The 202277-nt window shown below is 35.4% G+C and overlaps 2 protein-coding genes and 1 long non-coding RNA gene across 11 annotated transcripts; all 3 read right to left on the minus strand.

Moving 5' to 3' along the window:
• Nucleotides 1–15119: 15119 nt before the first annotated feature.
• On the minus strand, nt 15120–18485 carry LOC143256496 (uncharacterized). The gene is made up of 2 exons (XM_076513796.1): nt 17264–18485; nt 15120–16591 (listed from the first exon to the last, which is right to left on the minus strand). The coding sequence occupies exon 2, from the start codon at nt 16131–16133 to the stop codon at nt 15405–15407; it is 729 nt and encodes a 242-aa protein (XP_076369911.1). The 5' UTR covers nt 16134–16591; nt 17264–18485; the 3' UTR covers nt 15120–15404.
• A 3701-nt stretch (nt 18486–22186) lies between these two features.
• On the minus strand, nt 22187–190361 carry LOC143256494 (ETS homologous factor-like). Of its 8 annotated transcripts, none has more exons than XR_013031387.1 (10): nt 51793–52062; nt 40717–40792; nt 39681–39849; nt 34577–34843; nt 31727–31867; nt 30883–30993; nt 30084–30164; nt 29249–29444; nt 25712–25916; nt 22187–22596 (listed from the first exon to the last, which is right to left on the minus strand). XR_013031387.1 is itself a non-coding variant. In XM_076513788.1 (9 exons), exons 1-9 carry the CDS (start codon nt 190320–190322, stop codon nt 25796–25798), a joined length of 1320 nt encoding a protein of 439 aa, XP_076369903.1. In that variant the 5' UTR covers nt 190323–190361; the 3' UTR covers nt 22187–25795. The 8 variants fall into 8 exon arrangements, 6 of the variants coding, with proteins under 6 accessions (XP_076369903.1, XP_076369905.1, XP_076369906.1 ...); XR_013031386.1 differs by having other exon boundaries at nt 23529–25916; nt 51793–52061; XM_076513788.1 differs by lacking the exon at nt 51793–52062 and adding an exon at nt 190165–190361 and having other exon boundaries at nt 22187–25916.
• On the minus strand, nt 87833–93912 carry LOC143256499 (uncharacterized). Of its 2 annotated transcripts, none has more exons than XR_013031392.1 (2): nt 92778–93912; nt 87833–89698 (listed from the first exon to the last, which is right to left on the minus strand). It is a non-coding gene; the product is annotated as an uncharacterized LOC143256499 (long non-coding RNA). The 2 variants fall into 2 exon arrangements; XR_013031391.1 differs by having other exon boundaries at nt 92752–93912.
• Nucleotides 190362–202277: the final 11916 nt, after the last annotated feature.

A 202277-nucleotide genomic window follows, 5' to 3' on the forward strand; every position in this document is an offset into this window, starting at 1 on the left:
CAGTGGTGGAAAAAAGACAACAGTGTGTTGTGTATTAACAGTGGTGGAAAGACAACAGTGTGTTGTGTAATGCTGGTGGAACAACAGTGGTGGAAAGACAACAGTGTGTTGTGTCCATTAACAGTGGTGGAAAGACAACAGTGTGTTGTGTATTAACAGTGGTGGAAAGAAGACAACAGTGTGTTGTGTATTAACAGTGGTTGAAAAGACAACAGTGTGTTGTTGTGTATTATTAACAGTGGGTGGAAAGACAACAGTGTGTTGTGTATTAACAGTGGTGGAAAGAAACGGTGGTGGAAACAGTGTGTTGTGTATTAACAGTAACAGTGGTGGAAAGACAACAGTGTGTTGTGTACTAACAGTGGTGGAAACAACAGACAACAGTGTGTTGTGTATTAACAGTGGTGGAAAGAAGACAACAGTGTGTTGTGTATTAACAGTGGTGGAAAGAACAACAGTGGAAAGGTTGAGGACAACAGTGTTTGTGTGTATTAACAGTGGTGGAAAACAACAGTGTGTTGTTGTACAACAGTGTGTTGTGTATTAACAGTGGTGGAAAGACAACAGTGTCAAACAATGGTGGAAAGACAACAGTGTGTTGTGTATTAACAGTTGGTGGAAAGAAGACAAAAAGTGTTTTGTGTATATTCTTAACAGTGCTGGGAAAGACAACAGTGTTGTTGTGTATTTGGACAGTGGTGGAAAAGACAACAGTGTGTTGTGTATTAACAGTGATGGAGGAAAGACAACAGTGTTTTGTGTATTAACAGTGGTGGAAAGACAACAGTGTGTTGTGTGCCATTATTAGTGGTGGAAAGACAACAGTGTGTTGTGTACTAACAGTGGTGGAAAGAAAAACAGTGTGTTGTGTACTAACAGTGGTGGAAAGACAACAGTGTGTTTGTGTATTAACAGTGGTGGAAAGACAACAGTGTGTTGTGTATTAACAGTGGTGGAAAGACAACAGTGTGTTGTGTACTAACAGTGGTGGAAAGACAACAGTGTGTTGTGTATTAACAGTGGTGGAAAGACAACAGTGTGTTGTGTATTAACAGTGGTGGAAAGACAACAGTGTGTTGTGTGATGGAAGACAACAGTGTTTTGTGTATTAACAGTGGTGGGAAAGACAACAGTGTGTTGTGTACTGCTTTCAAAAGTGGTGGAAAGACAACAGTGTGTTGTGTATTAACAGTGGTGGAAGAAGACAACAGTGTGTTGTGTATTAACAGTGGTGGAAAGACAACAGTGTGTTGTGTATTAACAGTGGTGGAAAGACAACAGTGTGTTGTGTACTAACAGTGGTGGAAAGACAACAGTGTGTTGTGTACTAACAGTGGTGGAAAGAAAAACAGTGTGTTGTGTACTAACAGTGGTGGAAAGACAACAGTGTGTTGTGTATTAACAGTGGTGGAAAGACAACAGTGTGTTGTGTATTAACAGTGGTGGAAAGACAACAGTGTGTTGTGTGTGGTGGATTAACAGTGGTGGAAAAACAACAGTGTGTTGTGTACTAACAGTGGTGGAAAGACAACAGTGTGTTGTGTATTAACAGTGGTGGAAAAGACAACAAAGTAGTGTGTTGTGTACTAACAGTGGTGGAAAGACAAAGACAAAAGTGTGTTGTGTACTAACAATTAACAGTGGTGGAAAGACAACAGTGTGTTTGTGTATTAACAGTGGTGGAAAGACAACAGTGTGTTGTGTGAACTAACAACAGTGTGTTGTGTATTAACAGTAACAGTGTCTTGTTAATACTAACAGGTGGTGGAAGGAAGAACAAGTGTGTATTAACAGTGGTGGAAAGTGTGTGTTGTGTAAAACAGTGGTGGAAAGAAGACAACAGTGTGTTGTGTATTAACAGTGGTGGAAAGACAACAGTGTGTTGTGTATTAGCACAGTGGTGGAAAGACAACAGTGTGTTGTGTACTAACAGTGGTGGAAAGACAACAGTGTGTTGTGTATTAACAGTGGTGGAAAGACAACAGTTTTGTGTAATAACAGTGTGTTGTATTAACAGTGGTGGAAGAACAACAGTGTGTTGTGTAAAAGACAAAAGTGTGTTGTGTATTATGGGTGCTGGAAACTCAACAGTGTGAAGAAAGACAACAGTGTGTTGTGTATTAACAGTGGTGGAAAGACAACAGTGTGTTGTGTATTAACATTGATGCAAAGACAACAGTGTCTTGTGTATTAAAAGTGGTGGAAAGAAAGACAACAGTGTGTTGTGTACTATTAGTGGTGGAAAGACAACAGTGTGTTGTGTATTAACAGTGCTGGAAACTCAACAGTGTGTTGTGTATTATAGGTGGTGGAAAGACAACAGGGTGTTGTGTACTAACAGTGGTGGAAAGAAAAACAGTGTGTTGTGTACTAACAGTGGTGGAAAGACAACAGTATGTTGTGTATTAACAGTGCTGGAAACTCAAAATTGTCTTGTATATTAACAGTTGAGGAAAGACACCAGTGTGTTGTGTATTAACGGTGTTGGAAAGACAACAGTGTGTTGTGTTCTAGCAGTGGTGGAAAGAAAAACAGTGTGTTGTGTACTAACAGTGGTGGAAAGACAACAGTGTGTTGTGTACTAACAGTGGTGGAAAGACAACAGTGTCTTGTGTATTAACAGTGGTGGAAAGACAACAGTGTGTTGTGTATTAACAGTGGTGGAAAGACAACAGTGTGTTGTGTATTAACATTGATGGAAAGACAACAGTGTTTTGTGTATTAACAGTGGTGGAAAGACAACAGTGTGTTGTGTATTAACAGTGGTGGAAAGACAACAGTGTTTTGTGTATTAACAGTGGTGGAAAGACAACAGTGTGTTGTGTACATTACACAGGTGGTTGGAAAGACAACAGTGTGTTGTGTATTAACAGTGGTGGAAAGACAACAGTGTGTTGTATATTAACATTGATGGAAAGACAACAGTGTTTTGTGTATTAACAGTGGTGGAAAGACAACAGTGTGTTGTGTACTAACAGTGGTGGAAAGAAAAAAAGTGTGTGTTGTGTACTAACAGTGGTGGAAAGAAAACAGTGTGTTGTGTATCTAACAGTGGTGGAAAGACAACAGTGTGTTGTGTATTAACAGTGGTGGAAAGACAACAGTGTGTTGTGTATTAACAGTTGAGGAAAGACAACAGTGTTTTGTGTGTGTATTAACGGTGGTGGAAAGACAAGAGTGTGTTGTGAACTAACAGTGGTAGAAAGAAAAACAGTGTGTTGTGTAATAACAGTGGTGAAAAGACAACAGTGTCTTGTGTACTAACAATGGTGGAAAGACAACAGTGTCTTGTGTATTAACAGTGGTGGAAAGACAACAGTGTTTTGTGTATTAACAGCGGTGGAAAGACAACAGTGTGTTGTGTATTAACAGTGCTGAAAACTCAACAGTGTCTTGTGTATTAACAGTTGTGGAAAACAACAGTGTGTTGTGTATTAACGGTGGTGGAAAGACAAGAGTGTGTTGTCTATTAACAGTGGTGGAAGGACAACAGTGTGTTGTGTACTAACAGTGGTGAAAAGATAAAAATGTCTTGTGTACTAACAATGGTGGAAAGACAACAGTGTTCTGTGTATTAACAGTGGTGGAAAGACAACAGTGTGTTGTGTATTAACAGTGGTGGAAAGACAACAGTGTGTTGTGTATTAACAGTGCTGGAAACTCAACAGTGTGTTGTGTATTATTGGTGGTGGAAAGACAACAGGGTGTTGTGTATTAACAGTGATGGAAAGACAACAGTGTGTTGTGTATTAACATTGATGCAAAGACAACAGTGTCTTGTGTATTAAAAGTGGTCGAAAGACAACAGTGTGTTGTGTACTATTAGTGGTGGAAAGACAACAGTGTGTTGTGTATTAACAGTGCTGGAAACTCAACAGTGTGTTGTGTATTATCGGTGGTGGAAAGACAACAGGGTGTTGTGTACTAACAGTAATGGAAAGAAAAACAGTGTGTTGTGTACTAACAGTGGTGGAAAGACAACAGTATGTTGTGTATTAACAGTGCTGGAAATTCAAAATTGTCTTGTATTTTAACAGTTGAGAAAAGACACCAGTGTGTTGTGTATTAACGGTGTTGGAAAGACAACAGTGTGCTGTGTTCTGGTGGAAAGAAAAACAGTGGTGGTAAACAGTGGTGGAAAGAAAAACAGTGTGTTTTGTACTAACAGTGGTGGAAAGACAACAGTGTGTTGTGTATTAACAGTGGTGGAAAGACAACAGTGTGTTGTGTATTAACAGTGGTGGAAAGACAACAGTGTGTTGTGTATTAACAGTGGTGGAAAGCCAACAGTGGTGGAAAGACAACAGTGTGTTGTGTATTAACAGTGGTGGAAAGACAACAGTGTGTTGTGTATCAACAGTGGTGGAAAGACAACAGTGTGTTGTGTATTAACAGTGGTGGAAAGACAACAGTGTGTTGTGTATTAACAGTTGAGGAAAGACAACAGTGTGTTGTGTATTATTAACGGTGGTGGAAAGACAACAGTGTGTTGTGTAACTAACAGTGGTGGAAAGAAAAACAGTGTGTTGTGTAATAACAGTGGTGGAAAGACAACAGTGTGTTGTGTACTAACAGTGGTGGAAAGACAACAGTGTCTTGTGTATTAACAGTGGTGGAAAGACAACAGTGTGTTGTGTATTAACAGTGGTGGAAAGACAACAGTGTTTTGTGTATTAACAGTGGTGGAAAGACAACAGTGTTTGTGTATTTAACAGTGGTGGAAAGACAACAGTGTGTTGTGTATTAACATTGATGGAAAGACAACAGTGTCTTGTGTATTAACAGTGGTGGAAAGACAACAGTGTGTTGTGTACTAACAGTGGTGGAAAGACAACAGTGTGTTGTGTATTAACAGTGCTGGAAACTCAACAGTGTGTTGTGTATTATAGGTGGTGGAAAGACAACAGGGTGTTGTGTATTAACAGTGATGGAAAGACAACAGTGTGTTGTGTATTAACAGTGGTGGACAACAGTGTAACAGTGGTGGAAAGAAACAGGGTGTCGTGTACAACAGTGTGTTGTGTGTACTAACAGTGGTGGAAGAAGACAACAGTGTGTTGTGTATTAACAGTGCTGGAAACTCAAAAGTTGTCTTGTGTATTAACAGTTGAGGAAAAGACAACAGTGTGTTGTGTATTAACGGTGGTGGAAAGACAACAGTGTGTTGTGTTCTAACAGTGGTGGAAAGAAAAACAGTGTGTTGTGTACTAACAGTGGTGGAAAGACAACAGTGTGTTGTGTACTAACAGTGGTGGAAAGACAACAGTGTGTTGTGTATTAACAGTGGTGGAAAGACAACAGTGTTTTGTGGAATGTAACAGCACAACAGTGTGTTATCAGTGGTGAAAACTCAACAGTGTCTTGTGTATTAACAGTGGTGGAAAGACAACAGTGTGTTGTGTATTAACATTGGTGGAAAGACAACAGTGTCTTGTGTATTAACAGTGGTGGAAAGACAACAGTGTGTTGTGTATTAACAGTGGTGGAAAGACAACAGTGTGTCTTGTGTACTAACAATGGTGGAAAGACAACAGTGTTTTGTGTATTAACAGTGGTGGAAAGACAACAGTGTGTTGTGTATTAACAGTGGTGGAAAGACAACAGTGTGTTGTGTATTAACAGTGCTGGAAACTCAACAGTGTGTTGTGTAATTACGGTGGTTGAAAGACAACAGTGTGTTGTGTATTAACAGTGATGGAAAGACAACAGTGTGTTGTGTATTAACAGTGGTGGAAAGACAACAGTGTCTTGTGTATTAAAAGTGGTGGAAAGACAACAGTGTGTTGTGTACTAACAGTGGTGGAAAAACAACAGTGTGTTGTGTATTAACAGTGGTGGAAAGACAACAGTGTGTTGTGTATTAACAGTGGTGGAAAGACAACAGTGTGTTGTGTACTAACAGTAGTGGAAAGACAACAGTGTGTTGTCTATTAACAGTTGTGGAGGAAACAGATTAACAGTGGTGGAAATTTTTTTTGTCTTGTGTATTAACGGTGGTGGAAAAGACAACAGTGTGTTGTGTATTAACAGTGGTGGAAAGAAAAACAGTGTGTTGTGTAATAACAGTGGTGAAAAGAAAAACAGTGTGTTTTGTACTAACAGTGGTGGAAAGACAACAGTGTGTTGTGTACTAACAGTGGTGGAAAGACAACAGTGTGTTGTGTACTAACAGTGGTGGAAAGACAACAGTGTGTTGTGTATTAACAGTGGTGGAAAGACAACAGTGTGTTGTGTATTAACAGTGCTGGAAACACAACAGTGTGTTGTGTATTAACAGTGGTGGAAAGACAACAGTGTGTTGTGTACTAACAGTGGTGGAAAGAAAAACAGTGTGTTGTGTACTAACAGTGGTGGAAACACAACAGTGTGTTGTGTACTAACAATGGTGGAAAGACAACAGTGTGTTGTGTATCAACAGTGGTGGAAAGACAACAGTGTCTTGTGTATTAACAGTTGAGGAAAGACAACAGTGTGTTGTGTGTGTATTAACGGTGGTGGAAAGACAAGAGTGTGTTGTGAACTAATAGTGGTAGAAAGAAAAACAGTGTGTTGTGTAATAACAGTGGTGGAAAGACAACAGTGTGTTGTGTATTAACAGTGGTGCAAAGACAACAGTGTGTTGTGTATTAACAGTGGAAGAAAGGCAACAGTGTGTTGTGTACTAACAGTGGTGGAAAGACAACAGTGTGTTGTGTATCAACAGTGGTGGAAAGACAACAGTGTGTTGTGCACTAACAGTTGTGAAAACACAACAGAGTGTTGTGTTCTAACAGTGGTGGAAAGAAAAACAGTGTGTTGTGTACTAACAGTGGTGGAAAGACAACAGTGTGTTGTGTATTAACAGTGGTGGAAAGACAACAGTGTGTTGTGTACTAACAGTGGTGGAAACACAACAGTGTGTTGTGTACTAACAGGGGTGGAAAGACAACAGTGTGTTGTGTATCAACAGTGGTGGAAAGACAACAGTGTGTTGTGTACCAACAGTGGTGGAAAGACAACAGTGTGTTGTCTATTAATAGTGGTGGAAAGACAACAGTGTGTTGTGTATCAGCATTGCTGGAAACTCAACAGTGTTTTGTGTACTAACAATGGTGGAAAGACAACAGTGTCCTGTGTATTAACAGTGGTGGAAAGACAACAGTGTGTTGTGTACTAACGTTGGTGGAAAGACAACAATGTGTTGTGTATTAACAGTGGTTGAAAGACAACAGTGTGTTGTGTACTAACAGTGGTGGAAAGACAACAGTGTGTTGTGTATTAACAGTGCTGGAAACTCAAAAGTGTGTTGTGTATTAACGGTGGTGGAAAGACAACAGTGTGTTGTGTATTAACAGTGGTGGAAAGACAACAGTGTCTTGTGTATTAACAGTGGTGGAAAGAAAAACAGTGTGTTGTGTTTTAACAGTGGTGAAAGAGAACAGTGTGTTGTGTAATAACAGTGGTGGAAAGACAACAGTGTGTTGTGTATTAACAGAGGTGGAAAGACAACAGTGTGTTGTGTATTAACAGTGGTGGAAAGCCAACAGTGTGTTGTGTACTAACGTTGGTGGAAATAGAACAATGTGTTGTGTACTAACAGTGGTGGAAAGACAACAGTGTGTTGTCTACTAACAGTGGTGGAAAGACAACAGTGTGTTGTGTATTAACAGTGGTGGAAAGACAACAGTTTGTTGTGTATTAACAGTGGTGGAAAGACAACAGTGTGTTGTGTATTAACAGTGGTGGAAAGACAACAGTGTGTTGTGTACTAACAGTGGTGGAAAGACAACAGTGTGTTGTGTATTAACAGTGGTGGAAAGACAACAGTGTGTTGTGTACCAACAGTGGTGGATAGACCACAGTGTGTTGTGTATTAACAGTGGTGGAAAGACAACAGTGTGTTGTGTACCAACAGTGATGGAAAGACAACAGTGTGTGGTGTACTAACAGTGGTGGAAAGACAACAGTGTCTTGTGTATTAACATTGATGCAAAGACAACAGTGTGTTGTGTACTAACAGTGGTGGAAAGACAACAGTGTGTTGTGTATTAACAGTGCTGGAAACTCAACAGTGTGTTGTGTATTAACGGTGGTGAAAAGACAACAGTGTGTTGTGTACTAACTGCGGTTGAAAGGCAACAGTGTGTTGTGTATTAACAGTGCTGGAAACTCAACAGTGTCTTGTGTATTAACAGTTGAGGAAAGACAACAGTGTGTTGTGTATTAACGGTGGTGGAAAGACAACAGTGTGTTGTGTATTAATAGTGGTGGAAAGACAACAGTGTCTTGTGTATTAACAGTGGTGGAAAGACAACAGTGTGTTGTGTACTAACAGAGGTGGAAAGAGAACAGTTTCTTGTGTACTAACAATGGTGGAAAGACAACAGTGTGTTGTGTATTAACAGTGGTGGAAAGCCAACAGTGTGTTGTGTACTAACGTTGGTGGAAAGACAACAATGTGTTGTGTACTAACAGTGGTTGAAAGACAACAGTGTGTTGTGTACTAACAGTGGTGGAAAGACAACAGTGTGTTGTCTACTAACAGTGGTGGAAAGACAACAGTGTGTTGTGTATTAACAGTGGTTGAAAGACAACAGTGTGTTGTGTACCAACAGTGGTGGAAAGACCACAGTGTGTTGTGTATTAACAGTGGTGGAAAGACAACAGTGTGTTGTGTACCAACAGTGATGGAAAGACAACAGTGTGTGGTGTACTAACAGTGGTGGAAAGACAACAGTGTGTGGTGTGCTAACGGTGGTGGAAAGACAACAGTGTGTTGTGTATTAACGGTGGTGGAAAGACAACAGTGAGTTGTGTACTAACAGTAGTGGAAAGAAAAACAGTGTGTTGTGTATTAACAGTGGTGAAAGACAACAGTGTGTTGTGTAATAACAGTGGTGGAAAGACAACAGTGTTTTGTGTATTAACAGTGGTGGAAAGACAACAGTGTGTTGTGTACTAACAGAGGTTGAAAGAGAACAGTTTCTTGTGTACTAACAATGGTGGAAAGACAACAGTGTGTTGTGTATTAACAGTGATGGAAAGCCAACAGTGTGTTGTGTTCTAACGTTGGTGGAAAGACAACAATGTGTTGTCTACTAACAGTGGTGGAAAGACAACAGTGTCTTGTGTATTAACAATGGTGGAAAGACAACAGTGTGTGGTGTACTAACAGTGGTGGTGAAAGACAACAGTGTGTGGTGTATTAACAGTGGTGGAAAGACAACAGTGTGTTGTGTATTAACAGTGGTGGAAAGACAACAGTGTGTTGTGTACTAACAGTGGTGGAGAGACAAAAGTGTGTTGTGTATTAACAGTGGTGGAAAGACAACAGTGGTAAAAAGACAACAGTGTGTTGTCTACTAACAGTGGTGGAAAGGCAACAGTGTGTTGTTTATTGACATTGGTGGAAAGACAACAGTGTGTTGTGTACTAACAGTGGTGGAAAGAGAACAGTTTCTTGTGTACTAACAATGGTGGAAAGACAACAGTGTGTTGTGTATTAACAGTGGTGGAAAGCCAACAGTGTGTTGTGTACTAACGTTGGTGGAAAGACAACAATGTGTTGTGTACTAACAGTGGTAAAAGGACAACAGTGTGTTGTCTACTAACAGTGGTGGAAAGGCAACAGTGTGTTGTTTATTGACATTGGTGGAAAGACAACAGTGTGTTGTGTACTAACAGTGGTGGAAAGACAACAGTGTCTTGTGTACTAACAATGGTGGAAAGACAACAGTGTGTTTTGTACTAACAGTGGTGGAAAGACAACAGTGTGTTGTCTACTAACAGTACTGAACATTTAAATGAGTCTAGTGTTAACATTACTGAAAATCCCACCGTGTGTTTTGTACTAACAGTACTGAACATTTGAGTGAGTCTTGTGTTAACTTTACTGAAAATCCCACAGTGTGTTGTGTAGTAACAGTACTGAACATTTAAGTGAGTCTTGTGTTAACATTACTGAAAATCCAACAGTGTGTTGTGTATTAACAGTACTGATGTAGTAAGTCATCGTTATATCTAAGTATTAAGGCTGTTTAAAAACACACTAAGTTTATTTTTTCTACAGTGTGAGATAGGAATCAAGCTAACAAGGTTCATGTACTCGTTGTATGTGATTAGAAATTTGACCTCTAGTGCATGTACAGCCTGAATATTAGTAGTATTATTGACCTCTTGTAATGTACTCCCTGAATATTAGTGGGATTGTTGACCTTTTGTACTTGTACAGCCTGAATATTAGTAGGATTATTGAACTCTAGTGCATGTACAGCCTGAATATTAATAGGATTATTGACCTCTAGTGCATGTACAGCCTGAATATTAGTAGGATTATTGACCTCTAGTGCATGTACAGCCTGAATATTAGTAGGATTATTGACCTCTTGTAATGTACTCCCTGAATATTACCAGGATTGTTGACCTCTTGTACCTACACTACCTGAATATTACCAGGATTGTTGACCTCTTGTAATGCACTCCCTGAATATTAGTAGGATTGTTGACCTCTTGTACCTACACTGCCTGAATATTACCAGGATTGTTGACCTCTTGTACCTACACTGCCTGTATATTACTAGGATTATTGACGTCTAGTGCATGTGCAGCCTGAATATTACCAGGGTTGTTGACCTCTTGTAATGTACTCCCTGAATATTATTAGGATTATTGACCTCTTGTAATGTACTCCCTGAATATTAACAGGATTGTTGACCTCTTGTACCTACACTGCCTGAATATTACCGTACTTTGACCAATCACTACTGCCTGTTGGGTGCTCGAGTAGATGTTATAAAAATAAGTGTTCGATTCAGTTCTATCACAAAACAAACAACTTGTTTCAGTTGAACCAACTTTCCTTGACGACATATCTTGATTTTCAAAATGATTCGAGCCCTAAGTTATACATGGTTCACAGTAAATGGTTTCAGCCCGAGACTCAGCGTTATATAGATATTTTGTCTTGCATATACGTTTCTTATCTGTCACGTATTTTACAGAACTATTCATCTTTCTGTAGTAAGAACTTAGTGATTTGCTCTATATTTTGCGTAGGGTGTATATGTAACATTATCATACAACAACCAAAGAGTTCCTTATTTCGGAAGTATTTAGGTATCAATCATGCATATAAAACAATTATTTACTCTAATATATACATATATTTATTTACATATTAGTTAACTCGGCACAGACTTTTCTCCGTAACATCAAACTTTCAACAGGGAAACTAAATATAACACTGAATATTTTAAGAGTTAGATTTCTTTATACATTTGCTATGCTGTAACATAGTTTTATTTCAACAGAAGCCATTAGCACTAAAAACAAACTTTCCACTTACACGTTTAGTTTGTAAACTTCTTTTATATCTATATATGCGTGTAACCTTTACGTGTGTGTAGGGATTCTCAACAATATTGAACAAATATTTTATCTGTCAGGACTAACCCTGCTTGTCCTGATAAACCGAATAAAATAATATTAACTATTGCACTACGTCGATATAAAAGTATGACAACCACTGTCTTAGTTAGAGCGATAAATACTTTGAACTTAAGGATGTCCGTCACCTTTATACAGTTATATAAAGAATGTTCCATGTGTGTTTTTCGAGTTGATAAATAAAATATGCTGAAAATAATAACTTCTTGAAAAGTCAAGACATTAAAGATTTAATTACAGCTCAGAAGTAGGCTTCATATTCAAGTTTTTATTAAATGAAATTTAGCTACTGCATAAAACCTATGTGGTTAAAGTGTCCAATTTGTTTGTTCATAGTTACTGACCATCATGTATGAGAAGCTGACTTTCCTCGATTTTGGTTTCACAATTTATTATTTTTTACGTTTTTTTTTTTATTTAAGCATGGAACTGTATGATAATTTTACGATATCACAAAATAAAACCAACCGTAAGTAAACTCATACCTATAAGATTAACCTGTTCAGTGCCGTGGACGAAAGAACTCGTTCAAGCCGATCGGTAACACAGTGCCACAGACGAGTTAACTCTTTCTCAATAATACCTAACTTCAACGCTAGACGTCAGCACCATACATGCATTTGACCTACTTACAAATTGTTTCACTTTCGATCCAAAATGGCGTCACGAAAAAAGTTACAAAATGAAGAAGCATTAGAGTTGTATTTTGAACTTGGTTCAGAGTTGCCGTAGCAGCTGTGACAGTCAACAGGTTAATTATGCCATTAGAAAACACATTAAAGCTTATTTTTTTAGATATTGTAAAATACAGTGATTATAAAAAAATAAGGGTCAGAGTTTACCAACCGTAGTGATGGCTCCAGTAATGCCCAAGTTTTTTATAGGTAAATGATGAAACAAAATGAGACAAAATTTTGCAAGGCAGAAATTAGTGTAATACTTAATTGACGTATTTATAAAGAGTCATTTTATAGGTTGTGTTGCGTTGCAAGTTTGTTCGATTCATTAACTCATTAATTCGATTGTAAACTGCAACGCGAAACAGTAAATGGTCTTGTTGACATAGGTTTGTGGTTTTTGTTGTTTCGTATTAAGCACACAAAGCTGCACCATGTGCCCTACCCACCACGGGTATCGAAACGCAGTTTTTAGTGTTGTACGTCGGCAGACAAACAAATTATTAACTGTTTGCTGAACTCAAGCACGTCTTCAGAGTTTCTGTTGTACTAAATATTGTTAATAATTTTTTTATTTTCACCTTTCAATGTTCTTTGAAAGTAGCCACTGGGGAGCGTTGTCATAAGTAACAAAATTATGAAAAGTTTAGGGAAAATTAAATTAATACTTTTCAGTAATTATTCGATTTCAGCTTTATGGTTTTTAGACAACATTCTAAAATGGTTTTACGTGTGGGGGTAAAAGCGCTTGAGTTTATCTCAGGTAAAGTTTAAGTTTTTAAGTGTATGTGTGTGTTTTCTTATAGCACATCAGGCTATCTGCTGAGTCCATCAACTTCATGTTAGTTCTTTATATTCGTTCGTAAATAGTGATGTTAAGTTTAGTGTTGATAAACCTTAATACAAAAACTACACATTTTCAGGTCAGGATGTTGCACTGGCCTACCTCGAGGCAGCTTTCGATGTTTATCTTTGTTCTACTTTCAACACCTACATAGTTGGTACAGGTGGTTTGAATTTATAAAGTGTAACAATATTAATAAACTAAAAAGACGTAAAGGGGTACAAGGACATCTTATTTTATAATAAGCGAGTGGTGTTCTCAAATACATCAATTTACCTTTGGTGTAGCAACAACCTAAAAGAACAACTACGAAACGTGTCATGAAATTATAGTTTGTTTGTTTGTTTCTGAATTTCGCACAAAGCTACTCGAGGGCTATCTGCACTAGCCGTCCCTAATTTAGCAGTGTAAGACTAGAGGGAAGGCAGCTAGTCATCACTACCTAGCACCAAGAATAGGGCTACTATTTTACCAACGAATAATGGGATTGACCATCACATTATAACGCCTTCACAGTTGAAAGGTCGAGCATGTTCGATGAGACGGGAATTCGAACACGCGACCCTCAGATTACGAGTCGTACGCCTCAGCCCACCTACCCATGCCGTATATAAAAATGAAAAAGATACAATCTCAAGATACCAACGACCCTTCAATTGGGAAAAAATGGAACCATTTTTCCCTTAGATAGTATGTTCTACTTTATAACAAATATCTTGCGAAAAAGGCGAACGCCATAGGAGAATGGCCTGGAAAAATAGGTAGCTGGAGCAAAATGAATTTAGCCACATTCCTTGACCAACAGTTTATTAACAAAATTACACAATTATGCACATGTGTAAAAGTTTTGAAAATTATTGATGAAAATAAAGCTTTACATTGTTAACTAAATGATACAGATTATACTAAATACGAAACTAGTACTTTTAAAAATGTAACGTCGACTATACTTGACCGAATTTGGAGTTAAAAAAAACAGAGTTCGATACCAGTAAAGGTAACAAACTTTGGTTTTAGTTCAAATACTGTGTTTGTATAAAATTCGGTTATTATATTATTATTATCGTATGTCTTGTTACCTGTAAAAACACGCCCTGTTAACATTTTGAAACATTTACTGTACAATGAATATCATTTAGTAAAATAAATGGAAAAGATATTCAAAGCAACTGAAAGTGTAGGAATGGCTGCATCAAAAAGTAAGGAAACAAGGTAGGAATGGGCGTGTGTAATAAAGTTTCCTTTATTACAAGATGGTGCAGTTTGTATTGTAATTTGTCTTATATCTTTTTGTTTGATACTAAGCACGAAACTGCACAATGGACTATGTGTAAGGTTCCCATCGCAGGAATCGAAACCCAATTTTTAAGCACTACATGTCCTCAGACATGCCGCATTACATAGCAAATAAAATAATTATTATTACAAATCATTACTAACGTTGGTAGCTCGTTTTTTAGTTAGATGTTTTTTTTTTCATCTCGTATTAAATATACTTATACACGTGAATCAACAATAAATCACACAAAAACAACTGAATACTAATGAATATTAAACGATCTTTGCCAGCAAGTTCTTATTGTGTCCTTATCAATACTACATTTATAAAACTTTTGTGATGTAATAATATCTTTAAGTAACAGTAAGTGTGTTCCGGGGAAGACCGACCCTAATGGTTCACGATTCGTTACCGCAAAACTCGCTACAGGGTTTGGGTTATAGATACAAGAGCAGTTCAAGCGATGGACATGGGTGCTATTGTTAACACTATGTAACAAAATGAAATGTTTACTTTTCCTGTCCCTGGACAGAAAGTGTTATTTCCCAATTCCTGATGCCTAAAGTAAATGGAAAAAGACCTATTTTTCTCTTCAAACTTTGCTTTTGTGACCTGGGAGCGAACAACGAAAACATGATGAAAGACTATATTTGGGGGCTGATACGTGAAAGTGATTTACATTACAGTTGAAAAACTACTCACTTCTAAACATTTTTGTATAACTTTAGTAAAAATACATTTAAATCTTGATTCATATGTTGTTTTATTCAGACCTTATGTAAACGAAAATGTGCAAATTTGCCCGTTTTAACACAGAAAATAGGTTAATTTCTAAATTTCATTATCCAGGTCACAAAAGCAAAGTTTGAAGGGAATAATGACCATTTTCTCTACTTTTACAACATAAGTAATTAAGAAACAACACATACTATCCAGGAACAATCTTTGTGTTACATAGTGTTGTGTGAATTTCCTCTAGTCTATCACTTCAAAATGGAAACGGCTCTGGGATACTGAGACAAATAAACTCTGTTTTTATCTTCATTACAGACAGAAGGTGGAACAAGACCAAATATTTCTTGATGACGAGAAACCGACTGGAAATAAAAAATGTATCTCAGAACGGCAGATATGGGTATTAACACTTTTATTGATAACCAGAGAAGAACGTTTTGACCTTCTAAGTCACCTTCAGGTTCACAAACGTTGTTTTCTGCTCATTAACAACAGTTAGAATATTGTTGGGACTCGTATGTATCTTAGAACGGCTGGTATGGATATTCATTACTAACAGAAGGTGGAAAGAGCCCCAACAATATTCTGAAATGTTCATTAGTGACAGAAGATGGAAAGAGCCCCAACAATATTCTGAAGTGTTCATTAGTGACAGAAGATGGAAAGAGCCCCAACAATATTCTGAAGTTTTCATTATTAACAGAAGACGGAAAGAGCCCCAACAATATTCTGAAGTGTTCATTAGTGACAGAAGATGGAAAGAGCCCCAACAATATTCTGAAGTGTTCATTATTAACAGAAGACGGAAAGAGCCCCAACAATATTTTGAAGTGTTCATTAGTGACAGAAGATGGAAAGAGCCCCAACAATATTCTGCAGTGTTCATTAGTGACAGAAGATGGAAAGAGCCCCAACAATATTCTGCAGTGTTCATTAGTGACAGAAAATGGAAAGAGCCCCAACAATATTCTGAAGTGTCCATTATTAACAGAAGACGGAAAGAGCCCCAACAATATTCTGAAGTGTTCATTAGTGACAGAAGACGGAAAGAGCCCCAACAATATTCTGAAGTGTTCATTAGTGACAGAAGACGGAAAGAGCCCCAACAATATTCTGAAGTGTTCATTATTAACAGAAGACGGAAAGAGCCCCAACAATATTCTAAAGTGTTCATTATTAACAGAAGATGGAAAGTTTTGTTTCTTTGTTTGTTTTGGAATTTCGCACAAAGTTACTCGAGGGCTATCTGTGCTAGCCGTCCCTAATTTAGCAGTGTAAGACTAGAGGGAAGGCAGCTAGTCATCACCACCCACCGCCAACTCTTGGGCTACTCTTTTACCAACGAATAGTGGGATTGACCGTAACATTATACACCCCCACGGCTGGGAGGGCAAGCATGTTTAGCGCGAAGCGGGCGCAAACCCGCGACCCTCGGATTACGAGTCGCACGCCTTACGCGCTTGGCCATGCCGGGCCCAAGATGGAAAGAGCCCCAACAATATTCTGAAGTGTTCATTATTGACAGAAGATGGAAAAAGTCCGAACAATATTCTGAAGTATTCATTACTGAGAGAAGGTGGGAAAAGTGTCAATATTCTAGTATTCGTTACCGATAGTAGATGGAAGCAGTACCTATAATGTTCTGAAGTGTTCGTTACCGATGGTAGATAGAAGCAGTACCTGTAATGTTCTGAAGTATTCGTTACCGATGGTAGATGGAAGCAGTACCTATAATGTTCTGAAGTGTTCGTTAACGATAGTAGATGGAAGCAGTACCTATAATGTTCTGAAGTGTTCCTTACCGATGGTAGATAGAAGCAGTACCTGTAATGTTCTGAAGTATTCGTTACCGATGGTAGATGGAAGCAGTACTTATAATGTTCTGAAGTGTTCGTTACCGATGGTAGATGGAAGCAGTACCTATAATGTTCTGAAGTGTTCGTTACCGATGGTAGACAGAAGCAGTACCTATAATGTTCTGAAGTGTTCGTTAACGATAGTAGATAGAAGCAGTACCTATAATGTTCTGAAGTGTTCGTTACCGATGGTAGATAGAAGCAGTACCTATAATGTTCTGAAGTGTTCGTTACCGATGGTAGATAGAAGCAGTACCTATAATGTTCTGAAGTGTTCGTTACCGATAGTAGATGGAAGCAGTACCTATAATGTTCTGAAGTGTTCGTTACCGATAGTAGATGGAAGCAGTACCTATAATGTTCTGAAGTGTTCGTTACCGATAGTAGATAGAAACAGTACCTATAATGTTCTGAAGTGTTCGTTACCGATGGTAGATAGAAGCAGTACCTATAATGTTCTGAAGTGTTCGATAATAGAAAACTCGTCTGTATCCTGTGATATTCTAGTGTAAACTTTGTGTAGGGAAATCTACGTATAATGTTTAATTGGAGCCATTTCCCGAAAATGGGCCGAAGGTCACCTGACGGGATCACGTACAACTATTCTCACCATTATGCTAAAATGACATCACTGATGGGACGCTAAACGTTGTAATTTGTACTGTCGTGACGTCAATAAAACGTGCACATGCGATAAATCACGAGAATGATTATGTACTGTCTATTGTACAATGTTGCACCATGACGTATGAATGTCGAAAGCAGGAACTAAAAATATATTTTTTTTTAAGTTTTGGATTTATTCACCCTTTAATCAGTGCACTTTCAGGTGACCTTGCAGAAGTATATCTAATCTGTATGTATACTTTAACTTCCTATGTTACGTATACCATTTATACGTACAGTGTAGTTTATATATTATTTATATTTTTTTTAATTTTCCTAATGGTCATTGTTTGTTTGGCTACTTTGATACAAGACATGTACAAAATAAACACGACATTCAGTCGATAAAAGCAACATTAAAATATAATAATAATATTAATTATTCTGTCTGCGAAGTTTGTTTTTTTCCTTCAGTTGTTTTTCATAATGCTACAGAAATGGTTATCAAAGCATAGCCGTACCTAATTTTAAACTATTCTTTGACTATCTTTGATCTGACAGAACAGTCAAATCTCATCTCACTTTTGTAGCACATCCACGACATTAACGTGTTGCACCCTTTTGTTTTTTAAATGGACAAAGGGTCGCGAACCATGAACCTTCAGATTCACACTCTCGGATTGGCGTTTTAGCCCTACTATTCAAAACGCGTAATCCAACTTCAGGAGGTTTAATAATTAGAGAGTTTCCAGAGTTTTGTTTTTTTAACCAGCACCCCACTGACTCATCTATCCTCGTACATTCAATTAAACCTGTATATTTCTCGTTTGAAGTTAAAAGCAAAGTAACATGATGAGCTATCTGTGCTTTGCGCACAACCGGTATCGCATGCAGACCGCTGTGCCACTTATCTTCTTAACAGCAACTCATCGTAACATAGTTGTTAAATATTAATTACAACTGATAAACTTACATTACGCGCAAAAGTATATTTCGGTGTTATTAACGGCGAATAGCCTTTTATGAGTTTGTTCACACACAATATACTCCCTTATTATACACAAATAAAAAATATTTATTTCCAATTTACATTCAGCTCAAATACATCCTGAGCAAAATATCAGTATGTAGAAATATACGTAAAATACTCTTGGAAGATTACTTTGTGTTAGAAAATGGCGCTATTTTACATATATATTTGTACGTAGTAGTTTCTAATTAAACCCAACATTCATTTAATGTTTGCAAGACTACGTTTTCAAACGACACCAAAACAAAAATGTTATGTTTCAAATACATCGTATTTTACTCAGTGAAGACAAACAGTTACTTACGCTTACGTAAATATTACACCATATAAAAATGCTTGACAATGGAGGTTAAAAAAACCAAAAAACAATGAAAGTTATGGACAACCTAACTTTCGTAAGTAGCTCTTACGAAGAAAAATGCCACTGAAACTAACCTTATAAAAATAATTATTTAGGGTTTTTAAAAATTTAAAATCAAACACGGTATTTCAGATGTTACAGTTAAAATTAATTAAAAACAGCAAAACAGATTAAAATGATTTCCATGTACGAGACACAAATTGAAAGAGTAATAGCACGTTTTTTAATTGTTAATTAACTAAATATGTATTGGTTAAATACGAAATGAGAGAACCTAGTATTTAATACTAAGAAGCTGAAGTGTTTCGGTAACTTTACAATACTGGTAATAATTAACCAGTTTAGGATAAATTCTACGGATCCAAAATGATGTTTCATGATCACAGACTCGTTTTAAACCAAACTTTTCATGTAGCATTCCTGGTCATAAATACAGAACTTTGAAAAATAAAATATACAATGGAGTTTCGTTGCAAAAATTTCGCGATATTTTGACAAAGTACAAAATGCATACTTTGGGAAAAAATTATAAGAACTGATTGTCGTAATCATATGAAGTCGACTACCAAAGTTTCTGTAATTTTTATAAATATTCAAGAAGTTTTTTTGACACCATGTTTCAACAGCTCTAAGTCTTTCTTCAGGTGAATTCAATCTTTGTAATTTATGTTTCGTGTCGAAAAAAATTTTCTTCTTATGTCTTTATTTTCCAATCATCGTTTTGAAAATGTTTAATTTTTTTTTTGTATTCGACTGAAGAATATGTTGGACAATTATTTTATTGAAATAGAACCAATTATTTTTTAATAAGACGCCAATTTTCATGCAGCAAAGTGCCGAATTTTTTGCAACAATGCGTTGTTTGTCATCTTGAAAAATACAAGCTGTAATGACCAAGTTGCAAAGCCAATTAGCCAACGATCTTTCAAGATGTCTTCACAAAAAAAACCGAAAAGATGAACTATACAAACAATATTTGGACGAGACATTGTCCATACACCCAATTCCACATTTTGTTCAACTGTTCTGTTTCTATTTTTACAAGAGCTTCTAAACAAAATCGATTGAATGTTTGTTAAAACTGGTCGATGTTAAAAGTGTATAACCACATTACAGGATTGTTTTATATAAAATATTGTTTGAAACGACTGCAATCACTGTTAATTTATCGATTTTAATACAAAAATTACAATTCACTATTGTTACTGTACCTTAAGTGATCTATACCTCTCTCGTTCGAGAGTACTACTAAGGTGAATTATAAACTACACTCAATTAACACTAATACAATTTCGTAATAATAAAATACACAAAAATTTTCGGTAATTTTTAGGCACTTTCTCTGATATGGCTACTTCAATTACTGGTATGTTAATCAATTTATTTGAATAATTAATTATAACAGCTGTATTTTTATTTTATATAAAGGTTTAGTAATCGTACTGTAACATTATTTAATTAACAATCAAGGACATTTTAAAAATACAGTCTTAAGTTCACAATATCTCAATTATATTTCAAAATAGCAAAAATTAATAACTACTTACGTAAAACCGAACTTTTATCCTTTCGTTTTCCTCAAATCACAACATTAAAATATATCTTATAAAAATACTGCAACCATAAACGCATTTTTCTTCAGAATTATCCTTAACTTTCAGATGGCGCTAAAACAAACTGTAAACCAAAACAGCTGAACGTTCGATAAGTACAACACTGTTATTTAAGAAACTTCTCTTATTTTGAGTTTTATACAAACCCTAAACAATATTCATTCAAAGTTACGATTCTATAGCGTTTGTTGACAATCAAAGAGTGATATGCAGCTTATAGTTGAAGCTCGGATGAGATTGGCCCCTTGATTCTACACGTACTCCAACTGTTAAATTCAAACCCTTCGAACTGGTATCACAGTGTTGTTGTTTGTTTTAAAAAGCCTCAACAGAAATGTTTGACATTATCTGTATTTTTAGAAACATTATTAATACTTTATTTATAAACTGGATTTCAAAGGAAAGTTACGTTGTTGTTGTTGTTGTTTGTGCCAGATGTGGTATAAGAGTGAAATTAGTATTAGTTCATATAACCTCGTAAATATACTATTAATATTTATGTTAAGCTGGCTTCAATACAAACTACAAAACTACTGCTTTTATTTGTTGGTTTATATGTTCTAGAAAAACAAACGTGCAAAAATGCGCTAATTTACATTCACTTTATATTCAGAAGTTAAATGTATACAGTTACATTATTATTATCTTTATTTTATAAGCAACATTCTCTTAATAATACCCTTAGTAACTTTTTTTTTTTTAATTTCGCGCAGAGGGCCATCTGCACAAGTCATCCTAATTTAACAGTGTATGACTAGAGGGAAAGCAGCTAGTCATCACCATCCACGCCCGACTCTTGGGCTACTGTTTTAACACCGAATACTGGGGATTGACATTACAACTCCCCCACGGCTGACAGAGCAAGCATGTTTGGTGCGACGGGATTCGAACCCGCGACCCTCAGACTGCAACTCGAGCGCCCGAACCACTTGGCCATGCTGGACTCCCTTAATAATAGTACCACCACACTAGCGAAATGATTATTTCGTAAACCTATGAAAGACAGTTAAAGACGAGCGCTGAGTTGATAAGATAAATTAATAGCTAATATTACAGCATGCAAGTTACGTATCACCGAAAACGACGAAGTGGCACGTGAAAAGCTGGAGGAAAACGAATTATGTTGATAAGGGATGTAACTAGGGAAAGTCAATAGCTATCGTCAGGGTGTCATATGAACCGAGTTTGGGTAAACACAAGTTTATCACCAGCAGGTGATGTAGAAGTACCAGTACACTTAAAGCACAGATGAAAATAATTATACCGTGTTCACTCCCTAAAACTAATATACAAAACCATAATTAAGCATTTAGAAAATTAAGTATTGTAAAACTTACTCTATACATACACCAGAAGGCTCTGTAACTCACGTTTTTGTTTTAAAAACAGCAACAATAAAAAATGAACTCGCTGGGGACCGCTTCTTTATTTTATTAGTCAATTTAATTTCTAGGTCAAGTTTCTGCATTCATTTTTGTCCAAACGTTTGATGGTATAGGTGTTTGATCTGTTTGTTTTGTACACTTTGAAACGCGAACATTTTGATGAATATTTTAGGCTTACCTTCTTATAACATGAGATAAAGATATCACTGTACATTAACAATTTGTCCAACAATATACCAATCTCTGGTGAAAGGGGGTTCGAATACAAGGGTATAAAGCTAAAATAATGACAAATATATTTTATCACGACAAACGTATGATCATTGTGACATTTTATACGATCTCTACCTTAACAAGCACTGTACAATACATGTGGTAATTTTCTCCAAGTATTTATTAATCAATTAAATCAACTCTATACAAGGAACACACTCTGAAATATTCCACTTCTTCGTACACGCTTCAGTCGTGGTTCATAAGAAACACTTCTTCACTGCAGTTTCACTGAATAAACATTTCAATAAAATATCCGACTGAATTCATCAAATCTTCGCCGTTTCTTTTGGTACCAGTTAGATACTTCATTCGATTATCTGAAGTGTCAAGTCGTTTACGAAACAGGTTTTACAGAACTTCAACCACCGTAAACAATAGTACTACCTTTTAATTTGCAAACCACCTACAGTTTACTGGTACTGGGGTCTCCAGCCAGTGGCATTAGGTCCAAACTTGTACACCAGACGGCGCCCAAACACTGGTAGCAGGACCTGGCTCTTGTAATAATATCTGTTACGTAAATAATTTTACACGACATTGTTGTTAATCGCAAATACAATATTTTGTTATTTAACAACTGTGGTAATTATGTAAACAACCTACATTTTCAAATAAATACCAGAAATATATTTTCTTTAAAAATGTATTAACAAATCATGTGGTCTGCATACTAAAAGTCTGGAATGTAAGACTTACCCTGTACAAATTAAATTTCAACATACACTCACGTTATAGTTTTTAAAAGGTTAAAATCCACCTTATTATTATTGTTATTATATGAATTATTATATATATATCCTGGTTACACTATTACATATTTAAATAACAGTAATAATTATTATTATAAAAATACAAGCTGTAATATATATATTTCCCATAACCAACAATAAAAGTTGAAATAAACAACTTACATAACAAAACAAATAGTAATACCGATACAAGCATGATGAAAAAGTAACGCATAGTATTAAAAATAATTATGTAATCACTCGATTATTCTTGAAAATATTTACAAGAACATTACAGAGCATTGACTAGTTTACGAACTGGATAATTAACGGCGAGATCAAGATGTAACAGGCTTGTTATGGTTTGTGTGTTAATACGTAATATTTAGACTAGGTATTTACTTGTTTTAAGCTGTGTTTTTTTTTTCTCAGTCGTGGCCTGACGGCTCATAGAAGGTCGAGTATTTTTTTTGTTATTGTTCTCTGTCCCTTCCCCAGAACAAATGGTTGTAATTAATGTAAAGAGATCAAGCTATGAACTAAACGTAAATTTCTCGTCGTATAAAAATCAATTATATGTTAAGCCTTTTTCAATTAGGTTACAAAAGTAATATATTAAGTATGACTTGATTACTTTTGTAATATACATACAAATACACGATTCTTTAACATCATTGGCGAAATACCTACAAAAATATTAATACTTCTGCTAGCCTGTTTTTGGTGTTTCGATTACAATACAGAATCAACCCAAAAGGCATGCAAGTATCACACTCAGTTATACGATACAATAGTGTACATTTAAACTTAGGTTCTTGTTGATATCTGTATCCTAATAAACCTTCAACTGCTCAATACTCGCACATGAACGACCACGAGTTGACAAACCACGTTTTGGTGAAACTGAAAACAAAACTGAGCATACACGATATAACTAACCTTGGATTATGTGTCGCGCCTTGCAACAGATGGGGTATTGGTTACAATAATAATTATCCAAGGAAGCAAAGCATTCTGCCACCAGATGGCTTTCAGTATAATTCACGAAAAGCAAGAGTTTGAAAATATATTCCTTTAATATTCACAGGCTCGTTTTCTCTTAAATGTTTTCGATACTCAGGATGGAATATAGATACTCATCCACACAGATAACGCAAAAACAACGTATACAACTTATTCTACAGATTAAGAATACCAGAATAGAATGGTGTAGACACATACGTTTTTAGACAGCATTATGTAAGATTTTTAACTTATCCGTGCCATGTATACCCATAATTCATAACTAACGTCTACTTTCTAGTGTTTTTAACGTTGACATTTTAGAGGGAAATTACCTGTTCGTAACCTGAAATTATTATTAATAACTTTAGTATCTTCCAATAATAATTTATTGGAATTAGTTTCAACAAATATTAGAAGGTAAAAACAGACCTCCCAAGATTTGGAGAGAATAACAGATTAGCATGTCCCTTCACATCCGAAAAGGGACTCAATGCCCACCGATCAAGGAATTTTTTTTTTTATTAGTAAGGCTGTAACCACCAAGCAACGTGTCCCTTTATTAGTAACACTGCGACCATAAGACAACGTGTCCCTCAATTAGTAAAGCATCCCTTTCTTTAGCAAGGCTGTGACCATAAGACAACGTGTCCCTCAATTAGTAAAGCATCCCTTCATTGGCAAAAAATGTAACCTCTGAATAGCACGGCCCTTCACTAAAATCTGTAACCATGTTCCGCCATTTACCGAGTAAAATCAATTTGTTCTACAAAATTATTCCAAACATAATCAGACTTCTCTAAATAGTAGTTCCAAACTATATTTATATGCGTTTACTACAACTTTATATGAAAAACACTTACACCAATAAATTATAATATAGTGACCTACAATCATTACCTAGCTCCTCCTGTGTGTACTTTCCTACATAGTAACTGGTTTGGTTTAGGTATTCTACCGATTACAGGTATCAAACTAAAGACCTGAATATGGCACATTCATAGTTTTAGTTGACAGACTTAACTTTCCATTTAAAAACACAAACTGCATCAGCTAATCACGTCTCTTATTTCATACGACAACACGAGGTGCGTAACTGATGACCAAGGAGGTCACTGGGATTCAATTAGAAACAGAACCAGGATCGTTATTTAACACTATTACTTATATAAAACTTTTACTCTCTTAACGGACACCTCAGACTGTGCGAGTTCTGGAATGTGCCCCAAGGAAAACTCAACTGACATTATAGTTAAAATTTAGTTCTGCGTTCTTCACAGTTTTGTTTTTAACGCACGTATCTCTACTTTGTTGTATAAACAGTGGACTCTACGTTTTATTTCTTTGATTGTTCCGAAGACATGGAAACAAGTATACACAATTAATGTTACCAAGAAGGATTTGCATATAAAAATCTGAATAACAAACACCAGAAAGTATCATAACGCTTCGTAATCATTGTTCAATCACAGCAACATTATTTTATATTACACTAGTCACTGATTGAGCTTTAGGTAAAGACGTATAACGTGTGTAGTAGGCATTCAGTACTGGTATATTCTGTTGGAAAAAAAACAAACTTAGTGCTACATATCAGATGGCAACATTAACCATACGAAGTTGAATGTTAAGCCTTACGCAAACTTGTTTGTAAACTTTGGCAATGTTGAAACTTCCAGAAATCGTCACGTGAAAACCAGGAAACTTGTACACTTACAAAATGAATGTCAGAAGCTCGCGTGAGTAGGCGGGAATTGCGAGTTTTAGTTACTTTTGCTCACTCTCAGCACTGATCACCAATTCATGTTAACAACGTAAGAGAAATGTTATTTTCAGAAAAAAATGCAGAAAATATATATAAATATACATGCACCTAGTAAATAATACTGTTTTACATTTTTAGGTTTCTGTTAGTATAACAGTGTGTTATTAAAGGAAGGTTCCCAAAGATGAGTACCACCACCACCACAAAAGTGACTTCAGACCATGCAGTTAGGTTGTCGCCACCCTGAAGCTCGAGGACCAAACTTGTAAACAAGTTTCTTAGGAAGGCCTTCATTCTTAGGAACTGGTGATAAAATGCCGACATTGTAGTAGGTCCTAAGAACAGTACAGAGAAAGCACATGTTACTGGGACTAACTTCACACACTATACTCACCCTGTTTATTGAAGAAACAATAAGAATAATATTAGGGTTAATAATCAACAAAAGTTAATAACGCTTAGCCAGATTTTTGTTTTCTCAAGATTTAACGTTCAATCAAAGATTCACAGTTTTATGGTGGAAAAAAAAATATTTACTATTCAAACGAATAACCCATTAATAAAAGATTGAAACCTCATGTATTAGGTTGAGGAATAATTCGTGAGCGTTTTTAAATAATTTCATTCAAGCATTACATGCAAGACTATACAATACTTCAATGCATGAACACATTACACCCAAAACATTTATTATGATACTTTATTTCATGTAATACCTAGGTATATAGTATGCATTGTTGTAAACGAAATTGCAAGAAATTAAATGCGAAAAGCAGATGGTGTCGAAAATGCTCGATTTTGTCCACTTGACATTCCATTTAATGAGCTGAAAATGAAAGCAAAAATTAAAGAATATGAAAATCAAACACACCATCTATTAGAGCAAAAAATTATCTACCAAATGACATGCAATATTTTGCGAGAGCGTTTCATTTATGAATATATTTTGTTAACTTGAAAAAACGCTCACGAATTATTCCTCAACCCAATAGTTCAAATGATGTAGCAAGTTCTCGTAATTGAAGCTATATTTATATGTCATCCTTCATACTGTGTTTTGTTTGTTCCTTTTAGAACAAACTCACTCTGGGCTTTCTTCCGTGTCCGTCCATCGCAGTGAATCTAACCCTGGATTTTCGCGTCGCAAGTCCGTAGACTTACCATGTCCCATCGAGTGCCATTTAGTTTAGAACAGAATTAAAACACTTGTTTTAATTATCCGATCTTGAAAATAACAACAGATATCAACTACCTTATTAAAACCTATTAATAACAACTTGCAACTGATGCTGGTTAGTTTAGTAAACCAATAAAACCCAGTTTATTACAATGCAGTTAAACATATTAAAAACAGAACTCTTATCTTATTATCCAGCTTCAAAACATATAGCCAACAATAATTATTTAGCTTTTAAGGAACATGTTCTTCGTTAGATAGAAAATATATTTTGTTTTTCTTATACATACAGCTGGTATGCAGGCTCTCAGATAAATTGTTTTGCTAACAACATTACAAACATATTTACAAGTTTGTATTTTTAACTTTAACTCTCTTAATGATACTAATACATTTTGCTGTAGATATTTGCAATGCAAACTTAACACATTGGTTTTAATGAACACTGAATCATGACAAGCTGTAATACAGTTACGTCAGAAAGTGTTCGTACGCCTGCGTCGTGAATATGTTTTTCCTCATAACTTGAAAAGTATTATCACGATTAGGATAATGAAAGTATAGTATATTATAAATATTATAATAACACACATCTACATAAATTTTTTTATGTAAATTGAACGACAAACAAAGTGTTTATAAACAAATAACCAAACACAGGAGGGACAGAAAGTGTTCGTGCGTCTACTTTAATGGTCAGTTTGTAGCCTTTCAGGTGAATTACTTGGCGAAATCTCTTCTCATAGCCCTCCATGATCGTTTGACAGTACTTGACTGGTATTTTCTTCCATTCTTCTTTACAGAAGGCCTCCAACTCTTGCAAGTTTTTCGGATGACGCTGATGAACCCTGGTCTTCAACTCATGCCAAACGTTTTCAATTGGGTTCAGATCGGGTGACTGCGATGGTCACTCCAGAACGCTTATATGGTTCCTCTGCAACCAGGATTGCACATATTTCGATGTGTGCTTAGGGTCATTGTCGTGCTGGAAGATCCAACGACGCCCAAGCCGCAAGTTCCAAGCATCATTCTTGATATAAGTGCCTAATATATCAACGTACTCTTCTTTTTTCATGATTCCGTTGACGTGGTGAAGGCTGCCTACACCAGAAGAGCTGAAGGAACCTCATAGCATGATCGAGCCACCTCCGTGTTTAACTGTAGGGACGGTGTTCTTTGGAAGATTTCGTTTCCCCTTTCTTATGGAAAATATTGCGAACATCATTGTGGCTGAAAAGCTCGATTTTAATCTCGTCTGACCAAAGAATACTCTTCTAATAGGTAAAAGGGTTTATCTACATGCTTTCTTGCATACCTCAATCGTGCTTCTAAATGAACAGGCTTTAAATATGGAGTTCTAAGAGGACGGCATGCTTTGAACCCAGAAGAAGGTAACATGTTCGTAAGTGTAGAGGTGCTTACTTCAACCCCAGTTACCCTTACCAGTTTCTGTATGTCATTACGTATTAAACGAGGGTTCCTACTAACTTCTCTGAGAACCTTCCTCTTGGTTCTCTCTGGAAGTTGGGCGTCCGGAACGAGGGAGGTTAGCAGTTGATCCTTTAAGCTTAAACTTGGCAATTATGCTTTGAACAGTAGATTTCGGCACATTAAGTTGTGTAGTAATACCGGAAAGAGACACACGAGCCTTGTATTTTACAATAATTCAATTTTTTTAAATCACTGGACAGTTGTTTCCTGTTCGCCATGATGACCAAGCATATAATGACGGAGACGGCGCTAAATTGCCGGAAGTACATTTTTTGCTGGTTAAATTCCAATAATTATGAACCCCGTGTCTAGTTCTGAAATGGTATAATGTAGTTTATTCGCCAAACTAAACAAAATTTTACCGGGAATATCAGTTTTTTTTCACACGTTCTGAACTGTACGAACACTTTCTGCTCCTCCTATTTTTGGTTATTTGTTTATAAACAGTTTATTTGTCATTTAATTTACATAAAAATTTATGTAGATGTGTGTTAGTATAATATTTATAATATACTGCACGTCTATTACCCTAATCGTGATACTTTTTAAGTTAAGAGCAAAAAACTAATCGGGATGCAGGTGTACGAACACTTTCTGTCGTAACTGCGTGTAACATTGTAGTCGTTAAACAGACAAGGAATTCGTTAAAAGATAAATATATAATTTGATAACAGAGAAATATATTTTTAATTAATTACTAACATATAAGTAAACTACAATTGTTACCGAACTGATAGTTTTAAAAATGTAGTTTTGTTTGTTTGTCGTTTTACGCAAAGCCACTCTTTCAAATACGTTAGTCACGTGAGTTCTAACCACCCGAAGAATCGGGCGAGTATGTTAGTATTGTAAAGTCTGTAACCATACCGGAGGACTTATTATTTAATTCGTGTACCTTTTATGTTACTATAGTATAAAAACACATTTTACTGCCACATTTGAAGCTCTAACAACATTTTAATACCAGGTTCGTAGCCCACTTCACGTAACAAAACGTACCTCATTGCTCTACTAAGCTTCTCATACGTCATACTGGTATTTTGCTTCCGTTCTCCCCATAATTTGGCAACTTTATCCGATTGTACAAACTTGAATATTCCTTCTTCACGTCTCTCCCATCGAATGTATGTTGGGTTGTACAAGGGATTCAGCAACAAGTCCCGGATGAACTCCCAAAGTTTCCCGTGACCTTTCGCTGTGATGAAAATTATTGTTAAACGCATTTAAGTCTCTAAGTGACTCAAAACATTAATATTTCATTTATTTCAAAGAAGAGGGAATGAATTCCACAGAATATAGTAAATTAATATCAGTGAACTAATTTAAAACATTAATATTTTTAAACAGATTTTTTTCATATTTGCGCCAATTTTATTCTAAGTAACATTTTTGTTTTCTGGAAGCGTAATTATACGTGAACATGAAGAAAACTACAGATGTTCTCCAAACATAAAAGGTAAAACACCAATGTGTATTTTAAGATAATACAAGTGTCAAGATATTAAATGTATTAATACTGATAATGCTGTAAAAACTTATTTTATATATTTTTTTTTAAATCACAATACATAAGACGTAACAGCGACAGCGCCCCTTACAGGAAGACATGCCGGGGCACCTGAAATCTCAACTCTTTCACCTGAATTTGTCGGTTGTGTCCACACGAGTTGAGTTGAGTTTCGTAGACAGACGTAATAAAGACAGAGTCCCCCTGAGGGAAAACACTCCAGGACCACGAGTCTTTTATCTGCTAGTTACATTTATACTGGTTCTGTAAACAGTCCGTTTCGGTTCTCCACACCTGAACCACAAAAGAAACAGCAACATTTCTTACCTTGTCTGTTCCTTGATTTGGAATCCTTCTTGGGTGGCCTTCCTCTCCTTCCAGTTCCATTCTTCTTCGTCACCATGGGAACTAAACGAGAATCATCTCTGTTATGCACTATCCGCGTAATTTGAGGCTGTATTAAAGCTGGCATTCTACTCACTAATTCTGAAATAAAGCTTACGTGAACAGAATCTCGTAATTTTGAAAACACAGAAAAATGTGTAGCACTTTCAACACCGAAGTTTAATAATCTATATTAACTAAAAATTACACATGTTATTCTCTTCCAGACTGTCACAAGTTGGATGTTTCACTTCAGTTTCCTCAAGTTATTTTGTTAGTTTCTACCAGTGAAATTACTTCTGTTCCCATGAATATTTATGGACAAAAATAAGTCCATTTGGAGGGGGTGGACTGATCCATAACCCCAGAAAATAACCCATCCTTTGCGAGTCATTTTAGCCCAATAATTCTAAGAATACAAGCAAACATAAGAAGTATTAGTTATTTTACAAATATCTGTTGTACCTATACAACAACACAAACTGTTGGTCTTCTGAAGCAGTCAATTCTGGTCTGTAACTACACATATTTTAAACCTAACAAAACTACGTGATATAACACTACAAGATAGAACATAAACCGGAACATATAAAGCTAATAGAATAATAATAAATCTCAAACTGAGTTATGCTCACTTTCCAAGATTTTCAGTGTTGTTTCCGATCTGTTTGTTTGTTTGCTTGTTTGTTGTTGTTTTTCCTGCATATTTCACCTTGCTTTAATGTGGTTCATAAACACTTACCCTGTTTCTGGACGGATGTAATGGAAGGTAGAAAATGAACCGAGTTTGCTTGTCTTTCATTCACCGTGCTGAAACAACTGATGGCGCTACTGGTGCTCTCACGATCGGAATCTGAGGCAATAGAAATACAAGTTCAACTGATGCAATGCATAAAAACGTCCACAAACTGAGCCGATTCTCGTACTCACTTTATTAGAATACAAACACAGCAATAGTGCCGGTATTATTATAGAAAACATATAATTACACTGTTTAACAAATTCAATTTTATATACTGTTCTTTCCACCACACACGTCACTTCTCTGCTAACACAAATCTTGTAACTTCCAGCAGTTCTTTATTAACGAGATATTTGTTAATGATGAAGTTATAGATTAAGTTTCGTTATTTTGATTCAAAGATTGTATCCGTTTCGTCTGTATGGAGCGCTAACACGTTCACACGTGTGTATATTACGTCATTGTATAATACTACGTAAAAGAGCTTCACTGCGATACATACCACACAGAAATGCTTGTTTAAAAAAAAAATGTTTATAAATATTTTAGTTTATTTTGAACTGAAGAAAAAAATGTGACGGACTTGGTTTAGAGTGAAACGATTTATGTGAAAAGGTCAAATATTGTGCTTATTTCCAAAGGTTTTTTTGGTTGGTTGTTTTTTTTTGCGAAAGGTCCCTTACAACGAAAGAACACGTACATCACACAAACGAACAGACACACGAATGTGTGTTAACCTGCTGAATTTACTATTTCTAAACAGAACGATTGCATTATGAACTACGCTGAATTAAGTGTGTGGTGCCTAAATTACTGATAACCCTTTATAAGACCAATGTCTAACCTGTGCATGAATACGAACTCGGACCAGGAATATCGTGACCCCTAACGTGTTGCCAAGAATCTGACCCTTGATCTGGCCAAGGAGCATGCTGATGTTGACCTTGGTGAAATGGTGCTAGTGACGTCAGATTTTCTTGTCGGTCTTGTATAAAAGAAAAAATACAGAAATTACCGCTTGAAAAATAAGTGATCTTTTTCCCAAAACGAAAATATTTTACAACAGACAGGTGTAATATCAGTACATATTCACGTCGCCACAATAACAATACATTTGATTCAAAATTTGGTTTGCTTTGAATTTCGCACAAAGCTAAACGAGGGCTATCAGCGCCAGCCGTCCCTAATTTAGAAGTGTAAGACTAAAGAGAAGTGGAAATGACTGTCACATTATAACGCCCCCACTGCTGAAAGGGCAAACATGTTTAGTGTGACGGGGATTCGAACCCGCGACTCTCGGATTACAAGTCGAGTGCCTTAACCACATGGTCATGCCGAGCCCGTTTGATTCAACGACTTCGTTCAGTATAATATACGTTCGATAACAATACCAACACATCAGTACACGTGTTGGACAAACCAGCAACAACAAACTGTTGATTTTATTTACTTAGGCCCTCACCGTTTCGCTTTACAACGTCTTCAGGAGCGTTCCACTAAAACAAACCATAATTGGCAGTACAAGGTTTCAAATGGTTTAAATAATGAACACTATTTTACTACTTGTTCTTATATAAAACATTTGGAGCTTTGTACTACCAGTTTCGGTTTGTGTTTTAGCGGAACGCTATTGGGAAAAAAACATGTTGGTGTTTGTTTCTACAGCGTGTTTGGAAAGTCACTGTGCAGTTTGAAAGCAGCGATAACAACATTCATTCAGTCTATTTCAAGCTAGCAACTGATAGCGGTGTTTAGAAACAAAATAAGAAGGATCCAGACCTGTATTGGTCACTTTCAACATTGTTTATAATTGTCATTCTTATTTACCTCCTGTATTCTATATTGAAACTTGTCTGTCGATAAATATACTCTTCAAAACAAGAAACGCAAAAGGGATATTTTTGTTATTTTAAAGAGAAATATATGTAATAACGTTAAAAGCTCAGAGTATGTGATGTTACACGTGTTAAGGCACTGATTGTCAGACCAAAATGACAATAAAAGTTGTGCACTTTGAAAACGGAGGAAAACATCGGATTTTTCGGCAAAATGCATTCGTGTCCAATAAATTTGTTTGAGAGATCTGCATGTTCTGCAAGTGCAACATGTGCAAAATCCCTATAAAAGTGACGGGTTCTCGGTTTCCATAGCTCAGTGTTAAGCCACCGACACGCAATACAGTTACGCCAAGACTGACTGAAGCACAACGCAACAACGCCATTGGTCGATTGGAAGCAGGCAAATCTCAATCAGATGTTGCCAGAGCTGTGAATGTCCACCCAAGCACCATCACAAGGCTATGGAATCGTCATCAACAACATGGATCAACTCGTGACCGTCCACGATCTGGCAGACCTCGTGTGACCACGCCCGCACAAGATCGCAACATCCGGTTACGTCACCTTCGGGATAGGACCACCACTGCGACGTCTACTGCCTCAACCATACCAGGGCTGCGTAGAATTTCCGATCAGACCGTACGCAACCATCTACGAGATGTAGGAATCCGACCTCGACGTCCAGTCAGAGGCGTCATCCTCACCCAACAACATCGTCAAGCACGGCTGCAGTGGACTCGGGCACATCGGGTATAGCCTCATCGACGATGGAGGCATGTTTCGTTCAGCGATGAATCACGTTTTATGCTTCGTAGGCAGGATGGAAAAACCCGTGTTTACCGTCGCCGAGGTGAACGTTTTGCAGCAAACTGTGTGCAGGATGTTGACAGATATGGTGGTGGCAGCGTTATGATGTGGACTGCCATCGCCTACAATGCCAGAACAGACCTTTTGCACATTCGAGGGAATCTTACGGCTCAACGATACGTCAACGAGATTCTTAAGCCCCATGTGCAACCCATCATGGTGAACGTCAACGACGTTTTTCAACATGACAACGCCCGTCCTCACACAGCCCGACTCACCACTGTCTTCTTGAGACACCACAACATCAACGTTCTTCCCTGGCCCTCCAGATCACCAGATTTAAACCCCATCGAACATCTTTGAGACGAGTTGGACCGACGTCTGCGACGGCGACAACCTCAACCGCAGGCTCTACCTCAGCTTGCAGCAGCTTTGCAGGCTGAGTGGACAGCCATTCCACAGGATGTGATTCGTCATCTCATCGCTTCCATGGGCATGAGATGCCAAGCAGTTATTGATGTTCACGGGGGGCATACTCGTTATTGACGTTGAGTGACGTTAAACTTCACCTAGTGAGCGTGGGCTTCGCCTTTGCAGACTTTGGATGTTCAGCAGTAAATGTGCAAAGTTTCACACATGCCATACAGAACTACCCGGAATAAACTTGTTAACAATTTGTCTCATATTTTGCTTTTTGAGTTTGTTTGTTTTTTTGAAGAGTATATATAAGTGCACAGTGACTTTCCGAACACCCTGCAGTATTAATGTATTTTGTGCACCAATATGTTAATTGCACATCATGCTTATTTAACTGATCATACACCGTCTTTAAATTGAAAGCCAAAAATCTACAAAAATTTGAAACCTGCCCTACTTCACGTATTTTGTTTTAACTCGAGTAGAAATCCTAAAACAACATACAATTTACACACCAAAAATTAAGGTAACTGAGAACACTCAAGTTATAAATGCTAACATAAAAACACACATAACGAATCATCTTTTAAAGCAAGATGATGATTGCAAAGCCTTTCTTGGTTTACACTTACCATTATGAAGACAGAAGATAAAATACTGCAATGCCTCGTATATCCTTTGGCCATATTGGGGATCCAACCGTATAAAATCATAATTGTCCATTTTCTCCAGGTCTCTCCCACAAAGATTGGTAAAAGCAGGCACGTTTACGTCTATAGTTTCCACTTTGTTTTCCGAGATCCACCAATAAAGCCAATTGACAACGTCCGACGGATTCCAGTCGAACACATTTTTATGCTTGAAAGACATGTCTGATATAATGTCCCGCAGGTCTAAATCTAGTATGAAAGTAAAATTACTCTTTGGTAAGTACTCGTGTCTTAGAGAACTATAAAAACATATTAAACAAAGTTGGAAGACGGCTCTAATGGGTAATAAGGAAAACCTTACTAGAAGCTCAACACAGCGACAGAGGTACATCGTTTGGACAACGTTATCCAATGATGATTAAACCCCATATAAAAGTCGTCTTCAAATGTCATTATCTCGAAGTACAGCCCTCTTCTTCAAATTCAACAAAATTATTCATCGATAGATTTCAATTGATAAACTATTCGTGTTCGAACTTCTAAACAGATTCCTTTAAACGCATAAGAATGTACAAGATACAAGCTTGTAAGGTTTGTTTGATTTGGAGAGAAGTCACTGGAGTTATCTGTTGTGTCAACCACGGAGAATTGAACCCCAAATGTGAGCGTTGTAGCTCCGTAAACTTACCGTTGTCCCATCAAAAGACATAAGTTGACAGTAAGTGAAGCCTACTTTCAGCGATGTTGAGAAAACCCACTTGTCAACCTGACGATGACCGAAGAAGGTCGAAACGTTGTTCGCTCCTCATCGTAAAATATTTTCTCAACCCAAACGAGCCGTTTTTACACATATATATGAAGCCTACTTTGTCATTAATATTACACTTGTCAGACGTATTATAACTTTTAAACGTTGCATTCACCACAGAGTTGTCTCCCAATGGTACAGCGAAATTTTGCGGAATTACAACGCTAAAACCGGGTTTCGATAACAGTGTTGGACAGAGCACATAAAACTCTGTGTAGCTTTGTGCTTGAATTCAAATAATACCACCATAGTATGGTTCTAAAATTATAAACTCTTCTAAATCTTAAAAACCCTTTGCTACGAGATACGTTGTATGACATAATATAGTATCAGTTTAAAATATCTTGTTCGTCCATATCAGTTTTAAAAAGTGCGAACATAACTGATACGTTAAATGTTTTTTTTTGCGAAAGTTGAATTTAAAACGAGCTCAGAGAAGCAAAGAGTATACACATAGTTTCGTTGTTTCTACTACAAAATTAACAGGTTTCGTTAAACTTGTAGTGAATGTCATGGCTGTTATTTTATTCTGTTTTTGAATTTCGCGCAAAGTTACACGAGGTCTATCTACGTTAGTAATCCCTAACTTAGCAGTGTAAGACTAGAGGTAAGGCAACTAATCATCACCACCAACCGCCAACTCTTGGACTACTCTTTTACCAAAGAATAGTGGGATTGACTGTCATATTATAACGCCCCCACGGCTGAAAGGGCGAGAATGTTTGGCGCGATAGGGATTCGAACCCGCGATCCTAAGATTACGAGTCAAACGCCTTAACCCAACTGGTTATGCTATTATTTCAGAGACATTGTTCTCTTATTTCGTGAAATTATAAATACTGCATGTAAAGAAACCGACGTAATCAACTGTTGGTGTCTACAGCTGACTGGTACAGGAAAAGCTTATACCTACTTCCTGGTAGATGTTTACAGTTTTATTTTATATCCACCACGTTCTCTTCTATATATTCGCGATGTTAGTTACTCTAGGCTATTCTTTTTCCATTCATTTGTATCCTTCTTTAATTCTAATAATTGGTCTGGCGTGCGACTCGTAATCTGAGGGTCGCGGGTTCGCATCCCGGTCGCGCCAAACATGCTCGCCCTTTCAGCCGTGGGGGCGTTATAATGTGACGGTCAATCCCACTATTCGTTGGTAAAAGAGTAGCCCACGAGTTGGCGGTGGGTGGTGATGACTAGCTGCCTTCCCTCTAGTCTTACACTGCTAAATTAGGGACGGCTAGCACAGCTAGCCCTCGAGTAGCTTTGTGCGAAATTCCAAATCAAACAAACAAACAAACAAACAAATCTAATAATTGGAGACGTATTACTGAAACTTCGTAAAGGCTCCACATTTACGCTTCGCTATCTTATTCGACGAGTTTTAATCCGCAAGCTCGAGTGAGGCAGATTTATTTTTATTTTCAATTCTAGGCAGACAAAAGAGACAGTCGATCAAACGAGACATTCCCCAAGTTAAGAGTTGAATGGAATCTAACATCAATCTTTAATGACATCACGTAACTTCCCGTTATTTATTTTCTCGCAAGCCGCACATGCGTGGAATGTATCTTAGAACTATCATCAAAAACTCGTGTTAAAAATATGACAACTTATGGGAATGTACATTAAAAAATATCATATTAAAAACACTATCCAGCACGCACGCTTTGAGGAACTTCACAATCTAAGAATGTAAAACTAATGATTTAGTTTTATGATTTAAAGAAATTCATATATTAAATTGGACTCGATCCTTACATTAAGATCAAATAATCCACGACTACTTAGAACTTTTATTTTAACTAAGCCACGAGTTCCCAAAGTTATTGTAACTCGGGTCAGATCGTAAATATTTTTTGGTAGTTGTGCGTATGGTATCGGAATCAACTTGACCTTTAAATTCGAACAGTAGGTATTAACACATGACCTTTAAACTTGGGGTGCCCAACATTAGTTTAACAGTGGAGAAACTCTTAGTAACGTAAGTACACCCTGTTGTCCTCGTGCACAAAATTATGACAATTGGATGTGGTCCAGTAATTTCTCACACCATTTTAAACCTCACGTCTACTGGTCAATTTATAATAACAGTACTAATACCTCAGTGTAGCTTAATATGTAAAAGTATTTTTGTCGCATTGTCCACCAACCTACCAACAGTAAGCCTGGGAGTATATAACGATAAAATTCAGGATTGGATCCCTGCATTGGGCGCAGTAACAATGGCTCCTTGAGCAGCTGTCCTTTTAAGGAAAACGAACAAAAAAGTTTATTGTAGGCATATTCACATGGACTTGTCTCTCTCTTTGTAAGAGGCAACGAATGTAAAACCAAGAGAACAAGAAAACAGCGCCGTGAATAATTAGCACGTGCCTATGTTCCGAGCTTTTCGATTAATTTTAACCAGTTAAGTTTTGAATGCCCAAGGTTCATTATTTCTGTGATAATCCTGTAGAAGTGTTACAGTTTATTCACAAAATGTGGATGGGGCGGTAAAAATAACTTATGATTTGTTTTAGTATAATATTCCCGCCCCCCATGTGTTAATCGGCTGTTCTACTACAATATTCCCGACCCCATGTGTTAATCGGCTGTTCTACTACAATATTCCCGCCCCCATGTGTTAATCAGTTGTACTACTACAATATGCCCGCCCCCATGTGTTAATCAATTGTACTACTACAATATTCCCGCCCCCATGTGTTAATCAGTTGTACTACTACAATATTCCCGCCCCATGCGTTAATCAGTTGTACTACTACAATATTCCCGCCCCCATGCGTTAATCAGTTGTACTACTACAATATTCCCGCCCCCATGCGTTAATCAGTTGTACTACTACAATATTCCCGCCCCCATGCGTTAATCAGTTGTACTACTACAATATTCCAGCCCCCATGTGTTAATCAGTTGTACTACTTTAACCACCGTTTTTCTTTTATCACTGGCGCCGTTTGTGTTTTTTTCCTAGATAACTTCAACCTATACAACTGTTCTATTGATACGACTTTTGCCCGGAACTGAAGATCTCCAAGGCTTTTATCAGTTGTACGTAGAAACACAAACACTGATAAACAACCTATTATCAGTTGTACGTACACACACTGATAAACAACCTTTTCTTCTAAAGTGTATTTTACAGGTGCCTTTCTCGAAACGATTCTGTTCTTTAAAGGTAAGTAGCTAAAAACGGACTTGAATGGAACTTGGCTTTAACTGAAAAATAGAGCATACACACCACCATTATACCTCTGACTGGATAACGAATGGATATTCGCTGTAAAACGTTTATTAAATGTAACAACCGCAGCTACCATATGGACCACCAATTCAATGCTACAATCGTAGCTACAGTCAGTTTCCGTTCCATACCTCTAAGGCTGGCACAGTCGTTTTCTCACATCTACGATTGTATGTTTGTAATTAAAACACAAAACTACACAATGGGTTATCTATGCTCTGCCCACCATGGGTATCGAAACCCGGTTTCTAGCGGCTCGAGTCCGCAGACATCACGTTGCGTTTTGGGAGAAGGGGGCTTTTCACCCCTAATTAGACGTTTTTTGTTGTTTTTTTACAAATATACTAAAAATGTATTTTTCAGAGCAACCTACAGAATAGGAAATACGGCTTGTGCTGGTTTCTGGAATAAATAAAATACAAACCAAGCGCACAAATGATTAAAAGTCCTTACGTAATGCAATTTTCTGAAGCCAGCGAAAATACAATATTGTATTACAAACAAAGTTGAACGATACTTGGTTTTAATTGAAAAATAATATATGTAACACATGCTAGCAAATAGTGATAGTGAAGGCTTACATTTATTTTATTATTGCTGTGACTAAAGTAAGTCTCCACGTTAAAATGTAACACCAATATAATACTGTAAATTGTAATGTTTTGTTTTACGTTTCCTAATATATGACACTTAATTTTACCTGGCAAATCTTTTGAAATGTGATGAAAAATGGACTTTCTTAAATTTCTCTGCAGTATTAACTTTACTATTTTACGAATAGTTACAAAATATGGAAAGAGGGCCACAGAAACTTTAAATACATAAACACCTATTTTTATAATCTTAACTTCAGAAGTTTTAGAAATACATTAAAATATACATAGTTTTTGTGGATGGGGGGTGGCAAAATCTCCACACACACATTAAGGTCTGGAAACATGCGAATTTTAACACTTCAGGAAGCGATCATTCCAAAGAGGTTATAAAAACTGAAAAAGTGACGTCAGCAGATGATGGGATTGAGCATCACTTACCATCTAATGGTGTCAACTGACTGTCCGCTAATGGAGTGTTTAAAGTGTGGTTGAAACTTGGTTCTAAGGCTTCACTCAGACCAGGACTAGATTGAAACATATCGTGGACTGGATATATCCTCTCTGTTATTGTCTCATCGAGTTCAAAACTTTGGTCGCTCATAAAGTACTGCAAATACACAAAAAGTTTAGCACTTAAATGGTGTATCTTGTCGTTTATATGCAGTATTACATATTATAACAAAACACCTTCCGGAGAAAGCCCTGTTAAGAAACGCGTTATAAATCTGTTGTGTTTCACTCCCCACCGCCAACATCTCGATTTTCTTGGTTCAGAAATTTATGTAATTGTAAATTTGTAAAGTGTCTCCCCCTAAGTAAATTTTATGACGACTTAAATCACAATAAATTACATTTTATGAGCACTTATTTTAAAAATAGTTGTATCAAATCTAGGTCGTGAATTTTAACTATATCGCAGCTTGTAAAACAACCACGTCATCTAAGTCACACTCCTTATACGATCTGTTCTCCGAGCAATGTTTTACCATGATTCCTTCTTACGTATTTTGATAATTTTCATTTTAATATCTTTACCAGTGGGTTTGGTGCAGATAGCCTACTTGCTTTGTGCCAATTAATAAACACCAACAAATCTAACAATGCAAATAATAATTACAGTAACCATATGTAGCACATACATGACACAAGTTATTTATAAATCACATGTTTCGGTAAAAAAAAAAAAATTCTAGTAAAAACAAAATGTGAAAAAATTCACACACTAATTTTCCTTACAAATATAATTTTTTTTTGTCTATTAAATAATACAAATGAACAGCTAAACTTAGAAAGCTATATTACAATAACCTCGTATGTCTATTGTATATACGAAAGGTAACACTTTTATATTACTATTTTGTACTGCTTAAATATTCAAACACGTTTTAGTCTTAATTTAAGATGTTTTGTTAAACACTTAAGGAAAAACATAAAACACGACTATTTTATATAAGAGTTGGAGCCCAAAACCCACCTGTGGTGAATACATCAAGTTTTCTATGTCTTGCTGGTTGATCATTTTAGATGGAAAATTCTGAAGTCTTTCGTCACTGTAAATATTAAATATATGAGAAATAAATACAAAATAAGGTGGATGCAGGTATACATGAAAAAGGTGATTATAAGTGTGAATATATACGAAAAATCATGTTCCAAACAACTTGATAATTGTTAAACACACGTAGATAAAAACATTTTGTAGCAAGTAAAATAAACACAACAACACTCTGAGCGTTGAAACAACGAGGTCTCGATTTAGGTCGACCGATAATAAAAATATTCAAAGATAAAGTTAAATAAGCAGTGTCCGACCACCTTTGGAAAATTAGGGTGTTCCAGAACGCACCTTCATGTTGCTATTATCTTACACCTGTTTAAGGTAAACCCTTAACAAACATTATTGTAGGTGAACAAGCTAAGTAGTGAAAAGAAAAACTAAGAGGAAAGGACTTAAATCCGGACCTTTGGCTAAAGTAGCCAATATTTCACCCCAAAATACATGCAAACTAACCCTCTTTCCGGTGCTTCGTAAAGTTTTTGTCTTAAGTAAGAAAGTTTGTTACTTTACGTTGTTGTAGATTGATTTACTCATTTAGACTATCTCTCTCTCTCTCTCTCTCTCTCTCATACACTTCTTTTTTTAATTTCGCGCAAAGCGATACGAGGTCTATCTGCACCAGCTGTCCCTAATTTAGCAGTGAAAGACTGGAAGAAAGGAAGATGGTTATCATCATCCAGCGCCAATTCTTTTACCAACGAATAGTGAGATGGACAGTAACTTTATAACGCTCCCATAGCTGAAAGGGTGAGCATGTTTGGTGTGACGGGGATTCGAACCTGCAACCCACAGATTGCGAGTAGAACACCCTAACCATTTGACTATGCCGGGTGTTTTTTGTTGTTGATTTGCATTATTATTTCATATTATGAAATAACGAAAGGAAACTTTCTAAGAAACATATCGGATTTCTCACTTACAATAAGCTTTATTAGAAGTTTCGTTTCATTAAGTCATGATATGTATAAAATTCGAGTTATTTACATTTAACAGTTTTCGAAAATATTAAAGACAGTTTAACTTGTGAACAACTACATTATTATTGTAGTTAGTTTTTGTTATTATTATTTGTAAAATGAAGTTAATTCTGCTTAGACTAAGTTTCGTTCTTCTGTGAAATACATATTACGTAACGTCTTTTCAATAACAAAAACTATTTATTATCAGTTTGATCTTAAACGTTCAATTCTACACACGTACCTATGAGTTGTGAAAGTACCATTACCAATTTAGGAACATGTACATTTATGTTTACAGTCTTAGAGTCGAATGGTGAAAAAAACAAACAAACTCGTAACATTAAGATATGTTTGATGTGAGTAATCAATAACATTGCCGTACAACCAGCAATGTTTCGAATCAAACAACGTGCATTCTGAAGTGTACTACATGAGACGACACCACAAACAGATTATGTAACTGTCGGTGCTCATTACTGCTCTATTAAGCTGAATGTACCTTTTCAGTCTTAAAAAGCTATTTCTTTAATGTTATGGTAACATACTGCGACCCCACGTTTAAAGACAGAAACACTGGTATAAATGTTATCTTCTTCCATTATTTCATTACGTAACTCTAGCCCTTATTAGTGTTAATTTAACGTAAGTAACTCAAATGAGGAATCGTTTTAACATTGTTAGAAGTGTGTAAAATTTAAAAAAGTCTTAAAATAATTTATCTTGACACAAACCAACATGTTGTCATGACTGGTAGAATTAGTAAGCCGGTACAAAACAACTGTAATCACAACCCAAAGGACAGCTTGGTATTAATGCTCTTACAGGAGAAAATAGAATTCCCAGGATATTACGAAAACCAAACACTGGCATAATGCCAAAAAATGAAAAATTAATACAAGGTTTAACGAGAAACTCCTTCCGGTTTATGACGAAGTCACATTTAATATACAAGTCACAAGTTCGAAACTCAATCTTTTCTTTTTGAAGGCTAAACCATTATTTAGGCACACTTTATCCATAACATTATCATAAACCACAAGTCGCGTCGTTACAGAGGTACTTTAGGCTTAGTAGATATGACGAGGTTTAGGTTCTGGGCTGTCAATAAAAGGTTTCAGGTTACACACTCCAGAAACCGGTATGAAACCACTGAGACCAAAACCATCATCCACAATTCATGTTCCTTTAAAATCAACCTCCGTAAAAAGAAAAAAAAAAACTACGGGTGGGAAGAAGAGGTATAAATGTTTAGCAATAAATCAAGTTTGTCTTTTTAGCTAAACCGCAAACAACATGATTATAGTCCAAGCGCAAGAATCTAAAAGACATGCATGATTGTAACTACTAAATAATTAATTTACAGGTTCTATTAAAGGCAAAACGTACAAAAGTATTTATATTTGCCATAAGACATTATGTCAGGCCTATTAGCGTTAAAAATATAATAGCCTTAATGTAACGTCTTGTGACAAACAGAATTATATGTCTCGCTTCTGAAAACTCGTTTATACCATGATAGTTGTTGTCGTAACAAATGGCCTACATAGAGAGTGTTCCAACCACTACAGCGTCAGTTGTATTGAACGAAAAGTGTTGTCGACTGTATATGATTTATACAGTGTCCGAAACCCTGGGCATCCGCAGAACAAGGGGGGAAGTTCCCCTGGATATTAAAAGTTTTGCATTTCCTTAATTATAGCTTTCGTATTTTGTTATTGTATCCCCTCTACCTTCTCTGTAATATATCCTGTGGACACCCAGGGGTGAATTATTATTATTACAAAACTTCTTTAAAATCTTTAAAGGGTTAGATTAAAAAGATGATACAAAAAATAAAATAGGCCTAAGATAATGTCTTATGAGAAACAATTATATCATGTTTCACCAACTTGTGAAAGGCATTCACATTATGACAGTTGTTAATGTAGAAAATTATGACATACTGTGGTATCACTTACTCACAACATCAGAGACCAAGGGAATCTTACATCACATTCGTATGTCACAGACAACGGTCAGTTGGTCGGTTTGGTGCTTTATGGCGCCAAGCAACTAGGCTATCTGCGCCCCCAGACAACAGAATAAAATAGCACTATTTCAAACGTTCAAGACGTAGAGAAAATCCTTACAAATAATAAACCTTACTCACGGTCTGTTGTTATTACTAAACTGTTTTGATATAAAATTTCTCAAATATAGGCTGACGAATTAGGCTTAAATTTTCTTTAGTAGTTATAATCTTACAGGATATTAAAATCACTACTTATTGTTTGTTTGTTTTGAATTTCGCGCAAAACTACTCGAGGGCTATCTGCACTACTACTCGTTGTATCCTTGCAATTCACGGAGAGAGGTTTACGAAAGTTTTTTTGTTGTTTATTTTTCGAAATCTGCCATTTAAAAAAAAAGCAATAGGTAATATGCGATTTAAAAACATTTCACTCAATATTAATGTGTATCTTGAAAGTATGTATAAATAATGTATGAAGGGAAATTCATCAAATGACTGGCGGGATTTTAAAACGAAATGCAAATGTGGGATTAATGTTTTACCAGTTACGAATATACACTATCTTAAACATGCCAGTAATGCCTAAAAGTACATAGACTGTATGTATACACTTGGAATGAAAGAAGAAACTGGCCCGGTGGTTAAGGCACTCGAATCGTAATCTAAGGGTCGCGGGTTCGAGTCCCAGTCACGCCAAACATACTCGCCCTTTCAGCCGTTATAATGTTACGGTCAATCCCACTATTCGTTAGTAAAAGAGTAGCCCAAATGGTGGGTGGTGATGACTACCGTCTTCTCTCTAGTCTTACACTGTGAAATTAGGGACGGCTAGCACAGATATCCCTCGAGCAGCTTTGCGCGAAATTCGAAACAAACCAAACCCTAATGGCTATCTCCACTGACTGATCTTTATTTAGCCAGCAGCAATAAATTCTTGAAACATCAGGAATGTCTCTTAGTAGATTAAACCTTATCTGACAGGTTCAAATGGGATAGCCAAGACGGAGTTAGAAAACATACGAAATTACCCAACAGTTATAATAGGATGATTCGATGTAGAGTTTTCCATGGGTTCAAGAGCACAATACCGAAAGTATGCAACGCTTGTATATATCGCTAAAATATAGAAACACAGTTTAACATTAACCCGTTCTCTTTTCATCAACCAAAATATCTTTGTTTGGTTTCTAAGACTGGAGGGAAGGTAGCTAGTCATCACCACCCATCACCAACTCTTGGGCTACTCTTTTACCAACGAATAGTGGGAATAACAGTCACATTATTACGTTAACCACCTGACCATGCCGAGCCATAAATATTTTTGTGAAATCAGACTAATATTTTCGCAGTATCACCACACTTATCATGAGGTTTTCAGTGAAACTTAAGTGTTTCCTTCACATGTTCAGAATTTCTCCAAAATAACACACGGAATATTAGTTTGAATAATAGAAATGCAACACTGGATTGTCCTAGGAGTTTATTTTAAACACTTTTCCCTCGTGAAGCTGATAAGTGGTCATTACAAAAATAGTGAAAGAAAGAACTTTTTTTTCACGATCAAGATAAATTCAGAAAAATAAATCACTCGAGAGTAAAGAGTTTATTTATCTAGTTGGGCTGCTTCATTACTTTGTAGTAGGTGGAGTCGGAAGAAACAAATATATTCGTCCAAATTTATAAATCACCAACATACGACATAATGATGTTTTGATTATGATGAAAAGAACAACAGACAGAAGTTATCTTATTGTTTGTTTGTATTAAAACATAACTATGATATACTCATTCCAGATATGAAACCCTGTTTCTGGTGTTCCAAGTCTTCTGTTATGACACTGACTAGTAGCAGTCATTCCCAGAATCACCAAAGTTCGTGACATTTAAAAAGCATGTAGTACCATCTGAAAAAGGAAACTTTAAGTACATCAGGCATGGTTTCTGATTTTTACAACACTTAGAAACTAAAATATAGCTGTGAAAGTAACTCATCGAACGGAGAAAAACAAAGTAAAATATCTGCCACTACAGTTATATCATCTGACTACATTAATGCAGTGTGTGTGTGTGTGTGTGTGTGTGTGTTTATAATTAAGCGCAAAGCTACACAAAGTGCTTTCTGTGCTATGCCCACCACGGGTATTGAAACCCGGTTTCCCGCGGTTTTAGTCCGCAGACATATCGCTGTGTGTAAGAGACACAGTGTTAAAACCATTATTTCGCTATTACAGTTTTGGCGGTGGTGGTTTGAGTTGTTGTTGTTGCTGAGGCACATTTTATAGAAAAAACAGATTTTAAAATGAGCAACAAATAATTTATTCAGAATGAATATTTACAAAAAAAAATATAAGCGTAACAATTATAGACTCTTTAACACCTGAGATACGACACCAATTTTTTTAGTTACCACCAATCGTTGTGTCCAGTAGATGTATTTGTGGTTTGATAATCCAAGTAAACAGATTTACGCTTTCAATTACTCATGATATAGTGATGGGGAGAAAGGTTCATGAAAAGATTATTTCGGTGACATTGTAGACCTTTTTACGACAGACTCCTTAGCTCTTTCAAACAGTCACCTAGTGAGTCAGCAGTACGTTTACAGGTTTACCATGGTAGAATACGAGGTTCAATACCCAATTCGTTGTGTATGTATGTACTTAAAACAACTTACTATTCAAACATGCTCATCGGCGGCTTTATGACAAGTTCAATGCCTATATTTCGCGGTTTGATCCCTGCAGCGAACATTGTACAAATAAGATAGTAGGAATTAGCATTTAATATAAAAAAACACCCCTCGTAAGGAGCCACCCGCCACAACAAAAATATATTAACATTAGTCATAATGACGTAAGGTTAGTTTACGTCCTGTGTAGGAAAAACAAAAACATGACAAACTGGTAAAATTTATAAAATGAAATACCTAGACAGTAAAGTTGGAGTTCCGTATGAAAAGGATAACTCGATAAACCAAAAGACAAATCTATTGTAACTCTGGAAGGGCGGGGGTACGTGTCTTGATCTATTGTAGCTCTGGAGGAAGGGGTACGTGTCTTGATCTATTGTTGCTCTGGAGGAAGAGGGTACGTGTCTTGATCTATTATAGCTCTGGAGGAGGGGAGTACGTGTCTTGATCTATTGTAGCTCTGGAGGAGGGGAGTACGTGTCTTGATCTATTGTAGCTCTGGAGGAGGGGAGTACGTGTCTTGATCTATTGTAGCTCTGGAGGAGGGGAGTGCGTGTCTTGATCTATTGTAGCTCTGGAGGAGAGGGTACGTGTCTTGATCTATTGTAGCTCTGGAGGAGGGGGTACGTGTCTTGATCTATTGTAGCTCTGGAGGAAGGGGGTACGTGTCTTGATCTATTGTAGCTCTGGAGGAAGGGGGTACGTGTCTTGATCTATTGTAGCTCTGGAGGAAGGGGTACGTGTCTTGATCTATTGTTGCTCTGGAGGAAGAGGGTACGTGTCTTGATCTATTATAGCTCTGGAGGAGGGAGTACGTGTCTTGATCTATTGTAGCTCTGGAGGAGGGGAGTACGTGTCTTGATCTATTGTAGCTCTGGAGGAGGGGAGTGCGTGTCTTGATCTATTGTAGCTCTGGAGGAGGGGTACGTGCCTTGATCTATTCTAGTCCTGGAGGATACATGTCTTGATCTATTCCAGTTCTGGAGGATACATGTCTTGATCTATTCCAGTTCTGGAGGATACATGTCTTGATCTATTCCAGTTCTGGAGGATACATGTCTTGATCTATTCCACATCTGGAGGATACATGTCTTGATCTATTCCAGTTCTGGAGGATACATGTCTTGATCTATTCCAGTTCTGGAGGATACATGTCTTGATCTATTCCAGTTCTGGAGGATACATGTCTTGATCTATTCCAGTTCTGGAGGATACATGTCTTGATCTATTCCAGTTCTGGAGGATACATGTCTTGATCTATTCCACATCTGGAGGATACATGTCTTGATCTATTCCACATCTGGAGGATACATGTCTTGATCTCTTGTAGCTCTGGAGGAGGGGGTTAATGTCTGTTTGTATGGCAAGAAAGAAATATTAAGCAAATTGTTGGAGTCGTTCCTGTTGCAACCAAAGACCTTGACAAAAGCATTTAGTCACAGCACAAACCTTTACCACCATTCCAGAATATCTACACAATTTACACCAGCCATGTTGCCGTCACATTAAATACAAACCTGAAAACAAACTCGAAACTAAAAAGATAACACCTGTTTGTTTATTCAGCATGAAGTTACACCACGGCTATCTTGTCTGTGTCCCACCACAGATATCAAAACCTAAGTTTTAACATCACAAGTTTTCAGATTTATTGCTGAGCGACTAAAGGAAAATTATTCATGTACACTAGCCATTTAGATCCATACACAAAAGTGAAAATACACGCTTTAAAATTTCATAAATTATAGCGCTAAACACAAACCTAATAGCAAAATAATACTTTACTTATTAATACAGCAGCTAGGTGTACAGAAAGACGGACGGGAAAAATTTTATTCGAAAAATTATTTTAGTTTACGAGTGCAATAGCATAAAGGTGAAATTGTATATAATAAATATTGAGCTTTCATATTATATCCTCTTTGAAACTGTACAACGAGAAAAACGATTTCATGAAAGATTTTTGTAAACACTACGGTAAGGTTGCAATGATTAGTAACCCATACGATTTATGAATTGTGGTTATCAATAAACATCGTAGTTAATTCGTGATGACGAGGGTTAGTTTGGTTCGGTTTGTTTTGAATTTGGCGCAAAGCTGCACGAGAGCTATCTCCAACAGCCGTCCATAATTTAGCAGTGTAAGACTAAAGGGAAGGCGGCTAGTCATCATCGTCCACCGCCAACTCACGGACTACTCTTTTACCAACGAATAGTGGGATTGATCGTCACATTATTATGCCCCCACGGCTAAAAGGGGCGAGCATGTTTGATGTAACGGGGACTCGGGCCCACGACCCTCTTATTACGAGTCGAGTGCCTTAACCACCTGCCCATGCCAAGCCAATTACGAGGAACCTACTTGAAGTAAAAATGTATTTAGGACGGCTGTTATGGGTATTAACACTTACTAATAAAGCAGAGAACGTTTCGACCTTCTTTGTAAGTGTTAACACTCACACCAGCCGCCCTGAAATACAATGGAATCAATTATTTTTTGTGTTAGTTCTTTTTAACTACTTCATAAACTGGTTAGTTTGTTTTTTTTCCCGTAAAATCTGGAGTGGTTCGGAATTTATCAATTTTTAAGTATATCTATACATTATTCTTTCCTTTTAGACATTTTATTTAAATTAAAAATTAATATAAATGATCAAAATATACGACCTCCATAAGCAGATGGCGCTTTAAAATCTCCAATATTTAAAAAAAAAAACTATTGCAATAAACTGGGTGAATATTTTAGAATGGTAAAAAACAGAATGTTAGCCCTAAATCTAATAGTGTTAGGGGCGAATTTGGGCTCAAAATAATATCCTTGATTTTAAGGATAAGCTTAGAATGTAGAAGCCATTTTAAAATTGATTGCTTTCTAATAACTTACATATACGGAAAACAATCTAAATAAAGTAGGCTTAAAACAAGTGGTTTTACAAAGGTCACACGCCCTATAAGTGTTTACATATCGTCTGTAATATTGCGAAATCGGGAATCTCAAAGATGTTTTGTTTGTCGTTAAGAGCGAAGTTACACAATGGGCAATCTGGGCTGCGTTCGTCACGGGCATTGAAACCCAGCTTTAAGCGGTGTAAGCCACAAAACTTACCCTTGAACCACTGGAGTATCATCGGACGAGTATTACGTCGTATAAATAGAGGACTTACGCCCACATTTTTTCACTAAGTTTGACAATTACAGCAGAACGTACGTCACACGTAGTGATCCAATAATGTAAAATAACTCTTCGAATATAGTTTAAAGTATAAAAACGTTAATTTAGAAACTAACACTAGCGAAACCAGTTTCACGTACAAAATATGAACAAAAACGTATCAATGTGCAAACACGAAAAACTTAAGCCCCTCACTATTAAGACCACCCCTGCTTATAATTACACAGAGTATTAACATAATCCTATTAAATATATGTACTTATATAATTTTAAATACACGTCGATGTATTTTCAGAGCATAATATACATGATGCTGGAGGGTAAAATACATTACTCCTCCCCTTCGGCAAATCTGATCAAGAAACAACAGTATTTACTTCCTTGGCCGTATGACAAACATAAGCGGATGTATATTGTTGACTGGCGACACATGCGTACAAATACATACACACGTAATGGCTGACGCAGCAAACTCCGTATGTTTGCACCCACGCTACATTTAACGTACTTACCATATCGATTTAACGCAGGCGTTATTTCAGGTTTAATTGCTTTGTGTGTGTGTGTGTGTGTGTGTGTGTGTGTGTGTATTTTGTCTATACTTTTATATGTTCGGCCGCTGCTTAAACATATCAGGTTCAAATGAAGGGCCCAGGCAGAGGTTTTAGCTAACGTGAAACAAGAGAGGGTGAGGGAACAGCGGTTAGTGTTAGATAATAGCTTCCAGGTTACACAAGTGTTACCTGTGTTATAATAGCCGGCTTTAATTTTAGATTGGTGTATTAGGCGGAAAGTAACTTATCAACAGCATCCGCTGCCAACTCTTGCGCTACTGCCACTCTTATAACTCACAAAAAAGGGCAAAGCACAATTCTTCACCAACGGGACGCGAGCAACGGACCATAGGATTCACAGACCAGTATGTTAACCATTAGGCCACAACTACACAAATATGGAAGTGTTAAGTAGATAACAGAATAGTTACGATCAAGGTTAGGCGGCCTTGTTTCCCGGTAACGAGTAGGTATAAACCTTACTCTGGGATCTCGTACAAAATATCGTGGTTTATCGTGAATCAAAATTTGCAATGAATTGGTAAAATGAAACATAACTAATCTATGTTTAAGGTTTGGTTTGTTTCGAATTTTGCATAAATCTACACGAGGGCTATTTGCGCTGGTCGTAAATACTTTACAGTGACAAACTAGAGGGAAGGCAGCTAGTCATCACTACCCATCGCCAACTCTTGGGCTACTCTTTTACCAACGAACAGTGGGATTGACTACACATTATAAAGTCTCCACGGCCAAAAGGGTAAGCATGTTTAGAGGGACGTAGATTCGAACTCGCGACCCACAGATTACGAAGCCAAGTGTATGTGGAAGGCAGACGCAAATAAAATGGTCAAAGGTACACTGAGGAGTGCTTGAGTACCAGAGGTCATTAGGAGATCAGATAGACTTTCCAAAGACATCTGTATAAACAAACTGTTTCTAGGTCTGTGGAATTTTTGTTGTTTTTTTTAATAGGTTTCTAACAATACCCCAATCACATACGAAAAGCGAAATCTATCGTCAAAGTCCTCAATTAATTCCACTAACTACATATGGGATTACCCATATATCTTAACATTGAAAAATTGTTTTTACCCTTTTATTTGTTGTTTACTTACATAGCATAATACACTTACGAACGGCATATACAATAAATCAAACAAAAACTTAAAACACACTTAACATTTTATAAAATATTATTAAAAGACAAAACTAATCAGGCAATAAGTGGCTGACTTGGTATTGTTAACTTAGTTTTATTGTAGTTCATAACTTTTCCACTAGGTGTCTTTGTTATTTGTTTGCATTTTCCCATAATATTCGTATCGTTACAAGTTTTGCTTTAATAATAAACGGATCAAACTTACATCTACAAATAGTGTGTTGTTAATAACGTAGTTTATAATTTCTGTGAATAACAATGGTTATATATATATATATATATATATATATATATAGGTATTGGGTTATATTTAACCGTAACAAACGAAAACAATGCAAGCTATTCTACTAATTAAACCTTTATCGACATAAAAACATTGTTTGTACTTCCACTCTTCGTTGTATATCTAAAAACTTAAACTAAATGTGCGAAAAGAAAAACAAACCTCTTGTACAGTTTGAGGATCATATGTAGGAACGGGAGATGATGCATGAAGGGGTGTCCACACGCGCACGACACGCGGTGTATGTCTCGTGCATTAAGAATTTGCTGAATCGCTATTACAATGTCGTCTTCTATTAGTTTTGTCTTATTATTCAACGACTGACGAGATCCCACTGACAGTACAGATTTATATGCCATGTTGGATTAACACTTATCTTTAACAGTTTGATTCGCGTGACTTGTCGCGTACCACTTCGGGAAAATTCCTTATCCAAGTCAATGTCAGTAACTTTAATATTCCCTGTGGCGACACCATTCGAGAAAGCGGATTTCTCGATTTTTTGTTAATCGTTTTTTTGTTTTGTTTTGTTTTTCACTGCAAACAAGGTTTAAAATAACTGAGTCCTCGTGGTCGTATCTTCGTTTATTTATTTAAAATTTTTAGGTGCGTGGTATTGGGAGAACAGGGGGCGCTGAAAGCGAAAGTGCGTTCACTTTTTTGTTTTTCGGTGAGCGTAAAACTTGGCACAGAAAAATTATTACACAAGTTTTGAAATAAGTAAATTTTAGTCACAGACTTACGTAAGTACACTGCAACGTAAATATATCTTTTAAATAACTTGTGTCAGTAGAAATAAAAAATGTACTACGGTGAATGTTTACCTGAAAAATAAATGTAAAAATTAAATTGTATTTTATATATAAATATGGTCCCTCTTTGTTTCTTCATTTTGCTTACCGTTTACATAATAAATACATGTACACTAATTTTAACATAAGTTTGAAAACTAATATTCATTCACTATATATTTCATTCCTACGCTTCAGGTTGTTTCTTTTCTTATTTTACTTTTAAATGGCAAATATGTGTTGTTTTTCCAAAGGATGTTTCGTTATTAGAGTTCCAGGTTGTCAACCATGAAGTAAGATATTAAATTATTCCTCCTTACTTTCCCTCTCTTTTTAATAAAGACGCGCCTGTCTCGTTAGAGGGCAGCACATACCAATCGATATATTTGAAAACCATTAAGTGTTTCTTATAATTAACACAATAAATACACTTGGATTAAACGGGGGAAAAAAATTAAATCATATTCATAACTTTGAAGACTAGAAACTTTAAAAACAGCACAATTTCCAACCTATTTTAGCTTAACAAATATAAATAAATAACTAAAAATGTGAAATAAATGTATACTTTGCAGGCAGTGACATAATAATAGATGGTTTAGAAATGCTATTTATAGTTCTGAAGCGAAAAGCAACACAGTGGGCTATCCGTCTTCTGCCCACCACGAGTACTGGAACCCATTATTAGCATCGCAAGCCAGTAGACTTTCAGTTGACCCACTGGAGATTGGGGAGTGCAAATGTTAAATACGTGAATATTAGAATATTTTCAAAAATATACAGAGCTATCCATAATTAAGTATACAGTTTCATAAGTTGAATCTATTGAATTGTTCTTAGGTGATAAGAACTGACTAATGACTGAAGGAAGAGGGTGCCGAAATTACCAGAAATAAGCAAAACGCTGGCACTGCCAGGATGGAGTGGACTGAAACGTTCTGGACTTCACCTCCTAACAATCTGTCAATTTATCGCATCTACGATAAATCCAATGCCACTGGCTCATTTGTGAATATTCATAAATCTGATCGACCCACAACTGTGTACACAAAGGAAGAGTAGTAGTTACTAAGTAGAAACATTCGTTCAAAGTTCTAATTGGCTTAAAAAGAGGACCTTGAAAAAACGACATGCAACGACGGATGGTATCTGTGGGTTTGAAAACCCATCGCCTTACGGTGATACATGGTATCTGTGGGTTTGAAAACCCATAGCCTTACGGTGAAACATGGTATTTGTGGGTTTGAAAACCCATCGCTTTACGGTGATCCATGGTATCTGTGGGTTTGAAAACCCATCGCTTTACGGTGATCCATGGTATCTGTGGGTTTGAAAACCCATCGCTTTACGGTGATACATGGTATCTGTGGGTTTGAAAACCCATCGCCTTACGGTGATACATGGTATCTGTGGTTTGAAAACCTATCGCATTACGGTGATCCGTAGTATCTGTGGGTTTGAAAACCTATCGCTTTACGGTGATCCATGGTATCTGTGGGTTTGAAAACCTATCGCATTACGGTGATCCGTGGTATCTGTGGGTTTGAAAACCCATCGCCTTACGGTGATACATGGTATCTGTGGGTTTGAAAACCCATAGCCTTACGGTGAAACATGGTATTTGTGGGTTTGAAAACCCATCGCTTTACGGTGATCCATGGTATCTGTGGGTTTGAAAACCCATCGCTTTACGGTGATCCATGGTATCTGTGGGTTTGAAAACCCATCGCTTTACGGTGATACATGGTATCTGTGGGTTTGAAAACCCATCGCCTTACGGTGATACATGGTATCTGTGGTTTGAAAACCTATCGCATTACGGTGATCCGTAGTATCTGTGGGTTTGAAAACCTATCGCTTTACGGTGATCCATGGTATCTGTGGGTTTGAAAACCTATCGCATTACGGTGATCCGTGGTATCTGTGGGTTTGAAAACCTATCGCTTTACGGTGATCCATGGTATCTGTGGGTTTGAAAACCCATCGCCTTACGGTGATACATGGTATCTGTGGGTTTGAAAACCCATCGCCTTACGGTGATACATGGTATTTGTGGGTTTGAAAATCCATCGCCTTACGGTGATACATGGTATCTGTGGGTTTGAAAAGTAAGTTTGGTTTGGTTTGAATTTCGAGCAAAGCTACACGAGGGCTATCTGCGCTAGCCGAGGGCTATCTGCGCCTGCCGTCCTAATTTTACTGTATAAGACAAATAGAAAGGCAGCTAGTCATCACCACCCTCTTCCAACTCTTGGGCTACTATTTTACCAACGAATAGCGAGATTTACTGTAACATTATAACGCCCTCACGGCTGAAAGGGCGAGCATGTTTGGTGTGACGGGGATACAAACCCCTCGACCCTCAGATTACGCGTCAAGTGCCTTAACCATCTGGTCATGCCGGACAGTTTGTAAATCTATCGCTCCAGGGAGATCTACGTTTATTGGGTTTGAAAACCTATCGCCCTAGGGAAATTCATGGTTTATTGAGTTTGAAAACTTATCGACCTAGATTGATCCATGGTTTAATGAAGAATGAACCAGAGAGGCAAGATCATTTTAAATTAGACTTCGGTGAACTCTGTGATCGTAGATCAAACTGTGGCTACCTTTAAATTGGCGGGACATGTAAACAGGCATAACTGACATACGTGATACTTGACCAGCAAATCAAATCAGCCGGGTGTCATCGTTTGGGATACCACTGTAAGCTTTGGTGACCTCGGTCCAACTTTCTTTGACGGAGCTATCACAAGTGATGCCTGCGAATCCTTATAGACATCTCTCCAGAGTTACAGCTGTGGCCGGATTTCCCTCAACTCCACTCCCAACAAAACGAAGCACCGCTCCGTTTCACTCCTGTGGTCCGCAACTATCTTGATGTAAATTTCTCTCAAAGATGGATGGGCCGCAGAAGCGCAATCGAGATGCTACCATATATTCCTTACATAAACAGAAAAGTAACCAACATTTGGCAAAAACTAGTAACAAAATATGACATTCCAGTTAATACGAAATTTATTCAAAAACCAGGCACAAAACTGAGGTTTATACTATGTAAAAACTACACTGACAAACACCACACCAACATTATTTATAAAATACAACGTGATAACTGCCACGACTTCTATATTGGAGAAACAAGTAGAAAAATTGAAACCAGATTCAAAAAACACGAAAAGTCACCTTTACACGTTTTCGAACACTGCAAGACAAATAAACACAACATAACCATAGAAAACACTCAAATACTAAATAAAGAAACAAACATAAACAAATGCAAAATTGAAGAAGCCTTACTTATACAACAACTCAAGCCTTAAATAAACCAATACAAAGAAACACCTTTATACCGATATTAATAAATATAATCCAACAACTAAGCGCGCCCTCTACATTTCTACACTCAGTTACACAACCCCCTTCAAACATGTGGTCAGCTATCGGTCAGTTACCTCCTTTCTTTGTGAACCTGACGATGACCGAAGAAGGTCGAAACGTTGTTCGCTCCTCTACATAGAGTTTTCTCTATCCATACCAGCCGTTTTTACGTGTACTGTATCAAAGAATGTTCAATTATTTAAAAAGGGCGTTTATAAACTTAAACCTCGTTTGGTAGACGTGTGTTAAGTCTAAAGGAGTTTAACGTGATTAAATAAATTAAACAACAATAATATGTATATGTTTCACCTTAAACATCTAATATTTCATATACAACCTGATGCCATGTCACATTCTAAGCAGAACCATGTGAACTACACACTACAATACAGATAAATTCATGTGAACCACACATTACTACGATATAGATAAAACCATGTGAACCATACACTACGATATAGGTAAAACCACGTGAACCACACATTACGATATAGGTAAAACCACGTGAACCATACACTACGATATAGGTAAAACCACGTGAACCATACACTACGATATAGGTAAAACCACGTGAACCATACACTACGATATAGGTAAAACCACGTGAACTATAAACTACGATATAGGTAAAACCACGTGAACCATACACTACGATATAGGTAAAAACACGTGAACCATACACTACGATATAGGTAAAACCACGTGAACTATAAACTACGATATAGGTAAAACCACGTGAACCATACACTACGATATAGGTAAAACCACGTGAACCATACACTACGATATAGGTAAAACCACGTGAACTATAAACTACGATATAGGTAAAACCACGTGAACCATACACTACGATATAGGTAAAACCACGTGAACTATAAACTACGATATAGGTAAAACCACGTGAACCATACACTACGATATAGGTAAAACCACGTGAACCATAAACTACGATATAGGTAAAACCACGTGAACCATACACTACGATATAGGTAAAACCACGTGAACCATACACTACGATATAGGTAAAACCACGTGAACTATAAACTACGATATAGGTAAAACCACGTGAACCATACACTACGATATAGGTAAAACCACGTGAACTATAAACTACGATATAGGTAAAACCACGTGAACCATACACTACGATATAGGTAAAACCACGTGAACCATAAACTACGATATAGGTAAAACCACGTGAACCATACACTACGATATAGGTAAAACCACGTGAACCATACACTACGATATAGGTAAAACCACGTGAACTATAAACTACGATATAGGTAAAACCACGTGACCATACACTACGATATAGGTAAAACCACGTGAACTATAAACTACGATATAGGTAAAACCACGTGAACCATACACTACGATATAGGTAAAACCACGTGAACCATACACTACGATATAGGTAAAACCACGTGAACTATAAACTACGATATAGGTAAAACCACGTGAACCATACACTACGATATAGGTAAAACCACGTGAACCATAAACTACGATATAGGTAAAACCACGTGAACCATACACTACGATATAGGTAAAACCACGTGAACTATAAACTACGATATAGGTAAAACCACGTGAACCATACACTACGATATAGGTAAAACCACGTGAACCATACACTACGATATAGGTAAAACCACGTGAACCATACACTACGATATAGGTAAAACCACGTGAACCATACACTACGATATAGGTAAAACCACGTGAACTATAAACTACGATATAGGTAAAACCACGTGAACTATAAACTACGATATAGGTAAAACCACGTGAACCATACACTACGATATAGGTAAAACCACGTGAACCATACACTACGATATAGGTAAAACCACGTGAACCATACACTACGATATAGGTAAAACCACGTGAACCATACACTACGATATAGGTAAATACATAAATTGTTTTGGAATCCCGCTGAAAACTGGCGTGATAATGATTAGTAAATGTTTACCTACGTCACATATTTTTTCTTTCCACACAACGCTGGGCAGATTAAACAGTAGTTTTTTTATTCACACAAGTTCTTTTATTGGTTATACATAGAAAAACTTTAATTCGCAACGTTACACTAGGTTTACATAGCATCCTTCTAGTAAAACGTTGTATTTAAGTTTTACTGTGTAAAACCGATATGAAATTGTTAATTTAATCAAAGAAAAAATATTTCTCTTATTCAATATTTGTTGTGTTTTTATTGGTCCATATGTTTCTTTATTACATAAACTTGTCTCTCACCGAATATGTTTAAACGTTTCTCTGCTCTGAGTTTTAATGGTTGAAGTAAACTCTAGCAACATGTTAGTTTATTGTCTTCAAGTAAAAACAAATAGAACCAAAGTCTATGAATTATTTTTCACACTAAAGTAATAAATGTTCTCCAAGCTCTGCTTGTAATACCTCTAGGTTCAGAGTCACCGATTTAATATAAAGAACATTGGGTAAGGATCACGACAGTCAAAATGTAAAAGATAGTAAACAAATAAACGAGAAATTAACGACCTAAAACCAGTGATTTGTTTTTGTTACGATTTATATGAACCACACCGGTGTTTTCATGACATAACCTTAATCAAAATAGTGATTTGTATGAACTACACTGGTGTTTTCATGACATAACCTTAATCAAAATAGTGATTTATATGAACTACACTGGTGTTTTCATTACATGGCCTTAATCAAAATAGTGATTTATATGAACTACACTGGTGTTTTCATTACATGACCTTAATCAAAATAGTGATTTATATGAACTACACCGGTGTTTCCATTACATAACCTTAATCAAAATAGTGATTTGTATAAACTACACCGGTGTTTCCATTACATAACCTTAATCAAAATAGTGATTTGTATGAACTACACTGGTGTTTTCATGACATAACCTTAATCAAAATAGTGATTTGTATGAACTACACTGGTGTTTTCATTACATAACCTTAATCAAAATAGTGATTTGTATGAACTACACTGGTGTTTTCATTACATAACCTTAATCAAAATAGTGATTTGTATAAACTACACCGGTGTTTCCATTACATAACCTTAATCAAAATAGTGATTTGTATGAACTACACTGGTGTTTTCATGACATAACCTTAATCAAAATAGTGATTTGTATAAACTACACCGGTGTTTCCATTACATAACCTTAATCAAAATAGTGATTTGTATGAACTACACTGGTGTTTTCATGACATAACCTTAATCAAAATAGTGATTTGTATGAACTACACTGGTGTTTTCATTACATAACCTTAATCAAAATAGTGATTTGTATGAACTACACTGGTGTTTTCATTACATAACCTTAATCAAAATAGTGATTTGTATAAACTACACCGGTGTTTCCATTACATAATTTTAATCAAAATAGTGATTTATATGAACTACACTGGTGTTTTCATTACATGACCTTAATCAAAATAGTGATTTATATGAACTACACCGGTGTTTCCATTACATAACCTTAATCAAAATAGTGATTTGTATGAACTACACTGGTGTTTTCATTACATAACCTTAATCAAAATAGTGATTTGTATAAACTACACTGGTGTTTTCATTACATAATCTTAATCAAAATAGTGTGGCTAATACCAATATTTTGTAATTAATAGTGTGGCTAATACAAATCAATATTTTGTTATTAAATACTTTTTTAGGTATGATTACGACAAATCGTAAATAATATCAAATATCTCATCTATGAAATGTTCACTGTACAAAATAAAATATGTACACATTTTAAAAAAGAATTAATAGTAATTTTTTCTTCTAAATCTTAATGAAAGCCACAAAAGAGTGAATGCTCTGGGATGGCACCCTGAAAAACATTGAAAATATGTTCACATATCACTGTGATGAAACATTTGTTTTAACCATATTGTTCTGGGCGGGTGGGGAAGCTTTCTGGCATGTGGTTTGGTTTGGGTTTCTTTTGAATTTCGCGCAAAGCTACACGAGGGATATCTGCGCTAGCCATCCCTAATTTAGCAAAGACTAGAAGGAAAGTAGCTAGTCATCACCACCCACCGACAACTCATGAGCTACTCTTTTACCAATGAATAGTGGGATTAATTCTCACATTATAACGCCCCAACGGCTGAAAGGGTGAACATGTTCGATGTGACGGGGATTCGAACCCGCGACCCTCAGATTACGAGTCGAGTGCCTTCATCACCTGGCCATGCCGGGCCGGTTATTTTGTTAAAACTTTAGTTTTTCTACCCAGCTTTAATTACCAGGAAACAAAGTTCATGAAACTTATAAAAATAATATCAGGTACAGTATTTTTAGGACAAATGAAACACAAGTGGTTAAATGAAATGTGTAAGAATAAGATGAACCAATCATCATCAAAAACCAGGAAACGTCATCACAAATTTAAAAATGGTGTCTATATTAGTGGCGTAGGGAGGAATTGCTTCGAGTGGGTGCTTGGCTAAACATGCGAACTTTACAATGACAGATTGAAAATACAAGGAATTGCTAAAGGCAACTCACTTTAAGAAGGTCTTGTTTCATGCCACTCCCACCTACCCACCCACAAAGAAAATTAATATGATAATAATATAAATTGCAGTTGCTATGTAAGTTAGTATGTAAAAATGAGAGCGCTATTGTACCACCATTTCAGACGCTTCTGAAAACTTTTTGTTTGTTTGTTCTTGTAAACTGATTTCTCGCAAAACTGTTCGTAGGCCACCAACTTTGTTGGTTTCAGAGGCTCTAAGTATCAGAGTCCGAGCCGCGATTACGTCAGAAAGTAAATAAATATATGACCAATATTCCAATTAAACTCGGCAAAACCAGATGGTTTCATGTGGTAAATGAGAGATTCCATCTAACATTTTAGTTTCTTTTTACGCTGAGTGTTGAAAGAGTATATAAAAATAACGTTGATTAATATGATTCACCATGTTAACTACAGCGGTAGTGATTGGTGGAAAAACAACTTCAAATTTGAAGCTTAAGTCAGCGTAAATTCTACGATTCCAGACAAGCTAGAAGTTTAGAATTTCTCCCATACGTAACTCTCAAAATTATTTTTTAAACCATGTTCAATAATGTTTCATTTGAAACATCTAGAAACCAGTAACATGTTATTGTTAACAGTTTCAAAGCTGTAATATGTAACATTCCTGAGTTTACCTTACAATCACTGTTCAGCAGACTCTGACCACGTATTTATTAAAAGAATTGGGTACGTTACATTAATCTGTTTTTGAACATGCAAATCAATAAATTGAGTAAACTACAATAACTATAAAGTCGAGTTTGAACAGAGAGTATTGGAAATACATTGTTTGACCTTTCGTAGTTAGTGTGAAAAAAAGGTCACTTCAGGGAATAGTATGTTATAGCACTTTCAAAAACTAAAATATCCATACAGTCAGGTCATAAAGATGTGTTCACATCGAGGATTTGGAATATCCAGAATGTGATATTCATTGTACTTAACAGGAAGGAATACGGGTCAAATTGATGACCTAGGATCACCGAGAATGAGGTCTGGAACAATTCCTAACTGTATTAACAAAATGTACGGCGTTTTTGAACAGTTGTAAAACCATGGACACAAGAAGTGAGTAGCGACGACCATTCACGTGGCCCAGAAAACAGTTCGAAACACAATCAAGAAGGATCTCCGTGTGTAAAAAGTGACACATGTCAAATGTACGCAAGTGCTTTCTACGACATGTTTAATTGTCAACACCTGTAGAATAAATCAGATATTCATGTTATTCCCGTACGATTACTATGAATTCAGATTTTTGAAACTGGCGATAGAAACCGTCGTTCTCATAAACTAGACGGTTTGTAGAAAGCAGCAAGGTAGTGGAATGTGCTTTGGACATGACAACTTTACAGTGGAGCCTCTTGCAATAAAGATTACGCTGCATTACTATTATCAAGATACACGGCCGTCTTACTATAAATTTATCAACCTGTGTAAACAATTGACAAAGGTTATGAAGAGGCTTATAATTAAAAGAGAACAGAGGCGTTCTGTTCAAAAAGTTAAATTTTTAAGATTTAAGCAACAATTTTAAGTGTTTTACAAACATCAATATCCACACTGCTGGTCAAAATCTTAAGGCCAATGAACATAAAGAATAAATATACATTTTGCGTTGTTAGATTCAATCACTTAATTGAGTATAACTTCAAAAGATGAAAATAAGAAAAGGGAAAATAAAATTAAAAACTTTTTTTTTGCATTTCATAGGGATAATGTGAACACTATGAAATTAGCCTAAATACTAGCTGGTCAAAAGTTTAAGATCATACTAAAACAAAGTCCTAAACAGGGTAGGAAATGCCCAACAAGAGGTCCCAGTAGTGAGTTGCACGGCCGTCATTGCGAATAACTTCAAACATTCTTTTTGACATGGTCGATATAAGCGTTTGCAGAAGGCTGGCTGGAATGTTATTCCAAGTGGTGAAGATGGCTTCACAAAGATCATGCACTGTTTGGAATTGACGTCCATTTCTATAGAATTCCCTTGCCATCCACCCCCAGATATTTTCAATTGGATTCAGTTCGGGCGAACACGCTGGATGGTCCAAAAGAATCACGTTATTCGCCATAAAAAAGTGCTTTGTTCTTCGGGCATTGTGGATTGCAGCGTTGTCCTGCTGAAAGATCCAATCATTTCCACACAAGCGAGGGCCTTCAGTCAATAAGGATGCTCTCTCCAACATGCCAATGTAGCCAGCTGCTGTTTGACGCCCCTGTATAACCTGAAGCTCCATTGTTCCATGGAAGGAGAAAGCACCCCAGATCATGATGGAACCTTCTCCACTGTGTCGTGTAGAAAATGTCTCCGGTGGGACATCCTTATCGTGCTAGTAACGTTGGAAGCCATCTGGACAATCCAGGTTAATTTCTTTTCTCATCAGAGAACAAAACCTTCGTTCACTTTTCTACGTTCCATGTTTGGTGCTTCTCAGCAAAGTTTAACCGAGCTGTTTCGTGGTGTAGCCTTTAAAGACGTTTACGGTTTTTAAAGCCTTTCTCTCGTAGATGCCGTCTTATTGTTCTGAGATGCATTCTGCGTCCGTAAGGGCCTTAATCTGGTTCGACGATCGGCTGGTGTCTTACCGGACAACCCGTCGAATCCTCCTGTTCAACGCCGACGAAATGGTCTTGGGCCTACCACTTGAAATTCTCGTTCCGTATCACTCAGGGTCTTTTAAGAAATTTACAACTGCACTTTCACTACGTCCAATCTCTCCAGCGATAGCACCTCTAGAGAGACTTTGCTTTTGCAGCTCGACAATTCTGCCACGTTCAAACTCTGTCAATTTTTTAGCCTTTGCCATGTTTTTACCCAATGTAACACAGGAGATGTCAGTAGGAGATGTTGAAAACGCTAATACTTCAACATAAATGACTAAACTTCGTTACGTGTTTACCGATTAACGCTTCGTTTCAGTATGGCCTTAAACTTTTGACCAGCTAGCATTTAGGCTAACTTCATAATGTTCACATTTTCTCTACGAAATGCTTTTTTTTTTTTTTTTCCTTTTCTTATTTTCATCTGTTGAAGCTCTACCCAAATAAGTGGTTGAGTCTAACAACGCAAAATGCATATTTTTTCTTCATGATCATTGCCCTTAAGATTTTGGCCAGAAGTACATAAATGATCCCGACTGCTCAACGTTAAGTAAGTGCTCTTTATAATGTTAAAATCTGGGTTTCCATACCCGTGGTGGGCAAATCACGCACAACCTGTTGTGTGGAAATGCACTTAACAACAAGCAATCAAATCATTAGTATAACAACTTGTTCAGAACAAAGATTCCAAATTTCTTATGAGATGGAATCAGAATAGAAAGTAAACTACATTCGGGTCCACTTCATAATTTATGGAGAATATTACGATAAAGTAAAGTAGCAGCGATAGGCGATCATTGATTTATGCTTGTCACAGACATAGCATGCGTGGCTTTTATTTCAAACATAACCATCAAACAGTAATTAGGCCCGGCATGGCCAGGTGGGTTAAGGCGTTCGACTCGTAATCTGAGGTTCGCGGGTTCGAATCCCCGTCGCACCAAACATGCTCGCCTTTTCAGCCGTGGGAATGTTATAATGTGGCGGTCAATCCCACTATTCGTTGGTAACAGAGTAGCCTAAGCGTTGGCTGTGGGTGGTGATGACTGGTTGTCTTCCCTCTAGTTTTACACTGCAAAATTAGGGACGGCTAGTGCAGATAACCCTCGTGTAGCTTTGCGCGAAATTCAAAACAAACAAACAAACAGTAATTACTGTAATTCATATGTCGGCTACTTTGTAATTTCCTAAAGATATTCTACACAGGCTATGGTAATTATTGACTGACCCACTTGACCAAAAGTGGATATTGTGTTGGGCTATGTTGGTGCAAAGTTCGGGTTGCTGTGAGCCCTGTATATTAGAATAATGGTCAAACATGTCATTCACTTGAAAGTCGGGCAAGTGCTCTTGTGGCGGAGGATGCTCAAGACTAATTTCCCTGTGGTTATTATAATCAAAACTGGGATAGCTAACGCAAACCCAAGGTGCCTCTGTCGAATGCGAGTTAGGTCTAGCTCAAGTCGAAAACATCAAATATAACAATCCACTACTTCTACATGTTGACTTATGCACCACAATAAAAATTTGGTAAGTAAATAGAAAAACAAGAATATGTATGTCCAAAAATGGCGCAACGATAATGACCTATGAATAAGATAAACACAACGTAACACGTTATTAGTGTTACTCCTTTTTAAACAAACTAGGAGAAACACCTGGCGCCCTCTAGTGATGTATAACTGATAATTTCTGCGGAAGACTATCGACCCTGAGACCATTTCTGGAGTTGTCTGAAAATTCTATAACAATGTACTCGTGTCTGAAAATTCTGTAACAATGTACTCGTGCCTGACAATTCTATAACAATGTACTCGTGTCTGAAAATTCTATAACAATGTACTCGTGTCTGAAAATTCTATAACAATGTACTCGTGTCTGACAATTCTATAACAATGTACTCATATCTGACAATTCTATAACAATGTATTCGTGTCTGACAATTCTATAACAATGTACTCATGTCTGACAATTCTATAGCAATGTACTCATGTTTGACATGTCTGACAATTCTATAACAATGTACTCATGTTTGACATGTCTGACAATTCTATAACAATGTGCTCATGTTTGACATGTCTGACAATTCTATAACAATGTACTCATGTTTGACATGTCTGACAATTCTATAACAATGTACTCATGTTTGACATTCATGAGAAAATGGATTTTATTAAAATTTTACTTTAAAAATGAGCTACCATCACATCATTACATCACAGAGTACCATCACATCTTTACATCACAGAGTACCATCACATCATTACATCACAGAGTACCATCACATCTTTACATCACAGAGTACCATCACATCTTTACATCACAGAGTACCATCACATCTTTACATCACAGAGTACCATCACATCATTACATCACAGAGTACCATCACATCATTACATCACAGAGTACCATCACATCATTACATCACAGAGTACCATCACATCTTTACATCACAGAGTACCATCACATCTTTACATCACAGAGTACCATCACATCTTTACATCACAGAGTAAATTTTACTGAAGTGTTTCTTTGCAGACGCTGTTATTAATGAAAGTGACTCCCTTCTCTGTTACAACACTCATTAGATTTTCACTAAAGAAAATAATAATTTTAAGGTTGTTTTTATTTTGCTTTATATTTGAAATATTCCTTTTCTGTAATTTTTTTATTGGCTAAATCTGAAACTTACCACACTTTCTGTAATTTTTTATTGGCTAAATCTGAAACATACTTTTGTGGAGATCTCAATTATTTTGTGTACTGCTCAGCTATAGAGATACTGCCTAGTTATAAAAATATTACCACTTATGATTAGTGATGATAAGCGTGGTCGTTTCCCAGATCTGAGTTTTGGGCGCATATATCACAAGCTCCATTATAATAAGACGTGCCCGAAAGTGATTGTTAACACTTACTCAGATCAGCAAACATTTAGATGTGCAAGATGCTAATATTGTATGTTTCTACTCTCACATTAATATAAAACTAGCAACGACAATGTTATATAGAATATCTTCGTGGGCGATATATGGCTTATATATATAAAGAAACGTCACAAACACAACAGCCCATTTAGAATGGTGAAATAACACATAATTACGTGTTTTCAAAGCGAATCGTGTTGTTGCTAAATTCACTTTTTTTTTAGGAAAGTGTGTACAATAGAACACTTGTGTTGTGGCTACAGTAAGAATCGTACTCTGAATTTAAGCGTTATAAGCCTTCACGAATACAGCTGAGCCTACGAGGATGTGTCAACTGAAATTGAAAAGCTGTAGCGATATAAACCGCTACTCTCATCAGTTTATAAAAGGTATAACATGGCCCGATGGACAGTATACTCCAGTCGTAGAATCTGAGTGTTGGGTTCGAATTCCGTCATCAAACATGCTCACCCTTCCAGCCGCGGGAACGTTATAATGTTGCAGTGAATTCCTTGAAAGAATATTCTAGAATTTGCAGCCAATCCCACTAGTCCTTGGTAAAATAATTCAAGACTTGCTGGTAGGTGGTTTTCACCTAACTGTCCTTCAAACATAGAGACAGCTAGCGAAGTTAGTCCTCGAGTAGCCTTGCGCAAAATTCAACAAATAGTTTATAACTTTGTTCAGTGCTGAACACTTTGACAGCTTATCAACATGCAGAAAAACCTAGAAAACACTGGCAAATTATGTATTGCTTATTTATCAGCGTGCCAGTGATGTTAGAAGGATTGTATCGACCTTCAAAATATTCCTAACTTGCAAATTAATTTATATAACGCCCTGATTCGTCGTCTGGTATGTAAAGTATACGTTAAGTGTAAAAAAATACACAATTTGTTATAAACAAAAAGAAGCCTAAAAATTAAAAAACGCTGCACTGATCAAAAATATTTTCTCAAAGGTACAGGTTATAATATGGGACATAAAATGTTCCCTAGGGAATATTATAACCTGTACCCTGGGGATCTTTCGATTAGTATAGCCTTGTTTAATTTTTTGTAGGCTTGCCTTTGTTTATATTAAATTATCATTAGTCAGATAATTGGGCTTGCTGTTTTTAACACAGTCCTTCCTTTTGGTTTTGTTTCGCCCCGGCATGGCCAGGTGGTTAAGGTTCGACTCGTAATCTAAGGGTCGCGGGTTCGAATCCAGGTCGCACCAAACATGCTCGCCCTTTCAGCCGCAGGGGCGATATAATGTCGGTCAATTCCACTATTTGTTGGTAAAAGATTAGCCTAAAAGTTGGCGGGGGTAGTGATGACTCGCTGCCTTCCCTCTAGTCTTACACTGCTAAATTAGGGACGGCTAGCACAGATAGCCCTCGAGTAGCTTTACGCGAAATTTAAAAACAAACATCTATTTTGTTTTACTTTACTGTTTAGTATATAATATAATATAGTATATAATATAATTAACATTTTCAAAATGCAAAAGAAGACAACGATAATTTGCAGATGTTAGAATGGAGCATTCAACCAATAAAATCAATAAAAACGACATTTGTTAATTCGTAAATTTAAGACATGAAGAAAAAAATCACATTTACTTCCAAATATCCTATACGGACTTTTATCACGTTTTAAAACACATTTTTCTAACTGCTCTTGTACCAAATTATGCGCATGTTCCAGACCTTTTTAAGAGTTGAAAATACACGATCAAAAAGGTGTCTTTGATATTGCAACCATATACATGCTTATGATACGATCCTAAGTAGTTTACACATAAAACTATTTTGGTCAGTTCATTTTTATGAGTGTCACAACAAAGAAAACCAGTTAGTCGCGATACGATGTTGTATCTGAGCTCCACCAGTAGTTTGGTTTGGTTTGAATTTCGCGCAAAGCTACTCGGATTACGAGTCGAGTGCCTCAACCACCTGGCCATGCCGACCCCCACCAGTAATAATTTGATTCGTTTGTAGATAGGCACAAAGCTGCATAACGAAATATCCGTGTTCTGTCCACCACGGGTATTTTTAGTGTCGTAACCCTGCAGGCTTACCGCAGAACCACTGGGAGCCCATAAGTAGTGAAATATACAAAATATTTCAAATACGCAATTTTAAAATATAAAACTTATCTCTTTTTTTCTACTTAGTTTTTATTCTCTGTCAAGTGGACGTATTTTAAGTATCTGACGCCACCTGCCTGTTTCCATCGCTCCAAGTAATTGAATTTTCTTTTAAATCCGACTTCACTGCACGTCGAAGCCTCATAACCTATTTAATATATTAGAAATCTTTGTTCGCAGCCTGAAACTTCTAGGGGCGCTGAGAGGGAAATTTAGTTGGATTTACTTATTTCGCGTTGCTGAACGGCCCGTCACCGCTTTACTTGCATTAGATGACCTAATTGTGTATTTATTTCACACCTGTAATTTCTCGTTGTAAACGAGAAGACATTAATTACGCTCTTGGCAAACACAGAAGAAGGTAACCTTAATAGTTAAGAATGCTGACGTTCTCGGCAGAGGTTCGATTTTTTGTATCTTTTTTTTTTTTTGGGGGGGGTGTTTTGATATGTTCACAACAGAGTTACTTTGATTTAGAACATTGCTCCCCAGTAGCACAGCAATGTGTCTACGGACTCACACTGGTAGAAACCGTGTTTCAATACCCGTGGTGGGCAGAGCACAGACAGCCCATTGTGTAGCTTTGTTCTAAACAAAACATATTAGAACATTTGTTATATTTCTTCAACAAGAATACACAAAAATTATTCCCTATAATGAAGGCTATCAATGAGCCGTAAAAATAAATAATTAAACAGTTTTTATCATCTGAGTATCAGTTTAAGAAATTAAAACAGCATGTCTATCCCCAGAACGCTAGCACAGAAATAGCTTTGTAACTATGACGGTATTATCTATATAAAAATAACAGTACTGCCTGTTGCCTGTCCACGTAACTACTTCTCAATGTCTCAATGAACGTGGACCAAAATACGTATAAAGCAGTGATTCTCAACCTGTGTGCCGCGAGAGATTGGCAGGTGTGCCGCGGTGTTTTTGAAACACATTCAACTTTCTTGGGATTTTACAAGCAAGTCGAACACGTCAGTTAATAAAAGCTACTATAAAGACACTCTGAAACCTTCCAAAACATTCGATTATTTTCATTCTCGACTGCAACGGTTCGACTGTTAGTTTAATTGTGGTGCAACAAGCGCTACGTACGTCATAAATGATGCATCAAACAATCAAACTGCTTTCTGGAACACGTTCTTATTCTGCGGTAAGCTACAGCTACTACGTTGTAGGAAGGAATTTTATATCAACTGTAGAACTTCGTGCTTACCGTGTATGAATTAGCTTTATCATTTATCCATGGAAAAATACTTAAGTAAGTCTCGTGCTGCAAAGGAGAATGTGTTGAATCAAAAGCAAGGAATCAAACGAAAGTACAAAAACAAATACATTGAATACAGTTTTATCACTTTGTAATCGGAACATTCTCAATTACCATTCTGCCTACTCTGTAATGCAACTTTATCGAACGAGGCGCTTGTTTCTAGCAAACTGAAGAGACACTTGGAAACAAAACACTCAGCTGTGAAGGATAAACCAAAAGAATACTTCGAGAATCTCGTGGCTCAACAACATGAACAATCAGGGAAGCTTGTGAACTACATGAAGCTGCCCGAAAAAGGATCGATTGCAAGTTATAAGGTTGCTCAATTGTTGGCAAAACGCAAGAAAGCGCATACGGAGGCCAAATCAGTCATTGCGCCAACGTTAGCAATGACACAATTTCGCGCAGAATTGTAGACTTGTAGAATTTGAAGGATGAAGTTTGCGAACACTTCGAAGCTCCTGAAGATGAATTGTCTCTGCTATGGTCTCTTCAAGTTGATGAATCTACTGACGTTAGTGGAAAAGCTCAAGTTCTGGCTTTTGTTCGATTCATAAAAGATGGGAAAATCGTAAACGAGTACTTATTTTGCAAAGATTTAAAAAGTACAGCGAAAGGCCAAGACATTTTCGAGTTGGTGAATGAAAACATTTTGCTCTTCAAATTACATTAGAATGGCTGTGTCAGCGTTTGTACCGATGGCTGTCCTTCAATGCAAAGAAAAAGGAAGAAATTCGTCACTCTGGTGCGCCAACAAAATCCAAACATTAGGATTGTTCACTGCATGATTCACAGAGAGGTGCTCACCTCCAAATCTTTGCCGAAAGATTTGCAGTCTGTTATGAATCAAGTTATTCAAGTGGTGAATTTCATCAAGTCTCGGCCACTTCAATCTCGACTTTTCTCTCTTCTCTGTGAGGCGATGCATTCATACTACAAAAAGCTACTGTATCACACTGAAGTTCAATGGCTTTCGAAAGGAAAGGTGTTAAAGCGTCTTGTCCAACTAAAAACTGAAGTAAATTCTTTCTTGGAGGTTGAAGAAGCAGGTTTTGAATTTTCTTTTCATGATGAGATCTGGTGGCTGAAGGTTCAATTTCTCTCCGACTTGTTTCACAAATTAAATTCTCTGAACTTAAGTCTCCAAGGACCATCTGAAAACATTATTACTGCAACGTCCAAACTGAAGGCCTTCGATGAAAAGGTGATGCTCTAGAAGAATAAGATCTCGAAAGGAGTCCTTGATTGTTTACCTTCTGTTAACGAATGTCCGTCAAAGAAGAAAATTGTCCCTTAAATTCTGAACACATTGAGCGACCTACAGTCTGCACTAAAACATTACTTCCCGTCACTTGCTGTCGACGAATATATCTGGGTGACCTATCCATTCGGAATCAACAAGACAACAAATCTTACGACTGAGGAGGAACAGCAGCTCATTGATTTACGAAACGACAAATTTTATCAGTCATTGTTTCCCGAAAAGAGCTTGGATGAGTTTTGGATCTCCATTAAAAATTCATATCCTGCAATCAGTTCAAAAGCAGTTGAAGTTCTGCTTTCATTTGCATCTTCGTGGTTTTGCGAAATTGGATTTTCAGGATTGACTGAAATTAAAGCGAGAAAGAGAGAGAGAGGCTTCTTACAGTCGATGATGAAATACGAGCTTGTTTGTCTACGTTAGAGCCTCGCTTCAATTTGATTTGTTCACGGAAACAGGCACAAGCGTCACATTGAAAACATATGTAAAAATAAAAAGTTGATTTTTCTGCTATACCACAAAATCTTTAGAACGACACTCACGGCCCAAGCAAGCGATAGTATTGTCAATGTGCAGATGACATTATTATCGCTTGCTTTGGCCGTGATTTTCGTTCTAAGGCTTTTTAAGTTAACTCTTCTGTGTTACGTGTATCTAAACGTGATGCACAATGACATTATTATCGCTTGCTCTGGCCGTGAATTTCGTTCTAAGGCTTTTTAAGTTGACTCTTCTGTGTTACGTGTATCTACACGTGATGCACAATAACATTATTATCGCTTGCTCTGGCCGTGAATTTCGTTCTAAGGCTTTTTAAGTTGACTCTTCTGTGTTACGTGTATCTACACGTGATGCACAATAACATTATTATTGCTTGCTCTGGCCGTGATTTTCGTTCTAAAGCTTTTTAAGTTAACTCTTCTGTGTTACGTGTATCTACACATGATGCACAATAACATTAATATCGCTTGCTCTGGCCGTGAATTTCGTTCTAAGGCTTTTTAAGTTAACTCTTCTGTGTTACGTGTATCTACACGTGATGCACAATAACATTATTATCGCTTGCTCTGGCCGTGAGTTTCGTTCTAAGGCTTTTTAAGTTAACTCTTCTGTGTTACGTGTATCTAAACGTGATGCACAATAACATTATTATCGCTTGCTCTGGCCGTGAATTTCGTTCTAAGGTTTTTTAAGTTGACTCTTCTGTGTTACGTGTATCTACACGTGATGCACAATAACATTATTATCGCTTGCTCTGGCCGTGAATTTCGTTCTAAGGCTTTTTTAAGTTAACTCTTCTGTGTTACGTGTATCTAAACGTGATGCACAATGACATTATTATCGCTTGCTCTGGCCGTGAATTTCGTTCTAAGGCTTTTTTAAGTTGACTCTTCTGTGTTACGTGTATCTACACGTGATGCACAATAACATTATTATCGCTTGCTCTGGCCGTGAATTTCGTTCTAAGGCTTTTAAGTTGACTCTTCTGTGTTACGTGTATCTACACGTGATGCACAATAACATTATTATCGCTTGCTCTGGCCGTGAATTTCGTTCTAAGACTTTTTAAGTTGACTCTTCTGTGTTACGTGTATCTACACGTGATGCACAATGACATTATTATCGCTTGCTCTGGCCGTGAATTTCGTTCTAAGGCTTTTAAGTTGACTCTTCTGTGTTACGTGTATCTACACGTGATGCACAATAACATTATTATTGCTTGCTCTGGCCGTGATTTTCGTTCTAAAGCTTTTTAAGTTAACTCTTCTGTGTTACGTGTATCTACACATGATGCACAATAACATTAATATCGCTTGCTCTGGCCGTTAATTTCGTTCTAAGGCTTTTTAAGTTAACTCTTCTGTGTTACGTGTATCTACACGTGATGCACAATAACATTATTATCGCTTGCTCTGGCCGTGAGTTTCGTTCTAAGGCTTTTTAAGTTAACTCTTCTGTGTTACGTGTATCTAAACGTGATGCACAATAACATTATTATCGCTTGCTCTGGCCGTGAATTTCGTTCTAAGGTTTTTTAAGTTGACTCTTCTGTGTTACGTGTATCTACACGTGATGCACAATAACATTATTATCGCTTGCTCTGGCCGTGAATTTCGTTCTAAGGCTTTTTAAGTTAACTCTTCTGTGTTACGTGTATCTAAACGTGATGCACAATGACATTATTATCGCTTGCTCTGGCCGTGAATTTCGTTCTAAGGCTTTTAAGTTGACTCTTCTGTGTTACGTGTATCTACACGTGATGCACAATAACATTATTATCGCTTGCTCTGGCCGTGAATTTCGTTCTAAGGCTTTTTAAGTTAACTCTTCTGTGTTACGTGTATCTAAACGTGATGCACAATGACATTATTATCGCTTGCTCTGGCCGTGAATTTCGTTCTAAGGCTTTTTAAGTTGACTCTTCTGTGTTACGTGTATCTACACGTGATGCACAATAACATTATTATCGCTTGCTCTGGCCGTGAATTTCGTTCTAAGGCTTTTTAAGTTAACTCTTCTGTGTTACGTGTATCTACACGTGATGCACAATAACATTATTATCGCTTGCTCTGGCCGTGAATTTCGTTTTAAGGTTTTTTAAGTTGACTCTTCTGTGTTACGTGTATCTACACGTGATGCACAATAACCTTATTATCGCTTGCTCTGGCCGTGAATTTCGTTCTAAGGCTTTTTAAGTTAGCTCTTCTGTGTTACGTGTATCTAAACGTGATGCACAATGACATTATTATCGCTTGCTCTGGCCGTGAATTTCGTTCTAAGGCTTTTAAGTTGACTCTTCTGTGTTACGTGTATCTACACGTGATGCACAATAACATTATTATCGCTTGCTCTGGCCGTGAATTTCGTTCTAAGGCTTTTTTAAGTTAACTCTTCTGTGTTACGTGTATCTACACGTGATGCACAATAACATTAATATCGCTTGCTCTGGCCGTGAATTTCGTTCTAAGGTTTTTTAAGTTGACTCTTCTGTGTTACGTGTATCTACACGTGATGCACAATAACATTATTATCGCTTGCTCTGGCCGTGAATTTCGTTCTAAGGCTTTTTAAGTTGACTCTTTTGTGTTACGTGTATCTACACGTGATGCACAATAACATTATTATCGCTTGCTCTGGCCGTGAATTTCGTTCTAAGGCTTTTTAAGTTAACTCTTCTGTGTTACGTGTATCTAAACGTGATGCACAATAACATTAATATCGCTTGCTCTGGCCGTGATTTTCGTTTTAAGGCTTTTAACGCTTGCCGTATAACGTGTACCTAAAAAAATCGTTAACGTTAAGGCTTTCCAGGTGTGCCGCGAAAATTTCCAGATTTTCGTAGTGTGTCGCACGTCAAGGTTGAGAACCACTGGTATAGAACCACTGGTTTGATCAGGCTCATGGAAAGACAGAAATTTCCAACTTCGCGTTTTTGTCTTTTAAAACTTTTTATGAGCATTTTGTTTTTACAATTACATACAAGAGAAGCAACTTTCCATGTTCTAAGAAAACTTTTCACTAATAATGAATTTATTTAGCTTTCATCCAGCATTACACTGAACGAAAATTATATAATTCTTAATGATGAGAAACCCACTTGAAATAAAAATGTATCTCAGAACAGCTGGTATGGGTATTAACACTTTTATTGATAAGGAGAGAACTACGTTTCGACCTTTCTAGGTCATCTTCAGCCGTTGTGAGATAAAGAAAATTATGTAAATTCATTCCAGTTTTTGTAAATTAAGTTTGTTGTTTTTTTTATAACCAAATTTTTATATACAGATTCAACATATCATGTGATCGCGGTATAGTATAAAGGAGTTAAAAGGTAGATTTTTTCCTACACTTGCACATCAATAATTAACATATTTCACGAGTGCTAGCTAAACAGCTTTAGTGAATTTCTGTACGTAACAAACCTGAACACACAATGTTCCTGAACACCTGTGGATAAGAAGTCTAAATGTACAACGTTCCCAAGCATTTGTACCTAAGAAGCCTAATTACACAACGTTTTTAAACATCTGTGGATAAGAAGGGTAAATACACAAAATTTTTGAACTTCTGTACCTAAATATGCTAATTACACAACGTTCCTGAACGCTTGTGTCTAAATAGTCTAATTACACGACGTTCCTGGACTTCTGTACCTAAATATGCTAATTACACAACGTTCCTGAACGCTTGTGTCTAAATAGGCTAATTACACGACGTTCCTGATCTTCTGTACCTAAATAGGCTAATAACACAACGTTCCTGAACGCTTGTGTCTAAATAGGCTAATTACACGACGTTCCTGGACTTCTGTACCTAAATAGGCTAATTACACAACGTTCCTGAACGCTTGTGTATAAAAATGGTAAATACAGAACCTCATTGATCTTTTACAACTAAAGAAACCATATCTACAAAAAAATAAACTGTGAGATTTCTGGTTCTACCATTTACGAAGCTGTTAAATGTTAAACGAAAAATTCCTAATTTTGAACCCACGATATAATAAAACGAGAACGTGGAAGTGGAGAAATTCACACCTAGTACAGCACAACGAGAGTTAAGCCTAAATATTGCGTAAAAGAAATTCACACCTAGTATAGCACAACGAGAAGTTAAGCCTAAATATTGCGTTATAGAAATTCACACCTAGTACAGCACAACGAGAAGTTAAGCCTAAATATTGCGTTATAGAAATTCACACCTAGTACAGCACAACGAGAAGTTAAGCCTAAATATTGCGTTATAGAAATTCACACCTAGTACAGCACAACGAGAAGTTAAGCCTAAATATTGCGTTATAGAAATTCAAACCTAGTACAGCACAACGAGAAGTTAAGCCTAAATATTGCGTTACTGAATCCTTCGTTGAATGTTCCCTCTCTATGATAGATCAGCAGTAACTCTGAAGGCTTATAACGCTAATAACCGGATTACGATACCTGGGATGAGCACAACACAGACAGTTCATTGTCAAACCTTGTGCTCAACACATAACACACACACACCTGCAGTAAAATATGCTTGACAAAAAGTACAAATAAATAATTATTTTTAAAGTTTATTATATTCTAAAGTTCAAGCAACTATTATTCTACTAAGTTGGAGAATTTTTTACATTTCTTGTTTTGAAGCAGCAACAGCACTAAAGTAAATAATACATTTTGCATTACAATTATTTTTCTTACGATTTTAATTTCTAAATGCAACACTTGTCCAAAAATTAGAGTAGGAAGTTGTGTTAATGAAAAAAATGACGTATAATATCTGTGCTGTAAAAAGTCAAGACCACAACAGCACCACAAGTAAACGAATCTTCCCCGAGGTGAAGCTTTTAGCAGTTTCTTGGTGATGAGAAACTCACTTGAAGTAAAAATGTATCTCAAAATGGCTGGTATGGGCGTTAATACTTTTACTAATAAAGCAGAAAACAACGTTTCGAACTTCCTAGATCACCTTCGCGCAAAGCTACACGAGGATTATCTTCGCTAGCCGTCCCTAATTGAGCAGTATAAGACTAGATGGTAGGCAACTATTCATCATCACCAACCGCCAACTCTTAGGCTACTCATTTAATAACGAATAGTGGGATTGACTATAACATTATAACGCTCCTAAGATTGAAAGGCGAAGCAAGTTTGGTGTTAGGGGATAAAAAACATTTATCACTGAAGATCTAAACATAAAGGCATGTTCTCTCGTTACACCTTAAAGTGTATAGTGTGTTCAGAACACCCCACAACAACAATCAAGTGAAACTCCCCTAAGGCGAAGCGTTTAATATTGGAGATGTAAGAAACGTAGGGATGAATACACAAAACTATAGAAATCACTAAATAAGTAACCAGTACGTACCGAGTCAATCTTACACGTTTATGGTTATTACCCACTATAAGACTGTGTAGCAATATTCGGTTTAAATGATTGTATTTAAGCCTGAATTCGTGCAGCTAACAGATGTAATGGATTACTTATTATGTGTTTATTCTATTACTTATGTTTGTTTCAGTTTAACACATATTTAAGAATGCATATATGTATTGCGAAAGTCCTGTCTGTTTTCTAAATTTTTAGAAGATTCTCGAGCGTAAGAATCAACAATGTATTAAGTATTTATGTAATACTAATGACCGACAGTATTGTTGCCAAGTGAACTTTCGAGAACATCGCCTTAAAGTTCATAAATCAACACGTGGAGGGACAGTTTATATCGTTGGTCTACTACAATTAGTATATTATAAACCCCGGAAGCTACAGCTGTGATAAACGTTTATTAATCGGGAAGCTACAGATATTTTGACCAGGAACTTCTATAGATTTCGAACATTACAAGCAGTTTAACTTCAGAAAATTAACTTTTGAACGTTATTGTTTCTACGAAGACATCACATAACTTCGTCAGAAAAACTTGCGTGTGAACAGCGAGAGAGAGCTTAGATGTAAAGTGAACTGTACCGACATCAACATAGAATTATTTGTTCGTCGTAAACCGTCGATTAAATATTAAATTTCAAACCAGAAAGAAGTCTCAGTATTGTGTGTAAGTTTGTGAAATCATTTTACATAAACCACTACTTGCAATAACCGTTATTATAAATTGTATTGTTGCTTGTATGTTAAAATATATTTGTGTTAAGAAGGACAATTGTGTGTATCAGTCCTGTTGGCAAATGTCATAAACTTAACACATATCAAAGTTTTAATTAACTTCTAAATTAAAATTAAAATTTCCGGTTATTTCACATAATAATACGTAAAATAATAAACTGGAGGCTCAGCCAGGATGAGTCATAATGCATGACACAAGAATTCAGCAATTAGCTGTAGATAAAGTTATTATTGGATAGATTTGGTTACTGATGTACTGACTTTTCTATGGCTTTATATATTCATCCCTGCTCTGTTTTTGTACTTGTTTTTTGGCATTTAGAAATATGCTGTTATAAGATACCGAAACAGGTGTAGGGCCTTTTTTAGAGCAAGCTCCTATTCTGAATTGTTTGTTTGTTTTTTTGAATTTCGCGCAAAGCTAAACGAGGGCTGTCTGCGCTAGCCGTCCCTAATTTAGCAGTGTAATACTACAGGAAACACAACTAGCCATCATCACCAACCGCCAATTCGTGGGCTGATCTTTCACTAACAAAAAGTGGGATTGACCGTAACATTATAACGCCCCACAGCTGAAAGGGCGAGCATGTTTGGAGCGACGAGTATTCGAACCCGCAGCCCTCAGATTACGAGCCTTAACCATCTGGTCACGCCGGGCCCCTATTCTGAATAACCATTTAATGTGTAATGATTTTATGATTTTTAACGTTGTTTTCCTTTTAATTGTAAATACATGTTTCACACAAGTGTCCTTTTAAAATTATTTAAGACCCTATTTATTAATTTCATCCCAATGTTCAGCTCTGTACCTTTTCAGGGAATTATCTGTACATGTTTCTGATAACAACACAGTGAAAATAATAAGCCTTTCGAGACTACAACAAAAAATTGAGGTGTAAAAATTACTGTCACTGAACTTATAACATGTTAATAAGCACTGCAGGTCAGCATCTTTGATGAGCTACAGAGAAACCGCGTTTCTCGTCTTGACGTTTAATAAGAACCCTCATTTGGTGCATCAGGAGGCTTATTCGAACAGATATATTTAGATCCGGAAGAATACCCACGCAACTGAGATCAGTGACTTTTAAAAACACGTTTGAGCCAACCAGTGGTTCCAGTACCTCAGCATGTTATTAAAATAAGTACTCTTGTAAGTTCCCAGTTGTTGTTTGTTTCATTTTATTAGACGTTGTTCAACCTGTAAAAGCTATAATTTTAGACACAACTCCTTCACTCGAATTTGATAAGGTAATCATCGGAACTGAGTTGTCTGAATTATTTCGTAATGATATATTTAAATATAAAAATCAATAAGAAATTATATAGATATATCCACAGAGAGAAATACCTCATGTACTACAATGTCAACTTCATTATAAAACACCTGGGTGTACGTCCATGTGCTTCGAAGCGACCACGCAACAAGTTCATTTTAAGCAACATAAATTTGATACAATAATTTATGTAATAAGAAAAATCCTGTATGCAACATCGTAAGCTGATTAACAGTAAGATTTATGAGCTCTCTCAATATGTACAAATATACCACACGTTTAGTTTAAAATTTATTTCATTGGCGTGTTTGGGAAAAGCGATTATTTGTGTACGAAACGTTTATACGGTTAAGACAAAAAAACCTGATGGATTCGCAAAAGTTAAACGTCTTAACTTAAAATAACCTTCTCAAAGTTCGTGTTTTCCTTTATTAGAGTCCCCGCTGTATGAAGGCACGATGGGGGTTAATTCCACAGGTTACAGCGCTAAAATTAGGGTTTCGATACTCACGGTCTGCAGAGAATAGATAGCGCACTGGGCATGTAATAACGAACCAATAACCTCGTTTATTGGACAGAGAATTTATGAAACGCTGTCCGTGTTAACGAAAGTCGTAACTGAGCGGCTAAACCATAATGTTGATACAGTTACAAATAAATAAATAAGCTAGGAACCCTTGAAAACATTTGTGTAACGTACAAATAAAGAGTGATAAGATAAAACAATATCCTTTATAACTTATTCTTAATTGTGTAATAAAGACATATGCAAATAGGTACTACAGGGTGTTCGGAAAGTCACTATGCACTTATATATTTATTAACAGACAAAACTGTACAGTGACTTTCCGAACACCCTGTAGAGTTTAATAATCAATGATGTCAAGAAAACCCACTTGTAGAGAAATATATATGTAAAAACGACTCGTTTGGGTTGAGAAAATTTTTTTATGTAGAGGAGCGAACAACGTTTCGACCTTCTTCGGTCACCGTCAGCAGAAAAATAACCAACATTTGGCAAAAACTAAAAACAAAATATGACATTCCAGTTAATACCAAATTTATTCAAAAACCAGGCACAAAACTGAGGTTTATACTAAGTAAAAACTACACTGACAAACACCACACCAACATTATTTATAAAATACAATGTGATAACTGCCACGACTTCTATATTGGAGAAACAAGTAGAAAAATGGAAACCAGATTCAAAAAACACGAAAAGTCACTTTCACACGTTTTCGAACACTGCAAATCAAATACATAACATAACCATAGAAAACACTCAAATACTAAATAGAGAAACAAACATAAACAAACGCAAAATTAAAGAAGCCTTACTTATACAACAACTTAAGCCCAAAATACACCAATACAAAGGAATACCTTTATATCTATATTAAAAATAATATAATAAATAATAATAATAAAATAAATAATATAAAATTACATATTCAAACATATAATCCCGCCCTCTACATTCCGACACAACTCCTTTCAAACATGTGGTCAGCTTCCGGTCTGTTACCTCTCTCTTTCTTTGTGAACCTGACGATGACCGAAGAAGGTCGAAACGTTGTTCACTCCTCTACGTAAAATATTTTCTCAACCTAAACGAGCCGTTTTTACATATATATTTCTCTAGAAATTTACTTTTACAAAAACCATGTCGTCCCCCGCTAGTACAGCGGTAAGTCTACGGATTTACAACGCTAAAATCAGATATTCGATTCCCCTCGGTGGACTCAACAGATAGCCCGATGTGGCTTTGCTATATAAAAACACACACACAAAACCATGTCCTCCTAATTTCTAATGCATATATGAAGGCATGATGGGGGACACGCCCCCAAGTATGGCTTCACCACTTATTTTATATTCCAACAGAGCCCCTGTAAATGGTTACTATTTCCAAATGCATGGGAACTTTCTCGAATATTTGTAGTTTAATGAACAGAGGCTAACGCACAGAAATAGCCGTAGGTCCACATGAGTTTCCAACTATTTTTATCAACCCACTGCTTAGACGAGAGACTCAAGGTTCGATAGTTGTAAGGAATTTTCCACACACTCTTGTTTCGGTGTTTGCCTTTTTTTTTCACTCTTTTGTTTTGAATTACAGTTGCTTCACAGCCCAAAGAACTAAACAACAGCTGTGGAAGAGATAAGTTATTATTCTAGTTTCCGGCTGTTCGAATAGCGTTGTATCTCGGTTCTTCCGAGGCGGCAGCTAGATATGGAAACAGGCACGCAAGGCACAGATGTACACACCTGACGTTCCACAACGCCGTAACCCGTCACGCGCAACGAACGTTATCACAGAAGTGGAGAAGCAGCAAAATCACGTGCAATTGTTACAGTATCTCCCAAAGAGAACGTTTTTGAATACAAATGTAATATCTGAAATCATTAAAACCGTTTTGTAACGAAGTAAACCGCACAATAATAAAATAAAAAATATGATAAAACAGTTATGCGTTTAAATAAGCTCACGCCCCCTCACACTTGATGTTGCTTATAACATGCTGCAAATAATGTAAAGTACTTCTGAAGTAGGAATTTTTCTTTAATAATTATTGTTATTTCTACAAGACAATAACGTTGATTGTAGCGACATCTGGTGATTGTGAAACTGATAGTGGTGATGTACAATATTTGCCTAACAAATAATGTAACGCTGGTAATAACAGATTCGTAGAAGTGGCATTTATCGATGTTTGTGTCTTTTTAACTTCATGATACAGTTATTTAAGTGAATTTAAGTGTCTCAGTAATGTTATGATATTGTGCATCATTTATACAATGATAGTAGTGGCGTGTTTGAGCCACCTGACAACCAATACAAGACCAATCGTATGAGGCACATATGGCAGTCTCGTCACGTTACGATGCTTTCTGATTGTGTTGTCTCCCCAACAATAACGGTGCACATCTTTGTTTCGTAACACTGAGATTTATCATAATAATATATATTATTTCCCTGGCCGATAATCACGTGGTGGGTTGTTAGTAGCCGAAACTAATACTTCTAGCCAACGCATTTTTTAAAATTTAATTTTTAAATATATGTGATTGTATACTGGTCAAAAAATAAAATTAACAGGCACATAGTTCAGTATATTTTTGTTATAACTAAATTTATGTATGAAAAACAAACATCCATGTTCGTCTACAAGTGTGTTTTTAAGCTTGCGAATGAAGTTTGAAACAACTCGAACGAAACTCACCTCACTCAAGGAGAATACAACTCAAGGTATCCTATATAAGGCTGTTACGTGAAACTGTGCATTCATCATTAATTCTCGAAAGAAACACTAACATGCGGCTCGTTTTGTCAGTGTGTACCTTCCTCTTGTGTACCTAAGCAGACGGCCGCCATCTGACAGAGAACGAGGTGACCAGGGTGGTCCAGATGCTGGAGGATGACCAGACCCAAAGGAGGGCGGTACAGCGCGTCGGTGTGTCACCAAGCGTCATCAATCGACTTTGGCGACGCTACCAGGAGACAAACTCTTATGGCAGGAGACCAGGTCAAGGCCGTCATTGCTGCAAAACAGCCCGAGAAGACCGCTACATCGTGACTACCGCTATGCGGGACAGGTTAGCTACGGTTCGGTCACTGCGCAATGACCTTCAGCATTCCACTAGAACCCGTGTATCAACCCAAACAATACGCAATCGTCTGCACGAAGAACGCCTTAGGGCCAGACGGCCTGCAAGAGGCTTAATTCTGACAGCGCGACACCGTGCAGCAAGGGTTGGACTTTGCTCGTCAGCACCTGAACTAGGGAATTCGTCAATGGGTCACCATGCTGTGGACAGACGAGAGCAGGTTCACTGTGCCTTGTGATGATGAGTGTGTGAGAGTGTGGAGAGCGATTTTCCGCCTGTAACATCGTGCAAGTGGACGCTTATAGAGGAAGTTATGTAATGGTCTGGGCAGGCATATGCTTGGGTGGCCACGCGGACTTACTCATACTAGACAGGGGTGCTCTGAACGCACGACGATATAGAGACGAAATTCTGGAACTCATTGTGAGGCCTTTTGCTGGTGATGTCGGCGATGGGTTCATTCTCATGCAGGTTAACGAGCGAGCCCACGTCGCCAGACTGTGTATGGACTTCCTTGACGAGGAAGGAATAGAGACTTTTGAGTGGCTCGCCAGATCTCCAGACTTAAATCCGATTGTACATTGTTGGGATATGTTGTCGAGGCATGTTAGTGAACGCCAGCACGCTCCTTAGAATGTACAGAAACTCCGACAAGCCCTGGTAGACGAGTGGGCTGCCATACCCCAAGATAACATCGATAGACCAATTCGAAGTGTGCCAAATCGGTGTCAGGAGTGTCTCACAGCTCTTGGAGGTCACACTATATATTGAATGTTTCGAACATTTCTTGAATAAACGCATGTAAACTGTTTAAAAGTATTGTTTCACATGGGATATCAATTTTGGTGATATAGGTGATTTTCAAGAAAATTATTTATCCATGTTTTACCGTTCATCACACATTAAAGAATGGATACAGATGGAACTGAAATGAGGCAAATTACCTTAAAAAAATAAAAATGTGATCACGTTTGGAACACTGAGATAAATTATATAATAAAACGTAATTGTTCCTTTAATTCGTTTCAGCAGTACAGTTGACACACGATGGTGCAAAAGAGAAATCATAATAATTTGGATTTTGGACTTTTATAGATCTCAAGATTATCACATTAAATGTGATAAAAAAAAAAGATTACGTTATTGTAGGACCAATATGGAAATAATAAATTACAAAAATTTGAAAAGTACGTTAAAGGAGAGGCACAATATTAAAGAGAAGGAATAGGCTTAACATCCAATATTTACTGTATACAAGTCGACCTCCGTTATTACATGACGTAATAATACAAACACTGGTATGAATGGCAGTTGTTGGGGCGATATAATGTGACAATCAATTACACTATTTGTTGAAAACAGGCTATTTTCAAAGTTGGTGGTTGGTGGTGATGACCAGTTGCCTTCCCTGTAGTCTTTCGCTTTTAAACCTGAGGCAGCTGGAGCAAATAGGCTTAATGTAGCTTTGCACGAAATACGAAATAAACCAAACTATTAATACTGCCAGCTACCAGGAATCCCAGTCGTTTACCGACCATAAATAAGCATTGAGTCTCTGAAATAGATTTCTGTTGTTTTTTTTTATATTTAAGTAAAAGAATGTGAACAGCTTGGAATTAGTAACAAACTTAGATTTCGGATTAACTGAAATTACACATCAACTCGTTCCAAGTTTGAAATGAATGTCATAATAAAAATATTCCTCATATCTTATCTTAGATGAAGAATATAGAGTGTGTTGCCTGAGTAGGTGTTTATTGTAACTTGTGATGCACACGTGGCTAAACTAAAGTGCTGTTTTTAAGTTACTGTAATCAGAGTTCCTAGAGTAGGCGTTGGTTGAAACGTGTCATGATACATTATGCAATATTAAACGATTGTTAAAATAACCCTATTATTATAACGTAGTAATCACTCGTATCATTAAATAATCCTGTTATAATAATGTAGTGATAATACCGTTAAAAACAACCCAAATAAGTACACACATCTTACGGAACTGTTCTCTCTCTCTTACGTGAATACAGCCTTAACACGTGCTCAACCTTTAACCTGCTTGTTAAAGTATACTTTACTGTGCTCTATCTCCTCTAATATTATATCATTAATTCATTTCTGTTGAGTTCACTGATCTACAAGTTGTATTCACATAAAGAGATTGTGGTTTAACAGTTACTACAAGTTCATGTGCTGGTTCAGTGACTGTTAAACAATAACACGATCAGTTTACATATACAAGTTATTCGCAGTGATAATAATGTAATTAATAAATATACTTGAAAAATTATATACCCGATTAAGCCTAAGATGTTAAGGGGAAAAATGATATTCCGTATAATCCATCCAAGATATTACAGGGGAAAAACGATATATCATATAACCCCTATGATGTTGCAGGGGAAAAACAATATATCATATAACCCATAGGATGTTTCAGGGGGAAAAAGATACATCATATAACCCCTAGGATGTTTCAGGGGGAAAAAGATACATCATATAACCCCTAGGATGTTTCAGGGGGAAAAAGATACATCATATAACCCCTAGGATGTTGCAGGGGAAAAACGATATGTCATATAACCCATAGGATGCTGCAGGGGAAAATGATATAACGTATAATCCCTAGGTTGTTGCAGGGAAGAATGATATACCGTATAACCTCTAAGATGTTACGAGGGAAAATATGTTATATAACCCCTAGGACGTTGCAGGGGAAAAAAACGATATACCATATAACCCCTAGGATGTTGCAGGGGAAAAACGATATATCATATAACTCCTAGGATGTTGAAGGGGAAAAAACGATATATCATATAACCCCTAGGGGTGGAATATAGAAGTTTGAAACATTTATTCAAAGTGTGATTAACGAGTGTGGAACCTGAATATGTAATAAAACAGTTTGTTTTTCTCACAATCACTGAGCTGAAAATATGAAGTCTTATAACGGTACCTTCGGGTTTAGATACATTATATAATTTTGAGCCTAACAACAACAAACAAGTATGTTCACAGTTGGCCTGTGTATTTTAAAATATCAGACTGAAGCCTAGTTTCATCATATTAATTAATAGCTCTGTTATCGAGATTCATGCACAAACAACTTAATGTTTCATGGATTATTACTGATGCTGCTGTTAAGCGCAACGCTACACAAACAGCCATATGTGCTGTAACCCACCACGGGTATCGAACTCCGGTTTTAGTACAAATGAAAAGCAGTGAGTCCCAAATATAAAATAATAAAAAGGGCACATTGAAAAATATTTGTTTTTTTTTGGTGAAAATCTAATGAGTGTTATAACAGAAAAGTACAGTGTGTGTGTGTTTCTTATAGCAAAGCCATATCGGGCTATCTGCTGAGCCCACCGAGGGGAACTGATCCCCTCATTTTAGCGTTGTAATTCCATAGACATACCGCTGTACTAGCGGGGGGCCATTCATAATCGTGTCTGTAAAGAAACTTCAATGAAATCTACTCTGTGATTATAGCTCACTTTTAAACTAAAATTCCAATAATATCCTTATCATTTACGTTGAACATTATTGAGTGTCAAATACATTCTTGTAGAATTGTGTCAGACAATTCTAGAAAGGTCGCAGGCCCAATGGTATTCCGCGGGACTAACAGTTATACCTTCACAGAGGACAGGTGTTTGTCTGATGGTATGTATAATCACGGTATCAAGTCACCTCACAAACTTAATCAAATAATCAAAGGAGTTGAACATAGGAATTAAAACCAAGAACTATGTGTAGTTGATACCCACGTTGGTCAGTTTATCGAAGTTTACAAAACGTATAGGAGAAAGTGTGTGTGTGTGTGGGTGTTCCGATGTTTCGAACTGCTGCTAGAAAACATGTTTCATTTCAAAATAGTAAACAGATTTATTTCATTAAGTTTTAAGCTTTCAGTGATTTTGATGTTGTATGTTGTGAATTTTGCTCAAAGCTACACGATAGCCATTCCTAATTTAGCATTGATAGTCTAGACTCTCTAGAGCAGGGGTTCTTAACCAGGGGTGCCCGCACCTCTAGGGGGTGCGAAGATGATTCCCAAGGGGTGCGAGGATGCCCATGAATAATTAAAGCAAATCTATATTTTTACATAAGAGTATGCTTTATATTTCTCCAGGGGGTGCGAGAAATGATTACTGATTTGAAAGGGGTGCAAACACTGAAAAAGTTAAGAACCACTGCACTAGAGTGAAGGCATCTAGACATCACTACCACCGCCAATTGTTTAGGTAATTTTTACTAGCAAATAGTGACCATTAAGTTATAACATCTCCATGGATGAAAGAGCGAGCATATTTGGTGTGATATGGATTCGAATCCTCGACCATCAGACTGCGAGTTGAGCGCCCCCTAACCAGCAGGCTATGTTAGGCCTAGTGGGGTTGAAGGACAACCATTTTCAGAAGTCTCCTTTTATTCTCTCTTTTCAAACTTAAATCGCCCAAAACGATTAGTTTGGTCATGGACAGGTAACAGGACTAAACTATAAGACCTTGAAGCTAGCTTCTAATGGTTAATCCTTACAAAAAATACAACAACAACAACAAAAGAAAAAAACACTAGCTCGCAATTTTAGACTCGATGGTTCACGCATGGCATACGACCTTGGCTGCTAACCCTAAAATTTGCCGTCTCGGCACAGTGTTGAAATATTATAAAACTGCTCTCAGGTAGTAAGACTAGTTTGTAAAGAACGCCTATCAGAAATTTAACAAGAAAAAATGTAAGAAACGAACATCAAGCAGTCCACAAAAGAACAACGGGAGAAAAGTCAATTTGAATATCATGTCGTACAAAATCAGCATACTTTAATACTAAGCTTTAGAGTGTGAATAAAAATTTTAAAATCATAAAGTTAACATTTTAAATCGCAATAATTTATTTCCAAGCCTAAAAAATTGAAAACATTCACATGAACAAATTCTAACATTACACTTTAGTAGTGTGAAAATATTAACACAATCATGCATATTGGAACTGTGTGCTCTATAACAATGAAAAATAAATAAAAATACTAAGAAAAAACAGAAAAAAGTTTCAAAACTGGCTAAAGGTCACGAACCTTTTGGTTACTTCTCAAGTGGAAATCATAAAACGTATAAAAATTAAAAATATTGAATTTTTCAATTACTTCTAGAGTAAAAAGTGACAAGACATGGTAATAAAAAAACCGCAGTGACTTCTTCACTTATCACGTTTATTTGTTTGTTTTTTGAATTTCGCACAAAGCTACTCGAGGGCTATCTGTGCTAGCCGTCCCTAATTTAGCAGTGTAAGACTAGAGGGAAGGCAGCTAGTCATCACCACCTACCGCCAACTTTTGGGCTACTCTTTTACCAACGAATAGTGGGATTGACCGTCACATTATAACGCCCCCACGGCTGAAAGGGCGAGCATGTTTGGCGGGACGGCAATGCGAACCTGCAACCCTCAGATTATAAATTGCACGCTTGGCCATGCCGGGCCACTCTTATCAAGTACAAATGACAAATGGTAATAATGAAAATCACTGTTTTTACTACACTTAAAGTGTGACTTCACCTCTGTTTTTACTACACTTGAGTGTGACTTCACTGCTGTTTACTACAGTTAAAGTGTGACTTCACTGCTGTTTTTACTACACTTGAAGTGTGACTTCACTGCTGTTTTTACTACACTTGAAGTGTGACTTCACTGCTGTTTTTACTACACTTAAAGTGTGACTTCACTGCTGTTTTTACTACACTTAAAGTGTGACTTCACTGCTGTTTTTACTACACTTAAAGTGTGACTTCACTGCTGTTTTTACTACACTTGAAGTGTGACTTCACTGCTGTTTTTACTACACTTAAAGTGTGACTTCACTGCTGTTTTTACTACACTTAAAGTGTGACTTCACTGCTGTTTTTACTACATTTGAAGTGTGACTTCACTGCTGTTTTACTACACTTGAAGTGTGACTGCACTGCTGTTTTTACTACACTTGAAGTGTGACTGCACTGCTGTTTTTACTACACTTGTGGTGTGACTTCACTGCTGTTTTTACTACATTTGAAGTGTGACTTCACTCTTGTTTTTACTACATTTGAAGTGTGACTTCACTGCTATTTTTACTACACTTGAAGTGTGACTTCACTGCTGTTTTTACTACACTTGAAGTGTGACTTCACTGTTGTTTTTACTACACTTGAAATGTGACTTCACTGCTGTTTTTACTACACTTGAAATGTGACTTCACTGCTGTTTTACTACACTTAAAATGTGACTTCACTGCTGTTTTACTACACTTAAAATGTGACTTCACTGTTGTTTTTACTACACTTGAAATGTGACTTCACTGTTGTTTTTACTACACTTGAAATGTGACTTCACTGTTGTTTTACTACACTTGAAATGTGACTTCACTGTTGTTTTTACTACACTTGAAATGTGACTTCACTGTTGTTTTTACTACACTTGAAATGTGACTTCACTGTTGTTTTTACTACACTTGAAATGTGACTTCACTGTTGTTTTTACTACACTTGAAATGTGACTTCACTGCTGTTTTTACTACATTTGAAGTGTAAGTCGCAAGACACTATCAACTCAACAAAGAAAAAGAATCAATAATTAGAAAAGGGAGACAGAGAAAACTAGAATATCATTTTAGGGTAGAAATTTGTTTGGTTGATGTTAAGTGCAATGAGATATCTATGCTCTACTTTGCCCAACACTGGGTGTTGAAACCCAAAATGTAGTGTCGTAAGACTCCAGTCCTACTGCTGAACCAACCAGGGGAAGGTTGTAATATACAAATAGTACACAATAAATTATGTTCAATTTTTATAATACAACAAAAATCAGAATATTTGTTAAAAATTGTATGACTTCTAAACATGCCATTCTCTGATGTGGAGTGACCTAGTATAGAGGTACTGTGCGACGTTTTATGTCGCTGACACGCTGGGTCATTTCACTTTTAGGGATATTAAAACCGTAACAGCTAATCTCAGTATTCGATGTCGCATAGGCGGAGGGGGATCCGCTAACTTGTTGCCCTAACTATCTTTCTATCTCTCTTGTCAGTGGAAATGGACTATACCCGAATCGTAGGATCTAACTTAACTGGCCATTTAGTCCACATGTCTTACAAAATTTCGTTCTGCTTATAAACAAAATTTAGATCCTCAGTAAACTGAATTTTTTTCTAATATTTTGTTTTTCCTGTTAAGAAAAGAGCTGTATAATAATCTGTGCCACAGATGTCACGAGGATCTAGTCTTATCAGATGTCACGAGGATCTAGTCTTATCAGATGTCACGAGGATCTAGTCTTATCAGATGTCACGAGGATCTAGTCTTATCAGATGTCACGAGGGTCTAGTCTTATCAGATGTCACGAGGATCTAGTCTTATCAGATGTCACGAGGATCTAGTCTTATCAGATGTCACGAGGATCTAGTCTTATCAGAACAGCATTAGAAGTATTGACAGAAAAACACGTTTTGTAGCAGGAGTACTGAGAGTCATTGAGAGAAACCTAAATCCTTGAATATGACCACAACAAACGGTGCTGTCGCTTCCACAACGCCCCCTGTTCTCAAACATTAAAAGCATGGAAGCTCAACACCAAGCCATCGTGGATTTTGCTAATCTTAATAAATAGATCCTGTTATCTGTAAAAAAAAAATTAATTACCGATATGATCCCAGGATTTTCTCTCTTATCCATTACTTAAAACTTTACTTAATATGTAAAAGTTAGATACATTTAAAACATCACTTATTTGCGAAAGAAAACTAAGAAAAATGTGTTTATGTTTATTACAGCAAGTATAAGTAACAGGAAGAAATTAATAATAATAATAAATAAAACCGGAAACAGATATACTAATCTTAATGTTCATCAGCATATTATTCAATAATTATTAGCTATTCCGCCCACAAAATCGTTATGTAACAAATGGAGCAGCGGTGGTTCCGTTATGAACACAAAGCGTTATAAAAGATCGTTCTGTAAAAATGGAGAGCAGTGGTTCCTTTATGAATAAACTGTGAAACACAAAATCGAAAAGACAAAAACTCTCGTTCCGATTAACTTTTATAATTACAATGACGATTCTGTATTTTCTATGGAGCATATAAATGAAGAAATCTTAGAGTTTTTCTCTCTATCTATCCATCTCTTACAGTCGTCATAACAAGAAACTCTTCACTGGCTCGGTTTGGTTTGGTTTGCTTTGAATTTTGCGCAAAGGTACACGAGGATTATCTGCTCCAGCCGTCCCTGATTTAGCAGTGTAAGACTAGTGGGAAGGCAACTAGTCATCACCACCCACCGCCAACTCTTGGGCTACTCTTTTACCAACGAATAGTGGGATTGGCCGTAACATTATAACGCTCCCACGACTGGAGGGGCGAGCATGTTTGGCGTGACGGGGATTCGAACCCGCAACCCTCGGATTACGAGTTTAGTGCCTTAACCATAACCACCTGGCCATGCCGGGGCCTTCACTAGCTCGGCGGAAGGTCTAAAAGTTGATAATGTTTGAAACTGGGTGTCAAGAAGGGCACAGCACAGATTGCCTATTAAAAACTACTCAGTTGCAAGCAATTTCATAAGAAGAAAAAAAACGACTTTTACCTGAACGCTTTTTTATGTTTGTTTGTTTTGAATTTCGCACAAAGCTACTCGAGGGCTACCTGTGCTAGCCGTCCCTAATTTAGCAGTGTAAGACTAGAGGGAAGGCATCTAGCCTTACGAATAGTGGGATTGATCGTCACATTATACACCCCCACGGCTGGGAGGGCGAGCATGTTTAGCGCGACGCGGGCGCGAACCCGCGACCCTCGGATTACGAGTCGCACGACTTACGCGCTAGGCCATGCCGGGCCTACCTGAACGCTGCTCAAAGAATGTGTTTAGGTGCAGCACGTATATAAAACGTCTTTGATGAAATACAAGAACACCTACAACCTTGTCTTCAGTTTCATTTCAACAAATTATAGAAAATGAAAAGAATTGCAAAAATAAAATTCAATATCCAATCTCTGAATAATAAATGTATTTTAACAGAGTCCACGATAGTGTTCTGTTTCATCGAGTGCATAAAATCAAAATTAAAGGTAACAATTATTTTTATTTCTTGCTTGCTTTCGAGGTTTAATCATGCTGTGTTGTAGCCAACCAAATCTATAATTCATCTCGTGATCCAATATATGCGCTCGTTTTACTGACGACAGTAAAAATTGGAAAGTTGAGGGTACCTTTTGTGACGTCATTTTAGTGTCTACACACTTGACTAACAGACAACACACTACTGTGGTTGAAACAAAGGACACTTTCAGGCGCTCTTTGGCCCCCTTTCAGGGAAATAAATATTGTTGCATGTGAAATACAAAATGACAAACCGATTAACACTTATGGGATTTATATATGTTTACAGCTCGTGAAAGGCCAATTTGTGAAAATGAGACCCTGACAGGACGACCCCAATATTTCATACCTGCTCAAACATTGCATGAATCAATTAGAAATCGTTTTACTTATAGTTCAACTTAAAGCATTATTCTACATAGATAAGAGAAACAGGGTTTGAGGCGAGGAATCAGAATATTCTGGTTTCAAGGCCTTTACAAGCAGGCCTACTAGTAATACGTACGTCACTACTAACCACGGGGGTGACATCAAGGAAGGCAAACTACTGTGGATTATTTAACAGCGTTACACTCTTTTAAATCTAAAAACACAAATCTGGCAATGGTTTCATAAAAAAACACACAACAATAATACACACCAAAATATCCAGAAACACTGCTTGAATAATCTATAAAGCTCTCCACGAGGAACGCGCGAACTTACTAAAAGTCTATTTAAGTTCACAACTTTTCTGACTAAATTTCTGCACAAGATGAAAAACAGGACGGATAACGAGATAGTGATCTCTCTCATTGCTGGGTTCCACAAATTGAAAAAGTCCTGAATCAACCAATGAAATACCGTCTACTTTCTTTATTGTTGGTCATAAAATATGAAGAGCTATAAAAATTAATTGTTTACCTGCATAACGAACCACGTGCACGGTTAAAGACAGTAATATGTAAAAAAAGAAATGAATAAAATAGAAAGCTTCTGTTCCATTTCTATTCCTTACTTTTTGGGAAACTTCACAGGTTTCGCATTAACTTGTTTAGTTTCTTTTAACATTAATTCATAGATTCTGTAACCTGACGTTTCAAGTTTCAAATCCTTACTAGACCGTACTCATTACGAACGTGTCTATTTTAAAACACCTAGATTTCTTACAGTATTTGCCATTACATGAGATATTCCATGCATAAGATGAAACTGGTCTTTGGAACCAAATTATGTGCATTTCTTCGATATTTCGTGTATAGGACAACCTCCGTTATTATGCGAGTCTAGAATATTATTTTTGAAAAGAAATTCTTGTAAGTTATTTTTAAACTGCTAACCTGCGATGTGATACAATCAACACAACCACGTGTGGTTATTTTCTGTTATTCAAACGCTACAGGCAGTTCTCTGTGGCAACACTCGTGTTACAAACGTGTAATAAACAACTTTTATTAAGTTTTCATCAGAGTTGTACTCCTTTTCTATTATTTAAAATACTAAACTTTAAGATATAGTTACCAACTATAAAAACATGCTTACAAAATAAACGTAAGTTATAGAAACTGACACTTTTATATAATATTAAAAATACTTAAGTACGACGGATAAAGTCAACACATTTCAAATCATGGGCCCGGCATGGTCAAGCAGATTGAGGCGTTCGACTTGTAATCCGAGGGTCGCGGGTTCGAATCCCGGTCGCACCATACATGCTCGCCCTTTCAGCCGTGGGGGCATTATAATGTTACGGTCAATCCCACTATTTGTTGGTACAAGAGTAGCCAAAGAGTTGGCGGTGGGTGGTGATGACTAGCTGCCTTCCCTCTAGTCTTTTACTGCTAAATTAGGGACGGCTAGCGTAGATAGCCCTCGTGCAGCTTTACGTGAAATTAAAAATAAACAAACATCTTAATAACTAGAAGTTATTAATTTCACTAGCTGGTTACAATTACTCAAAACGTTTGTGATTTGAAATATTTTTTGTTGTTTTTTTTTAATTTCACGCAAAGCTGCTCGAGGGCTCTGTGTGCTAGCCGTCCCAAAATTAGCTGTGAAATACTATAGGGAAGACAGCTAGTTATCACCACCCATCGCCAACTCTTGGGCTACTCTTTTACCAACGAATAGTGGGATTGACCGTCACATTATGACGGTGGGTGGTGATGACTAGCTGCCTTCCCTCTAGTCTTACACTACTAAATTAGGGACGGCTAGCACAGATAGCTCTCGAGTAGCTTTGTGCGAAATTCCAAAACAAATAAACAAACAAAGAAGTTTGGGTTAACTATGCTATTAACCCTATAGTTCTTGTTGGAACTTTATCTATATTGTGTGTAAAACAAGGGACAAAATCAGGCATTGTTTTACGAGTAAAAAGTATTGCCTTATTCACCAGCAAATATGGTAGGTGTTATTTTTGAGCAAAGCTACACAATGGACTATTTGTGCTTTTTATTCTATAGTAAATAATCAACCCCTGAATATTAATGTCGTTTGTCCGTGAGGTTAACAAGTTGTCGTGCTTTGTTATATAACTATACGAATATTATGTTTGTTCTTGTTTTTGACATTACTAGGACTTATCCTCTCTACACTGGCTTCCAATGGCTCAGCGATTAGTTTACAGATTTAAAACTTTAATATCCACAGTCAGATACCCCTCAGTGGAAAGAAAGTAGACAGCTAATTTTACAGCTCTGCGTTAAAACAATAGCACTTTTACCCCTCTCTCCAGTGACTCAGCGACAAATTCGAGAGCTTATAACGCTAAAAAAAAAAACAAAAAAAAAAACAGGGGGTCATGAAACAGGCAGCCATTGAGATGATTTGTGCTTGTCAAACACAAAAGTCCTTTCTCTATCAGAGAAAGTAATGAAAAACTACTAAACTGATCAACATCCAATAATAATGTTAAATGTAAAACCAAGGAAACAATAAAATATAGGTCTTAGAATTGTATTTGCAACTAGCCTTTCATAGAGGTCGCTTCGTCAGTTTTTTTCGTTAACGGACGCCAGCCAACGGGAAACACCGGCATAGACTTCCTCAGAAGTGAAGCAAGACAAACAAGACGGTTGCGGGGGTGGTAAGTTAGGTGTTTGCATATGCAAACAGAAACGAATCTTTAAATAATTTGTAATAAATATTAGAGCTCAAGAAACCCAAAATGTTAATTTTTGCTGAAACGCTAGGTTTCACTTGGAGACAAATTCATAATTCTTTACCGAGTATATCTTCTCGTGAACAGCTTCGCAAAATTGTGCTGAAATATGACGTAACCACGCTGACTCCAGGTTCAAGGGGAACTAGTCGCACAAACTATACAAAAACACAACGCAAGTGGAACCGTACTAACATGATATCGTAATGAAGTACCTTCATGATAAAATCCAACCACCGCTCTTTCAATGCTCACGAATGATATAAAAGTTCAAACCTAAATTCGACAACTGATTAGTTTAACTGGACAGTAGTATATTCATGGTCGGATAGAGAATGTTTAAAGTAGGGGATTGTTTTTTGTATTTTTTTAAATTTCGCGCAAAGTTATGGAGGGCGATCTGAGGTAGCTGTCCCTAATTTAGCAGTGTAACGCTAGAGGGAAGGCAGATAGTCAGCACCTCCCACCGCCAACTCTTGGGCTACTCTGTTACCAACGCATAGTCTGATTTGACCGTGACGTTATAACGTCCCCAGAGCTGAAAGGGAAAGCATGCTTGATGCGACGGAGATTCGAACCCGCGACCCCCGGATTCCAAATCGAGCGGCTTAACCCACCTGGCCATGCCAAGCCCCTTAGTTGGGGAATACACATTTTGAACCAGAATGTAAGTTTACTGACATATTTTATGGGAATACACATTTTGAACCAGAATGTAAGTTTACTGACATATTTTATGTTACATACTCAAATGTCTGTTTTGAACAAATAATAATATTGGGTTGAGGAATAATTCGTGAGTGTTTTTTCAAGTTAACAAAATATATTCATAAATGAAACGCTTTCGCAAAATATTTCATGTCATTTGGTAGATAATTTTTTGCTCTAATAGATGGTATGTTTGATTTTCATATGTCTTTAATTTTTGCTTTCATTTTCAGCTCATTAAATGGAATGTCAAGTGGACAAAATCGAGCATTTTCGACACCATCTGCTTTTCGCATTTAATTTCTTGCAATTTCGTTTAAAACAATGCATACTATATACCCAGGTATTACATGAAATAAAGTATCATAATAAATGTTTTGGGTGTAATGTGTTCATGCGTTGAAGTATTGTATAGTCTTGCATGTAATGCTTGAATGAAATTATTTAAAAACGCTCACGAATTATTCCTCAACCTAATACATGCACATATAGAATTAGAACAAAGGCAGGTTCGTTGACGCTAGTACTTGCCAGATCACAACCTGTCTATGCATGTTCTATCAAGTATTTCACACTTCTCCTTTTATTAAATTATTTTTCTGGTTTCGATGTTAAATTGTTCTTACAAGTAATAGTAACAACACTTTTCAAAACTTGCTCGCACGTAATTACAAACACCTCCTCGTCTATTTATTAATTCCGAAGAACGCACACATATAATGTACCACACATCTATATAATGCTACTACAACCTGAAAGAATCGGTTGTCACCTAACGTACTCTCAAATCGATGTCTTAACTGACACTGATAGATAAAACTCTAGTACGTTGATTTGCTTAGGCAGATGGCATGTTAACACATAAAGTGCTCACCTGTACAGCGTCGTGTCGAGAATTGGCAGTAACGCAAATGGGTCCATAGTTTTCATTCGTTTCTCTGATATCATTTGATCTTGGAATTTGTTGTGGAAAGTCGAAGAAAAGGAAGATTTCCAACTTGGAAACTTTTAGCCATTAACTATTCGCCGCCTCTGATATCGTACACTCGTCTTCTCGCGTATGGTCTATTCAAGATTTCCCGCACACGTGTTTCTCGAGCGAAAGACAAACAAACGTGCTTGCAACCAGAACCACCGCTCAGTTCAAGGAAATCATGTATGCGAATGATATTGAATACGCATGCGCATACGCTGTCTATACGTTACAATAGATGATACGTTCTCAGAAGACGAGCAGGCAATAACACATAAAAATCCCATGATATCACCGCCACAGATTTTTATTTGGCCTTCCTAAGCCAATCACAAAATTAACTGAAGGGACAAAAAATAATAATAAAACATTACATCATTGGGTTCACAATATCCTCTTTAATCCACGACAAATGTCGATAATACTTTGAAAAAGCAGTTATGATAAATTCATTGATACTACCACGTAATAAACACACACGTCTCATTCGCTCTTCATTTTACCACTTAGATATAGTTAAACGTTGTTTCATTGGTTTTAAATAAATTATATAAATAAATAATATTGTATAAATGTGTGAAAAACTCCAAACTACGCTCGAGAAATACGGTAAGTCATAATCTTTTGTGGGTGTGAATTAATAAATAAATACGCAGTAATAGCAACTTCCACTTTTTAGTAAGACAAATAAATCAAAACCAGTTTTTCATTTAAAACACGTTTTTTTTTTCTTCCTTGAATTGATAGTAGCGAGTCTAAAGTAATGGCCCACCGCTAGTACAGCGGTAATTTTATGGATTTACAACGCTAAAATTAGGGGTTCGATTTACACGCGGTAGACACAGCCTAAAGTGGCTATCTTTCAGAACAAACCGAGAAATTGTTAACTAATAAAGCTGTTATCTTGTGATTTTTATACTGGAATAACACAGGTTGTGAGGGTCGTAGGTTCGAATTCCCGTCACACCAAACACGCTCGCTATCTCAGCCGTGGGGGAGTTATAACGTGAAGGTCAATCCCACTATTCGTTGGTAAAAAAAGTAGCCCAAGAGATGGCGGTGGGTGGTGATAACTAGCTGCCTTCACTCTAGTCTTACACTGCTAATTTAAGGGACGGTTAGCGCAGATAGCCCTCGAGTAGCTTTGCGCGAAATTCTAAAACAAAACAAAGAGAAACCTGTTGGTAAAAGAATAACCCAAGCGAAGGTACTGCTCGAAAGAACAGATGATTTCAAAAGTTTACTAGTATTTACACTTTTCTTCCAAGAGCGGCTTTACAAACAATCAACAGGAAACTGAGCGTTGAAGTTGTATATGTATGTATGTATGTGTGTATAACCGTAAAACTTGACTTTTTTTTTCCACTTTAAAATTAACGAATATGAAAAAACCTACGAGCCAGTTTGGCTATTTACAACCGTCACCTGTTTTCGTTGTCTTTGCGACAAAAAAAAAAAAAACATCTTTCGTAAAGGCCGACTTACGTCAATGAATTTGACTCCGGGTGTCGGCACAACTTTGTTGCACGGACACATAAATTTAGTTAGACAGGTTGCCCTATGTGCCTTACATACTTAAATACACAATTAGGGTTATGATGTCAGAAATGTAATGGGGTAGAGTCTTCGTCAAGGCAGGGCACTTCAAATCTGATTATTTCCCAATTATAAAAAAAACAAAACAAAATTATAAACGAACACGACGCGGTACCCAAATAGAGCAGAACTAGAAAGCGATTGAAACAGCGGTATTATCAGTGTTAACAGAAAGGGATAATGCCAAGTGGTTTCAGTTAGTTTTGGAGCTATTTAAAATTGGGCTATCTGTTGTGTCTCTTGTGGAAATCGAACACTGAATTTAAGCATTGTAATTCCTCAAACATACCGCTGTGTTATAGGAGGGATTTTTTTTTTCTTCCTTGTCTTCGAAGCCTGTGTATTATGTTATTTGACTAGGTATTGTCCATAACAGCATGCATTGGGCTTGCTGCTGTAACCATACGTATCTATATATATATTGACATAAGAAAAACGTGTAATTGTAGAATTATAAACGAATTTTTCGCTTCGCTAATATGCTTTTATTTGCGATTTCTTACCGGAACCCCGTCACACCATCATGCTCGCCATTTCAGCCATGTGTACGTTATTATGTGACGATCAATCACACTTTTCGGTGGTAAAAGAGTAGTCCAACAGTTGGTGATGGGTGGTGATGACTAGCTGCCTTCCCTCTAGTCTTACAGTGATAAATTAGGGACGGTTAGCGCAGATAGTCCTCGTGTAGCTTTACGCGAAATCCAAAAACAAACAAAATCATCGGGCAATAAAGTTGTAATAGCAGTGATAGTTTGATGAATTTATTGTTCCTGTTTTCTACACAGTTTCATGGTCTGATTTTTTTTATTGTGAACAACATAACAACATAGTTAATTGTAACTAATAATTTATTTTACTATTTGACTATAAAACACGCCCTGCATGGCCAGGTGGTTAAGGCGCTCGACTCTCAATTTCAAGGTCGTGTGTTCGAACTTCCCGTCTCACCAAACATGCTCGCTCTCTCAGTCAAGGAGCGTTATAATACGTATAAATAATCTATTACTTTTTAAGAAAATGTACTTTCTAGCACGCTGAACAAAACAGATTATATTACGTCACCAGAGACATATTACTTTTGATTTATTAGCGCAAAATTATCTTTTTAAGTGTAATTTATGGGTATTAATATCGTAGTTATTTAACCAGTGTGGTTCTTGTTTCTTCTACAATTAAGCCTAGCCTGGTGAGGTGGTTAAGTAACTAGACTCGCAACTAGATTTGCAGGTTCGAAACCCTGTATCACCGAACATGCTCGCTCTTTTAGCCGTAGGGGTGTTATAAAACGACGGTCAGTCTTACTATTCGATGGTAAAAGTGTAGCTCAATAGTAGGTAGCGTGTGGTGGTATTTAACTGCCTTCCCTCCAGTCTTAAACTGCTAAATTAGGGACGGCTAGTGCAGATAGCCGTCGTGTAGCTTAGTGCAAAATTCAAAATAAACCCTTTAGTCTTAAACTTTTAAATCAGGGACGGCTAGAGCAGATAACCCTCGTGTAGCTTTGTGCGAAAATTCAAAAACAACCAAACTTCAAGTAGGTTCATGGTCATCATGAATAATGTAATTCTCTGTATAATTCACGTCAAGTACATAAAAATTACGTATTCTGCGATGCCTGAGAATTTCTGGATAAACGTAGAAAATACAAAAATAAGAATTAGCCTTGATAGATTTTAACTGATCGCTAGGTAAGTATTTTGGCAGGTGCATCGCCAGGGTGGAGTTCGGAAAATGTGAGTTTTTTCTTCTTACCTCATTAGTTCTACATACCGCTATGCACACTACACCAAGATCCTTAGCACAATTAACTAAATATGAATCAAAATACTACAGCTATGTATTCACACATACGAACTCCTAGTTATTTTGATACAGTATGATGCAATGCTTAAATTGAAGTAGTCAAATTACAGTATGTCTCTACCAGATATATAATATGGTTCAAAAGGGTTATATAAAGGCTTACTTATGTATAACTGTAATGAGTAGACAGTATCAAGATATCTTAAAATTGTGATTTTAAAACGTAGTGACGTTTCTAGTCATGTTATCAAAAAAAAAATGTCCAACCTGTTTACGGAAAGTACAACAAATAATTAAAGGTTAAACATGTAGCTAGTCAGATAACTGGAGGGTAATTTTCACGAACGATGTTTTTGTAACCTTTTATTTTAAAAATAAAGAAACATTTAAACTTTAAACCTTCGAATTAAATCTATTTCTTTATTTAGCTTACGTTTGGATAGTAAATACGTTTTACGGCTGCAAGAACCACAAGGCCTTCGTTTGCAGGTTTATACATTTGAATAGTAAATATATTTTACGGCCACAAGAACCACAAGGCCTTCGTTTGCAGGTTTTTACATTTGGATAGTAAATATGTTTTACGGCAACAAGAACCGCAAGGCCTTCGTTTGCAGGTTTTTACATTTGGATAGTAAATATGTTTTACGGCAACAAGAACCACAAGGCCTTCGTTTGCAGGTTTATACATTTGGATAGTAAATATGTTTTATGGCACAAGAGCCACAAGGCCTTCGTTTGCAGGTTTATACATTTGGATAGTAAATATGTTTTACGGCAACAAGAACCGCAAGGCCTTCGTTTGCAGGTTTTTACATTTGGATAGTAAATATGTTTTATGGCCACAAGAACCACAAGGCCTTCGTTTGCAGGTTTATACATTTGGATAGTAAGTACGTTTTATGGCCACAAGAACCAGAAGGTCTCCATTTGCAGATGTTTACAAGTTGTCCTTATTTCACAACTCTTTGCTGCCTTTAAATCATTTCAACATTTAGAAGTGCAAAGAAATGGATTTTTCACGGAGCTTGATCGCGACTAGTTCGCCCTTCCTTCTTCGATTAGAATACACGAATATTTATAAGCTGAAAAACCCCCACCCGCTACATACACACGCGTTTGCTCAACCGTAAACTTAAGGGCTTACACGCTAAAAATATACATATTCTTAATGACAGTGAGCGCAGTGCAGACGGTCCATTGTGTAGCTATGATCTTATACTCAAATAAACAAAAAAAAATTATTTTTTAAATGATATGATATGTTCCATCATGAATTTAACTTCGAAACGTTCGATTCAAAAGACTAAATATCGGTGCTCAAACTCGCAGTTAAAGACACGTATTTCGTCTTTAGGAATTACATCCGGAAAGTTAATAGTTTTTAAATAAAGCTAAAAGAAACAACTAACTTAATCATTCTAATTGGTTGTAGCCTTTTCTTCTTAGAAATAAATGAACTAAAAGTAACAAAAAATCAATAATCGAACGTACAAATATATCACGACGAACTAGCGAGCAATTCTTCCTTTAGTCATTGGACATAGAAATATATCAGGATTTATAAGCGAGCTATTCTTCCTTTAGTCATTGGACGTATAAATAAATCGGCATTGATTAGCGAGCTATTCTTCCTTTAATCATTGGACGTATAAATAAATCGGCATTGATTAGCGAGCTATTCTTCCTTTAATCATTGGACGTATGAATATTTTAGGTTTTATTAGCAAGCTACTCTTCCTATATCTTCCTATATTGGACTTATAAATATATCAGGATTTATAAGCGAGCTATTCTTTCTTTAGTTATTGGACGTAAAAATAAATCAGGATTTATTCGCGAGCTATTCTTCCTTTAGTCATTGGACGTATAAATATATCAGGATTTATTCGCGAGCTATTCTTCCTTTAGTCATTGGACTTATAAATAAGTCAGGATTTATTAGCGAGCTATTCTTCCTTTAGTCATTGGACGTATAAATAAATCAGGATTTATTAGCGAGCTATTCTTCCTTTAGTCATTGGACGTATAAATATATCAGGATTTATTCGCGAGCTATTCTTCCTTTAGTCATTGGACATATAAATATATCAGGATTTATTAGCGAGCTATTCTTCCTTTAGTCATTGGACGTATAAATATATCAGGATTTATTAGCGAGCTATTCTTCCTTTAGTCATTGGACGTATAAATATTTTAGGTTTTATTAACGAGCTATTCTTCCTTTAGTCATTGGACGTATAAATATATCAGGATTTATTAGCGAGCTATTCTTCCTTTAGTCATTGGACGTATAAGTATATTAGGTTTTGTTAGCGAGCTATTCTTCCTTTAGATATGGAACTTTAATTTTTAAGACATATATATACATATATTCGCACGTTTATGTATATTCACGTATGTGTACAGTAACTGGTGAACGAACTTACCAGTGTGAAAGAATACTGAACCTGTTACAGTGCGCGAGCTTAAATAACAATAATTTTTGTTGTTGTTTTCTTCATTCAACACTTTCCCAGCGCCGTTCGCCTTGTTAGCAGTTTTCGTATTTTACTGTTTTGTAAGATCGATACTAAAATTTGCACAACGTAATACCTGTCTAGCCTCGCATGTGTTTGAGGTTTATCTTTCGTGTTTTTTAACGAGTCTTAAGATTGTGACAAATAATAAGAATAATGTATTTACAACGTCTTTATAATAAAACACTTACCGTTTTTAAATTCAATTTCTATTATTCTACACTTCGATGTGAGACTTCTTCACCAAGCTGAGACAGAAATTATATCCGTTTTTGAGTGTGAAACGTGCAAGTTTCAACTAATTTTTAAATTTCTGTTAAATTGAAATTCTATTTGTATTTGTAGTAAAAAAAAATGAAAAAAATAGTACGGTTATCTGCAGTCGTCCCTCTGAACAGTACTGACCAGTACTGGCCATCATCCACGCTAGAGATTGGCTGTAACTCTTATAACGCAGCCGCCCCCCGCTAGTACAGCGGTAAGTCTACGGATTTACAACGCTAAATTTAGGGGTTTGATTCCCATCGGTGGGCTCAGCAGATAGCCCGATGTGGCTTTGCTATAAGAAAACACACACACAACACACACACACACACATAACGCAGCCAGAACTTAAAATGCGCAGAATACTTCGTGGTACCGCACGGGCTGAACCCCTATCAAATTGAACATTTGATGTTAAAACTTCTTAACAAAATAAATGCACATAATGGCTTGAAATAAAACCTTTTTGCTTAACTTCAACATGAGATAAAGTAGGCAACTGATGAATAACCATTTAGAATAAATATTTAGATAATTCAGTATAAACAGTTGTGGTTGGCAAACTTGTAATTTGTAGAAAAGAAGGCATATTCAACTTTTGTTTGTAGAAGTGACAAGTTTGTCCCTTGTCCATGACGGTGTTTGAGAGATACGTCTGTAGCGTGACCTATGTGTCAGTACGAACAATACATTTAGGACTATTATCCAATACTAATGACTTAAACACACACACAGTTATGAACAAAGTTAATCGTTTATTAAGCAACATTTAACTTTATATCCTTATATCTTTCAACACAGCAGTTCGAAAGGCTTTTGTCAGTTATCAACTGCTTGTTTGTACATCCACGTTACAGATGTGATTGCAGAGCCGTATGATGAAAAATATACTTCAACGTCGTTTTTAAACCAAAGTCAAGAGCACTCATTCTATATCGTGTAGAACGCCATGAATGTTTTAGTCAAACAAATTGAAATATTACGAGCTTTGCTTGAGCTAAAACGAGCCTAGACAGATAAAGTCCGGGTTTCGATACCCGTTGTGGGCAGAGCACAGATAGCCCATTGTGTAACTTTGTGCTTAATTCAAAACAAACATGCAATCCTTTGCCCTAAGTACAACTTCGTTGAACTGTCAGCGAAATGGAGCTCATGTTACCTCAGTAATAAGATCCGATATTATAGTCGAATCTTTAAGCTATATTATATAAGTTCAAACTTCTTGTTTCAGATTTGATATAAATAGAATATCCAATGCGGGAAATAAGAAATTCTCATAAGTTTACGACGTTTAGTTTGCTTTTTACAGAATTCGCGCAAGGCCATTCGAAAGCTATTTGCACTAGTGGTCCCTAATTTTGAGTTAATAGAATAGAAAGAAGCCAGCTAGTCAATACCACCCACTGTAAACTCTCGGGGTACTCCTCACTAATGAATAATGAGATCGACCCTACCATTATAACGCTCCCACGGCTGAAAGAGCGAGCATGTTCGGTGACAAGAGTTGAACCCGCGACCAGTAGATTGTAAAACGAGCGCCATAATGGTCAGGCAATGGTCAATATACAATGGTCTTTGTATATAATGGTCCATAATGGTCAGGCAATGTCAGGGTCATGGGAGTCTTAGAAACACGTGTCTAAAAAAATTGTTTTAAACACACATACACATGTCTTTGAATTTTTTATGTGGTCACTCGCTTAGACTTCAAATGATTCATAGATTAGCATCCACGTTTTGATGTTTGAATATTTCTGTTTTAATGACCAGTACCGTTAATACGTTTAACTACTTAGCATCGCCACTCCTCTTGCTGATAGGTAATGTTGTTAGTTATCATGAAACTTTGTACTGATTGCGTGTTTTGTTAAGAATTATTCTTTACTTTCCCGGATTGGGTAAGTTGTTGATAATCAGCGCCACCTATTTTGCTAATCGAGTGCTTGTAAAAAAATAAATAAAAAAGTCATGAACTTTCATTATATTGACAACGATAATCTCTCCTTGGCTAGTTGAAATTCTGTTAATGGACAAGTGACTATTTATTAAATAGTTTGTTTAATTGCACAGAAAGTCATGATGGAGACATAATAACAAATAAACAAACAGAAAGAAGGCACAGAACTTCTTGTTTATAACAGAAAAGTTGTTTTTTTTTTCGTTGTTTTTAATGATGTTAAGGAAAATTCACTGTTCTGTTTTGCTTTTTTTCTATGAATATGTTAAAATGAAAATAAAACCTGGTTATTGCATATTACCTAACCCTAAAATAGAATTTAAACTTAATAAATAAGGAACATAAATAAGGGTGCTGATACAGCGCACGAAAGCTGAACGAGTTTTATCTCCATTTCACATGAGTTTCACCACATTCAATCGTAACTTGTGATAATGAGTCACGTGTGACTCTGTTAAGTGAATCATCGTCGTCTGCTTGACACGACGTGACACGACCTATCAACAGTTGAAAATCGGTTTTCTTTCGACAGTCTATATTTGGAGAAAGGATTATGATTGCAGGCATTTATTAATTAAATTATTCACTGAGTGGATACATGTACAAATAATAACACGATAAATAGTATGACTTAATAAACCTCGAATTTCTTAAACTAAAAAAAAAATCCATCCATTACATTTATTTAAAAAAATATTTTGTTAACCTACGTTAAGATAACTTACATTTATTCATGTGCATATAATTTTTCATCAAGGTGTAATAAGATGTCTTATTACGGTCTTATTTCTTCAAGGTATAATACGGGTCTTGTTTCATTAAGTTGTAATAAGGTCTAGTTCATGAATTATAGTATTCCACTGTTCTTTCGTTTGTTTTTCTCAGAAATAAAGAAAAATTCATATGATACACTATATATAGTGTATTTGGTATGGTTGTTGCTTTATTTGTTGTTAAGTATAAAGCTGTACCATGAGGCTTCTGTTTTCTGCCTGTTAATATGGGTCGAAATCCGGTTTCTGGCGTTAATAACCATAAGACTTACCACTGAGCCACTGGATGGTCATAGTTATTACTATAACTAAGTTCTTTCAGAACTTTAAATTTTCTTTTGTAAATATCTTATAAAATTGTAGTACGTGTGTACACTGGTCAACATGTATCATTCACCGTTCCTGGTGTAACTGAATGTGGCCTTTACTGAATTAATACGAAAAATTGAACATATCTCAGCTTCCTAGAAATGAATAAACATAGAAATACAATATATACATAAATATATATTCCCGGGTACGTAAGTATTGAATTTAGAACTTGAACTAATGAATCAGATCAAAAATATATTAATTTATGTGCATAGTTCACTTCACGAATGTTTGTTTCACGCATAGTTTATTTACGCCTACTGTGTTTACGCATTCCTTGTTAACTGTTGCAAAAATTGTGTTATAATTAAATTATTATTCTCAACAGACTCAATGTTCACAGATGCTGTGGGTACTTCTTAATAGACCACACTACAAATTGGTTTGTTTGTTTCATTTGCCTTTTCTGGATCAAAATAAATAGATTTCTTGGTTATATTGTGCATGAACATCTCCCTGTTAAAAAGTGCAAATAGTATTCAAATATAACTTTTCCACTTCAAGGGTTTAACTTTTGCGTTGACATTTGTCCTCACAACAATTGTGAACATCCGCAATTCTTTAAATGTATGGAAAAAAAACCCTAAAAGAACTGCAAAAAAATAGCAAATTTTAGAAATAAAAATTGGTGCAAACTCGTGGAGTCATTAGCTAAACAAAAACGCTTTTGGCATCAACGTGTCTCATGACGTGCCCCTCAGTCCAATATATCATCCTGCCATCTTTGATTAAGATTTATCCAAAAACCACGGAGTTGTTCGCTGACAAACCCAAACAGACAAACATTTTTTTTTAAAAATTTTACTATAGAATTTCTAAGAATCATTTAAACATTCTATAATAATTGATGAGAAGTGTAGAAGATCAAACAGTATTCAAACACATAAGCACATGTGTATTTCTTTTCATCGATCTATTGTGTATACATATTATTTCGTAATATGCATTAATATTTAACGTATCAGAAATTCTAATGCTTTTATTTAATTAATGTGTTTTTCTAACAAAAAATATTGGCTTCACTTCTGCCTAGTTAGCCACGTTAGCAGAGTCAATGAAAATCTACAAGTTAGCGCACGTCACAGATCTGACCAATCATGTTTATCTTCTTTTTAAACAAATATTATTCCTTCTATTTAGCACTTAATTAGTTTTATAGTTAAATAACAGTTACATAACACTTGGCCAAATGCTTGAGGCGCTCAACTTGTAATCTGAAGGTCGCAGGTTCGAATCTCCGTTCTACCAAACATGCTCGCCCTTTCAGCCATGGGGGCGTTATAATGTGGCGGTCAATCCCACTATTCGTTGGTAAAAAAGTATAGCTTAAGAGTTCACGGTGGATGGTGATGACTAGCTGCCTTCTCTCTAGTCTTACACTGCTAAATTAGGGACGGCTAGCGCAGATAGCCCTTGTGTACGTTTGCGCGAAATTCAGAAATATTCTAAAAAACTATAGATTCTAATTTGAAATAAAAAGCTAGCTATCTATGACTTCTTTTCAGATGTTACATTTTGTTTACAAATATTTTTAAAGAACTCAAATTGAGGTTTTGTAGGTGACAATCTAAAGGTGAGAGTTCAAACCGTTAATTATAATTTCACGTTCTATGACATTTACATTCACCCATGGGTGTATATATATATATAATATATGTGTGTGTGTGTGTGTATAATTGTCGTTCATTCGTTAAACATGTTAAAATCGTTGTTATACATGTTTTCATCACATATTTGCTATATAAGTATTCTCCACTTAGTGTTAGGTGAACATATAGTCTCCACTAAGTGTTGGGTGAACATCCACTTAGTCTCCACTAAGTGTTTATTATAAGTGTAGTCTCCACTAATTGTTGGGTGAACATGTGGTCTCCACTAAGTGTTTATTATACGTGTAGTTTCCAGTAAGTATCTGTTATACAGTTGATCTTCAGTAAGTATCTGTTATACATGTAGTCTCCAATAAGTGTCTGTTATACATGTGGTCTCCAATAAGTATCTGTTATACATTTGATCTTCAGTAAGTATCTGTTATACATGTAGTCTCCAATAAGTGTCTGTTATACATGTGGTCTCCAATAAGTGTCTGTTATACATGTGGTCTCCAGTAAGTGTCTGTTATACATGTGGTCTCCACCAAGTGTTTATTGCTATGAAACTGTCAAGTTGTTATTATTGAATCTCGTGGTTTACTTTGAACCAAACATCTTCATTATTTTTTATAGACAGAACGTGTAGTAGGTTTTATTACAGTTTTTAAATAACAGAATGCTTATGTGAAGCATCATATTCACGTTTGTTTATTAAGATATACCATATTTCACGTTTGTTTATTAATATATGCCATATTTCACGTTTGGCTATTAACATATGCCATATTTCACGTTTGTTTATTAAGATATACCATATAATATCAGAGAATTATTCCTATAAAAATAGAAAAACACAGAAAAAGAACAAAACTAACAAGAAAGATAATATAAATCAAGATAAGTTTAAAAAGTGATGAGACAGAAGAAAGCCACTAACCGAATGTGTTGTCTATTTATTTGGCTTTTTCATGGTTTAATGAACTATGTTTTTAACCTGGATTCAATTACCCGTACGAACATTTGTCACGGTTTTTAACTTCTCTCTCTTGTTAAGGAAATGTTCAAGGAAAGCCACAGTATGAGTTTTAGGTTCCCTATATTTATGTAAAAGTACTTCTGTGATACAAGTATATAATCTTATCTATATTTACATAATTTTGATCTTTGTATATGTTTATTATATATACATAAAAATATATATATGGACAGAGTTCATTAATTATTCAGGGCTCATTTCCTGTAGGTACACATAACTTGTCTTGCTTAATGTTCAGTCATATTTGCCCTAGTTTATATTTTTACAGCAATGATGGAGATCGTACAGCTCATAATAGCAATTTGAAGATGGCCCTCGAGTCCTTTCCATGTTTCTACGTCATTTATGCCTGCTTGTGCCATATTTACTTCAGAAATACAATAGTCTTAAAGAACGAATTCAAACTGGTGTAGTTAAGATGTGTTTACTTTTACTCAAACTTTTAGCTTCGTATTTGAATTTTAAGTCTGAAAAACAAACAGTTGAAAACTCTGAAACGTTAATTTATGATATAATTTCCTGCGTCATGGCCCACGAATGTTAGCACCCAATTGCTTTAGGTCATTAACCAATAGGAATATGGCTACTTAAAAATTATTTAAGCCCGATATGGCTAGTAGATTAAAGCACTCGACTCGTAATCCGAGGGTCACGGGTTCGAATCCCGGTCGCACCAAACATGCTTGTACTTTCAGCCGTGGGGGCGTTATAATGTGATAGTCAATCCCACTATTCGTTGGTAAAAGAGTAGCCCAAGAGTTGGCGGTGTGTGGCGATGACTAGCTGCCTTCCCTCTAGTCTTACACTGCTAAATTAGGGACGGCTAGTGCAGATAGCCCTCTAGTAGCTTTGTGCGAAATTCAAAAAAACAAACAAACAATTACCCGTAACTTTTGTATGTTATTTTAACTTCAAAACGTCCTGATAGTTTCAATATATGTAACACTAACGATTTCAGCAACACAAATTTAAAATATTTTTTTCTTGTTGTTAGGGTTAACTCTGTCGTTAATATACTAGTTGTTTAGCCTAGTATTCCCGCTGACAATAAAAATATACATGGAATTTTGATAGTGTGAATCCAGTATCGTAAACGTGCACAACAAATCTTTGCCTCGTCTTTGGGTTTACAAAGTTAAAAATGAGGTTTCGATACCCATGGTTTGCAGCGAAGACAGGCAGCTGCCGTCCATTCTACAAAGTATCATACAGTAGACTCACTTCGACTGCCATGTAAATGGTCACAAATGGACTTTATGTAACACTTATGGTCAACATCGATTTTTAAACCTGGACAATGTTGCAGAGAGATGTATACATACGCAGGTAATCATATAATTAGTACGGTTTTCTCTATATTATACATACAATTTGTACGGTTTTCTCTATATTATACATACAATTAGTATGGTTTTCTCTATATTATACATACAATTAGTACGGTTTTCTCTATATTATACATACAATTAGTACGGTTTTCTCTATATTATACATACAATTAGTACGGTTTTCTCTATATTATACTTACAATTAGTACGGTTTTCTCTATATTATACATACATTAGTACGGTTTTCTCTATATTATACATACAATTAGTATGGTTTACTTTACAGTACATAAACGTATATACACACACAACTAGTGTGACTTGTTCTACACTTGTATATACATAATTTGTGTGGTTTGTTCTAGAGTAAACATGCGCGTTTGAACACAATTAGTGTGGTTTGCTCTGTCGTATGTTTATTATCATATAGTTTGTAGTGGTTGGTGCCAGTGTTTCCTCTTGAATCCTAACACACACCAGCTGTAATATACGTTCTATGTCAAGGAGTTTAATGTATGGTGGTTGGTGTCAGTGTTTTCTTTTGAACCCTAAAAGACACCAGCTGTAATGTATGCTCTATGTCAAGGAGTTTAATGTATGGTGGTTGATGTCAGTGTTTTCTCTTGAACCCTAATTGATACCAACTATGATGTATGTTCAATAACGGAGAGTTTAGTCAATGTTTTTTTTTTGGGGGGGTATCCCCCTTACACTCTAGAATCTGTTTTTAACACAACTTAGGCTTGCCAGGTACTCTTACCTGTAAAAAATGAAATTATAACAAAAATCCAGACTGCTTTTTTGTTTTATTAAGCACAAAGCTACACAAAAGACTATCTATGTTGTGCTCACCACGGGTATCGAAACACGAATTTTAGCTGAGCCACTGGAGGGCTATTCAGACTGCATCAATAAACCTTAGCTGACTAGTTTCGGTGGTATAATTACCATCATTAGGGCTAGTAGCTGACTAGTCTCCGAGACATAGCTACCATCATTAGGGCTAGTGGCTGACTAGTCTCCGAGACACAGTTACCATCATTAGGGCTAGTAGCTGACTAGTCTCCGAGACACAGTTACCATCATTAGGACTAGTAGCTGACTAGTCTCTGAGACACAATTACCATCATTAGGGCTAGTAGCTGACTAGTCTCCGAGACATAGCTACCATCATTAGGGCTAGTAGCTGACTATTCGTATATAAACCTTCACTTACGTTACGTTGCCGAGACATGGAATGTACATTACGTTGGCAAGACAACGGATTTACGGACCACGTGACTGAAATGGGAAGTGTTACAGCAGCTTCCGATACATCCTTACTTTAATATCCGAATTTCGTGCTGACATGTTTTCCTAAAGATACACTAGACTTAATGCCTTGTATTAAATAGGGAAAAAAATGGCACTATTAAGAAAAACGTAAAAAATTGCAAGTTCTAGCACGAGTTTCAAACGAAACCTGTCAAAATGATAAACAAAGTGTCAACACATCCAGGATCTGTAAATAGGCCTATTTTTTGTAAACGTTTCAGAACAAAACATTATAAAATAAAATAAAAAACTTGGATTCTTTAATCTTTTCTCGTTGGGTATCGGAGATGAAGATGCATTTTAAAGAATTTTTAAGTTGTAAACGAACGTTCAGTAGTGGATTATAATAATCCTTAATGTTGGATTTTCCAACTGTTTTGAAATCGTGTACATACATTTGTACAATGTTTGTGTCGGGGTAAAATTAAAACTAAAACGAGTTTCGATACTTGCAATGCTCGCAGCAGTGTAATTTTGTGTGTATAACAACCAAAACTGAATTAAACAACCAGTGGCAGACAAAGCATTAATGTGAAACGTTGTATTCTTCATATATGTATAATGGACAAATTACGCCCTGTCCATCGAGAGGGAATCGAATTCCGGATTTTACCGTTGTGAACCGGTGACCATCTAGACTATTAGGTCGTCGTGAACCATAGTCTACGATACTTGCTTTAAATAAATGTGTAAGAAATACAACTGCGAATAAAATAACAAAAGAAAAGCAACGCTCAGACAGCCGGGATTTTTTTGTTTCTTTTTTGAATTTCGCGCAAAGCTACACAAGGGTTATCTGCGCTAGACGTCCCTAATTTAACAGTGTAAGGCTAGAGGGAAGGCATCTAGTCATCACCACCCACCGCCAACGCTTGGGCTACTCTTTTGCCAACAAATAGTGGGATTGAATGTAATATTATAACGTCCTCACGGCTGAAAGGGCGAACATGTTTGGTGTGACGGAGATTCGAATCCGCGACCCTCAGATTACGAGTCGATCGCCCTAACCAGCTGGCCGGACAAACAACTGGGAAAAATTTGTGTTTGTAACGTTAATGAGTTGTTAAATACAGAACAGGTTCGTTAGTGTTAACAACAATATAATTTATCGTGCTGGCCTATGATTATCTCTCACGGCTCTCAGTTCATATCACATTTCCTTTGTATCTTCCTACATTTTTTAAACATATTTCATTCACCTGCGTCTAAGTGATGGTATTTAAAAAATATATATGTACACTTTTTATACGAAAAGTCATTAGAAACTCTTCCCACTCGAATAAAGTATATGTTATACAATGTGGAAAAAAAAAAGCTTTATCCAAGCGTAAACGATTTTAAATCAATGTTGGCACTTTTCACGTGTTATATTACGTTGTTTATTTCACGGTACAGGAATAATTAACATCTGGAATGTGATACAGTTCTGAAGATATTTGGTCGATGTAAGTTTACACGCCTATGTAAATAACGCTTAACCTGAATAGGGTTCATAGAATGTTGAAATCATTTTTCTAAAATAGAGTAATTAGACAACATAGAATTATGGAGTTCAAACGATGTTTAAACGTAGCGCAATATCTGACGTCGTGGTATTCAAATAAGTTTCGTCAGAGTTAAGGGAAGTAGATCGTTAACTTCCGAATGTATTTCGCAGTTAGGGGAAGTGGACCGTTTATTTCTAAATGTATTTCACAGTTAGGGGAAGCGGATCGTTTAATTCTAAATGTATTTCACAGTTAAGAGAGCTAGACTGTTTACTTCCTAATGTATTTCACAGTTAAGGGAAGTAGATCGTTTACTTCCGAATGTATTTCACAGTTAGGGGAAGTGGATCGTTTATTTCTAAATGTATTTCACAGTTAAGAGAACTAGACTGTTTACTTCCTAATGTATTTCACAGTTAGGGGAAGTGGATCGTTTATTTCTAAATGTATTTCACAGTTAAGAGAGCTAGACTGTTTACTTCCTAATGTATTTCACAGTTAAGGGAAGTAGATCATTTACTTCAAAATTTGACAAAGTAATGCAATATTTAAAAATACTCATAGCTTCTAAAACGTATACATAAACAACTAAGGACAAAAAATATTTGCATTACTGTATGGTTTAACACAATGTTCCATAAATATTGGTTTTACCGTTGTAAGTTCCTGTACTTACAACAGACCCATTGAGTGAGTGATGACGAGAAACCCACTTGTTGAGAAATTTATATGCAAAAACGGCTCGTTTGGGCTGAGAAAACACTTTACATAGAAGAGCGAACAACGTTTCGACCTTCTTCGGTCATCGTCAGGTTCACAAAGAAAGAGGTAACTGACCGGAAGCTGACCACATGTTTGAAAGGGGTTGTGTAACTGTGTGTCGAAATGTAGAGGGCGGTATTAGATGTTTGAATATATAATTTTATTTATTATATTAATATAGGTATAAAGGCGTTCCTTTATATTGGTTTATTTTGGGTTTAAGTTGTTGTATAAGTAAGGCTTCTTTAATTTTACGTTTGTTTATGTTTGTTTCTTTATTTAGTATTTGAGTGTTTTCTATGGTTATGTTGTGTTTATTTGACTTGCAGTGTTCGAAAACGTGTGAAGGTGACTTTTTATGTTCTTTGAATCTGGTTTCCATTTTTCTACTTGTTTCTCCAATATAGAAGTCGTGGCAGTTATCACATTGTATTTTATAAATAATGTTGGTGTGGTGTTTGTCAGTGTAGTTTTACATAGTATAGACCTCAGTTTTGTGCCGGGTTTTGAATAAATTTGGTATTAATTGAATGTCATATTTTGTTACTAATTTTGCCAAATGTTGGTTATTTGTTTGCTGATGTCGGGAATATATGGTATACAGCAGTATATGGTTTCGTGGTTTTTTGATTCGTGAGCTGTATTTACTTTAGTTGGTTGATTTTGCTTTCTGTCTAGGTGTGTGCGTATAATGTTTTCTACGGTTTGTGGAGGAAACTTATTGATGTTGGTGAAGTATTGTTTTATTTTGTCTAATTCATCGTTAATTTTATCTGGTGAGCATAGTTTTATGGCTGTGTTTATTTGGTTTCTTAGTATGTTGAGTTTTTGTTTTGTTTCATGTGCTGAGTCCCAAGGAATGTATAGTCCAGTATGGGTGATTTTTCGGTGGATTTCTGTTTGAAATTGTGTATCAGTTCTTGTAATTTTGAGGTTAAGAAATGATATTTGATTGTTTTCTTCCTGTTCACATGTGAAGTTGATGTTGGGATGTATAGAGTTAATGTGATTGAAAAATTAAGTATGTGTTCTGTAGATTTGAATCCCGCAACCGTGTCATCTACATATCTATACCAGTATAGTGGTGGATGTAATGCTGTGTTAATTGCTTGTGTTTCAACTTGTGTCATAAAAATATTGGCTAGAACTGGTGATACTGGGTTGCCCATGCTTAGGCCGTTTGTTTGTATATAGTTTTGGTTGTTGAACATGAAGTTTGTCTTTATCGTGGTGAATTCTATGAGGGTTGCTAACTGGTTACTGGGAATTTCTATAGTTGGGTTAGGGTCTCGGATATAGAGTTCTAAGGCTATCTTGCAGGCTTCAGTGGTTGGAACTTCTGTAAAGAGGGATATAACATCGAAACTGGCCATTAAGGCTTTATGATTAAGTTGATTTAGATTAGACTTGAAATTAAAAGAGTCTTTGATAAATGAGCTGGCTGATGTTACATATTTGGAGAATGCCCATGCTATGTATTTACCAAGGTTGTAATTAAACGATTCATATGTGGACATTATTGGTCGTAATGGACAATCTGGTTTATGAGGTTTGGGGTATGTTTGGTATGTTTTATAAACCATGCGCGGTTTATCTAAGAACTGTTTCGTCTAGTAAGTGAAAACAGCTTACAAAATGGAAAGTTTGAAAATGTTCTTACTGTACGTATGCTTCTGACGGAATTCGCTCAACTTAAAACACCTGAAGAGTATCAAATACATATTCGTACACAGGCAGCAGTTTACTAACTCATGAAAACAACTTTATTCGCGTAAGTTGTTTCAGTTTGTTTTTACAAACGTACAGTTATAAATACGGGACGTATATTTTATACTTATGGAAGTTATCAAACATGTCCATTATTAACAACTTACCAAACACCAGAAAGTGCAAATTACGTGCGCAAACTTTTTTATGTTTATGTGAAATGAAATAAAAAAATACCTAAACATGTTTATCCTTTTCTTTTTATGTTCATTGACGTCAAAGATTTTGTGCACACGTCACAAAACGTGATTTGAAAACTTAATAAATACGCCTTTGTCGTATATCATTCTGTAATTATCTAACGTTGAGGTATTGCAGAATAGCGTCAAGGATTTCAAATCTCAAGGTAAAGTTCGCGGTACCACCACAACGATCTGTTTGTTGCACAATTTCACAACTTAGCGGTACCACCACAACGATCTGTTTGTTGTACAATTTCACAAATTAGCGGTACTACCACAACGATCTGTTTGTTGTACAATTTCACAACTTAGCGGTACTACCACAACGATCTGTTTGTTGTACAGAGTTTTACAAATTAGCGGTACTACCACAACGATGTGTTTGTTGTACAGAGTTTCACAAATTAGCGGTACTGCTACAAAGATCGGCTTTACTGTATAGGTTTTCACACAAGTTTCAGGGTTAAATTACCTTTCTTCTTAACAAACTGTTATAATTATATTTTTAATTTAAAACGTATATGAATTTTGTGTTTTATAATATCAAAATGAGAAGTAAAGTCTCTAATCTACTAATATGAAATTCAATCTGCGTGATTGTCTGTATTATTCACATTTCAATCAGTCACACAGACTACACCTTGGTTTGGTGGTTCGAACTTTAAACCATCCACACGAAGCATCTATTGACTTGATGGTTCACACCTCGAACCGTCCATACAGAGTAATAGTTGGTTTCATGGTTTACACTTCCAACTATTCATACAAACCACGTGGTTAGCTGGATGGTAAACACCCCCCAACCATAAACTGATAGAGAGCACTCGCTTCTATACAAAGAATTATTCTAACAAATTTCTAGACAAATGTAGCTGGTTGGAGTAAGGTTGAACCGTCCCCAAGTAATGTGTCCATTAAGTGTTGTTGAAGTAGTAAACACCAACTTAAAATGATATATATGTATATACAGGGGCGTAGATCCTGGGAGAATGGAGAGTATACATCCCCCTTTATTTTAGGTGGGGGGTATGGTGCATACAATCGTCCCCCCCCTACAGTTTGGTCTGTTGAATTGTTTTATTGCATCACAGGCCTACAAATTGTGTGTTAGTTCTTGTAATTCTCGTGTTCTTACCAAACGAATTACATAATTAGGCCTAGATGTAGGCTTTTTCAGTAGCCGAAATATACATCTTTAATAAAGGAGTGCTTCTAATCTTTTCGATCTAAGTTATAGTTAGTAACTTCGTAAGTATCAGTCAGTAGGCCTAAGCGTACATGCAAGTATCGTGGCAACAAGATTACTCTGTGACTACATGTTTACAGCTTTCAGGTTTACGTAATCAGAGATTACTAATTTGCAAATTGAACAGACCATATAAGTGATTGCAAAAATCACACACACCCCCCCATCGGGTGTAAAAAATCTACGCCCCTGTATATATATATACAGAGTTGTACGTTTTTTTTTATTCTTTGTGTTTCGTATGATGTTATAATAAACCTCCAGAACGATAAAACACCTACCAAGACCAATACAGAACAAATACATAATACATAAGATCCTAACAAAAGCTCTACATATCAAGATAAAACATGTTCGTATAAATGTTGTTAGAGAATTATCTCTCTTTCTTTCATTTGAATGAAGACTAAAGGACAGATTAATGGTGAGATTAAAACAGCCTTGAAGCTTACCTTCGAGTAATTAAGGGAGATCATACTAAACTATTGTTTGGAAAATTAATTAACTGACAGCGAAAACTATCTATACATTACTCTGAGTCAACGAGAACTTCCCAGTGGCACCGCGGTATGTCTGTGGACTCAGAGCATCGTGTAGATTTGTGTTTAATTCCAGCCAACCTACTGTTAGTGAGAAAGTATATTAAACATTCACCACTGTAATTAACTCACATACATTTAATTATTTTAATATTTCGGGGTTTTTATTGTGTGTTTCCTTTCTCATTCTTATTTTCCTTTGATATCTCAATAGAAAAACTTTTATACGTAAAGTGTACATAAAATTTCAGAGTCGGATGAAGTCTGTATGATTGTGTATACATGTACAGTGAAACAAAATGGGCTAAAAATACTATAACGATTCTTTGAATGTTTAGTTTTAATTCATTTTGTAATTTACTTACATTTTAAGTCGTTACTATATCTTCAACGGCGTAAATAATCGATGCCACGTTTATAACAAAATAAGAAATAAACGTCGCCTTCGCATCAAGAACAATACAGATGAAAAAACGCGCAAAACTAGATTACAAAACTAGAGGTGAGGAAAACGCGTTTTAAAAACAAAGGAGAGAAATAAAACGAGGAAACTGTGGTACATTTTCTGCATTGTGTTCGAATTATTACTGGGGTAAACAAATAACAAAAAACGTCTTTCAAGACGAGTGTGAAAAAAGTGGAAAATAAGGACGTTAAGCCTAATAGTAAGTTAGATCTCTGTGTAGCTTTAATTAATCTGAAGGGTGTATACGTATCGTGACTATTATAAGTTAAGTAAGTGACTGTTCGCAGTGGACGCAAAAACTGTTACCTGACGTAACGAGACCACTCCATAAGATGGAGTGCTACTAACGTGACGTAAGCCCTTATAATCATTTGCTTGTTCGAAACTCATCAATACGAAATATATATATATATATATATGTACGTATGTACAACTAGCTGGAGTACCCTTAATCTGGACGGAAGTTATGTAAATATATGATTAATGAAAGATTATCTTAGGACAAGAAAAATTGCTTCACTTGTATGTAATTGTAATAAAAAAAGAAGTCCGTAAAAACTGTTTGTTTTGTTTGTTGTTGTTTTTGAATTTCGCACAAAGCTACTCGAGGGCTATCTGTGCTAGCCGTCCCTAATTTAGCAGTGTAAGACCAGAGGGAAGGCAGCTAGTCATCACCACCCACCGCCAACTCTTGGGCTACTCTTTTACCAACGAATAGTGGGATTGACCGTCACATTATAACGCCTCCACGGCTGAAAGGGTGAGCATATTTGATGTGACAGGGATTCGAACCAGCGACCCTCAGATAACGAGTCGAGTACCTTAACCACCTGGCCATGCCGGGCTTTGATGCAAAATAGCGTCAGTGTTTCAACCTCATGTAATTAGTTATACAAACTATTAAAATCAATTACCTTGAATGGTTTTTGTTTTCAGTCGTATTTGTTGTGAATCTATAAGCATGTGAAAGTAAAAATAAAGAAATCACATCTTCTCCAAATTGGTTTTAGTTTACAAAACACGACTTGCAAATTGTGACTAGCAAATTCCGCTTGTGTTTATCCTTACATAATTAAAGCTAGCACTATAACGCCCTCGGCTGAAAGGGCGAGCATGTTTGGCGCGAGCGGGATGCGAACCCGCGAGCCTCAGATTACGAGTCACACGCCTTAACACGCTTGGCCATGCCGGGCCCCCATAAAAACTGCACAACACAAAATGCATAACCGCAATTAAGCATCTATCTCCTCATGGACCTAACAAATCTTTTCGTCAAATTTAGTGAAGGTTTGTCAAAATGTAAAACTGAAACTTTCTATATACACCACTTGGACCACATGAAGCTTCATACCAAATTTGACGAAGGTCCATCGAAACCCTACAAATTAATTACACGAACACGCAGCAGACAGTACTATTATATTTATATAGACAAGTAGTTACATGGACGTACAACGGACGGTACTATTATATTTATATAGATAAGTAGTTACACGGACATACAACAGACAGTACTATTATATTTATATAGACAAGTAGTTACATATACATACAATAGACAGTACTATTATATTTATATAGATAAGTAGTTACACGGACATACAACAGACAGTACTATTATATTTATATAGACAAGTAGTTACATATACATACAATAGACAGTACTATTATATTTATATAGACAAGTAGTTACATGTACATACAACAGACGGTACTATTATATTTATATAGATAAGTAGTTACACGGACATACAACAGACACAACGACCATCTGCACTATCCCTAATTTAGCATTGTGAGACATGTGGGATTGAACGTCACAATATGACGCCTCCACGGCTGAAAGGGCGAGTATGTTTAATGTGAAGGCGATTCGAATCTATGACCCTCAGATTGCGAGTCCAGCGCTCTAACCACTTGGTCATACCAGACCTTCTGATTTTTCTGTTTATTCAATTCAAGAACTTTGTTAATAGATGGAATTCTTACAATACCTGAAATAAGATAAAGTTTATTGTTTTTCATTTTACAATAATTAAAAATGGAGTCGCTGATATATTGTGTTAGAAGTGTGAAGAAACTTTGTTTGTGAAGATTGCACAACTTACCAAGAAAATGTACAAAAGAAAACCATTAACGAAAATCTAAGCGAAGAGACAAAACTGGACTTAATGGTGATATTGATTCTAAACTTTATGGTTAGATTCCCCGCGGTGGACACAGCAGATTTCCCAAACTGGCTTTGCTCTAAAACAACCAGCATAATGAAGACAAGGAGGAATATCTAATGACCGAAACCTCATTAGAATGTTTCGGTCAATCCCACTTTTCGTTGGTAAAAGAGCAACTCAAAGGTTAGCAGTGGATGACGATCACGAGTTGCTGTTGGCCCGGCATGGCCAGGTGGGTTAAGGCGGTCGACTCGCAATCTGAAGGTCGCGGGTTCGAATCCCCGTCGCACCAAACATGCTCGCCCTTTCAGCCGTGAGGGGGGCGTTATAATATAACGGTCAATCTTACTATTGAGGGCTATCTGCGCTAGCCGTCTCTAATTTTGCGCGAAATTCCAAAAAAAAAAACAAACAATAAACGAGCTGCCGTCTTTACAGTTCATCACTACTAGATTACGGACAGCTAGTGCAAATAGTCCTTCAGAAATTTTGTTCAGAATGCAACGAAGAAAGGCTGATAGGTCCCTAACTACGAGAGGACATGTTCTAACTCATGAGTCTTAATAGCATAACACTGTTATCTATAAACAAAAAACAAAATCTATAGATTAAAAGAGCAGCATTTTCTCTTCCAATTTCTTGTATTATTTAATATTCCTATAAATAGAAATATATTTCTCTTATCTTCAAAACGTACATTTTCCTTATTTATCATATAACTTTCGGAATTAATTTTCTTTAAAAATCAAATTTTCACTACAATGGTAAAGAGCGCCCCTTGTGATATTAAATAAATGTACTAACTTGTATCTCAAAATGGCTGGTATGGGTATTAACACTTTTATTAAAAAAGCAGAGAGCAACGTTTCGAACTTCCTAGATCACCTTCGCGCAAAGCTACACGAGGATTATCTTCGCTAGCCGTCCCTAATTTAGCAGTATAAGACTAGAGGGCAGGCAACTATTCATCATCACCAACCGCCAACTCTTAGGCTACTCATTTAGTAGCGAATAGTAGGATTAACCGTAACATTATAACGCTCCTACGGCTGGAAGTGTAGCAAGTTTGGAGCTAGGAGATAAAAAAAAATTATCACTGAAGATCTAAACATAAAGGCATGTTCTCTCGTTACACCGTAAAGTGTATAGAGTGTTCAGAACACCCCACAACAACAATCAAGTGAAACTCCCCTAAGGCGAAGCGTTTAATATTGGAGATGTAAGAAACGTAGGGATGAATACACAAAACCATAGAAATCACTAAATAAGTAGCCAGTACGTACCGAGTCAATCTTACACGTTTATGGTTATTAGCCTCTGTAAGACTGAAGATCACCTAGGAAGGTCTAAACGTTGTTCTCAGCTTTATTAATAAATGTGTTAATACATGTACAAGTCGTTCTGAGATATGTTTCTATTCCAAGTGTGTTTCTCGTCATCAAGAAATGTACCTGCTTGTAAAACCTAGTTTTATACATAGATTAGTGGGAACGCAGCTACTCAACACTACCCACCGCCCACTTTTGAACTACTCTGTACGAACGAATAGTAGAATTGACCGTCACGTTATAACATCCTTATAGATGAAAATGCGAGTATATTCGGTGACGGGAGTCGAACATACCACCTAAAGATTATAAGTCCAGCGCCCTAACCAGCAGTCCCAATCCGCTTTAGAAGACCTTCATAAAGCTTTTCTGAGGTACACATTGTGGAATTAAAATTTACTAATATTTAATTAATTAAATTAATTAATTGTCAACAATGATTTTGCTTTACCAGTTACCATTGCTTAAACATATCAACAGCATACATTTGAAAACCTAAAAAACAAAATAGCGTCAAACAATTAAAATATTACTAATTTATGAATAATAATTGATATCAAGACAATATTTCAATTAAGTTAGTGTTAATGTAATAATCCATTAATGTCGTTAGATTTTATGGTAATTTTGGACAAAACTTTTATTTTTTCTAACAAGCGACCCACGTGACTCAACAATAAGTCTGGGATCTCACACATCGCTGAGAAGCGGGTTTCAATAGCTGTGGGTATGCACAGCACAGATAACTCAGCGTCTTGCTGTGGGATTTACAAAAACAAACATTGTGGTAGAGGCAATTTTCATTCCACGAGAATGTTCGATGAAACAACTGTCTTTAGACCAAGGGCAAATACTCGTAATTCAAAGTAATTTGATTAACATGTAACACTTTACTTTGTATTTGTTGTTTAAAAGCGATAGCACGATCTGCTGGATGACATCTGTATCTCACATTCTACGGTGAAATAGGAAACTTCTTCATACGCAAGTAAAACGGTGCGGCCATTCTTTTTCGATATAGTTTTAAAACTTAGTACTGTAATAAATGAAATATCTATTATAAATCACTTTTCAATATAAATACATTACGTACGCGTGTAAACAATTGTTAATGAGTAGCTAGGTACAATACAGATCACGTTACTTACACTTGTGAGGTATTGTTGATGAGTAACTAGATATACTGTACAATATAAATAACACCACTTAAACTTACAATATACATATTACTTACACTTGTAAGGTGTTGTTGATGAGTAACTACATATACTGTACAATATAAATAACACCACTTAAACTTACAATATACATATCACTTACACTTGTAAGGTGTTGTTGATGAGTAACTAGATATACTGTACAATATAAATAACACCACTTAAACTTACAATATACATATTACTTACACTTGTAAGGTGTTGTTGATGAGTAACTAGATATACTGTACAATATAAATAACACCACTTAAACTTACAATATACATATTACTTACCCTTGTAAGGTGTTGTTGATGAGTAACTAGATATACTGTACAATATAAATAACACCACTTAAACTTACAATATACATATTACTTACACTTGTAAGGTATTGTTGATGAGTAACTAGATATACTGTACAATATAAATAACACCACTTAAACTTACAATATACATATTACTTACACTTGTAAGGTATTGTTGATGAGTAACTAGATATACTGTACAATATAAATAACACCATTAAACTTACAATATACATATTACTTACACTTGTAAGGTATTGTTGATGAGTAACTAGATATACTGTACAATATAAATAACACCACTTAAACTTACAATATACATATTACTTACACTTGTAAGGTATTGTTGATGAGTAACTAGATATACTGTACAATATAAATAACACCATTAAACTTACAATATACATATTACTTACACTTGTAATGTATTGTTGATGAGTAACTAGATATACTGTACAATATAAATAACACCATTAAACTTACAATATACATATTACTTACACTTGTAATGTATTGTTGATGAGTAACTAGATATACTGTACAATATAAATAACACCACTTAAACTTACAATATACATATTACTTACACTTGTAATGTATTGTTGATGAGTAACTAGATATACTGTACAATATAAATAACACCACTTAAACTTACAATATACATATTACTTACACTTGTAAGGTATTGTTGATGAGTAACTAGATATACTGTACAATATAAATAACACCACTTAAACTTACAATATACATATTACTTACACTTGTAATGTATTGTTGATGAGTAACTAGATATACTGTACAATATAAATAACACCACTTAAACTTACAATATACATATTACTTACACTTGTAAGGTATTGTTGATGAGTAACTAGATATACTGTACAATATAAATAACACCATTAAACTTACAATATACATATTACTTACACTTGTAAGGTATTGTTGATGAGTAACTAGATATACTGTACAATATAAATAACACCACTTAAACTTACAATATACATATTACTTACACTTGTAATGTATTGTTGATGAGTAACTAGATATACTGTACAATATAAATAACACCACTTAAACTTACAATATACATATTACTTACACTTGTAAGGTATTGTTGATGAGTAACTAGATATACTGTACAATATAAATAACACCACTTAAACTTACAATATACATATCACTTACACTTGTAAGGTATTGTTGATGAGTAACTAAATATACTGTACAAAATAAATAACTCTCCTTCAACTTACAATATACATATTACTTACACTTGTAATGTATTGTTGATGAGTAACTAGATATACTGTACAATATAAATAACACCACTTAAACTTACAATATACATATCACTTACACTTTAAGGTATTGTTGATGAGTAACTAGATATACTGTACAATATAAATAACACCACTTAAACTTACAATATACATATCACTTACACTTGTAAGGTATTGTTGATGAGTAACTAAATATACTGTACAATATAAATAACACCACTTAAACTTACAATATACATATTACTTACACTTGTGAGGTATTGTTGATGAGTAACTAGATATACTGTACAATATAAATAACACCACTTAAACTTACAATATACATATCACTTACACTTGTAAGGTATTGTTGATGAGTAACTAAATATACTGTACAATATAAATAACTCTCCTTAAACTTACAATATACATATTACTTACACTTGTAATGTATTGTTGATGAGTAACTAGATATACTGTACAATATAAATAACACCACTTAAACTTACAATATACATATCACTTACACTTGTAAGGTATTGTTGATGAGTAACTAGATATACTGTACAATATAAATAACACCACTTAAACTTACAATATACATATCACTTACACTTGTAAGGTATTGTTGATGAGTAACTAAATATACTGTACAATATAAATAACTCTCCTTAAACTTACAATATACATATTACTTACACTTGTAAGGTATTGTTGATGAGTAACTAGATATACTGTACAATATAAATAACACCACTTAAACTTACAATATACATATTACTTACACTTGTAATGTATTGTTTATGAGTAACTAGATATACTGTACAATATAAATAACACCACTTAAACTTACAATATACATATTACTTACACTTGTAATGTATTGTTGATGAGTAACTAAATATACTGTACAATATAAATAACTCTCCATAAACTTACAATATACATATTACTTACCCTTGTAAGGTATTGTTGATGAGTAACTAGATATACTGTACAATATAAATAACACCACTTAAACTTACAATATACATATTACTTACACTTGTAATGTATTGTTGATGAGTAACTAAATATACTGTACAATATAAATAACTCTCCTTAAACTTACAATATACATATTACTTACCCTTGTAAGGTATTGTTGATGAGTAACTAAATATACTGTACAATATAAATAACTCTCCTTAAACTTACAATATACATATTACTTACCCTTGTAAGGTATTGTTGATGAGTAACTAGATATACTGTACAAAATAATTAACACTACTTAAACTTACAATATACATATTACTTACACTTGTAAGGTATTGTTGATGAGTAACTAGATATTCTGTACAATAAAAATAACACCACTTAAACTTACAATATACATATCACTTACACTTGTAAGGTATTGTTGATGAGTAACTAGATATTCTGTACAATAAAAATAACACCACTTAAACTTACAATATACATATTACTTACACTTGTAATGTATTGTTGATGAGTAACTAGATATACTGTACAATATAAATAACACCACTTAAACTTACAATATACATAACACTTACACTTGTAAGGTATTGTTGATGAGTAACTAGATATACTGTACAATATAAATAACACCACTTAAACTTACAATATACATATCACTTACACTTGTAAGGTATTGTTGATGAGTAACTAAATATACTGTACAATATAAATAACTCTCCTTAAACTTACAATATACATATTACTTACCCTTGTAAGGTATTGTTGATGAGTAACTAGATATACTGTACAATATAAATAACACCACTTAAACTTACAATATACATATTACTTACACTTGTAATGTATTGTTGATGAGTAACTAGATATACTGTACAATATAAATAACACCACTTAAACTTACAATATACATATCACTTACACTTGTAAGGTATTGTTGATGAGTAGCTAAATATACTGTACAATATAAATAACTCTCCTTAAACTTACAATATACATATTACTTACACTTGTAAGGTATTGTTGATGAGTAACTAGATATACTGTACAATATAAATAACACCATAAAACTTACAATATACATATTACTTACCCTTGTAAGGTGTTGTTGATGAGTAACTAGATATACTGTACAATATAAATAACAACACCATAAACTTACAATATACATATTACTTACACTTGTAAGGTATTGTTGATGAGTAACTAGATATACTGTACAATATAAATAACACCACTTAAACTTACAATATACATATTACTTACACTTGTAAGGTATTGTTGATGAGTAACTAGATATACTGTACAATATAAATAACACCACTTAAACTTACAATATACATATTACTTACACTTGTAAGGTATTGTTGATGAGTAACTAGATATACTGTACAATATAAATAACACCATAAAACTTACAATATACATATTACTTACACTTGTAAGGTATTGTTGATGAGTAACTAGATATACTGTACAATATAAATAACACCACTTAAACTTACAATATACATATTACTTACACTTGTAATGTATTGTTGATGAGTAACTAGATATACTGTACAATATAAATAACTCTCCTTAAACTTACAATATACATATTACTTACACTTGTAATGTATTGTTGATGAGTAACTAGATATACTGTACAATATAAATAACACCACTTAAACTTACAATATACATATCACTTTACACTTGTAAGGTATTGTTGATGAGTAACTAGATATACTGTACAATATAAATAACACCATTAAACTTACAATATACATATTACTTACACTTGTAAGGTATTGTTGATGAGTAACTAGATATACTGTACAATATAAATAACACCACTTAAACTTACAATATACATATTACTTACACTTGTAATGTATTGTTGATGAGTAACTAGATATACTGTACAATATAAATAACACCACTTAAACTTACAATATACATATTACTTACACTTGTAAGGTATTGTTGATGAGTAACTAGATATACTGTACAATATAAATAACACCATTAAACTTACAATATACATATCACTTACACTTGTAAGGTATTGTTGATGAGTAACTAAATATACTGTACAAAAATAAATAACTCTCCTTCAACTTACAATATACATATTACTTACACTTGTAATGTATTGTTGATGAGTAACTAGATATACTGTACAATATAAATAACACCACTTAAACTTACAATATACATATCACTTACACTTGTAAGGTATTGTTGATGAGTAACTAGATATACTGTACAATATAAATAACACCACTTAAACTTACAATATACATATCACTTACACTTGTAAGGTATTGTTGATGAGTAACTAAATATACTGTACAATATAAATAACACCACTTAAACTTACAATATACATATTACTTACACTTGTGAGGTATTGTTGATGAGTAACTAGATATACTGTACAATATAAATAACACCACTTAAACTTACAATATACATATTACTTACACTTGTAAGGTATTGTTGATGAGTAACTAGATATACTGTACAATATAAATAACACCTTAAACTTACAATATACATATCACTTACACTTGTAAGGTATTGTTGATGAGTAACTAAATATACTGTACAATATAAATAACTCTCCTTAAACTTACAATATACATATTACTTACACTTGTAATGTATTGTTGATGAGTAACTAGATATACTGTACAATATAAATAACACCACTTAAACTTACAATATACATATCACTTACACTTGTAAGGTATTGTTGATGAGTAACTAGATATACTGTACAATATAAATAACACCACTTAAACTTACAATATACATATCACTTACACTTGTAAGGTATTGTTGATGAGTAACTAAATATACTGTACAATATAAATAACTCTCCTTAAACTTACAATATACATATTACTTACACTTGTAAGGTATTGTTGATGAGTAACTAGATATACTGTACAATATAAATAACACCACTTAAACTTACAATATACATATTACTTACACTTGTAATGTATTGTTTATGAGTAACTAGATATACTGTACAATATAAATAACACCACTTAAACTTACAATATACATATTACTTACACTTGTAATGTATTGTTGATGAGTAACTAAATATACTGTACAATATAAATAACTCTCCATAAACTTACAATATACATATTACTTACACTTGTAAGGTATTGTTGATGAGTAACTAGATATACTGTACAATATAAATAACACCACCTTAAACTTACAATATACATATTACTTACACTTGTAATGTATTGTTGATGAGTAACTAAATATACTGTACAATATAAATAACTCTCCTTAAACTTACAATATACATATTACTTACCCTTGTAAGGTATTGTTGATGAGTAACTAAATATACTGTACAATATAAATAACTCTCCTTAAACTTACAATATACATATTACTTACCCTTGTAAGGTATTGTTGATGAGTAACTAGATATACTGTACAAAATAATTAACACTACTTAAACTTACAATATACATATTACTTACACTTGTAAGGTATTGTTGATGAGTAACTAGATATTCTGTACAATAAAAAATAACACCATTAAACTTACAATATACATATCACTTACACTTGTAAGGTATTGTTGATGAGTAACTAGATATTCTGTACAATAAAAATAACACCATTTAAACTTACAATATACATATTACTTACACTTGTAATGTATTGTTGATGAGTAACTAGATATACTGTACAATATAAATAACACCACTTAAACTTACAATATACATAACACTTACACTTGTAAGGTATTGTTGATGAGTAACTAGATATACTGTACAATATAAATAACACCACTTAAACTTACAATATACATATCACTTACACTTGTAAGGTATTGTTGATGAGTAACTAAATATACTGTACAATATAAATAACTCTCCTTAAACTTACAATATACATATTACTTACCCTTGTAAGGTATTGTTGATGAGTAACTAGATATACTGTACAATATAAATAACACCACTTAAACTTACAATATACATATTACTTACACTTGTAATGTATTGTTGATGAGTAACTAGATATACTGTACAATATAAATAACACCACTTAAACTTACAATATACATATCACTTACACTTGTAAGGTATTGTTGATGAGTAACTAAATATACTGTACAATATAAATAACTCTCCTTAAACTTACAATATACATATTACTTACACTTGTAAGGTATTGTTGATGAGTAACTAGATATACTGTACAATATAAATAACACCACTTAAACTTACAATATACATATTACTTACACTTGTAATGTATTGTTTATGAGTAACTAGATATACTGTACAATATAAATAACACCACTTAAACTTACAATATACATATTACTTACACTTGTAATGTATTGTTGATGAGTAACTAAATATACTGTACAATATAAATAACTCTCCTTAAACTTACAATATACATATTACTTACCCTTGTAAGGTATTGTTGATGAGTAACTAGATATACTGTACAATATAAATAACACCACTTAAACTTACAATATACATATTACTTACACTTGTAATGTATTGTTGATGAGTAACTAAATATACTGTACAATATAAATAACTCTCCTTAAACTTACAATATACATATTACTTACCCTTGTAAGGTATTGTTGATGAGTAACTAAATATACTGTACAATATAAATAACTCTCCTTAAACTTACCCTTGTAAGGTATTGTTGATGAGTAACTAGATATACTGTACAAAATAATTAACACTACTTAAACTTACAATATACATATTACTTACACTTGTAAGGTATTGTTGATGAGTAACTAGATATTCTGTACAATAAAAATAACACCACTTAAACTTACAATATACATATCACTTACACTTGTAAGGTATTGTTGATGAGTAACTAGATATTCTGTACAATAAAAATAACACCACTTAAACTTACAATATACATATTACTTACACTTGTAATGTATTGTTGATGAGTAACTAGATATACTGTACAATATAAATAACACCACTTAAACTTACAATATACATATCACTTACACTTGTAAGGTATTGTTGATGAGTAACTAAATATACTGTACAATATAAATAACTCTCCTTAAACTTACAATATACATATTACTTACCCTTGTAAGGTATTGTTGATGAGTAACTAGATATACTGTACAATATAAATAACACCACTTAAACTTACAATATACATATTACTTACACTTGTAATGTATTGTTGATGAGTAACTAGATATACTGTACAATATAAATAACACCACTTAAACTTACAATATACATATTACTTACACTTGTAATGTATTGTTGATGAGTAACTAGATATACTGTACAATATAAATAACACCACTTAAACTTACAATATACATATCACTTACACTTGTAAGGTATTGTTGATGAGTAACTAAATATACTGTACAATATAAATAACCTCCTTAAACTTACAATATACATATTACTTACCCTTGTAAGGTATTGTTGATGAGTAACTAGATATACTGTACAATATAAATAACACCACTTAAACTTACAATATACATATTACTTACACTTGTAATGTATTGTTGATGAGTAACTAGATATACTGTACAATATAAATAACACCACTTAAACTTACAATATACATATCACTTACACTTGTAAGGTATTGTTGATGAGTAACTAGATATACTGTACAATATAAATAACACCACTTAAACTTACAATATACATATCACTTACACTTGTAAGGTATTGTTGATGAGTAACTAAATATACTGTACAATATAAATAACTCTCCTTAAACTTACAATATACATATTACTTACACTTGTAAGGTATTGTTGATGAGTAACTAGATATACTGTACAATATAAATAACACCACTTAAACTTACAATATACATATTACTTACACTTGTAAGGTATTGTTGATGAGTAATTAGATATACCATACAATATAAATAACTCTCCTTAAACTTACAATATACATATTACTTACACTTGTAAGGTATTGTTGATGAGTAACTAGATATACTGTACAATATAATTAACACCACTTAAACTTACAATATACATATTACTTACACTTGTAAGGTATTGTTGATGAGTAACTAGATATACTGTACAATATAAATAACACCACTTAAACTTACAATATACATATCACTTACACTTGTAAGGTATTGTTGATGAGTAACTAAATATACTGTACAATATAAATAACTCTCCTTAAACTTACAATATACATATTACTTACACTTGTAAGGTATTGTTGATGAGTAACTAGATATACTGTACAATATAATTAACACTACTTAAACTTACAATATACATATTACTTAGACTTGTAAGGTATTGTTGATGAGTAACTAGATATACTGTACAATATAATAACACCACTTAAACTTACAATATACGTTACTGCACTTGTGAGGTATTGTGATGAATAACTGGATATACTGTACAATACTGATAACACTACTTAAACTTACAACATATATATTACTTTCTCTTATAAGGTTTTGTTTTTCACTTGCGTTTGGACTTTGTGTCATAGGTGGAATATTCCCAACAATTTTAGTTGCTGTTGTCACAAGCAATTTCGTTATGACTTTTATGTTACGACTGATAATATGACGATGGAATTTTAAAATGAAAATAATTTTTAGGCTTAATTTATATACATATATATACACATGTTAGAAATATTTGAAACACTGAACTTAATCATCGTTCAAGTATATCGTGTGCAACATAATGTTTAGCAGTTAGGTTTTACTGATATTTAAACAGAGCACTTGAAGTCCGTTCGAGGGGATGTCAGACAGTCCTTGAAGACGAAAGTGAGAAGATTGTCAGTAATGTTTTGATGTCTTCTCTGAGCTGACCGGCTCGGGTTATTGTCAGTATTTCGACTACGCTATTCTGACGTATTAACCTTGAACGTTATAATTTAGAAAAGGCCCAGCTAGATATTTGAGCTTGGCGGTTGATAAACAACCAAACCAATGATGACACGTTGCCTGTATAATTTGTAACCACATATAATTGTAGGTGAAAAACTAAAGTCAAGTAAGATTTAGTAAGAGGGAATCCCCCTTTCCAGCTAGGTTTTGTTAATTTAATGTTATATGGCCTTGACCCACCGTATTAATCACTTGGGTTATTCCATACGTTGAAGGAAAACCCTGTTCCATCACAGGCTGCTTCCGTATTAATACTGTTGACTGAAGGAATATAAATGTTTAACAGGTTTATAAGATATGAAAAGAAAACTTGAAAAAACAGAGAACTAATGGTAAAATATGTAAATGTATTGTACTTTATGCGTTCTGAAAGCAACATCTGTGTCAAATTACAATCGTTACAAACCCATTTCAAATTACAATCAACAATTCACATAACTTACCACATGTTATTTGAACATATACCAACAATGCTCGCCTTAAGAAAAGTAAAATTATTTTATGTTCTTGTTTGTTTTGTTTTTCCTAATAATCTGCTTTCATTTAGGTTACAGAAGTGGTTTTGAATAATGTTCGTTCTATTACCGCTCGGCCCGGCATGGCCAAGCGCGTTATGGCAAGCGACTCGTAATCTAAGGGTCGCGGGTTCGCATCTCCGTCGCGCCAAACATGCTCGCCCTTTCAGCCGTGGGGGCGCTATAATGTTACGGTCAATCCCACTATTCGTTGGTAAAAGAGTAGCCCAAGAGTTGGCGGTGGGTGATGATGACTAGCTGCCTTCCCTCTAGCCTTACACTGCTAAATTAGGGACGGCTAGCACAGACAGCCCTCGAGTAGCTTTGTGCGAAATTCAAAACCAAACTAGTACCGCTAACAGATCATGATAAAAGGAAGTAAACGCTTCGTGCATTTTCTCGTTGGACTCGGCAGATCGCCCGATGTGGTTTTGCAAAAAGAAACACACGCGCACGTTTCGTGGAAAATATAACTTGCATTTATGTATGTACCGTATATTATTATATCCTGTGTTTAGCACTTAATAAAAAATCATTTGAATATCAATTGTAAACGTTGTAACTAAAAATATTTCCGTTCATTGTGATGTATATATAATGATATGAATAACATTACATTAATAATAAGCAACCTCGTAACTTCGACAAGTGTATAGAGACTGTGATTAACATACCTGCACTTGTTTGTAGCCTGAACGAATCTCAACTTAAACGTTTAAATCTCGTTATGGTCTCGTACCTAAACAATGCTTGTTGAAATAGTAATCATTTTTGTAGTTATACAATATAACGTTCATAGCATGTAATATTGTATAATTAAATATAACGTTAATATAGTTATTATTAAATCAAACTACAGTATTGTTACTCTCCTTACGTTAATATAGTTATTATTAAATCAAACTACAGTATTGTTACTCTCCTTACGTTAATATAGTTATTATTAAATCAAACTACAGTATTGTTACTCTCCTTAAGTTAATATAGTTATTATTAAATCAAACTACAGTATTGTTACTCTCCTTACGTTAATATAGTTATTATTAAATCAAACTACAGTATTGTTACTCTCCTTACGTTAATATAGTTATTATTAAATCAAACTACAGTATTGTTACTCTCCTTACGTTAATATAGTTATTATTAAATCAAACTACAGTATTGTTACTCTCCTTAAGTTAATATAGTTATTATTAAATCAAACTACAGTATTGTTACTCTCCTTACGTTATTATAGTTATTATTAAATCAAACTACAGTATTGTTACTCTCCTTACGTTAATATAGTTATTATTAAATCAAACTACAGTATTGTTACTCTCCTTACGTTAATATAGTTATTATTAAATCAAACTACAGTATTGTTACTCTCCTTAAGTTAATATACTTATTATTAAATCAAACTACAGTATTGTTGCTCTCCTTACGTTAATATAGTTATTATTAAATCAAACTACAGTATTGTTACTCTCCTTACGTTAATATAGTTATTATTAAATCAAACTACAGTATTGTTACTCTCCTTACGTTAATATAGTTATTATTAAATCAACCTACGGTATTGTTGCTCTCCTTACGTTAATATAGTTATTATCAAATCAACTTACGGTATTGTTGCTCTCCTTACGTTAATATAGTTATTATTAAATCAACCTACGGTATTGTTGCTCTCCTTACGTTAATATAGTTATTATCAAATCAACTTACGGTATTGTTGGTCTCCTTACGTTAATATAGTTATTATTAAATGAAACTACAGTATTGTTACTCTCCTTACGTTAATACAGTTATTATTAAATCAAACTACAGTATTGTTGCTCTCCTTACGTTAATATAGTTATTATTAAATCAAACTACAGTATTGTTGCTCTCCTTACGTTTATATAGTTATTATTAAATCAAACTACAGTATTGTTACTCTCCTTACGTTAATATAGTTATTATTAAATCAAACTACAGTATTGTTGCTCTCCTTACGTTAATATACTTATTATTAAATCAAACTACAGTATTGTTGCTCTCCTTACGTTTATATAGTTGTTATTAAATCAAACTACAGTATTGTTGCTCTCCTTACGTTTATATAGTTATTATTAAATCAAACTACAGTATTGTTACTCTCCTTACGTTAATATAGTTATTATTAAATCAAACATTAAGTATTGTTACTCTCCTTACGTTAATATAGTTATCATTAAATTAAACTACAGTATTGTTACTCTCCTTACGTTAATATAGTTATTATTAAATCAAACTACAGTATTGTTACTCTCCTTACGTTAATATAGTTATTATTAAATTAAACTACAGTATTGTTGCTCTCCTTACGTTAATATAGTTATTATTAAATCAAATTACAGTATTGTTGCTCTCCTTACGTTAATATAGTTATTATTAAATCAAACTACAATATTGTTGCTCTCCTTACGTTAATATAGTTATTATTAAATCAACCTACGGTATTGTTGCTCTCCTTACGTTAATATAGTTATTATCAAATCAACCTACGGCATTGTTGCTCTCCTTACGTTAATATAGTTATTATTAAATCAACCTACGGTATTGTTGCTCTCCTTACGTTAATATAGTTATTATCAAATCAACCTACGGCATTGTTGCTCTCCTTACGTTAATATAGTTATTATTAAATCAAATTACAGTATTGTTGCTCTCCTTACGTTAATATAGTTATTATTAAATCAACCTACGGTATTGTTGCTCTCCTTACGTTAATATAGTTATTATCAAATCAACCTACGGCATTGTTGCTCTCCTTACGTTAATATAGTTATTATTAAATCAACCTACGGTATTGTTGCTCTCCTTACGTTAATATAGTTATTATCAAATCAACCTACGGCATTGTTGCTCTCCTTACGTTAATATAGTTATTATTAAATCAAACTACAGTATTGTTGCTCTCCTTACGTTAATATAGTTATTATTAAATCAAACTACAGTATTGTTGCTCTCCTTACGTTAATATAGTTATTATTAAATCAAACTACAGTATTGTTGCTCTCCTTACGTTAATATAGTTATTATTAAATCAAACTACAGTATTGTTGCTCTCCTTACGTTAATATAGTTATTATTAAATCAAACTACAGTATTGTTGCTCTCCTTACGTTAATATAGTTATTATTAAATCAAACTACAGTATTGTTGCTCTCCTTACGTTATTATAGTTATTATTAAATCGAAGTACAGTATTGTTGCTCTTTTTACGTTAATATAGTTATTATTAAATCAAACTACAGTATTGTTGCTCTCTTTACGTTAATATAGTTATTATTAAATCAAACTACAGTATTGTTGCTCTCCTTACGTTAATATAGTTATTATTAAATCAAAGTACAGTATTGTTGCTCTCCTTACGTTAATATAGTTATTATTAAATCAAACTACAGTATTGTTGCTCTCCTTACGTTAATATAGTTATTATTAAATCAAACTACGGTATTGTTGCTCTCCTTACGTTAATATAGTTATTATCAAATCAACTTACGGTATTGTTGGTCTCCTTACGTTAATATAGTTATTATTAAATCAAACTACAGTATTGTTACTCTCCTTACGTTAATATAGTTATTATTAAATCAAACTACAGTATTGTTGCTCTCCTTACGTTAATATAGTTATTATTAAATCAAACTACAGTATTGTTACTCTCCTTACGTTAATATAGTTATTATTAAATCAAACTACAGTATTGTTGCTCTCCTTACGTTAATATAGTTATTATTAAATCAAACTACAGTATTGTTGCTCTCCTTACGTTAATATAGTTATTATTAAATCAAACTACAGTATTGTTACTCTCCTTACGTTAATATAGTTATTATTAAATCAAACATTAAGTATTGTTACTCTCCTTACGTTAATATAGTTATCATTAAATTAAACTACAGTATTGTTACTCTCCTTACGTTAATATAGTTATTATTAAATCAAACTACAGTATTGTTACTCTCCTTACGTTAATATAGTTATTATTAAATTAAACTACAGTATTGTTGCTCTCCTTACGTTAATATACTTATTATTAAATCAAATTACAGTATTGTTGCTCTCCTTACGTTAATATAGTTATTATTAAATCAAACTACAGTATTGTTGCTCTCCTTACGTTAATATAGTTATTATTAAATCAACCTACGGTATTGTTGCTCTCCTTACGTTAATATAGTTATTATCAAATCAACCTACGGTATTGTTGCTCTCCTTACGTTACTATAGTTATTATTAAATCAACCTACGGTATTGTTGCTCTCCTTACGTTAAAATAGTTATTATCAAATCAACCTACGGCATTGTTGCTCTCCTTACGTTAATATAGTTATTATTAAATCAAATTACAGTATTGTTGCTCTCCTTACGTTAATATAGTTATTATTAAATCAACCTACGGTATTGTTGCTCTCCTTACGTTAATATAGTTATTATTAAATCAACCTACAGTATTGTTGCTCTCCTTACGTTAATATAGTTATTATCAAATCAACCTACGGCATTGTTGCTCTCCTTACGTTAATATAGTTATTATTAAATCAAACTACATTATTGTTGCTCTCCTTACGTTAATATAGTTATTATTAAATCAAACTACAGTATTGTTGCTCTCCTTACGTTAATATAGTTATTATTAAATCAAACTACAGTATTGTTGCTCTCCTTACGTTAATATAGTTATTATTAAATCAAACTACAGTATTGTTGCTCTCCTTACGTTAATATAGTTATTATTAAATCAAACTACAGTATTGTTGCTCTCCTTACGTTATTATAGTTATTATTAAATCAAACTACAGTATTGTTGCTCTCCTTACGTTAATATAGTTATTATTAAATCAAACTACAGTATTGTTGCTCTCCTTACGTTATTATAGTTATTATTAAATCAAACTACAGTATTGTTGCTCTCCTTACGTTAATATAGTTATTATTAAATCAAACTACAGTATTGTTGCTCTCTTTACGTTAATATAGTTATTATTAAATCAAACTACAGTATTGTTGCTCTCCTTACGTTAATATAGTTATTATTAAATCAAAGTACAGTATTGTTGCTCTCCTTACGTTAATATAGTTATTATTAAATCAAACTACAGTATTGTTGCTCTCCTTACGTTATTATAGTTATTATTAAATCAAAGTACAGTATTGTGACTCTCCTTACGTTAATATAGTTATTATTAAATCAAACTACAGTATTGTTGCTCTCCTTACGTTAATATAGTTATTATTAAATCAAAGTACAGTATTGTTGCCCTCCTTACGTTAATATAGTTATTATTAAATCAAACTACAGTATTGTTGCTCTCCTTACGTTATTATAGTTATTATTAAATCAAAGTACAGTATTGTGACTCTCCTTACGTTAATATAGTTATTATTAAATCAAACTACAGTATTGTTGCTCTCCTTACGTTATTATAGTTATTATTAAATCAAACTACAATATTGTGACTCTCCTTACGTTAATATAGTTATTATTAAATTAAACTACAGTATTTTTGTTCTCCTTACGTTAATATAGTTATTATTAAATCAAACTACAGTATTGTTACTCTCCTTACGTTAATATAGTTATTATTAAATCAAACTACAGTATTGTTACTCTCCTTACGTTAATATAGTTATTATTAAATCAAACTACAGTATTGTTGCTCTCCTTACGTTAATATTGTTATTATTAAATCAAACTACAGTATTGTGACTCTCCTTACGTTAATATAGTTATTATTAAATTAAACTACAGTATTTTTGTTCTCCTTACGTTAATATAGTTATTATTTTCACGTTTTTTCTGCTGCAAATTATTACCAAAGGCTGATAATTATTTTCTTTTCCACGAAAGAAAGGTTTTCACAGTTAATCAAACTGATGAATTGAAATGGAAAGCATGCTTTTGAAAAAAAATGACTTCCTTAGCAGAAACTATTGATATATAAAAAATATCACGTGTCACAAATACAACTTTATAGTGAAGGTAAATCATGTGTCACATATATAACATTATATAGAGGGTAAATCACTAGGTGCAACATTATGAGTAATAAGGGAATATTTTTGGTTGTTTGTCATTGTTTCCTTTTAGGAGGTCCACTTCTTACAAACAATTATTACTATCAAGTTTGAAAACATATTTTATTTTGTTCCAATTTATAATTACTAATTTCGGAAACTCTTTATTTAGTTACTATATTTTGTAAATTGTTGTAATTTGAGTTTCAGTATTCATAGACTTTGTAAAATAAAGAACCAATACTTACAAAACTACCGACATAATAGTTATAAGGAAGTGAGTTATCCATAAAACTAAAAACGCCTAAAACGCGGAAGAATTTTGTAAAGTGTACAGGACGTCTTGGACCCAATCAGCACTCGTGCATCACGTGCACATGAATCACTGACGTAACCAAATGAGTGGTTTCATAGTTTTGTTTTTATAATAATAATAACAGTAAGGATTGTAGAAACAATAATATATTCATAATCTATACATACTGTAAAAAACATAATGGTTAGAAACCTAAATGTTCACTGTGTGAGTTCTTTTCAATTGAATTAATACCATTAGAAAAACACCTTACAACACCTAGACGCTCTATTCTTTCCATTAAGAGCTGCATAACTTCAAGACACTTTTTTTTACCCATTAGGATACATCCCTTCGACATAAAATTACATGTTCCACCTACTAGATATTACCTTTTCCCATAAGATTACGTGTAGTTTATAACTCCAAAATACACCCCTGTCCGGCCCGGCCCGGCATAACCAGATGGGTTAAGGCGTGCGTATTGTAATCTGAGGGTCGCGGGTTCGCATCCCCGTCATTTCAAACATGCTCGCTTTTTCAGCCGTGGGGACGTTATAATGTTACAGTCAATCCTACTATTCGTTGGTAAAAGAGTAGCCCAAGATTTAGTGGTGGGTAGTGATGATGACAAGGTACATTCCCTGTAGTCTTACAGTTCTAAATTAGGGCCGGCTGGCGCAAGTAACCCTTGAGTAGCTTTACATGAAATTCAAAACAAACAGGCCCGGTATGGCTAGGTGTTTAAGGCACTCGACTTCTAATGCGAGGACCGCGGGTTCGAATCCCCGCCACACCGAAGATGTTTGTTTTTTAATAATAATGAACATTGATTTAATTATGTATGTTTGTACTTGTCGTTTAATTTTACAGAAAATTAACGTTGATCCTAAGAAATCGGTTTATGATATAATTATGTCTGGGATATGGCATAAGACGACAAGCTTCCTCTGGTTTTTTAAATGCTGTTATCCAAGTTATTATCCAAGATATTAAACCTGTAAGTCCTCCAAAATATTTATCATTGACTTCCAATAGAAGAGGCTCTGCATGGTCAGGTGGTTAAGGCACTCGACTTGTAATCTGAGGGTTGCGGGTTAGAATCCTCGTCACACCAAACATGCTCGCCTTTTTAGCAGTGCGGTCGTTATAAAGGGACAGTCAATTCCACTATTCGGTGGTAAAAGAGTATTCCAAGAGTTGGCGGTGAGTGGTGGTGACTAGCTACCGTTCCTCTCACCTTACACTGCAAAATTAGGGACGGCTAGCGCAGATAGCCCTCGTGTTGCTTTGTGCGATATTCAAAACAAACCAAACAAGTAGGTTAAAAATCAAAACATTGGAACTTGTTTGCTTCTCAGAAATAAGAGTAGCATCATATATATTTTGTAAGATCGGTTGATTTACAGTAATTGCATATGCCGAAATATTTGTTGATATTTTGTAGTATTTTGGCTGAACCATGTAAAACTGATGCTTTAGTAAAGCTATATTTGGAATTTCCCACACAACTTCTCGAGAGCTATCTGTTAACCGTCCTTAATTTAGCAATGGTAGATTAGGGAGAAGAAAGCTAGTCAACACCATCCACCGTCAACTTTTGGGCTAGACTTTCAGCAACAAATAATGGGATTGATTGTAACGTTATAACGCCCCATGAATGGGCGTGAAGGGATTCGAATCTGCGACCCTGAGGTTGTGAGTTGTGCGCCGTCATTACCAGTGCGTGCCAGGTTCATTATAAAAGGTTTGTTTGTTGTTTTGTTTAATTTCACGCAAAGCTACACGAGGGCTATCTGCGCTATCCGCCTCTAATTTAGCAGTGTAAGACTAGAGGAAAGGAAGCTAGTCATCACCACTCACCGCCAACTCTTGGAATACTCATTTACCACCGAATAATTGGATTGACCGTAACTTTATAACGCCCCGACGGCTGAAAAGGCGAGCATGTTTGGTGCGACGGGGGTTCGAACTCGCGACCTTCGGATTACGACTTGAACGCCTTAACCCGCCTGGCAATGCCGGGAGAATAGCTATTTAAAATGAACACGTGGAAGGAATTCGCTATACATTCAATTATACCTTTAGACAATTACTCGAAACGGACTCGGGAGCCTACTTGGAAGTTCCTGCCACTTTTTAAAACTTGTAAAATCTAACAATTCTGAAATATATTTATTATAATGCAATAGATTGCCATGATATCTCCTTCAGCATGACGTCATGTTACAAAATTGTAGTGTTTCGGTTCTGTTTGAAATACATTACAGAAGAAAGAGCTAAACGGAAATGAAATCATATCCGGTAGCAAAAAATAAAATAATATCCGGCCGACTACAGCATACTGGGTCACGAGTAAAGAGAACGTACACATGACCAGTTTAAAAATAACAAACTTATTTTAATAACACATCACGAGACAAAGGCTAAGGACTTATCCAATTAAAGTATATCGGAACCTGATTCGTACAAAGTTGTTCATTTTATAATTCGAGGTCGTAGTTTTAAATCTATTCTGATTTTGGTTTCTTCCTGGTGGTCTTATATGGCCATATTCTTTTTATGTGTCTATTTCAAACTACAGTTAGGAAGAAAAACTTTCACGAAACTTTATCAGAAACTACTGAGCGATTTATTGGCATGTTTCTACCAAACCACTTGATAAAGTTACCTTCACATTTAATGTAGTTTCAAGGTATCAAAAGCATGTTAGACGTAACATGTCCCGCTATTTAGCCTTTCCCTTCCTTTTAATAACCAAACATTGACTATCGCTAGTTTAACCTAAGTCATTTCAGCTCAAAATCTCTTATTTCCAGAGTTTTTTTAAAGACCTCGGCTGTATAAAACACAATAATTTATATTTCAGTTCGATTCGGCAAACTTACTCAAAGAGAGCATCATGAATTTTGACCTTAAGATTCAAGAGCATGCAGTTTTCTAGGTATACTAGGGACGATAAACACTCGAGAAAACGTAAACAAACTAGGTTTGATCAGAAAAGAGATGGTAATCCAACATGCTTTCTGGAAAGTAAAATTTGATAAGCGAAGAGATGGTAATCCAATATTATTTCTGGAAAGTAAAATTTGATCAACGAAGAGATGGTAGTCCAACATGATTTCTGGAAAGTAAAATTTGATAAGCGAAGAGATGGTAGTCCAACATGATTTCTGAAAAGTCAAATTTGATCAGCAAAGAGATGGTAGTCCAACATGATTTCTGGAAAGTAAAATTTGATCAGCGAAGAGATGGTAGTCCAACATGATTTCTGAAAAGTCAAATTTGATCAGCAAAGAGATGGTAGTCCAAGATGATTTTTGGAAAGTAAAATTTGATCAGCAAAGAGATGGTAGTCCAAGATGATTTTTGGAAAGTAAAATTTGATAAGCGAAGAGATGGTAATCCAACATGATTTCTGGAAAGTAAAATTTGATCAACGAAGAGATGGTAATCCAACATGATTTCTGGAAAGTAAAATTTGATCAGCAAGGAGATGGTAGTCCAACATGATTTCTGGAAAGTAGAATTTCATAAGCGAAGAGATGGTAGTCCAACATGATTTCTGGAAAGTAAAATTTGATCAGCGAAGAGATGGTAGTCCAACATGATTTCTGAAAAGTCAAATTTGATAAGAGAAGGGATAGGAATCGAACATAATTTTTCTTTGAAACTCTGAATTTTTTCTACTTGCAAAGCAATAAGTAAGACTTTGTCAAAAAATGTTACTGTAACCACTAGGCTTTGCCATCCGACATTCGACTATTGCTTCAGGTGTAGCCGTTATTAGAGCCTACTCAACTTAGGACTGCTCATTCCTGCTCTCGGAATGTAGTTTGTTTTCAGATGTTAGAAGAAAAACTACTTAAAGACTACCAGTTATTCGCTCCTAATTTTGAACTGATAAAGTATAAAGATGCTAGTCGACAGCATCCAGTGTCCTTGTTTGCATTTGTCTGACGATTATTAAGGTCTTATAGTTTCCTTTACAATACGGTAATGGGTTTCTACTATGGTACTCGTACGTGCAGTAAAACATCCGGTATGATTAGCAATGTGTCGTTAACGTGTTCGTAAAGATTAGTAGCGCCTCCAGTATATAATTTAATCATTATATACTTTCATAACATTCAGTTAAGAATTTACTTTGATATTTCGAATCCAAACCACAGTGAGAAAGGGTTCAAGGCTGTCATTATGAAGGCTGTTTTTAGAAACTGTGTTGGTACAAAGATTACTGAAAAACCTGAAGTTGTTTTAAAGACATAAATCTATAACAAATATACATATTTTCGTCACACTTTACTGTCTAAATAAGAAGCCTTAAGGTGCGTATTTTAGGTAACAGCAAATCAAACATTCTCAAATCAGCGACCAGAACGAAGAACAAAAACTTTTTGGAACACACTGATGATTTTCAAAGTTAACATATCGTGTTTCGAACCGCGGCAACGGCCACTTTTACTGTGTTTTGGACCAAGGCAGTGGCCACTTTAAAAACATCTTCTCGCTTAATTAATTTTGTGTTTTTATAAGTCGTTTATTATTTATTTTAGACTGTATTTTTTGAGTTCATGTAAGTAAAAATAGTGTTAACTCAATTAGAATAACAAAACTGTTTAGTATTTTTTTTAAATATTTTACCACTAAAAAAAAGTATTAAAAGTTAATACTTTGAAATCATTGATAGTACAAAAATGGTTATTGTTAACAATTCTATTATGTTCCAAAGCTATTAACTATTAACTTCTGACAAACCTATTTCAGTTTCCGTCTCAATCCTTTTAGAAACACTGAATATTAACCCTCTAAAAATGATAGATTATTGAGCTGTATATTATATTATGGTCTAGGGATTATAAATTGCGTGACAGCATGCACAATTAGTGTACATTACTGGCCATATTATTTACTGGTCGTACGATTATAGTAGAACTGATGTGGCACTTTTTGATTGGTTGAATGATAACCAATCACGGAGTAATTTCTTTGCTGTATTGAGGTGTGGTCGTTGTGGGAGGGTCAGGTTCACTCGAACCTCTTCTTCTCACAGGGTAAATTTACACCACAAATCTATTCAGAAGATTTTCGCACAAATTTTTCGGCACTTTTTAATTAGTTGGACGATAACCAATCACGGACTCAGCATTCAACACGAGTCTGTACAGTTTATTTTCTCAGGAAAAAAAAATGGGTAAAATTACTGTGGTATCGGTCTTTTACTGTGAAACAAAGATCAACATGTGACTTGTAGCTTACTTTTATGATTAGTTACTGCTTAAGAAATATCACTTTAAAAACAATTTGTTTGGATTAGTTTTTGAGTTCTGCAAAAAAAGTTCGACGTAAAGAAATATAAAATTTGAAGATTCTTATCAGAAGTATGATAGGAAACTCTTGATTAAACGTGAAGTATTATATACGAATATATCAAGTTAATTAAATGAAATTACGTTTTATTTCAGCTCCCTGATCACCCATAGACTCTACATAGATATAGTTTTAGCTGAAGAGCTGTGTACAAGATGTACCACTTGCTATTCCTCAGTCCCTTAAAGCGACAACAATAAACAAAAGGTTATCTGTGACGTGCTTACCACGAGCATCAAAGCTCGATTTTTAAAGTATAACCTCACAGACTTTCGTACCACCTAGGGTGTTACAGGTAAGTCGAAGTAATAAAAAGGCTTTAATTCAGTGCTCGATTCTCCGCGGTGGACACTGAAGATAGATAGCCCAATGTGGATTTGCTCTAGAAAACAAACAAATAAACCATTCATCAGGTTGTATTCCAAACAAACTAGAAGCATTTTTGAAAGCCGTCCTTCGTTTACGAACTGATAGATTAAATTGATGACAGCTAGCGTAAACAGCGCCCCCACAATCTCATGGGTTACTTTTTCTTCTAACAAAATAGTGTGGATTTCACCATCAGTTTTATAGATCACCAATGGCCTTAGAGCCCAGAGAGCGTTTGTACCGATAGACAACGAATTCATGGGCCTACCTACCTGATTCATAGTTCGAGCAGCTATCCAATAGGCCACACCTGGTCTAAAGTTTCTAAAATTAAGAACACGTCTAACTCGTTATATGATTGGTATTTATAGCTTATTAATAATGATTGTTTAATTATACGATCACAATTTCTTAGTTTAGGAGTGAGTAAAATGTTTTAAATCAATATTTGCCAGTCGTTTGTCTTGTTAAGTTGAACCTGGAGAGTTGAAAATACGTCTCTAACATCAACAGATTTAAGTATTCTTAAATACTCGTTTTCGGCATGGCCAAGCGTGTTAAGGCGTGCGACTCGTAATCTGAGGGTCGCGGGTTCGCATTCCGGTCGTGCCAAACATGCTCGCCCTTTCAGCCATGGGGGCGTTATAATGTGACGTTCAATCCCACTATTCGTTGGTAAAAGAGTAGCCCAAGAGTTGGCGGTGGGTGGTGATGACTAGCTGCCTTCCCTCTAGTTTTACACTGCTAAATTAGGGACGGCTAGCACCGATAGCCCTCGAGTAGCTTTGTGCGAAATTCAAAACAAACAAACAAATACTCGTTTTAAGTTTTTAATGTTAACGTATTATTCTTACACATCAATGTACTTCTTCACTGGACATTTTTTTAATGCTTTTTGAGACACAACATAGGAGTAAGAAGTGTGGAAGATCTGAAGATACTAATCTTCAGTACCTACCAGCAGAAATGGCGAATGGCGGGATTGACTGCCACACTTATAGCGCACTTCCAATAAAAGTGTGAAGCGTATTTGCAAGCTTCGTATTTGAAATTCGAGACCCTCGGATCCTCAGGTTGTTACGCTTGCTACGAGATCCGCACAGGTCTGTCTCGTTTCAGAATTCTATTGCAAACCTGTTATTACCGATGGCTTAGCGGGTAATTTCAGAACTTATAACGCTAAGTATCAGCTTCGCGCTTAAATTACAGACAAATAAACATTATCACTACAAAGTCTATTAAAAAAAAGATTGTAACTCTTCGTTGGACCCCATCATAACTATATGCTATTATAAAATACTTGAACCCATACTGGTCCTTTAATTTTGTGTCGTGTTTAGTTCGACCACCCTAGACTAGAGCAACCTGTTTTTGAAGAACATGTTTCTTTTCCTAAACTATGTATACTCCACATTACTTGTGAGTTAGTCCGTGAAATGTTTGGTCAGTAGTGCCGTCAATACGTTTATTAATGTGGTCCACTTTGTATTTAGGTAACAAATAAGCGATGTTTTATCATTTCCTTATATTAAATGTGATATCTTTATCAATTCTTTATATTGAATAAAATATCTTTATCAATTCTTTATATTGAATGTAAAATATCCTTATCAGTTCTTTATATTAAATGTAATAACTTTATCAATTATTTATATTAAATGTAATATCCTTATTAGTTCTTTATATTAAATGAAATATATCTATCAATTCTTTATATTCAATGAAATATCTTTATCAGATCTTTACATTGAATAAAATATCTGTATCAATTCTTTATATTGAATAAAATATCTGTATCAATTCTTTATATTGAATAAAATATCTTTATCAGTCCTTTATACTGAGTGAAATATCTTTATCATTTCTTTATATTAAATGTAATATCTTTATCATTTCTTTATATTAAATGTAATATCTTTATCATTTCTTTATATTAAATGTAATATATTTATCAGTTTACAGTTTTTTGTATTGAATGTAATATTTTTACCTGTTCTTTTATTGAACGTAATTACAGGCAAGCCCACAATATTACTAAATATGGTATAATGTGTGGATCCTATATGTAGTGAATGACATTAAAATAAGTTAATTTGAGTGTCATAGTTGTCCCTTTAATGTCTATCTCTACCTTTAACAGACAGTTAAGCCTATATTTTCAAACAGCTAACTAAAACAAAGAACCACAGTAAGGTTTCCTTGTGTATATTTACAAAAGACTTAATTACGAAATTATTCTGTCAAAATTGTGAATTGTTATACGCAAAGAAACTTCCAATGTAGTTTACTGAAGTCATAAGAGAAGTCATAAAGTTTTAGTGTTTTCTGTAAACATACCCAAGAAACATATTTTAAAATCTTATTGAAGTCAATCATTAAGTAAAAAATAGAGGGCGTTTGTGTGTTTTCTTCTAGCAAAGCCACATCGGGCTATCTGCTGAGCCCACCGAGGGGAATCTAACCCCTGATTCTAGCGTTGTAAGTCCGCCGACTTACCGATGTACTAGCGGGGGGGAATAGAGATTGGATATTAAATCCGATATGTATAGAGAGAGTTGTACAAATGATATCCTATTGTTAACAAACATATTAATATGTGTAACATGGAAAAATATACTTTAAAATAACCTATTTTTCCAAATATTTCAATTTAGGCATTCTTAAGAAAAGAAGATTATATTTTGAAAATTAATTTATTATCAACTTAAAACTATGTTATCTGTTCCATAATTTAACACACAAAAGGCGCATAACATGTACAAAGCTTTAAGGTAAGACAACACGGGAATTTTTACAGCAGGTCTTGTTAGAGAGTATCTTATTTGAAAAACTGAATGTCATTTACATTCTGATGTACATGTATTTTTATTTACGTGTTTTAACTTTAAAATAATAATTTTTAAACATTTTTATATCGTTTTGTTTTTGTAAATTACTTCCCTAAACAATATATATTTAATTGGTTGTTTCAGATGCGTGTTTGTGTACACACATGTACAAACAAATAGAGTTTTCTTCATTGCTATGGTTTTGTATATGGCAAAACATTTTTCAAATTCAGCTACGTTCCTCGGTGACTCAGCGGAAATCCATAGGCTTATAGCTTTAAAATTCGGGTTTTGATACCAGAGGTGGGCAAAGAAAGCACGAGTTGCCCATTGTATAGCTTTGTACCTGTGAACAAACTAACATTCAGCTATATACATAATATACACGGTTTCTCCTTCAATATCGAGGATTTCTTTACCTAAACTAAATTTTTGTTTTTCACATTTTTCTTTATTTAGCTACGAGACTAAGAAATCAAATTTGAGAGTTCCGGAAGAAACGTGTCACGACTTCAAACACTTTCAAATACTGTTCCATCCGGATAAATTTATCTACATTTAGCAATAAGTGTTGCTTAAACTCGAATCCTATTACCTAAGGTCTCTTTCACTACAGAACTTGTAATTACGGAAAATGGGTAGGTTATATCAAAACTATTTTAAAACTTCGACACGCTATTACAATCTATGTTTCCACGTAAGATCATGTTACATCTGACAGACGTGTTATTTGGCAATAGCCAGCAGCATAGTTTTTATTGCGATAGTCTTCGCCATATACTTGAATTGTTGCTGAGAGATGTGGGCGGCTTTCGTACCACTGATCTTTGTGTTCATGGATTCTCACCTATTAAAAATGCCACATTTTATTTTACAAACAACTGAGGCAAAACTTGTTGAAGGCCTTTTTTAGATGGTTGTAGTCCCATAAATCATTTTTTTTAATATCATTAAATACAAGGGCTTCTTCGGAAATTCTAAATCTCCCAGCTAAAATCGCATCAATATAATGTATTTTATTTTCCAAAAGAGGGGTAGCATACCTTTCCTCAAAGTAATTAATATTTAGAGGTATCACACTACCTACATAATGTCAAAATGTAGTTCTGATACATCCCGTTCCACCTCGATGCAACTTCTGTACAATTTTATGTTCATTGTAATAACTAATTACAAAAACGCTTCAAGCACGAACTATAGTTAATTATGCAGATATACGTTTCAAGTGGGTTAGCACTAAATTCATATTAACAAGAACCACATACAACACTAACCAGAAACTACAAATATTCTACCTTTGAAAACATGTGATACAATACTTTTATATTTCTATAAAACACATCTCACTTTTTACGCTTTGTAGGAACACGTAATGCAGTCTTTATACATTGTAAAAACACGTGATACCCAGTTTTTGTACATTGCAGGAACAGAACACGTGACACACAGTCTTTATTCATTGTAGGAACAGAACACGTGACACACAGTCTTTATTCATTGTAGGAACAGAACACGTGATACACAGTCTTTATACATTGTAGGAACACGTGACACACAGTCTTTATTCATTGTAGGAACAAAACACGTGATACACAGTCTTTATACATTGTAGGAACACGTGACACACAGTCTTTATTCATTGTAGGAACAGAACACGTGATACACAGTCTTTATACATTGTAGGAACACGTGACACACAGTCTTTATTTATTGTAGGAACAGAACACGTGATACACAGTCTTTATACATTGTAGGAACACGTGACACACAGTCTTTATTCATTGTAGGAACAAAACACGTGATACACAGTCTTTATGCATTGTAGGAACACGTGACACACAGTGTTTATTCATTGTAGGAACAGAACACGTGATACACAGTCTTTATACATTGTAGGAACACGTGACACACAGTCTTTATTCATTGTAGAAACAGAACACGTGATACACAGTCTTTATACATTGTAGGAACACGTGACACACAGTCTTTATTCATTGTAGGAACAGAACACGTGATACACAGTCTTTATACATTGTAGGAACACGTGACACACAGTCTTTATTCATTGTAGGAACAGAACACATGATACACAGTCTTTATACATTGTAGGAACACGTGACACAGTCTTTATACATTGTAGGAACACGTGACACAGTCTTTATACATTGTAGGAACACGTGACACACAGTCTTTATTCATTGTAGGAACAAAACACGTGATACACAGTCTTTATACATTGTAGGAACACGTGACACACAGTCTTTATTCATTGTAGGAACAGAACACGTGATACACAGTCTTTATACATTGTAGGAACACGTGACACACAGTCTTTATTTATTGTAGGAACAGAACACGTGATACACAGTCTTTATACATTGTAGGAACACGTGACACACAGTCTTTATTCATTGTAGGAACAAAACACGTGATACACAGTCTTTATGCATTGTAGGAACACGTGACACACAGTGTTTATTCATTGTAGGAACAGAACACGTGATACACAGTCTTTATACATTGTAGGAACACGTGACACACAGTCTTTATTCATTGTAGGAACAGAACACGTGATACACAGTCTTTATACATTGTAGGAACACGTGACACACAGTCTTTATTCATTGTAGGAACAGAACACGTGATACACAGTCTTTATACATTGTAGGAACACGTGACACACAGTCTTTATTCATTGTAGGAACAGAACACATGATACACAGTCTTTATACATTGTAGGAACACGTGACACAGTCTTTATACATTGTAGGAACACGTGACACAGTCTTTATACATTGTAGGAACACGTGACACACAGTCTTTATTCATTGTAGGAACAGAACACGTGACACACAGTCTTTATTCATTGTAGGAACAGAACACGTGATACACAGTCTTTATACATTGTAGGAACACGTGACACACAGTCTTTATTCATTGTAGGAACAGAACACATGATACACAGTCTTTATACATTGTAGGAACACGTGACACAGTCTTTATACATTGTAGGAACACGTGACACAGTCTTTATACATTGTAGGAACACGTGACACACAGTCTTTATTCATTGTAGGAACAGAACACGTGACACACAGTCTTTATTCATTGTAGGAACAGAACACGTGATACACAGTCTTTATACATTGTAGGAACACGTGATACACAGTCTTTATACATTGTAGGAACACGTGACACACAGTCTTTATTCATTGTAGGAACAGAACACGTGATACACAGTCTTTATACATTGTAGGAACACGTGACACACAGTCTTTATTCATTGTAGGAACAGAACACGTGATACACAGTCTTTATACATTGTAGGAACACGTGACACACAGTCTTTATTCATTGTAGGAACAGAACACGTGATACACAGTCTTTATACATTGTAGGAACACGTGACACACAGTCTTTATTCATTGTAGGAACAGAACACATGATACACAGTCTTTATACATTGTAGGAACACGTGACACAGTCTTTATACATTGTAGGAACACGTGACACACAGTCTTTATTCATTGTAGGAAAACGTAATACACGGTCTTTATACATTGTAAGAACACGTGATAAACTTAGAGTTTATACATTGCAGGACCACGTGATACAGTCTTTATACTTTGCAGGGACACATCTTATACTTAATTTAATATTTTGTAAGAAAACATTATAAACAGTCGTTTATACAACTTATAAAATTGATGGAATATTAAAAAACAAACAATTGTTCTTCTCAGAATGAGTAATCCTTAATAACACATGTTATTGGTATAAAATATTTTCCAGTCGTCACTAGAACGTATGACCAGTATCAAAAGTAACTGGAGGACATGCCATTTAAGAAAGTGTGATACCGTTACAGAATCATGTTAGAACATTCAGTGAGTTTTATGTCATGCGTAAGTAGTAGCTATAGGAATTCCGAGAAGATAACAGAACCATATATATATATATATATACTCTGTTATAAACCTTAAAACCCAGTATTTAATTGCAATAGGTAATGCAGATACCACAATAAATCCTTTGTGTTGTCGACAGTCGAGCACATTTTTAGCCGTTCTTTCCTTTCAGTGGAAAACCTACACCTGTCATGTTTTTTGTTTGTTTTGTTTGTTTGTTTTTTTAATTTCGCACAAAGCTACTCGAGGGCTATCGGTGCTAGCCGTCCCTAATTTAGCAGTGTAAGACTAGATTGAAGGCAGCTAGTCATCACCACCCACCGCTAACTCTTGGGCTACTCTTTTACCAACGAATAGTGGGATTGATCGTCACATTATAACGCCCCCACGGTTGAAAGGGCGAGCATGTTTGGCGCGACGGGGATGCTAACCCGCGACCTTTAGATTACGAATCGCACGCCTTAACACGCTTGGCCACGCCGGGCCTACCTGTCATGCAAAAAATGGAGAAATACGACATGTCGAAGTACACACACACACACACACATTCTAAAATAAGAAAATACGTGGTAAACTTTAATATGGATTTTATCTCATCATTTATGAAATAAAATGTTCGCTATCGTATATGTTAAGAAAAATATAGTTTCAGTATCTACGCTCGTGGAGAGAAATGCACAGATGTTCAACAGTGCGTCAGCTAATATCAACGCCCTTTAGTTGTACCTACAGAAACTAATATATATTTATTTATTTTCGTTATTGTGTGCTTAGCTTCGTTAATGAAAAAAATAATATATATACATACACAGAAACTGGTATTTAAATGTGGGTTACAAAAACAGCAAAATTAATTTTCTAAGATTCTGTTTTTATTTCTTTTTTAAAAGTAGAAACGTTTTTTTATTATCCAAGCAAGCACTGAACTTAATGACAACTTTATCACGTGTGCAGGTGCTCCACTGAAATACGTCATAGCGATTTTGTTTTTTATCCTACCAGGGCTCGATGTACTTTCTTCCCCATTAACAAGGAAAAAAATAGTAATTTCGAAAAAAACCTTGTTTGATTTTGGCTTTGGTTTTGTTTCTTATTTTAAAAGTGCTTCAAAACGAGTCATTTAATGTTTTGAAAAACGAATCTATAAACAACGTTTTAGAAGAAATACGTTTTTGTGACTCCGACTAGAACCTCTCAGGTCTCGTGATGTCAAGCAATCAGAAACGCCACCTACTAACTAATTGACTTATTACGTGACTCATGATCAATCTGACATGTCCACTTCTCAAGTTTCCAATCTCTTTGCTTCATCGAATCATAGCAAACTATTTACTGTTTCAGTTCAGTGTCCTTTATCAGTGACCCCCACAGCAACACAGCGGCATGTCTACGGACTTAGAACGCTGGAAACCGGGTTTCGATACATGTGGTGGGCAAAGCACAAATAGGCCTTTTGTATCAATGGGTGTTCTTATTGTTACTAAGTGTACAAATAAACTTCGAAATGTTAATATTTCACATTTATATATCTGCCAGCTCTCAGTTTCTCTGGCTTGACAGTAAGTATATAGGTTTACAACGGTATATACCGGTTTCCGATATCCATGATGGACACATCACAAACAGTTCATTGTGAAGCTCTGTGCCTAAAAGAAACAAATCAGCAAGATTTATTGTTACCACTTCAGATGACTTCGTGATAAAACTTATAACATCAAAATCAACATTCGATACCTACGGTGGGCAGGGAAAATACAAATAGCTCATTGTGCGGCTGTGGACTTAACAACTATTTTTATCTAAATAACAACAGATAAAAGAAAGTTAATATTTTATATCAACAGAAACATGCTTTATTCTTATAACTCAATAGTGTTTACGGGAGAATAGATATAAAAATTATACTAGTAGCATTATGTAATTTCTCGAATTTGTTTTAAAAAAATTACTTATAAACACATTTTAGTACCGCCACCTATGGAGTAAAATGTAATCTCTGATGTCTTACAGAACAACGCCTCACCTGTAGGATATTGCATATTATTATCAACGATATATTGTGCATACTTCGTGGAATATAGAACATGAGAAGGAAAATACAACAAAATTGGTCCTATACTGAGGAATGGTTGAATATTTAGTCCAAACACAACTCTGTGTTGTCTTTGAACTCGCAATGTTCCAAAAATATAACAGTTTAAGTGTCCAGAAATATCCACAAATATTTTCTCTCGGCAACAAGAACAAAATTCTGTCCTCACTTTCTTTCATTGTGAATGAAATTAGTTAAAGAATTTATCGCTAGGTCAACTCGATGACAGAAAAACGAGGTAACCTTATTTAGCACGGTCACCTTGCCATCAATGGGAGAGAGAGCTCTCTCCTGCCCTCCTAAAAAAGTCCAAGATTCAAGCCTAATTCTGTACCTCTATCACAGAAATATACTTGTACCCGAATCTGGGTTGTCTTTCTTCTTTAGACCTTTTAATTTCAAGAGCCATCTTAGTTTAGTTAGCGAGGTGTTTTAAAATTTACAGTATTAATTTTTATATGGCCTGGCATGGCCATGCGCGTAAGGCGTGCGACTCGTAATCCGAAGGGCGCGGGTTCGCGCCCGCGTCGCGCCAATCATGCTCGCCCTCCCAGCCGTGGGGGCGTTATAATGTGACGGTCAATCCCACTATTCGTTGGTAAAAGAGTAGCCCAAGAGTTGGCGGTGGGTGGTGATGACTAGCTGCCTTCCCTCTAGTCTTACACTGCTAAATTAGGGACGGCTAGCACAAATAGCCCTCGAGTAGCTTTGTGCGAAATTCCAAAACAAAAAAAAATTATATTTTTTTATATAATACATAAACAGTTAAGACCTGTTACCTTGTCTTACTTTGATTCGACTACAAGTTAACCCTACTTTGATGGTTGTTTTATCTTAATCCGGGTATTATCCTTAAGTTGATGCTGATTTTATCACAGCTCATAACCAGATTTGCTTCTTTTCTTTCTATGATTGAAAGCGGTTGTCGCAGTCTTTGAGCAGAGCGAGCGAATGATGCAATGAGACACGAACATTCATTAATACTCTCAAAGTCACACCAACAGACAGGATGCTGAGAACTGCTACCATCAATACACTGAAGACTCCAGAAGTAAACAGAGCAGAAGAACGTCGAGTGCTTATGCTCTGTCAGATTTCAGACACATGTATTCAAATAACTGATTTGTTTGGAATGTCGCGCAAAGCTACACGAGGGCTATCTGCTCTAGGCATATCTACAGGGTGCCCCGTTAAGTCCCTACCTATCCATATGTTATCATGTTATATTCAATTACGCATGTATTATAATTTTTTTCTTTTTATGTCAGAGAAATATGGCCGATTTAAGCCCATTTACACTTGAAATGTCTTACAGAACATGGCGTCGTATAATATTATGCAGTGAGAATGAGGGACAGCACACAGATACACTGGATACATAAGATATATGGATGGGTAAAGACTTAGGGCCACCCTGTACTTTACTAGTGGCCCTCCGCTAGTACAGCGGTATGTCTCCGGATTTACAACGCTAAAATCATGGATTCGATTCCCCTCGGTAGGCTGAGCAAATAGCCCTATGTGGCTTTGCTATAAAAAAAGCATACCTTTACCAATGAAAGATAGAATGTAAGGCAGGTAGTCATCACCACCTACCGCTAACTCTTGGACTACTTTTTTTACCAACGAATAGTAGGATTAACCGTTACACGGCTGAAAAGGCGAACATGTTTGGTGCGACGAGGATTCGAAACCGCAACCTTCAGATTGCTGGTTGAGCGCACTAACTACCTGGCCATGCAGGGTTATATTAAAAGGAAATGAAGCTAATGGAAAAGTAGGTTCCCTTTAGGAAAAGAATATATGAGAAGCATTTAGGAAAGTACACAGTCATTGGTCATTGGTAACATCAGTAAAGCAACTACCTTCTACTTTCTGCGAAGATAGCCCTTCCTCCACCAGTGCCAGCTGGTGCAACCCTTGAAATTATCACTTAACACTCACATCAATTCTGTAGCTCAAAAGTAATTAATTTTCCCGATTTGTTGTATGGAAATAATTTCCTTTTTGTTTACACTTTCGAAATATATAAACTTACAGCGTAAATTGTAACACATAATAAAAATTTTGTTGAGATAACGTGGTTTGTCGTAAAAGTGCTCTTGTTAAAACAGGCTCGAAATAGACACTGGTCGCGCCCAACTGGCAGAGAGCCAACAAAGAAATGCCAAATAAAAATCAGAATGTGTTATGCGACAAATTAATGCAAGCGAATGGATGTAAATACGTAACGCAAACGTGACATCTGCGAGATGCAATTACCACCATAATTTTGCTGCTTCCATGCGATAGTGCTGAGACTAACAATTATAAACTGGTATACGCTTGTGGGTCTCAGAGAAGGACGTCTAGATTTTGTTTTTCATTATATATTGTCCAAATTATACCATAGCTTGGACTGTTCATTTGTTTGATTGGCTAATTTAGATCAAAGCTACATAATGGATTATCTGCACTGTGCCCACCGTGGAGAATCCTGGTTTTTAACTTTGGAAGTATCTAAAGACAACGGAGAACAACTTATATTTTACTTCTTCAAATGAGCGCGAAACGTGATTCCAAAATCAATTAAGATTTGCATTTGTAATAGTCATTTTACTGAATGTAAGATTACTTCAGTTGTTAAATCTTAGCGTAATTATCTTGTGCCTTTAGGTACATGTGGTGGGCACAGCACTAATAACCCATTGTGTATATTTATGTTTAACGACAAATGAACATAGAAAAACATTTGGTGTACATTACAAGGAGCTGTAATGATTAAGAAAGATCAAACAAAATCTGCTGTGGACCCCCATTCATCTGTATATCTACTAAAATCTGCTGACTATGGACCCCCATTCATCTATATATCTACTGATTTACAGCATCACAAAGCCTAATTTTGACAGCTGTGCTGGACACAGCCCACTGTGGAGCTTTGTGCTTAACCTTTCCTTTCCCTCCCCCCAAAAAGACACGCCCTATCCTTCGAGTTGTGTACTAAAACGTGGAGATTCCATGTTTATATTTTTTTTTCCTTGAAGGAGTTTTCTTTATGAAAAAAAAAACAGTCAAGGCCACCCAGATCTGTTACGTTTCTAGTATTTTCAAACAGATTCTATAACGTGATAAAAAAATCACTTTTTATTACTTACAGAAAACTCGTATTATGGTTTTCCAAGGTTTGAGTGTAACACGTGGAAAAATACGTGATTTTAATCCACATACTAGCTACACCCCGTTAGTACAGCGGTATGTCTCCGGATTTACACATACCCGCATACTATCTACCCCCGTTAGTACAGCGGTATGTCTCCGGATTTACACACACCCACATACTAACTACACCCGCGAGTACAGAGGTATGTCTCCGGATTTACACACACCCACATACTATCTACCCCCGTTAGTACAGCGGTATGTCTCCGGATTTACACATACCCGCATACTATCTACCCCCGTTAGTACAGCGGTATGTCTCCGGATTTACACACACCCACATACTAACTACACCCGCGAGTACAGAGGTATGTCTCCGGATTTACACACACCCACATACTATCTACCCCCGTTAGTACAGCGGTATGTCTCCGGATTTACACACACCCACATACTATCTACCCCCCGTTTGTACAGTGGTATGTCTCCGGATTTACACATACCCACATACTATCTACCCCCGTTAGTACAGCGGTATGTCTCCGGATTTACACATACCCACATACTATCTACCCCCGTTAGTACAGCGGTATTTCTCCGGATTTACACACACCCACATACTATCTACCCCCGTTAGTACAGCGGTATGTCTCCGGATTTACACACACCCACATACTATCTACCCCCGTTAGTACAGCGGTATGTCTCCGGATTTACACACACCCACATACTATCTACCCCCGTTAGTACAGCGGTATGTCTCCGGATTTACACACACCCACATACTATCTACCCCCGTTAGTACAGCGGTATGTCTCCGGATTTACACATACCCACATACTATCTACCCCCGTTAGTACAGCGGTATGTCTCCGGATTTACACATACCCACATACTAACTACCCCCGCGAGTACAGCGGTATGTCTCCGGATTTACACACACCCACATACTAGCTACCCTCTTTCCCCAGTGGCTCGGCGGTAACACTGGGTTTCAATACCCGTGATGGACGCACCATATATAGCCCATTGTGTAACTTTTTCGTTAACAACAAAGAAACAAGGCTTAGTTAATCCTAACTCGTAACGTAACAGGACTCATTGTTACAGTATAGCTACAACATAGTTTCTTCGCTACATTTTTCAGTGTGTCTTGTCCTTCTAAGAGAGCTATCTCAGTGAAAACACGAGGACTATCTGCGCTAGCCGTCCATAGTTTAGCAGTGTAAAACTAGAGAGAAGGCAACTAGTTATGTTTGTTTTGTTTTTAGAAATGTGCGCAGAGCTACACGAGGGCTATCTGCGCTAGCCGTCCATAATTTAATAGTGTAAGACTAGAGGGAAGGCAACTAGTCATCACCACCCACCGCCAATTCTTGGGCTACTCTTTTACTAACGAATAGTGGGATTGATCGTTACATTATAACGCTTTTATGGCTGAAAGGGCGAGCATGTTTGGTGTGACGGGGATTTGAACCCGTGACCCTCAATTGCGAGTCGCCAACCCTACCCACCTAGCCATGCCTGGCCAGCTTGACACTGAAAGGTGATAATTCTACCTATTCGTTTTAATAACTTAAATACCTCAACCGACGAATATGTTAATAGAGGATTCACGTTTTTAATGGGTGAATAGTAACCGCAGTAATATTTATTAAGACAAGTTTGGTTTGATGAGTACAAAGCTACACAATGGGCTATCAGTGCTCTGCTCACCACGGATACAGAAACCCTATTGTTAGCGTAATGTGCCGTTTTTGATTTCGAGAAATTTCAGTTGCTGATAAATACATAACAATAGCATTTTTCCACAAAGAACAATTTCCTCATAAACCACTGAAGATGCGAGAATACTAAAGGCTTGAAGATCATATTAAAAAAAAAATCCAAAGAAGCCCTTGCGGTATCGAGAGGAATAAATTGGAAACGGCTCGAAAAGAGTCGACACTACAGAAATATCACGAAAAATTAAGACACTTGGTTCAGTTAAAAATATAGTTCTGCAGTTATTGAGGAAGTGTCTTTGCACGATATATATCTTCAAATAATATCCACATAATACGGCTTCTATCAGCACTTATACACTGTGTAAATTAGAATAAACACTGAAACACGAATCCTAAAATCCGCTGTTAGTGGATAATATTATATCAGTGACAGTCAGAATGTTCATTATTCTTGTTCGTATGTTTCCCTATATTATTAGTCGATATTCTGACTCAACTCGTGCTGCGCAAAATCTCAGAAAGTTTTCTTTGGATACCCGCGAAGAGAAATATCTTATAAATAAAAGTATCAGAAGTGTTAGGTGTCGAACGGAAATAACGTAAGCATCAGAAGTGTTAAGTGTCGAACGGAAATAACGTAAGCATCGGAAGTGTTAAGTGTCGAACGGAAATAACGTAAGCATCAGAAGTGTCAAGTGTCGAACGGAAATAACGTAAGCATCAGAAGTGTCAAGTGTCGAACGGAAATAACGTAAGCATCAGAAGTGTTAAGTGTCGAACGGAAATAACGTAAGCATCAGAAGTGTTAAGTGTCGAACGGAAATAACGTAAGCATCAGAAGTGTTAAGTGTCGAACGGAAATAACGTAAGCATCAGAAGTGTTAAGTGTCGAACGGAAATAACGTAAGCATCAGAAGTGTTAAGTGTCGAACGGAAATAACGTAAGCATCAGAAGTGTTAAGTGTCGAACGGAAATAACGTAAGCATCAGAAGTCTAAGTGTAGAACGGAAATAACGTAAGCATCAGAAGTGTTAAGTGTCGAACGGAAATAACGTAAGCATCGGAAGTGTTAAGTGTCGAACGGAAATAACGTAAGCATCAGAAGTGTCAAGTGTCGAACGGAAATAACGTAAGCATCAGAAGTGTCAAGTGTCGAACGGAAATAACGTAAGCATCAGAAGTGTTAAGTGTCGAACGGAAATAACGTAAGCATCAGAAGTGTTAAGTGTCGAACGGAAATAACGTAAGCATCAGTGCTTCTAGAAGTGTCGAACGAAAATAATGTAATTTACCACTAGAAACAAGACACGCGCTTCTTTACTCAAGTCCTGTTTTATACCAAGCACAGAAATTACTGTTGTGAAATAAGAACTTCCCGTACTTCATTAAAAATACCGATAGATCAATCGGGTCTCATGGTGTGCACGAGCCAAATGTGTACAACTAATACTCTCACTTTTCACTTCTTGTTAGGCCAGGTAGGTTAAGGCGTTCGACTCGTAATCTGAGGGTCGCGGGTTCGAATCCCCCTCCCACCAAACATGATCGCCCTTTCAGCCCTGGGGGCATTATAATGTGGCTGTCAGTCCCACTATTCGTTGATAAAAGAGTACCCCAAGAGTTGGCGGTGGGTTGTGATAACTATCTGCCTTCCCGCTAGTCTTACACTGCTAAATTAGGGACGGCTAGCGCTGATAGCCCTCGTGTAGCTTTGCGCAAAATTCAAAAACAAACTTCTTGCTTACCGCCATTGACGTATTATTTTATTTCAAGAAATAAATCCAAAACACAAACCGATACTAGAAAGCTACACAGCTTTGAGGTTTTACGATTGCTTGTTTGAGGTTGATGGGCAATGTGTGTTGTGCCAACCATAGGTATGGAAAATCGATTTTAGCGTTATAAATACACGTGTTACCAGTAAAAGCCACTGGGGGCTACATTTTCATTGTTTTGGGGTGTCTTTGTTTCTTTCTTCTTTTAGCACAAACTTCCACAATGCGTTATCCTTCCACATTCTACCAGGAACAATGGACGTTCACATTTTAGCATTTTAAGTCACGTAAAATTACCGTTACATCAATTAGTTGGTTCCCCTAGTGGCAAGTTGGCATAACTTTAGACTTACAGCGCTACAAACTGGGTTTCGACATCCGTTGTGAGCAGAGCACAGATGGCACATTGTGTAGCATTGTGCTCAATTATAAAGTAACAGACACTCATGGAACCTATAAACAGAGCATTCTGTTTGTTACATATTATTGTTGACTACTAATAAAATATTTCAAACAACTCATGATTTTAACGCAGATAACCAGCGAAGCATTAAATAGATTTATTATCAAAAATGTATGATAAAAATCATGATAAAACAATTTTTTTTTTGGATAAAAAAAGCCTCATCTCCAGTTACTATGAGTTTTATCTATCACATACTTTTGAACTCTCGCTGAATAATAGATATTTTGAGTTGGAATCCAAAGTTACATACATATAGCTGACAAAAGCATTACAAAAAAAGTTCTATTTTTAGCTATCAGAGTGCAGGACATCCACGGTCAGCATGTTGCTGAGATGCTATTAGAATTGTCTCACTGTGATCCACGTGTCACAATGTTTTAACAAAGCACCCGCTTCCATCAACGACATTTAGTAAATGACACGACATTCACACTCTATACAGATGTGTACGTTCACATTCTATACAGATGTGTAAGTTCACACTCTATATATATGTGTACATTCACACTCTATATATATGTGTACGTTCACACTCTATATAGATGTGTAAGTTCACACTCTATACAGATGTGTACGTTCATACTCTATATATGTGTAAATTCACACTCTGTACAGATGTATAGGTTCACACTCTATATAGATGTGTAAGTTTACATTCTATACAGATGTGTACGCTCAGTTTCTGTACAGATCTGTACGTTCGCAATCTATACATATCTGTATGTTCACAGATGTGTAGGTCCATATCTTATACCTAGCTATACGTTCACATCCTCAGATCCAATAATACAGTTTACTAAATAAAATAGTGTGAAATTGATTTCATTCTATATACATATTTTTTTTATTCTTCGGTAGATTAAAGAACACAGTCCACGTTCCTTTTTCACACGTATTTAACCCTGTTTTAATTTGACGTCTAATTTCTAGGTCTAATCGTAGCATGTACGTCATTACCTAAATGAATGACGTCATTTATTTTTTTATAGTTGTTTACCTTGAACCGACAAAAGTTAAGTTAATCGGGACAGGGCGAGTAGTAAAAGAAACTTATTTATTCCTTAATCACTTTAAAAAAATTCAGTTTTCGGATTTGACTGTAAAATTATGGAAACTTTAATGTAAACTACGTCAAATCATTACTCTCAGTTCATGTCTTACTGAAGAAGATAAACACTCTAAACTGCAACTTTAATTGAATTTATAAATAGATAAATGCAAGATATTTCTGTAAAATTTCAAATAGTTTGAAGGACTATAAATTAAGTTAACTTTAATAATCATCTGTTAACGAGCTGACATGGCCAGATGGTTGAAGCACTCGCCTCGTAATCCGAGGGTCGCGGGTTCGAATCCCTGTGACACTAAACATGCTCTCCCTTTCAGCCATTGGGGCATTATAATGTGACGGTCAATCCCACTATTCGTTGGTAAAAGAGTAGCCCAAGAGTTGGCGGTGATGGTGATAACTAGCTGCCTTCCCTCTTGTCTTACACTACTAAATTAGGGAGGGCTAGCGCAGATAGCCCTTGTGTAACTTTGCGCGAAATTCAGAACAAATTAGCTCTAATTATTTCTCTAGCTAATTGTCTGTAGCACTGCATGATATATTTATAGCTAATTCCATCATTTACCAAATATTTCTAACAATTAATTTTGGACACTTATTAAAAAAAAAGGGAACCTTGGATATAATGTGAGTAGGCATGTGTGTGTAAACTTAATAAATCTCTGTTAATTAGGGGTGGAAATCCTTCTTACAGAGTCCTCCGACGGACAGCAGTAAGTCTTCAGACTCACAACGTTAAAATCACAGTTTCGATTGGTTCGTTCGGTAGACACAGCAGATAGCTCGATGTGAATCTGCTATAAGAAAACACTCACACACCATTTTCACAGACTAGTTTTAGCACTGAATTATTCAATTTACAAAACAACCCACTTCATTTTTGAAGCCAAGGGTGGTAAAATAGTAGCCCAAGAGTTGGCGGTGGGTGGTAATGACTAGTTGCCTTCCCTCTAGTCTTACACTGCTAAATTAGGGACGGCTAGCGCAGGTAGACCTTGTGTATCTTTGCGCGAAATTAAAAAAACAACAACAAACAAACAGAAACTTTTACTGATGCTCAGTATTACCCAAATATCCGAAATATACTTGGGCTGCTCTTTTACAAATGAATAGTGGGATTAACCGTTACATAATAATGTCTCCAAGTCCATAAGGACGAGCATGTTTGGTGTAACGTAGATTCGAACCCGCAACCCTCGGATTACGAATCGAGCGCCTTAACCACCTGGCCATGCCATAATCCCAAATGTACTAGAAAGAAATACTTCGTAGCTCTGAACACTTCTGTGGTATTTTTGTTGTTTGTTTGTTCACTACAGAACGTTAAACGGGTGATTTTGAATTGTCGACTTTTTATGTTTGACGATTTAGTTTACATTTTCGTGGGATATTTTACAAATTACACTTTTTCAACAGATGACCACTGAACCAGTTACAGCAGTCTACTGTTGACAGCTAGGTGGCCAACAGTAATGATACTGTTCACTTACCTAAACAGAAGTCAAAATTCGATTAAAAAACATATGCATGTTCCTGTTAATGATGCAAGAGAAATGAGCCAGAGAAGAATAGTTCACATCATTTAGTGAGTAAATATATGATGCTGTTTTCCTTGTTCTTCGTTCATTATAGCTCACTCTACAAAAAAAAAAAACACAACAACATTGTTTTAAAGTTATTTCGGGTAATGTGATCACATAATCGTGTATTTCTCACTATACTGTAGACAAAAAAACTTAAGTACGGGATAACATGTGACCCGATAACATAGTTGAAAATGATATTTAAAGTATATGTTGTTTTGTTTTAGTTATGTTTCATATTGTTATGAACAACAAAATTTATGTCATCTATCCGCAGCTCGATAGAAATTCGATTACAGATCTATATCTGGTTACAAAAAAAAAAAAAAAAGTACAATAACTGCAACTTTTGCGGTAAGCAAGTTCTGATTTTAGTGACAACAACGTTTTGACCCACGTTATCGGGTAAACGCTACTTTTACAGAGGTAAGGTACTTACTAAATATACGTTTATATGCACTTATACGCAGACAAGTTGGTAAACAGTGTTATAAGTGAGGCGTAAAAAGAGGTTGCTGTGACACACGGTTAACACTAATAAAGTTTCTAGCATGGCTGTTATAATAGTTCAAAAGTACCCTTCTCCTGTCATTATAAGTGATGACATTTAAATACAATCAAATAGCTTCTCGAGGTCAAATTTTTGTAAGAAAGTCGACTATCATTCTCTGTTTTCTGTTTTTGTTTTTGCTGTTACTTTTTGTTTCTTCTTGTTGTTACGTTTGCCTTAAGGCGAGGTTGTCGAGGACGCTCGACTCGCAATCTGAGGGTCGTAGGTTCGAATCCTTTCATACCAAACATGCTCGTCCTTTCATCCGTGGGGGCGTTATAATGTCACTGTAAATTTCACTATTCGTTGGTAAAAGAGCAGCCCAAGGGTTGGCGGTGAGTGATGATGACTAGCTGCCTTCCCTCTAGCCTTTCATTACTAAGCTGGGGACGGCTAACGCAGATAGCCCTCACGTAACTTTGCGAGAAATTCAAAACAAACAAACATGTGTTGTTTTTTTTAACACCAATAAAGAACTATAAAAAAATCAGATTTTGTTTGTTTGTTTTTACATCTACTTTTAGCAAATAAATCAGACGAACGGTTCAAGTTTGTCAGCCATTTCAATTGGAGTGTTTTAATCCGGCGAATGAAAGATCAACTGGACACGAAGCGGTTCAGAATAAAGAAACCAAGCGCCATGCGCACCCATATACATAGAATTTGTTATTTACACCTGATATCTCAAGATATCTGTGCTGATACTTTATAAAATAAAGAAGTTTTACGTCCATTCCTGTCAATTCAACATGAACTAACTTTTAAACTACGTTTACTATTCCAGTGAGAATAAGTGTATTATTTGTCATATTGTACTGATAAAGTATTCTATAACCTATCGAGATTTCAATGCGTGTATAAGAACGTGTCCGTTTAACTGCGTATGAAACTAACCTTTTATATTCGATAACTTAACAAGATAATTCTGGTGTTTTCTTCCTTGTTAGCCAGAGTGTCTTAAATCTGATTTGTTTGTCTACATTAGCCTTTACCAGTTCTTGCACAATGTGGTTTTTCATATTCTTTTCACTGGCTGTTCCGTTACGTCCACTCTCTTATTTTAGTTTTGATTGGTTTAGTTGGGTTTGTTTTGAATTTCGCGCAAAGCTACACGAGAGCTATCAGCGCTACCCGTCCCTTATTTTGCAGGGTAAGACTAGAGGGAAGGCAGCTAGCCATAACCACCCATTACCAACTCTTGGGCTACTCTTTTGCCAACAAATAATAGGATTGACCGTAACTTTATAACGTCCCCACGGCTAAAAAGGCGAGCATGTTTGGTGTGACGAGGATTCTAACCCGCAACCCTCAGATTACGAGTCGAGTACCTTAATCACCTGATCATGTCGGGCCTATTTTATTGGAAGTCAATGATAAATATTTTATAGGACTTACAGGTTTAATATCTTGGATAACAGCATTTAAAAACCAGAGGAAGCTTGTCGTGTTATGCCATATCCCAGACATACGTATATCATAAACCGATTTCTCAGGATCAACGTTAATTCTCTGTAAAATTAAACGACAAGTACAAACATACATAATTAAATCATTGTTCATTATTATCACAAAAACAAGCATCTTCGGTGTGGCGGTGATTCGAACACGCGACTCTCAGATTATAAGTCGAGCGCCTTAACCACCTGGCCATGCCGGTCCTCACTCTGTTACGTTATTTGACAAAAAACGAAGTCGTAAGAAACACATACAGAATGGCGTACAAAGCAGGGCGGTGTGATTTGTTTATCTATATTTCTTAAAGGATGGAAATCTAAATATTTGTCTTAAAGCATACCTTTCCTTGTTTGTTTTAATATTTTTCTTAAAGCATACCTTTCCTTGTTTGTTTTAATATTTTTCTTAAAGCATACCTTTCCCAGTTTGTTTTAATATTTGTCTTAAAGCATACCTTTCCTTGTTTGTTTTAATATTTTTCTTAAAGCACACCTTTCCTAGTTTGTTTTAATATTTTTCTTAAAGCATACCTTTCCCAGTTTGTTTTAATATTTGTCTTAAAGCATACCTTTCCTAGTTTGTTTTAATATTTTTCTTAAAGCACACCTTCCTAGTTTGTTTTAATATTTTTCTTAAAGCATACCTTTCCTAGTTTGTTTTAATATTTTTCTTAAAGCATACCTTTCCTAGTTTGTTTTAATATTTTTCTTAAAGCATACCTTTCCTAGTTTGTTTTAATATTTTTCTTAAAGCATACCTTTCCTAGTTTGTTTTAATATTTTTCTTAAAGCATACCTTTCCTAGTTTGTTTTAATATTTTTCTTAAAGCATACCTTTTCTGGTTTGTTTTAATATTTTTCTTAAAGCATACCTTTCCCAATTTGTTTTAATATTTTTCTTAAAGCATACCTTTCCCAGTTTGTTTTAATATTTTTCTTAAAGCATACCTTTCCTAGTTTGTTTTAATATTTTTCTTAAAGCATACCTTCCTAGTCTGTTTTAATATTTTTCTTAAAGCATACCTTTCCTAGTTTGTTTTAATATTTTTCTTAACGCATACCTTCCTAGTTCATGGTCAAGCGCGTAAGGCGTGCGACTCGTAATCCGAGGGTCGCGGGTTCGCGCCCGCGTCGCGCTAAACATGCTCGCCCTCCCAGTCGTGGGGGCGTATAATGTTACGGTCAATCCCAGTATTCGTTGGTAAAAGAGTAGCCCAAGAGTTGGCGGTGGGTGGTGATGACTAGCTGCCTTCCCTCTAGTCTTACACTGCTAAATTAGGGACGGCTAGCACAGATAGCCCTCGAGTAGCTTTGTGCGAAATTCCAAAACAAAACAAACAAACAAACCTTCCCAGTTTGTTTTAATATTTTTCTTAAAGCATACCTTTCCTAGTTTGTTTTAATGGAATAATGCCAGTGATTTTCCTCAACACAATAGAATGACAGGTAATTATAGTAAATTGTTGTACACTTTATGGTTGTCTAATTATCAGTGAACTACATAAGTAAAATGTACAACTTTATTTTCAGTGGAAGAATGTATAAAACAGATAGTCAGTTACGTTGAAAGGAGAAACAAACAGCCAAACGTTGCCAAAATAAAATTATTTTAGGGTTATTTTCAACCTATTTCTTAATTATTTTTAATATGATGATATTATTCTAGAGCAAACCACGGATTCTCGAATGTACAGTCCGGCACATTAACCACTGAGCCACGCCCAACTCTACTGTTACTGAACTCAGAAAGTAATCTTAAAAAAAAACGAAAATAACAATTTTATCAAAGAAGACAAGAAGCCATTACTGGTTATTCAATCAGACAAAAATAACCAGCAATCACGAATAAAATGTAGATGTTATTAATATGACAAGCTGATGTTCCGTCATTGGTCTTTCAGTATTTTTAAGGCAGGCTGATCTGATTGATTGTTATATTTCTCGCCTGATGAAGCATCATGTCGGACTGATGTATTGAAAACATTAGATTGTGTATGCTCCATACGATTTTCGTTTCTGGTGTCTAATAAACATTTCTCGCGTTACCAATGATGTCATCATGGTTTCGTAATCGCCTTTGTTCTACTCGACAATAAAGGCTTCTGAAAGCAACTAACGAATTAAAGATTATATACTGTTTGTATCTATAACAGGTTATTCATTGTTGCGAGAATCACAACCAAATTGTCGCTTCGTTTGCCGAGATTCAGCCGTCGAGAGGTGAACGAACCCTTAGATTAATGTTTTTATAACTAGACGTTGACTAATGAAGGTGCCGTAGGATAGGTTGCCTTACTTTTTAAACATTTCGGACTTCCATCTCTCAAGTATCACAATAAAATTCCCATTATCAATACTGGCTATATCGAAAACGTTGTGCGCCGAGTCGTGCCACTCAGACGACAACACTCTTGATGGTTTCTGACAACTCAGTAACTTCCTCGTTGGAATTATGTGCTCTATCCGGCCGTGGGCGATAACCGCCCTCAGGGTTCTCGTTGATTTGCTTTTTTGTTTTTTTCTTGCGACTCATTCTTGGACCTCTGGGAGGAACATTAGAAATGTGAGTTTGGAGTGAAGCAAAATGGGGTCAGTGACCTCAGACTGTTAACCTCAGAATGCTTAGCTTCCTCTCTGTTGCTGATGCATCAAAACCGACTATTTAGTCCTGAAATAGTTATCAGTGAGTGCTGTTTTCTGGCTGATTTCCCTCGAACCTATCACTTCAGAACTGGAGACAGCTATATGCGATTATTAGCCCTTTGTGTAGCTTTGTGGAAAATCTCTGAAACAAGCCAACAAATGTCAGAACGATCCACGCCAACGATCTTGTATTTGAACGTTATTTAACATAGATTTAAAGCGAAAGTTTTCTGTTTTTATAATCACAACTAAGGGAGCCTAGTTTGTTAGATATTAAACCTTGGGTTATCAATCTACACAGCATTCACGTGATCCGAGCTTCTTTAAAAGGAACTGAAACAAATGCTGTTGTCGTTTGGTAAACAGTGATTCGTCATAAATTTACTTCATTTAATATTTTAAACACTGTTTACTTCCAATTAATAATCTAGGCCTCCCGAGTAGCACAGCGGTATGTCTATAGCCTCGCGCCGCTAGAAACCGGGTTTCGATGCCCGTAGTGAATAAAGCGCACGTAACCCTTTGTGTAGCTTTCTCCTTTATTGCCAACAAAGAAATAAATGATGTGTTCTATCTTTACACACAATTCAGATACTTCAGTTATGTGGTTCTTTTCAGAATATGTCTGTTGTTACAGATGCATTGTCAGAAAATAGGCTGGTGAAATAACATTTAAAATCTAAAAAAATATATTTTTTTTCAACTATAATGTTTGGTTTCATAAAATGATAGGTGAGATCTAGTAAGCCTGTTTTTTAATTGGCCTGTTTGACTTGATAAAACAATAGGTATAGCCAAGACAGATCGCTATCCAAATCTGTAAAATCATCCCAGCTAAATTAATATCTGATTAAAGTTCTCTAGAAACTTGCCTAGTTTCCCAACGATTACAGAAACCGGGCATAATCAGGCATGTTTTCTCAGAAAATGATATTTGCGGATGTAACAAACAAAAACCTGTGACATCAACAAATGAGTTTGTTATCACTGACGAACGGCAGTCCATAAATAAAACAAATCCATAAACTACACTCCCGGTATTTTCACCCAATAGTATTTTGGTCATGCATTACATGCAGCTCGGTCGTGCGAAACGTATTACTGACTGACTGAGAAGATACGAACTGTCGTTGACTAAGTATACATTCGGTGGAGAGCTGATTACCATAGGACACAGCCCAAGTATTATGCAAAATATCATAAATTAATTGTTTTCGTTCACTGCTTTAAAAAAAGCCAGAATTTGATAGCGTTATTAACGGACGCAAGAAAGGACGTTGGCTCGAGTGTTTTATTACGAAGGTTTATTAACCCTAGAAGAATCACCATGTAAGCCATATTGAATTTTTTTTACATTTTATTTATCTAAGCTACACATGCACCAACTCGTTTGCTGGTCCTTGACGTTGTTGGTTACGGGATCCCTAATAGCACATCGGAGTCAGAGAAAAATTACAAACGAAAATAATATTAATATTACAATTAATCCCCGTAATTACTGTTGGATTCCTGTAAGTTTCACATTGAAAATGGATAATTTCATTCAATATTCTTCTGGTTAGTCCTTTACTCTGGGATATTTAACATAAAGTTAATCAACACTGTGTAATATGTGAAGTGACAGTGTAGAAACAGAAATAAGATAATTATTGATGGACCCCACCTCTCCAGGAGTAACAGTGTAGAAACGGAGATAAGATAATTATTCGTGAATCCCACCTCTCCAGGAGTAACAGTGTAGAAACAGAGATAAGATAATTATTGGTGGACCCCACCTCTCCAGGAGTAACAGTGTAGAAACAGAAATAAGATAATTACTGGTGAACCCCACCTCTCCAGGAGTAACAGTGTAGACATAGAAATAAGATAATTATTGGTGAACCCCACCTCTCCAGGATTAACAGTGTAGAAACAGAAATAAGATAATTATTGGTAGACCCCACCTCTCCAGGAGTAACAGTGTAGAAACAGAAATAAGATAATTATTGGTGAACCCCACCTCTCCAGGAGTAACAGTGTAGAAACAGAAATAATATAATTATTGGTGAACCCCACCTCTTCCGGAGTAACAGAGTAGAAACAGAAATAAGATAATTATTGGTGAACCCCACCTCTCCAGGAGTAACAGTGTAGAAACAGAAATAAGATAATTATTGGTGGACCCCACCTCTCCAGGAGTAACAGTGTAGAAACAGAGATAAGATAATTATTGGTGAATCCCACCTCTCCAGGAGTAACAGTGTAGAAACAGAGATAAGATAATTATTGGTGGACCCCACCTCTCCAGGAGTAACAGTGTAGAAACAGAAATAAGATAATTATTGGTGAACCCCACCTCTCCAGGAGTAACAGTGTAGAAACAGAAAAAAGATAATTATTGGTAGACCCCACCTCTCCAGGAGTAATAGTGTAGAAACAGAGATAAGATAATTATTGGTGGACCCCACCTCTCCAGGAGTAACAGTGTAGAAACAGAGATGAGATAATTATTGGTGAACCCCACCTCCCCAGGAGTAACAGTGTAGAAACAGAAATAATATACTTATTGGTGAACCCCACCTCTCCCGGAGTAACAGAGTAGAAACAGAAATAAGATAATTATTGGTGAACCCCACCTCTCCAGGAGTAACAGTGTAGAAACAGAGATAAGATAATTATTGGTGGACCCCACCTCTCCAGGAGTAACAGTGTAGAAACAGAGATGAGATAATTATTGGTGAACCCCACCTCCCCAGGAGTAACAGTGTAGAAACAGAAATAATATACTTATTGGTGAACCCCACCTCTCCCGGAGTAACAGAGTAGAAACAGAAATAAGATAATTATTGGTGAACCCCACCTCTCCAGGAGTAACAGTGTAGAAACAGAGATAAGATAATTATTGGTGGACCCCACCTCTTCTGGAGTAACAGTGTAGAAACAGAGATAATATAATTATTGGTGAACCCCACCTCTCCCGGAGTAACAGAGTAGAAATAGAAATAAGATAATTATTGGTGAACCCCATCTCTCCGGGAGTAACGGTGTAGAAATAGAAAACATTTATATACATAAGGTGTAGCGCTATATAGATAAATTAATTAAAAACTCATTACAGTAAAGTTGGACAGTTTTTAATCTTGTTTTCGAGTAAATAATACCAGATATTTCGTAAAGGACAACAGAACTAAAATGTTCATATCCTAACACTACAGCTAACTTTAACACCCAAGTTTTATTAACATTGCTCTGATTTTACTTACGAACATTGTTCATATAATGTCTCTACCGAAACTTGTGTCAACCAGCATTGTGCATAAAGTTCCAAACTATCAAAAAACAAGCTATAGGCATATATTTATTAAATGTAACAATAATTTTCTATAATAGTAATGTTTAAACATAGTTATTTACATATAGGTTTTACAACCGAAATCTAATGAAGCAAACCAGCTTATAAAGATAAACATGAATATTATTTAAGAGATTTATGTAAGCGTCCTTTTCAGGATAATAGATGTTATATAATTTATTTATTATAAAAATGAAAAACTAACGAATTATTAATACATGTTTTATGTATAAAACCTCAAAACATGCAAAAATGTTTGTCATTCAAATGAGATATAAAAGTGAAAATTATATTAAAATATACCACAGTGCACTTATTGTGTCAGTAACACTATCTGCCAAGAGAAGCATTGGTGAAACACAGGTAATATAATTAAATATGTAAATTGTAACTACAAAAACAAATTGAGAAAAGTTGGGACCTGATCGCGTTCATGTAGAAGTAAATGATTTATGTTTATAGAAACACCATCCGCCTTTGCGAGACATTTGCTGTTACTCTTTGTTTCATTCTCGTTAAGTTTAGGATTCTGTGATTTAACAAACATATGTTAACGATATCCGCTTAAAATATATTGATTATTTTACACAAGTGAAAGAATAATCTCTTTAAAAATGTAAAATAAGCAACATGTCTGAATCCTTTGTTTTTTTAGTGTAAAATTATCATCTACTGAAATCACTGTATATCATTATTTTCAAACAGAAGAATGCCTAAAGATTAATTATAAAAGTAAAAACTTTAAATCTAACGAAATAATATGAAAAACATCGATGTTATCAATGCGCCCTCTAGTGAGTATTACTTAGTCATATTATGTCAAACAGCAATGTGTTCCAGCAACGCGCCCTCTGGTATTAATGACGTAGTCGTTATTGACATGTGAATATTCAATGTTATTCACATATTAATTTAAATTTTGATTAATAAAGAATTAAGTATATATTATTTATTAATTAACATTAATTAATGAACCACTAATAATTAATTTGCCTATCATTGGCATATAGTTAATTAATATTTAATAATCAACCATTAATTATACATTAATTATTAACTTTTATATCAATCACACGTGCATATTAATTACATATGACGTCACGATAGATACTTCCGTATACTGACTTTTAACATTCGGGTTCTGTTCACATTGTTTTCATTTGTGAAAGTAAACAGGTGTAAATCGTTTACCTTGGAGTAAGTGAAAATTAACTGAAATGGTAACCAGTGCTAAATGAATGAAATTGTATATATATATATATATTTCGTTTTTATGATCAAAACACTAAATGACAATATTCATTCTAATATCAAGTTTCGGCCCGGCATGGCTAGGTGGTTAAGGCACTTGATTGGTAATTCGAGTGTCGCGGGTTCGAATCCTCGTCAAACAAAACATGCTCGCCCTTTCAGCTGTGGAGGCGTTACAATGTGACGGTCAATTCCATTTTTCATTGGTAAAAGAGTAGCCCAAGAATTGGCGGTGGGTGATGATGCCTTCCCTCTAGTCTTACGCTACTAAATAAGGGACGGCAAGCGCAGATAGCTCTCGTGTAGCTTTGCGCGAAATTCAAAACAAACCAGATATCAAGTTCCAATCTGTCAGCTTTAGAAATAACAAAACACATTTTTTTTTAATTTTATAATTCTTTAACTTATATTTTTCTAGCTCTTAATGAAAGACCAAGAAAATGGTTTCTTGGCACTGCTATGGATGAAAACAGAATACGTGTTGGCGTTCTGTTAAATCATATTTATAAAAAAATTGCGTATACAAACGCATTATAGTTGAATAGCTATTCAGTGTTATGAAGCACGTTTGCGCTCTTAGAAATCTCTATCATACTTCTGTCTTTTAAGTAAGTATTTTCCCTGTGAAGACAGGAAATATTTTGGAATATAGATTGTTAAATCTATTTGTAAGATCGGTATATAATAAGAGCATGAAATGTGATTCTGTTATCGCTTCTGAAAGGTATAAATTGCATATCACTAAGTGCAAGCAGAAAAAAAAACATATCGCAACTAATGGTAGCTATGGACGGACCACCTTCTGAGAAGAAAAAATGAATTAATGTTATCGGTAGAAGGTATTAATTTTGATATAATAACAGCAAGGACTTCAAAATGAATGCTTTCTGCTTGGTTGCATTGACGTCATATATTTATGTGTATGTATTTCTTAATGCATTATAATCGATCCACATAGGTGAACGAGTAGTGGGAAGGGAGAGATATTTGCCCCTCAACCGCAACTATTTTTTGTAGCACCTTAAAACATTGAATATGAACTATTGGATTCGTTTATTTTCCTCACTTTTTTCTGCATTTATTTCATATATAAGTTAAATATTAACGAATGAATTTTGTTTTTCACTGATGAACGTTTTGTTTCAAATTTTCCTTTGTATTCAACTTCGTACGTGAACTAAATCCTTTAAATTGTGTTAACGTAACTCATCCATAACTCAGTAAACGTCCAGCTATGTCTCTTAAACTTTCAGTCGGTCGGATCTACATATTACCTATTGGCTTATGACCAACGAAAGTGGAAGTCCGAGGCAAAAATAATAGATTGTAGATCAGTGACAGCCATAATGCCCATAATGTATAGACTCCAGTTTTGAGGACTTAACAATCAGCCAAGCTAATTCGATAACATAAGACCGAACGCGGGTAAACTGAACAAATAGTAAAAGAATTATTCTGAATAAAACATACAGTTTAATGTACAGAGAGATGAATACAATTTGAGTTTAAATTGTCTTCCAAAAGAAAGTGAAGAATATTCAATATCAGATGTTTTAAAAAAGGAAGCTCCACGTGCAGAGTAACCCAAAAATTAAAATTACAAACATTTAATGAAGTATGTAATGTCAAACGTGAATACAATTCCAAACTTCGGTGAGTCGTTAGCTGTATACACATTCAACGAGGCCTGTTTCGGGAATAAAGGCCGTTCCGGTACAAATTTCACGCTCTGCCTTTCCTGCCTGAAAAAGGAAACTGGTTGAATTCCTTTTTAGTATTCACTATTTGTTCGCTTTTTGTTGCTTGTTTTTTTGCGATTGATTCAGTTTTAACTATTGACTATTGTTTCCACATACTGTGATATTTTTTAAACCTGGAAACCAGAAAAACGAAGAGATCCTAAATTGGAAACTCAATCTGGAGTATTGAGGTGTGTTGTAGGAAGGTTGTAGACAACTGACTTATTCACTAACATCTTGGACAAAGTTTTGGGAGCTCCAATGTTCAACACACAATAAGTGCAACACGTGCATCACGGGCATTAAAGATCGACAGTCCACGGTCCTATTCAATACGGACTGAAGACCAATCCAGTAATTGTTACAAATCTAACTTATTACTGAGAAGACGAGACTCAACCCTGCAGTCAATCACGTGGTTTATTTAGATTTTTTACGATATTATCATCATTGAGATCTACGTCATTGGACGCTATACCATTCACACATTCATCGGGGTTTCATTTCCTGACCAGCGACCTATGGGTTTGTTATTTGGAGGGTTAGAAATGGGAAATACAATTAGGTGGGATGTTATTGAATAAGGCGGTTCAGTAGATATTCCAGCGTGAATAGAAGTATACAATTGCCGATCACGATATACTGAAGTTGTGCTGGTCCCATGTCATTAGACAAGTCTTTGTCCTAATGCAGGGTAAATGCACTATATGATACTGGTAAGGCTGTAAAGAACTACGTTAGGAAAATATGCAGAAGTCATAGACTGATATGTAGGACGATCTGACCTACATTCAATAGAATACCTGTTGATTAGATGCAGTTCGTGTAAGAGCTTTAACCCACCAGAATTCCTCCCATAAAATCATCCGCCTACTAGTTAAAAGTATAGCCTACAGTAGTAGAAATTGTAAGAAGGGAGAGAAAAGAACCTACTGAGAACCTGTCTACACCAAGTACAACACTTTACAACACTTTTAGACAACTGAAGTCAACTTTAGATTGGACCATGTTAAATTTAAAGATAATTGCGTTTCAAGGAATTGTAATTAACCACACATTATTAGTGACAGTTATCCATTCCTTGTGTTCAACGAATAAATGCTGTTTATAAAATATACTATAACTTCAGATCTGTTGTCTGTTACGGAAAGAATAATTTAACAATAACTTAACAGAACCACTCAAATGTACAGAGAGATGAATCTAACAAATCAACTAGAAATTCCTAGCTGTTTAACCATACAACATATAAAATAGTTACGTTACTAAATTTCTCAAATGACTATGTTGATGCACGCTACGTTGAACGTTTCGTTTAGACATTATTTCTTTTGTAAAATATAAAATAACAGCCAAAAGACCAGGTCTCATTATTGGTGGTGCTACCCACATAAGAAATAAAAGTTACGTTACTACATTTTTCAAATGCCTATGTTAATGTAAGTTACATGTGGTGTATAAAAGACATTTCACACATAGAACGTTTCGTTTAGACATTATTTCTTTTGTAAAATATAAAATAACAGCCAAAAGACCAGGTCTCATTATTGGTGGTGCTACCCACATAAGAAATATAAGTTACGTTACTACATTTTTCAAATGCCTATGTTAATGTAAGTTACATGTGGTGTATAAAAGACATTTCACACATAGAACGTTTCGTTTAGACATTATTTCCTGTCAAAAATATAAAATAACAGTCAAAAAACTAGGTCTTATTATTAGTGCCTTTTGCATCACACCATTCGAATTGTTCAGTATTTGAGCAATATAGAACCGAGCTGGTTTTACTTATTATTATGTAAGAAAACAGTTTTTAAATGTTTATTGTTTTATAATTCTTTGTTATTGTCCATCTTGAAACTATGAAGTATTTGATCTTTACTATTCATTTTCTGCAGTTAACTTAGTGGAAAGAACAGCATTGGTGGTCGAAAGTAGCAACAAAAAATAAATATGTTGTCATAAAGTCCAGTGGAACGAGCTCGCACCTTATATGGAGTTATATAGCAATCACATGTGTTTCTATTGTAAATTACAAAACACTATACTGCTGTTAATGTTTTACTAACACTTAAAGTGTTTGTAAAACTATTTTAAGGCTTACTACAACAGACATAACTAGTATATTAAACGCATAAAATACGTGTAATAATTTAGTTCGGAGGTTCTAATAATATCCAAATTAAAGGAATAAAAATCTAATACCGTTTGTTTGCTGATAGGTGATCACAAAAGATACGATATTTGCATATATTTATAGAGGCCACATACAAACCTATATAAGTGGCTGTATATTCTGGTATAGATATGTAAATTCTGGTATAGATAACTGCTATAGAAAACCCAATAAGTTTTCTTGTAGTTAACATAACTTTCAACTTCACTTGACTATAATCACTCATTTATTATTAATATGAAAACCGTACAAACGTCTTAGCTTTGACTTTTTGCACCTTAACAATATGTTTTAGAATTGTATTATCCGTATATATTAAACAAAGTATTCCGATGTTTAAATTTTTGTCAAGTTTTTTTTTTAAATCACGCATTTGTCATAAGAGATGACGTATCTAATAACCACTTGTTCAGAAAGCAGAAATTAAAAATTCGCATCCTTTGTTCTATTGTTCCATAATAAGAAATAAACACAAGCACTTATTTGGTTTGACGTAAGATCTTAATGGATGCATATGGTTTGTAAAAGATTTCTCGAACCGGAAGGACTGAAATCGCGTGCTCATAAAACAATAATAATAACTTTCACATATTATTAAAACATTTCAAACAAACATTTCCAAAGAATACTAATGGTTTATGGTATATTTTCAAACCTAGTTTTATCTAGTACCAGTTGCTAAACATTTTAAAATATTAGTTAACACTTATGAATTACAAACATATACACGATACATTTGTGCTACAACTATTAATAGTTGAATTTTAGAACAACCATTTGTTTCTTCGACGGGGATAATAAATACTTCGGAAATATATTTTTATTAACTACTAGGTCAAAGACCTCGTAAGCCTAATATAACTTTAATCGTACTCAACTGTCTCATTGTTTGCTGTTCTTGTTTTTAGTTAATCACAAAGCTATACAAAGGGTTATCTGGGCTCTAGTCACTGCTAGTATCGAAATCCAATTTTAAGAGTTGTAGGCTTACAGACTTGCCCCTGGAGTGCTTGTGTCAACAGTCAATCGTGCATAGGTAAATCTCTGATTTACGAATCGTAACACCCTTGTTCAGTTAAAACTGTAGGTACATCCCTGATGAACTGGATGTAATTTGTCTTTTATTTCGCAATGAAAGCTTTTCAAGTTTGTTTATTTTTATAACTTTCTTTTATTACAATTAGGAGAAAAATTAATGACGATTGTATTTGTACAAGCGCTTAAGTTCTTTAATTTTGTTTCTTTTGTTGTTCTTTTGAAAGCAAAAAAATAGCAGAAATCCGTCATCACTGAATAAATTCTCTACCTTGCACACGTTTATCTAAAAAGTCCCAAAACTTACGCAAGTGAAGCTCAATCCTGCTCTGTAATTAACACTTAACTCTTAAACAACTTAATCCTGCTCTGTAATTAACACTTAACCCTTAAACAACTTAATCCTGCTCTGTAATTAGCACTTAACCCTTAAACAACTTAATCCTCCTCTGTAATTAACACTTAACCCTTAAACAACCTAATCCTGCTTTGTAATTAACACTTAACCCTTAAACAACTTAATCCTGCTCTGTAATTAACACTTAACCCTTAAACAACTTAATCCTGCTCTGTAATTAACACTTAACCCTTAAACAACTTAATCCTGCTCTGTAATTAACACTTAACCCTTAAACAACTTAATCCTGCTCTGTAATTAACACTTAACCCTTAAACAACTTAATCCTGCTCTGTAATTAACACTTAACCCTTAAACAACTTAATCCTGCTCTGTAATTAGCACTTAACCCTTAAACAACTTAATCCTCCTCTGTAATTAACACTTAACCCTTAAACAACCTAATCCTGCTTTGTAATTAACACTTAACCCTTAAACAACTTAATCCTGCTCTGTAATTAACACTTAACCCTTAAACAACTTAATCCTGCTCTGTAATTAACACTTAACCCTTAAACAACTTAATCCTGCTCTGTAATTAACACTTAACCCTTAAACAACTTGATCCTGCTCTGTAATTAACACTTAACCCTCAAACAACCTAATCCTGCTTTGTAATTAACACTTAACCCTTAAACAACTTAATCCTGCTCTGTAATTAACACTTAACCCTTAAACAACTTAATCCTGCTAATTAACACTTAACACTTAAACAACTTGATCCTGCTCTGTAATTAACACTTAACCCTTAAACAACCTAATCCTGCTCTGTAATTAACACTTAACCCTTAAACAGCTTAATCCTGCTCTGTAATTAACACTTAACACTTAAACAACTTGATCCTGCTCTGTAATTAACACTTAACCCTTAAACAACCTAATCCTGCTTTGTAATTAACACTTAACCCTTAAACAACTTAATCCTGCTCTGTAATTAACACTTAACCCTTAAACAACTTAATCCTGCTCTGTAATTAACACTTAACCCTTAAACAACTTAATCCTGCTCTGTAATTAACACTTAACACTTAAACAACTTGATCCTGCTCTGTAATTAACACTTAACCCTTAAACAACCTAATCCTGCTTTGTAATTAACACTTAACCCTTAAACAACTTAATCCTGCTCTGTAATTAACACTTAACCCTTAAACAACCTAATCCTGCTTTGTAATTAACACTTAACCCTTAAACAACTTAATCCTGCTCTGTAATTAACACTTAACCCTCAAACAACCTAATCCTGCTCTGTAATTAACACTTAACCCTTAAACAACTTAATCCTGCTCTGTAATTAACACTTAACCCTTAAACAACTTAATCCTGCTCTGTAATTAACACTTAACCCTTAAACAACTTGATTCTGCTCTGTAATTAACACTTAACCTTCAAACAACCTAATCCTGCTCTGTAATTAACACTTAACCCTTAAACAACTTAATCCTGCTCTGTAATTAACACTTAACCCTTAAACAACTTGATCCTGCTCTGTAATTAACACGTAACCCTCAAACAACCTAATCCTGCTTTGTAATTAACACTTAACCCTTAAACAACTTAATCCTGCTCTGTAATTAACACTTAACCCTTAAACAACTTAATCCTGCTCTGTAATTAACACTTAACCCTTAAACAACCTAATCCTGCTCTGTAATTAACACTTAACCCTTAAACAACTTAATCCTGCTCTGTAATTAACACTTAACACTTAAACAACTTGATCCTGCTCTGTAATTAACACTTAACCCTTAAACAACCTAATCCTGCTTTGTAATTAACACTTAACCCTTAAACAACTTAATCCTGCTCTGTAATTAACACTTAACCCTTAAACAACAGGAATATTGTAGGTAGCAATATCAACTGACGATGGTGAAATGTACTAATTAGAAAGTTCCTAGTTACGTTAACTGTGGTGAAATGTACTAATTAGAAAGTTTCTAGTTACGTTAACTGTGGTGAAATGTACTAATTAGAAAGTTCCTAGTTACGTTAACTGTGGTGAAATGTACTAATTAGAAAGTTCCTAGTTACGTTAACTGTGGTGAAATGTACTAATTAGAAAGTTTCTAGTTACGTTAACTGTGGTGAAATGTACTAATTAGAAAGTTTCTAGTTACGTTAACTGTGGTAAAATGTACTAATTAGAAAGTTTCTAGTTACGTTAACTGTGGTGAAATGTACTAATTAGAAAGTTCCTAGTTACGTTAACTGTGGTGAAATGTACTAATTAGAAAGTTTCTAGTTACGTTAACTGTGGTGAAATGTACTAATTAGAAAGTTTCTAGTTACGTTAACTGTGGTGAAATGTACTAATTAGAAAGTTCTAGTTACGTTAACTGTGGTGAAATGTACTAATTAGAAAGTTCCTAGTTACGTTAACTGTGGTGAAATGTACTAATTAGAAAGTTCCTAGTTACGTTAACTGTGGTGAAATGTACTAATTAGAAAGTTTCTAGTTACGTTAACTGTGGTGAAATGTACTAATTAGAAAGTTCTAGTTACGTTAACTGTGGTGAAATGTACTAATTAGAAAGTTCCTAGTTACGTTAACTGTGGTGAAATGTACTAATTAGAAAGTTCCTAGTTACGTTAACTGTGGTGAAATGTACTAATTAGAAAGTTCCTAGTTACGTTAACTGTGGTGAAATGTACTAATTAGAAAGTTCCTAGTTACGTTAACTGTGGTGAAATGTACTAATTAGAAAGTTCCTAGTTACGTTAACTGTGGTGAAATGTACTAATTAGAAAGTTTCTAGTTACGTTAACTGTGGTGAAATGTACTAATTAGAAAGTTCCTAGTTACGTTAACTGTGGTGAAATGTACTAATTAGAAAGTTCCTAGTTACGTTAACTGTGGTGAAATGTACTAATTAGAAAGTTCCTAGTTACGTTAACTGTGGTGAAATGTACTAATTAGAAAGTTCCTAGTTACGTTAACTGTGGTGAAATGTACTAATTAGAAAGTTCCTAGTTACGTTAACTGTGGTGAAATGTACTAATTAGAAAGTTCCTAGTTACGTTAACTGTGGTGAAATGTACTAATTAGAAAGTTCCTAGTTACGTTAACTGTGGTGAAATGTACTAATTAGAAAGTTCCTAGTTACGTTAACTGTGGTGAAATGTACTAATTAGAAAGTTTCTAGTTACGTTAACTGTGGTGAAATGTACTAATTAGAAAGTTCCTAGTTACGTTAACTGTGGTGAAATGTACTAATTAGAAAGTTCCTAGTTACGTTTACGTATTTTTAAAGTGTTGATGTTCAGCTCATTTTTGTCAGCAGCAAAGTCACGCGCGAATAATCCATCTTTTCACCAAGCGTTATCAAAAGTATTAATCAAAATACAATGTTAGAGGTTAATTATTCATGACAAAGAGAGCACGTGTCTCAGACAACTCAATATACTACATCCTCCCTTTTCTTCTTGTGAATAGAGGGGTAGACATACCTCTGTTTTTATCTGCGATAAACACTCGCACGTAGTATATCATACTTTGTGTCAGCAAAGTACTTATCTCGACCAGATAAGACCAAATACCACATTTTTTTTTCTAGTCTGATGTGAGCTCGTAGTAAGTTTGGTAGCTTTAGTTATTTATGTAATAAATCTATAACAAATATACTAATAGTGTAGACTCTGCACACACAAAAAACTTCCAATTTAAGCAGTAGATGTCACAATCATAATCTATTTACTTTTGGCCCACGAAAGGACATACGTTTACCACGTGCTTTCAAAATTGTTTATTTATATTCTCCTTTTGTTTGTCCATCAAATTGTTATATGAAATAATAACACAAAGAAAACAATAATGTGCAATTTAAATGGGAAATACCCGACAAGTCTAAACGAACTGTCAATATCACGTGACACGGTTTAAAATTGGAATTCGGGCGATGATTCCATAAGCGTACCCTGGGGTGATAACTTTACAAGACTGAACGCCCTACATACGCTGCGGAATAACGTGGTAGATAAATATTAAACATGTCGGGGAATACCTTAAAGTATTTTTTTTTTCAAAAAAACAAACCATCTGTACAAATTTATACAGATGCTAAAAAAAATCCAGTATAAAAGAAATGGGAGAGTTTAACATTGTTATCTCAAATAACTTTCAACAGATCTGCTTTATTACTAATAAACCAGTTTAATAAGTACTGTCAATACGTAAATAAAATATTCAGTTGTAGATAATAAAGTTTTATCTGAAAGAAATACACAAGGAAAATTTAAACATATGAAACATCAATGGCGAATAAAATCGTAATACTGTCATTGACTTTTAATTATTAGATGTAAATTCTTACATAGTGTGTTTGTATAAGGTCAATAAATTCGAGGGCGATTTTAAAACTGATAAAGGTTTCAGGGCGTTGGATAATCATACTTAAGTTACTCTGTATACTTTAATAGGAGAAATAAACAGTGAAATGTTCAGTGTCCTATTTAGAGGAGTTAACACCAGGACATTTGTAAATAGTGTATATTCGGTATTGTTCAAACCAAATACGAATTTGATTTTCAAAAAACATTATTTTGTTTGTTTTATGTAAAACGATCGTCATAGTCTATTAATCTAAAGAATGCACATTGAATAGATACAAAGAATGTATAAGTTTTGATAAGAATGCACTTTCAATACTTGTGGTAATGGTTGATTTTATAAGAATGCACGTTCAGTAGTGACGATGAAGGTTGATCTTATGATAATAATGAACATTCAGTAATTATAACGAAGGATGATTTTATGATAAGGATGCACGTTCAGTAGTTACAATGAAGGTTGATCTTGTGATAATAATGAACGTTCAGTAATTATAACGAAGGTTGATTTTATGATAAGGAAGCACGTTCAGTAGTTACAATGAAGATTGATCTTATGATAATAGTGAACATTCAGTAATTATAAGGAAGGATGATTTTATGATAATAATGAACATTCAGTAATTATAATGAAGGTTGATCTTATGATAATAATAAACATTCAGTAATTATAAGGAAGGATGATTTTATGATAATAATGAACATTCAGTAATTATAATGAAGGTTGATCTTATGATAATAATGAACATTCACTAATTATAAGGAAGGATGATTTTATGATAATAATGAACATTCAGTAATTATAATGAAGGTTGATCTTATGATAATAATGAACGTTCAGTAATTATAAGGAAGGATGATTTTATGATAAGGATGCACGTTCAGTAGTTACAATGAAGGTTGATCTTGTGATAATAATGAACATTCAGTAATTATAAGGAAGGATGATTTTATGATAATAATAAACATTCAGTAATTATAATGAAGGTTGATCTTATGATAATAATAAACATTCAGTAATTATAAGGAAGGATGATTTTATGATAATAATAAACATTCAGTAATTATAATGAAGGTTGATCTTATGATAATAATGAACATTCAGTAATTATAAGGAAGGATGATTTTATGATAATAATAAACATTCAGTAATTATAATGAAGGTTGATCTTATGATAATAATGAACATTCAGTAATTATAAGGAAGGATGATTTTATGATAATAATAAACATTCAGTAATTATAAGGAAGGATGATTTTATGATAATAATAAACATTCAGTAATTATAATGAAGGTTGATCTTATGATAATAATGAACATTCAGTAATTATAAGGAAGGATGATTTTATGATAATAATGAACATTCAGTAATTATAATGAAGGTTGATCTTATGATAATAATGAACGTTCAGTAATTATAAGGAAGGATGATTTTATGATAATAATAAACATTCAGTAATTATAATGAAGGTTGATCTTATGATAATAATGAACATTCAGTAATTATAAGGAAGGATGATTTTATGATAATAATGAACATTCAGTAATTATAATGAAGGTTGATCTTATGATAATAATGAACATTCAGTAATTATAAGGAAGGATGATTTTATGATAAGGATGCACGTTCAGTAGTTACAATGAAGGTTGCTCTTATGATAATAATGAACGTTCAGTAATTATAACGAAGGTTGATTTTATGATAAGAATGCACGTTCAGTAGTTACAATAAAGGTTGCTCTTATGATAATAATGAACGTTTAGTAATTATAACGAAGAACGATTTTATGATAAGGAAGCACGTTCAGTAGTTACAATGAAGGTTGATCTTATGATAATAATGAACATTCAGTAATTGTAATGAAGGTTGAATTTGTTATAAGAATGTGCGTTCAGTAGTTATGATGATGGCTGTTTTATCATAATGATGCGTTTAACAAGGTAAGCTAAACATGATTTGAGTTAAAATCCATTAATTAATCAAATCAGTCTCATAACGTGATAAAAGGTGCCCAACGCAGGCTTTATGAAATTTTAGTTCTATTACGATATTTAAAATTGCGTTCTGTAAACATTTCCAAATAATATTCCATAAAAAAACATTTCAGTACGTATTTGATACGTATAACTAAACGATCATTGTTTTCACTATTTTTGTTATTACATATATTACCAACCTGAGACCGGATACTTTTTTGAAAGATTTGAATGAAGTCCGATCTTCATTACGAGGTTGTCAGATATCAACTTTTACGATTTACCTTTTTTTTTAACAAAACGTGATTTCTTGAAGTCAAAAAACAAGACTCGAAACATAAATCGCTATCAAACGGTAAGTTTATGGATTTACAACTCTAAAATCAGCCGTTTGATTACTACCCTCAGTGGACACACGCTATCAAACAGTTAATATACCACACGCCATCTCGCGGTTAACTTTTACATTACTCGTTAATACTCGCATAGTGTGGACGAAATGCAGAATATAATATATTCCACTGGAGTTCGTATGCACGTACTATTATTTTATTGCACAAACACGAAGTTAACAAGTGTACATCCACTTGTAATTACTACCCAAATTTTTAACTTGTCAGTGAAATCTATGAAAGACAAGACAGGTGAGTAATTACATAATTGTTTAAAGCTATATTTTCAGTGATATGGTAACAGCGTACGAGCTCCCTGTAGGATCAGCAGTGACTCTGCAGACTGACAACGCTAAAATTCGAAACAAAATAAGAACAACATTGAGCTCGTTTGTTGGTGGTGGTGTTTTAGAGCAGAGCTACGTTCGACTATCTTCTGTGTCCATCGCGAGGAACCAGGATTTTAGCACTGTTGCTCCGTAAAGCTACCGCTGTCCGGCGGGGTATGCGACTTGTTTGTTTTGTTTTAGAATTTCGCGCAAAGCTACACGAGCACTATTTGCGCTAGCCGTCTCTAATTTTGCAATGTAAGACTGGAGGAAAGGCAAGTAGTCATCACCACCCACCTCCAGCACTTGGGCTACTCTTTTACCAACGAATAGTGGAACTGACCGTGACTTTATAACGTCCCCACAGCTGAAAGGGCGAGCATGTTGCTACAGGCGTTGTTTTAGATAAATTAAAATTGAAACTGACGACATTTTACCTGTAGAGAAAAAACAGACTTTATATAAATACATAAAAAACAGAAACGTCTCATGTATAGATAAATTGCTCTGTTTTCCGATCTTACACACAACCTTCTTTAATGCCGTTACAGAAATGTTTGTCAGATTTTCAAATCTTCACGTAAGTAATGCAATATGCATGTATTTACACACACACACATATATATATATATATAATGCAATATTATAATTCAGAAACAGTATTTGCTGTAAAAATTGCCAATTAAACCACACACACAACTTTCTTCAATATGATGACCCGTTGCAGACAATTATCACGTGTCAGTAATAAGATAACGTATGAGATAAAAGTTTGTTTTTTGAATTTCGCCCAAAGCTACTCGAGGGCTATCTGCACTAGCCGTCCCTAATTTAGCAGTGTAAGACTAGAGGGAAGGCAGCTAGTTATCACCACCCATCGCCAACTCTTGGACTACTCTTTTACCACCGAATAGTGTGATTGACCGTCACATAATAACGTCCACATGGCTGAAATGGCGAGCATGTTTGGTGCGACGCAGATTCGAACCCGCGACCCTCGGATTACGAATGGAGTGTCTTAACCACCTGGCCATGCCGGGTCTGGACGCGACTTTAAGCAGAGAAAAATATAATGAGTAACAAATGAGTACAAATAAAATAAATATTAGTGAAACGTCTTGTGTTCGAGTACAAATAAAATAAATGTTAGTGAAACGTTTTGTGTTCTTAGAAATAAATGTCAGTTCCTTAACTATGTTGCTTATTTGTTGAATTTTCATTCAAAGTTACTCCAGGGTTACCTTCTTAATTTTGATGTCACAAACCAACTGGTCAACACTACCTACCACCAGCTGTTGAGCTGGTTACTGTGACATTATAACGCCATTCACCTACTTACACACCCGGCAAAGAGAGTGAGTAAGTTCGACGACGTGTTTCGATCCCGCAACCCTCAGATTGCTAATTGAGCTTTAGGACAGGTTTAGATATGTTTATATGTACAAATAAATATATAATTAGTAACAATATATTCGTAAAATAAACTGTCTGAATAACTTGAAATTAAACCACAAACTACCTCCCTTTTCGTAGGAATCACAGGTAATTATATTTGCTCGTGATGGCGAGAAACCCGCTTGAAGGTAATCTGATGATTTTCTAAGAAGGTTGAAACGCTGCCCTGTACTTTATTTTGATAAACATTTTGATCCCATAAAATTTATCTTGAAAATACATAATTATAGTTGGACATTGCTTTAAATCATACGAAGTTCCTAACTTGAACTGACAATACCGCCGTTACACCCACACCAGTCAGACAGTAGCACCGTAACACCCACACCAGCCAGACAATACCGCCATTACACCCACACCAGCCAGACAGTAGCACCGTAACACCCACACCAACCAGTCAATACCGCCATTACACCCACACCAGCCAGACAGTAGCACCGTAACACCCACACCAACCAGTCAATACCGCCATTACACCCACACCAGCCAGACAGTAGTACCGTAACACCCACACCAACCAGACAATACCGCCATTACACCCACACCAGCCAGACAGCACCACAGTAACACTCGTCAGCTAAGTTAAAGATCAAGTGTCGTGCTAACAAAACACCCACAACTTAAAAGTGCGAGGACTATTTGGTGGTATTGCACCTGTTTGAAAAACGGATCGCCAGCTCCGAAATCCAGAGTTTTACCACAAATATCGAATGTTCACTTAGAAATTAATTTGCAAATGGACGTTATCAGATTTATTTCTTCATCTGCATGAAATTTCCTAAATCAATGAAAACTAAAACAAACAACAAAAAACCATAGTATTGTAAAATTTAAAAAAAATATATTCTTTCGGGACGATTACTGCAACGCCTATTTTTATCCTGATAAAACTAGTAGTTATAAACCAAAATCTGATAACATGTAAGTTTTACTTCACATTAATAAAAATTGTTTTGTCTATTATTAAGCGCAAAGCTACACAGTTATCTGTGTTTTGCCCGCTGTAGAGATCGAAACCATATTTTTGTAGTTTAGGTCCCTTAGATCACCAGGGAGGTTGTGAATACGTCAAAATAGCTATAAAATAGAAAACATACAAATAAAGTAAGAGTTACCGCTGAATTGTATTGCTATTAACTCGAATAAATGTTTCTGTAAACAAATAGTTGATTTACTTTATAATGTGGACATGAAAATACTATAAAAATATCACAAGTACTTCCTAATATAACAACTTGTAAAAACATAAACAAGATGGACAGGTAAAACTTAAATCTATGCATTTTTTTAACAGTTTTTGCGTCAATGAAAAGAAATACATTCGTTTTCAATTAGACACAGACGAATCCAAACCAATATTGTGATCTTTCTTATACCGTAAAAGCTAATAAAAAATGTTTAAAAAATAAATCTAAACAAGTTTATAAATGTTTGACTGTAATCCCAAACTCTGTACTCAATAAATGTCATTTATTTACAAGTAAATAAAAATTTTAAAAGAGAAGTAACTCCAGGATGGTTACAACATAGTCTTCAAAAACAACGTAAACAAGTGTCGTAGAAATTTAACAGATAAAAGTAGGATAAATTTACCTTAACTTCGAGTGGATTGTTATCTATATTACTGGGTGTTAATTCTTGTCTGTTCTGTTATATACGAATGAAGCAAACTCCACCCCAACCTTTACTTCCTTTTTTGAAAAGTTTTCCTTTATATGTTTGCTTATTTGTTTTCAATGTACTGTTTCAATAGACATAAGAAAGTTGTATTTGTAACCAAGTCCTAAATACAATGAGGCTTCATTTGTAATATTTATTGTTTATTTATTATTAGCTGGTAGTTCCTGTTTAACCCTGTAGGTAAGCGTTTTATAGGAAAAACGTTATTTCTGTAAGAAAGCTAACCTACAGGGGTAATAATAACTGTTTACAGTAGAATTATGATTTTTAATTACCACTAGTAATTAATAACACTTATAAAAGCGGATACTTCATCTGAAACTATGTCACCTCAGTGAAATCGGTTGGTATCATTGTTTTTGGTTTTTGAGTTATCATGTAGTAAGAAGAACTAGATATTTAAACTTTTTACTTTGATGTTTACAAACATTGCCAGAACTTGTGACTCAATCACTACATACATATTGTTGTAAAAGGAAGCATTGTATTGCATTGTAAAGTTCTGATAATCCATTAAGGAGGTTTCTAAACCATTTTGATGAACAATTCGAGACATTCCTACAGAGGTAGTGCTGCCACCTGCCTGGTAATTTTTATTTTTATGTAAAATGCTACAAAGACAACCACTGCTACTTCGAAGGTTTGTGATTACATACAACCTTTACATAGAGTATTTTGTAATATTATATCCTTCGTGACTGACCGAAATATCCCAAACAGCAAGCCCAAAGTTTTAAACATCTGGTATTTACCGTACATACCACATTAATGTGGTTACCACAATAAATCATCAGGAACTAGAAAACTATAGTCTATCTGAAACTATAGCCTATCTGAAACTATAGCTCATCTGAAACTGTAGTCTAGTTGAAGGTATAGCTTATTTCAAACTATAGCCTGTCTGAAACTATGGCGTATCTGAAGTTTATTTGTGTAACTTTGTTTTATACCATATGTTACAATCCCCCACCAACTTTGTCAAAACAAAGAAACAATGTTCAGCTTGCCCAGTACATTCGATCCTTTTAGTAGGAATGATACAGATCACGAGTTTAAAAAATTCTGAAAGAAATGAGTTTAACATAGAAAAAAAATTCACCTTTCTCGTATTATTTGCTTCAATTTTACTTGGTTATAACGAGTTAAGTACGTATAGATTTATGGTTATGTGGCCTCAGCTACTTTCTATTGTTGCTCTGTTCAATAAAACAGCCGTTAGTTATTACATATGTTACTTGTTTCAAATGTTACAAGTATACCGTTTCTTTTATTAAACTGTAGTTCGAAAGCATAAATCACTATCAATAAATGATGAAACCTATTTAGATCACTATCGATAAATAGTGAAACCTATTTAGATAGCTATCAGTAAATGATGAAACCTATTTAAATCGCTCTCTATAATTGATGAAACCTATTTAAATCGCTATGAATAATTGATGAAACCTACTTAGAACGCTATCAGTAAATGGTGAAACCTATTTAGATTGTTATCAATAAATTATAAAACCTACTTAGATCGCTATCAGTAAACAACGAAACCTCTTTAGGAACGTTTGTCGGCTGCATGCCAACTTTCTGGAGTGAATTTTGTCTCTTTCAAACTTAAAGTTAACAATTAACTTCAGAAAACTTTTTTTTCTGACAGAGATAAACAATAGTTTAATTCATTGTTAGGATAATATCTGCAGCATAGTAAAAATTTATAAACAATAAAGATACATTTATTGTATTTTAATTGCTACAGGCGTTGTTTTAGATAAATTAAAATTGAAACTGACGACATTTTACCTGTAGAGAAAAAACAGACTTTATATAAATACATAAAAACAGAAACGTCTTATGTATAGATAAATTGCTCTGTTTTCCGGTCTTACGCACAACCTTCTTTAATGCCGTTACAGAAATGTTTGTCAAATTTTCAAATCTTCACGTAAGTAATGCAATATGCATGTATTTACACACACACACACACACATATATAATGCAATATTATAATTCAGAAACAGTATTTGCTGTAAAAATTGCCAATTACACCACACACACAACTTGCTTCAATATGATCCCCGTTACAGACAATTATCACGTGTCAGTAATAAGATAACGTAGGAGATAAAAGTTTATTTTTTGAATTTCGCCCAAAGCTACACGAGGGCTATCTGCACTAGCCGTCCCTAATTTAGCAGTGTAAGACTAGAGGGAAGGCAGCTAGTCATCACCACCCACCGCCAACTCTGGGGCTACTCTTTTACCAACGAATAGTGGGATTGACCGTCATATTATAACGCCCCAACAGCTGGGAGGGCGTGCATGTTTGGTGCGACGCAGATTCGAACCCGCGACCCTCCGATTACGAGTCGAACGTCTTAACCACCTGGCCATGCCGGGGCCCTGAGATAAAAGTGTGGCTTGTATTGTTTTTATAACACGTTTACTCCGTATGAATTATAACACTTAATTCTTAAACAGGTAAAGTATGAAACACACATATACACGACAGGTTTTAAATGTGACACTATTTCGGTTTGAAATCCGTCGTGATATCGCATCGAAAACGTCCAAAAGAAATTGATTTGGTTTTAAATTTCAGAGAAAAAAAAATTAACATTTGAAACGCACTATAGAGGTCTCTTCAAAACGTTTAAATCCTTTTGTAGTCAAACATTTTTAACAAATTAGAAACTGGATCGATTAATACTTCCATCTAACTGGTTCTCAATCAAAGATCCAAAAACTCGAGTGCCTTTCGATCGAGTTTTGGGTCTCGTTTGAAAACCATTACGACTTCTGTATGTGTTCTAACGTCTTAATCAGAACTTCTTTCTTAATGTATGACTATTCATCTCGTTATAAATATTTTATCAAAGTAAACGTGGCATTGAGAGGATGTGTTGGTACGTATATATAAGGCATTCTGTAATTATTTATCATTTAAATGGTATATTTATAGTCTGATGAAAAGACAGAACGAAGATGTGAGATTAGGAAATGTGTTTCAATTCATTCATTTACTGTCATTTTAAAATAGTTAGATCTGATAAAACGTCAACTGTTTGCCTACCAGTTTGAATAAACTCCTTCTCTGAAACAGCTGGCATCAAAGCTCGGATTCCGTTCGTAAAGAGGACATTCTCTATCATTCTCTGATCCAAACATCAGCTCTTGGACGAGGTTTAAGCCCCAGAAGGACTGTTCGTTGCATCGATTTTGCATCATCATTATTTACTGTGATTGTCGTCAGTCCAGTCCGTTTTAATTTCTTTCTATAGTACGAGGAAAAACAAGTGAAGTCAGACACACGTGTTTACGTACAGAAGAATTTTGTTCCTCACAGTAATTAACGCTTTACGATAAAAAGAAAAGAAAAAAGGTGAACCAATGATCTTCACATTGAGCGAAATAAACAACCAATCCGAGCCCGAGACCTTCGCTTGTTTACGTGTCGTTCTAACATTGTTCATTTTATTGGTTGAAGCATTTACGGTTCGCATACTGAAGTACCAATGACGTTGAACATTAAAACGAACCAAAACCAGAAATAACCAAAACCTAATTTAAGGTATTCGGTTATAAATACAATCCAGTTTCTTACATTCTGTACAAATACAGTATGTATTTGTTTCAGGATTTTGAGCGAAGCTATACAGTAAATTTACAAAAAAAAAAAAAAAAAGCCAGCTCTAGATGCGAATTCTTTATTACAAGCCCATGTGGCTACTCCTCTAACCTAGGCATAAGGGAAGTGGGCACTAATTACATAACAGTAGGTGGCGTGAGAACATGGCCTTATGACGTCAGTAGTAACATATATACATATAATAACACACTGAACTTCAAGGTTTCTCTGTTCGTTTTTTTTATAACGGTAGAAAATTATTGTGTTATAAAACAGTATTGGCGACTGTCTATACATGCATCGAACCGAGCACTCAGTAACTAGCTTTTGTGGGACAGCGGTAATTTATCGGACTGCCAACGCTAAAATACGACGTTCGACTCCCCGCGATAGACAGAGCTGATAGTCCACTGTTGCTTTGTGCTAAAGCAAACAAACAAACGTTTTTTTTTTTCTTTATTCGGACATTCGTACAAAGCTAAACAAGGTTTATCTGCGTTAATCGTCTCTTATGGATTAGAGGGAAGGTGGCTAATCAGCAGCACCTTCCGCTAACTCTTCGGATACTCCGACCTAATTAAGTTTTTTTGTTGGTCCCTCTTGTAACGCACCCACAGCCTCGGATTCACTGTCCACCACTCTAACCACAATAGCTTACGTAGGGTTCAGTGTTTGTTGATCGCTGACGAAAGTTACAAAACTTCATTAAAATGTTGTTGCAGTGTAAACAAGAAAGCAAAAAAGTAAAAAAATAACAACTTTGGATGAAATGGAAAACAAATTGACGATAATAGTGTGAACATATTTTATGTGTTTAACTAACTACCTACCGCATGGTGTCTTTCTATTTTATGCGTTTAACTCCCTAACTACCGCATGGTGTCTTTCTATTTTATGCGTTTAACTCCCTAACTACCGCATGGTGTCTTTCTATTTTATGCGTTTAACTCCCTAACTACCGCATGGTGTCTTTCTATTTTATGCGTTTAACTCCCTAACTACCGCATGGTGTCTTTCTATTTTATGCGTTTAACTCCCTAACTAACTATTTTATGCGTTTAACTCCCTCACTACCGCATGGTGTCTTTCTATTTTATGCGTTTAACTCCCTAACTAACGCATGGTGTCTTTCTATTTTATGCGTTTAACTCCCTAACTACCACATGGTGTCTTTCGAAAATGGAGGAAAAGGTTGTTGTTTAGAATTAAGCACAAAGCTACACAATGGGCTATCTGTGCTCTGCCCACCACGGGTATCGAAACCCGGATTTTAGCGTTGTAAGTTCGCAGACATACATACCGCTGAGCCACTGGGGAAGAAAAGGTAAAGTAGGTTATTTTTTTACTGATAATATATAGTCTACGAAAATATCTAATCCAAATTTTGATAGGCAAAATAACAGACGTTTTAAATTTAAGAGCCAATGGTCAGGTTCGTAAAATAGATTTCCTTTTACTCAAATGATAGTAATGAAGGTTAACCTACCTACGTGTTGAGATACGAAATGCTTCACAGACGAGTAACCACGTGACCGGGTAGAAGATTTGGGTCTGATAAAGAAACGTTTGCTTCCTCTAGATTCATCTAAGCCAGGCAGCATGTTAATTCTCATGCCAACTGAAAATGTCACTCCATCAATAAAATGACGGAAGAGAGTGAGATGCTAGTGACTTACAATTTACACTGATTACGTTATATAATGACCACTATAAGCGCATTAAATGTTTTATACCAGAACCATATTTTAAATAAATTTGTTAGTTTCTACATGTTTAACCTTTTTTTATGCTGCAAGTTCCACGTTTCACGCTGTGGATAACTAGTTCTACAGTAGAAACCAAAATAGGCTAATTCATCATTCGCTGTTTTCGCCAAATATCAAAGACAAAATAGAAAATGGGGACTGGTGCATAATCTGGAACAACGTCCATTCGTAAACTTTGATCAAATTAAACCAAAAACAAACAACGGGACATTGCCTTAACCATCTGTTTATGTACATGTTAACTACGCATTTTCTGATTCAGTTTATACCTTCATATATATATATATCTGTGATTGGATAAAGCTCACTGCAATTCGTTGTTGTTAAGCCTAAAGGGAACAAAATTTAAGTTGCCCTGGCGAAAAGCCAGTATTAAACAGATTAACAATCAATTATGTAAAAGCAGTTACATATCCACGTGTATAGGTTTTAGTACAATCTGTGTTAGAGTAGGCTAAAGTTAGTCATATTGAATTAAAGCTTATTAACCAAGACAATTATTACACACTTTACACATTTATTTATGTGTATCTTGTTTGATCGTGGCGTATGTTTGTTTCTTATTAAGTGTAAAGATACCCAATGGGCTATCTGTGCTGTGCCATCACAGGTTATCGAAACTTTGATTTCAGCTTCATAAGCCGTCAAAATTACTGCTGGACCAGTAGGATAGGGGCTTGTGTGTACATTAAAAAAAATCATATATAACAAAGATGGGGCTTGTGTGTATATTAATAAACATATATGACAAGGATGGGGCTTGTGTGTATATTAATAAACATATATGACTAAGATGGGAACTAATGTGTACATTAATAAACATATATGACAAGGATGGGGCTTGTGTGTACATTAATAAACATATATGGCAAGGATGGGGCTTGTGTGTACATTAATAAACATATATAACAAAGATGGGAGCTAATGTGTACATTAATAAGCATATATGACAAGTATGGGGCTTGTGTGTACATTAATAAACATATATGGCAAAGATGGGGCTTGTGTGTACATTAATAAACATATATGGCAAGGATGGGGCTTGTGTGTACATTAACAAAAAACATATATAACAAAGATGGGAGCTAATGTGTACATTAATAAACATATATGACAAGGATGGGGCTTGTGTGTACATTAATAAACATATATGGCAAGGATGGGGCTTGTGTGTACATTAATAAACATATATGACAAGGATGGGGCTTGTGTGTACATTAATAAACATATATGGCAAGGATGGGGCTTGTGTGTACATTAATAAACATATATGGCAAGGATGGAGCTTGTGTGTACATTAATAAACATATATGGCAAGGATGGGGCTTGTGTGTACATTAATAAACATATATGGCAAGGATGGGGCTTGTGTGTACATTAATAAACATATATGACAAGGATGGGGCTTGTGTGTACATTAATAAACATATATGACAAGGATGGGGCTTGTGTGTACATTAATAAACATATATGGCAAGGATGGGGCTTGTGTGTACATTAATAAACATATATGGCAAGGATGGGGCTTGTGTGTACATTAATAAACATATATGGCAAGGATGGGGCTTGTGTGTATATTAACAAAAACATATATAACAAAGATGGGAGCTAAGGTGTACATTAATAAACATATATGACAAGGATGGGGCTTGTGTGTACATTAATAAACATATATGGCAAGGATGGGGCTTGTGTGTACATTAATAAACATATATGGCAAGGATGGAGCTTGAGTGTACATTAATAAACATATATGGTAAGGATGGGGCTTGTGTGTACATTAATAAACATATATGGCAAGGATGGGGCTTGTGTGTACATTAAAAAAAACATATATAACAAAGATGGGAGCTAATGTGTACATTAATAAGCATATATGGCAAGGATGGGGCTTGAGTGTATATTAACAAACATATTTGAAAACAAGTCAAATGAAACAGAATAGAAAAAAAAAGTTAATTAAGCAACATCTGTTTCCTTAAAATGTTTGTCATCGAAAAGTAAGAAATCCAAAACAGGTGCTGTATTATTTAAGTTATTATTACTTTAAAATATGTAATCCCAAACAGTATCTTCTCTTAAATCCCAGTTATCAAAACGAAGACACCTTCATAAGATTTTTATCAGTTAAACAATATAGCATAGGAAATCGATAAATAAATACTGGTTGTTTTTTAACAAAATAAAATGGGTCAACAACAGGTTCGTTATTACCTCCCTGAAAGTAGTGATTGAAAAACAGATGAAGAATCGTTGTTTAAACGCATCAGGTCACAAGGTCTTCCCGTGTCCTTTCTTTATCAGTATTATAGAGACTGTTAAAACGTGAAACATTACAGGAGTTACAAAGACATACAGATGGCGCTTTTCGATTTTCTTGGAATGTAAAAGTAAAATTTATTGTGTTTTTTTTAATTTCGCGCAAAGCTACACGAGGGCTATCTGCGCTGGCCGTCCCTAATTTAGCAGTGTAAAACTAGAGGGAAGGCAGCTAGTCATCACCACCCACCACCAACTCTTGGGCTACTCTTTTACTAACGAATAGCGTGTGTGTGTGTTTTTCGTATAGCAAAGCCACAAAGGGCTATCTGCTCAGCCCACCGAGGGGAATCGAACCCCTGATTTTAGCGTTGTAAATCCGGAGACATGCCGCTGTACTAGCGGGAGGCCCAACGAATAGTGGGAATGACCGTCACATTATAATGCCCCACGGCTGAAAGAGTGAGCATGTTTGGTGCGACGGGGATTCGAATCCGTGACCCTCAGATTACGAGTCTAACGCCTTAACCAACCTGGCCATGCCGGGCCAAAAGTAAAATAGTTTGTTCAAGGCACCTAAAACGCTGGTCAGTCTTTACGTTCCAGGATATTTATATGTTTATTTTTGTGTGACGAGCACAGAGCAAAAGTTAGGAAGCATTGTGTTAATAAGAAATAAGTGATTTATAATCATAAGTGAAAGTTTTATTGATTGTAGAATATACTACATGTTTCGACAGAACGTTGGTTGGTCTTCCTCAGATACCTTCGTTGTTTGTCCAGCTATTATTATACCAGCATAACGTATCTCCTTATGCAAGTATATGGTATATTGTTTTGACAATACAATAATGTGAACATTTAAATGTCACAAGTATACTTCATGGATGTAAAAGGTATGGTAATTAATTCGATAATGTATTATTTATCAAGAAAACCGTTTAATCGAAGCTTCAGTGTAATCTTACTGAACTATCCTGTGCATTAGAATTCGGGTTGAGATTTTGTGACAACCAAGTCAGCTTTTGGACCCCCAAAGAATATGGTGTATTATTTTGTTTAGTCTTGTACTGATAATAGGTGTAGCTTTATACTATACAATTCCATTAATCAGCTTTAAAATACGATAAGGTAATCCACACTTTCTTAAGTGTTACCGGTTGACCAAGGTCAAACTGACCTGTGCCATGATATTAGCTCCCACCCCACGGATGAGCTGATGTAGTCGTATCCAAAGTGCTCTCCATATTGACGTCTACTCCTAAAATACAATCAATATCACTCACCGCTGACTCTTGGACTACTCTTTTATCAACGAATACAAGTAGTAATAGATTTACACGTCAGATACTTTCCAGGAATTGGTCGGATAAATCAAACTCTATTTCCCATACAGTATGCACAATGCGTGCAGTTCCAATGGAAATGTCATTAGCCAAGCTTTAATATACTACAGGACTGCCACCTATATTCACGTAGTCGACATAATATGTCTATAGAAAACATCAACTCCAATGAAAAGAATGATAAATTGATTTTAATGGCTTCATTATACGATCAAACGCACCCCGCGACCATTCGTGCGTTGCGTTATCATGGGTGTTATCGTAATAAAACGTCTGCATCGGCTATACCTTGAAGCACATGGTAAGTGCTTCTATTTGTACCGTTACAATACACAAATCGCTCGAAACTGCGTTAATCCGAATTCGCAAGCGCATTAATCGAGAAATGGTGTTATTCTGTCGATCGCGTTAATTCAGCAACGCGTAAAACGAATTTGCGAAAATCGAGAACTACCTGTAGTAGGATTGGTTGTAACATTATAACACCTCTGCGCCTGAAATAGCGAGCATTTTCGGCGACTGGGGATTAGAACAGTGACTCGCAGATCGGACTGAGATTCAATCACCCTAGCATTCAACCCGCGCTAAGCCCTCAAAACACACAAAAATCATTAAACAGTCGTGCGTCATCTAACTAATGAGATAATGATTGAGAGAATCTTCCAGACAATAAATTTTAAAATATTTTTTATTTAAAGATTTAATTTTTTAAAGGGTAATTAAAGTACTGTATAAAAAAATAATTATATTTATATATGTAATATCTTTGTCATAAGTCAAAGGTGGAATATACTCTGTCTGAGTGTTTTATCATTTGAGAATTGTCAAAGAAAGAACCATCAAATCCTGTTCGTAAATCGTCCTTAATACTGCCCCCTAGTGGCACAACATTATGCCTATGAACTTATACTGTTAGAAACTGGGTTTCGATACATGTGGTGGACTGAGCATCCTTTGTGTAGCTTTGTGTTTAATAACAAAAAATAAACAACCTTAAGAGTGTTAAACCTGTGGTATGAAAATCCTTCTAGTTCATAGATTGTCTCTAATACTGGACTTCAAAATAAAATCCGAGTTAATATTTTTCTATAAAATTCAAATTAGGCCATTGTCCTCTATTACCTTAAAGGACTACAGAAAAACACATTACAACATTACCATAATTCACAAGTTGTTATCCGATTAATTTTTTCACGTTTGAATCTGTGTGTCGATTCTAAGACACAGTCAATACCCATATTCATAGAGTTTTAACGACCAGAAAACTCAAGTTAACACCACAGTGATAAAGTTTAAGTAAACATAAATCCGGTAAACTCCAAACGGAAAACATTTTGAGATCAAATTCACGTGAACTTGATGACTGGGGGATATGGTATAAATGTTTTTACAGTTAAAAATATAACGTAAAGAGCTAATTTATCAAAAAAGTTAGTAAATGATTGTATAACAATAGTTTGTTCTTTTTAATTTCGCGTAAAGCTACACAAGGGCTATCTGCGCCAGCCATCCCTAATTTAGCAGCGTAAGAATAGAGGGAAGGCACCTAGTCATCGCCACCCAACGCTAACTTTTGAACTACTCTTTTACCAACGAATAGTGGGATTGACCATCACCTTATAACGCCCCAACGGCTTAAAAGGCGAGCATGTTTTGTGTGATGGGAATTCGAACCCGCGATCCTCAGATTACGAGTCGAACGCCTTAACCCACCTGGCCATGTATGTGTATACTAGTTTACGTAACCGTTCAACACAATGGAAAAGACATACGTACTCCAAGGGGTAACATTAGGGGATCAGATCCGAGCTCCGACAGTTTTAAGTAGACACACATACTCACAGGCTTTTGTCTAATACTTCATCCAATGGCGTCCAGCCTACAAACAGTTTACAATGTACACTAGAAAAAAAATTTATTTTAAACATCATCCAAGCGGATTCCAGCCTACAAACAGTTTATGATGTTGATCAGAAATTACTTTTGTGTTAAATTAAGGCGTTCGACTCGTAATCTAAGGATCGCGGGTTCGAATCCCGGTCGCACCAAACATGTTCGCCCTATCAGCCATGAGAACGTTATAATATGATGGTCAATCCCACTTTTCGTTGGTAAAAGAGTAGCGTAAGAGTTGGCGGTGGGCGGTGATGACGAGCTGCCTTCCCTCTAGTCTTACACTGCTAAATTAGGGACGGATAGCGCAGATAGCTCTCGTATAGCTTTGCGCGAAATTCAAAAACCAAACAAAACACAAAATGTTAAAATGTAAGCGCGTGCGTATAGAACATTATGAACACATTACATATATATCAACACCAAACTGTTGAATTCTCTACCTGAACGAAGACAACAACAATAAAAAGGCGAACTCTTTTTTTTTTTCAGAAAGATATTTCGTGTAAATCACCTGCAGTAAAAAAAAAATTGAATAATATGGTGGCCTTTGACGGTAATGTAGTTAAACACGCACCCACTTTGTCGACAAGCGACCAACGACGTTTAACAAGTACTTATCTGACGCAGACCTTGATATGCATTTTTTTTTTCCTTTTTCACGGGAGCATACAATATTCAAGGCTTTCTGTAGATTGCAACAAAGGCAAACTGAAAGATTTCATGCGAGAAATTAAAAAGAAACAAGCAACAGAAAACCAAACTCTTAAAACCCGAAGAGTTGAGAGGAAGATGACAAAACTATTTGGTAACATTGTTTGTACTGGTTGTTTGTATATTTATTACTGTCCATTAATACGTTTAAAGATGTTATCAAAACGTACAAGTGTTAGACAACGTAAGTTATACAACATACTTAATATATTCAATACTTTCAGTAAATGACAGCAATATGAGTATCTGTATACCCAAAAAAAATGTATATAAAATATGGAATCATCCTGAACTTAATGACTAAATTATGTTTTCGTGTATTTTTATACAGGGATATAAACTGAAACAGTCTTGGATCTTACTGGTTGGGACTCGGAGTGGCTCCAGGTGGGTTAAAGCGTTCGACTCGTAATCCGAGTGTCGCGGACTCGGATCCTCGTCGCACCAAACATGCTCGCCCTTTCAGCCGTGGGAGCGTTATAATGTGACGATCAATCCCACTATTCGTTGGTAAAAGGATAGGCCAAAAGTTGGCGGTGGGTGGTGATGACTAGCTGCCTTCCCTCTAGTCTTACACTTCTAAATTAGGGACGGCTGGCCCAGATACCTCTTGAGTAGCTTTGTGCGAAATTCAAAACAAACAAAACAAATAATGTTCTGAAAATATTCCAGTATCACAAGTAACATGTGACACGTAAGCTTGGAAGTTAAGAAAGAAAATATACAGAGACAGTGCAACTAAATGAAATTTGGAAAGGGATTTCTATTGGCTGACGCAATGAAAACATGTTAAACATCACAGTATGTGATTCATGACGAATTCTCGATCATTTAACAGTGTAATACCGTAGACGGTAGGCTTAAGGCTGGAAAAATATTAAGAGAAAAACCTTTCTTCCAGACTGTTCCACAAAGTAGAGCCAAAAGACACAATATTTCGAAGTATGGAACTTTCAAGTGTTCTCCATGAAAGCATGAAACTGGTACATCAGAATGTTTAGGACAATATAAACTTCAATTTCATAACTTCAGACAAGAATATAGTTACGAAAGAGAATCCTCCGACTCAGAAAAGCCATTTTAACAGAGGTGGTCATATTCCTTGTACTATTAACAAGAAAATGGGTAAACTTTTGAATCTAAAAATTATGAATTTTTAGCCATAAAAATGGAAGCTGCAAATCGAAATAAATTATTTGTTCTCCTGAAAAAGACAGCCGAGAAATCTGGGACCACAAAAATTCAGTTGAACCACATTGGATGTGTGTGTCTTTACTCTGCTAAAAAGTAGTCGTGTAAGCTGATGTCCATGTGAAGTGCACGGCGTGAAAGAAGATTCTAAAAAAATGTCTGACTCTAAGATTATTTGTTTGTTTTTGAAGTTCGTGCAAAGCTACACCATGGCTATCTGCGCCAGTCATACCTAATTTAGTAGTGTAAGACTAGAGGAAAGGCAGCTCATCATCACCACCCCCCGCCAACTCTTGGGCTACTCTTTTACCAACGAATAGAGGGATTCACCATCACTTTGTACCGCCCCCACGGCTGAAACTCGCCCTTTCAGTCGTAGGGGCGTTATAAAGTGATGGCCAATCCTACTATTCGAGCATGTTTGGTGTGACAGGATTCGACCCCAAACCCTCGGATTACGAGTCGAGCGCCTTAACCACCTGACCATGCCGGGCCCTGTAAGATGATACATGTCATTATGAGTAGAAGCTATAGGAACTACCACATCGTTCAAGATCTCTCAATCGTTGTTTTCAGACTGAATCAGATTTATGATGAAGAAACCTGTAGTAAGGGCGGCACAGAATCTAGAATATTGACCTTGTAGTAACCATTGAACGTGGGGGGCTCACGATATGGTGTAATTTACCCATACGTATCAATCCAAATTGACTAGTTTGTTTGTTTTTTGGAATTTCGCACAAAGCTACTCGAGAGCTATCTGTGCTAGCCGTCCCTAATTTAGCAGTGTAAGACTAGAGGGAAGGCAGCTAGTCATCACCACCCACCGCCAACTCTTGGGCTACTCTTTTACCAACGAATAGTGGGATTGACCGTCACATTATAACGCCCCCACGGCTGGGAGGGCGAGCATGTTTGGCGCGACTCGGGCGCGAACCCACGACCCTCAGATTACGAAGCGCACGCCTTAACGCGCTAGGCCATGCCGGGCCCCCAAACTGACTAGAGATTTCTAATAGTAATCACCATTTACTCCTGCTTCCCGGAGTTTAGTGGTTGATTCATGTTTCCCCGCCACAAATAGAGAAACATAATTAGTTGTGTAACAGCTTCAGTGCTTAAAACATTACATTCAATATATTAAGAACATTACCTTAAGTATGTGGGTAATTACACATTTTACTAGCCACCTTCACTTGTTGTGTCATCATATAAACTTTCAATTGAAGGTCTCCCACTAGGGAAATGGTAATAAAACAGACTTACATTGCTAAATCCGGTGTTCAATACATAAACAACCCAGTGTGATTTCTCTCTAAAAACAAACAAACAAACTTCATTAAATATTATTATTAGTTTATAAATATATTGTTTCTCAGCTTTCTTTTCTATCACTGATGTCCACAAAAGCACGTTAAAAATTCATCGGGATGGAAATACAAAATGGACGCAATAACAACAAACAGGTAAAACGTAAGATTTGGTTTATATCGCTGAAAGCTTCTGACCAAGAAAAATTAGTAATATTTTTTTTATTATTCTTGTAGTTTTTGTGCAAAGCTACACAAAAGTCATCTGCGGATGGCAGTCCTTAATTTTCAAATAACTGGAAGGAAGATAGCTGATGAAGTACACCTTCCGCCAACCGATATGTTCCTCTTGCCTTTCCGAATAATCTCCTAGCGTCCCAACGGTCAGTCCTAAAGCTTATAGCGCTGAAAACCAGGTTTCGATACCCGTGATAGGATAGCCAAATGTGTGGCTTTGTGTTCAACTACTCACGAGAAAACAAACTGACCCAAAAGGAGCACCTGACGTCATACTTATATGGCTTTGTGTTCCACTACTCACGAGAAAACAAACTGACCCAATAGGAGCACCTGACGTCATACTTATGTGGCTTTGTGTTCCACTACTCACGAGAAAACAAACTGGCCCAAAAGGAGCACCTGACGTCACACTTATGTGGCTTTGTGTTCCACTACTCACGAGAAAACAAACTGACCCAAAAGGAGCACCTGACGTCACACTTATGCTACACCCACGACTTCAAAGAGCAGGTCAAGGTTTTGCGGCAACGGTTCATAGTCCGGGAGCTCTACCCGCTAGACCACGTCCCTCTAACTTACATAAAGAAGTGTGTACAGAAGGTTAGAGAAGAACAGAGGTGTACTTCTGCTGAAAATAAGTCCTACTTCTGCTACCATTCTTCTTTACACCCGTTACACCAAACACGTTCGCCCTTTCAACGGTGGGGCATTACAATGTGCAGTCAATCCTACTATTCGTTGGTAAAAAAGTAGTCCAAGAGTTGGCGATGGGCAGTGATGACAAGCTGTCTTCCTATTAGCCTTACACTGCTAAATTACGGACAGTTAGCGCAGACAGT

Source organism: Tachypleus tridentatus, chromosome 7 (assembly GCF_004210375.1).
Source record: "Tachypleus tridentatus isolate NWPU-2018 chromosome 7, ASM421037v1, whole genome shotgun sequence".
Taxonomy (NCBI): Eukaryota; Metazoa; Arthropoda; class Merostomata; order Xiphosura; family Limulidae; genus Tachypleus; species Tachypleus tridentatus.

Excerpts from the sequence above, each read along its gene's own strand:
- LOC143256496 (XM_076513796.1), bottom strand. The coding sequence starts at position 16,133 with ATGAACACTTTAGAATATTGTTGGGGCTCTTTCCGTCTTCTGTTAATA.
- LOC143256494 (XM_076513785.1), bottom strand. The coding sequence starts at position 51,989 with ATGGCATATAAATCTGTACTGTCAGTGGGATCTCGTCAGTCGTTGAAT. Across the intron at positions 40,793-51,792 it reads ATCCTCAAACTGTACAAGAG|TGACGAAAGACTTCAGAATT; the intron begins GTTTGTTTTTCT and ends TAATATTTACAG. Across the intron at positions 30,165-30,882 it reads TACATCCGTCCAGAAACAGG|TTCCCATGGTGACGAAGAAG; the intron begins GTAAGTGTTTAT and ends ATTCTCGTTTAG.